The sequence below is a fragment of the Lithobates pipiens genome, unplaced genomic scaffold (assembly GCF_037356315.1).
Source record: "Lithobates pipiens isolate NorthernLeopardFrog02 unplaced genomic scaffold, aLitPip1_a1.2 Scaffold_22, whole genome shotgun sequence".
In the NCBI taxonomy this organism is placed as follows: domain Eukaryota; kingdom Metazoa; phylum Chordata; class Amphibia; order Anura; family Ranidae; genus Lithobates; species Lithobates pipiens.
This window is the reverse complement of record NW_027507784.1, coordinates 328,303,993-328,585,287: the sequence shown is the minus strand read 5'-3', so window position 1 is coordinate 328,585,287 and position 281,295 is coordinate 328,303,993. Positions and strand designations below refer to the sequence as shown.

The 281,295-nt window shown below is 44.4% G+C and overlaps 3 protein-coding genes and 1 long non-coding RNA gene across 4 annotated transcripts in view; 3 read left to right on the top strand and 1 right to left on the bottom strand.

Annotated features, from left to right (window-relative positions):
• Positions 1-7,984: 7,984 nt before the first annotated feature.
• Positions 7,985-65,097, bottom strand: AAMP (angio associated migratory cell protein). Its single transcript, XM_077449636.1, has 12 exons — positions 64,944-65,097; positions 60,654-60,844; positions 55,641-55,793; positions 50,325-50,444; positions 47,382-47,521; positions 42,095-42,239; positions 37,340-37,423; positions 34,239-34,354; positions 31,985-32,088; positions 29,458-29,548; positions 11,920-12,074; positions 7,985-8,857 (listed from the first exon to the last, which is right to left on the bottom strand). Exons 2-12 carry the CDS (start codon positions 60,802-60,804, stop codon positions 8,782-8,784), a joined length of 1,335 nt encoding a protein of 444 aa, XP_077305762.1. The 5' UTR covers positions 60,805-60,844; positions 64,944-65,097; the 3' UTR covers positions 7,985-8,781.
• A 93-nt stretch (positions 65,098-65,190) lies between these two features.
• LOC143925057 (uncharacterized) lies at positions 65,191-76,920 on the top strand. The gene is made up of 3 exons (XR_013261934.1): positions 65,191-65,331; positions 70,625-70,811; positions 76,521-76,920. It is a non-coding gene; the product is annotated as an uncharacterized LOC143925057 (long non-coding RNA).
• Positions 76,921-92,765: 15,845 nt separating this feature from the next.
• TMBIM1 (transmembrane BAX inhibitor motif containing 1) lies at positions 92,766-210,823 on the top strand. The gene is made up of 12 exons (XM_077449635.1): positions 92,766-92,903; positions 141,071-141,363; positions 144,213-144,307; positions 147,619-147,683; positions 153,806-153,859; positions 153,946-153,996; positions 156,487-156,526; positions 159,413-159,450; positions 171,107-171,194; positions 176,118-176,213; positions 188,432-188,485; positions 203,576-210,823. Exons 2-12 carry the CDS (start codon positions 141,108-141,110, stop codon positions 203,717-203,719), a joined length of 981 nt encoding a protein of 326 aa, XP_077305761.1. The 5' UTR covers positions 92,766-92,903; positions 141,071-141,107; the 3' UTR covers positions 203,720-210,823.
• A 34,775-nt stretch (positions 210,824-245,598) lies between these two features.
• Positions 245,599-281,295, top strand: part of PNKD (PNKD metallo-beta-lactamase domain containing) — a 130,259-nt gene continuing 94,562 nt past the window's right edge. Inside the window, exon 1 of the mRNA XM_077449634.1 lies at positions 245,599-245,752. Within this exon, the coding sequence (XP_077305760.1) occupies positions 245,625-245,752 (128 nt within the window). The 5' untranslated portion in view covers positions 245,599-245,624. The remainder of the gene's footprint in view (positions 245,753-281,295) is intronic.

The window sequence follows — 281,295 nt, the reverse complement described above, 5'->3', positions numbered from 1 at the left end:
GCCCCCCCCGCCCCCCCCCCAATACTTACCCAAGCCCCCTCTCAATCCAGCAATATCCATGAGAGCCTTGCCTCTCCTGGGACTCGCACTCCTGATTGGCTGTTGGCTCCCGCTGTTGTCAATCACAGCCAGTGAGCCAATCAGGAGATGGAGGGGGCGAGGCAGACCCACGGCTACATGTGTGAATGGACACACATGGCAGCGGCTTGGGTGCCCCCATAACAAGCTGCTTGCTGTGGGGGCACTCAACAGGAGGGAGGAGCCAGGAGCACAGGCGTGGGAAAACGAGGAGGATCAGCAACACTCTGTGCAAAACCACTGCACAGAGCAAAGTATTAAGACAGGTTTATTATTTTAATGAAAAAATAAAATAAAAATTGCAGCTTTACAATCACTTTAATTGAGCAAAATGAAGTTAGAAGCCGATTGGCTGCCATGCAGAGCTGCACCCAATTCTGAGTGCTCCAGTTTTAGTGAATCTCACCCATTGCCTAACTGCAGCACAAGTGGAAGCTCTAAACACACGCCATGCACAATTGTATTTTGGGGGTCCTTCCCGGACAAACAGCCCACTCCTGCCTGATGCAGGGGCCGTTTAACATACAAAGCTATACATCAAATATCAATGGAGGACTTGACTTAATCAAAATATGCGTAAACTAAAATAATAATCAGGTCACATGCACTTGCCAGGTCTTCATTTTATATGCACGCTCCAGTCTGTACTCCGTCCCGCCCTTTACTACGGCTTAAACAACTGGGGTGGAGCTAGGTCTAGTTTTGGCTCAGATCACACTGCCTGCAATGGCCTAGGTCAGTGATGGCGAACCTTGGCACCCCAGATGTTTTAGAACTACATTTCCCATGATGCTCATGTACTTTGCAGTGTAGTGGAGCATCATGGGAAATGTAGTTCCAAAACATCTGGGGTGCCAAGGTTCGCCATCACTGGCCTAGGTGGTCCTGGACATACACAGAGAACCTGCATACAAGGCACAATGCAGACACATGGAAGCAGATCATTTGCTTAGTATATTAGAATACATCTAAAGCCATATTTTGTATTTATTTTTATCTCCATCTTAGATATAGTAGGGAAGGATTAGAACCCCGTTTTTTTTTTTTTTTTTGCTGTCTGTGTCCCCCTCTATGAAGATCCAGCCTCTCTTTTTGGCCCTGGTGACCACTGTCGCCGTAACTGAAAGTGAGGGAGAATCCACACTTTTAAATTGGAATATTAAAAATTGGTTGCAATACTTTAAGTAGAACTATAGGCAAAACTTTGAATTTTTTTATTTTGGATAGAGCGGGGGGGGGGTATTAACCCCCATCAAATTCCCCCCCCCCCCCCCACCATCATCATCTGTGTCCCATTCTGGAGATTTCCCTTCCTTCCTGTGCTATAGTCAAAACAGGAAATCTCTGCAAATTAAGGGCACTGCTTGGGGAACCCCATCACCAGAACTAGTGTCCCCATTGGAAGAGTTTCCCTCCATGACTTTTCTGGGGACAACCCAAAATTTGGGATTTTCTTTTACTTTCACAGATAATGGTAAACAGAACAAAGAGCAAGAGAATCTCCTTAACATGGGCACAGGCAGCAATTAAAGCGGAGGTCCACCCTAAAGTGGACCTTCCGCTCATTGGAATCCTCCCCCCCTCCGGCGCCACAATTGGCACCTTTCAGGGGGGGAGGGGGGTGCAGTTACCTGGATAATCCAGGTAACTGCACCCACTTCCGGGATAGCTCTCTGCGGAAAGGGGTGTAGATCTACGCCCCTTTCCGAAAGGCCCCCGCTCCCTGCTGGGAAACACACAGATCCCAGAGGCAGCGGGTCCATCCTTATTGCGCAGCGCGACTCGCGCATGCGCAGTAGGGAACCAGGAAATGAAGCCGAAAGGCTCCACTTCCTGTTTCCCATACCCAAGATGGCGGCGGCAGCACCCGAGAGACGATTGAGAGATCGGCTTCGGGTGCCGACATTGCGGGTGCGCTGGGCGGGTAAGTGTCCTTATTTTAAAAGTCAGCAGCTGCTGCATTTGTAGCTGCTGGCTTTAAAAAAAAAAAAAAAAAAAAAAAAAAAAAAAAGGGCGGAACTCCCGGCGGACTCCCGCTTTAAAAACGGACAGGGGTTCTAATCCCTCTCTATCCAAAACTAAGAAAAAAAGGTTATGCCTTTAGTTATACTTTAAGGTTTTTTTTTTTTTTACCTTCATATATTCTATGCATGAAGAAAAAAAAAAAAAAAAACTTCTATGTGCAGAAGGCCCCCCCCCCCCCCCCAATCACTTAGTTGATTAATTACTTGTGCACATCGCTAGATTGAGATGGGGCTCGAGTGCCTCGGCTCTCCTGAGTTACTCCATCCTCATTGGCTGAAACAGCAGCAGTACATACACGGTTCGAATTTCGAAAGAATTTTCTTTCGAAAATCGTATCTAAGAATTTTCGTATGAATTTCGCACCATTAGTGGGGCTGTAGCAACAGCCGATTTTCGTGCGGAAATAAAATTTGAGGAATCGGACATGTTGGAAATTTTTAGAAAAAAAAACAATTTTCTAATCAATGATGGGAGAATCGTGCGAGAAACTTAATAAGAAAAGAAAATGTACGGAGATAAAAGATTCCCGGCCAAGAAAATTATTTTCTGTAGCAACATCATGAGGTGAAATTGAAGGCTTGGTCGGCCGAATTTCAAAAATCAATGGTGGAATCATAGGATCACAAAAAAAAAAAAAAAAAAAAAAAAAAAAAAAAAAAAAAAAACACAATTTTCTGATTTTGAAAAGAAAATTCGTTCGAAATTCGACCGTGTATGGCCTGCATTACTCGCGTGCCCCCATAGCAGGAGGGAGGGGTCTGGAGCGCCAGCGGGGCACCTAAGAGGAGGATCGAGGATGCTCTGTGAAAAAACATTATAGAGCAGGTATGACACATGTTTGTGAATATATATACATTTTTTTATTTATATTTATAGATTTTTATTTAATAAAAAAAAAAAAGCAACTGTCACTTTACATTGGAAATCTTCTGGTTTAGAAACTTGTTCCAGTGACAACTGTGTAAAAAAGATTTGCCATCAATTTGTAGAGATCTCCTCTCACTTCCTGTTGTGTTTCAAGATGAGGAGTGAAGGAAAATCTCCCCAAAAAGTAACACAGACTGTAAAAACATGAAGTAGCGAATTGTGGTTGCAGGAAAGACTTTTGCGCTATTCACCCATCACCCCCGACGAGCCATTGTGTTCTTCCATCTGGGAAAGTGCCCCCCCCCCCCCGACGAGCCATTGTGTTCTTCCATCTGGGAAAGTGCCCCCCCCCCCCCCCGACGAGCCATTGTGTTCTTCCATCTGGGAAAGTGCCCCCCCCGACGAGCCATTGTGTTCTTCCATTTAGGAAATTGCCCCCCCCCCCCCGACGAGCCATTGTGTTCTTCCATCTGGAAAAGTGCCCCCCCCCCCCCCCGTGGGAGCACACGATAATCACATATAAAAATCCAGCAGGCTGGTTGTACCCAAGTTGATCGATCAACTTAGATACATTCAGCCTGCCCATACATGGTTCGAATTTTGGACGGTTCCTGCTGATCCGACCAAGATTTAAACCTTCTCTGGCCGGGTTTATTCAAGCCCATTCAAAGCAAGGGCTGGTCCCACTGCGATGCATTACGTGCACAACGTTGTGTTAGGACAGGTTATTCAATGAAATGGACTGCACAATGTATCACAAATGGACACGTGTGGTCAGAATGAATGGCGCAGCATCACAATAATGCATGTAGCACGAAGTGCGCAAGAAAAAAAGCAGAAGACCACCCAGATTAACAACGTTCAGTGGGTAGCGCCCAGGGTTTCAAGTCTGCAGATGGGAAACCTGTACAAATCAATGATAGGCTGACACAGCTGTACACATGGAATTATCCATGGAGCGATTACCTGCAGTTAGGGATCAAAGTGTGCCATTGGACAGGAAACCTGTACAAATCAATGACTGGCTGACGCAGCTGTTCGCATGTAATTACCCATGGAGCGATTACCTGCAGTTGGGGATCAATGTGCGCCATGGACAGGAAACCTGTACAAATCAATGATAGGCTGACATTGTCTGCAGCTGTCCATTTACATGTAATTGCCCATTGAGTAGTTATCTTGGGTAAGGAATAAATATGTGCCACCGGATGCAGACTCTTCACATCCAGGGGCACACATTCCTTCCTTACCCCAGATAATTACTACAGGGGCAATTACATGTAAACAGACAGCTGCAGACCATGCCGGCCTGTCATGGATTTGTACAGGTTTCCTATCCATGGCTGATTGGATCAGATTGCAGAACAAAGTTTTTCTCTTTGAGATCAATAGAAAAAGCAAAAATAGCCAACAGTGTTGTGGGACAAACACAATTCCTGAGCACCTTATTGCCGCAAAAGCAAGATTATTAGACAGCCCTTTTAATTTTTTATTTTTTTAACTCGGATTTCATACAAAGCGAGATTAAACGCTTTGTTCTCTTAAAGCTAACCTGTCACTTGGAGGAGCTGATGACAGAGACCTAGAAGTGCCTCTGATGCATATTACATTACTCTGCCATGGTTTCCTCCAGTTCAAAACCCCCATGGCTCATCCACACACTCCCTGAGAGGTGTAGCACAGCTTCAGTAGCTGCATACAGTGCCCCCCTAGGGCCCCCCGTGCCCCATAGGCCCCACCCCGTGCCCCTGGGAATAACCAGCTCTCCACAGCTTTCTCTCTGCTTTCATAGGAAAAAAAAATAATATAGCATGCACAATTGCTACACAAGTCATGTTGTAATTAAATGCTATTAAAAATGACCTTTCCTTTTCAATCTGCAGCTCTGTAATTTTCTGTAAAATGCAATATGGCCACCTGAAGGCGCTCTGTACACAGATCCTATACAAAGCGCCCCCCCCTCAGAAAAGGTAATTTCCTTGCTTGTGTGATTGGCTGATTGATTTTTCCCAGAAGACTACACTAGGATACAAGTCAGATTTTGAGCATCCCCTGCAAAAAAAATAAAAATAAATGATAAATCATTTTTGGTGAAATACTCCCAAAAGAGAAAAATCGCCTCCAAAACATTACGCAGACCCTGTCACTTTCCTCAATAGAACCTTGCAGGTGCAGCAGCTGCTTGATAATGATAAAAATAATTTCCATTCACATTCATCTTGCACATGGACAAAACAAAAAGCTATTTCTCCAGAGCAAAAAAAAAAAAAAAAAAGTTTGTTAAAATCCCTGCAGTGTACATCGATCACCCAGAGGGGAATGTTTTGTTCCCCCCCCCCCCACCCCCCACCAAATGTGAAGTTACTCTTTAGGGTGCATGCACACAGCTGCTGTAGAGGTGAGTATATGGGGGTCTTTTTCAGGGGTGAGTATCTTTTGGGGCACATGGCCACAAAGCGTACATTTGGCTTTAATCCCCTGTCCTCGAACTCACAGGTGCAGCATACGGCCTGTTGCCAGCAGCCTGTAATACGCAGCATCTGTACATAGGATATATGCACACCCGAGTCGTACTTGCATAGGAGGGATGAATGCGCTGCCCTGAGGGCAAACACGCCACTGCATATCTCACCCCATCATGGATTCCGAAAGGCTGCTGGCTGTACACAGCACCCAAATGTACACTGAGCGGCTCTCACACAGCCGTGTGCATGTCCCCTAAAGCAGTGGTCATCAACCCTGTCCTCAGGGCCCACTAACAGGCCAGGTTTGCAAGATAATTGAAATACATCACAGGTGATATAATTTGCTGCTCAGTGATTGCAGTATTCTAGTCTGCATCTCCTCAAGGTAATACATAAAACCTGGCCTGTTAACCCTGTCCTCAGGACCCACTAACAGGCCAGGTTTTATGTATTACCTTGAGGAGATGCAGACTAGAATACTGCAATCACTGAGCAGCAAATGATATCACCTGTGATGTATTTCAGTTATCTTGCAAACCTGCCTGTTAGTGGGCCCTGAGGACAGGGTTGATGACCACTGCCCTAAAAGATGGACTCCACTGCAGAAGACGACTCCATATGCTCACCTCCACAGTGTATATAACCCTTAATGTGATACTAAAAAGAAATTAGATTTTTTTGTTAAATCACAAACATGTTATCCTTAAGCCTGCTCTGTGTAATGGTTTTGCACAGAGCAGCCCAGATCTCGGGTTCCTACGCCAGCCCTTTGGGCTCCTCCCCCTACTAAGTGTCCCCATAGCAAGCTGCTTGCAGGGGGCCATGCATGCTTGCTCGCTCCTGAGCCCTGCTCTGTGTGTCTATTGACACAGAATGGGGCCCCGTCCCCTCCTCCCCTTCCTGTGATTGACAGCGGCAGGAGCCAATGGATACCACACTGCTGTGTCTGAGCCAATGAAGAGGGGGAGAGCAAAGAGAGCTTGCTGCTCTCGTGCACTTTGCTTGGGCTGAAGGGTGGGGTGGTAGCGCCACACAGGTGGTTTACCTTCAAGCCTTTAAAAAAAAAAAAAAAAAAAAAAAAAAAAAAAAAAAAAACCTTCAGCCTTTAGAACCACTTTAAAGCTGTAGAGAGCTGATACAGTGCTTTTTCGGTTTAAGGGACTCCTCTGGAGCCTCTATCACAGGGGTCTCAAACTGGCGGCCCTCCAGTTGTTGGCAAACTACAAGTCCCAGCATGCCACTGCCTGTGGGATTCATGCTTCTAACGGTCAGCCTTGCAATGCCTCATGGGACTTGAAATTTCGCAACAGCTGGAGGGCCGCCAGCTTGAGACCCCTGTGATAGAGGCTCCAGAGGGGGTCCCTTAAACCCAAGAAGCACCGTAAGCAATTACTGGAGCTGTGCCACAGCTGTACGGCCCTCTTGCAGCCGTTTGCATATACCCCAAAAGATTTTGCTCCCTTGCAAAAAGACGACCACATATACTAAACTCTTACAGCATCATGTTTCTTCTAACTCTCCTCAATTCCAGCCACTTTAGCATTCAACACAACTGGCAATGCCTGTGCCCCCCTCCGTTGTACACTGGTTCCTTAGTTTGATCCCCTATATCACAACAGGACTCTGCTGTAACATGCGAAGCAACCAAAGCACAGTGGGGGGACATGGGCACCCAAAAGGGTTGATTTGCTAAGACCTCTTTCACACTGAGGCAGTTTTCAGGCCATTTAGCGCTAGAAATAGCGCCTGAAAACTGAGGCCTCTCACACTGGGGCAGTGCACGTGCAGGACTGGAGAAAAAGTCCCGCAAGCAGCATCTTTGGGGCAGTTTGGGAGCGCTGTATACAGTGCTCCCAAACTGCCCCTGCCCAGTGGAACGCACGAGCAGCACTTCGGAAGCACAACACGGGGTGCTTTTAACTCCATCAGCCGATAGCGAGGGTTAAAAGCGCCCCCCCCTAGTGGCCGAAAAGGCGCTGCTAAAACGACTGGTGCTTTAGCGCTAATGCACTGGTGGCCCCAGTGTCAAAGTAGCTTAAAGGCAAATAGACTGTGCACTCTGCAAGTGCAGTTGCTCGAAAGCTTAGTAAATGAAGTAAAGCTACAGTTTGCAAAGAATACCCAATCACGTGCAAGGAGAAAAAAAAAAAAAAAAAAACAGCATTTAGGCTTGCACATGATTGGATGATGGAAGTCAACAGAGTTTCTGATCATTTACTAAGCTCTGGAGCAACTGCACTTTGCAAACTGAAGAGTCTATTCGCCTTTAGTAAAATCAACCCGAAATTGTTCACATGCTGAAGACATTTTCTGAGGCCGCAGCACTGAAAAAAAAAAAAAAAAAAAAAAAAAAAAAAAAAGAGGAAAGTTCGGAGAAAATGGCCGCTGCAATGGTGAGTACATGCTGTCCTCTGTAGCTAGTGAGTAAAGCTCCTAAAGCTGTAGAGACCAGACAGGGTCTCCAAGAATGTCCTGGCACACCTAGACATTTATTAGAGCGACAGAGGCACTGGGAATCGGGTTCCAGATTATAAATCCAACAAAAAAGCAAAAAAAAAGTGTATTTATCTATCACAGTGGAGAGCGGCCATTTACGTTTTTCTCTGAGCCGAAATGTATCACTAAAAGCTGGTTTGTTTAATGAAATGACAGGTACACTTTGACCAAACCCATCTGATCAGGGCACCTTTAAAATATGGTCTTTAAATTGCCAATGTGACCCCCGTAAAAAAAAAGAAAAAAAACAAAAACAAAAAAAACAAAGGTTATGTGCATTATGTGAAATAGTGACTTGTAACACTCTCGGTTACGCATGTAAAAAAAAATAAAAATAAAAAAAAATGCCCATTCCAGTATAGAAATTGAGATCTTTGCATTATATAACCTAATGCGTTAGCTCCTGCAAAAAACCAACAGTCGGTTGTCCCTACAGAACAGGAAGTCAGCCGTTTGTTTAAAGTATAGCTCCTCCCCACTACACCACCTTGGCTCTAGGCATCCTCTGTTCTTGAAAATATGTGGAAGTATTTCTCCATGAATTGTCGGTAGCGCCTCTCATACACAGGCCAGTCTATGGAAAATTATGTCATTTGGGTCTTGTGGCTTTTAAAGGAGCCAATAAGCATCAACCCTCTTTTCTCCTCCCCAAGTTAGTGTGAACATGTACATGCGCATCCACATACGCCAGTCCGTATAGATTAAATTGCATCCACACATATAAGTAAAGAAGACAGCTAACAGCTCCAAGCCTTTCAGAGAAAGAGAGAAAAAGAGAGAGAGAGGCGCAACGATTGCCCTGTACAGTGGACGGGTGCCGATGCCGCCACCTCCCCCCCACCCCCCATGGTTAGCGGTCGGGCCTCTGCACGCAGAACACTTTTGCTTTGTGATCTCCAGATGCGGTCACCACAATGGAGGCATCCCTGAAACAAGAAAGACAACAACTTTGTTAAGTAAATCTGAACATAAAAAAGGTGAAGAAACGTTATAGGGAATATTTAGGAACTTAAATTGCGCTTAAAGGGTTGTAAATACATTCTATGCATTAAAGAGGGAGTCTACCTAACAAAAAAAAAAAAATAATAAAAAAAAATTATATATTAACCACTTCAATACAGGGCACTTTCGCCCCCTTCCTTCCCAGCCCAATTTTCAGCTTTCATCGCTCTAGCGCTTTCAGTGACAATTGCGCGGTCATGCTACACTGTACCCAAATGAAATTTTTTATCATTTTGTTGGCACAAATAGAGCTTTATTTTGGTGGTATTTATTCACGACTCCATTTTTTATTTTTTGCGATAAGCGCAAAAAAAGCGGAAATTTGGAGAAAAAAAAAACCAATATTTTCTTTTTTCTATTTTAAAAGAAATCCAATAAAATCAAATTTTGTCATAAATTTAAGCCAAAATGTATTCTGCTACATGTTTTTGGTAAAAAAAAATTCCGTTAAGTGTATAATAATTGGTTTGTGTGATCACGGACATATGTACGCAAATGATCATGTACATATGTGTGCAGGTGATCATTGGGACATGTGATTTTAGTGGGACATATGTGGGGGACATGTTTTTATTATTAGGGACATGTGTATTTATTATTTGGGGACATGTGTGTTTTGGGGACATGTGTGGGGACTGTGTTTATACTGTGTGGTGATTTGTGTTTACACTAGACTGGTGATCAGTGAGTAAAAAGCTGTAAAAAGCAGCCCATACTCACTGATCACCAGCCGGCTGCAGCGATCTGCTCTCCTCTTCTCAGCGATGACTTCCGTGTGAGGAGAGGAGAGCCGATTGCCTAGCAACCGGCTGTTTGTTTGCATCACATGACGGCCGTGATTGGACACGGCCGTCATGTGATCAGGAGGGCCAATCACAGAGCCCTCCTGCCGATCTGAGATGCGCCATGTCTGGGTGACACAGGCGCATTGGGATCGCGCCGCTGCGCGGACACGCGCGCGATCTCGCTCCTTCTGATGGACGTTCCTGAACATCCTATCAGAAGTAGACGGCTCCCACCCGGCCGTATATGTGCATTGGCCGGGTGGGAAGTGGTTAAAAGGCAGCAGCTACAAATACTGCTCTCCTCAATTCCAGCCACTGGCTTTTAATAAATGGACACTTACCTTTCCTGGAGTCCAGCGGTGTTGGCAGCCGAGGCCGATCGATCGCTCAGCTCTCGGCTGCTACCGGCGCCATTCTCGGTGAGGGAATCAGGAAGTGAAGCGTTGCAGCTTCACTTCCCGGTTCTCTACTGCACATGCGCGAGTCGCGCAGCGCAATCAGAATGGTCCACGCTGTCTCTGGGACCCATGTGTAAAGGGGGTGCAAATACCTGTCTTAGACCAGCGGAGGTTCAATTTTTGTGTGAACCTCCGCTTTAAAAAAGGTGAAAAACCTTCTGTGTTGCAGCCGGTGTCTCAGATACCGATTGGAGAGATTGATAGCAGCGCAGCCATTGGCTCCCGCTGCCATCAATCAAATCCAATGACACAGGAGCCGAGTGCTGTTGTCTGTGTAAATAAATAGACACAGCAGCAGGACTCGGGAGTGCACCCGCATGAGTGCCCCGAGGGAGAATGGTATGCCACATGGCAGTCGAGAAGAGGACAAGCTAGGGGCGTCGCTGAGGGATCCCAGAAGAGGAGGATCAGGCGACTCCGTGCAAATACAACTGCACAGAGGAGGCAAGTATGTGGGTTTTTTTTTTTTTTTTTTTTAAAGAAATTTTATATAAAAAAAACCAAACCTTTAACCTCATTGTGATCTCCTAACACATATGTAGCAAAAAAAACAAGTAAGCTTTAACTGCTTAAGGACCACCCCCACGTACATATACTACGACAGGGTGGCCCTTAAATGCAAAATCACATACCTGTACATGTTTTTTTTTTTTTCCTTCAGCTCCAGGGCGCACGCCACTGGATCACCCTGCTCCTGCTGGGATTGGACACAGTGAGAGCCAATCAGCGAGTCCAGCAGACGCGATGTCTGCCAGCCACCCGCGATCATTCACAGCAGAGGCAGGACGGTGGTCTGCCTATGTAAACAAGGCAGGTTGCCGTTCTGCCAGAGGGGGAAATGGAGATCTTGTGTTTCTGCGAAGCACCTCCCCCCACACGGTTAGTAAGCACTCATAGGGGACACATTTAACCCTTTGATCGCCCTTGATGAACCCCTTCCTTGCCAATGTCATTAGTACAGTAAGAGTACTTATTTTTTTTAGCACTGATCATGATGTCAAAAAAGTGTCGGTTAGGTGTCTGATTTGTCTGCCGCAATCCCACTAAAAATTGCTGATCCCTGCCATTACCAGTAAAATAAACAAATATCCCATAGTTTGTAGACATAGTCATAGTTTTGTCTTGCATGCAAAATGTTCCATCATGCAACTTGAATTTTTTTTTTATATCAAATAGGTGATCTTTTCCCTCTGACATTACCAGGCCATACTGGCGCTCTTGGTGGGCACCTATCGACACCCCCTACTCTCCCCCCCCCCCCCCCCCCCAACCATAACCCCTGCTTCATTCATTTTTTCAGGTTGCATGATGGCACATTTTGCATGCAAGACAAAACAATGGCTGCATACACTCTTATCAAATACCCCTGACAAAGGTGCTTGAACCAGAAACGCGTCAGTTACCGGAGACCACTCTGTACTTGAGAGTAAAATCAATCGTTTATGTCATGCAAATCATGTAGCCTGTGTTTTTTTTTTTTTTTTACTTTTTTTTTTTGATTTTGTATATATTTTTGATATGTCTTTTTAAACCAACGATCACTTTAAGATCAAACGATTTTATGTATATACAATAAATATATTTCTCTAACCTACCCATGTGTGGTTGTTGCCTACAAAGTCCCAACGAAGGGGGGATTTTCTTTTCTTGTTATATAAAACAGGGATGTGGCAACAACACACCCGTCCCACGTGGTGAAATCCAATATCCCCCCTTTTACCAAATTGTGGAAGAAGTACTCACTTATTAAGAGCGAAGTCGAGAATTTCCTCCGTGTGTCCGCAGTATTCGCTGATCATTTTCCCTGAGCGGGAATCCCAGAGTCTGACGGCCCCATCCAGGCTGCACGTGTACACCACCGGAGAGCTCTCTTCCCAGAGGAGGTGTACAATCCCGGACTGGAGACACAAGAGAGAAGCCACCAATTATAGTCATCCTTCATATAGAGAGAGACACACACACACACACACTATATGACAAAGCTAGACAACTGGTCATCACACCTATATGAGCTAGTTGGACATCCTATTCCAAAACCATGGTCATTAAAATGGAAGTAAACCCTTCCAAACAACTTTGACCTACAGGTAAGCCTAGATTAAGGCTTACCTGTAGGTCCAAGTAATATCTCCTAAACCTATATGGTTTAGGAGATATTTGCCCGAAAATGGGCACCGCTGTCTACGGCGCATGCGCCGTAGACAGCGGCGCGCATGCGCACTAAATGCGGCAAGTCCAAGAATGGATTTGCCAAATTTGTCGACTCCCGTGCGCATGCGCGGGAGTGACGTCATCGCGGCCTCGCCGTATGACAGCGGCGGAGCTGCGAGGCGCGACTCCCGTGCGCATGCGCGGGAGTGACGTCATCGCGGCTTCGCCGCTGTCATTGGTCGGAGCTGCGAGACGCCACCAGCAAGATGGACGCGGCGGACTACAGGGATCAGCGGCGACTTCGCTGGCTCCTGTGTCAGGTAAGTGACACATAATGAGCTACTATGCGATGCATAGTAGTCCATTATGCTTTACCTTTGCAGGGAAAAAAAGAGGAAGTAAACCCATCAGGGTTTACTTCCTCTTTAAAGTTTATGTAAACCTCATTCATGAAATCTGACCTGGGCACATATATCTGTGCCTATAAGTGTTTACTTATCCCTCTTCAAAGCTCTAAGTCCCATGTCTTTCTGCTGCTCCGTTCCTCTGTCATCAGCGTTATCACTTCTGACACAGGATAGAAAAGCAGCTATAAATTTGTGTCGGGGACGGAACTTCAAGATAGTTACATAGTTAGCAAGGTTGAATAAAGACACCAGTCCATCCAGTTCAACCTGAGTGAGTGTCTACAATTGTCCCTATCCCTGTACATTGCACACTCACATTGGTCCCTACCCTCAAGAAGCCCACAATCCAAGGTCCCCATTCTTATACTAGGGCCAATTTTGGACAGAAGCCAATTAACCTACCTGCATGTCTTTGGAGTGTGGGAGGAAACCGGAGTACCCGGAGGAAACCCACGCAGGCACAGGGAGAACGTGCAAACTCCAGGCAGGTAGTGTCGTGGTTGGGATTTGAACCAGCGACCCTTCTTACTGCTAGGTGAGAGTGCTAACCACTACACCACTGTGCTGCCCGATAGATAGATTAGCAGAGAGCTTGTCTATTCACAGCACAGCTTTGCAAGCATGTTCATTCCTCTGCGGAGGAATGTGGAGAGGGGAGTGAGTGCCTTTCCTCCAATCAGCTCTCCCACAGTGTATGCCCCGACTCCCCTCCCACTGCTGAAACATGAAGAAAAATTTCTAACACAATGTGCACTTTCTAAAGAGAGCGTAGAAAGCTGAAGGCAGCAGATGTAAAGCGTATGTAGGGACATTTGTTTAATCCCTGTGTATGATCTGAAGCTGTTCACTTCACAGGGAGAGGGTTACATCCGCTTTAACACCCTGGAACTGGTGCCTGCTGGCCCCTTAGGGGGTTTAGAGTGCCGGGTGGCAGGGTTTAAGCTCATGTGACCAGCGTAATTGGCTGTCACGGTGGTCACATGATCGGAAAAGCTCCCGTTTGCAAGCAGCGTTAACCGGTTTTCCGTTACACGCCGGTAACAGAGGTGGGACCGCGCAGGGTATTCGCTCTCGGCACAGCTAATGCATGCAAACATGCAGCCGCAGTACAACTGACAGAGGCAGGCAAATCGCCGTCATGTTACGTCGCTTCTTAAGGCAGCCACTAGGGGCACGCGCCCGCAGCTCGCCCCTGGAGCCGATGTGAGTGCCCGGCGGTCATCGAGAAACCGCGATCGTTCATAACATGGTTCATAACATGGCCACAGTTCGCCGCCGATGCAAGTGCCCATCGGTCATTGAGGCCCGGCGATCGCTCATAACACGGCGAGAACCGGGAATCTGTGTGTAAACACAGAGATCCCGGTTCTCTGAGGGGAGAAGTGACAGATTGCCTGTTACCCTCCCCCCTTCGGATAGAACACATACTAGGGAACACAATTAACCCCTTGACCGCCCCCTAGGGTTAACCCCTTCACCGCCAGTGACATTTTTACAGTAATCAATACATTTTTAATAGCACTGATCGCTGTATTAATGCCAATGGTCCCAAAAATATGTCAAAATTGTCTGATATGTCCGCCATAATGTCGTAGTCATGATAAAAAAAAATAAAAAACACAGATCGCCGCCATTACTAGTAAAAATAAAAAATAATAATAAAAATACTATAAATCTTTCCCATAGTTTGTCGACGCTATAACTTTTGCGCAAACCAATCAATATATGCTTATTGCCATTTTTGTTACCAAAAATATGAATACCTATTGGCCTAAACTGAGAAGAAATTTTCTTTCGAAAAAAAAAAAGTGGATATTTATTATAGTAAAAAGCACAAAATTTTTTTTTTTCCAAAAATTTTTGCTTTTTTTTGTTTATAGCGCAAAAAATTTAAACTGCAGAGGTCATCAAATACCACCAAAAGAAAGCTCTATTTGTGGGGTGGGGGGGGGGGGGGACATCAATTTTGTTTGGGTACAGCGTCGCACGACCGTGCAATTGCCAGTTATAGCGACGCAGTGCCGAATCGCAAAAAGTGCTCTGGTCAGGAAGGGGGTAAAATTTTCCGGGGCTGAAGCGGTTAAAGTGTTTGTTACCCCAACATTTCATATTCCTGATATGTGCCTGCTGTACCATATTCTTGTATTAGAAAGTCTCTTGTTCTCTTCGTATTACTTCCTTTGTTTGAAATCCCTAGTGTTCCTGACAGCTCCTCGGCTTTCCTATTAAAAACTGACCACAGTAAGCAGGAGAACACACTGTGGTCAGTTCTCTAGCTATGCTGGGAACTCAGCCTGCTCTACTCCAATGAGCAGACTTGACCTGTCGTGCCACTCCTCTGCACAGCCACTCACTGAGAAGATCAGTGTGCTGCCGTTTCTCCACCCCCCCCCCCCAGCTCTTATGCCGGGGGGGGGGGGGGGGGGGGGGGGGGGAGAAACAGTAGAACAGAGGAGAGAACAGAGGAAATGTGATTGCCTATAAAAAAAAATATTGTTTTTTTTTTTTTTTAAAGGTATTTTTTAATCTATACACAAATGTTTTTCCTTTCATTTCTATTTCAAACTGAATGGGTTGTTTTACCAGGTGATCATTTACTTTAGATGCTTAAGGACCGCCTCCTGCACATATACATCGGCAGAATGGCACGGCTGGGCACAATCATGTACCTGTACATTGCGCTTTAAGTGCCCAGACGTGGGTCGGGAGCGCGCCGCCCCCGGTGCACTCCCGACCCGGTCCTGAGCTCCGTGACCGTGGGACCAGCAGACCCGATCGCCACTGGTGTCCCACGACTGGGTCACAGAGCTTTAGATGGAGGAGAGATCTGTGTAAACAAACCTCTCCCCGTGCTTCCTAGTGTGGCTGTCACTGATCATCTGTTCCCTATTATAGGGAAAGACGATCAGTGATGTCACATGCCAGGCCACGCCCCCCCCCCCCCCCCAAAAAAAACATAACCCCTCCTCACCCCCTAGTGGTTAACTCCTTCACTGCCAGTGTCATCATTTACACAGGAATCAGTGCATTTAACCACTTACAGACCGGACCATTTTGCTGGTCAAAGACCAGACCACTTTTTGCGATTCGGCACTGCGTCGCTTTAACTGACAATTGCGCGGTCGTGCGACGTGGCTCCCAAACAAAATTTACGTCTTTTTTTTCCACAAATAGAGCTTTCTTTTGGTGGTATTTGATCACCTCTGCAGCTTTTATTTTTTGCGCTATAAACAAAAATAGAGCGACAATTTTGGAAAAAAAAAAACGCATTATTTTTTACTTTTTGTTATAATAAATATCCCCCAAAAATATCTAAAAAAAAAATTTTTCCCTCAGTTTAGGCCAATACGTATTCTACATATTTTTGGTAAAAAAAAAAAAAAAAAAAAAAAAAAATCGCAATAATTGATTGATTGGTTTGTGCAAAAGTTATAGCGTTAACAAAATAGGGGATAGTTTTATGGCATTTTTATTAATTTTTTTTTTTTACTAGTAATGGCGGCGATCAGCGATTTTTATTGCGACTGCGACATTATGGCCGACACATCGGACATTTTTGGGACCATTGTCATTTATACAGCAATCACTTCTATATAAATGCACTGATTCCTGTGTAAATGACACTGGCAGTGAAGGGGTTAACCAGTGGGTGGCAGTGTAGGGGTTAAGTGTTCCTAGGGGTGTGTTACTAACTGTGGGGGGCTGGGCTTTCATTTAGTGAACACTGATCTCTGCTCCAATCATATGGAGCAGAGATCAGCTTCACTAGTTGCTAGGCAGAATGGAGAAATGCTGTTTACAACGGCATTTCTCCATTCAGCCGCCCCGTGAGACGATCGTGGGGGTCCCGGCTGGCGGCGTGCTCGCGATGGCAGGGCGGCATTGAAGATTGGATGTACCTGTATGCCAATATGCCTGCCCGTGCCATTCTGCCGACGTACATCTGTGTGTGCTGGTAAGGGAACCGGTTAAATAGCACTGATTGCTGTATAAATGACAATGGTCCCAAAAATGTCCGATGTGTCCGCCCTAATGTCGCAGCCACAATAAAAAAAAAAAAAAAAAAAAAAAAAAAAAAATCACTGATGCCATTACTAGTAAAAATATATTTTTTTTTAAAAAAATTACTAAAAATGCCATAAAACTATCCCGTATTTTGTAAACGCTATAACTTTTGCGCAAACCAATCAAATCGCGATTTTTTTGAACCAAAAATATGTAGAAGAATGCGTATCGGCCTAAACTGAGGAGAAAAAATTTTTTTTTTATATATTTTTGGGGGATATTCATTATAGCAAAAAGTAAAAAATATTAAATTTTTTTCAAAATTGTCGCTCTATTTTTGTTTATAGCGCAAAAAATAAAAACTGCAGAGGTGATCAAATATCACCAAAAGAAAGCTCTATTTGTGGGGGAAAATTTTTTAAAAAAAGGACGCCAATTTTGTTTGGGAGCCATGTCGCACGACCGCGCAATTGTCAGTTAAAGCGACGCAGTGCCGAATCACAAAAAGGGGCTTGGTCCTTTGCCTGCAAATTGGTCCGGGGCTTAAAGAGGAAGTAAACCCTGATGGGTGTTACTTCCTCTTTCATTCCCTGCAAAGGCAAAGCATAATGGACTACTATGCATCGCATAGTAGTCCATTATGTGTCACTTACCTGACACAGGAGCCAGTGAAGTCACCGCTGTCCCCTGTAGTCCGGCGCATCCATCTTCCCAGTGGGTCTCGCCGCTCTGCCGCTGTCATTCGGCGAAGCCGCGATGACGTCACTAGCGCGCATGCACACGGGAGCCGCCACTCGCGGCATATCACCGTTGACCGCGGCGTGCTCAGTGTGCCTGCGCGCCACTGTCTACGGAGCATGCGCCGTAGACAGCGGTGCCTGTCTTAGGGCTGAAAAAACTAATCGATTAATCGTCAACTAATCGATTATGAAATTAATCGATTACTATTTTCATAATCGATTAATCGGCTAGTAACATAATGGGGTTAAAAAACCTAAAATGAGCCCTTTATAGTGTAAAAAAAAAAAAAAAAGCAAATCGCTACTGTAAATATTACTTTCACAGTTCTACAGTAAAAAATGAACCCTTTACAATAATGATTATCTGATTACTATAAAAGGGCTAATTTTAGTTTTTTTTTTAACCCCATTATGTTACTAAACGTCTTAGATCTGGTTCACACCTATGTGTTTTTTGCAGAAACGCACTACAGTTCAGTTACATGGTTTCCTATGGGACACGTTCTCATCCATGCTTTTTTCAGCCGCTGTGTATTTGTAAAGGGCCAGGGAGTTTTTGTTTTTTTAATATATACGCAAAACAGCGGTTTTTTTTGGTTCAATATAGTTCAATGGAAAAGCTGCAGAAAAGCATGTAAAGCGCTTTTTTGCAGCAATTTGTGTTTTTTAATCTGCCCAACATATTGGCCAAAAAAAATGCAAAAAACGCAGATCGCAGCAAAATCCAAAACTCACAGCAAAAAGCACGGCAGAAACAGATCAAAAGCAAATTGCATAGGTGTGTACTGGGCCTTATGCTGCCCACTTTGTACATTCGCTGAATGAAAGAATGTTGTTTGTTTGAAATTTTCACTTGTTTTTAACATTGTTTTTAAAATGAATGTAATTTCTGAAAGAAAACCACATACACTGTCTGAAAATTCCTTTGACCAAGAAGTTTTCTATTTCCAAATTTTCACTGTGGTTGAAAATGAATGTCGGTTTGACCCCGCTAACGATTAGAAAATTACATTTTTCTGAAGGAAGGCGTTTGTTTTGTTTTTTTAAATAAAACATTTTGATGTGGGTCTAATGATATTTAACTGGATTCACCCTTTAATAGTATATACGGTATATCTCCTCTAATAGTATATACGGTATATCTCCTCTAATAGTATATACGGTATATCTCCTCTAATAGTATATACGGTATATCTCCTCTAATAGTATATACGGTATATCTCCTCTAATAGTATATACGGTATATCTCCTCTAATAGTATATACGGTACATCTCCTCTAATAGTATATACGGTACATCTCCTCTAATAGTATATACGGTACATCTCCTCTAATAGTATATACGGTACATCTCCTCTAATAGTATATACGGTACATCTCCTCTAATAGTATATACGGTACATCTCCTCTAATAGTATATACGGTACATCTCCTCTAATAGTATATACGGTATATCTCCTCTAATAGTATATACAGTATATCTCCTCTAATAGTATATACAGTATATCTCTTCTGTCTGTTATTCTCAGAGTGGATTAAATATTTTGCTCCCTAACCATATAGTTGGTTATTTATATTTACCACTGTATAGAGCTATTTAAGAATAAATTTACTTTTTTTTTTCTAAACTTTACATATTAACTAAATTTATACACCACAATTTTTTTTTAAGGTTATTAACCGATTAATCGAAACAATAAATCGGACAACTAATCGATTATTAAAATAATCGTTAGTTGCAGCCCTACTGTCTTTCGGCAAATATCTCCTAAACCGTGTAGGTTTAGGAGATATTTCTTGGACCTACAGGTAAGCCTTAATCTAGGCTTACCTGTAGGTCAAAGTTGGTTGTAAGGGTTCACAACCACTAAAAGTGGTTAAGCACCGACATTAAAACCTGGAAGCTGATTAGTTTCTATGCAGAGCTGCACCAGAATTTACACTCGCCAGTTCTAGTAAATCAACCCCCAAAAGGCTGAATCTGCCAGGCAAGGGACACAGATGCATTGAAAACCTGATAGGGACTCTCACCAGTCTATTCCAAAGACTAAAATTAATCAAATTTCCATGACAAATGAAGGATACATCTATACAAGGTCTTTATCTGCGCCTATTTGACTTTTAAATACACTTTGAAACAATACCATCATCTATTCTAGGAGTATTTTATAGGTTTGTACATTATAAAAACACTATAAAACAACAAAAAAGAAAACATTTAACAACGTACCACACCCAGAGACAAAAAGCGTAAAAACAAATTTGTAGAACAGAGGACTATGTAAATCTGGATTTATGAACGCCAGGCTGGGATTATATAATAAAACACAAAGTCCTGCAAACCTGACGTCACTATTGTCCTCTTGAAAGTTAAAAGGAAAAAAAAAAAAAAAAACAAACAAACAAACAAAAACCCTTCTGTTCTCTTTGTATTACTTCCTTTGTTTGAAATCCATAGTGTTCCTGATGGTCCTTCGGATTTCCTATTAAAACACTGACCACACCAAGCAGGAGAACACACTGTGGTCAGTCCTCTAGCTATGCTGGGAATTCAGCCTGCTCCCCTCCAATGATCAGACATGTCCTGACAATCCCCTCCTCTGCACAGCCACTCCCTGAGAAGATTGGTGTGCTGCTGTTCCCCCCCCCCCCAGCACTTAGGCTGGGGGGAGGAGAAACAGTAGAACAGAGGAGAGAACAGTGGAAATGTGATTTTTTTTTTTTTTTTTTTAATAAAAGGGAATAAAAATAAAATAGGTATTTATGTTTTTAAATCTACACACAAATCTGTTCCTTTCATTTCGATTTCAAATAGGTGCAGATAAACATCCTGCAAAACTGACGTCTTCATTGTACTTTTGAAAGTTAAAAGGAAAAGGGGGGGGGGGGGAAAAAAAAAAACAATACCATAATTTATTCTAGGAGTACATTTGGTTAGCTGGGGAAAAAAAAAAAAAAAAATAATAATAATAATAATAATAATAATAATAATAATAATAATATCGGTGTTTTATAGGTTTGTACATTATAAAAACAACACTATAAAACAACAAAGAAAATTTTGGGAGAAAAAAAGGGAATTCATACATGGAACATCATAACCATGATTTACCCTGAAATCACCCAGCAAAGTGACGGACTATCTTGATACCAGTTTATAAAAATACAAATGTTTATTATTATATATAAAAAGTTTTTTTATAGAAAAAAGAAAAATTATATAAACATAAAATTTCAATAGGTGCACAATATAGCTATAGCATAGACAAAAAAATATGACGATATTTAGTGTCCAATTCGGTCTTTAGTTTCTACTAGTTTCGCGACTTTTCTGTCGCTTCTTCAGGAGACCTTGTTTGTCTGAAATCAGAGTTTATCACAGTTTACTTAACAGGAATAACATAGTTCAACATATTTGATGTATTATTTTACAGAAAAAACCTTAGAGCAAAAGGGAAAAGAAAGCAAAGGGTAGAAAACGAAGTGTGCAGCTCACCACCACAAAGATATCGAATCGCAAAGCATTTGGAGTTCGGGTAGTGCCTGCCAACTAGGCTTTAACCACCCTTTGGGGCGGACACGGGAGGTTCAATGTCAGCTACAAAACAATAATCATAAATTCTTAATAATAGGCATGTGTCATTAAAAAACATAACATTTATATCTCGATATGGGTACAAAATCCACATACCAATGTAGCCAGATCCTTTTGAATAGTACAGCGTAGGAAAAGGTACGTCAAATCGCCAACGCTAGGGTCCGAGTATGGATGTTAAACATGCCCAGGAAGGTATTGTAATGGATCTGGTTGGTATGTGGATTTTGTACCCATATCGAGATATAAATGTTATGTTTTTTAATGACACATGCCTATTATTAAGAATTTATGATTATTGTTTTGTAGCTGACATTGAACCTCCCGTGTCCGCCCCAAAGGGTGGTTAAAGCCTAGTTGGCAGGGACTACCCGAACTCCAAATGCTTTGCGATTCGATATCTTTGTGGTGGTGAGCTGCACACTTCGTTTTCTACCCTTTGCTTTCTTTTCCCTTTTGCTCTAAGGTTTTTTCTGTAAAATAATACATCAAATATGTTGAACTATGTTATTCCTGTTAAGTAAACTGTGATAAACTCTGATTTCAGACAAACAAGGTCTCCTGAAGAAGCGACAGAAAAGTCGCGAAACTAGTAGAAACTAAAGACCGAATTGGACACTAAATATCGTCGTAATATTTTTTTGTCTATGTTATAGCTATATTGTGCACCTATTGAAATTTTATGTTTATATAATTTTTCTTTTTTCTATAAAAAAACTTTTTATATATAATAATAAACATTTGTATTTTTATAAACTGGTATCAAGATAGTCCGTCACTTTGCTGGGTGATTTCAGGGTAAATCATGGTTATGATGTTCCATGTATGAATTCCCTTTTTTTCTCCCAAAATTTTCTTTGTAGTTAATATATAAGGATGAGGATACCATACACTCCCGTTTTGTAAACTAGGCACAACAATAGAACTAACACTATAAAACAAAAAGAAAACATTTAACAACGTACCACACGCCCAAAGACAAAACGTAAAAACAAATTCATAGAACAGAGGACTATGTAAATCTTGATTTATGAACGCCAGGCTGGGATTATATCCTAAAAACACAAAGACCTGCAAACCTGACGTCACTATTGTCCTCTTGAATGTTAAAAGGAAAAAAAATAAAAATAAAAATAAAAACCACACACACAGAATGGTTTATAAACGTTGTAGAAAATGTAAATCTACGCTCTGATAACAAAGCCGGTTCCTTTTTCCCCCCCCCAATTTTAATGAGATCTAATCTCCTGCCATCAAGATACTGCATTATAATGAGTGACGGTTGTAAACGTTCCGTTTTATAGCAGAACTTTTTTTAACCATCAGTCCGGCTTGGTCAAACCAAAGGCTTCATTCACATGGCTGTACTAAACCCGCTTCAATACCGGGCATTTTCACCCCCTTCTTGCCCAGGCCAATTTTCAGCTCTGTCACTTTATGAATGACAATTGCAACACTGAATCATTTTTTTTCCCCACACAAATGGGTCTTTCGATGGTATTTAACCACTTAAGCCCCGGACCAATTTGCAGCCAAAGGACCAAGCCCATTTTTGCGATTCGGCACTGTGTCGCTTTAACTGACAATTGCGTGGTCGTGCGACGTGGCTCCCACAAATAGAGCTTTCTTTTGGTGGTATTTGATCACCTCTGCAGTTTTTATTTTTTGTGCTATAAACAAAAATTTTGAAAAAAAATGCATTATTTTTTACTTTGTGCTAAAATATCCCCAAAAAATATATAAAAAAATTTTTTCTCCTCAGTTTAGGCCGATACGTATTCTTCTACATTTTTTTTTTTTTACCAAAAATATCGCAATTAGCGATTATTGGTTTGCACAAAAGTTATAGCGTTTACAAAATAGGGGATAATTTTATAGCATTTTTGTTAATATATATATATATTTTTTTTTTACTAGTAATGGCGGCAATCAGCGATTTTTATTGTGACTGCGACATTATGGCGGACACATCTGACATTTTTGACACATTTTTGGGACCATTGTCATTTATACCGCAATCAATGCTATTTAAAGTGGAAGTAAACCCATGGATTCAAACAGTTAAAAAAAAGGCATGCCAGGAATGCTAACTGCACATTGGCTGCGCTCTCAGCCAAACTATCAAACCATCCAATGGCTGGTGTCATAACGAATCACATGTGCAGCACCATAGCAGTTGAAGATTAAATAGAGGCAAAGATGGCAGCTTCCTTGGCTGAAAAACGACAGGGGAGTTTACTACCACTTTAAATGCATTGATTCCTGTGTAAATGACACTGGCAGTGAAGGAGTTAACCACAAGGGGGCAGTGTAATGTTATGTATGACATTATATGTTTTTTTTTATTGTAGGGGGCGTGGCCTGGCATGTGACGTCACTGATCGTCCTTCCCTATAAAAGGGAAGAGACGATCGTGACATCCACACAGGAAAGCACGGGGAGAGGTTTGTTTACTCAGACCTCTCCTCACTCTTCAGCGATGTGACCCGATCGCGGGACACCAGCAGCGATCGGGTCCGCTGGTCCCGCGGCCATGGAGCACAGGACCGGGTCGGGAGCGCGCCACCAGCGGCACGCTCCCGACCCACGGCTGGGCAAGAATGACGTACAGCTACGCGATTGTGCCCAGCCGTGCCATTCTGCCGACGTATATCGGCGTGAGGCGGTCCTCAAGTGGTTAAAGTGGAGCTCCACCCAAAAGGGGAAGCTCTGCTTATTTGACGCCTTTCGGTGGGGGGGGGGGGGGGGGGGGAATGGGGCGGAAGCGGGTATCTTTGCTGCTGCAAAGTCATCCGGATGTTTGGCATCCTGCCCCTGGGCCATTCATATACATAATAGGCAAGGTTGAAAAAAAAAAAAAAAAGACACAAGTCCAACCTATGTGTGTGATTATATGTCAGTATTACATTGTATATCCCTGTATGTTGCGGTCATTCAGGTGCCCATCTAATATTTTTTTTTTTTTTTATGATCGATGCCCCCCGCTGAGACCACTGCCTGTGGAAGGGAATTCCACATCCTTGCCACTCTTACAGTAAAGAACCCTCTACATATTTTAAGGTTAAACTGCTTTTCTTCTAAATTTGGTGAATGGCCACGAGTCTTTAAAACGTCCTTTCGCTGAAAAGTTTTCTCCCTATTGTGGGGTCACCAGTATGGTATTTGTATATTGAAATCATATCCCCTCTCAAGCGTCTCTTCTCCAGAGAGAATAAGTTCAGTGCTCACAACCTTTCCTCATAACTAATATCCTCCAGACCCTTTATTAGCTTTGTTGCCCTTCTTTGTACTCGCTCCATTTCCAGTACATCCTTCCTGAGGACTGGTGCCCAGAACTGGACAGCGTACTCCAGGTGCGGCCGGACCAGAGTCTTGCAGAGAGGGAGAATTACCGTTTTAGCTCTGGAGTTGATCCCCTTTTTAATGCCAATATTCTGTTTGCTTTGTTAGCAGCAGCTTGGCATTGCTGAGCCTACTAGGACCCCCAGGTCCTTTTGGGTCCTAGATTCCCCCAGAGGTTCTCCCCCCCAGTGTATAGATTGCATTCATATTTTTGCCACCCAAATGCATCATTTTATATTCCTCTACATTAAACCTCATTTGCCATGTAGTTGCCCACCTCATTCATTTGTTCAGATCTTTTTGCAAGGTTTCCACATCCTGCGGAGAAGTTATTGCCCTGCTTAGCTTAGTATCATCCGCAAATACAGAGATTGAACTGTTTATCCCATCCCCATCCTCCAGTTCGTTTATGAACAAATTAAATAGGATTGGTCCCAGCACAGAACCCTGGGGGACCCCACTACCCACCCCTGACCATTCAGAGTAATCCCCATTTATCACCACCCTCTGAACTCGCCCTTGTGGCCAGTTTTCAATCCATGTACTCACCCCCTATGGTCCATGCCAATGGACCTTACTTTGTACAGTAAAGGATTATGGGGAACTGTATCAAACTCTTTTGCAAAATCCAGATACACGACGTCTACGGGCCTTCCTTTATCTAGATGGCAACTCACCTCAGTATAGAAGGTTAGTAGATTGGATTGGCAAGAACGATTCTTCATGAATCCATGCCGATTACTGCTAATTAGAGCTCTACTGCTAATGATACTGTTGTCATTACTAAAATCTTATATATAGTCCCTTCTCATCCCCTCCGAGAGCTTGCATACTATTGATGTTAGGCTAACTGGTCTGTAATTCCCAGGGATGTATTTTGGGCCCTTTTTTAAATATCGGTGCTACATTGGCTTTTCTCCAACCAGCTGCTACCACTTCAGTCAGTAAAAATTAGGAACAACGGTCTGGCAATTACTTGACTGAGTTCCTTAACCACTTTAAGACCGGGCCTCTTTTTTAGATGTGGTGTTTACAAGTTAAAAACGTTATTTATTTTTTTGCTAGATTACTACTTAGAACCCCCAAACATACATTTTTTTTTCTAACACCCTAAAGAATAAAATGGCGGTCATTGCAATACTTTCTTGTCACACCGTATTTGCGCAGCGGTCTTACAAGTGCACTTTTTTGGGGGGGGGGGGGGGGGGGAATACACTTTTTTGAATTAAAAAATAAGATCACAGTAAAGTTAACCCAATTTTTTTTATATTGTGAAAGATAATGTTACGCCGGGTAAATTGATAACCTACATGCCACGCTTCAAAAATGCGCCCGCTCGTGGAATGGTGACAAACTTTTAGCCTTAAAAAATCTCCATAGGCGACATTTAAAAAATTCTACCGGTTGCATGTTTTGCGCTACAGAGGAGGTCTAGGGCTAGAATTATTGCTCTCACTCTACTGATTGCGAAGATAACTCACATGTGTGGTCTGAACACCGTTTTCATATGCGGGCACTATTCACGTATGCGTTTGCTTCTGCACGCGAGCTCAGCGGGACGTGGCGCGTTTAAAATTTATTTTTATTTTTTCTTATTTATTTTACCCTTACTTTTTACTTTTACATGGTTTCAAAAAAATAAAATAAAAAATCTGTCACTTTTATTCCTATTACAAGGAATGTAAACATCCCTTGTAATAGGAAAAAAAAAAAAAAAAAAAAAGAAGTATGACAGGACCTCTTATATGAGATCAAAAAGACATCAGATCTCATATTTACACTAAAATGCAATAAAAAAATAAATAAATAAAATAAAATGTTGTCATTTACAAAAATTTGAAAAATAAAATGCCCCTTTAAAAGCTATGGGCAATAGTCATGTTATGACGTCGCTTCCGCCCTGCAGTGTCATGGAGACCACATAAGCCTCCACATAAGCCCAGGGGACAGACGCGATCGCCTCCAGATCGTGGGGGGGGGGAGAGGGGGGCTCCTATCCCGCCATAGATAAAAGTGATCTTGCGGCGAATCCGCCTCAGAGACCACTTTTATCCTGTACCGGACCGCCGGCCAAACACGGTAATACCGGGGTTATGGCAGCTAGCTGCTGCCATAACAACGATATCTGTCCCAAAACTAGGGATGTACATCGGCGTGCGGCAGTCCAGAAGTGGCTAAGGACCCTCGGGGGCAAGCCATCTGGTCCCAGGTGCTTCCTGTGACATGTCATGAGGATAAACGTTGCAGTTTTGGTTACTGAAGCCCCCCCCCCCCCCCCCCCCGAATCCCTCGTGAAGACTGAGAAGAATAAATTCAATACCTTCACCACCTCTCCATCGTTAGTAACCAGATTCCCTCCATCATTCTCTATGGGACCAATATGATCTGACCTCCCTTTCTTACTATTTATGTACTTAAAGAATTTCTTGGGATTTTTTTACTCTCCTCCGCTATGTGTTTTTCATGTTCTATCTTAGCCGCCCTGATTGCACCCTTACATTTCTTGTTGCATTCTTTGTAAAGTTGGAATGCTGACGATGATCCCTCAGCCTTGTATTTTTTGAAGGCCTTCTCATTTGCTTTTATATGCATATTGTATGTTGGAGTCAAGCCACCCAGGACTTTTATTAGCTCTTTTAAAAAATTGATTTCCTATTGGGATGCACTGGCTAATGCCCTTATTTAATATGCTCTTAAAGCAATCCCATCTCTCCTCCATGTTCTTTTTTACCAAGATTTTATCCCAATTTTCTTCTAGCAAGGATCCTAATTTAGGGAAGTTGGCTCTTTTGAAATTCAATGTCTTTGTATTCCCCTTATGTTTCCTATTTGTGTGATTTATACTAAAACAAATTGACCTGTGATCGCCGTTACCTAAACTGCCCTGTATTTCCACATCCGTGATCAGGTCTGTCTTATTGGTAATCAGTAGGTCTAGTAACGCTTTGTTTCTAGTTGGTGCATCTACCATCTGACCCATGAATTTGTCCTGCAAGACATTTAGGAACTGGCGAGCCTTAAATGAATGCGCAGTTCCTTCCACCCAGTCTGTGTCTGGATAATTAAAATCCCCCATTATAATGACACTTCCCATTCTTGCCGCTAATCCAAATTGTGATAAAGGTCCGTCTCCGCCCTCTGGTTAGGGGGCCTATTGCATAATCTCAGTATTACTTTCCCCTTAGTTTACCTCCCTTTGTAGCTTTACCCATAAAGGATTCCCCCTCCCTCCTTGCTCCCTTAGTGCGGTCATCTCTCATATTCACTTGTACATCCTTTTTGATATGCAGGCATACCCTTCCCCCTTTTCATGAGAGCTGTCAAACCATTTTTTTTTTTTTTTTGCACACCAATTGCTTATAACAGCAAATATCACTATTATAAAACAGCCATTTTTACTGAATGAAATCAATGAATTTAGCGTTTACTATTGTGATTAGTTGTGATTGGCCCTGTCTATAGCAAGTGATCACTGTGACCAATCACAGAAAACACCACAATAGTACACAATGAATGGAAGCTATCCATATAGAAATTGTCATGTGATTGGTCACAGCAAATCACATGGTACAAGACAGATACACTGATCTGTCATCCGCTGTGTCCAGTGGACCCACATGGGTGACAGATTGCACTGCAGGGCAGCGTGTGTTCTGGGGAGGACCCATGACCTCCACCCAAATCTAGAGCAGTCTCACCCAGCTATCATTTGACTATAGGCCGGGCAGAAACGGGTTAACGTACATAGTGACAGAAATCGAGGCTGGCCATAGATGCCTCTTTTTTTTTTTTCCACAATCAACCAGCAGGTGGAAGGAGGGTGATTGACAGCTGATCGACAAAAAAGTTTTTCCAACAGTCCCGATTGATATAGAAGTCAATCATTAGATCAATTTCAAACAGGAATGGCCATAGATGGATCGAAATGAGCTTAACAGGCCGAATTTCGATCCATCTATGTGCAGCTTAATGGTCCAAATAAAAATACTATCCCACAGTTCACAATTAAAGTGCCTTTCTGTCAATCAACTGCAGGTGTAGTAGGGATCCTGGGATAGTTTGGATGTAGCTGATGGATCCATTTAACTATGTAAAGAAAGAAAAAAAAAAAACTTTTGGTAGTGTCAAAGCTTGTATACCCTCTCCCACACATACCTATGTGCCACTGAAGCAGCCCATCATAGTGAAGGTCCAATAGGAATGTATGGAAGGTAGGACGGAATGGACAAGCTATCAATAAGGATCTACGCTGAAGTTAAGACGAGTTCTGCTCAGGTTTTGAATTTAGATTTCAGCCTTTTTAGGATCCCCAGCTCTTAATGATATGATCACCTCAGGGTTGATTTACTGAAACTGGAAATTGCTAAATCTGGTGCAGCTGTGCATGGCAGCCAATCAGCTTCTAACTTCAGCTTGTTCAGTTAAAGTGGACGTAAACCCCAAATTTTTTTTTGATGTCATAATGTAGAGTATAAGATTTCCTATCATTTGAGCCCAGTCTTGCCACAAACAGTTAATCCAGCTCTGAGCAATCCGCTTATTGTTCAGTGAGATAAATCTCAGCATAATTAGGCATGCTGAAGTCAAGTGGTTACTTTCCCGTCTTTTCATTGGATGTTAGAAATCATAGCAGAAGTTCAGTGTAAGAAATACACAGGAGAAAATGCATATTGACAAGGGGAGTGTAGAGGTGGGAGGCGAGTCTACTGACATCACGACTCCACCCACCGAGCTCCAAACAGACCCACCCACAGAATCTGCAGTTTTTCGGGTCTCATAACAGACAGAGGGGAGACATTTGTTAGGTAAAGATACATGCAGGAGGCATCTATATCCTTATAGATAACCCCTATGGCAGTAGTTTAGAAAGGATGACATTGGGTTTACATCCACTTTAAGCTTTGAAAAGAAATAAATAAATCTGGAAGTCGATTGGTTTGTATACAGAGCTACACCAGATTATGCACTCTCCAGGTCTAGTAAATCCACCCCCTTATGTCTGTCCTTATTTAATTCAAAGAACAAGATGGCCGCTCACATACCTCATGCTGACACCGGTGTCTTAAGGTCTGCGTTGAAATATCATAAATTGCCAAAGTTCCATCCAGGTAACCGACTGCTGCCAGGGGCAGCCTGGGAAAAGAAAAAAAAATATGCATACATATTAACCACTTCCAGCATTCCTCTCCGACATGTTAAAAAAAAAAAAAAAAAAAAAAAAAAAACGAAACAACTTTTTTTGCTAAAGAAATGACTTAGAACTCCCAACATTATATATAATTTTATTAGCAGAAGCCCTAGAGAATAAAATGGTGGGCATTGCACATTTTTTAGGTCACACGATATTTGCTCCAGCGGTTTTTCAAACTGAAATCTTTCAAAAAAAATTAAAAAATAATTCACTTTAATGGATTTTAATGCACAAAAATACAATATAACACCAAATTGTTTAGTAGAATATAAAAGATATTACGCCAAGTAAACAGATTCCAAACAGGTCATGCTCTAAAAACGGTCCGCCTGTGGAATGGCACCGAGTTACGATGCCTAAAAAACCTCCATAGGCCATGTTTAAAAGCCTTTACAAAATGGTTCGCAAGGGTGAAGGATACAGAGCAAATGGAAGACTTGACTTCGGTTCTGCGAGATAAGACTGAGGAACATCAGACCAGATGGTTTTATTGGGTCCAATACCGCTTCTCCGACGGCTATCAAGATTTTTGCCAGTGAACCCTAATGTCTGACTCGACGACCCCGGCTCCTGGGAGATGACATATCCCACCTTATTGCTCATTTATTGCTTATTTTTCTCTCCTCTCTCCATCCCCTTCTAGTATTCTTTTCCTCACCTCGGTCTATATCGGATTTCTACCCAACTTCAGGTATTTAAAAAAAATAAAAGAATGGTGTGCACAGAACCTAGTAATACACAGTTATAAACTTCCCACAGTGAGCTGGCTGATCTTTTTTCTTCAGAAAGGAGAGATTGCTTCCAACAAAAAATTGATTGGAGGGGTCATGGCAATTTATTAGAAGCATTATCTCTTTCTTGATACCATAAGTATTTGCCTTACTCCTCTGCAGTATATCAGAGTATTGGTTAGGTTACTGATGTTAACTACTGATTGTATGTTCTTGCGAAGTTACCTCTTAATTGTATCTGTTGCATATCCTTCAATAAAAAATTAAAATAAATAACTGAAAAAAAAAAATGCCTTTACAAGTTACCAGTTTAGAGTTACAGAAGAGGTCTAGGGCTAAAATGATTGCTCTCACTCTGACGTGCGCGGTGATGCCTCATGTGTGTGGTGTGATCGCTGTTTACATACGCATGTGGAACCTACATGCGTGGTCACCGTTGCACATGAGCACGGGGACTTCTTAAAAAAACAATTAAAAAAATTCACCAATTTTATTGCTATCACAAGGGATGAACAACATCCCTTGTGACAGCATGATCTGTGACAAGTACTCTTTAGGGAGAGATCTGGAGTCTATTATCTCTCCTCTGGCCTCCATTGCATCCGACCAGAAACAGATCTGTCTGATCGGCCGCTTCCCTGGCTATTAAATGGCCAGGTAAACAAAGACCTGAAACAGAAAGCGACAAAATCCTCATCGCTGACTGTTTGACAGCACACAGTGGGTGGTACAACATTTATTCCTCTCACGGTGTGCATGGAGCTGGATGCCGCCGGTCACATCCTTGCTGGGCTCTCCAATTGCACAAGAGTCATAGAATGCATTAAGATATAAAAAAAATAAAAAAAAAGTTCTGAGATTACAACCACTTTAACCTCTTAGCGCCGGCACCTTCTGGCCCTTTAAGAGGTTTATGATGCTGGGAGGCGGGGTGGGGCTTAAGATCACGTGACTACGATTGGCTGTCACGTGAGCAGAAAACTCCCGATTGCAAGGAGTAATTGGGAGCTCTCGGTTGGGCGACGGTATGGTCATATTATTCTGTCCATTTATTGTGAACCCAGCCTGCTCTACACTTGCCCACCCATTATCAATCAGACTGGGCTCACAGTACTCTAGGGCTGGCCGGTGCTCCCTAGTCATTATGGGAGCGCTGCTCAGTCCTGGAAAAAATGCCCTCCCCTGGAGCACCACGCCAGCTAGAAGACTGCAGGGGAAAAAAAAAAAAAAGGTATGTTCACCTTAGGTGGTGGGGGGCTTTGGAGGATGGTTAGAATTGGGTGGTAGGTCAAAGTGCTGGAGTCTTACTTGGGGCCTCATTCAGTTGAGCGCTGGCATGGATGCGTTTGCGCACAAAGCAGCGTGTACACAGCCTATGCAAGTGAATGCAGATGCAACGCCTGCACAGACACACCTGCATGAAAAAAAAAGTTACAAATCTGACAGGCGTACAGGAGTGGGTGTGTGACCCCCAAACTGCATTTGGGACTGAAATCTTAAATGTCTAAAAGCCACGGGGAGCCCACATGTATCCAAGCCCATGTAGGTAATGCCTACTGAAATTCTACCAGCCAGTAACATTTCAGGGGCACAAACAAACCTAGTCTAACAAAAACATGGTGACTACCAGCGTCCAAAGATGCTTACACATTGCAGAAGCCCAGAGACTCCACAGAATTAGACTCGGACTCCCCATCTTCCCGTCTTGAGGCTTTTGATACGTTGCTTTCTGTCTTGAATAAACCGACCACCTGTACAGCAAGAAGAACAAAAAATTTGTAAAATAGATCTGCTGAAGCTCATTGATCACAGACTGCTACTTCTCCAGCAAAAGACACCGGGGTATGACCGCTCTAAACCCAGGAAGTGTTCTACAGATTGGGATTTTGGTGAACCACTTCCATACCGGGCCTATTCTGGCACTTCTCTCCTACATATAAAAACAATCAATTCTTTTGCTAGAAAATTACTCAGAACCCCCCCAAAACATTTTTTTAGCAGACACCCTAGGGAATAAAATGGCAGTCTTTGCAACTTTTTATCTCTCACTGTATTTGTGCAACAATTTTTCAAACGTATTGTTTTTGGAAAAATAACATTTTCGTGATAATAAAAAAAAAACAAAAAAAAAACAAACACACACACACACACACACACACACACACACACAGTAAAGTTAGCACAATTTTTTTGTATAATGTGAAAGATAGTTACGGCACGTAAACAGATACCCACATGTCATGCTTTAAAATTGCACACACTCATGGAATGAAGCCAAACTATGGTACTTAAAATTCTCCATAGGCAACGATTTAAAAGTTTTACAGGTTACATGTTTAGAGTTACAGAGGAGGTCTAGAGCTAGAGTTGTTGCTTGTGCTCTAACGCATGCGGCGATACCACACGTATGGTTAAAAACAGCGTTTACATATGTGGGTGGGACGCGCGTGTGCACTCGATTCTGAGCACGAGCTATCGGGGACAGGGGCCTTTTTTAAATGATTTTTTTTTACATTTAATTTTTTTATCACTTATATTCCTATTACAAGGAATGTAAACATCCCTTGCAATAGGAATCGTTCATGACAGGTCCTCTTCATGGAGAGATGCGGGGTCAATTAGACCCCCACATCTCTCCTCCATGTTGGAAAGCATGAGATTGGAAAAAAAAAAAACACAATCTCATGCTTACCAGCTGTGACTGCGGCTTTTACATTCGCAGCCCAGACATCATGTCATAACGTCGCTCCCGGGCCTCCGATGGTCATAGAGATATGACTGGTGACCATCTGGTGCGGCGGCGGCAGATTCCTTCTCCGGGACCCCGATGGCACGGGAGAGCCTGGAGAAGCACCGGATGGCGGGGGGGGTTGCGGGTGTCGCCTGTAAGAACGATTAAAGAGGGATTCCACCCAAAAATATATATATATATATATATATATATATATATATATATATATATATATATATATATATATATATATATATATATATATATATATATATATATATTTATATTAAAAGCCAGCAGCTATAAATACTACAGCTGCTGACTTTTAATAAATGGACACTCACCTGTCCCGGGTTCCAGCGATGCCGGCAGCCGGAGGCCGATGGATCACTCGGCCCTCGGCTGCTGCCGCCACCATTCTAGGTGAGGGAATCAGGAAGTGAATCGGCTTCACTTCCCGGTTCCCTACTGCGCATGGGCGAGTCGCGCAGCGCAATAGGAATTCTCCGCGCTGTCACTGGGACCCGTGTGTGTCCCAGCAGACAGCGCGGCAGGACAGGAAATGGCGTAGACTCCCGTGGGAGTCTATGCCCGGAAGTGGGTGAAAATACCTGTCTTTGACAGGTATCTCCACCCCCCTCCCCCCTGAAAGGTGCCAATTGTGACACCGGAGGGGGGGGGGGGGGGGATCCGATCAGCGGAGGTTCCACTTTAGGGTGGAACCCCGCTTTAAGCAGAAAAACCGCCGCTATGATCGTTCTCATGCTGCACAGAATCGCCGGCTGAAAACAAGGATATCTGAATGATGCCTATAGCTGCACTCATCATTCAGATATCCCCACTGAAAGTCAAAGATGTCGTATGACGTCCTTGGATGGGAAGTGTTTAAATGCCAGTACTGCTGCCGCCGCCACTTACGGTGGAAGCGGTGAAATGATTAAAAGCTACATCTTTTAGAATTCTGCTGTGCGACACATAGGGGTTGATTTACTAAAACTCTAGAGTGCAAAATTTGGTGCAGCTGCGCATGGCGGCCAATCAGCTTCTAACTTTAGTTTGTTCAATTAAGCTTTAACAAAAAAAAAAAAAAGTGTGTGCGATATATATGATATATGATATGATGTGATGTGATATAGGATATATATGAGTCGGGCAGAAAAGGGACCTCACCTTTCCAGTGGCCGTGTTCACCATCTTTGTATCACAATCCACAGAGCCCGTGAGCACGAGACTTCCATCGGCATTTGAAGACACGCATGTCAGAGGACGGGTATGACCATCAGTGCCTAGAGCAGGGACAAGAAGATGACACTGAGAAAGTGTAAAACCTTAATCCGTAGGCATGGCTGAACAAGGCAGGTCACCTGCTCCCCCCATTTCTCTGAAGTACTGGGTATGGGGCTTTGCTTCCCCCTGTGAACAGAGCAAGGGGAGAGAATTGGTAGATGCCAGAGCCGGCCCCAAAGTGAACCTGCTGCTCTGCACTGGATTGGTGTACTTAAATCGCCTATTATTTACACTGCAAAGGGAAAGTTAAAAAGGGAACTTGAAACACACTGGGCCTTAAAAAAGTATTCATATCCACATTTTGTCATGTTACGACCAAAAACGTAATTTTTTATTTTTTATTTTTTTTATGTGATAGACCAACACGAAGTGGCACATAATTGTGAAGTGGAAGGAAAATGATGAATGGTTTTCAATTTTTTTTACAAATAAAAATATGTGAAAAGTGTGTGGAGATGCTTTTCTTCAGCAGGGACAGGGAAGCTGGTCAGAGTTGATGGGAAGATGGATGGAGCCAAATACAGGGCAATCTTAGAAGAAAACCTGTTAAGAGTCTGCAAAAGACTTGAGACTGGGGCGGAGGTTCACCTTCCAGGAGGAAAACGACCCGAAACATACAGCCAGAGCTACAATGGAATAGTTTACATCAAAGCATATTCATGTGTTAGAATGGCCCAGTCAAAGTCCAGACCTAAATCCAATTGAGAATCTGTAAAGGTAAAAGATTAGCTCGACAAGCTTGCGTGCAGAAGTGAATGCATACGTGAGTAGCGCCCACATACGAAAACGGTGTTCAAACCACACGTGAGGTATTGCTGTGATCGGTAGAGCGAGAGCAATAATTCTAGCACTAGACCTCCTCTGCAACCTGTAGAATTTTTTTTTAAACGTTGCTTATGGAGATTAAGGGTAAAAGTTTGTTGCCACTCAACGAGCAGGCGCAATTTTGAAGCGTGACATGTTGGGTATCAATTTACTTGGCGTAACATCATCTTTCACAATATAAAAAAAAGAAAAAAAAAAATTATATTAAAAATATCTAAAACATACATTATACATATATATATATATATATATATATATATATATATATATATATATATATATATATATATATATATATATATATATATATATATATATATATATATATATATATATATATATATATGTTTTAGATATTTTTAATATAATTTTTTTTTTTTTTATAATTTTTTTATAATTTTTTTCTTTTTTTTGTACCTTCCTACCTGCTTACTAGTACTGCTAGTAGCTTAAAAAAAAAAAATCAGTGTTGAGTAAGAAAGTGAATGACTCCAAACATTCTTGGGACGAATGAAAAAAAAAAAAAAAAAAAAAAAAAAGGCAGACTTGGACTACCGTTTTTTTTCTGCTGTCACTTTTTTGTGTTTCTATACAAGTTCCACTTTAAAAGGGGTTTTAAACCCTCATTCTATGCATTGAGGTAAAAAACCTTCTGTATTGCTGCAGCCCCTCCATCTTACATACCTGAACGCCGTCTTTCTCCAGCCGGGAACGAGCACACCAGATCTAGCTGGTGTGTCTCGTGTCCTGATTAGATAGACTGATAGCAGCGCAGCCATTGGCCCCCACTGCCGTCAATCAAATCCAATGACGTGGGCGCTGGGGGGGGGGGGGGGGGGGGTTGGGTGGAGAGGGCAGAGTCCCCCTTTGTGTGTGAATACAGAAAAGCTAAACTTGGGAGTGTCCACCAAGGAGAGCTAACCTTGACACCCGATGTGGGGAGGAGCTACCAGCACCACCGGGGAAACCCAGAAGAGGAGGATCGGGCAAAACTAACTGCACAGTGGAGGCAAGTATGACTTTTTTTTTTTATTACAAACACGAGGGTTTACAACCCCTTTAAAGTATAGCTAAAGGCAAAAGTTGTGTTGGATAGAGTGGAGAGGAAATAGAACACCTGTCAGTTTTTATTGCCGTGTCCCCATTAAGGAGATATACCCTATTTGTCCTGTTTATCATCATTATTGAAAGTAAAAGAAGAAGAAGAAGAAAAAAAAAAAAAAAGTTTGAGTTGTCCCCAGAAAAAGTAATAGAGAGGAAATCTTCAAATGGGGACACTTGTTCTGGTGACCCGAGGGTCCCCAAGGGATTCCCTAAATTTGAAGGGATTTCCTCTCACTTCCTGTTTGGCTATGAGTCAGGAAGTGAAGGGAAATCTCTCCAATGGGACACAGGTGCTGAAAAACAATCTTATATGGCTTATAACCCCTCACAAATGGGGAAAAAAAAAAAGTTTTTCTTATAGTTCCATTTTAAACGTGATTGTAAAGTCTATTTTTATTTTTAATCCAATAAAAAAATAACAAAACAGGTTATAACTTACCTGCTCTGTGCAGTGGATTTGCACAGAGGAGCCTGGCGGTGCCTCTTCTGTGATCCTGCCCCCCTGTTCAGTGCCCCCACAGCAAGCAGCTTGCTATGGGGGCACCCGAGCAGAGTCACAGCTCCCTGTGTCCAGACACGGAGCCCCGGCCCCGCCACCTCTCTCCTGATTGGCTAGCTGACTTTGACAGCAGCGCAAGCCAATGGTCCCACTGTCCGTGTCTCAGCCAATCAGGGCGGGAGAATCTTGGATGGCTGAGACACTCGTGGACATGGCTGGACAGAGGGATCTCAAGTATTAGGCAGTGCTGGAGGGCAGCTGCTGCACACAGAAGGCATAAAAAAATAAATAAATAAATAAAATAAAAAAAATAGAAAAACCTGCCTTTACAACTCCATTAAAGACGACAACAACATAATTTCTTAAGAAGCAGCCTAGTGCTGTCACCCTGCAACTAGAAATGATCTCTGGCAGGATCCACAAGTATTTAGTGGGGTTTACAAGGGAAATAACATGAAAAATACACACACAGGGGTAACTTTTCATGTCGAACATCATATCAATTTCTAATTGCTCCCCAAAGTTCTACTTTAAAAAAAACTATCAACATATTTACCTTTGATGACATGTATTGCGTTCCCTTGTTTTAAATCCCATATCCTCACGCTTCCATCTTCATAACCCACCACGGCTTGCTTGCCTGGGATGTAAGAATACAGAAGCAAAGTTACTGTGGAACAAAGAAAAACAAAGGCGACAAGACAACACTGACATCTAGGGTACGAGTATTAAATCAGACTTTTTAGCAATATCAATGGGGATGGTAGCCTTTTTTTTCCCCCTGCAAGAACAGTTATTTTGTTTAGAAGTGAAAAAATAAATAAAAATAAATAAAAGAAGGGGAATACAATCAGTCCAAAGAGCTCACCTTATAAAAACCAAGAAGGTGATTCATAGTGCAGGTCAAGATGACATTTAAAGTGGTTGTAAAGAACGTTTAGAGATTTACAATATAAGATTCCCAACAAATTATGTTTTGGCTACCTGCAACTACACCACACAGCGGCAATGCAATTTGGTGTGTGGGAGGTTTCACTCTGCCCTTCTAATCAAGAGAAACTGTTATTTGAGGATACTGGAGTAAGCATGGCATTTGCAAAGGTCTGCATACTAGGAAATAGATCCAAAAAAAATAAAAAAAAAGTATATATATATATATATATATATATATATATATATATATATATATATATATATATATATATATATATATATATATAATTTTTTTTTAATATACATATATTATTATTTTGTGTGTATATATATAACATTTTATATTATTTTTTTATTATATACATCATATCTCCATACATATATTATTATTTTGTGCATATATATATATATATATATATATATATATATATATATATATATATATATATATATATATATATATATATATATATATATATATATATATATATATATATATATATATATACACACATATACACACACACATTTTTTTTTTTTTTACATTATACATTATATAAAAAATATCCGTCCGGGACCACAGGGACACACATACACTCTACAGGACTACAACTCTATATAGGAGTGGCTGGTCTTGGAAATTTGTGTGTCCCTGGTTGATTTGCGTCTCTGCAAATCATATTTATTTTGGTCCTCAAATGCCTCCTAAGGCCCTTGGCTTGTTGTGGCTTTGTAGAATTCTTGAATCTCCATTGATTGCAGTTTAGATGATATATTTGTCCTACATCCTGGTAAAGGTTTGGGTCCTAAGTGGACAGCATTCCCTGAGGAAGCCCAGATTAAGGGCGAAACATGGTGGGAACTAGATCACACTTGCTGTATCCATAAGGACTATAGCCCAGATTGAGGGCGAAACATGTTGGGAACATCAATACTTGCTGTATTCATAAGGACTGTATTATATGAACTCGCTGTGAATTTTTTTTTTTTTTTTTTTTTACATTAGTTAAAAAAAAAAAAAAAATCTAAAACCAATGTTTTTCTTTTAACACATATTTTTTGGATCCATTTCCCAGTATATGTACCTTAAAAATCCCATACTTACTCCAATATCTTCAAAAATGAAGGGATGTGGTGCCAACTTCAGTGGTTTTGTCCATAGTTAAGAAACTATCCTCTGTTATTTGAGAACGATCACATAAAGACGGATTTCTCGGTACTAATGTATTTCTTCTCACCTCTGCCTCTCCTTGGATGGAGAAGATAGCTAGACAATGGACCTCTGATATCCCTTCCCCAACGGAAGAATCATGGTTGGAGTTAATTGGATCTCTATTACCCTCTGTGATATCAGCCAGAGATAAAATACTAATTTCACTTCTTACATCAAATTCACTATACCCCAGCATGTCTGTATAAGGTGGGTAGGGTAGATTCACTAGGTCACCGCTGCCAGGCTGCAGTGGGTGACTATTTTCATAGGATTAGGTTGTGCCCCTGAGTTGGAAGATTTTGGATGGCAGTCCTTAGGTTTTTAGAAGAAAGGTTGGCCATTCCAAATATCAGTTCCCCAGTGAGATGTCCGTTAGGGGACTTGAGAGGAGGACCCGACTAGTTCTAAAAAGACCCTACTGACAATAATGTTGTTCTATTTTGTGCAGAAAAAGTGGCTAGGTGACGTCGTTAGATCCGGCACCTCATCCCGAAATAGTATGTACGGGCTAGAATTGTTTGAGAGATTATAGCAGTGCCAACAGATAGTAGTAAACACATTAATGCGACCACAGGGGACACATGAAGACCAGATTGGTAAATAAGCGTACCAAGATAAAATGAGGGCGCCTACAATTAAGCAGCAAGGCCAGCAATTGGGTTGAGAAAAACTTCAATATGGTGACCTACGTAAGCTTATTTTTTCACTGAGGGCGACCTACATAAGCTTCTGTTTGTGTTCTCAACCCAATTGCTGGCGTTGCTGTTTAATTGTAGGCGCCCTCATTTTATCTTGGTGCGCTTATTTACCAATCTGGTCTTTTTTGTGTCCTGGTCGCATGGTCCCCTCCTCCCTTACAGGTACGCAGACAGGAGAAGAAGCCAACCGCAGCGAAACATGTTGGGGAAAAAACACTTTGACCATCCACATACTCAAGCTCTCCTGACCACTAAATGGACATATGTGACTATTTTATATTGGTCCGATTTTATTTTGGTACAAATAAACTTTATACAGGTTTTAAAATGTGTTCGCTACCATCGGTTGGCGCCACTATAATCCCTCAAACAACTCTAGCCCATATATAGTGTTCTTCTATGCCAAAAAAGCTTTGGCAATCAAATGGAAAAACCCTATACCTCCACCTGTTCAACTTTGGGTGGACTTAATAAAGCATTACCATTGTTTAAACTAACATACATCTTTAGGGGATGCCCCAACAAAAAAATTGGAGAAAATCTGGACGGAGTGGGTCACTTCAGTCGTGGGCGTTTAAGATGACTACAAGGACCAGCATTTTGCTAAATGGTGTGCGGTGAGGTCTCAAACATAATACTGTATTAATCGAAGTATAACACGCACCCCAAGTTTAGGAAACTTACATTTAAATGCCCATCAATGCAGCCTTATCAGTGTCACTTGCAGCCTTGCATTTAGCCTTGTCAGTCATTTGCAGTCTTGTCTGTGGCTTTGCCATTTAAAAATGGCGCTGCCGAGATACAGAGCGGATGTCCTGTGTATCTCGGTGGCTCTCCAATTCTCGGCCGCTCTTGGCGGCTTTCGGCCTATTTTTGGCCGTTCTCGGTGGCTTTCGGATATTTTCGACCACAGTCGGCCGTTCTCGGTGGCTTTCCGAAAGCCGCCGAGAACGGCCGAAGATACCCGGAAGCCGCAGAGAGCGGCAGAAAGGGTTAAAAATAGTGGGGGATCGGCATATAACACCCCCCGATTTCCCCCTGATTTTAGGGGGAAAAAGTGCACGTTATACTCTGATAAATATGGTAGTTTAGTTAAGTGTTTGTCTTCAGTGTAGGTGTAAAGCTATACCTATATAGTTGCTATTTCAGATATTTGTTATGTTTCATGCAGGTTATTCAAATAATCAGATTGAACACCCCACAGGATTCCCGTCTAGGTTCGGCTTTATTCATTTTTCCAGATACAGTATAGAGGATGTATACATTACTATATACTTGGACAATGCGTTTATAAGTAAACAAAATGTTCCTTCGCTGACATACTATTATGTACTCTATGCAATATGGCTGTTGTCATTTTTCTGTTTGTGAAAGATCAATAAACTTTACCCTTTTAAAAAAAAATAAAAAAAAAAGTGGTTGTAAAGCCTAAACATTTTTTACATTAATGCATTCCTTGCATTAAGATGATAAATGTTTAGGTTCAAAATCCCCCCCACCCTTTTCTGTCCTCATTCGATCCAATGCCCTGCACGTTTTTTTGTACCTTTTCTCTCCCCTTAATTCCGGGTCTCGCTGGGGCACCGGGAGCCATTGGCTCTCAGTGCTGTCAATCAAAGCCAGTGACAAGGGAGTGGGGCACAGTCCTGTTGTCTGTTAATGGCCGCAGCTTCCCCTGGGGGCTCTAGACACAAGGAGGGGACAGGAACCCAAGCGTGGGAACCAAAAAGTGGAGGGCTCGTGGCCGCGCAAAACCCAGACCTGTTATTTTTATTTAATAACTTTACAAATCACTTTAATCTTCCCATATTTTGCCTCTTCCTGTTCTTCCTTCGTCTTTGACATGCAGGTGAAACTTTTCAATGAAACCTATTTTCATTACTTACCTTATTTCAGACCCAATGATGTGCTCACTGAGTTCCTACGATTCTGTATCCTAAGCCGCAAGGCTCCACTGCTGGTTTCCCTTAATTAGAAAGGCGGCGCCTGCACCCGATCCAATGGACGGATCGGCCTCGGGGGCTGACATTGCGGGCTCCCAGGTCAGGTAAGTGTCCTTAATAAAAAGGTAAGTGTTTGTAGCTGCTGACAAAAAAAATTTGCGGGTGGAGCACCGCTTTAATACATAAGCGAGTAGTATTTTCCCTTTAACCACTTGCCATCCGTAGGACGTCATATGACATCCTGGACTGAGTGGAGATATCTGACTGATGCCTACAGTTGAGCTAACTATACGGTTTAAGTTTTCCTAAAAATTGCATTTGAAAAATTGCTGCCCAAATACCATGCGACATAAAATATATATATTTTTATGTTTGGGGGGGGGGGGGGGGGGTTCTGAGTAATTTTCTAGCAAAGAAGATGCTGATTTTTACACGTAGAAAGGCCCGGTATGGAAGTGGTTACACCAGAGATTAGCGTCACTTGAACCATCACAGGTTATAAAAAGCAAAAATAAGAGGTTTACCATCAGGAAGGAATTGGCCGCAGGTAGCGGGACAGCTGGGTCCTTGGAAAGTTTTACACTCGCCACTAGGTACCTTCCACATCCAGGTGTTGCCATCTGCAGTGCCCGCTAGTAGTACATGGGCACAGGGGTGCCACTGCAACCACTGGAATTGAAGAAAGAAAAGAGATGTCAGACCAAGAAAGCTGCCATGATGGGTGAGATGTAGAGAACTGTAAACAAAGGCAGAGCATGCTGCAGATCCTTAGTAACATGATGTTTTAGAACATGACGGTCTTCCATATGTCATAACTTTTTAAAGCCGTAATAAACCTCAGTTCATGGGAAAAATAAAACATCTCCCTGCCAGTCAAGGTCATAATGTGCTAGTATACATTACATACTAGCACATTATGAGAGACTTGTCTTAGAAGGAAGCCCTCCAGCGTCGCACTGTCACTACCAAGAGGGCTTCCATCCCCTCCCGGTCTTCTTTCCGAGTTTGCATTGCTCTGGCAACATGAGTGGCCGGGGGCGTGATGACATCACTCCTGCGCATGTAAGCTGCACCTTCAGAGTGCATGCACCGGTGAGGTCACTGGCTGAACGCACTCTGAAGAGCTCCTAAGTGCAAGTTTAGGAGGTATTCACAGTACCCTAAAAGAAAGCCTTATTATAGGCTTACCTGTAGGTAATAATGCTAGAACAGAGTTTACTAACACTTTAAGTGTGTGATGAAGAGCACCTAGTATAAAAAAAAACGCATATCTTGCTTGAGGTTTTTTCTTTTTAAAGCATTTATTGGTTAAGAGCATCAAGTACAGCAAGCATGTTTCTGGGGAAAGGATCCTACCCTTCAAAAGGTTGACAAAGGTATTATAATGACACTAGAAGGTATGAAACGCATCTGCATTAAAGGATAAAGTTCACAGTTTACATTTTTTTTTCCCCCTTCTAAATGCCAGCAGCCCTGTGTACCAATATAGCATTAATGTACTTTTGCAAAAAATAAAACCGCTTTCCATTTATTCTACACACACACACTTACCTCACTGTCTTCATAGCTGTATAAAAACACTGATCCATTACTTCTGACTTACTTCCTGGACTGACTTTAGGTTATGTCACAGGAAGGATTTGACCAACTGAGGGTGGATGCTAATGAGGCCAGCTTGTAAACTCCTTCCTGTGACATGACCTCTAGTCTGTCCAAGAAGTAAGGCAGAAGTAATGGATCAGTGTTTTTAAAGCTATGAAGATAGTGAGGTAAGAGTGTGTAGAATAAATGGAAAGCGGTTTTACTATTTTTTTTTGCAAAATAAATATATTAGTGCTATATTGGTACATACATAGGGGTGCTGGAATTTAGAAAAAATAAAATAGGTAAAAACTTGAACTTTAGCCTTTAATACACAATGTAACCAAAGCCAGCATTTCAGGCTTTGTAGTACAATCTATCCTAAATTCCATTAAAGTGTTACTTAACCCAGGAGCCTGCATTCACTATATCTGGTCTCCCACAGTACACAGAACATGGAAATGCTGTTATTTTAGTAAATATAAACTGCTAAATATTTTCTCTTAGCAGTATATAGCAGTCTTGTGACTTCTATCAGTGTCTGGTTAAAGCCTGTAGAAGGGGTTTTCATTCTACTCTGACTGACTGTCCTATGAGGCTTCCATGCCCCTGACCTGTCTGACTGTCTGGACCATGCTAATTCTCACTGTGCTGATCACATACACCCTCCCAAAAAAATAAACAAACACTCTATATGAAAACCTAGAAGGAAACACAAGTGAAAGTAGATACAGTAACCTCCATCTTACCCGTTTCCTGATGGTGCCAAGGGAGCCTGTATCTGCCTGAGCTATAGTCTGCATTGAAGAATCCGAAATGCAATATTAGCTTCCCCACCTGTGGCGCCCTGACAGCCTGTGCTTGAAGGAAATGGTATTAAAAAAAAAAAAAAAAAAAAAAAAAAAAAAGGCACCAGCCAGCCTGTGCCAACAATGAGGATTGGAACCAGACGCTCCAGGTCCTGGAAATGACTCTCCTCCTAGTGAGATTAATGCCTCTGTATCATGTTCAAAAATGAACAGACAGGCCACAAACCCCTGCCAAAGCAGCTACTGCGCAAACCCCTGCCAAAAAAAAGTGTCTACAGTGCTCGCACCCAGACACCTGGACTGGGAACTAACGCTGCCCATGCCAGTCCCTAGGCACAGAAGGAGAAAGGGTACCAAGCTACCTCCTTCGCATATTGAGGAGTTGTCATGGAAGGCAATCCTGCAGAAAAACCTACTAGCTGCTCCCACTGGAGCCAGGCAGGTAAAGGCATGGGTGGAAGAAAAGGACAGCCAGAAAAACAGAGGCCTCCCTCACCCAGGTTCCAGGTGATTAAAGCGGGATTCCACCCTAAAGTGGAACCTCCGCTGATCGGATCCCTCCCCCCCTCCGGTGTCACAATTGACACCTTTCAGGGGGGTGGAGATACCTGTCAAAGACAGGTATTTACACCCACTTCCGGGCATAGACTCCCGTGGGAGTCTACGCCATTTCCTGCCCTGCCGCGCTGTCTGCTGGGACACACACGGGTCCCAGTGACAGCGCGGAGATTTCCTATTGCGCGGCGCAACTCGCGCATGCGCAGTAGGGAACCGGGAAGTGAAGCCGATTCGCTTCACTTCCTGATTCCCTCACCTAGAATGGTGGCGGCAGCAGCCGAGAGCCGAGCGATCGATCGGCCTCGCTGGAACCTGGGACAGGTGAGTGTCCATTTATTAAAAGTCAGCAGCTGTAGTATTTATAGCTGCTGGCTTTTAATATTTTTTTTTTGGTGGAATCCCTCTTTAATCTTCTTTTGGACGGAGGAAAATACAAACACTGACCAGATTAGAAGAGGGACTTCCTTTTAAAGTGTACTTGGTGACACGTTTCCTGTTCCTGTTGGAGGAAATACATTTCATGGTCTGTCCTGGAAGAAGATTTAGGGGGGAACACTTTCTAACAATACACACCAAGGCTCTGTACTATCCAGAGATGAATTGGGGACAGTGAAAGAAGGGGAGGATCAGAGGAGACAGGATCAAACAGCCTTTTTATACAATGTGCAGGATTATCCCCTTAAGTTCCACCGCGAGTAGAACAAGCATACTTTGCTGCATATATGGATTGATTTTACTGTTGTGGGTTTAGTGACACTTTAAAGCAATATTAAAAGGACTCTGGAGGTGGCGCAGGACTTACAAGTGCCAGTTGTGCAAACTGAAGGTCATTGGTTCAAATCAAAAAGGTAAAGCACCTGTAGTGCAAATGGAAGGTCATGTATTTGATTTACAGAAAAGGTACATTTAGGTCATACTAGGTGGACTGGGGTGGTTGAGGACTACAACTTCCATGAACACCATGCGTTGGATTCATTTCAGCCAATCACAGCGCATTTCACTGGCTGCAAGGTGGATTCCTGTTCAGGAAGAAGCATACAAGTTGTCTACTGCAAGCAAGACATACTTGAAAAGCTGATGCATAGACCAACGGTGAGAAACCAGCTACCATCAGCGAACAAGTGTATCCACGGCCATGACGACATCCCTAAAATCAGCTAAAAAGCACTAACCTTTATTTAGAGGTCATTGTGATGAGTGCGCATTAGAGAAGAGACTGCGAGCCAGGCCTTCTCGTCCAACATCAGTGCCTGACCTCACAAATGCGCTTGGTCTATGGTCAAACATTCCCATAGACACGCTCCTAAACCTTGTGGACGGCCTTCCCAGAAGAGTTGAAGCTGTTATAGCTGCAAAGGGTGGGCCAACTCAATATTGAACCCTACGGACTAAGACTGGGATGCCATTAAAGTTCATGAGGGTGTAAAGGCAGGCGTCCCAATACTTTTTATAATATAGTTTATATTTATGTTTTATACCCATATATGACCAATCTTTAGGTGAAATTGGTAGACGACTTCTATAATAATTTTTTTGCGGCAAAAAACGAAAATAAAAATAAAAAGTTTATTTGTATTGAAACTGTATTGTAACATAATAATAATAATAATAATAATAATAATAATAATAAGGCCCCTTTCACACAGGCAGACCAGACCTTCCAGCCTCCTCTATGGAGCGGCGGACGTCTGCAGACATGTCCGCTGACACCCACCGCCATCCGATCAGGTCCACCAAAAACAAACGGATGGTGGACCTATTTCCCCATCAGTCTGGCGGATTGGATCGAATGGAAAAAACGGACAGGCGGTTAGTGTCTATCAAACAGCCCCATGAGGAGAGCAGGACTGTGTCCGTGTCCGCTCTGCCTAGGCAGAGCAGACACAGACCTGTCATCCGCCTGCTCAGCGGGGAAGTAGCGGACAGAGCCCCCACTGAGCGAGCGGATTCCGCTTCACGGAGGTGCCTGTGTGAAAGGGACCTAATAACCATCCAGGTACAGAGGAGCACGTGACCTCTTCCCAGGATGCAGGACTCGGGTCTGAGGGTCCAACCACCAGGTACAAACACTTTCACGTGAGGAGGATGAAGTAGCCCATCGATAACTCTGACAGTATCCAGCATAGAGCTCACACAGAATTTGGATTCTGGGTTCCAACAGAGTACCAGGGTGGTGGAAGCGTGAAGGGGTTGTAAAGGTAAATGTTTTTTCACCTTAATGCATTCTATGCATTAAGGTGAAAAAACATCTGACAGTCCCGGCGCCCCCAGCCCCCGTTTTACTTACCTCACCCCTCGAAAGTCCCGCGCTCGTCCCCCGACGTCCTTTCCACCGTTCAGCCTGGCCGCTGATTGGCTGGAGTGGATGGAAAGCAGCGCAGCCATTGGCTCGCGCTGCTGTCAATCACATCCACTGACGCGGAGCGCCGGGGCCGAGTGATACAGTGAGCAGCTATAGCTGCCGGCTGTATCACGGGAGCGCGCCCGCAGATGCTTCTCACCATGCGAGGGAGCTCACATGAACGTGAGAAGCATCTGCAGGAGGAAGCAGAGACAGCCGCCGAGGGACCCCAGAAGAGCAGGTTCGGGGGCCACTCTGTGCAAAACGACCTGCACAGTGGAGGCAAGTATAACATGTTTGTTATTTTAAATAAAATAAAAAATCACTTTACAATCCCTTTAAAATTAAAGCATCACTGAGTGGAGGGAAGGTTTGTTCTTACTGCCCTGAATATGACAGCATGTAAAATAAAAGGTAAACCCAGCCACATTCTTCTGCACACACACACACACACACATATATTATAATAATCTAACGAAACAGAGTAGGTGAAATGCCAAGAGTACTCCTTGATCTCCTCACCTCTAAGTCGCCAACTTCAAATGACCAGATCTCCTGACCACCCTCCACTTTCCACACCTTGAGGAGCCCGCTCATGTCTCCAGTTGCAACCATGGCGGAGTCATGGCTGAAAGCTGCACAGGTGACAGAGTCCTTGTGACCTAGAGGAGAGAAGGGTCAACCAATAAGAAAGTGGCTTACTGAAAGAGCGCAGCCTAAAGTGGCCAAGTTGTAAGATTAGGTTGCAAAACTGGTGCAGATGATCCAGGATTAAAACAAAAGGAAAATCGACAGGGTTTTGGGCTTTTAAAGGCCAACTCCACCTTTGTAAAAAAATAAAAATAAAATTATATACACACACACACACACACACGTAAATGCATATAATGTAAAATTACAGTGAAACCCAGACCTGCTTCCACTATCTTGGCGCTATAAGAGTATCAGGTTTCTTAAAGTGGTTTGGTACCTAAAAATGAAAGTTCATGTTATTAAAATCAACAGATCGCATACTTACCTAAACGAACCCTGAAAAAAAAAAAATATTATTTACTTACCTTTTATTTCAAATGTTTCAGCTGACTTCCGGGTTGTCCTCCCGTGGGAGTAGGCGTGGCTATCGTCCTCGCAATGGTCCCTGGGAAATTTCCCAAGAATCCATGGGGGACAATGAAAGTTTTTCTTTCCTTGTCACTGCTCTCACTGAGCATGTGCAAGATGGAGCGGAGCATGCTGGGAGCCAGACGTCATCATATACCAGGAAGTAAATGCCTGTGGGCTTCAGACGCCCACAGTTAAAATGGAAAATGCCAGAGCAGGTTTTTATAAGTCATCCTGAGGAAAAGATTTGGCGCGCCGGGGGTCAAATAAACGCCGGACGTGGATGCCAATCGAAGGTAGCACTCGCCCACCAGTGAGACAGGTAAGAAAAAAATAAAAAAAGAGCGGAATCCCGCTTTAAATAATGTAAAAGGGACAGATAAACTAAAATACGTATTAACATTATAAGTAAAATCACATCAGCAGACGCTTAAATGCCATGCATAACAGTATTGTTAAATAGTAATGAAAAAAAATAGTAGTACATGAGTACATAGAGTCCAGCTCAAGTTTCTAAAATCACTACAACTTCGCTACTGTCATAATAAATTATCACCAGCTTTCATGTGAAAAAACAGTAAGTAAGTTCAGTTGATAGATGGTGAATAAAGTCCCAGAAGATACATAGTTAGTAAGGTTGAATAAAGACACTAGTCCATCCAGTTCAACGTGAGTGTCTACAATTGTCCCTATCCCTGTACACTGCACACTCACATCTGTCCCTACCCTCAAGGAGCCCACAATCCAAGGTCCCCATTCCTATACTAGGGCCAATTATGGACAGAAGCCAATTAGCCTACCAGTATGTCTTTGGAGTGCGGGACGAAACTGTAGTACCCGGAGGAAACCCACACAGGCACAGGGAGAACATGCAAACTCCAGGCAGGTAGTGTCATGGTTGGGATTCAAACCAGCGACCCTTCTTACTGCTAGGCGAGAGTGCCAACCATTACACCACTGTGCTGCCCATAAATACACAAAGGGTCACACTTTATCCTGCGATCTCCACTGGTACTTGGATAGAAGTCTCAAATAGCGTGATATTGTTTCATCTTCTTCAGTACTGCGGCCATGGATGTCCCGCAGTACTGAAGAAGAATAAATAATATTGCGCTATTTGAGACTCTTCTATCCGAGTACCGGTGGATATCGTAGGATAAAGTGTGACCCTTTCCATGATACCGAGGCTGACCGTTGCCCATACATAGCAATGCCTGATGTGTTCACCTCTCTTGTGAGTGCGAACCCCAAAATGGGAGTATGACACGGGGACTTTGGTGTGCAGTGCACTATCATTTTACTGTAATAGGATCATCACCTGTGTATCTTCTGGGACTTTATTCATCTATCAACTAAACTTACTTGTGTGTGTTTTTTTCACATGAATGCTGGTTATAATTTATTATGACCGTAGTGAAGCTGTAGTGATTTTAGAAACTTGAGCTCAACTCTATGTACTACTATTTTTTTATTACCATTTAACAAGTAAATGCATATATCTGCAGAAAACAAAATTGCCATTTTTCGTTATTTTTTTAGTCTGCAAAGCACTGAACTTGCCACCAGTGGAAGGCAGGTGCATTGCCAGGTTCCTGCATACTCTTCCTCCAGCTTCTTGTCCATACTGGAGGCACAGGCTTTCAGTTGGAGAGCTAGAGGAAGTATCGATGGACTTTTGAGTGTGGTAATTACCGCACTCATTTTTCATTAAAGCAAAGCTCCAGGCTCCATCAGAAAAAAATTCAAAGTCAGCAGCTACAAATACTGTAGCTGTTGACTTCCATTATTAGGACACTTACCTGTCCATGAATCCAGCAGTATCTTCACCCGAGCTGAATTTTCTCAATTGGCTCTCGGGTGCTGCCGCCGCCATGTAGGCTGATGGAAACAAGCAGTGAAGCCTTGTGGCTTCACAGCTGGACTCCTAGTGTGCATGCGCAAAGGGCACTGCACTTTGTGAATGGTTCGGCAGTGAGGGAGCTTGGGGGGGGGGAGAGACAAACAAGCAGAGCTTCCCCTTTTGGGTGGAGCTCCGCTTTAAAGAACAAGTCCTTCTGCTGCGGTGGAAGATGGGACTTGTAGTTTACTGCATTCACAGACCTGCGTGAATGAATGATGCAACTGTGTGGACAGTGCTCCACAAACGTCAAAAGTGACATCATCTGTGCGGGAGAAGAATCAAAATCCTGTGCTGAAAATAGATCTGAATTATACAGTCTACCAAAACCATAAAGGCAGTACTGGGGTTTCCTATTAGAAAGCCCACAATGTCTTTAAAACATGCTCTGTAGCACCTAGAGAAAAAAAAAAAAAAAATTACAACGAAACTTTAGTTTTGCCAAACTGCACCTTTAATTTATTTACCAGTGCATTCGAAAAGGGTCTCTCCGTCGCTTATTCTCCAGATATAAGCTTTGTCATCTTCTCCCCCGGTCACTGCAAGGGCGCTGTCCTTTGGATCCAGGCTGACACAGAATACAGAGCCTGAGAAGAGATAAAAGCGCTTTGATAGAGTAGCACAAGATACAATTTCTAGAACCCCTACAGGGCTGCCAGACTCCCAATGGATGAACAGTGAAGTAGATCTCTGTATTAACCAGTGCTGCTTCCCTAAGCTTTCAGCCCTCACAAGAAAGGGTTAACAATGGACAATGCAGTCTGTAGTCAGTCTATAAGCTTGCGGAAGGACAAGAGAGGAGCTGGGGAGTGCCCTGCCATCCTAGGCTATGGGGCTGTGTGTTTCTATTGGTGCTTACAGTGTAGGAAGACACAAATCTAATTTAATCTGACTTAAAACAATAAATAAAAAATACTACAAGGTACATACAATGCAACAGAGGGGAAACTCTGGTTTGCAAGCTATGAATTGCTGTAAGAAATGACATTGCCCTATAAAAATTTATATTTCTAGGGAACACCTGTGTATGCCATTAAAGCGGGAGTCCGCCGTTTTTTTTTTTTTTTTTTTAAAAGCCAGCAGCTACAAATACTGCAGCTGCTGACTTTTAAAATAGTGACACTTACCCGCCCAGCGCGCCCGCGATGTCGGCACCCGAAGCCGATCTCTCGATCGTCTCTCGGGTGCTGCCGCCGCCATCTTGGGTATGGGAATCAGGAAGTGGAGCCTTGCGGCTTCATTTCCCGGTTCCCTACTGCGCATGCGCGAGTCGCGCTGCGCAATAAGGATGGTCCCCGCTGTCTCTGGGATCCGTGTGTTTCCCAGCAGGCAGCGGGGGACTTTCAGAAAGGGGCGTAGATTCTGCGGAAAGGGGCGTACCTTCTGCAGAATATACGCCGGTAGTGGATGCAGATACCTGTACTGTACAGGTACCTGCACCTCCCTCCCCCCTGAAAAGTGACAATTGTGGTGCCGGAGGGGGGGAGGATTCCAATGAGCGGAAGTTCCACTTTAGGGTGGACCTCCGCTTTAATATATTTATATGAGATTAATATGAGATATGGGCAAAGGTATGGATGTACGAAGAACTTGTCTGTTATTTACAAGACTACAAAATCTACAAACAACCAGCAAAAAAAAAAAAAAAAAAAAAAAAAATCTATACCAGGGGTCTCCAAACTGTGGCCCTTTGCTAGCCTTTATCTGGCCCTTGGGGCTCTATTCCTCCCACTGACACCAACAATGGGGCAATATTTATTCAACTGATACCAATGATGGGATACGTTTCCTCCTACTAATAGGGGCACTCCGCTTCCTCCTATTGACCACCAACCCGGAGGCCATATTTATTCTCAATGATGCCGGTTTCGGGACACTGTGTCCCCGCTGGCTACAATTCAGCCCGTCTACAGTCTGAAGGACATTAAACTGGCCCTTTGTTTGACAAGTTTGGAGACCCCTGATCTATACCAAGCTTTAATATGCTAAAGCCAAAATGTTGTGCATTATAATTAACCACTTAATAACCGCCCTATAGCCGAATGACGGCTTTAGGGCGGTTTCTTAACTGTGGGAGGCCGTCATATGACGTCCTCCCAGAATTCCGCTCTCGCGCGCCCCCTGGGGCGCGCACTCGAGAGCATCCGTGACCGCCGGGTCCACAGGACCCGGCGCATCACGGATCACGGTAAACGGCCGCTCGTCGCGGCCGTTTACCACGTGATCGCTCCGTCAAATGACGGAGTGATCACTTGTAAACAAACCGGCGTCATGTTATGACGCCGGTTCCTCCCTCCCCCTCTCTGTACCGATCGGAACAGCGGAGGGGGAGGAGATCGGTGTCAGCAGCGATGTGGGCTGCATCTGCAGTGCCCACATCGCTGCTCACCGAAAATTAACCCCTCAATTCCCTGCAACACTCTGCATTACCCTGCAACACTCTGCATTACCCTGCAACACTCTGCATTACCCTGCAACACCCTGCAACACCCTGCAACACCCTGCAACACCCTGCAACACCCTGCAACACCCTGCAACACCCTGCAACACCCTGCAACACCCTGCAACACCCTGCAACACCCTGCAACACCCTGCAACACTCTGCAACACTCTGCAACACTCTGCAACACTCTGCAACACTCTGCAACACTCTGCAACACTCTGCAACACTCTGCAACACCCACCAATACCCTGCAACACTCTGCAATGCTCTGCAACACCCGCCAATACCGTGCAATGCTCTGCAACACCCTCCAATATCCTGCAATGCTCTGCAACACTCTGCAACGCTCTGCAATGCTCTGCAACACCCACCAATACCCTGCAACACTCTGCAATGCTCTGCAACACCCGCCAATACCGTGCAATGCTCTGCAACACCCTCCAATATCCTGCAATGCTCTGCAACGCTCTGCAACACCCGCCAATACCCTGCAACACTCTGCAATGCTCTGCAACACTCTGCAACACCCACCAATACCCTGCAACACTCTGCAATGCTCTGCAACACCCTCCAATATCCTGCAATGCTCTGCAACGCAATACTCTGCAACGCCATACTCTGAGATACCCAGCCATACTCTGATATACCCAGCCATAGTCGGTGATACCCTGCAATACCCAGCCATAGACACCCCCCCCCCCCCTCCCGCCGCCCTCCGGTGCTTCTACCGACTCGCCAATACTATCAAATCCAGAATCTTTTTTTTTTTTTTTTTCCAGGCTTCCCAGCTTAGATGTGAGATGCGGGGTCTTATTGACCCCACATCTCACTGTAAAGAGGACCTGTCATGCCATATTCCTATTACAAGGGATGTTTACATTCCTTGTAATAGGAATAAAAGTGATCAAAAAATTTATTTTTGGGGAAAAAAATGTCAAACTAAAATAAATAAAGTAAAATGAACAATAAAATTTTTTTTTTTTTTTTTTAAAGCGCCCCTGTCCCCATGTGCTCGCATGCAGAAGCGAACGCATACGTAAGTCCCGCCCACATATGAAAACGGTGTTCAAACCACACATGTGAGGTATCGCTGCGTACGTTGGAGCGAGAGCAATAATTCTAGCCCTAGACCTCCTCTGTAACTCAAAACATATAACCAGTAAAAAAAAAATTTAATCGTCGCCTATGGGGATTTTTAAGTAGCGACGTTTGGCGCCATTCCACGAGCCTGTGCAATTTTGAAGAGTGACATGTTAGGTATCGATTTACTCGGTGTAACTTCATCTTTCACATTATGCAAAAATTGGGCTAACTTTACTGTGTTTTTTTTTTTTTTTAAGCACAAAACAGTTTTTTTTCCAAAAAAAAGCATTCGAAAAATTGCTGCGCAAATACCATGCGAGATAAAAAGTTGCAACGACCACCATTGTATTCTCCAGGGTGTTTGCTAAAAAAACATATATAATGTTTTGGGATTCGATGTAATTTTCTAGCAAATAAATGATGATTTTTACATGTAGGAGAGAAATGTCAGAATTGTCCTGGGTGCTCCAGAACGCCTGATGGCGCTCCCTGCATGTTGGGCCTCTGTATGTGGCCTCACTGTGTAAAAGTCTCACACATGTGGTATCGCCGTACTCGGGAGTAATAGCAGAATGTGTTTTGGGGTGTAATTTGTGGTATGCATATGCTGTGTGTGAGAAATAACCTGATAATATGACAATTTTGTGAAAAAAAAAAAAAAAGTAAAAAAAATCTTGATTTTGCAAAGAATTGTGGGAAAAAATGACAACTTCAAAAAACTCATCATGCCTCTTACTAAATACCTTGGAATGTCTTCTTTCCAAAAAGGGGTCATTTGGGGGGTATTTGTACTTTTCTGGCATGTTAGGGTCTCAAGAATTGAAATAGGCCGTCAGTACTTCAGGTGTGATCAATTTTCAGATATTGGCACCATAGCTTGTGGACTCTATAACTTTCACAAAGACCAAATATCCACCAATTTGTACTTATTTTTACCAAAGATATGTAGTGGTATAAATTTTGGCCAAAATTTATGAAGAAAAAATTACTAATCTGCTAAATTTTATAACAGAAATGAAGAAAAATTCATTTTTTTACAGAATTTTCTGTATTTTTTCTTTTATAGCACAAAAAATAAAAAACCCAGCGGTGATTAAATACCACCAAAAGAAAGCTCCATTTGTGTGAAAAAAAGGATAAAAATTTCATATAGGTCCAGTGTTGCATGACTGAGTAATTGTCATTCAAAATGTGAGAGCACCGAAAGCTGAAAATTGGTCTGGTTATTAAGGGTATTTAAGTGCCCAGTGGTCAAGTGGTTAAAAGTAAAAAATTCCAGACTAAGCCTAAGTAGAGAAAATAAATCCTGATTGCTGTACTCCAAAACAGACCTGACAAACATACATGTGGAAGCAGCTGCAGCCTAGCTCCCAACTTTTTTCGCCCTGGGGGCTTAGTCACGACCTCCTTGACTAAGGCTTGCCATAAATCCATACAATTTTCCTTTAGATTTACCAAAACCATAGAAATGTGGAGGTCACACCTAAACACTTTCAATTAGTATGCAACCAGACAGGCCCTTGCGCTACATAGCTGAAGGTAAATTTAAAGGATATGGCACAAAAAAAGATTGTATAATGTATGGCCAGCTTTAGCTACAAGGTGGAGCAAAACACGTTGGAAGGGCATGGCCTGAATGAAGTTAGGCTGAGGCTGCTTTAACAAGTATTACCATCAGGTCTACAGCCAGAGCTACAATGGAATGGTTTAGATCAAAGCATATTCATGCGTTAGAATGGCCCAGTCAGTGTCCAGACCTAAATCCAATTGAGAATCTGTGGCAAGACTTGAAAATTGCTGCTCACAGACGCTCTCCATCCAATCTGACAGAGCTTGAGATATTTTGTAAAGAAGAATGGGCAAAAATGTCCCTCTCTAGATGTGCAAAGCTGGTAGAGACACCCCAAAAAGACTTGCAGTTGTAATTGCAGAGAAAGGGGGGGGGGGGGGGGGGTTCTACAAAGTATTGACTCTGGGGGGCGCCATACAAATGTACCCCCCCCCCCCCCCCCCCCACACACACTTTTCATATTTTTATGTATGAAAAATGTCAAAAACCATTTATCATTTTCCTCCCACTTCACAGCCACTTTGTGTTGATCTATCACATCCCAATAAAATACAATTTACATTTTTGGGTGTAACATGACAAAATGTGCAAAACTTCAAAAGGGTGTGAATACTTTTTCAAGGCGCTGTATTGCTGATCTCAGACACAGAAAGCTCACACACAGTTGGCAGGGTCTTCATATATTACCTGTATGTTTAGAGTAAGTCAGTTCACTGTCATCGTGAGGCTCAGTTCCTTCCTCCACACCTTCATCCTCCGTCTCCCACGCCTCATCGGCCATTTCTCCATCCTCAGGTTCATCAGCAAAGTCCACATCTTCCATCTCATCAGCCAAGTCATCTGAGGAACATTATCAATGTAAACTTTTACAGATATTTGAACCACTTTCTGGCTATAAAATGATATAATAATTTTCCTCAGTGGGAAGGAAACATTAACAAAGTTACATAGAAGGTGAGGTTGGAAAAAAAAAAAAAAAAGACACAAGTCCAACCCATGTGTGTGATTATATGTCAGTATTACATTGTACAGTTAGGGCCATAAATATTTGGACAGTGACACAATTTTCGCAAGTTGGGCTCTGCATGCCACCGCATTGGATTTGAAATGAAACCTCTACAACAGAATTCAAGTGCAGATTGTAACGTTTAATTTGAAGGGTTGAACAAAAATACCTGATAGAAAATGTAGGAATTGTACACATTTCTTTACAAACACTCCACATTTTAGGAGCTCAAAAGTAATTGGACAAACATAACCCAAACAAAATATTTATTTATTCAATATTTTGTTGCAAATCCTTTGGAGGCAATCACTGCCTTAAGTCTGGAACCCATGGACATCACCAAACGCTGGGTTTCCTCCTTCTTAATGCTTTGCCAGGCCTTTCCAGCCGCAGCCTTCAGGTCTTGCTTGTTTGTGGGTCTTTCCGTCTTAAGTCTGGATTTGAGCAAGTGAAATGCATGCTCAATTGGGTTAAGATCTGGTGATTGACTTGGCCATTGCAGAATGTTCCACTTTTTTGCACTCATGAACTCCTGGGTAGCTTTGGCTGTATGCTTGGGGTCATTGTCCATCTGTACTATGAAGCGCCGTCCGATCAACTTTGCACCATTTGGCTGAATCTGGGCTGAAAGTATATCCCGGTACACTTCAGAATTCATCCGGCTACTCTTGTCTGCTGTTATGTCATCAATAAACACAAGTGACCCAGTGCCATTGAAAGCCATGCATGCCCATGCCATCACGTTGCCTCCACCATGTTTTACAGAGGATGTGGTGTGCCTTGGATCATGTGCCGTTCCCTTTCTTCTCCAAACTTTTTTCTTCCCATCATTCTGGTACAGGTTGATCTTTGTCTCATCTGTCCATAGAATACTTTTCCAGAACTGAGCTGGCTTCTTGAGGTGTTTTTGGGCAAATTTAACTCTGGCCTGTCTATTTTTGGAATTGATGAATGGTTTGCATCTACATGTGAACCCTTTGTATTTACTTTCATGGAGTCTTCTCTTTACTGTTGACTTAGAGACAGATACACCTACTTCCCTGAGAGTGTTCTGGACTTCAGTTGATGTTGTGAACGGGTTCTTCTTCACCAAAGAAAGTATGCGGCGATCATCCACCACTGTTGTCTTCCGTGGACGCCCAGCCCTTTTTGAGTTCCCAAGCTCACCAGTCAATTCCTTTTTTCTCAGAATGTACCCGACTGTTGATTTTGCTACTCCAAGCATGTCTGCTATCTCTCTGATGGATTTTTTCTTTTTTTTCAGCCTCAGGATGTTCTGCTTCACCTCAATTGAGAGTTCCTTTGACCGCATGTTGTCTGGTCACAGCAACAGCTTCCAAATGCAAAACCACACACCTGGAATCAACCCCAGACCTTTTAACTACTTCATTGATTACAGGTTAACGAGGGAGACGCCTTCAGAGTTAATTGCAGCCCTTAGAGTCCATTGTCCAATTACTTTTGGTCCCTTGAAAAAGAGGAGGCTATGCATTACAGAGCTATGATTCCTAAACCCTTTCTCCGATTTGGATGTGGAAACTCTCATATTGCAGCTGGGAGTGTGCACTTTCAGCCCATATTATATATATATATAATTGTATTTCTGAACATGTTTTTGTAAACAGCTAAAATAACAAAACTTGTGTCACTGTCCAAATATTTATGGCCCTAACTGTATATCCCTGTATGTTGCGGTCATTCAGGTGCCCATCTAATAGGTTTTTTTTTTGTTTTGTTTTTATGATCGATGCCCCCCACTGAGACCACAGACTGTGGAAGGGAATTCCACATTCCGCTCTTACAGTAAAGAACCCTCTACGTAGTTTAAGGTTAAACCTATTTTCTTCTAATTTTAGTGAGTGGCCACGTGTCTTGTTACTCTTCCTCCTGCGAAAAAGTTTTCTCCCTATTGTGGGGTCACCAGTACGGTATTTGTAAACTGAAATCATATCCCCTCAAGTGTCTCTTCTCCAGAGAGAATAAGTTCAGTGCTCGCAACCTTTCCTCATAACCAATATCCTCCAGACCCCTTTATTAGTTGTGCTAAACAGTCGATTTACTCCTTTCACTGCCACCATGTGATGTCAGCAGCAGCAGGGGGGGAATTTTACATACATTCCTGGCTGCTGTAGTGGGTAAATCTGACAAGCAGTCGGGTGAAAGTAATCAGGAGGCTGCACGATCGCCAGGTACTGCAGGCCCCATCATGTTTTCATGTTTTATGGGCTCTGCTCTTCCTCCTCCGTACACGGATCACCCCTAGCTAGAACGAATACAGAAGTGACATGCATTATATCAATTCCGAGTTCAGCTGTCACTCCCCCATAGCCACGAAAATTACCTTTCAATCAAAGTAGCATGTGTTGTATTGCGTAAGACCAGGGACCCGTCAAATTCACCATTCAGGGTCCATCTCTGACCCTTGTCATATAGTAATATTTAAAAAAATGTAGCCTTTTTTTATTTTGTCTTTTTTTTTTTTTTTTTTTTTTTTAAATAAACATGTTATACTCACCTGCTCTGTGTAAATGGTTTTGCACAGAGCAGCAGAGCCTCTTGTCGGGTCCCCCTGCTGGCGCTCCTCATCTTCTCTGAGTGTCCCCATAGCAAGCCTCTTGATTGACATCCACAGGTGCCAATGGCTGCTGCTGCTTTCTCTCAGCCAACAAGCAGGCAGAGACCCAGTAGAGCAGCCGATGGTGTGCACATTGCTGGATCGAGATCAGGCGCGTATTTGGGGTGAGCTGCATACGGAAGGTTTTTTTTACCTTCATGCATAAAATGGTAAAAAATCTTCAGCCTTTAGAACCACTTTAAAGTAAAATTCCAGTCTCATCCTAACAAGTCTTAAAAAAGGTCCCCTCCTCCTCCTCCCTCCTAACATCTACGCTCGCTAACCTGTGTAAGGGAAATGTATATACTGGCCTATTTTCAGCCCGCTCCAGTCACGTTATCAGCTGTGTCAGCCGATGGGGGGGGGGGGGGGGGGGGTTGGGGGAATGCACAGCAACGACTGGTAAAGCCTTTAGCAGGGACCTCAACCCATGTCCAAGTCAGCGCTGCCTCCTCTGCCCTGCAGCTTCTGCTGGATGACACCGGAAGTCACATGACATGACATGACCAGAAGAGGCTCAAAATAGATAAGTATACACATCTTTCAAAGGCTTCATCTTCACCCTGCCTACATTTACCATGACAACAAAAAAACATCGCACCTCGATTTTGCACTCACGGTCGGCTGTCAAAACGCTCCTATCCTGAAAGTGATTCTTCTGTGTTCAGGAGAGGGAGGTCAGACCTCACCTAACCGCAGCATTTCCTAAACAATCCTAAAAGACTATGTGTACATGGACACTAGACACATGCAATTTGTTTAGTTCCAAATTTGTTTAACAAAATTTGTTATTTTCCGAAAATTTTAATTTTCACATTTTGGAAATTCGAAGATAGGAATGAAACATTGAAAAGAATTCAAAATTTGAAAACCCAAAAATCTGAAATAAATATTAAATGACAGGTATTGGAATTTCCTTTCAAATTTGGCAGTTAAGCGAACGCAACGAAAGTTATGAATTATCTGAAATAACGAATGCCATATCTAAACGAATAGAACGTAACGATCTAATAATATTTATTAATAATAAAACCTTTTTATTATTATTAATTTGTTCCATTCCATTTGTTTAGATGCGGCATTCGTTATTTTGGATAATTCATAACTTCAGATAAATTTGTATTCGTTACGTTCACAAACAGCCAAATATGAAAAGAAAATTCCAATACCTATAACTTAATAGTTAGTTATTATTAGCTAGTTATTTCGAATTTTATTGATTTTCTTTCAGATTTTTTCAAATTTCTGAATTTTCAAATTCCGAAAATTCGGAAGTTTAAAAATCCAAATTTTCGGATTTCCGAAAAAAAGAAAAAAAATTAATATTTTGTCAGTGCACATATGCTTTCATGGAGTTGAGTTTAGGAGCTTTGGCTCCAAAAAAATAAAAATAAAAAAATAAAAAATAAAAAATGCCAAAAGCTACTAAACACGAATTTAGGAGCTGCTAGTGTACATGAAGCCTTCAACAGGTTAGACAGTATGTGCTATGAGAGGGGAAGGAAGCATTCTTTAACAGCAATTGTTCCACCTTTGTGCCTGTCAAAACTCTTTGCAAGTTCTGTGATGAAGTCACCCCCTCCAAGGACGAAGTCCCATGTTCCCCATTACCGAGAAGCACAGAGAATTTTGCACCAGTGGAGATGGGTATAAGGAGCAGTTTCTGTCTCAGGAACCTTCCTATCCAGAGAAAATAGGAAAAGGGGTTCTCTCCTGCCCTCTAGACCAGCAGTTAGCTACCAGGCCATGGCCTCCAGCCAGCTACAGACCCCTCCCCCCCCCCCAATATAGCCCCTGCTTCTCACCTCTTAATTACCCACAGTGCCCCCTGAGAGCCCTCAGCCCCCACAGGGTTTCTGAACTTCTCACAGTGTCCCCCAGCCTGCTGCAGAGCCTCCAGCCCCCAATCTCAAAAAGTGCCCCCACAGCACCTCCAAACCTCTCACAGTGGCCCCAGCAAAGCTCCCAGCTTGCCCCAGAAACCTTATTCCTGACAGGTTCACTAAGTGCCCTCAACTCCCTCCAGAATTCCCATCCCACCTCCCCCCTGCTCCATCCAGAGTTCAGTACAGGAAAGTACCTGGGTTTGGTTCTGCATCATTCAGCTCAAGAACTTCAATGATCTCTTCATCTTCGTGAAAGGCAACATCCGGACCAGCTGGACCTTCCTCCGGCTCTGGGTTTGGTGGCGCCGGCGGCCCTCCAGCATCGCCGCCACCGGCTCCCTCCATTGCCTTGCGAGCGCCGGGACACAGGGTAGCAGCGTTAAAACTGAAAAAGGATCAATTAGATCAGAAGAAAATATCACATTTACAAAATACAGCAAAGCAGTGAAGATCTCAGGAGGTCTAAGCTGGTCACTACAGACAACCCATGAACTGACAAACAAGGCAACTGCGCTAAAGTCAGAAAATTCCATTAAATTCAAAGCTGAACTCTGGGATAAGTCATGTGTATTCTTCTTGAATCTCTGTGAGATTGGTGTATTTCTTCCAGATCTGTGCAGTAATCCAGTGTGAGACTTTTCCTCTAAAAAGGTGAGCTTAGCCACATCCCTCCAACCTTCAAAATTGGTCCATGAGACCACCCTTTATCCTGTGCAAAAGGTAAGCTTGGCCCAACCCCTCCTGCCACCCCCTGCCCTATACAAGGTAAGTTTGGCCCAACCCCTCCTGCCGCCCAGTTAGCTCATGAGGCCACCTTTTATCCTATACAAGATACACTTGGCTTCAACCCTCCTGCCACACAACTGGTCCATGGGGCCACCCTTTATCCTATGCAAAATAAGCTTGGCCCCACCCTTTTTGCCCCCTAGTTGGTCCTCAAGGACACCCTTTATCCTACGCAAGGTAAGCTGGGCTCCACCCCCTCGCCTACCAATTGGACCACGAGGCCAATCTGTATTCTATAAAAAAGTAAGCTTGACCCCCACCCCTCCTAATTGGTCCATAAGACCAATCTTTTCTGATAAAACTTGAGCTTGGCCACACTCCTCTTGCCTCCCAGTCAGTACATGAGGCCCCCCCCTATCATATTAAAGGACCAATAAGATAAAACACAGCCAAACTCAACTACTGGCTATAGAAAATATATGAAAAGCATCTCTGGATCTACAGATCATTCCGATCCATGGATTCCACCTCACGTAACCTTTCATTGGATGCTCCCCTTGAATTGCCCGAGTTTCTCAACCAACCACTTTAACCCTTCTGCTGCCACCAAGTTATGCCATACATTGGCAGAAGCAGGCGTTTTACCCACACAGACGGCTGCTACTCCAAGCTCCTATCGGCACACCCATCAGAGAACGAAGAGGCGATAGTTCCAATTCTTTATGACACTCGATTATAAAAATGCAATGGTTTAGGAAATGTAAAGTTTTAGTAAAAAAAACATTACAGTAAATTTTAGAGCACATAAAAGCAATAAATTACCAAGTTTTTTTGGTAAAATATATAAGATGAACAAACAGATACCTGACATGTCAAGCCTCAAAATTTTTACTTTCACACTGGGACGTTGGCAGTAAAGCTCCACTATTTTTAAGTGGCACTTTTAACCCCCGCTAGCAGCTGAAAAGGTTAAAAAACGCACGCAAGAAGTGCTTTGGCAGCACTGCCCATTCATTTAAATGGGCACGGGCACTTTAGGAGTGGTGTATAAACCGCTCCTAAAATGCTGCTTGCAGGACTTTTTCTAGCGTCCCGCCCCAGGGGCTTTCACACTGGAGTGACAGGAGAGGCGCTATTTTTAGTGCTAAAGCGCCTCAGTGTGAAAGTAGCCTTAGTGTCAAAAGTGATGTCAGTTAGTGACCCTCCCAGCCAGATTTCCCACCACTCTATCACAGTCACACTATAAGTCACGGATCACCACCATTACCAGTATAGCATCTATAGCGGTGTAACTTCCAGTATATACAGTGAGGGGGGGGGGGGGGGGGGGAATAAAAAATTATTTGATCCGCTGCTGATTTTGTACGTCTGCCCACTGACCAAGAAATGATCAGTCTATAATTTTAACTAGGGGTGCAATGGATCGTCACCGATCCGTGATCCGAACGGGTCACCCCGCTCGGATCGGCACATGCCGCGATCTCGGCCTTAGGAAAGGCCGCGGCTTCGGCCTAGTTCCGGAACGGCGGCCATCTTGGTGCACCCGTCGGTGTTTACAATATGAAGGCTCAGACGTAACGATTACCTGTAAACAAACCGGCGTCATGACAACACCGGTTCCTCTCTCCCCTCTCTGTACAGCTCTGTGACAATTGCAGTCACAGCCATTCCTCCATATTCTGCCAATACTCTGCAATAATTAACCTGTCAATACTCGGCGATACCCAGCCATGCTCAGCCAATATTACAGTGGGGGGATATTGTGGATATTATAGTATGGAATATATGGTGTTGGAATTTTCAAAGGTTTTTGCAAATTCAATTATTATTTGCTGATCCGAAAAATGATCCGATCCGTGACTCTGATCCGAGGAACAATCCGATCCGTGAGTTTTTTGATCCGTTGCACCCCTAATTTTAACGGTCAGATTATTTTAACCGTGAGAGACAGAACAAAAAGACCCAGAAAAACACATAAAAAAAAATAGAAAAAAATAAAATAAAAATTATAAATTGATTTGCATTTTAATGAGTGAAATAAGTATTTGACCCCTTCGCAAAACATGACTTCGTATTTGCTGAAGAAACCCTTGTTGGCAATCACAGAGGTCAGACATTTCTTGTAGTTGGCCACCAGGTTTTCATACATCTCAGGAGGGATTTTGTCCCACTCCTCTTTGCAGACCCTCTCCAAGTCATTAAGGTTTCCAGGCTGGCATTTGGTAACTTGAACCTTCAGCTCCCTCCACATATTTTCTTTGGGAATAAGGTCTGGAGACCGGCTAGGCCACTGCAGGACCCTAATATGCTTCTTCTTGAGACACTTCTTTATTGACTTGGTCGTGTGTTTTGGATCAATGTCATGCTGGAATACCCATCCACGGCCCGTTTTCAATTCATTTTCAAGGAGGTTGTCACACAAGTTGACGGTACACGGTCCTGTCCGTCGTCCCTTTGATGCGGTGAAGTTGTCCTCTCCCCTTAGCAGAAAAACACCCCCAAAGCATAATGTTTCCACCTCCATGTTGGACGGCGGGGGATGGTGTTCTTGGGGTCATAGGCAGCATTACTCCTCCTCCAAACACAGCGAGTTGAGTTGATGCCAAAGAGCTTGATTTTGGTCTCATCCGACCACAACACTTTCACCCAGTTCTCCTCTGAATCATTCAGATGTCCATTAGCAAACTTCAGATAGGCCTGTACATGTGCTTTCCTGAGTAGGGGGACCTTGCGAGCGCTGCAGGATTTCAGTCCTTCACGGTGTAGTGTGTTACCAATTGTTTTCTTGGTGACTATGGTCCCAGCTGCCTTGAGATCATCGACAAGATTCTCCTGTGTAGTTCTGGGCGGATTCCTCACCGTTCTCATGATCATTGAAACTCCACGAGGTGAGATCTTCCATGGAGCCCCAGACCGAGGGAGATTGACAGTTATTTCGTGTTTTTCTTCCATTTGCAAATAATCGCACCAACTGTTGTCACCCTCTCACCAAGTGGCTTGGCGACGGTCTTGTAGCCCATTCCAGCCTTGTGTAGGTCTACAATCTTGTCCCTGACATCCTTGGACAGCTCTTTGGTCTTGGCCATGGTGGAGAGATTGGAATCTGATTGCTTCTGTGGACAGGTGTCTTTTAGACAGGTAACAAGCTGAGATTAGGAGCACTCCCTGTAAGAGAGTGCTCCTAATCTCAGCTCACTACCTGTATATTAGACACCCGGGAGCCAGATATCTTGCTGATTGATAGGGGGGGGGGGGATCAAATACTTATTTCACTCATTAAAATGCTAATCAATTTATAACTTTAATTGAAATGCGCTCTCTTTCTGGATTTTTATTGTTGTTATTCCGTCTCTCACTGTTAAAATAAACCGGCCAATAAAATTATAGACCGATCGTTTCTGTGTCAGTGGGTCAAATACTTTTACTGCCCTTGTGTTGTAAAGTGCTGCGCAAACTGTTGGCACCATATAAAACCTGTATAATAATATAATATTATTAAATTATTTTTATATATATATATATATATATATATATATATATATATATATATATATATACACACACACACACAATTCTACACCCGCACTGCAGTCACCAGACGCCCCCCACCATAGCAGTAAGTTGTCACCCGGATGTCATAGTCTGGGGCCCCTCTGATACCTCCTCCAGGAAGCCCCACACACGGTCCCCCGAGGAAGATAGGTAGACACCCCCCCACACACACGTGTCCAGCCCGGGGGGATCCCCGGATCACTTACCTGTCACTGGGCCCCGGATACCTCCCCTCCCCCTTGCGTGTTGCCCCTTTCCCCTCTGCAGCTGCACTCTGACACACGTGGGCACTCCTGGAAGGGTGACGTCGCCTGTCACGTGACTGGAAGAGAGGGGCCGAGCAGCGACCGAATCACGTGACTCAAAAGGAAATCCGAAGCTAAAGCACAGGATAGGCGGCTGGGAGTTATGTAAACCCCGCCCCGTCTTTCCCCTACCAGACGGGTGAGCGGAGAACTTTAACTCCCAGAATGCCCCGCTGTAGACAGGAAGTGACGCTACGGATGCGCCGGAAGTAGGGTCACGGGAAAAAAAAAAAGATGGCGGCGCCCTGTAGCAGGATGTTGCTGTCAGGGAGATTGCGGTGTGGTTTAGGTGAGGATATTCTGTGATGTAGATGTATGTAGTCTTGCCTGGTGGTGTATGGAGTATATATATACCTAACAACATGTCTGACAGGGGTCTGCAAGAGCTTCTGTCCTGTATTGGTAGACGTGTCTGTGTCCTCTGACAGCAAAGAGAACCTGTCACTATTTTTTTGTTTTTTTGCTGTTGGAAGCGTATGTCCAGCCAGCAGTCTTCTGTAGTCTTTCATGATGTTCTGCTTCAGGCGGCCCTGTAATGACATATTCGGCGACCCATCGCAGTTTGCTACGGAGGTGACGTTCCGTCGCCATCTTGCTACACCCCACACTCGTCCACAGTAAGGATACACTAAGCCCTTGTACACACGGTCGGACATTCCGACAACCAAATCCGTCAGATTTTTTCCGACGGATTTTGTCCGAAACTGTTGCATACACACGGTCGGACAAAGTTGTTGGAAAATCCGATCGTTCAGAACGTGATGACGTTATTTCGTTACGATGGGACTACATTCAGGCTAGTAGCCAATAGCTTTGATGTAGGAATTTGATCTGAGCATGCGTGGCACTTTGTCCGATCGAAATTCTCTACACATGATCGGACAATGTCCGATCGGATCATGTTGTCGGAAAGTTTTATAGCCCAGCTGGAAAACTTGGTCTGTCGGATATTCAGACGGAAACAGTCCGATGGAGACCACACACGGTCGGATTATCCGACAACACGGTCCGATCGTACATTTTCCGTCGGAATCTCCGACCGTGTGTACAAGGACTAAGAGGGGGTAAAGCGGACATGTTGTTACACCCACCAGAGTTTTGCATTTAAGATGTATTTATAACAGTAAAGTGAAATACAGGACTTAGAACTCCGTCTGACTGCTGAGATGTTGAATTTTAAAAGCGGCGAACTTCTGTGAGATTAGCAAACCTGTGAGATTTCTGCTGCTTTTAAAATTCAAGATCTAAGTAGTTAGACGGAGTTGTAAGTCCTGTATTTCACTATATAAACTGACATTACTGTTATAAATACGTGTAAAATGCAAAACTCCAGTGGGTGTGACAAGATGTCCGCTCCCCCCCTTCTTAGTGTATCCTTACTGTGGATAAGTGTGGGGTGTAGCAAGATGGCGGCGAAGGAACGTCACTTCCATAGCAAACTGCGATGGGTTGCCGAATTTGTCGTTACACCCTTTTATGCATTGACGCCTCTCCATAGAGCCAGTTTGTGCGGACACCACACCTCCCAACTTTCTGACATGATAATGAGGGACACCTATTAGCAAAAGTATGTAGGGGTAGGACACACCCACTGCCACGCCCCCTTAAAGGAGGTATATCTACAAGGGCTTTTTTTTTTTTCACTACTATTTTTATTATTATTATTATTTACTTATTTTTATATATTTTTTTTTATCTTTTGGAATGTACAAACGCAGCGAATTAGAGATTGGATGAAAGGTTTAGTGCTGGGAAACGCTTTCTGATAAGCAGTGTATTTTATATACAACTATATAGATCAGACCAAAATGAGGAGGAAAGAGGGGCATTGTTCTGAATGAGGGACAGTCCCTCGAAATCGGGGACAGTTGGGAGCAATGGTGGACACGGCGGTCACTTGCTGACTCTGCACCATCCACAGGCAGCTTCAACAGGCTTTCCACCTGTCCAGGATTCGCCCGGACATTCCAGGTTTTGAATCGTGCTGTCTAGATTTTAGGTGGACTGAAGCCCAGACACGTTATTAGACCTGAGTCGCCCTCCCAAGATAGGCACACCCAAATCTGCCGTCTGGGTACTGCAGGCGGCCGTCTTCGGGGCAGGTTCGTCCATTGTTAAGGGACAAAGCGATGATGTCAGCAAGAGCAGTCTGACCACACCCACTGTATACGAACCGTGTTACTACTCTCCTTGGGGCACCCAGAGGTGTCCCAGGCCGCTAAAGTGTTCGGGTTTGACTTGAAGAAAAGGTGGCAACTCTAAGCTTCAAGTGGGAACTAAACTGTATCTGAGCTTCTGAGTATTTGACCTCCAGAGGATTTACCCCCCTTCCCCCCCTTCCCCCCCTTCACGACAGGCCATTTTTTGTGATACAGCACTGCGTTACTTTAACTGACAATTGTGCGGTCGTGCGACGCTGTACCCAAACAAAATTGACATCCTCCCCCCTCCCCCCCCCCCCCCGCCACAAATAGAACTTTCTTCTGGTGGTATTTGATCACCTCTGCGGTTTTTAATTTTTGCGATATGAATAAGAAAAAAGTTTTGAGGAAAAAACATTTGTTTTATCTTTCTCCTATAATGTTAATATTATTATTATTATCCAGGATTTATAGAGCACCAACAGTTTACGCAGTGCTTTACAATATAAAAAGGATACAATACAGTTATAATACAATAAAATACAAGAGGATTAAGAGGGCCCTGCTCAGAAGAGCTTACAATCTAATACTGTGGGGCGGGTGATACAGAAGGTTGTAACTGTGGGGAATGAGCTGATGGAAGTGGTAGAAGAGATTAGTTGGAGACGTGATAGGCTTCCCCGAAGAGATGAGTTTTCAGGGATTACCTGAAGGTAATAGGCTATAGAACATACCCAATAAAAATAAAATAAAAAATTTCTTTTGATTTTTAGGCCAATATATATTCTTCTACATATTTTTGGTAAACAAAAACCCAATAAGCGTATATTGATTGGGTTGCACAAATGTTATAGCGTCTACAAACTATGGGAGAGCTTTATGGATATTTTTTTTTCTTTTTTGACTAGTAATGGTGGCGATCAGCGATTTTTTTTTTTTTTTTTTTTTTTTTTTTTTTTTTTAAGCGGGACTGCGATTATTGCGGCGGACAAATCGGACACTAACTGACACTTTTTGGGGACAAGTAACACCAGTGCAGTGATCAGTGCTAAAAAATATACGCACTGTCACTGTACTAATGACGCTGGCTGGGAAGGGGTTAAAGATCTAAGGTGATCAAAGGGTTAACTATGTGCCTAGCTGTTTTTTTTTTTTTGCACTGTGTGGGAGGTGCTTTTAGTAGAAGAAGGCATGTACCTGCTTTGGCAATTGATGTAAAGGCAGTAAGGATGAGCTCAGATGTCTTCGCATGGAACACGCGCAGAGCCCGCCAGGAAGTCGCACAGCGCTGCGCTAATCACAGGCAGTGAGTCATTGCCCCAATGTGCGGCTGCAGAGATCGTGCAGTGTCTCACTGCCTGTGATTAGCACAGCGCTGCGCCCACTTCCTGGCGGGCTCTGCACGTGTTCCATGCAAACACGCCTGAGCTCATCCCTAAATGGCAGTCACGGTCTTACCCGCGACCGAAAAGAGTCGCTTGCAAAAGTCCACAGTCAAGACAATGTTTTGATGACAGGGTGGCAATCCAAGAATGTGTGACAGCGGCTCTGCGATCGATTCCTAAAGGAGGCCTTTGCTTACAGTTTCCAGAAGCTTTATGAATGTTGCCAAAAGAGTGTTGTGAAGTATGGCGATTTTATGTTGAAGGCCAATAAAGTTATACAGTAAAACTTTGGCTTGTGAGCATAATTCGTTCCGGAAACTCGCTTGTAAACCAAAGCACTTGTATATTAAAGCAAATTGCCCCATAAGAAATAATGTAAACTCAAATGATTCGTTCCACAACCATTTATTCATAGGTCCTTTAGTTTATAGTCCATATAAAAAGATTGTAGCGATGTGACCAGGTTGTGTAACCTTTTTTTTTTTTTTTTTTTTTTCTTGTTTATAGCGCAAAAATCCACAATCGGCAGCTTCCACAAGTGGATTTGAGGAAAAATCCAGCAGGAGCTACAGAGTATAAAAGAGAAGAGAGGAGCCTCTAAGTGTAGCAATATGGTTACATTTAATGAAGGTTGATGATCATCACATGGTTGATGATTAAAAGAGGCACATCTAAGTATGCAGACATCCGGGGTAAAGCAGTCCACATACACCATCCCCCGCACCGCCGGCTCTCACCGCTGTCAGTCTGCAATCGTGACCTGGAAGGCTACCCTGCAGGAGAGCGGTCTGAAAGCGAGACTTGAATCGCTCGTGGAGTGCAGTGTGGAAGGGATGACGTCCATGGTGGTGCGGGGGATGGTCTATGTGGACAGCTTTACCCCGGATGCCTGCCTACTTAGATGTTTCTGTTTTTATCATCAACCATGCGAGTTGCTAAATGTTGTACCTTCATTAAATGTAACCATATTGCTACTCTTAAGCCCAATACACACTATCAGATTTTCTACTCATTTTTGTCTTCAGATTTACCAAAACCATGTACTGGAAGGTCCTGCCTGCCTGCATACACATTGAAACTCCTAAGGTTTGACCTCGTATTATGCGGTTTTGGTAAATCTGAAAACAAAAATCAGCAGACAATCTGATAGTGTGTGTGGGGCTTTAGAGGCTCCTCTCTTCTCTTTTATACTCAGTTGTGACATGACTCTACTCTTATATCAAGACATCGCTTGTATATCAAGTCAAAATGTTTTTAAACATTTTGCTTGTCTTGCAAAACGCTCTCAATCCAAGGTTTTACTGTCATTTGTATCTTTTGATTTTGTTTGTTTTTCTGATATCATTCACCAAACTTTTTAGGCCTGCCTCATATGTACAGTAAAGTTCGGAGTGGTGGTCTGGATATTGGGGGTTCATTTCCCCAATTTTACTTAATTTTATACTTTATATAAATTTTTTAATACTTTTTTTGTGAAAAGATGAGCTTACTTTTTTGACTAATTTTAAAGTATAACTAAACTGGGAATTAAAGTGTAAATAAAGCTTTTTGCGTTTCCACCAAAGCAGGAATCTAAAGGAAATCTATTAATGGGGACACTTGGTCCTGTAACATCTATCTAAGGGGGAATTTCCCACACGTTGAAAAGATATCCCCTTAACTTTGTTTTTTTCCTTGTGGGAGGGGGCTGCATCCGATAACTTGAATTTGTGCAGCTATACTGGTTATTATGCTCCTTCCTTCTTTTTATCCATTGTAGTTTCTTATAGGTGTCTTGCATATCCTTTAAGATATATATCTTTGTTGGTTTGTCATTGATTTTATATGATGTCCATCCTTCCTTTTTTTTTTTTTCCTTTTGTTATGTGGAAAAATTCAATAAATAAAAAAAAAAAAAAGATAATATTCCCTTACTCCCGGTTGTGTCTTTAGGAAGGGAAGTCATCCTATTGAGACACAGATGGGGAAAAAAAATGTTTGGCTTTCAAAAAAATTACTTTTAGTAACGTATTAAAAAAAATAAAAGATGATTCTTTATTATTTATTTTTTTTGTAGGCATTTTTCAAGGTGCAGGAGGAAGAGTCGCCACCTTAATGCCACCAGGAGCTCCTAATATCAAAACACTGCACAGCAGGTCACCTCAGCGGGGAAAAGCTGAAGACCACGACTCCGGGTACACTGGCGGCTACTATGTTGGGGGTGTGAAAGGACGCAACCCCATGAAAACAGTGGGCATTGCATGGTATGACAAACCACAGAGGGCTACATCCATCCAAATGTGATGTTTGTTAAGGTGAAAGTGATTCCAAAGGGTTAAAATATGTTTTTAAAATAACACACATGGTATACTTACCCGTAGCCCCTTCCTCCTCCTCCTCCTCCTCCTCCTCCTTCTCTGGTCTTCTGCCAGCACTCCTGGCTCCTTCCCCCTGTTGAGTGCCCCCACAACAAGCCGCTTGCTATAGGGGCACTCCTATGGGCTCACTCCCGAGCCACACACTGTGTACTTATTGAAACAAACTGGGTCTCACACCACAATTCCTGTGTCCTGGATGCATTCCTGCATGCCTGTTTTTACATTTGTTTTCAAACACATTTGTAATGTGTTTGCAGTGCATTCCAGTGCGTTTTTTTTTTTTTTTTTTCTCCCAACTTGCCTCTTATACATGTTCCAATGCATTTACATGTGTTTGGACGTATTTTGCAGGGAAAAACTAGAGTGGTTAAAAAAACATTGCAATTAGGGCTGGTTCACACCACGCATGTCTGAGCGTGCGTGTGTTTTATTTTTTTATTTTATTTTTTGGGGGGGGGTGGGGGTCTGGTTTTTGCGCAATCTTAGGCAGCTCATTAATTTCAATGGGATCACTCATGGCTGACGGTTGCGATGACCTCTGGCCAAGAGTGATCATGAGGAAGAGAGACAGAATAGGAACGAGTGTGTGCTATAAGCACACACTTCCCTGTTCTGTTGTGACAGATTGTGTGTTCCTGTTAGCTAGGAACGACGATCTGTCACTTCCTACCAGAAAGTCCCCTCCCCCTTCAGTTAGAATCACCTCCCAGGGAACACCTTTCACCCCCCCCCCCAGTGTTAACCCCTTCACTGCCAGTGAAATTTTTACAGTAATCAATGCAATTTTATAGCACTGATCGCTGTATTAACCACTACCCTACCGCACATAGTCAAATGACGTCCTTGACTTTGAGCAGGGATATCTGAATGATGGCTGTAGCTACAGGCATCATTCGGATATCATTATTTCCAGCTGACGATTCTGTGCACCACAAGAATGATCATAGCGGCAGTTCCACTGCTCGATCGTGCTTATAGGCGACGGGACCCACGATACCGCTGCCATCAGGTGCTTCTCCGGGCTCTCCCATGCCATCGGGGGCCTGGGGAAAGAATCCGTTGGCGCCGGATGACTACAATAGAGATTTCCGGTGACCAGATGGTCACCAGTCATCTCTATGACCATCGGAGGCCCGGGCGCAACTTTATGATGTCATGCCCAGGTTCCCGGATGTCAACAAAGTCACAATCTCATGCTTTCCAGCCTGGAGGAGAGATGTGGGGACTTATTGACCCTGCATCTCTCCATAAAGAGGACCTGTCACATAGATTCCTATTACAAGGGATGTTTACATTCCTTGTAATAGGAATAAAAGTGATCAAAAAAAAAATGTAATAAAATAAAAATTTTAAAACGCCCCTGTCCCCGGTAGCTCACGTTCAGAAGCGAACGCACACGCAAATCCCACCCATGTATGTAAACGCTGTTCAAACCACATATGTGAGGTATCGCCGCGTGAGTTACAATGTGTGCAACAAGTCTAGCACTAGACCTGTCGTGGTCTGGTTCATGGTTTCTGATACAGAGGAGAAGTACAATTAAATCACACTTGTTTATTAATAAAAAATAAAAAGGTAAATAGAGAAAGTGTAGTCAAAGCATAGCCAGAGTCCAGTAACCGGATCGAGTAGTCAGCCAATACAGAGTTCAATAACCAGATCGGGTAATCAGCCAGGCCAGAAGTCAGGGATCCAAGTGGAGCAACAGCAAGCAGGATAAGGAGCCAGAAGGGATGTCAGCAAGCCAGTCTTTAAACGGAACTGCAGGAGATGGTTTCTTGTGGTGTGACCAAGGCGAAGGCAGAGATGAAGTGAGCTGGACAGCTTTAAGTAGGCAGGTCAGACGAGCTGGATAAGGAACAGCTGGTAACTGTGGAGAGAGATGAGAGCTGGCAATTAGCCGACAGCTGAGCAGCCAGCTCAGAGAAGGAAGGGCTAAGCCAGCCCTGACACTCTCTAACTCTAAACTGGTAACCTGTAAAAATTTTCAAAGCGTTGCCTATGGAGATTTTTAAGTACCGATGTTTGGCGCCATTTCATAAGTGTGCACAATTATGAAGCGTGACATGTTGGGTATCTATTTACTCGGTGTAACATCATCTCTCACATTATGCAAAAAAATTGGGCTAACTTTACTGTTTTATTTTTTTAAATTCATGAAACTTTTTTTTTGGAAAAAAAAAAGGCGTTGAAAAATGATTGCGCAAATACCGTATGAGATAAAAAGTTGCATCCACTCGCCCGCTGCCGCCACATCCCTCACCCTGTGTCCCTGCCGCTTCACCAGCCATCCCATTAAAGTGAATGGGACTGTGAGTGAGCCAACAGCGGGTCAGAGATTACAGTTGCCCTTTAAAAATCATGATTTAAATCAAATCTGCCCTGCTTTGCTCCTCATGGCAGGAATTATACCCCTTGTCACTTTCAAGTGAATGAGGTCTGCAAGCACTCCACAAACGCGTGCAATGCACGCACTAATGCAGTGTACAAGGGTCAAATCAGGCAGTGAGGAGGTGATCCCATGCCTTCTCGCTGCCTGTCAAATGCTCTCTGAAGAGTAATCCAAATGCAGATCACTCTTCAGAGGTCAAATTATGAACAAGCCCTAAAACAGCCGGTGAGGAAGTGCCATATCTCCTCCTAAGGCTTGGTTTGCATATGTGCAAATTGGAGGCGGTTATCAGAGCATCCAAGTCGCGTTACAGGTGAGTGTGATCGGCTCTTGATGGAGACGGTTCACACATCTCTGGGGCGGCTGCAGTGCTGAATCCAAAAGGGTCCTGTGCGTTTTTCAGGCCTGGTTCCGGTGCAAATTCAGGCAAAAATTCGGACCTGAACCGGTGAACAGACACGCCCCGGACTCAATGCTGGGAGCCGTGGCCGTACATATGTGAACTAGAGCTGCACGATTAATTGCAATCTTTTTCTCTTCCCGATCTTCAAAACAGCATGCCACAATTCTTTCTAACAAGTGCAAATAGTTCTCATAGCTGGAAAAAAAAAATCTAGGCAGCCTGCCAAGTTTTATCACAACACTCCAATAAGTAGAAACAAAGTATCTTTTCGTTATTTTATCAAAGGAAAGAACTCCAAAGTGTAAATGAGGGAAGTTTAACCATTTAAAGACCAAACCTTTTCTGACATTTGTTGCTTACAAGTAATAATCATTATTTTCTGCTAGAAAATTAATTTGAACACCCAAACATTTTTTTAATAAAAAAAAAAATAATTTTTTTTTTTTTTTTAGCAGAGACCCTATAGAATAAAATGGCGATTGTTGCAATATTTTATGTCACACCGTATTTGCACAGCGGTCTTTCATTTTCTTTTTTTAAATCTTTCATTCTTTATTTTCAATTTTTACATGCTTATTCCATACAAAAAAAGAGGTAATTGGTTATAAGCAAAGATGCTATAAGTAACAAATCAAAAATGTACCATAATTTTCTTGTGTGTAAAATATATACAGTGGTGTGAAAAAGTGTTTGCCCCTTCCTCATTTCCTGTTCCTTTGCATGTTTGTCACACTTAAGTGTTTCGGAACATCAAACCAATTTAAACAATAGTCAAGGACAACACAAGTAAACACAAAATGCAATTTGTAAATGAAGGTGTTTATTATAAAAGGTGAAAAAAAATCCAAACCATCATGGCCCTGTGTGAAAAAGTGATTGCCCCCCTTGTTAAAACATACTATAACTGTGGTTGTCCACACCTGAGTTCAATTTCTCTAGCCCCACCCAGGCCTGATTATTGCCACACCTGTTCACAATCAAGGCATCACTTAAATAGGAGCTGCTTGACACAGTAAGGTCCACCAGAAGATCCTTAAAAGCTACACATCATGCCGAGACCCAAAGAAATTCAGGAACAATTGAGAAAGAAAGTAATTGAGATCTATCAGTCTGGAAAGGGTTATAAAGCCATTTCCAAAGCTTTGGGAATCCAGCGAACCACAGTGAGAGCCATTATCCACAAATGGCGAAGACATGGAACAGTGGTGAACCTTCCCAGGAGTGGCCGGCCGCCCAAAATTACCCCAAGAGCGCAGCGACGACTCATCCAAGAGGTCACAAAAGACCCCACAACAACGTCCAAGGAACTGCAGGCCTCACTTGCCTCAGTTAAGGTCAGCGTTCATGCCTCCACCATCAGGAAAAGACTGGGCAAAAATGGCCTGCATGGCAGAGTTCCAAGGAGAAAACCACTGCTGAGCAAAAAGAACATCAAAGCTCGTCTCAATTTCTCCACAACACATCTTGATGATCCCCAAGACTTTTGGGACAACATTCTGTGGACCGATGAGACAAAAGTGGAACTCTTTGGAAGGTGTGTGTCCAAGTATATCTGGCGTAGAAGGAACACTGCATTTCATAAAAAGAACATTATACCAACAGTAAAATATGGTGGTGGTAGTGTGATGGTCTGGGGCTGTTTTGCTGCTTCAGGACCTGGAAGACTTGCCGTGATAAAAGGAACTATGAATTCTGCTGTCTACCAAGAGATCCTGAAGGAGAATGTCCGACCATCTGTTCGTGTACTCAAGCTGAAACGAACTTGGGTTCTGCAGCAGGACAATGATCCTAAACACACCAGCAAGTCCACCACCGAATGGCTGAAGAAAAAAAAAATTAAGACTTTGGAGTGGCCTAGCCAAAGCCCTGACCTGAATCCTATTGAGATGTTGTGGTATGACCTTAAAATGGCCGTTCATGCTCGAAAACCCTCTAATGTAACTGAATTAGGACAATTCTGCAAAGATGAGTGGGCCAAAATCCCTCCAGGACGCTGTAAAAGCCTCATTGCACGTTATCGCAAACGCTTGGTTGCAGTTGTTGCTGCTAAGGGTGGCCCAACCAGTTATTAGGTTTAGGGGGCAATCACTTTTTCACACAGGGCCATGATGGTTTGGATTTTTTTTCACCTTTAATAATAAACACCTTCATTTACAAATTGCATTTTGTGTTTACTTGTGTTGTCCTTGACTATTGTTTAAATTGGTTTGATGTTCCGAAACACTTAAGTGTGACAAACATGCAAAGGAACAGGAAATGAGGAAGGGGGCCAACACTTTTTCACACCACTGTATATATATTCACACACACACAGAAATGTAAGGAAAAAAAAAACACCAGCATAGCGGTCTTTCAAATGCTATTATTATTTTTTTTTTTTAATACACTTTTTAATGAATTTATAAAAAAGATAAACAGTAGTTAGCCCAATTTTTTTTTTTTGTCTAATGTGAAAGATGATGTTACACAGCAAGACTCATGATCTTTATTCTAGCCAAAAAAAAAATCGTGATTCTCATTTTATCCAGAATTGTGCAGCTCTAATGTGAACCCTGCCTAACTGTTTTGTCAAACGCAACCTGAAGATTGATTCACTTCGCATTGCTTTTCAAAGGGAGGGCAGCCACACATAAAAACGAGTCTGAACTGTTTCTCAGCAGGATTATAGGGGGTTAGGCATGCTGTGATTGTACACAGACCCGAGTAGCAGCACGCAGATTAGTGTCAGGTGCCAGCTGCTCTGATTTTACATTGTAACAACCTCTCGTAATCTTTTTTTTTTTTTTTTTTTTTTAAACAGGGCGATCGGGTTCCCGTGTGGCATCCTACTATTTCTGTATGCAAAGAGGAAGGTGAATCAGAGACGTGTGCTGCAGATGAAATCGTTGCAGCGGATGAGAGATGCCAACAAAGGGCCATATCAGAGCGATAGATACAAGTCTGTGTAGACGGCCTCCATGTTCTATCGATCTTCTGGACTCACAAGATGCATTTGAAGTTTTTTTTTTTTTTTTTTTTTTTAACTGAAGATTAAAAATGTAAAATATTGCAGCTCATCAGTCTTTAGATATGTGATGGCTGCATTTGTTTTCTTTTTTGCAGGCTTGTCTATAATGGTGTTGCAATTGTAATTATCTTTTGTGGATGGGTTGGTTAAATTGTGCAATAAATATATTCTATTAAATGAAGAAGCAAACTTTTATCATGACTGATCATTGTCATCTATAAATAAGATATTCCTTGTTTGTTGTTATTCAAAAGATTGATGAGCAGAGAGATTTATATCATGGATTTGCATTTTTCATGCAGAGATATCCATACCCAGAATTCAGCTTTACATAAAGGTTTGGTATCAGTTTTATTCTGTTTCATAGATCTTTGGACACATCTGACATTTGTGCAACAGCCAGTGTTGCCAGACTGCCAGTTTCCTGTCGCATCATGGCAGCATACACTCTGGGTTGTGACTCCGCCCCCCACAACCTGATAGGACCACATAGCTATAAGATAATGATACGCCCCCCGCCCCGGTATTCTCTTACTTTTCCTCACCTTTTGGGACCGCACGAATCATCACCCTCTTACCGCTTCGCCCCAGCCAGGTTCTAGCCTCTCCTGGGTGGAAGTCCTTACCGGTACATCCTTTAAAGGAAGCTAAATGGAAGGAACCCCACTTTGGTGATCTCAGGGGTATGAATACTTTTTCTCTGCAAACAGAGCATTGCCTCTACAGGCTGAAGGCATAAAATAAAAAATTGATCTATAAGCCTTAAACAGGCTTAGTACCTGCGGTGGTCTCTGGTTTCCTCTTCCTTTCAGGTGTCACTCTGTCTGCAACATGAGGGCATACTCTCTACCTTCAGTATCTCTTGTCACCTTAGGTTGTTTTTTTTTTTTTTTTTTTGCCTTTCCCCCATGTTTTACTTCTTTTTGCTGAGCTCTGTAGTCCCACAGCAGCGTCAGCACTCTTCCTGGTCGCTCTGCCGCTTTGCACATGCTCAGTGTGCAGTTTGGGCAGCCTGTGTATCTGTGTTTCTTCCCTTTTCCAAGATGGTGGCCGCGCGGCGCTACTGCGCATGCGTAGGTGGGACGTGACCCCGGTGGCAATTTTAAAAGGGGAAGATGCCTTTTTTTTTTTTAATGCAGATGTTCTTTTTGCACTTCTTTTTGCTCAGCTAAAATTCCTGACTGCTGCATTTCTGGATTTCTGCCCCAGTGTTGCCTCACTGCTTGATGAGTATCTCCCCTGTTTTTTTTCTTCTCTCTATTCTTCTTCTGCCTTCTGTTTGTGGCTTTATCTTCCTTCCCCTTTTGTGTTACCTGTGTCTTTAGGCTTCCTCTGTTCCCTATCCATGGAGACCACTGCTCCAGTAGATCACCACCAGCCTAATAGGTAAGCGGGGAGGAGTTTGGCAAGTAGAGAAGTTAGAAAAAGAGAGCAGGACGCACTAACGCTGCCTAAATGGTTAGCCCCATCAGGTCCGCAAGATCATCTAGCAGAGATTCCTCGCATAGAAGAAGCCGCTCTGGCCATAGGCAGAGCCATTAGGGTGGAAGAAGTCGCTCAGGGAAAGGGAGTCACAGGAGGAGTCACTCCAGGTCTCGTTCAAGCCGCAGCCATTCCAGCTGAAGAAGATCCCCTTGACCGGAGGCGCCATTCACCAACACGCCACTCCCGTCCTTCTGAAAATACCTGCTGGGTAAGCGGGGCCTTAGCCCCTCCAAACAGATTGGCATGCCGCAGGTGCTTTTGAGGAAGCCATTAGCTGGGAGGAGTCTCAGGAGGCCCAACCAAAAAGGAGAAAATATTTTCCGAACCTGAAGAGAGAACCCGAAGCCTTCCCCTTCATTGATGAGCTAGAGGAATTTATCAGAGACAAGTGGCAGAGACCCGAGAAGAAAGCAAGTCTCAACAATCGGCTTGCCAAATTATATCCCCTAAAAGAGGCTAAAATGAAATCTCTCGTGTCCCCGCCAGTGATGGATGCATCCCTCATGCGCCTAGCCAGGCACGTTACACTCCCTATTGAGGACGCCGTGTCATTCAAGGACGTCCTGGATAGGAAGATTGATACTGATCTCAAAAGAGCTTACCTAGCAGTAGGAGGCGCGTGCAGGCCAGCAGTGGTACTTGCAGCTCTGGGTAAGGCTATTGCCAGTTGGTCAGCAAGCACAGAAAAGCTTGTATCCGAGGGCAATTATCAGGACCAGATAGTTAGGGCCCTGCAAGAACTAAGCCTTGCAGGGGATTTTGTGGCAGAGGCGTCTGTGGATGCTGTTAAGTCCGCATCCAGGGCTATGTTGTCCTCAGTGATGGCCAGACGAGCTCTCTGGCTCAAACCCTGGGCGGCAGATCCTGCTTCCAAGTCCAATTGGTGCCGCATCCCGTATGATGGCGAGAACCTTTTCGGCGCCAAATTGGACTCTGCTATTTCAAAGGTCACTGGCGGAAAATCAGTGCTTATCCCCTCGGATAGAAAGCCAAAGCTTCAGAGGCCTCCTCCCTTTAATCGTAACCTCCCGGACAGGTACAGGGATGCCAAGTCCTATAGGCCTGGTAGGGAGTACAGAAGGAACTGGAAGGCCCCTCAAATGTCCTTCCTGAAGTTCCAGAAGCCCAGGACCCCGGCATCTACTGACCAGAAGTTCTTTTGAAGGTGCGTCCGCCCAGCCAGCAGTGGTGGGGGCCAGACTCTCAAGGTTCACGCTGGTCTGGGCGGAAACGATAAGAGACCCCTGGACGTTACCCACCGTTCCTGTTGGGCACAGATGGTCATTCAGGGGACATCCCCCGGGGGACCATTTTTGCCCAACAAATCGCGCATCTCAGGGAGAGGGGGCTGCGAGTCCACCATTATCTGGACGACATTCTCCTTCTCTCAGATAGCCGGAAGTCGCTGTTACAACACCAGAAAATCCTTGTCTCCACTCTGCAGAATCTGGGTTGGCTGTTAAACTGGGGGAAGAGCCATACTCAGCCCACTCAGAGAATGATCTTCTTAGGAGCCCAACTAGCTACCCGGTTGAATACAGTGCAACTGCCTCAGGAGAAGTCTTCCCTGTTGATCAGGAATGTGAAGAAGGCCATTTTAGCAAGATCCCTATCAGCCAGAGTATGCCTCAGCCTTCTAGGCTCCCCGTCAGCGACCATTCCTATGGTCCGTTGGGCTCAGTGGCACACCAGATCTCTGCAAAACTCCTTCCTACATCAGTGGGACAATTCATCCATGACCCAGACGATCCAGATCTCAGAGAGAGTCAGGCGGTCATTGCATTGGTGGACTCGCCCCCACAACTTAAACAATTGCAAACATATAGTCATCCCTCCTCAGGAGGTAGTGACCACGGACGCCAGTCTGGAAGGATGGGGAGCACACCAGTCCCATGCAGCGCAGGGCCGTTAGCCTTTCGAAGTACGGGACTCGGTATCGAACGTGTTGGAGATGAGGGCTGCCCTCCAGGCTCTCCTGGCCTTCAGCTACCTTTTAAGGGGGAAGCAGGTCCTCTTAAAGATGGACAACAAGGTTGCTGTCGCCTACATAAACAGACGGGGGGACCAGGAGTCCCTCCGTGATGCAGGAAGTTCTTCCTGTGATGGAATGGGCACAGTTGAACCTGTCAGACCTGAGGGCGGCTTACATCCCAGGTGTCCAGAACATCTTAGCCGACACACTCAGCAGGGAGTTTGCCTCCAACAACGAGTGGTCTCTGAGCCCTCAGGCCTTCTCCCTCATCTGCCAGACCTGGGGTCAACCGGACATAGACCTTGCTGAGACTCCGGCAAACTTGAAGTGCCGAAGATTCCTGTCGAGGTTCCCCTTCCACGCAGCAGAAGGGACAGATTGCCTCCAGCATCCCTGGAACTTCCATCTCAGGTATATCTTCCCTCCGACTCCCCTGATGCAAGATTTCTCTTGAGGCTCAAGAAATCAACAGCGTTGGTGATAGCGGTGATTCCCTTTTGGCCCAGGAAGCCATGGTTCACCACCCTTCTACAACTGAGCACAGCAAACCCTCTTGCTCTCCCCCTGTCAGCCGACTTGCTCTCCCAGGGCCAGCTACTACATCCAGATCCGGGGAAACTGCACTTGATGGCTTGGAGGCTGAGAGGGCTAGGTATCTAGGTCAGGGCTGCTCCCAGAAGGTAATTGATACCCTGCTCCAGGCCAGGAAACCTACCACCAACTGCACCTACTGCAGGGTCTGGGAGAAGTTTGTTGCCTTCTCTGAGGACCTTGGCCGGGAGCTATCCTCCCTCTCGGCTGCTCTGATCCTAGAGTTCCTGCAGTCAGGCTTAGACAAAGGTCTTAGTTCTAGTACTCTGAAAGTTGAGGTGTCAGCTCTATCCGCCCTGACAGGGGTTAAATGGGCTCACGATCCCCTTGTTATGCAATTTCAGAAGGCCTGTCTTAAACTAAGAACACATAGGTCCCATTTTGGAAAGGAAGGCTTCCTATCGGTCATCTTAGAGGTACTATCCAAAGAACCATTTTTTCCGCTGGAAAATATATCCCTCTGGCACCTGGCACTAAAAGTCGCCTTCCTGGTCGCAATCACATCAGCGAAGAGAGTTTCAGAGATGCAAGCATTACTGATTAAGGAGCCATTTCTTCATCCATCCGGACAGGGTACTCCTGAGACCCTCGGATCGCTTTATCCCAAAGGTGGCATCCTCTTTCCACTTCAACCAGCTCTTAACACAGACCAGGGCGACCCTCATCCTCTGGATGTAAAGGGCAACATCCTAAAGTATCTTTCCGTGTCTGAATCCTTTAGAAGATCAGAGAGCCTCTTCATTATTCCCTACGGCCTTAGGAGAGGTCAAGCAGTGTCGGCCCTAAACCATTGCCTCCTGGTTAGTGAAGACCATTAAAAAGGCCTACTTGCTAAGTGGGCTGCAAATTCCTGAAGACTTGAGGGCTCATTCCACCAGAGCAGTGGCCACCTCCTGGGCAGCGTATTGTAGGGTCTCAGCGGAAACCATCTGCAGAGCGGCCACCTGGTCCTCCAGGAACACCTTTATCTCTCACTACAAGGTGGACTCAGCTCGGCTATCAACAGTAGAGCTTGGAAAGTCCATTATTCAAGCCAACTCTTCTATTCCATGCGTCTTTGATATTGATTGGACCCTGGGCAAAATTTTTCTTGACAGCAGCAGGAGCCAATGTCTGTGCTGCTATCAATATATTCAATCAAGAGCCACGAACATGTGGAGAGAGGGACGGCGGGGACGCCCCGAGGGAAATTCACGGCTGGGGTAAGTAAAACACGGGGGGGCGATTACTGCAAGGTGTTTTGTCACCTTAATGAATAGGATGCCTTTACAACTCCTTTAATGCATTAAGATAAAAATCCTTCTGTGTGTAGCAACACCCCCCCAAATACTTACTTGAGCCCCTTCTCTCTCCAGCTGTGTCCAAGATTTCCCCCCCCCCCCAGCCATCCAGTACACTCCGGCAAGATTTCCCCCCCCCCCCTGCCATCCAGTACACTCCTGATTGGCTAAGACAGAGCAGTGGCGCCATTGGCTCCTGCAGCTGTCAACCAAAGTCAGTCAGCCAATCAGGGGTGAAAGGGGGCAGGGCCAGGTCAGGCCTCCATGTCTGAATGGGTACACGGAGCTGTGACTCAGCTTGGGTGCTCCCTATAGCAAGTTGCTGGCTGAGGGGGACTCAAAGGAGGGAGGGGCTAGGAGCAGCAAAGAGGGATCCGAGAAGAGGAGGATCTGGGCTACTCTGCAAAACCAACTGCACAGAGGAGGTAAGTATAACATGTTTGTAAAGGTTCGTTTTTTGTTTTTTCTTAAATAATAATCACTTTAATATCATGAATTGAAAGGAATTTATTGTCGGCATCTTTAGCACAAGGAAAGCCCAAGAAAAATGCATCCCTTTAGAAGTATATCTTCACACCGGTCCATTGCGCTTCCGTTGTGGTGTTAAAAATAACGTAACTCCCTTTTGAAATGCATTCAAAAAGCATCAATAACGCACCCATTTTATGTTTATTTTTTTATTTTTTATGCGGTTTTCGACTCGCATGATGTATGAAAAGACCATCATAAGCATGGTAAAATCCTGGTAAAATTGTGTGTGTTTTTGGGAACCATTATCAGCATTTGTGAGGTCAGGCACTGATGTTGGACAAGAAGACCTGACTCGCAGTCTCCACTCTAATTCATCCCAAAGGTGTTCTATCGGTTTGAGGTCAGGACTCTGTACTGGCCAGTCATGTTTCTCCACCCTAAACGCGCTCATCCATGTCTTTATGGACCTTGCTTTATTAGACATGCTATCTGCCAATAGAACTTAACCAAAAAGTGCATTCTATGCATCCAAAAATGTGGTCTTCATTTTTTTTTTACAAATAAACATCTGAAAAGTGTGGGGGGTACATTTGTATAGCGCATAAAATCACATAAAATCCAAATAAAATACATTGACTTTTTTGGTTGTAACATGAAAAAATGTGGAAAATTTCAAGGGGTGTGAATACTTTTTCAAGACACTATAAAAAGAAAAAATGTATTCCAATGAGCCTCACTCATACCACTTTCAGTACTTTCACATGCGCTTTAAAAAAAAAAGGATGCAATACTGCACAGCACACACATGTAAATGCAACCTAGCAAAAAAAAAAAAAGATAAAATTATTTAAAAAAAATGCACTGTATGCAAACGCAAATACAGAAGCGTACAATGAATGCAGACATTCTGCTGTAAATGAGCCCCTAATCCCCGCAGTTGAGCCGCGGTTCTACCACCCCTCAACCGCTCCCCCTTTAGTTGCAAGGGGAGTGTACGTTTGACACCACTGCAATGCTTCACTTTGCAGCCGCAGCAGTAATTAGACCCCCTGTCGCAGGTCACAACCCATTCATGTGAATGGGGCCACTCTGCAACTGTCCCACAACCACGTGCAATGAACATGGTTGCGGAATGCAAGTGCAGGGTTGAAGTAGTTAACGCTGCCTCATTGCCTGTGAAATTCTCTCTGAAGAGCAATCCAAGCGCAGATTGTTCTTCAGACAGCAACGCTTTTGTGAACCAACTACAGTGGTGTGAAAAAGTGTTTGCCCCCTTCCTCATTTCCTGTTCCTTTGCATGTTTGTCACACTTAAGTGTTTCGGAACATCAAACCAATTTAAACAATAGTCAAGGACAACACAAGTAAACACAAAATGCAATTTGTAAATGAAGGTGTTTATTATTAAAGGTGAAAAAAAAATCCAAACCATCATGGCCCTGTGTGAAAAGGTGATTGCCCCCCTTGTTAAAACATACTATAACTGTGGTTGTCCACACCTGAGTTCAATTTCTCTAGCCACACCCAGGCCTGATTATTGCCACACCTGTTCACAATCAAGGCATCACTTAAATAGGAGCTGCTTGACACAGTAAGGTCCACCAGAAGATCCTTAAAAGCTACACATCATGCCGAGACCCAAAGAAATTCAGGAACAATTGAGAAAGAAAGTAATTGAGATCTATCAGTCTGGAAAGGGTTATAAAGCCATTTCCAAAGCTTTGGGAATCCAGCGAACCACAGTGAGAGACATTATCCACAAATGGCGAAGACATGGAACAGTGGTGAACCTTCCCAGGAGTGGCCGGCCGCCCACAATTACCCCAAGAGCGCAGCGACGACTCATCCAAGAGGTCACAAAAGACCCCACAACAACGTCCAAGGAACTGCAGGCCTCCCTTGCCTCAGTTAAGGTCAGCGTTCATGCCTCCACCATCAGGAAAAGACTGGGCAAAAATGGCCTGCATGGCAGAGTTCCAAGGAGAAAATCACTGCTGAGCAAAAAGAACATCAAAGCTCGTCTCAATTTCTCCACAACACATCTTGATGATCCCCAAGACTTTTGGGACAACATTCTGTGGACCGATGAGACAAAAGTGGAACTCTTTGGAAGGTGTGTGTCCAAGTATATCTGGCGTAGAAGGAACACTGCATTTCATAAAAAGAACATTATACCAACAGTAAAATATGGTGGTGGTAGTGTGATGGTCTGGGGCTGTTTTGCTGCTTCAGGACCTGGAAGACTTGCCGTGATAAAAGGAACTATGAATTCTGCTGTCTACCAAGAGATCCTGAAGGAGAATGTCCGACCATCTGTTCGTGTACTCAAGCTGAAACGAACTTGGGTTCTGCAGCAGGACAATGATCCTAAACACACCAGCAAGTCCACCACCGAATGGCTGAAGAAAAACAAAATGAAGACTTTGGAGTGGCCTAGCCAAAGTCCTGACCTGAATCCTATTGAGATGTTGTGGTATGACCTTAAAAAGGCCGTTCATGCTCGAAAACCCTCTAATGTAACTGAATTAGGACAATTCTGCAAAGATGAGTGGGCCAAAATTCCTCCAGGACGCTGTAAAAGCCTCATTGCACGTTATCGCAAACGCTTGGTTGCAGTTGTTGCTGCTAAGGGTGGCCCAACCAGTTATTAGGTTTAGGGGGCAATCACTTTTTCACACAGGGCCATGATGGTTTGGATTTTTTTTCACCTTTAATAATAAACACCTTCATTTACAAATTGCATTTTGTGTTTACTTGTGTTGTCCTTGACTATTGTTTAAATTGGTTTGATGTTCCGAAACACTTAAGTGTGACAAACATGCAAAGGAACAGGAAATGAGGAAGGGGGCAAACACTTTTTCACACCACTGTATTAGGCCTACCTCCCAAATTTTGAGATCTGAATGAGGCACACATTTTAGCAAAAGTATACAGGCATAGGACACACCCCCTGCCACACCCCTATAAAAGGCTAATTAAAAAACAAATAAATATTTAGTTAACCATTTGCTGACTGTCCCAGCGAAGTTTTAATACACGTCAGTGGTGCTTACATTTTTTCTGGTGGTGGGGGGGAGGGGGTGCAAAAAAAATAAAAAAAAATAAAACATCAATTGCAAACACTGTGCCATCAATTGAAGCCACTGTTCCCATCAAACGCTGCCACTGTGCCATCAAACACAGCCACTGTGCCATCAAATGATGCCAGTGTGCCCATCAAACGCTGCCACTGTGCCCTGAAATGCTGCCACTGTGCCATCAAACGCTGTCACTGTGCCATCAAACACTGACACTGTGCCATCAAACACTGACACTGTGCCATCAAACGCTTCCACTGTGCCATCAAATGCTGCCACTGTGCCCAACAAACGCTGCCAATGTGCCATCAAATGCTGCCACTGTGCCCAACAAACGCTGCCAATGTGCCATCAAATGCTTCCACTGTGCCCTCAAAAGCTGCCACTGTGCCCATCAAACGCTTCCACTGTTCTCTCAAATGCTGCCACTGTGCCATCAAACGCTTCCACTGTGCCCTCAAATGCTGCCACTGTGCCCAAACGCTGCCACTATGCCATCAAATGCAGCCACTGTGCCATAATATGCTGCCAGTGTGCCCAACAGCTGCCAGTGTTCCCCTTTCCATGTGTATGGTACTAGTGCCTGGTTCAAAGTTCCCTAGTTTGGCTGTTGAGGATATTGGTTATTACCTACGTCCTGCACAAGTTATAAGGACCTTTCGAGCTCTATATTACTATATTGACTATCCACCAATCTTAAGAAACCGCTGATTGGTGGATGATTCCGCCAGGTTTGCCTGTGTATATTATTTCATATATTATGCACCACTGCAAGCTCCTGAAGAAGCGCTTACATGCAGAGTAGGGTGACCCAGATTGAGGACACTGTCCCCGGATTTGACTTCAACAGGAGCTGGGGCAATTTTCAAAGACAGTCAGTGCAGAATAAAAAAAATACACACCCCCGCTCCTACTAGCTTAGGGGGGTGTTTTTTCCATTATCCGTGCCCCTTTCTGATGATGATGTGCTGGCCAGAGCGGATGGACTATTTCTTCAGTTTCCAGCACATGCCCATTCAGCTCCGCTCACATGTTCTTCTGCCTTGGCTCAGATCCCAGCCAGCCGCCTGCCTGCTTATCTCCTTGCCTTCCCCGGCAGAGTCATTTTCCTCCGCTCCCCACCCAGTAGTATCCAGGGCCCGGAGAGTGAGACCTGAGAGGCTGTGAGGCCGGTGGTGGCGACGGGCAGAGAGATGCAGCTGAGCTCAGCTGACGATGTCCAGCAGCAGGAATGGAGAAGAAGCAGATCCAATCGAGGGGCTGCCAGTGCCTTCAAGGCTTCAACACAGGTGTGCTTTAGGGGTGTCTGTGAATAGACTACATTGCACTGTGTCTGTCTCTCTGGCATAATGGATGGTATCAGAACTCACAGGCCGCAGGCACTTATTGGTTAACAAAATCAGCACCCAGCAGCCATGGTATGTGACACACTGTGACCGATCGCCTGATAGCCCATTTACTGCTACAGGGCGGTCACACTGCACAGGATCACTTATATGCGTGATCCTGCATTTCTGGGTGTCAGAGCCAATCAGCGCATCCGGCGGACTCACCTAGTGGTCTGCCTATGTAAACAAGGCAGTTTGCCATTCTGTCAGTGTGGAAGACATTGATCCTGTGTTCCTGCAAAGCAAGTACAGGGATCCATGCAGGGGAGGGCTGGGCCAGGGGGCAGGGATGCAATTGCCCCCTGGGCTTCTCTGATATGCGGTGGCAAAGGCTGCTGTGCTCTTGAGCTGGCCAAGTCCAGTACTGTGAGCCAGCGATGTCTTCATGTCAGGGCTGACAGTCTGTGTTACACAGCACAGCCCCGCCCAGCCCCTCCCTACTACACACCATTGGCTGGCAGAGGCTGGACCTGCTCTCTGCTCAATCTGAGCAGTTGGCTGGAATCCAGTGAGGCTCCTGGGAGGCTGGGACCATCCAAGTAAGTGAGCTTCTCCTATCTGCAGCCAAAGAGTTTTTTTCTAGCAGCCTGTGCCAGCACCTTGCCCTCCTAGGGCTAGGTGGTATGATGTGGGCTCTCACTGACATGCTGCAGTTTGGCTGCAGTGCTGGTGTACTGGCAGTCATCCTGCATGTTGCCCCTGGGACATAAAGGATGCACATTTTTACTGCATGTTCTGAAAGTGCACAAAACGTCCTGCATGCTGCATGTTTGGTGCACTTTCAGAACATGTAGCAACAATGAGTAACCTAAAAGAAGTCTGAGGGGGTGTGAACCCGCCAGTACACCCGCACTGCAGTCAAACCGCAGCACACCAGTGTGAGCCTAAATGCTTGTATTCACTTGCAGCAGCCACTGCCACTCCTCTGAAAAGTGATCCATGCTCAGGTCACTTTTCAGAGGCATTTGACAGGCAGTGAATAGTTGATATCACATTTCATCCCTGCCTGCTTTAACCCCCCTAAATGCCAATCCCTGCAGGTAATGACACAGTTCACTTTGAACTCCACCTTATTTCTATTACTCTCTTTAGGTATTAGATGTGGTCTCACCTTTTTGTTTGCACATCTAATACCAAAGGGTACTTTCACACTGGGGCAATGTGGGCGGTAGTGGTACAGCGCTGCTCCTTTTAGTGGCGCTTTATCATTGTTTTAGTGGCGCTAGCGGGGCACTTTTAACCCCCACTAGTGGCCAAAGAAAGTGTTAAAAACGGCCGTGTTGCATTCATTTCAATGGGCTGAGCACCTCTCCCAAACCGCCCCAATAATGCTGCTTGCTGGACTTTTCAGAATGTCCTTCAAGCACACCATCCCAGTGGGAAACCTGGGGTGGCATAAGAAGTGCTTTAGTATAAAAATGGGCCCTCGCGCCACTAGGTGCTAAAAGTGAAAATATATCTAAATACGTGTATAACCAAAAAATGGAAAATATAAAAAAGGTGAATATTAAGTAAACAGTAAAGTGATAAAAAAGTGCAAGTGCTACTAAGTAATGCAAAAAATGCAGCGGGAAAAAATAGTGAACACAAACCATCACATGAAATAGATAAAACAAAGAGTCCTGCGCAAATAGTGCCACTTTAAAAAATACGAAAAAGTGTATATATATATATATATATATATATATATATATATATATATATATATATATATATATATAAATGTATACAAAATAAATAAAAACGTGAAACAGTCAATATATATATCCCAAGAATCGCACACAAATGAGTGAGGATAAAATATGGAAAAAAGACGGGACCAAATGTTCCAAAGTCCACAGATCCAGGCTCTCAAAACTCTCATCTTAGGATGAAATGTGCAAGCAAATCAAAATATATCCCCAGAAACTTCTCCTTTACTTCACTGTATAAGGCCACTAAGGAATTGCAGGTGAAGGATGTGATAAAAACTTCCGCCACTAGAGGGCCAATCCCAGCTCATAGGTATTGCACTGATTTTGACTTAAGCGGTATTTGGACAACCCGCCCATCATTAATCACTTCACAGTCCCGACAGACAACGTAGTTTGGAGACAGCCGAACTTCTAGTAAAGAAGGATCATATAAGGCTTCTCTTGAATTTATATTGATTGGAGATTGGTATTGTCCATTAGCTTCTGGGTAAATTAAACCCCACTCAACACCAGATCCACCTGGTTTCACAAGCCTTTAGAAATCACTCTTTATCGGTGCTTCAAGCTGTATTCCATCCACATCATAGGCTCCAGGTGTTCAGAATCTCGGAAAAGGGTAATTACAAAAAGCACACATAGCGCTATGACGCTATACAGCTTGAAGCACCGATAAAGAGTGATTTCTAAAGGCTTGTGAAACCAGGTGGATCTGGTGTTGAGTGGGGTTTAAGTTACCCAGAAGCTAATGGACAATACCAATCTCCAATCAATATAAATTCAAGAGAAGCCTTATATGATCCTTCTTTACTAGAAGTTCGGCTGTCTCCAAACTACGTTGTCTGTCGGGACTGTGAAGTGATTAATGATGGGCGGGTTGTCCAAATACCGCTTAAGTCAAAATCAGTGCAATACCTATGAGCTGGGATTGGCCCTCTAGTGGCGGAAGTTTTTATCACATCCTTCACCTTCAATTCCTTAGTGGCCTTATACAGTGAAGTAAAGGAGAAGTTTCTGGGGATATAGTTTGATTTGCTTGCACATTTCATCCTAAGGTGAGAGTTTTGAGAGCCTGGATCTGTGGACTTTGGAACATTTGGTCCCGTCTTTTTTCCATATTTTATCCTCACTCATTTGTGTGCGATTCTTGGGATATATATATTTTTTATCTATATATTGACTGTTTCACGTTTTTATTTATTTTGTATACATTTATATATATACTTCCTCGTATTTTTTAAAGTGGCACTATTTGCGCAGGACTCTTTGTTTTATCTATAAGAAGTGCTTTACAGGTGCTATTTTTTACCACTAAAATGCCTGTACAGTGCCTTCAGTGTTAAAGGACCCTAAAGAGAGTTCTGGAAATAAGGTGGAGTTCAAAAGGAATTTCTACACTTAAGTGGAGCCCCCCTTTTAGAAGATTTGAGGATATTATTAAACCCAGAGACTGGTGGACTTAGGCCACAATAGACAGATTGAAATTCTGCCGGTTCAGCAGACATTTCAATCTATCTCTGTGCAGACTGGTTGTACAGAATTCGACTCCATCAACTGACAGTATAACCAGCGTGTCTTTATGTTTTTTAGCGATCAGTGCTGGCTGCTATAGCTGCCAGCAGTGATCACTGTATTCTGATGGCTTGGAAACTTTCACCTCAGAGCACACACTGACACACGGCTCTTATGGAAGCTTGGTAATTCAAGTTCTGGGCTTCCCTAACATTACAGCCCTGTGGGGCTGTGACCAAGTCTGGGTAAGAGCTGGGATATGACATTATTTACCTCATATCCCTGCCACTCCTAAACCTGCTCCACTGCAGCACCAGGCCCACAATGCTCTTAATCTGGCCTGTGCTCCGGCATGCGCCTGCATGTGCATTTCTTACTATCCGCAATTGAGACAGGAGGAATCTGCACCCTGGTAAATCTGGTATTCATGCCGGGGAGACAGCAGGACTTGCGTGTTTAGCCTGCTGCGCTCACTGTGACTCTCAGCTACTCTGCTTGCTTAGCTTGCCCAGTGGTGTGGTGCTCACTCACCAGAGAAGCTCCGGACTCCACAGGTAGTGCTTAGTGTGGTGGCAGTGACAGCACAGTCTTTAGTCTTCATCTTCCTGCAGTCTCATTGGTCTGTGTACTGGGTGTGGAGAAGAGGCAAGCTCTTTTTCTCAGTCTCTCTAGGGGCAATCATGCAGTCTCTTTCTGAGAGATTGCTCCATTCTCTGAGAGACTGCTCCACTTCACACTGCCTGTACAGAGACTGACTGCTTCACAGTGCCTGCACAGAAAGTGACTGCTCTCTCTGTGCAGGCAGTGTGAAGCGGGGTCAGTGCAGGCAGTGTGAAGCGGTCTCTCTCTGTGGAGGCAGTGTGAAGCGGGGTCTCTCTCTGTGGAGGCAGTGTGAAGCGGGGTCTCTCTCTGTGGAGGCAGTGTGAAGCGGGGTCTCTCTATGTGGAGGCAGTGTGAAGCGGGGTCTCTCTCTGTGGAGGCAGTGTGAAGCTGGGTCTCTCTCTGTGGAGGCAGTGTGAAGCGGGGTCTCTCTATGTGGAGGCAGTGTGAAGCGGGGTCTCTCTCTGTGGAGGCAGTGTGAAGCTGGGTCTCTCTCTGTGGAGGCAGTGTGAAGCGGGGTCTCTCTCTGTGGAGGCAGTGTGAAGCGGGGTCTCTCTCTGTGGAGGCAGTGTGAAGCGGGGTCTCTCTCTGTGGAGGCAGTGTGAAGCGGGGTCTCTCTCTGTGCAGGGAGTGTGAAGCGGTCTCTCTCTATGGAGGCAGTGTGAAGCAGTCTCTCTCTCTGTGCAGGCAGTGTCAAGCAGTCTCAAGCAGTCTCTCTCTCTTTGGGGCAATGTGGAGCAGTCTCCCTCTCTCTCTGTACGGGGAATGTGGTGTAGATGGGTGGTGAGCATATTCAGTGGTTCAATGGGCCACTTGACTGGACTTGCCCCCCAGACCTAAGGCTGCCAGCCCTCCCCTGGATCCATGTCTTCCCTTAGTAAAATCTCCTCCCCCACAGTGATAAAACACTTTTTAGGCACACATTTAATCCACTGATTGCCCTTGATGTTATCCCCTTCCCAGCCAGTGTCATTAGTACAGCGACAGTGCATATTGTTAGCACTGATCACTGTATTAGTGTCACTGGCTCCCACAAAGTGTTAAAAGTGTCACTAATGCCGCATACACACAAGCGGAATGTCCAACAGAAAAAGTATTTTCATCGGATATTCCGATCGTGTGTGGGCCTCATCTGCCTTTTTTTTTCTCCAAAATTCTGACAGACCATGTTTTAAATATTTCCGACGGAACCAATTTCTATCGTGAAAACCGCTTGTCCGCATGGTGTTCTGACGGACCAAAAACGACGCATGCTCTGAAGCAAGTACGAGACGGAGGCTATTGGCTACTGGCTATTGAACCTCCTTTTTCTAGTCCCGTCATACGTGTTGTACGTCACCGCGTTCTAGACGGTCAGACTTTAGTGTGATCCTGTGTAGGCAAGACAGTTTCAGCGGAACTCCGTCGGAAAAACCTTCCGAGTTTATTCCGACGGGAAAACTGGTCGGGTGTACGCCACATTAGTGTCCGATTTTTCCATCGCAATATCGCAGTCCCGCCATGAGTCACTGATTGCTGCCATTACTAGTCCAAAAAAATATATGTCCCTGAATTTCATTTTTAAAATCTGGTCACCTTAATGTAGAGTTTCCTTCACTACGTCTCTACCACCAACCAGCTGCTCCTTCCATTTGACATCGTCTTATTTTGAATCATTATTGATCATTATTGATTGATCTGTTTCAATGTGGTAATAGTTGGTTGTGTTAGGTGGTGTGAGTGTCGTTTTAGACCAAACACCATGTTTTGTTTTTAATATGTCATGTCAATAATGTGGATTTTAAAGATGAATAAAAGTTCATTTTGTATTTCAACGCTACAGATGTGCCTCTAAAGCCCACGTTTCCTTCTTTTGAATACATTTTTCAAGATACATTAGGAAGTAAGTCCTTGTCCAGCAGGGAAAGGGTTACCCTGAAGACTTGCACTTATAAGATTTGCCCAGCAGGGGGTGCTCCTGCCATGCTTCCACTGCTTGACATTTGGAGTTGAGAAGGGAGTGTAAGAAAGTCTTGAAAATTCACAGCCAACACCTACAGTACAAGGCTGACTTGTGAACCAGCCAGACCAGAAATACACAGAGGAGCAGAGGAGGGAGAAGACAGCTCAGGTAAGTCAGGGCGGAAGGGATTGTGGGGGGTTATAATGGGGGGGAAACCTTTATTAATTGTATTATTTAAAGCACATGCACCAACCTCCCAGGTCACGTGGCCATGTGTTTACCAAAATAAGTTCTAGGAGTCGAAGCAGAGGAGGGGGAGCAGGATCCTGGAGTATAGGAGATGGAACCATTAGATTGCAAGCTCTGCTGACCAACTGATACCCTATTGAGCCTGTTTGTCGCAAGCGATGCTTAATTTGCGCCTAAGATGAGACGCATGTCAGTTATTTGGTGATCAGTGCATACCTTTCTCCGAACAGCGTCATCTGATATTTTAATAATAATAATAATAATAATTATTTCCATATGTTAATACATAAGTTGAAAACAAAAACAAACAAGTCTGCTAAGTTCACCCAGTAGAAATGAATTGAAAAGCTGCATTTACAGAATGCTAAAGTCACAGTTGATCTCAAGGATACAATTATCTCGCTCTATTGGTACCAACAAGAAAAAAAAACGACAGATCACATGACCAGCTGTAAAGCGCTTCAGTTTTGTCAACTTTGTGCCCACCGCTAGGCCAGGATCTCGGATCATCTGACTGCGCATATCCTGTTGACGCAAAAAGCATGCGCCATTAGCAGCACTCTGAAGGCACCCTTATGCCGTGTACACACGACTGGACTTTCCGGCAGAAAAGGTCTGACGGTCTTCCCGACTAAGTATGAGCTCCGGCGTGTTCGCACACTCCACGCGCAGAGCCCGCCAGGAAGTCGGCGCAGCGCTAATCACAGGCAGAGAGACGTTTCCCGGTCTCTGCAGCCGTGCATCGGGGCAATGTCTCACTGCCTGTGATTAGCGCTGCGCTGACTTCCTGGCGGGCTCTGCACGTGGAGTGTGCGAACACAACGGAGCTCAGCCTTATTCCCGACGGACTTCCGAACGGACTTGCCCACACACAAACGGACGAAAGTCTGTTAGTTTTGAACGTGATGACGCACAGCGAGACTAGAAAAGGAAGTTCAGTAGCCAATAGCTGCCCTTGCGTCGTGTTTAGTCCGTCTGACCAGCATACAGACGAACGGTTTTCCCGATAGGAATTGACTCGGGTTCTATTTCTAGATCTGTCGGAATTTTTTTAAGACAAACGATCGGAATATCCGACGCAATAATTCTGTCGGACCAATTCTGTGGGAAAGTCCGGTCGTGTTTACGCGGCATTAGGGCTTGTTTACACTGATCTGCATTTTTACGCACTTGATGTGCATCACTGTGAGCTAAAATGCAGCATGTCGTCTTTTTTCTGATGCACATTGGTTGTCCCGCTCCGCTCTGCTATGCAGTGAAATGAGGCATCGCTATGTGACATGTCAAATAAAGTTAAGGAAAAAAAAAAAACTAAGCTGTACAATGCGCTAAAACAAAAACAAGTCCGCTAAGTTTACCCAATAGAAGAATAAATTGAAAAGCTGCATTTACAGAATGCAATAGTCACAGTTGATCGCAAGGATACAATTATCTTGAATCATTGGTACCAGCAAGACAAAAAATGACTGATCACATGACAGTAAAATGCTTCTGTTTTGTCAATTTTTTGCATCCACCGCCAGTCCAGGATCATGTAATACACATCTGGCGGCGCATATCCTGTTGATGCAAAACATGCGCAATCAGCAGCACTCTGGAGGCACCCTACGGACTTCTTTACACTAATATGCATTTTTTGTACATTTTATGTGCGGCACGGTGAGCTAAAATGCAGTGTCTTTGTTTTTCTGATGCGCGTTGGATATCCCGCACGGCGGCGCAACTGCTATGCAGTGACATGTCACTATGTGACATGTCAAAGTTAAGAAGAAAACTAAGCAGTGTGATGCGCTAAATTGTAGAAAGTGACGCAGCCACTGCTGCGTATTCCTGTACGGGGTAGTGTAAACATAGTGTAAGGTCTCGCTCCCACCTTGTACGCTGACCTGCGTTTAATGCAAGGACCTAAAGAATACAATACGGTAGTTTTTCTATGTGCCCTGTTCACATTAGAGAACTGTGTTGCATAATGCTACTTTCATCCTGCTCTGTTGCAAAAATGCATTTAGCCGCATTTCCTGTGTGTTTTGTGGCTACCTGAAATCAGCCTGCACATGTGGGAAAAAAAAGGACACGTGACTCAAAAAAACGCACCAAAAACGCAACCACTGGTGCAGTTTTGATGCCTTAATGCCACTTTTTTTCTATTAATTTCAATGAGGGGGGGGGTGCGTTTTTGGTGAGTGTGGTGGGCTGTTTTTTTTTTTTTTTTTTTTTATCACACCAAAATTGCAGCATGGAGAACTTAAAAAACACAACTGACTGGGGAGAAGCATTCCATAGGATTCCATGGTCATGTATTTTTCTTCTGCTTTTTGTAAGGTGAAAACGTAAGAAAAACTGATCGTTGTAAAGGGCCCTAAAAATGCAACATGTTTACAATTTTACGCAACACACAAAAATGCATTTTAGCACAACACACTTATAAAAGAGGCCTGTACAGAATAAAAAAGAATAAAAAAGTGCGCAGTAAAACGCAGTGTGTTCAAAAACACATAATGCATGTGTTTTGTTTTTTGTGTGTTTTTATACACCTTGTGGTGTGGAAGGGCCCCAAGCACGCTAAAACAAGGCCTTAAGGCTCTTTGACACAACAAAGCCTTAAAAAAAAAATGCATGCCTGGTCACATGCATTTTTTTTTTTTTTTTAATTTTTTTAAATACATCAGTTTTTCTCAGCAGGGAGCAGTGGTGAGGGGGCAGTGTGACATGCATTTCAGGATGTCACTTTCTTCTCGTTTTATAACCTTTTATTTGAAGCGTACATAGTGACGCTTCAGTCATGTCGCCACACAGCAGTGTGGTGTGTCGCAGCATCACCCCGTGTGATACGATAAAGTGATACACATCACCTCCACGCAGAGTTGCAGTGTGAATGGGCCACATAGAAAACAATTGTCTTCTATGTGCCTGGTGAATAGCAATTATTCAGTTTGGAAGGCTGCCAGTCACCGCCAGTGTGAACAAGCCATACGGGTGGTCTCACCGTACTCGATCGTCTGACTGACCCGGGGCAGCTTTAGGTGTGGACTATCCATAAACCTAGGAAGGGAACTTTTCCAGCCAGGAAATGATTTAATTGCGTGCGTCCCAGTAGCGATTTGTTCGTGGTAATGTCATCTTGACATATAGACAATGGAGTGAGTAAAGGGGCGATTATTACTCTGATGTGATGATGCTGAAAGGAAAATGTTAATCACCCTAAATTTGTCTCAGCCTAAACAAAGTAATAACGGCGATTGCAAAGAAGGGAGATAAGAGAGCGCTCGGTGACTCTGCAACTTGCTGTTATCTCGCCATTTCATTTTTGGCGTTCTGTAATGTCCAATCCTCACTGACCAAAAAAAAACTGTCTTGAGAATGTCTAATTTAAAAAAATAAAAAAAAATAAAAAAATTCTGTTACCTACGGCAACTAGTTTAAAGGATCTTTGCCACATAGATCTATGGGAACTGCCATTCTAGATGTGGGGGCTTATGAATTAAAAATACACCAACAAAAAGATGTCTCGTTGCCAATAGAAACCGGCCTGCACCCGACTGTCTTTTTCTAGAGTTTAGAATGACAAAACATGGAGTCTGGTTGCTAAGGGCAACTGGGTATTCTCATTAGTGTGCTTTTAGTACATAAGCCTTTTGAAGAAAAACTGTCATAGCTGGCTATTGTGCTGATGTCTTGGCTTTAGGGTTTCAGGAGTCCCAGACCTGGAACAGGTATAGAGGTGAGGAATTCTGACACAATTGACAGCATGTTTGTTTTAGGTAAAGGATTGATATCTGAGACAGCCAGGTGTCTTTAGGCTTCATGTACACTGCTGTTGGTAAATGGACGTTTTAGGAGCAGTTTGGCGTTTTTTTTTTTCCAGCTACCCCCTGAAAACTCCTCCATGTTATCTTATCAGTACATGTACACAGGGTCGTTTATAGTCCTTTCTAGGCAGTTGAGTTTAAAGAGGGATTCCGCCCAAAAAAAATATATTAAAAGCCAGCAGCTATAAATACTACAGCTGCTGACTTTTAATAAATGGACACTCACCTGTCCCGGGGTCCAGCGATGCCGAGGCCGATCGACCGCTCGGGCCTCGGCTGCTGCCGCCGCCATTCGAGGTGAGGGAATCAGGAAGTAAAGCGAATCGGCTTCACTTCCCGGTTCCCTTCTGCGAATGCGAGAGCCGCGCAGCGCAATAGGAAATCTTCGCGCTGTCACTGGGACCCGTGTGTGTCCCAGCAGACAGCGCGGCAGGGCAGGAAATGGCGTAGACTCCCGTGGGAGTCTATGCCCGGAAGTGGGTGAAAATACCTGTCTTTGACAGGTATCTCCACCCCCCTCCCCCCTGAAAGGTGTCAATTGTGACACCGGAGGGGGGGGGGGGGGTTCCGATCAGCGGAGGTTCCACTTTAGGGTGGAATCCCGCTTTAAAAGCATTTTTTGGAAAGCAAAATAAATGCGTTCAGGACGGATATTCAGAGGCATTTGAAACGACCAAATGCCTGTAACCGCGTGTACACGCGGTAACTCGCGTTTTTAGTTTACAGGTGTTTTTGACCACTGGGCACTTAAACACCCTTAATAACCAGACCAATTTTCAGCTTTCGGTGCTCTCACATTTTGAATGACAGTTAAGCCGCGTACACACGGGCGGACTGTCTGGCCAACTAAGTCCGTCAGACAATCCGACAGACAGACAGTCCGTCCTACTTTTGAATGAACGGACTTGACCACACACGATGAACAGACAGTCCGCTGAAAGCTTGCGCGATGACGTGTACAGCACGTACGATGGGACTAGAAATACGACGTCCAATACACTGCAATGCAACCTTCGGCCGTGTAAATCCTTTCTGAGCATGCGCCATACTTAGTCCGTCCAACTTGCCTACTCACGAGCGGACTGTCCGCTGAAACCAAAGTTGGACGGACAATATTACGGAAATTCCGAAAGACTTAGTCCGCTGAAAAAGTCCGCTGAAGCCCACACACGAGCGGACTGTCCGCTGAAACACGTTTCAGCGGACTAAGTTGGACAGACAGTCCGCCCGTGTGTACGCGGCCTTACTCAGTCATGCAACACTGGACCTATATGAAATTTTTGTCCTTTTTTCACACAAATGGAGCTTTCTTTTGGTGGTATTTAATCACCGCTCGGTTTTTTATTTTTTGTGCTGTGAAAGGAAAAATGCAGAAAATTCTGTAAAAAAAAAAAAAAAAAAAAAAAAATTAATTTTTCTTGTTTCTGTTATAAAATTTAGCAGATTAGTAATTTTTTCTTCATAAATTTTGGCCAAAAGTTATACTACTACATATCTTTGGTAAAAATAAGTACAAATTGGTGGATATTATTTGGTCTTTGTGAAAGTTATAGAGTCCACAAGCTATGGTGCCAATATCTGAAAATTGATCACACCTGAAGTACTGATGGCCTATTTCAATTTTTGAGACCCTAACATGCCATAAAAGTACAAATGACCCCTTTTTGGAAAGAAGACATTCCAAGATATTTAGTAAGAGGCATGATGAGTTTTTTTGAAGTTGTAATTTTTTCCCACAATTCTTTGCAAAATCAAGATATTTTTTTTTTTTTTTTACACAAAATTGTCAAATTATCAGTTTATTTCTCACACACAGCATATGCATACCACAAATTACACCCCAAAACACATTCTGCTATTACTCCCTAGTATGGCGATACCACGTGTGTGAGACTTTTACACAGCGTGGCCACATACAGAGGCCCAACATGCAGGGAGCACCATCAGGCGTTCTGGAGCACCCAGGACAATTCTGACATTTCTCTCCTACATGTAAAAATCATCATTTATTTGCTAGAAAATTACATAGAATCCCAAAACATTATATATGTTTTTTTTTAGCAAACACCCTGGAGAATACAATGGTGGTCGTTGCAACTTTTTATCTCGCACGGTATTTGCGCAGCAATTTTTTGAATGCTTTTTTTTTTGAAAAAAAAACAGTTTTGTGCTAAAAAAAAAACACAGTAAAGTTACTTTTTTGCATAATGTGAAAGATGAAGTTACGCTGAGTAAATAGATACCTAACATGTCACTCTTCAAAATTGCACACGCTCGTGGAATGGCGCCAAACGTCGCTACTTAAAAATCCCCATAGGCGACGATTTTAAATTTTTTTTTTTTACTGGTTATGTTTTGAGTTACAGAGGAGGTCTAGGGCTAGAATTATTGCTCTCACTCTAACGTTCGCAGCGATACCTCACATGTGTGGTTTGAACACCGTTTTCATATGTGGGCGGGACTTAGGTATGTGTTCGCTTCTGCATGCGAGCACATGGGGACAGGGGCGCTTTAAAAAAAAAAATAAAAAATGTATTGTTCATTTTACTTTATTTTAGTTTGACATTTTTTTTCCCCAAAAATAAATTTTTTGATCACTTTTATTCCTATTACAAGGAATGTAAACATCCCTTGTAATAGGAATATGGCATGACAGGTCCTCTTTACAGTGAGATATGGGGTCAATAAGACCCCGCATCTCACCTCTAAGCTGGGAAGCCTGAGGAAAAAAAAAAAAGATTCTAGCTTTGATCGTATTGGCGAGTCGGTAGAAGCGGCGGGAGGAGGGGGGGGATGTCTATGGCTGGGTATTGCAGGGTATCACCGAGTATGGCTGGGTATCTCAGAGTATGGTGTTGCAGGGTATTGGTGGGTGTTGCAGGGTATTGCAGGGAATGGCAGGGAATTGAGGGGTTCGTTTTCGGTGAGCACCGATGTGGGCACTGCAGATGCAGCCCACATCGCTGCTGACACCAATCTCTTCCCCCTCCGCTGTTCCGATCGGTACAGAGAGGGGGAGGGAGGAACCGGCGTCATTTGACGGAGCGATCACGTGGTAAACGGCCGCGATGAGCGGCCCTCATCCGTGATGCGCCGGGTCCTGTGGACCCGTCGGTCACGGATGCTCTCGAGCGCGCGCCCCAGGGGGCGTGCGAGAGCGGAATTCTGGGAGGACGTCATGACGGCCTCCCAGAGTTAAACAACCGCCCTGTAGCCGTCATACGGCTATGGGCCGGTTGTTAAGTGGTTAATGGAGATACATTTTTGACTATTTAAAAAAAAAAAAAAAAAACACTTCTAAATGCAAATGCAGCAAAATGGACGTTTTTAAACGTCGGTTACAATCTGTCAAGTCGTTCAGGAGAGGCTTTAATGTCCCGTGTACATTACTTCATTTCCGAGGTAGAAAGGGCCACAACAGACCATTTTAGGCCTCGTTGTTTGGGAAAATGTAAGCAAGAATTTGGTTGCCATGGTGGCAATCCTGTGTTTACATCCCTTTCCTCCATATTTAATACTTCATCCTTACAATGTCTGGGCCTTGTTTGTAAAGACTGGAGTGGCAGAAAATGTTTTGTGGCAATATATGAGGTAACATCAGACATTGGAAAAAAACCACCGGGCCCTGAGACTTGTAGCAGAGAACTGCTGGGCCCAATATTATGTGTCGGGCCCCCTGGACTCACAACTAAGAAGTGTTGGGCCCAGGGACTTGTGTTTCATGAAATGTCGGGCCCCAGGACTATCAGCCTTGGATCTTCTGGTAAAGCACTATCAGACTTGGATCTTGTGGGCAACCAATGTAGACAAGGCCTAATTATGAAAGTTTAGGGACTGAGGGTGAGACACCTCCCACCCAGCCTATAGCAGAATGACGGACAGGCGGTGGTTCAGTTATCCTGACTGGACGTCATATGGCGTCTTTCAGGATAATAGCCGGCGTGCGCCCGTGGGGGCATGCAGTGCGTCATGTCGGTCTGACACATCGATCTCTGTAAAGAATCCCTGAGGGAGACTCTTTACCACGTGATCAGCTGTATCCAATCACAGCTGATCACGGTGCAAACAGGGAGAGCTGTGTATTGATTTTCCTCACTTGCATCTGACAGATGCAAGTAGAGGAGGGCCTATCAGCAGGGGGGTTCTGCGCTGATTGGTTATCAGTGCAGACCCCTGTGGATGCCCACCCAGGACCACCAGGGATGTCCACCACTGATGACCACCAGGGATGCCAATCAATGCCCATAAATGTTGCCAATTAGTGACCATCAGTACTCTGCCAGTGCCATCTATCAGTGTCCATCAGTGCCACCTATTGCTGCCTATCAGTGCCACTCGTAAGTACCTATCAGTGCCGACTCATTGGTGCCACCTCATCAGTGCCCGTCAGTGAAGGAGAAAACTCATTAGTGATCAGATACCACCAAAAGAAATTCTATTTGTGGGAACAAAATTTAGTTTGGGTACAGTGTTGCATGAGCGCGCAATTGTCCTTCAAAGTGCGACAGTGCTGAAAGCTGAAAATTGGCCTGGGCAGGTAGTGGGGAAAGTGCCCAGGACTGAAGTGGTTAATGTCTTTATTATGTATTTGGGTCAAATAATGCATTTTAGCAAACGTTGGACCTCAGCCTCGGGGTCTGCAAAATTTAAATTCAGGATGAGAACCTGTAGGTCATGCTGGAACCTGTAGTCCTCCAGCAACTGAAGGATCTCTGGCGTTGCATGTGGTTTATAATGACTTCTGGTGTATCTGACATATACCAGCTCGTCTCTCCATGACAATGACCTCTAAAACTTCGCTTATATAAGAACAGATTATTGCGGCCTTCCTGGTGTATACAGATTAATTATGGTACAGTTGTATAAGAAGAGTGTGCACAGGCATGGTAGCTGTCTTCCCGCTGCTCCATCATGATTACGGGTCATGTGACTGTGGCAGCTGGGCGGCAGATGTTGAACGCTGTAATTAATTTATTTTTATTTTTTTAAGCTTTGGATAGCATGCAGAGGGATGAGAGTATCTATCGTTTTTCTTTTATTGCTGTCTGTGTCCCCCTTAGGGAGAGTCACCCTCTCTATTTGCTCTGTTTACTGTTCTCATTAAAACTGAAAGTAAAAGAAAATCGCAAACTTTGGGTTGTCGCCAGAAAAGTAATAGAGGCAATCTTCCAATGGGGATGCTAGTTCTGATGACACACCAGGATTCCCTCATTTTGGAAAGGCTTGCTCTCACTTCCCGTTTTGGTTATGGGACAAGAAGCAAAATCTCCCTAATGGGCAGGGTTGCCAATTTTCAGTTAATTTACAAACCGTTTGTAAAATCCAGTAATTTTTGCAACTGTCCGTAAAAGGCCGTTATCCCCATGTCTGTTTTTTAGAGGACAGGATCGGATCAGATGTTGGCGGGTGTCAACAGACATCCATAGAGGGCAATGGATGGTTTGATTGGGTCCTCCTGAAAAATTGACTGGCGGACCCAATCAGTTCATCTGTGTGTAATGCCGTGTACACACGACCAGACTTTCCGTCGGAATGAACTCTGACGGAGTTCCGCTAAAACTAATTTGCCTACACGCAGTCACACCAAAGTCCTATCCTTTAACGCGATGACGTACGATGGGACTAGAAAATAGCCAGCTGCCAATAGCTGCCCTTGTGTCGTTGTTGGTCTGTCGGACCTGCACACAGATGAGCGGTTTTCTCAGTCGGAATTGGTTTCAGCGGAAAGATTTGAAACATGTTCCATTTCTAAAGTCTGTCAGATTTTTGGACAGAAAAGGTCCGATGAAGCCCACACACGATCGAATTGTCAGATGGATTCGGGATCTTTGCTGTCAAAGTCCGGTCGTGTGTACATGGCATTAGGGGCCTAAAGCCCCATACACACTATTATGCCCTGTACACAGCTTTCGTCTAATAATTTTATTCTGAGCATGTGTAGCACTTTGTCTGTCGGAATTGTCTACGCACGACCGGAATTTAAACAATCGGATTTTGTTGTCGGAAAATTTTAGGTCCTGCTCTCAAACTTTGTGTTGGAAATTCCGACGGAAAAAGTCTGGATCCCACACAAGATCTGATCGCACATTTTCCGTCGGAAAGTCCGACCGTGTGTACAGGGCATAAGGCTGGGTTCACACTGATGCAAATTGGATGTGGGTTTCCCCGCGTCCAATTTTTATGACAGGAGACTGTGATTAGTGCAGTCTCATCAGTGCATATCAATGAAGGAGAAAAATTGCCTGTTTTTAAAATTTTATAACAAACTATGAAACCGTTTTTTTTTTTATTTTTTTTTTTTCTTGTTAAAAAATAAATAAAAAATAAATAAACCCAGCAGTGATTAAATACCACCAAAATAGAGCTCCATTTGTGTGGAAAAAAATGATAAAAATTAGAGTTGCACAATTAATCGTCAAGAATCGTTATCACAATCTTGTCTAAAGTGTTTCACAATTCTTTCTATGCAAAGAATTCTCTGCTCTTCTGAAGCCACAGCAGTCGAAAGGAAGGAGGAAAAAAAAAAAAGTATAAACATTGTAACAATTTTCAATGAAATAGATTGTGTAAGTGAAAAAAGTTTAACCACTTAAACACCATTTTCTGATATTTGTTGGTTTCATAAAAATGTAATTTTGGTTACAGTGTAGCATGATCGCACAATTGTCATTCAAGGAGCGACAGTGCTAAAAGCTGAAAATTGGCCTGGGCAGGAAGGGGGTTTAAGTGCCCGGTAGGAAAGGTGGTTAAATACAGAGGAGCAGCAGCTAGTTGATAGGGTTGGACATACACAGTGCAATCTTTCAATCACAGAAATGATCAAATGGATCAGTGCAACCTACCTCCACCCCTGCCATATAGCTAGAAATGTAGATCCATAAATATGTGAACTGTCAGTGGTAGGTTACCTTAATCTGTGCGTTCGACTTTGCAGTTGAAGAAGGTTTGAATTTGCTATTAAAAAAAAAATAAAAAATTCTCAGTGTTTGCACATCAGAAATTATTTTTGTGCCACTTGACAATGATCGTTTTTTGTATCGGGAGTCTGCCGTCTGTTCTGGGTTCTGCAGTCGGCCCCTGATGACATGCAGCTGGGTCTGCCCACCACCCACTGTGTCCCTGCTCCTGCTATATGTGATGTAAATATCCCAGGAGGCAGGCAGAAGGGGCAGGGACACAGCAGGTGGTGGGCGGACCCAACTGTACGTCATCAGGGGCTGGCCACAGAACCCGGTTTAGACAGCCGGTTCAACAATGTATTTGCTCCAGCAGGTGACTTGAGGACAACCCTGGATCACAGGCAAGAGCAGATACAGAATAAAAAAAGCAGGAGTGTGGTGAAGTTCCTCCTTTAAATTTAAAATGGCTGCATCATGGGTCTATTAACTGCTTGCCGACCAGCCGCTGTCATTATACTGCGGCAGGTTGGCTCGTTCCCGCAAATCGCTGTAGGTGTACGTCAGCTCGTGAACTGGCTTTTGTGGGCACATGCACGCTCCCATTGGCCAATGGGTGGGGGAGCCAATCAGCGATCGTTCCCCCCGCAGTGACAGAATAGGGATCTGCCTGTTTCCCCAGTCATACAGTCCCCCAAACTGTCATTTAACCCATTGATCGCCCCTGATGTTAACCCTTTACCTGCCAGTGTCATTATACAGTAACAGTGCACTGATTACTGTAATCGCGTCACTGGTTCCCAAAAAAGTGTCTAAAAAGTCAGTTGGGTGTCCGAATGTCTGCTGCAATCCAGCTAAAAATCACCGATCGCTGCCATTACTAGTAAAAAAAAAAAAAAATGCCATAAATCTGTCCTCTATTTTGTCGATGCGATTTACTTTTGAGCAAACCAATCAGTATATGCTTATTGCGATTTTTACCAAAAAAAGTGGCAGAATACATACTGGCCTAAATCGATTAAACCGATGAATAAGTGTGTGTGTGTGTTTTTTTTTTTTTTTTTTAATTTCCGCAGAGGTGATCAAATACCAACAAGAGAGCTCTATTTGTGGGACAAAAAGGACCTAAATTTTTTTTTGGATTGCAGCGTCACACGACTGCGCATTTGTCAGTTAAAGCGATGGAGTGCCGTATTGCAAAAAAATGGCCTGGTCAGGAAGTGGGTAAATCCTTCCAGGGCTGAAGTGGTTAATGTGACACTAAATTCTGATTAAAACAAAAAACATTCCTATTCCTTCTGACTGACAGTCACCAGCTCTCTGCTCTCTGAGCTCAGAGAACCGAACAATCGGCGGTGTTTGAGCGCTCATTTCTCAATGTTAGAGCTGGCGGGGGGACAGATGCTGCATCCGCCTAGGAAAGTGGGATTCTTTGGGGGGGGGGGGGTTTGGGGGTCAGTTCAAAGACCATCTGGAAATGTGGACAATACCTATAAAAATTAATTTGTCTGGTTTACACTTAAAAAAAGTCAACACAGCATGACAAATTATTAGCCCCTGATATTTACAGACAGTTGTAAAAATTACAGATTTTTACAAGCTGTCCATAAATTTACTGATGGTTGGCCACCCTGGTCCAGGAGCCGTTACTCCGTCAGAATCGGCGACCTGTCGGATTACATAACTCGAGTGACGTTCCATCAGCTGCGCATGCGTTCCACCCAGTGTTAATTTTGTCAACTAAAACATTTTAGTCAATTAAATGAATATTATTTTAGTTAACTAAAATGGCATTTTAGTCAAAAGACTAAGACTAAAACTAAATTGAAATTTGAATAAAAAATTAACATTGGTCTGTAGTGCATGTTCATACCTCAATGCCATAATAAATAACATATTCGATTTTTCACTCCAGCAGTATATAATGAGATTTGAAATTGTAGAGAAATGTTAAGTAATGAATTAAAATTGAATTACACCTATTAGATTTTAGACGACTAAAATTAATTTTGGTCGACTAAAATGTACTGGAGATTTAGCCGACTAAATACGACTAAAACTAAAACAATTGCAGAAGACTAATAATGCCATTTTGGTCCTAAGACTAATGCCGCGTACACAGGGTCGAACTGTTTGACGTATTTAGTCCGTTGAAACGCATTTCAGCGGACAATCCGCTCGTGGGTGGGCTTCAGCGGACTTTTTTTCAGCGTGCAGTCCGGAGTACTAAGAATTTCGGATTTTCCAAAAATCTGTCCGTCGTACTTTGGTTTCAGCGGACAATACGGTCGTCAGTATGCTAGTTCGACGGACTAAGGATGGCGCATGCCCAGAAAGGATTTACACGGCGGAAGGGTGCTTTGCTGTGTTTTGGACTTCCTATTTCTAGTCCCGTCGTACGTGCTGTACACGTCATCGCGCAAGCTTTCGACGGACTGTTTGTGTATCCGTGTGTGGTCAAGTCCGTTCAGTGGAAAGTACGACGGATTGTCCGTCGGATTGTATGACGCACTAAGTACGTCAAACAGTTCGACCGTGTGTATAAGGCTAAAACTAAATCAAAATTTGCTGCCAAAATTTAACACTGGTTCCACCGCTACCAGGTTTGGTAATCTGACAGAAAACCTGCAATCAGAAGAAGGCAGCAGACATCTTGCTACACCTAGCTACCAGGGTGACTAAAAATAGAGGATTTTTTAAAGAAAATAAATGTAAAAAAAAAAAATCTTTCAATGAATCCAAGCTCTGCAAGCTGAGGTAACATGCACGGCATTGATGCATTCACACAATTTCACAGTAACCATGAGATAAAACAAAATTCAGGAATATTCCTTTATCCCATTGTTTTTGCAAATCTATGTACACTACAAACTGTATGACTGAATTGGTTCTGATATCGCTGTTTTACTAACCTGACAGCTTATTATTCTAAATAGGAAACCTTCATTTTGTTTTCAAATATTAAAGATTCTAACTACCAGCAAGAATAAGTCCTTACATTTAAAGAGCACCTGTCATTTCAGATCCATCATGGCAGTGCCTGTTATTGGGCATCCACTCACCCGCTGCCGCCACGTCCCTCACCTTGTTGGGTCACTGCCACATCACCAGCCGTCCCATTAAAGTGAATGGGACTGTCGGCGGGTCAGAGGAGGAGCGGCTGCGGGACAGATGACAGCTGCTCTTAAAAAATTTATGATTTAAATGGAGTTGATATATATATGGAGCCTTTTTACTTGTGACTTAAATCATGATTTAAATCGACTTGATTTAAATAAATCCACCCTGCCAGCTACGTCTTGAATTTCAGTGTAATTTTAGCAATAAACTATTATAATAATAAATAAATGCAAATATAAAAAATATAACATGTTGACCTCTGTGATGCTGTTTTCATGTTACATTTTGAAAGAAGCTGGATGTCAGCAGTAGGAAGGTGGCGGAGGCCATGTTGGTACACCCCACACTGCTCAGCACTAAACCTTTTAGGCTTTCAAAATTGAACATCCAAACAGCATCACAGGTGTCAATATGCCATATTTATTTATATACGCTCACTTTATTGCCAAAATTACTATGAAATTCAAGACGTAGCTGGGTGTAGTAAGATGTCCGCTGCCGCCTTCTGACTGCAAGTGTTCTGTCAGATTAGAAAACCTGGTAGCGGTGGAATGCATGCGCAGCTGATGGAACTTCACTTCCGCTACCTAATCTGACGGGTTGCCGATTCCAACGGAACACCGGCATCTCAAGTAGGGGAAACAGGAAGTGAAGCCTCGCAGCTTCAAAGCCGATGCCCTACAGTGGACGTGTATGGATTTTGGACTTTTTTTTGAGCATAAAGATAGTGTTTTTTTACAATCCCTCCTAAGGATATGTTTCCGTGTGTGTGTGGCGGCTTAAAATAAGCCGTCCCTTATCTTATCTCGGAGCGCCGTTCGGGACACACACACACACACACACACCTGTAGGAGACAAGGATTGTATGAACTATAAAATGTCATTGCAGCAGGAGGGGGTGGACCCTGACACAGGAGTCGACAGGCAGGAATGGAGGGAGGAGAAAAGGACAGTAGAACGGAGTATAACAGAGGCTGACCACGGTGTCAGGGCTCAGCAGCCATAATACACCGTGGAGCAGAGGGTAGAAACTGGCAGGATCAGCCAGGTTTTTTAGGTGTTACAGGGGGCCAAATTGCACAACACGAGCACTGTGGTGTATAACGTGCTTATTACAGGGAACAGGATCAAATTTGTTAACCTAGGGAGGGGAAAAAAAAACGCTTTAATGCATTCTAAGGTGAAAAACCTTCTTTGCCGCAGCTGCCCCCAGAGTCCACCCCCCCCCTTCTTTTTTTTTCCAGCAATGTTCACAAGCAGCGCAGCCGCTGCCTCTGTCATCATTGGCGTTGTGACGCTGTCTGTGTCACATGGACGTAGCAGAGGGACTTGGGAGCAGGCCCGCACGGCTCTCCGTGGGGTCACCTGATAAAGGGGAGGGGCCAGGTGTGGTGGCGGGACACCAGAAGAGGAGGACCAGGGCTGCTCTGTGCAAAACCATTACACAGCACAGGTAAGTATAATATGATATATATTTAAAAGAGGGATTCCACCAAAAAAAAAAATATTAAAAGCCAGCAGCTATAAATACTACAGCTGCTGCCACCACCATTCTAGGTGAGGGAATCAGGAAGTGAAGCGAATCGGCTTCACTTCCCGGTTCCCTACTGCGCATGCGCGAGTCGCGCAGCGCAATAGGAATTCTCCGTGCTGTCTCTGAGACCCGTGTGTGTCCCAGCAGACAGAGCGGCAGGGCAGGAAATGGCGTAGACTCCCACAGGAGTCTATGCCCGGAAGTGGGTGTAAATACCTGTCTTTGACAGGTATCTCCACCCCCCCCTCCCCCCTGAAAGGTGCCAATTGTGACCCCGGGGGGGGGAGTGTTCCGATCAGCGGAGGTTCCACTTTAGGGTGGAACCCCACTTTAATCGCTAACCTTTACAACCCCTTGAAGGGTTTATATAATGAGATATTTGAAATATGTAGGGCGGCCATATTACATTACATAAATTACATAATATCACTGCATCATGACTCTATTAAGGTTGTATGTAATTAATTATTTAGGACGGCCATATTAGATAAACAGGATTGACTGCTTCCTCCTCAGTAGTACTGCACAGACATTGTACCTAAGGTTCAGGTCTGAGCTCACCTATATCTAAACTCAAAAAAGTAATATATTGCAGTTTGCCCGTCCTTGAGATGTGCTGACTGCGTTCATTTTCTTTTTTGTCAGCCTTCGTTTTACACCCGGTGATCCTGCCAATAATGCTTCCTCCCCTAGGGTGAAATGAGGACTAAAGGCTCAATGGTTTTTACCTTCTTGCCTTCTCTACATCAGGGGGTCTCCAAACTGTTTAAACAAAGGGCCGGTTTATTGTCCTTCAGGCTCTAGGAGGGCCGGACTTTGACCAGTGGGATTAAAATTTTCCTGGCATATTTGGGAGTAAATATCACCACATTTGGTATTAGGAGGAGAAATAGTGGCCCATCGTGGTCATCATAGGGAGGAATAGGGACCCAGTGTCAGTCGTGTCATCAGTGGGAGGAATAGACCCCTGACGGGCCAGATAAAGGCAAGAAAAAGGCTGCATTTTTGGAGACCACTGCTCTACATGAAAGTAAAACTCCCTACCCCCCCCCCCCCCCGCCAATACTTACTTGAGCCTCATCTCGATCCAGCGAGATGGGGCTCGCTCCTCATTGGCTGAGACCGCAAACAAATGGGCTGAAAATCGACTACAGGGGAACGCATAGTAACATGCACTGCGTTCCGGTGCGATTCTGGTGTGAACCGGCCCTAAGGGCTTGTCTGGTTGGCTACAAATAGAATAAATTGTTTAGGTCTAGAGTGTTAAAGAGCACTTTATCACAGATAATTGTCATGTGAACTCTTCCCCTTCCATTAAATGCAATTCACATTTTACTCTGCTTCCTTTGTAGGAGAAAAAAAAACGCACGCATTGCTTTGTGGATGAATCATGTAGGTGCGGCCGTGTAGTTTCCATCCATAGGGGTGTGGTGAGAGGAACACTTGGCTGCTTCGTATATAAACATATTCGGAACAAGCAGACCTTTCAGACCCCCCCCTACCCCCCCCCCCCCCCTCGATCCTCCCCACTGGCCAACGCCGCCTGGCAGGAAATCCACTCCTAATTGTAAACGGGTGAAGGAGGGAGACGGAGGCGTTGGGTGATTGTGCTCTGGCCTCTCCGCAACTTTAGAAGATTATTATTATTATTATTATTATTATTATTATTATTATTATACAGGACTTGTATATACACATAGATAATGGGGGAGATTTACTAAGACTGGAGCACTCAGAAGCTGGTGCAGCTGTGCGTGGCGGCCAATCGGCTTCTAACTTCAGCTTGTTCACTTAAACCCCCCCTCCTGCCCAGGCCAATTTTCATCTTTCAGCGCTGTAGCACTTTGAATGACAATTGCGCGGTCATTCAACACTGTACTGAAATTAAATTTTTATCTTTTTTTTTTTTTTTTTTTTCCCCACAAATAGAGCTTTCTTTTGGTGCTATTTGATCGTCTCTGGGGTTTTTATTTTTTGTTAAAAAAAATAAAAAAAATCACAAATGTTTAAAAAAAAAAAAGCTAAATTGTTTTATATTTTGTTAATAAATTATGCAAACGAGTAATTTTTCTCCTTAATTTATTTATGCTGATGGGCACTAATAGATGACACTGGGTGGCATTGGTGGGTGGCAGGGAAAGGCACTGGTAGGTGACACTAATAGGCAGCACTGCTGGATGGCACGAATGAGGCACTGATTTTACTCGGGGGGGATCCATCGCTTGAGGTGAGCGACCAATATTCTCGGTGGTGGAGGTTGTCACAAGTCACCCTTTTTTTATTATATTTTTTTAATTTTTTTTTTATCCATATATCACCAATTTCACTGAACACTTGCTGGGCTCGGTTGATTATCTCAGGATAATTTTAAATGAAGAGCATGGACTGTTTCTGTGTTACATTTTTATTTTTTGTCTCATTTGGATTGTGTTGTTTATGTTAACTTGCGCTGTACTGCTTTTTTAGACTGATTGGCACCACTGGTGGGCATTAATAGGTGGCACTGATTGCTGGCACTTGTGCATTGATTCGTGGCACTGTGTGGGCACTGCCAGGTGGCACTGGAAGGTGGTATTGGTGGGCACAGATGAGGCGGCTTCACCTCTTCCTTTTTGGGACCTTTGTCCCTTGCACTAAAGCTGGTAATCTGCTTTTTTTTTCTCCTTACGCCGACAGCGTAAAAACCATTACCGATCTTCTGTTTACATCACGTGATCAGCTGCCATTGGCTGACAGCTGATCACGTGGTAAGGGTGATCTGTGATCACCCAAGTCTCTGTGATCACTGCAGGGGCACAGGGAGCGTGCAAAGGGAAGGACATCTATTGACGGCCTCCCGGCAAAGTTGATCCTCCTCCCGCCACGCTGTAGGCATCATTCTGCTATAGCGTGGATCTGAAGGAGTTGAAGGGTTTCAGGTGAAAAAAACACCTGAACCCCTATCAGCGGGTACAGGCTACTCCAGCACCCGCCAATCTTGAAGGGGGGGTGGGGGTAAATCTCCTGGGGGTCAAGTGGTTAAGCTTTGACAATAAAAACTGGACATTTGTAAAAGTTGTTGAACTGTGGTTTTACCACCAATGACTGTCCATTTAACCTAAGGGTTGCTGCCTTGGCATTGCTGCCAAATGCAACCCAATGGGCCCACTGCAATTGCTCTGTGTTGTGGCAAGGTGGGTGAGCTTTTTGAGGATTAAAGAAAACATTGAGGAGGTGAGATGTATCGCCTCCCCCACCACCTTTTCTATGCCCTCTGAAAAGCACAGATCAATCACTTTGTAGAAAGGTGGTGGCATAGCTGCAGTTGTGAATGAGCCTTAGAAGTTCGATCTCTACATATTACCCAATCGCAGCCCTCGGCTCACAACATTTGAGCTGAGTTTTTATTTTTTTTGGAGGTGGACGTAGACTTCTCTGCCGCTGTTCTGAGATCTGACAATATGGACGCTGATCTGCCGAGGAAGAAGTGGCGCTTTATTTCCTGGCATCAGTGCCAAGGCTGGTAATTAGAATTATCTGCTGGGAGAGGACGGGAGGATGACGCATGGCACTGTGGGACACGGGAGAGCTGTGATATTATCCGTGTCACTGACTGCTGGAGACACAAGTGATCATTAAAGAGACTTCAAGCTGACGTTTTAATTGGCTTGGCTTTAAATAAAACCTTCCTGTTGTCATTACATACCTTATTTTAGTACCAGTGACATCATCACTGGGTCTCTGCGCTTCTCTATGCAATGCAGGCAGATCATGACTGGTGGGAGGGGCCTGCAGGGGGCTGTACACTGCTTCCTGAAAATGTCCCGCAAAAGTCCCCCCGAGAGTCCCCAGCCCTGATACAAGCAGTGTGAGTGGCTCTTGGAGGGAGTTAATGACTTAACCACATCCCGCCACACCCAGCCTATAGGGAAATGACAGCTGAGCGGGGGATTAATTGTTCTGACTAGACGTCATATGATGTCCTTCACAACAAGCCGCTCGTGTACGCCACCTGGGGGCGCGCAGCGCATCCATCTGTGGTGCGCTTGGACATGTCGCATCTCCAATCACAGTAAAGAGCCTATGATGTAGGCTCTTTACCATGTTATCAGCTGTGTCCAATCACAGCTCATCGCAGTGTAAATAGGAAGTGCCTGTTAGTGGCGACAGCATGTGAGTAGAGGAGAGACAATAAGCATCTTTCCCGATGGGGGTGGGGGTCTGCACTGATAATCGGTGCATTGATTATCAATGCAGCCCCATTAGCGATGCTCACCAGTGCCGCTTATCAGTGCTTCCTACTGGTGCCCATCAGTGCTGCATATTAGTGCCTCCTCATCAATGCAGCCTATCGGCGTCCATATCAGTGCTGCATATTGGTACTACCTATCAGCCTTCTTATACTTGGCACCTCTTGCCTCCTCATCAGTGCCCATCAGTGAAGGAGAAGAATTACTGTACCCCCTGTGTTTTGTGCATGTCCAGATAAGGGGTTTTACACCACTTCAAAGATGCTGCTGGCAGGACTTTTTTCATTTTTTTTTTTTTTTTTTCTTAAACTGTCCTGCCAGTGCACCGCTCCAGTGTAAAAGCCCTCGGGGCTTTCACATTGGAGACACAGCAGCGGCTCTTTCTGGGTGTTCAGGCGCTATTTTTAGTGCTGTAGATCCTGGAAAAAACGCTCCCTCGTGTGAAAGGGGTCTTAGTGCACTTGGCCGTCCATGGGCGCATACGTGCGGCATGTGCGTTGCTGCTGCACATATGCGTTATGTGGGTGACAAGAGGACGACTGATAAGCTGCTGACCTCATATGTTCTCGCACATATAGGCAAATGACCCCGGCAGGTGCTCTTTGAAGCTGTAGAGTGTTACATCAAGTCATGCCGTCTGTTATTTTTGGAAAGCAGACGTCACCGCGGTGTCCTGAACAATTATCGGTCGAGCTCGGCCGCACCCTACCGCGAGGACGACTCATCCGAGAACTCAGGATGACACTTTCCAGGCAAATTACTTGTGACGGTGAAAGCTCAGATGACAGAGAGAGTTCTGCAAAACACAGACAGAGCAAAATTATTATTACTATTTATTATTATTTTTATAATAATTTATTTATTTTTATCCATTAAATTCAAAACTTTTGATTACAAAAGCATTATCAGTCTATAAAAGACTGCCACACCCTTGATTTAAATCCAATTCCCAAGAGATGTCACCTAGTTATAAAAAAAAAAATTCAAGCAAAATCAAGGAGTTTAATTTTTTTCACTGCAAGGTTTATGCATTTTTTTTTTTTATTTTTTTTTTGCACACATTTTAAAATGCATTTTAGGTCTGAAGATTACTTAAAACCCTCAAACATTAGTTTCTAAAAACAGAATAAAGTATTGGTAGTTCCGCTTTTATTATCTTTTCTTTTTCTTTTATGTCAGACAATATTAGTACAACGATTAATGTAAGCGTAAAAGTAAATTTTAGGGCACATAAACAAAAATATATTTCACAATTTTTGGTACAAAGATGAGGTTGCACCGAGTAAATAGATACCCAACATGTCAAGCAGCACATTTTTTGAACTCTAATGGCGTGTACACACGACCGGACTTTTCGACGGACTTCCGTCTAATCGGACTTGTCTACACACAATCACACCAAAGTCTGAGGGATTCGACCATGATGACGTATGACCGGACTAGAATAAGGCAGTTCATAGCCAATAGCTGCCCTAGCATCGGTTTTCGTCCGTCGGACTAGCATACACACAAACTGATTTTTCGACTGGACTCCGTCGGAAAGATTTGAAACCTGTTCTAAATCTAAAGTCTGTCTGATTTTTCGACAGCCAAGGTACGATGATGACCGTGTGTGGGCTTCCTTGTACCGGACTCCGGCGCCCGACATCGCTCCCGGAGTTAATCCAGAGTATAGCGGGCTCCGGTGCTATGATTGGCCGGAGCTGTGATGACGTTGCACATGCTCGCGGGAGCCGACGGCAACAGCACAGTCTAACTGAAGCAACGGCACGTGCCGCCATTGCTTCGGTGGGCATGTGCCAATGACATCGGCAGATACAGGGGATATCTCCTAAACAGTGCAGGTTTAGGAGATATCCAGTGTAGCTACGGGTAAGCCTAATTATGGGCTTACCTGTAGAAAAAAGTGATGTAAAGGGTTTACAACCACTTTAAAGCCCGTACGGGTCACCAGTTTAGAGTTTACTGTGAATAATGGGGCTAGAACTATTGCTTTCACTCCTGCATGCGTGGCGATATGTACCTGTGTAGTGCAATCGTCGCTTTCATTCGTAGGCGCCCTAGATGCACGTGTTTACATTGTTATGTGGGTAGGGCTCAACATTTTTTAGACGTGGAGAGGCATTTAAGTGCTTGGGTGTAACCTTTTTATTTTTTTTCTGTTGCATAGTAGGTGAGGTTGGAAAAAAAGACACCATCAAGTCCAAGCTATGTGTGTGATTATATGTCAGTATTACATTGTATATCCCTGTATGTTGTGGTCATTCAGGTGCTTATCTAATAGTTTTTTTAAAACTATATTGATGCCCCCCCGCTGAGACCACCGCCTGTGGAAGGGAATTCCATATTCTTACCGCTTTACAGTAAAGAACCCTCTATGTAGTTTAAAGTGGTTGTATGGTCAATTTTTTTTAACTTTTACCTACAGGAAAGCCTATAATAAGGCTTACCTGTAGGTAAAAAAAATATCTCCTAAACCTGTACGGTTTAGGAGATATTCCCCTCGGTATGCGCCGCTGACTGCAGCGACGCATGCGCACAAGGGGGTTCTCGCCGTGAAAATCCGGCAGCGCTCGTCCGGCCGGACTGAAATCTCCCGCGCGCATGCGCGGGAGTGACGATATCCGGAAGAGACGGGCCAGATGTCGGGGCCTCGTTCTAAGGTAAGTATTTCATAATGAGCTAGTATGCGGTGCATACTAGCTCATTATGCCTTTTGCTTTGCAGGTTTAAAAAAATAATAATAATTTGCAGGTTTACTACCGCTTTAAGGTGAAATAGCTTTTCTTCTAATTTTAGTGAATGGCCATGATTGTTTTTAAACTCCCTTCCGCGAAAATGTTTTGTGGGGTCACCAGTACGGTATTTGTACATTGAAATCATCTTCCCTCTCGAGCGTCTCTTCTCCATGGAGAATAAGTTCAGTGCTCACAACCTTTCTTCATAACTAATAACTAATATCCTCCAGACCCTTTATTAGATTTGTTGCCCTTCTCTGGACCCTCTCCAGTTCCAGTACATCCTTCCTGAGGACTGGAAGGATGTATTTATTATAACATAGGGCAGTGTTTCTCAACCGGACTGCCAGCAATGAGATCCAGCTTCCCCTGGATAGGAAGGACTCAAGGGGGACCTTGTGGTCATGGAGAATTCTGACATGATTGGTGACATTTAATGTAAGGTGACCAGATTTTTAAAATGAAATTCTCTCTCTCTTATTTTATAAGCATATTTATCTCAAATGATGACTTTGCTAGACGTATGTGTTTATGGAATGACTGTATGATGTATAGGTTATTTCTGGAAATTATTTCATACCAGCCCCATAGCATTAATTTAAAGTGGTTATAAACCCTTACAAACCACTTTGACCTACAGGTAAGCCTAGATTAAGGCTTACCTGTAGGTCCAAGAAATATCTCCTAAACCAACACGGTTTAGGAGATATTTGCCAAAAGGCAGGCACCGCCGTCTACGGCGCGCAGGTGCACTGAGCGTGGCACAGTCAACGGCGAATATGCCGCTTCGCCGAATGACAGCAGCGAGACCCACCAAGAAGATGGATGCTCCGGACTACAGGGGACATCGGTGACTTCGCTGGCTCCTGTGTCAGGTTAGTGACACATAATGGGCTACTGATGGGTTTACTTCCTCTTTCATTCCCTGCAAAGGTAAAGCATAATGGACTACTATGCATTAACAGCCCAACCACGTAATTTTTTTTTTTTTCTTGTTCCAGAAAGGGAAAACCATGCATTTTAAAACACATTTGAAGAATGTATTATACTCACCAGTGTCCATCAATGCAGCCTCACTAGTGTGGCCTGTTCAGTGCCCCTCAACTCGGCCATAACTGTGATCAGCGCATAGCGAGTGAGGAGAGGAGACGAGACGGATCATACAGAGTGATGCTCTCCTGTTTACCCCGCACGGACGCTGCCCTCAGACAAAGTCCCGCCTCTTATGCTAGTTGTCACCAGTGATGCCTATCAAAGGTCAAGGCCCAGGAGGCAGGACTTTGTCTGACAGCTGAGTAAGTGGGAGATCCCCGCTCTGTATAATCCGGCGGCGCTCGGCCCCAGCTTGCGATGCACCCGCCCAGGATAGACCCTGAATCCAGGGACAAATCCGGGGACAGACGGGCTCCAGAGACAATGTCCTCAATCTGGGGACTGTCCCCAGAAATCAGGGACCTCTGGTTACCCTACTTTAATTGGATGTGGGGCACTCTGATGTGATGGGTGACTTCTGACATGATCAGGGAACACTGATATGATGGGGGTGCTCTAATGTGACTCGGGACCTCTTGCATAATGGGAAAATCTCTGATGTGATGGGGGGGGGGCGGGTTCTGGTATCAGGGGACTCTGATATGATGGGGTGCTGTAATGGGCTCTGATGTTGATAAGTGACCTCAGACATGATGAGGGCTTCTATGGTGAAGTTAATTTCATCAAGGCAGTTGTATGCATCGTCTGAGGCTCCAGTCTCCCATTGATGGGTATCATTAGCGTATTTTACACTGAGAAGCCTCAAGATTTTGCATACGTGGAGTGCAGCATCTGAAAAGGGTCCGGGCTCCTACCCAGTTCTAGAGGCCAATGTGATCAGCTCTCTCAGCTAACATGTTGAGTTCAGAATCAAACAAACCAAGAATAGCCTTTACATATATCCAGGGAGATATTGTGGATAAATATTACTGTCCCATTTTAGTAATCCAAGATATATTTTCTCAGTCACCCTGTGCCCAAAAGTGACATGGTAACAATGGAACGTATGACACATCTCCTGCAGTTGCTAATGCTGGGTACAATTGTTGGCTCATTGTTCAAATGCAATAGTGGAATGTGCCTAAAGGGGAATATGTTTCCAGAAATGTTTTTAGTATTTTATTTTTATTTTTTCCTGTTTCGAATATCGGCTTCCTTTTTATACAGCAATATAATTATCAGATATTATATGTGTGTGAGATCTGGGAACACCCCATATATAAAATATAGCATTTAAGGTCCCTCGCACACAGCGCCACGTAGCTGCAGTGCATCCCTTGCGGTGTTTTAGTGTGCTGGGGGAGAATGGATTCTGTGCCCAGCCCTGCTGACGTCTATGGCAAACTATGGCTGAACAAGTACCAAGTCTTACTTACTTTTTGTTCGGGGCTTGTGCGTTCAGGGATGAATGCACCGGTCGTAGGTCTACTGCATTCTCTGCAAGTACCACTAAGTACAGTGTTCAGCTTCATACAGCCACAGACTGCCAGGGTCTAAGGTTATCTACAACAGGGCTGGATGCCACACCTGGATTAAGGGAATATTGAGACCTTTGTCAGTTATTTCTTCTTCTTTTACAGCTTTTGTCTTATTGAGGAGATTTCCCTTCACTTCCTGTTCAATAGCCAAAACAGGAAATGAGAGGAAATCCCCCCGCAGTGAGGGAATCCTTGTTTGTCACCAGATCCGGTGTCTCCAAAGTTCAATACTCTAGAGCTACCCCAATAAGTAATAAAGTAGTAGAACTAAATGCGCAAAAAAAAAAAAAAAAAAAAAAAACGTTGCAAGGGAGGGTTATAACCCCTGTCAGTTATTTTGTTGCCATTTTGATTGTCCCATTGGTGTGATTTTCCTTTTACTTCCTGTCCTATAGACAAAACGGGTAGTGTGAGGGAATCCCTGGTTATCAGTGTCATTAGAAGACTTCTCTATTCCTATTCTGGCAACAACCCAACATTTTGGGATTTTCTAAATCATCAGAGAGAGTGAATCTCCCTAATGGGGCCACAGAGGACAATTAAAAAATGAACTGGGGCTATAATCCTGCTCCACTCTGTCCAAAACGAAAAAAGTTTTGTCTTTTGCTTATACTTTTAATAAAAATTTAGGAAAAACAAAAAAAAGCAGAATATGTCTTGAATGTCTATGACCCTCACAAAGGATCCTGTAAAGAGTTAGTTTGTAGGTGATGATGGTGCCAAGCATGCCCAACATTTCCATATATGCTGGTCTATGGCCCTTGGGAGACTTTCTAAGTAAAAAGAGGCAAGTCCGTAGGTTGATGATGATGACATGACACCAGATCCCAACGTTTCCATGTATATTGGTCTATGACCATTATGAAGTCTTCTCCGTAAGAAGAGGCAGCCCGTAGCTTGATGATAATGATGCCAGATCCTAACACGTCCATGTATATTGGTCTGTGATCCTTATTAAGTCTTCGCAGTAAGAGGAAGTCCATAGGTTGATTATGCTGAATCCCAACACTTCCATGTACATTGGTCTATGACACTTATGAAGTCTCCTTGGAGCAGTCTGTAGGATGATGATGATAATAATAATAATGCGAAATCCTAACACTTCCATGTATATTGATTGGTGACCCTTATGCCGCGTACACACTATCGGAATTCCGGACAGAAAAAGACTGATGAGAGCTTTTCATCGGAAAATACGACCGTGTGTATGCTCCATCGGACTTTAGCTGTCCGAATTCCCGCCAGCCAAAAATTGATAGCATGTTCTCAATTTTCCCGAAGGAAAAACCTTTCTATCTGTAATTCCGATCGTGTGTATGCAATTCCAACACGCCAAAAAATCCTGCATGCTCGGATTCAACTACAAGATGGAAACTATTGGCTACTAGGTATTGAACTTCCTTTTTCTAGTCCCGTCGTACGTGGTGGACATCAGAATTTGGTGTAACTGTGTGTAGGCAAGACAGCTTGAGTGGAATTCCGTCGGGAAAACCATCAGAACTTCTTGCGACGAGAATTCCGATCGTATATGCAGCATTAGAAAGTCTCGTCAGTATGAAGAGGTAAGTCCATAGGTTGATGTTGATGCCAAATCCCAACACTTCCATGTACATTGGTCTATGACCCTTTTATGAAGTCTTCTTGGAGCAGTCCATAGGTTGATGATGATAAAGGCAAATCCTAACACTTCCCTATATATTGGTCTGTGACCCTTTATGAAGTCTTCTTGGAGCAGTCCATAGGTTGATGATGATGATAAAGGCAAATCCTAACACTTCCCTATATATTGTTCTGTGACCCTTTTTATGAAGTCTCCTCAATAGGGAGAGGCAGCCTGAAGGGATGATGATTCCCAACACTTCCGTATATATTGGTCTATGACTCTTGTGAAGTATCCCCAGCGAGAACCGACTTTTCTTGTCTCATTATATACGATTTTAGGGAGATTATCACTCAGGACATTGGTGAGCTTGATCAGGTGTCTTTTTTTTGTTTTTTTTTCTCTTTCATAGGAAGTGCTTACCTTGGCATTATATGCTATGAAACTTTGTTTACCCTAAGACGAGGGTAGGCAACCTTGGCCCTCCAGCTGTGGTGAAACTACAAGTCCCATGAGACATTGCAAGACCATGACTATCACAGGCATGACTCCTAGAGGCAGAGGCATGATGGGATTTGTAGTTTCACCACAGCTGGAGTGCCGAGGTTGCCTACCCCTGCCCATAAGCCTCATACACACGGTACGATTGTTGGCAGGCTGACAGACTATTGTGCCAAAATCTTACCTTTTGACAATTGTTGTACAATTTTCGGCCAACAAATGTTGGATGACAGGCTAGTAAATTTTTGGCGGACCTCTTGACGTCTGACTTTTGTATGGTCAGCACACAAATCCGTCACACAACACACATGTTTGGAATCAATGCTCACCAAACTCGAAATTAGCATAAGGGGCCCAAGGGGTGGTGCTGAAGAGCTGAAATTTCTCGTAGTACGTCACTACGTTTGTTTGTGGCACAACAATTGTGTACCGCTAGTATGCAAAACAAGATCCTGGCACACGCCCTTAAGGCAAAACTCAGACGCTCGGTTGGCCAACAATCGTACCGTGTGTACGAGGCTTAAGAGCTCGTTCACACTAGAGGTTGAGAGGCGGTAAAGTTGAGCTGCTTTTTTAAAACCCTACCCCCTCCAACCACTCCTCTAGTTGCAGAGGCAGTGGCCAGAGGTATGCCAATCCCATGACAGGAATTCTACTTCCTGTAGCTTTCAGTGGGCATATCGCCTGCCACATGCGACCCGTTGAAGGGATTAAAGGAGGTGGTGGGGAGTCAGATGCTGTAGGAATAACGATCTGAATGCGGATCGCTCTACAGAGATCAAGGCATGCATGAACAAGCCCTTCAGATCATTCTTCATTATATGGGACTGTTACCCCATGCAGTATTACCAGTAAAACTGGTCTGATTACAAGTTCCAACTTAAGAACAGGGTGATGTTGGTCACGGGAAAGTGTTTCAACTGTTTTATCATGACCATACAACTGGCCTATTCTATTCACTATACAAACATTGACATTTGGCACCTGTCAGCAATACTAGGAGATTTTAGTTATTGGGATCCATTCTTTCATTGGGGTCTATCTATAATAATAAAAAAAAGTTGGATGAATGTCACCTAGCCTTTTTTAATACTGTTCATATTTTTGCCTAATAGGTTGATTTTCAATGATCGTCGGCTCCATCTAGTGCCCATAATGTGGTATTTGCCTGATTTGAGGTATGTCAGGAAATGATTAATATCATGGCCACTAGATGGAGCTGACAATTATAGGAAATTGACATATCGGGCAAAATATGGCCACAATCTGTAAAGGCTAAGGAAAAGGTTTGTATGTCTACTGATAAACATTTGGTACAGATAATCATCTCACTTGAAAGACTTTTTTGAAAATGTTTTATGGTTAAGCGCATTAAATACTGCCAAAATGAATCCAGGGAAAAAGCCTGCCTCTTCCTCAGGGCTGACACAATGCTCTAGGGGACCTGTGTGAAGGCTTGATGAAGATGAACTTCTCCCAACGGCGCTAAAGGTGCCGGCTGAGCAAACCTCAGGCAAGTGCCTGTGAAATTCATCCAACTTTTTTTTTTGTAATACCATTATTATTTTTTATTATTATAATGCTATGGAGCTGCATGATTCTGGCCAAAATGAGAATCACGACTTTTTTGCTTAGAATAATAAGATCACGATTCTCACGGCGTAAAATCTTTCACATTATACAATTCATTAGTGTAATCCCCCCCCACAAAATGCATTGGAACGACTGCTGCTCAAATAGTGTGACATAAAATATTGCAACAACCACCATTTTATTCTCTAGTCTACAAAATATATATATAGATATAGATATATAGATATAGATAGAGAGATAGATAGAGAGATAGATAGAGAGAGAGATAGAGAGAGAGATAGAGAGAGAGATAGAGAGAGAGATAGAGAGAGAGATAGAGAGAGAGATAGAGAGAGAGATAGAGAGAGAGATATATATATATATATATATATATCTATCTCTTCCTTCACTACAAAAGACTGGAAAAACTTCCTCTGTACTGGAATTATTTGAAGTAAAATTATGTTGGATACAACTTCTTTGTCTGATTTGAAGAGTTAAGCTGCCTGTGGCTGGTGCTAAGTCAGCTCAGCAAGTGACCAGACTGTCTGGGCAGACAGGATCTATGGAGCAATGGCAGCAGCTGTGTGTGTGTGTGTGTGTGTGTCCCCCACTGCTGTCTGCTGGTAGGTCCGGCACTTACCCCATCTAGACGGGCAGCGGCTCCGTGTCCTCTCCCCAATCAGTGGCTTCCAGCGTGCAGCTCCTCCCCTCTTGTCATCCCCTAGGGTCTCAAACCCCACTTCCTGATTGGCATCAGTGTTACAACAGTGAATAAATATTCACTATTGTAACACACTTGGGTGGGCTCGGTTCGCATCACATTCTCTACGCTCCCAGCCCACCCTATTTTGAAGCCTATTAGAGCCTCTGGCTCCAATTGGGTGTTTCAAACCCCAATCCCCCCCCCCCGCCCGCTATTGTAATACATGCATCCGACATCCTGCATGTTGCCATGCGCCCATAACGGACGGGGCAGCCTCTACTATGAAAGTATGTATGAAGTGGCTTTTGAGACAAAACCCTTATATATTTTTTCTTTTTTTTTTAACTGTAGTCTACCTTCAAAGCAGGAAAAAAAAAAACATTTGTTTTGTTTTATGGAGTCACATCCTCCTTTAGGCACCTCCTGGTGTGTGTTCTCACACAATGAGCCAACAACACTTGTAGCTAAACATCACTGTAGCATGTGACCCCATGAATGTGTCATGGATCCCAATGTCACCAGTGCATAGAATCGATGGCTGCTCCCCTGTTAGATGTTGGAAGCAGAGGTAGCAGGAATGTGATTGGCTCTTCTTTTACTACACGCTATTAAAAGCTATATTTTATGATAATTATTAACCTCTTAGGGACCGAGCCTCTTTCTGAGATTTGTTGATTACAAGTTAAAAACCTTTTTTTTTGCTAGAGAATTACTTAGAACCCCTAAACATTATACATTTTCTTCTAACACCCTAGAGAATAAAATGGCGGTCGTAGCAAAACTTTGTCACACCGTATTTGCGTAGTGGTCTTAAACTTAGGTGTGTGTGTGTGTGTGTATATGTTTGTATATGTATGTATGTGTGTGTGTGTGTGTGTGTGTGTATATGTATATATAGTTGCGCTGAGTAAAGTGATGCCCAACATGTCACGCTTCAAAATTGCGCCCGCTCGTGGAATGGTGACAAACATTTACCCTTAATCTCCATAGGCGGCGTTTAAAAAAAATCTACAGGTTGGGTGGTATGTATAAAAGAGGCGGTCCAAGGCTAGAATTATTGCTCTCACGTGTGTGGGTTGAACACCGTTTTGTTATGTGGGCGCTACTCACGGATGCAAAATTGTCACTTTTATTCCTATTACAAGGGATGTAAACTTGTAATAGAAAAGAAGCATGACAGGACCTCTTAAATATGAGATCTGGGGTCAAAGACCTCACATCTCATGTCTACAATTAAATGCAATAAAACAAATAATTAAATTTGCAGTTTCAAAAAGTAATTAAAAAAAAAAAAAGTCCCTTTTTTTTAAGAGCTACGGGCGGAAGTGACGTTTTGATGTCGCTTCCACCCTGCAATGTTATGGAGAAGGGTGAGGGCCATCTTCCCCCTCACTTGTCTCCATACCCAGCATGGGTGAAGTTCCGATCGAGTCCGCCTCTGCTGACTGCTCCGGTGGAGGGCGGCGGTCGGGGGGGCACCCTCTCCTACCACCGATCAAAGTGATCTTGCGGCAAAACCGCAACAGAGACCACTCTTATCGGAAAGCAAACCGCCAACCAAAAAAGAGGATACCGGGATTATGGCAGCTAGCTGCTGGCATAACTATATTCCTCTTTAGACTTGGGATGTATATCGGGGTGCGGTGGTCCGTAAGTGGTTAATGTGTTTCCAGATCTATTCTACACATAGAAGCCAAAGTTCTTCTTGAGTGATAAGAACCTGTAGCCAAGCTGACAACCCCACAACATGCTGCTGCTCAGCCCTGGCTACCCCTTATGCCGCGTACACACGACCGGACTTTCTGGCAGCAAATGTCAGACGGAACGAATCCGCCGGACGATTCGATCGTGTGTGGGCTTCATCGGACCCTTGCTGTCTAAAAATCAGACGGACTTTAGATTTAGAACATGTTTCAAATCTTTGCGACTGACTTAAGTCTGGTCAAAAAATCAGTTCGTGTGTATGCTAATCTGACGGACGAAAACCGACGCTAGGGCAGCTATTGGCTACTGGCTATGAACTTTCTTTATTCTAGTCCGGTCGTATGTCATCACGTTCGAATCCGTCGGACTTTGGTGTGATCGTGTGTGGCAAAGTCCGTCGGAACTCCACTGAAAAGTCAGTCGGGAAGATCGCCGGACCTAGTCTGCCGGAAAGTCCGGTGGTGTGTACACGGCATTAGTTACGTGGATGATCCTCCTCTCCCTGGCCTTGATGGACAGCTGCCATAAGAAAGGAGAGGGGGCACTGGATTGGTCAGATCTCACTGCCTGGGCTTTGGATTTGGCCATCCACGCTAGAAAAGAGTGGGAGGGGTGGTGGCCATTTTTTTTTTTTTTTTTTTGGATGTGTGCGGGGAGTGCCTGGTACAAAATTTCATCTCCCTTCAAGTGGTTATATACCCCGCTTTCACGTTTTTACCTACAGGTAAGCCTATAATAAGGCTTACCTGTAGGTAAAATGAATATCTCCTAAACCTGTATGATTTTGAATATATTTACCTTGCATGCAGCCGCTGACGTCCGTGACGCAAGCGTTCTGAAGGTCCTGCGGATGCTGCCAGAAAATCAGAGCTCCTTGCCAGTGTTCTGTTGAGAAGTGCCCCCCATCGAATAGTGCCCGGTATGTACGGCGCATGCGCCATACAGAACAGCATTACAGCTGATTTGCAAATTAGTTGGGCTGATGTAACCATGTCACGTGCGCACATTGTAGGAGGTATCTCTTGATGGGAGATAGCATTTCACAGGCACAATTTAAACCTATACAAACAGCAGGGGGGAGATCGTAGTTCTCAGATTGTGCATTGCTGCCGCTGGAGGGCGGCTAGTGGCTGTGTTGAAGAGCTGGTTTTGTCTGTGTTGTAACCCGCCCTGTCACACAGGCAAAACCGGCCATTCAACACAGCGCCACTCACAGCGCCGGAGCTGCAAACCCGGAAGAAACCCAGAGGCAACATGTCTGCTCGCTCAGCAGTGACAGTTGAAGGCACTTAGTTCTAAGGTAAGTATTTCATAATGAGCTAGTATGCGGTGCATACTAGCTCATTATGCCTTTTTGCCTTACAGATTTTTTATTTATTTTTTGCGGGCATACAACATTTAATAGTTAATAGAGCATCAGACACAGCCAGCGTGTTTCAGGGGCAAAAGCCTTCCCCCTTCAGGGCTTGAGCAGTTTAACTACTTCCTGCCTACACTATAGCCGAAAGATACTACAGCGTGGGCTTAGTTTGGCAGGAGGGCATCCATGAACGTCCTGCCCTGTTTGTGCTGCCCGCACGCCCCCTTCGGCGTGCAGGCACACTCCTTCGGACTCTGCTGATCACAGATCTAGGTACAGGGCCAATCTCAGTGGCTCTTTACCATGTGATCACCTGTCAGCCAATGACAGCAGATCACAGGATGTAAACCAAAGCCTTTTCTTTCCTCACGCTGACAGCATGAGGAGAGAAGAATAAAGCCGATAACTGCTTGTGCTAAAGGGACATCGGCACTGATAATCAGTCCCCATCAGTGCTGCCAATAAGTGCCACCTATCAGTCCCCATCAGTGCCTATCAGCGCCACCTCTCAGTGCCCACCAGTTCCACCTATCAGTGCTGCCTCATCAGCGAAGGAGATAAATTACCTGTTTGCAAAATTTTATAACAAACTATGAAAAATTTATTTATTTCAAAATTTCCAGTAATTTTTTATAAAAAAAAAAAAAAAAAAAAAAACAGCAGTGATTAAACATCACCAAAAGAAAGCTCTATTTTTGTGTGAAAAAAAAATGATAAAAATGTCATGAGTACAGTGTTGCATGACCGCGCAATTGTCATTAAAAGTGTGAGCGCGCTGAAAGCTGAAAATTGGCCTGGGCAGGAAGGGGGGGTAAAAGTGTCCAGTAGGCAAGTGGTTAATAAAGGCACTGAATCAGCGGTCGCCAACCAGCTGTCTGTGGCTCTCTCTCTGCCATCAATGTGAGGTCCAAGCTCCCTGAATCTACTCTGTCCCCGTCAGCGCCCGAAGGACACCGTATAACATCCTGGACATCGTTATGCCAGGATGATGGGTGCAGCTACAGGCATCATCCCAGTGTCGTTTCTTTTTATTTCTTTTTTTTATTTATTATTATTATTATTATTATTATTATTATTATTATTATTATTATTTTCTATTTTTTTCCAAGCCGAAATTCCCTACAATGTGAAAGCCATCCTAGCAGGCAGTTCGTTTCTGGATAGCTTTTATAGGTAGCAGAAGGGGAAGTCCCGCCCACCGGTGCCTCTCCAGGCTCTCTCTTGCAGTCGGGGAGCCCGGTATCTGATCCAGCTGTGCCATCGGGTTATCATAGACCTGGCCATGGGACATAAGGTTCCTGACCATCGCTATGATCCTGGGAGGCCAGCAGCAATGGCATTCCGTCACTTCTGGTTCTGCCACCTTCCTTTTTTTTTTTTTTTTTTTTTTTTTTTCAAAGCTTCCCCCCCCCCCCATGCTCGCATACAGTGGGAAACACATACATAGGTCACACAGGCATGTAAACGGTGTTCGCCCCACACGTGTGAGGTATCGCCGAGAACGTTATTGTAAGAGCAATAATTCTACAGATGGACCTCCTTTGTAACTCTAAACTGGTAACCTGTAAAGATTTTTTTTTAAAGCTTCGCCTAATGGAGATTTTTAGGTATCGTAGTTTGTCGCCATTCCACAAGTGTGCGCAATTTTAAAGCCTGACATGTTGGCTATCTATTTACTTGCTATATCATTATATATTTATCGGCGTATAACACGCACTCTTAAAATCAGGGGTAAATCGTAGGGGCATGTTATACACCAATCCCTGCTGTCTCGGAGGGGAGAGGAGCAAATTGCATAGAGCCGCGATCTCCTGTGTACCCGGCGCTCCGTCACTCACAGCCACGCCTCCTGGCCCCACATTGGTCCACTGTTCTGCCTATCATATGAGCAGGGCCAGGAGATCGTGGCTCTGTATAAATTCAGTGGCGCTCGCTCCTCCTTTTCCCTCGGAAACAGCAGGGATAATCCAACACTGGCGAGGCTGCAATGATGGGGAAAGGTGAGGCTGCCAATGGCCACTGAACAGGGTGCATTGATGAGCTGTGACCCTAATTTTGCTTCAAAGTTCTTTATTTAACCACTTCCCACCCGGCCAATGTATATATACGGCCGGGTGGGAGCCGCCTGCTCCTGATAGGACGTTCAGGAACGTCATTCAGGAGCAGCGGGATCGCGCGCGCCCGCGCAGCGGCGCGATCCCGATGTGCTCGTGTCACCCGGACACGGCACATCTCAGATCGGCAGGAGGGCTCTGTGATTGGCCCTCCTGATCACATGACGGCCGTGTCCAATCACGGCCGTCATGTGATGTAAACAAACAGCCGGTTGCTAGGCAATCGGCTCTCCTCTCCTCACACGGAAGTCACCGCTGAGAAGAGGAGAGCAGAACGCTGCAGCCGGCTGATGATCAGTGAGTATGGGCTGCTTTTCACAGCTTTTTACTCACTGACCATCAGTGTAGTGTAAACACACAACACACCACACAGTGAAAACACAGTCCCCACATATGTCCCCAAAACACACATGTCCCCAAAACATACATGTCCCCAAATAATAAAAACACATGTCCCTAATAATAAAAACATGTCCCCCACATATGTCCCACTAAAATCACATGTCCCAATGATTATCTGCACACATATGTACGTGATCACCTGCACACATATGTACATGATCATTTGCGTACATATGTCCGTGATCACACAAACCAATTATTATACACTTAACGGAATTTTTTTTACCAAAAACATGTAGCAGAATACATTTTGGCTTAAATTTATGACAAAATTTGATTTTATTGGATTTCTTTTCAAATAGAAAAAATAAAATATTGTTTTTTTCCCAAATTTCCGCTTTTTTGCGCTTATATCGCAAAAAAAAAAAAACGGAGTCGTGAATAAATAACACCAAAATAAAGCTCTATTTGTGCGAACAAAATGATAACAATTTCATTTGGGTACAGTGTAGCATGACCGCGCAATTGTCACTGAAAGCGCTGAAAGCTGAAAATTGGGCTGGGAAGGAAGGGGGTGAAAGTGCCCTGTATTGAAGTGGTTAAAATGTAAGTTTTTTTTTTTTTTTTTTTTTTTTTTTTTTTTCCCTTTAAAGCGGAGTTCTGCCGTGTTTTTTTTTTTTTTTTTTTTTTTTTTTTTTTGAAAGTCAGCACCTACAAATACTGAAGCTGCTGACTTTTAAAATAAGGACACTTACCTGTCCAGGGCATCCGCGATGTCGGCACCCGAAGCCAATCTATCCCTCGGCTGTCGGGTGCTGATGCCGCCGTCCTCGGTAAGGGAATCAGGAAGAGAAGCATTGCGGCTTCACTTCCTGGTTTCCTACTACGCATGCGCAACTCAGCGGGTGTTTCGGGTATCTATGCCTGGAAGTGTTAGCAAAATACCTGTGTTAGACAGACCGGTATTTGCTCTCCCCTCCCCCCCCCCCCCCGAATGTCACACGGGGGGGGGGGGAGGAACCAGAGAAAAGCAGAAGTTCTATTATTATTATTATTATTATTATTATTTTTATTTTATTTTTTATTTTTTTTTGGTGAAACTCCGCTTTAAACTTCCCTCCCAAAATCGGGGTGCGTGTTATACGCCGATAAATATCGTATAGTGTGTGTCTTGGTTTTTTTTTTTTTTTTTTTGCATTAAAATTTCCACAACAAATTGTGTTTAAAAAATTGTTGTACAAATACTGTGTGACTTAAAAAAAATTGCAACACCCACAATTGTATTCTGTAGGGCCTCTACTTCTTAAATATAGATCTCTATTGTTTGGAGGTTCTAAATTGGTTTCTAGAAAAAAATTCTTATTTTTACATGTCGGGGATGGAGTACTAACTTAATATTCGCCTGGCTGAGACCTCCACTGTCTTCCAGCAAACGCCAAAGAGAATATTCCATGATCTGAGGGACGTGTGCCGCTCTCCAGTGATTTCTCCGAGGATGACTGAGGCTGTGCAGACATCTGCTGCCTGTTGTTGGATGAGGATGGTGGGGAGAGTAGGCGCTCTCAGCTGGGATTCACATGGCAGAGGAGTTTGCTGTCATCTGCTCACAAGATTACCCCTGAGAATACAGACTGCTTTGTGTGCTGATACTGGAAGAACCTGCTTATTAACCCATTGGACACTTGGTTCATTTAAAGGGACTGCTAAATGCCTCCAGAACCGTCTCTCCTCCAGAACCGTCTCGCATGCCTAATACTAGTTATGTAACATTGCTGGCATTTAATCCAAATAGGCTTAACTCAGTGGTCTCCAAACTGCGGCCTGGAGGGCTGGATGCGCTCCTTTGCTTGCCTTTATCTGGCCCTTGGCACCAATGATGGGGCATGATTCCTCCAATGACATTTAATGATGGGGCACTATTCCTCCCACCGATACCAATGATGGGGCACTATTCCTCCCACCGATACCAATGATGGGGGACTATTCCTCCCACCGATACCAATGATGGGGCACTATTCCTCCCACCGACACCAATGACTGGGCAATATTCCTTCCAATGATGGTACACCATTCCTCCCACTGATACCAATGACTGGGGCACTATTTCTCCCAATGACTGGGGCACTATTCCTCCCACTGACTCCAGTGACTGGGGCACTATTCCTCCCACTGATTCCAGTGACTGGGGCACTATTCCTTCCACTGACGGGGCACTATTCCTTCCACTGACGGGGCACTATTCCTTCTACTGAGAAAACTACAAAAGGGTGTGCCTCAGGGATTTTTTGGGCATAGGGTAGTAACCAGAAATGGGAGTAACAAGTGTATAAAAATATACAAAGTTTATTGAGTAAAAAGCAATAATAGACTTGGTACACAAGGTATAATCAACCTAAAAACAAATTAGTCAGACTGAATAGTTGCATAACAGCTAGATTCTGAGACACACAGTTGATCTCATGATGAGAGGCCAAACAATGTGCGTGTACACAGGAGTGCCAACATGTGTCGGAATATAGGTACGAATAATTAATTCCTTCTTCAGGGGCTGGTTTGAGACGAACTGTTTTGTCTGGTAATAAAACCGCAAAAATATCAAAGAGTATAGGAATAAACAAATATGCAAATGTAACTACACAGTAGGTAATAGCATGGCATATAGAGATGGCAGGTGATAAAGACAGGTAATGCTCACAGTATAACTAACTTTTTTGTGATTTAGAATGCACATCAGGGTTCACACACAGGAGGGGCTTCCATCTATAAGTTGCTCCATCGCACAGTGAAATGCTCTAGATTATGGCTGGGGGGGAGGGGGCGGAGTATGCGTCCCCACAGTGCCGATAATATGCGGTTGCTTGTGCCAAATTGGTTAGCGTATGTTGTGTGGCGTGAGTGGAACATGAAGCATCCCTACCGACAAAGGACACCAGTACCCACGAGCATTGGCTCAAATTTTGGAGATGGATCTGCCACAAAAAATGAGTCTATGTAAAAAAAAAAAAAAATAAATAAATAAAACAAAACGGGGCATAATAAACCCAAAAGGATATATAAGGTATGCAAATGCATCGCCATGTCATGCAGATGCATGCATAGGTGTGCCTCACCATGAGGGGTTTCATGATGCAAGCCTCCCACTCCCAATGGGTCAGGTGGCCCATGCAACAGAATATAGAAGCAGTGAGAAGCTAGGACGACACAAGATGCCTAAAAAGCACCTACCTATGGTTGCCGTATTAATGTAAATACCGAATACCAAATCTGGGATGATGTGTGGTCCTGGCTGTGCACCAATGGATAACTGAGCTTACCTGGCTTATAAAGGCGGGGGGGTTGCATGGTGTACTCCCAGAATGTGGACATGGTCCAGTGGATCGGGCTGGTAAGTATCAGGTGATCGGGGGGCCCAGCACAGGTGATGAGCCTTACCGATCACCTGTATACCGGGTGTGCATCAGGACTTGTCTTCCAGATGATTACTCGGCACAACCGCCCATTACGTCACAATGTCGGACGTCATGAGGCCGCTGCCCCGCTAGATGGGCGGTATGTCTCAGGTCAGGTGGAGAATGAATGAATGAATGAAAAGATTTGTAAAGCGCACAACACGAACTGAATCGCCTCAAGGTGCTGCTGGAGAAGACCATATTGCACACGATTCACATCGTAACGGAAAAGACTGAGCCCCGAGATGCAAAAAGCAACAGGGGGCCCCCGCGTGCCAGGGAGTCTCAGTGTCCCAAGGCAACATAGATGATGGGAAGAAGTCATTATACAGAAATCTCCAAAGTGTGTGCGATAGGGCGGGGATGGAGAAGGTGAAGCCCAACCTAAACAGCGGAAACACAAAAAACATACAAAAAACACAAATGTTAACCGTATAACATGACAGTGACAGATGCATGACTTAATGGGAAATCACCGTTATGTATATTGAGCATTAATCGAGAAATTGATGTTGAAGGAGCAAGAATAGCCAAAATGAGTACAGGTAAGCCCTTAACAGTGGTGCATAGGGATAGCCTGGATGGATGGGTGGGAAAGAGAAAGGGAAAGGAGGGGAGAAAGGGTTGGGGCAAAAAGATGGGAAGACTGTAAGGAAAAAGGGGTGGATAGGGGCCAATGTGGGAGTATTCCCCTGTAGCCCATTGGCGAAGCTTGTTACTGTTCCCAATCACATAGATAAGTGGGTGGGTTGGCAGTATGCCTACAGGAATAGGTCTGCCCAGTGACATTGGGATCCTGGGTTCACATGACCCTCTCAAAACATACAGAAGAGAAGCCCTATAAAAAGGGCTTCAAATTTAAGGCTTCATTAAGGCCTGATGTGGAGGTGGCATTCAAATCTGAGATCCATCTCGGCTCATGTTGTTGGAGGAGCTTGTTGAGATCTCCTCATGAACTGGGATGCACTCGGTCTAACACCAGAATGGGTACCTTGGGAAAGTGGCCACTGTGGGCCTGTGCCACATGCCTTCCCAAGGTGAAATTGGGGTTGCTTGTTTGCATAGCCCGGATGTGGCAGTAGATTCTTTACCACAGTTTTTGTATGGTTTTTGCCTATATAATCACAACCACAACCACATTGCAGGAGGTATACAACTCCCATAGTCTGACAATAGAAGTGTCTAGGGGTATAGATCCAGCCATTGGGTAATCGTATGTTTGTTTTTTCTGGAATCCATGTACTTGCAATGGGCACAAGATCCACAAGGGAATGTGCCAAAAAGTTTACATGGAGCACTGCAGGTGGAGACCTGAAATTCACTTTTGACCAACAAGTCACTCAGAGGTAGCACGTCTGTAGGTGACTAAGGGGGCAGGAGGTACAAAGGGTCCCACACTGAGATCAGAGGTTAGGAGATGTCAGTATTTGGCAAAAAATTTTTTTAACTTTAAACTGATCATTGGAACATGTGGTGATAATCCTTGTACCCTTATTGGTAGATTTGTCATTTTTGGAGACGAGGAGGTCATGTCTATATTTTTGTGTCTACACCATTAAATGCCTTTTTTTTTATTTTATTTTTTTATTTTTTAGGCATTTGTGACTGTAACCTCTCTAACAGATGTCGTTTTAGGCCTTTTGCCTCTTGTTTGTAGTCCACGTCATTAGAACAATTGCGTTTTATTTGCAGATATTGGCTGTATGGTATTGAGTTGACTAGGGTCCTAGGGTGAAAGCTGGAAGAGTGTAAGATGGTGTTCCCTGCAGTTTGCTTACTGAATAGCTTACAGGAGAGCGTGTTTTCAGTGTCTTTGTAGATTTCAATGTCCAAAAAAGGTAATTTTGGAGGTACTAAAGGACATTGTGAATTTTAAGTTAAACTCATCAGGGTGGCCAAGCACTCGCATATTAGTTCCTCAGGTCCATCCCAAAGTACGAAGACGTCATCTATGTACCTGTGCCACATAACAGTGTGGCACAGGTACACATGTAGAGACCCTCATCTTCAAAGATGGTGTGTTCCCATTCTCCCAGGTACAGGTTAGTGTAGCCAGGGGTACAACATGTGCCCATGGCTACTCCCTGCACCTGGAGGAAATATTGGCCGTCAAATGAAAAAAACATTATGCTTGAGTATATATTCAAGAGAAAGTAGTATGCACTCATTGAAAGATTCCTCATGGTGGCTTATTTTTGGGATAGCACTCTACGAATGCATGCAAGCACTCTAGAGTGCGGTATTGAACTATAGAGGGCCTCCACGTCTATAGTGGCCAAATTGGAGCCACCAGACACGTGGACACCCTCAATTATTTGTAAAAGGTGAAATGTATCAAAGACATTTGAGGGTAAGGCAAGGACAAATGGTCTGAGGTGTTTCGTCCACCAATCTAGACCGGTTCCTCTTTGATAGCACCATTATCCGATATTATGGGTCTACCAGGGGGATCCAGTTCATTTTTATGAATTTTTGGGAGTGAGTAAAACGTAACTGTTCTAGGAACAAAGTTCCATAATTGTTTGGAAATAAAATTATTATAAAATGTATTGTCAACAAACAAATTGAACTCCTCATTGAAGGTATCAATGATTGCTGTCCTTACTGGTTGATTTCCAATCAGTGTGGCTTAAAATTTTGGTACACATCTGTACATATTTTTCATTGTCCGTAAGGACGATATTGCCCCCTTTATCTGAGGGCTTGATGGTTATGTTATGGTTACTGGACAAGCTTTTCAAGGCTGTCCTATCGCGCTCAGTAAGGTTCCCTGAGTGGTTGGAAGATGGGTCCAGGGCTTTGATCTCCTGACAGGTCAATTTCAGGAAGGTAGCTACTCCATGGTTGGAACTGGGGGCAGGGTACATATCCAATTTGTCTTCTTTAATGATGACTTAATACTTGTAGTAATGGTGTTAGTGGATGGGCCATCTACTTGTTTTAATAAGGATTCCAGATCGATAGTATCGATCAAGTCTCTAGAGTCACTTTCCTCTAATAGGGAATTGAGATTTGCCAGAGCTTGTCGTTCACTGAAGGTGCGACATCCTTTTGGATCCCGGTTTTTCTTTGTCAAACATGCTTCTCAATAGGAGCTTGCATGTATAGAAGTCTTTTATCACTTCAAACTTATCCAACTTGTGATTGGGGCAAAAAGGGAGTCCTTTAGACAAGACTAGATAGAGTTTAGTCTGCCGTGAGGGGGTGAGATGAAAGATTAATTACGTTGAATTGTGGGGGGAGGATCATGTATATTTATGGTGGTGTTTAGATCAGGGGAGCCGGGGGGTTCCCCTGTTATTTTTTTTTTTTTTTTCCCCCCCCCCAAAAAAATAATAAATGGTAGGATTTTTTTTTGTGTGGAAAGGAGTGAGGGAGTGTTGGCTCCAATGATCGTAGACCCTCCAGTGTTGGATGTCGCACCTTGCACCGGTGCTGATTTGTTTCCGGCAGGGTGTACGGGTGTGGTGCTCGGGGGGGACATTTGGTCGGAATATTGTCGCCATCCCGGCATCTTTTGGGTCACCTAGTACGTCTAGATTGTTTGTTTGAGGAAAGATGAGACATTAGAGGATATACAGTGCCTTGCGAAAGTATTCGGCCCCCTTGAACTTTTCAACCTTTTGCCACATTTCAGGCTTCAAACATAAAGAGATAAAATTTTATTTTTTATTGTGAAGAATCACCAACAAGTGGGACACAATTGTGAAGTGGAATGAAATCTATTGCATTTTTGAAACTTTTTTAGCTAATAAAAAAATGAAAAGTGGGGCGCGCAAAATTATTCGGCCCTCTTGCGTTAATACTTTGTAGAGCCACCTTTTGCTGCGATTACAGCTGCAAGTCGCTTGGGGTATGTCTCTATCAGTTTTGCACATTGAGAGACTGAAATTCTTGCCCATTCTTCCTTGCAAAACAGCTCGAGCTCAGTGAGGTTGGATGGAGAGCGTTTGTGAACAGCAGTTTTCAGCTCTTTCCACAGATTCTCGATTGGATTTAGGTCTGGACTTTGACTTGGCCATTCTAACACCTGGATACGTTTATTTGTGAACCATTCCTTTGTAGATTTTGCTGTATGTTTGGGATCTCCGTCCCAGTTTCAGGTCTTTTGCAGACTCCAACAGGTTTTCATCCAGAATGGTCCTGTATTTGGCTGCATCCATCTTCCCCCTCAATTTTAACCATCTTCCCTGTCCCTGCTGAAGAAAAGCAGGCCCAAACCATGATGCTGCCACCACCATGTTTGACAGTGGGGATGGTGTTGAGGGCGATGAGCTGTGTTGCTTTTACGCCAAACATATCGTTTTGCATTGTGGGCAAAAAGTTTGATTTTGGTTTCATCTGACCAGAGCACCTTCTTCCACATGTTTGGTGTGTCTCCCAGGTGGCTTGTGGCAAACTTTAAGAAATGGCTTTCTTCTTGCCACTCTTCCATAAAGGCCAGATTTGTGCAGTGTACGACTGATTGTTGTCCTATGGGCAGACTCTCCCACCTCAGCTGTAGTTCTCTGCAGTTCATCCAGAGTGATCATGGGCCTCTTGGCTGCATCTCTGATCAGTCTTCTCCTTGTCTGAGCTGAAAGTTTAGAGGGACGGCCAGGTCTTGGTAGATTTGCAGTGGTCTGATACTCCTTCCATTTCAAAATGATCGCTTGCACAGTGCTCCTTGGGATGTTTAAATCTTGGGAAATCTTTTTGTATCCAAATCCGGCTTTAAACTTCTCCACCAGTATTACGGACCTGCCTGGTGTGTTCCTTGGTCTTCATGATGCTCTCTGCGCTTTCAACAGAACCCTGAGACTATCACAGAGCAGGTGCATTTATACAGAGACTTGATTACACACAGGTGGATTCTATTTATCACCATCAGTCATTTAGGACAACATTGGATCATTCAGAGATCCTCGCTGAACTTCTGGAGTGAGTTTGCTGCACTGAAAGTAAAGGGGCCGAATAATTTTGCACGCACCACTTTTCAGTTTTTTATTTGCTAAAAAAGTTTAAATTATCCAATAAATTTCGTTCCACTTCACAATTGTGTCCCACTTGTTGGTGATTCTTCACAAAAAATTAAAATTTTATATCTTTATGTTTGAAGCCTGAAATGTGGCAAAAGGTTGAAAAGTTCAAGGGGGCCGAATACTTTCGCAAGGCACTGTAGATGAAGTACCGATGATATAGCAGATTGCCTGGAGGACTGTACCGGGCCACATTGGGTACCCCTGCTCTTCACTTTTTGTTGCCATTTGTACGCCTGTTTATCACTATTTATTTTTCCTTCTTGGAAAGTATTGATTTATTGAACAGTCCTCATTTTTAATTTAGTTCCTGGAAGGAAGAGTGAGCCTCAATAGATTTTATCTATATTGATGTCAATTTCAATTAGGCGTTTCTGGTGTTCATCAATTAGGAGACTCCTCATTTTAGTGGAGCACAATTTGAAATTGCTCTTCCATATCATTTTAAAGGTGGATGTTTTCAAAAGAAGGAAAATATCTGTACACGGAGCCCCAATAGGTTGAGGTCCTCCCTAATGTATTCATTCGAATGTCTTAATATGCCACTATTCCTTCCATTGACACCAGTGATGGGGCACTTTTGCTTGAATACCAAAAATAGGGAATTGTTCACTCCCACTGGCCACAGTCCTGCCTCCCTTTTAGTTGTAAGGACAGTAAACTGGCCCTTGATTTAGAAAGTTTGGAGACCCCTGGTTAGCTCCATGGAGAACTTCACTCATATCTGGACTGCAATTGCTGACCTTAGAAAATTCTGGTTTCCTGCCTCTTGGGAGTTGTTTTCGGGGGTTCAGGTGTATTAAAGTGGTTCTAAAGTCAGCCACTAATTGACCCGGCCCCCCCCCCCCCCCACCAAAAAAAAAAAACAACCGAGTCCTCCATAAATCCAAGGCTGTGCCCGGCAGCAGGTCTTCTCTCTGCTCTTGCTAGTCTGGCTCCTGCTGCTGTCAGTTATATCCAGTGAGGAGGGGGCGGGGCAAGCCCCGGTGTGTGTGTGTGTGTGTGTGTGTGTGTGTACCATGTATGCACACAGCCCTGGAGCTGGAGTTTGGAGTCAATTTGTTAGTTTATCTTAATCTGCTAGTCCTTCTAATGTTCCCCTCCCCACAGACTGTAAATGCTGCTGTGCCTCCTGTGCTCCTTCATCCAGAGTGGCGGTGCTCTAATACAGGAAATGTGTGTTACTGGCCAGATCACTAGGTGAAAAAAATCCTAAAAAAGAAAACAAATGCAGCCCTGACCCACCGCATCTAATGATTGGTAAACCTATATCCCCTTTTTTATTTGGTGGTTTTATAACGCTTTCAGCTTTATCTATCTCTTTGTCTTCTGGAATAATATTGTAGGTAGACCCTTGCAGCCTGTACCCCCTCCTGGATAGTTTGTATGCCATGCCCAGCGTGATTTCACCCCATAGAGGGCCATATCATGAGAGAGTATATTTCCATGTGTAGCCAGCTTTGTGTGCACCCTTCCCCCGCTCTGCATATCATTGCCGACAAGAGAAGGATGTTGGCCGGATGCTCTAACATGCACCTGCCCTAGAGGCTGCGTACCAATCCAGGGGTGGAATGTCCCAGATGCCAGGGCTCCTCTAATCTGCTCACATAGAACTGCAGTTTGTGAAAGCTGGGTAATTGGGGGGATTTAATATTCTGTACAGTAAACTGGAGGCTAAAAAAAAACCCAGGAAGTCTTTACAGGAAATTTTAGTAATATATGTGTAATGATCCCGCTACACGATTAGATTAGATGCAAGCTGTCCAATGACTGCTGTGATACTTATGGATCAGACACTCGTTTAATATTAACTGCTTAGAATGAACATTTGCCCCGTTTTTTTTATTTTATTTTTTATTTTATTTTTATTCCTTTTAAAAAACAGTACAGAAAAATTAATGTTCACCTGCTGGAAACACAAGAAGCTTCCACATTCTTGCTGAACTGACTTTGTGCCTCTGCTGCACTGAAATCCCAACCAGAGGTGTCTGCCCTGTCTGTAGGCAAGTGCAATTCCCCCTCCATTCTCTAGGTGGCACTGTGCCATTATTACAGATTGAGTGGAGTCTGTTAAGGCAGCGGTCCCCAAAATTTCACCTTCACGGCAGCCAATTTGGGCGGGGTGCAGGTTATTGGGGAGGGGCTATTCATGGAGGCTGTCCTCAGCCCCCCCCCTTTACAGCACAGTCACCCCTTTTTTATATCAGTGTCCTCAGTTCCTCTTCACATCACAGCCCCCTCTTTACATTACAGTTCCCCTCTACACTGCGGGCCCCCTTTACATCACAGGGCCCCTTTTACATTAATCTAATGGGGACTGCTCTGTAAAGGGGGGGCTGTGATGTAAAAAGGACTGTACTGCTGTGTAAAGGGGGCACTGTACTGTAAAGGGGACTGCTCTGTAAGTGGGCACCATAATGTAAAGGGGACTGCACTATAAAGGGGGGGGGGGCTGTAATATAAAGGGGACTGCTCTGTAAGGAGGCACTGTAGTCTAAAAGGGATGGCTCTGTAATGGGAGCACTGTGATGTACAGGGGACTGCGCTGTAAAGGGAGAACTGTGATATAAAGGGGGGAATGCTCTGTAAGTGGGCACCATAATGTAAGGGAGACTGCACTATAAAGAGGGCACTGTAATGTAAAGGGGGGGCTGTAATATAAAGGGGACTGCTCTGTAAGGGGGCACTGTAGTCTAAAAGGGACAGCTCTGTAAGGGGAGCACTGTAATGTAAATGGGGGCTTTGATGTAAAGGGGACTGCACTGTAAAGGGAGCACTGTGATCTAAAGGGGAATGCTCCATAAAGGAGTCACTGTAATGTAAAGGGAGGGGGGGGGGGGCTGTGATGTAAAGGGGACTCCACTGTAAAGTAGGTGCTGTGATATAAAGGGGAATGCTTCATAAAAGGAGGCACTGTAATGTAAAGGGGACTGCTCTGTAAGGGGGGCACTGTCATGTACTGTGATGTAAAGGTTACAGGGGCTGTGATGTAAAGATTACTGCATTGTAAATGGGACACTGTGATTTAAAGGAAACTTCACTGTAAAGGGGCACTGTAAAGATTACAGTACGGTGCCTTATATTGCAGTGCCCTTAGTAATCACAGCCTCCTCCATCACAGTGCCCCTGCATTTTGCCCCCCCCCCCTTCCCTCTTTAACATGACACTTCCGCATTCCAATTTCTGCCTCCCCTGCACAGGGCTCATACTTTTTGGCAGGACAGAGGCTGTGATCATTCCAAGTGTCTTCCCCCGGCTCCCCCACCCGCCTAACGATGTCCTCCTGTCAGCAGGGCAGGAGGAGCTCTCCATTCTGAGTTGCAGCTCCCTCTGCCCCCTGCACCTGCTGATTGGATGACATCTTTGGTCGGGTGGGTGGAGGAGCTGGGAGAGGATAAACCGGCATGACCCCACAGCAGGAGATGAGAGATGACCAGGGTCTGTGATAGCCCTGTGTAGACCGTGGTCGCCACTCTCCTCCTGCTCTGCAGTCTGGTCATCGATAGGCCATGAACTGGTTCCGGTCCCCAGCCCGGGAGTTGGGGACTCCTGTGTTGGATTCAGTATCTGAGAAGCCAGCTGTGTTGGTGTGGGACCTTATATAATAGGGTACCCGCAACATTCAGGCACTGGCGCGAGTGGTAGATCCGGCATAGAGGCCGTGCTGGTGAGGGAAAGTGCATAACGCAGAGAGGGGTTCCCGGCGAGAAGTGTCAGGTCAGGGACAATTTCTGTCTTGACAGAACATCCTGGTATCCAGACCAGAAATGTTAGGCTCTTCTCCCCTCGTTATAGTGCCGTCCTGTTACTACGAGGATAATACAGGCCAAGCCTAGTGACACTGTATACATAACTGCTATATCGCCTTATATCAGTGCTTTCAAAAACTGTCTTTATAGATTATCGCTAAATGCATACACAATATACAAGATAAATTACAACATCAAGAACTGTGTATGTGGTCTCTATATGATTGGATACCCTAGACTTAAGCCCTGCCTACATTTCTGCTGGACCACCGAACTCAACCTATCCTTTGTGTTCCTCTCCCATATGCATACATTTATTTATTTTTTAACTAGAGAAGCGATGCAGCTGTTTTGACTCCCCAAGTGCCTATCCACACCCTGTGTTCAAGAAAAGGGCTCTTGGGAGATGTAGTTCTGGAGGCATACCTACATCAATAGAAGCTGATAGTAGCTGCCCCTGCAAAACATTTTACACGCCTGGTGATGTCTCACAACAGGAACAAAGTAAATTTGGGTAATGCCTAGGGCTGAGAAGAACCTTTTCACAGGCTTCATTCTTCTTGTAATGAGGCTCAATAGACTTCGCTTCAGCTAGTGACATCAGGACATCTGATCATCAAACATGGAAATTCCCCAGAACTGGCCAGGAGACTCCAGCTAATAAATAAGAATACAAAGTGTTCAAAGTTTTGAGGGTTCCTTCTGGCAGGGACGTGCCAAGGGATAGGCACATGAAGTGGTCTATTTTGTCTCTCCAGAAGAAGGGGGGTGCATAAAGGCCAGCAACTGCAATTAGGCTGCTAAGTTAGTTCAACTCCCATGGGGGGGCAAATTTTGGCCTTTTTGCCTTGGATGCTATAGGATCGCCAATCACAGTGGTCAGGTAATTTGGCAGATCTTCTCCCCCCCCCCCCCCCCCCCCCCCCACCCCGGGGTAATCGTCCAGTTAAAGGGACACTGGGGCTGGGTTGATGGGTTTGTGTTGGGATCATGTGTATATTACCTTACCAATGTGTGTTAATGTCCTTTGTGTTTTTTTTTTTTTTTTTTTTTTTATGTCTACAATTTTGCAGGATTTTATAATTATGTGAATATTTTTTTTATTTTTTTTTTTCCTGTCTGTTTTTCTTTTCAGGTCATAAAAGGGAATCTGGTGCACAAATCAGCCCACCATGTCCTATCCAAGTGCCCCACCGCCATATGATGACCGAGATCCACTGCATAACCCAGCGTACCCTCCGCCTGGTGGATATCCGGCCCCAGGGGGCTATCCACCTCCCTATGGGTCATCTGGAGGGTATTACCCACAACCAGGTGGATACCCACCACCAGGTGGATACCCACCACCTGGGGGCTACCCAGAACCCGGGCACAATGAGCCTCCAAAACCTGTGATGCCGATGCTACCGAATATTCCACTCAACCCAGGTCTGTCTCATATAATCGCCCACAAAGCTGGCCTCAGCCATGCATTTCTGCATTTATTGAAGCACATTAAAACGAGAACAAAAAATGTAATATTTTGCAGCTTACCATTCTTTAGGTGCGATGGTTGCACCCGTTGTTGTTTGGTGTTTTTTTTTTTTTTTTTTTTGTCTTGTCTTCTTTTATTTTCACCTGGTGACCCTGCCAGTAATCCTGCCCTAGGTTGTAACCAGTATTAATTTTGTCAACTAAGACATTTTTGTCAAAGTTTTTCGTCAGCGTAATTTTTAGAGTGATGAAAACTAAACGAAAAGTACAGCACGTTTTCGTCCACTGCCGAAAACTGAGGGAAAATAAAAAAAATCTGAATGAAATGCAGTGTGCATTGCAGAGAGCAAGGCTTTCCCGAGTCCAGCCGAGACTGTCCCACTCCTGAGTCCCAACTCAAAAGACACCCATGTCCAGAGCAGAGCAGACTGTGAGTGTAGGAATTACAATTATAGCACGACTGAGGCCTCCCCTCAGACCACTGTCCGTCCAGAGCACTGTGTGTGTGTGTGTATGTATTACACAGGCCTCCTCAGACCACCATCCAGAGCACTGTGCAGCAGTACAAGCCTAATCAGAGCACTGTGCAGCCTAAACAGGGCTCTTCAGACCACCATCCAGCACTGTGCAGCAGTACAGGCCTCCTCAGACCACCGTCCAGAGCACTGTGCAGCCTTACGGGGCTCCTCAGACCACCATTCAGCACTGTGCAGCAGTACAGGCCTCCTCAGACCATTGTCCAGAGCACTGTGCAGCCTTACCGGGCTCCTCAGACCACCATTCAGCACTGTGCAGCAGTACAGGCCTCCTCAGACCATTGTCCAGAGCACTGTGCAGCCTTACCGGGCTCCTCAGACCACCATTCAGCACTGTGCAACATTACAGGTCTCATCAGACCACTGGCAGTGGCAGCCAGGCCACTGTGCATTACAGGCCATCCCTCAGACCTGAGACCACCATCCAGAGCACTGTACAGCAGTACAGGATACCTCAACTTTTTGAGATGGGAATGAGGGACCCCCTATCGGCAAAAGTATGCAGGCATAGGACACATCCCCTTGCCACGTCCCCTTAAAGGAGAATTGTACAAAAAAAGCAAGATTTGTTAAACCCACAAATGCGTGTGTTTTTTTTTTTTTTGTTTTTTTTTTTTTTTTTTTTTACCACTACTATTCCTTTTTATATTTGGCTTTTAAATTTGACAAATGCCGCAATTTAGAAATCAGATAAACACTTTTTGGGGAAAAAAAAAGTGGAAAACACTTTTTGATAGATAAAAAGTGCATTTTATATACATCTATATAGATCAGACCAGTGCACTGAGCATTACGGGCCTCCTCAGACCACCGTCCAGAGCGGCTAAATCTGTATCTGTGAGTTTGTTCAAACCTTAATGCCATAAATAATAACATATTAGCTTTGTTTTACTCCAGGGGTATATATTGAGTTTGGAAATTGTAGAGAAATGCTTATATAATGCATTACAATTTAACTAAACACATTTGATTTGTCAAGTAAAATGTACTGGAGATTTTAGTAGACTAAAATATGATGACTAAAATGGGACTAAAATGGGACTAAAATGGCATTTTAGTCAGACTAAAACACTTGCAGAAGACTAAAATGGGACTAAAACTAAAATGCAATTTTAGTCCTAAGACTAAGGGCCGGTTCACACAGCGATGCGCGGCGAGGCGTCTCCGACTTGCCTCGCCGCGACCTGCACGGACCTCAGCGGCGACTTGCAGAGGACTTCTGCATAGAAGTCAATGCAAGTCGCCCCCGAAGTCGCCCCGAAGTAGTACAGGAACCTTTTTTCTGAGTCGGAGCGACTCGAGTCGCTCCTCTCAGAACGGTTCCATAGCACTGAATGGGGGCGACTTGCGGGAGCGAGGCGAGGCGAGCCGTGTCGCCTCGCCTCGCGTCGCAGTGTGAACCGGCCCTAAGAGTAAAACTAAATCACAATTTGCTGCCAAAATTAACTCTGGTTGTAGCCCAGGCTGGAAGGCATAGTTTACAAAAGATAACCTTGTTTGTGCCTTTTTTTTAGTTCAGCTCACAGGAAGTAACATGGCATTTCTGGCAGGGTCAACAGCTATTTCCTTGCTGAAAATGTTCTCAGCCTGAGAAAAAAAGAAAACAATTGCAGCCACCATATCTAAATACTAATAATCTATCGTATGTAAAACTTTGCTATTGAGTCTAGTTAACAATTAACCCTTTTTACTGCCACAGACAAGTGCCATAAATTGATGGCTGCAGGGGGGTTTACACTCACACCTGGCTGCTACGACAGTTGGAAGTGTGTATGTTTCATAGTAGGACTTTTGGTCCCCAATGTATTAATAAAGTTTTACTTAAGAGTGTCAAGTGTTACCGAGTGCTCAATTGTGTATGTCACCCCAACATTTCATATTCCTGGTGTGTCTGTTCTACCATATATTTGTGCCTTAAAAAGTCTCCTGTTCTTTTTGTATTGCTTCCTTTTGTGTGAAATTCCTGGTGATTCTGCCAGTTTTCTCCGCTTTCCTATTAAAAACTGACCACGCTAGATATGAGAGCATATCCATCCCTAGCGTGGTCAGTTTTCTGCCTGTCCTCCAATGGCCAAAACTTGTGCCGACATTCCTCCCCTGCACAGCTTTTCACTGGAAAGATTTGTGTATTTCCTTTTCTCTGCTTCTTGCTGACATGCCAACCCACCCCCCACCTCTCTAATCCCCTTATCATGCTTCCCCCCCCCCCCAAAAAAAAATGTTTGAGTCCACATTATAACGCTGTATTCTGTTATTCTTACCCTGTAGGTGCCACTGACCCCAATATTTACAGCACTGGAGATGGGGAGGGGCAGTTCGGCTCTTGGGATGACAAGGCCGTCAGACACGCTTTCATCCGCAGGGTGAGTCTCCTCTAACGTACATTTATGTGCTTCATTGTACTCAATTGTCCTTCATCCCTGCCATCTGGATGAAGCAGGGAATCAGGATTTGGGGGTATTGGTGAGATGGATGCCAACGTTGTGAAATAATCTGTAGGGTCACCTAGCTCCTCAGAGGATGGACATTAGCAGCTTATATATTATGACAGTGGTGGTCTACTTTATTCATTGGGTGGCCTCAAGTGCAGCATTTGAAGTTGCCAAAAGGCCAAACATAATAATCAGTAATTGATGGCCAGGGGCTATGGGCTTGCTACAAGTGATGGTCAGAGAGTTCAGATAAGCTGTAGGAGATGGTCAGAGGCTATGAGCCTTCTACAGGAGATGGTCAGAGGCTATATGGGCCTGCTACAGGAGATGGTCAGAGGCTATATGGGCCTGCTACAGGAGATGGTCAGAGGCTATATGGGCCTGCTACAGGAGATGGTCAGAGGCTATATGGGCCTGCTACAGGAGATGGTCAGAGGCTATATGGGCCTGCTACAGGAGATGGTCAGAGAGTTTGGGGTTGATTTACTAAAGGCAAATGGACTGTGCTCTTTGTAAGTGCAATTGCACTCTGCAAGGACATTTTCTTCAGAGCTTAGTAAACGAGGTAAAGATTCACTTTGCAAAGAATACCCAAGCATTTTTTGCTTGCGCATAATTGGATGATGGTAGTCACAAGCTTTGGAGCAACTGCATTTACAGTGTGCAAGTGCACTTTGCAAAGTATATTTGCCTTTAGTAAATCAAACTCTATGGGTCTTCTAAGAGCGATGATCGGAGACTACAGGCTTGCTACAAGAGATGGTCAGACTATGGGCCTGCTACAAGAAACAGTCCAAGACATAGGTGTGCGCACAGGGTGTGCCTGGGCACACCCTAATCACCCTGTGCACTAGGGCTGCTAATAAGGCAGTACAGCCAAACCTCCTGTACCCTTATTGCAGACCCCAATCTTTTTGTTCCTCCCCTTGCAGCACTTCCAGTTTCTCCTCCCCCCCCCCCCCTTCCTCCAGGTGCACTGCAGGAGAAGTTCTAACATCTGCGCCCCCATCCATCTACTGTCCAGGCCCCCTGTGTGCCCCTTTCCCCTGCAGCACTTCAGGCTTCCCTCCTCTCCTCTCCCACTGGCAGCTGCTATGGGCACACAGGGGGATGTTTCAGGATGGAGAGCCCATCCTGAGACTATGGGCCTTTTATAACTTTTCTTGTCCTTATTAACCACTTCTGGGCCGGCTCACGCCGATATACATCAGCAATTTGAAGGGGGATTATTTTTTTTTTTTTGTTATGGCTGACTCTAGCTGCCATAATCCCAGTATCTTCAGTGAGTGGTCTGGTTTCAGATAAAAGTGGTCTCTGCGGGGGATTCACTGCAAGATCACTTTTATCGGTAGCGGGGGCCCCCCTTCCGCCACGCTCCGGTGCCCTCTGACGCTTACCGGAGCCAGCGGCTGAGGCGATCGGATCCTTCTCCCTGGCTTGGTATGGAGATGAGTGAGGGGAAGATGGCCCCCCACCTGTCTCCATATCATTGCAGGACGGAAGCAACGTCAAAACGTCACTTCCACCCATAGTTCTTAAAGGGATTTTTTTTTTCTTTCTTATATTGCATTTTAGTGTAAGAATGAGATGTGAGGTCTTTTTGACCTCAGATCTCATATTTTAAGAGGTCATGTCATGCTTTTTTTTTTTTTTTTTTCTATTACTTGAGTGTGTGTGTGTGTGTGTGTGTGTATGTGTGTGTATATGTATGTATGTATGTATATATATATATATATATATATATATATATATATATATATATATATATATATATATATATATATATATATATATATATATATATATATATTATAGTGCCTCGCGCTCGCATATGAAAACGGTGTTCAAACCACACATGTGAGGTATCACCACGATTGTTAGAGCGAGAGCAATAATTTTAGCCCTAGGCCTCCTCTGTAACACAACATGCAACCTGTAGAAGTTTTTTTATTTTTTTTTTTAAGGGTAAAAGTTTGTTGCCGTTCCACGAGTGGGGCGCAATTTTGAAGCGTGACATGTTTTTTGTATCAATTTATTCAGCGTTACATTTATCTTTCACAATATAAAAAAAAAATTGGGCTAACTTTACTGTTTTCTTATTTTTTAATGCAAAAAAGTATATATATATATTTTTTTTTACTCCAAAAAAGTGTGCTTGTAAGACCGCTGTTCAAATACGGTTTGACAGAAAGTTATGCAACGACCGCCATATATGTATGTGTGTGTGTGTATATGTATATGTATGTATGTGTGTGTGTGTGTATATGTATATATATATATATATATATATAATATATATATATATATATATAATTTGGGGGTTCCAAGTAATTTTCTAGCAAAAAACCGATTTTAACTTGTAAACGCCAAATCTCAGAAAGCGGCTCGGTCCTTAAAGGGGTTGTATATCTTTGTGTTTTTGCACCTTATTGCATCCTATGCATTAAGGTGAAAAAGCACCTGTCAGTAACAGGCCTCCCAGCCCCCCCGTTTTACTTACCTGAGCCCTGGAACTTGATCCACCGGGGACGCACTGTCTCCCTGCCTGGGGTTCTCGGCTCTTGATTGGATAGATTGATAGCAGCGCAGCCATTGGCTCCCGTTGCTGTCAATCAAATTAATGACGCAGGGCAGAGTCATGCATTCGGCGGCTATGGACACCGAATGCTGGGCTCGGGAGCATGCCTGCATGGTAACCCCCATTGGGGAAGCGCTTCCCCGAGGGGGGGGGGGGGTTTATCTGATTCAAAGAGGAGCTGCGAGAGCCACCGGGGGACCCCAGAAGACTCTGTGCAAAACAAGCGGCACAGTGGAGGTAAGTATGACATGTTTGTTATTTTAAATAAAAAAACAAACCCTTACAATCACTTAAAGTGGTTTTAACAAATTCCATGCAAAATATTTAGCACCACCAAATTATATTGGTTCTGTATTCTCTAAAAATTGGCGGTACTGGGAGGTGGGTGGGGGGGCGGACCCAAGGGTCAGTGCTTGGAGGTGGGTAGCGGCGGACCCAAGGGTCAAGCTCTGATATATAACCTAATGATAATAAGGGAATAGTCTGCTTTACCCTCTGCATGACTCCTCCTCCCCCTGCTCTTATAATTTGCTTCTTATGGAATATTTGTGTACAGATGACATTCTGGGCATTTTGAAATCTCTTATTTGCATCCCACGGTCTGTCGTATCTGTATTTGTGTGATGATTAATCACATTGACAATGTCGGCCTTCTGTTTTTCAGGTCTACGCCATCATATCCGTCCAGTTACTGGTCACTTTCGGCATTGTGGCGATCTTCACATTTGTGTAGGTTTTATATTCATAGTCCCCTCTGTCCTATTGCCATGTTGTAATGCCATGTTCATAGTTTATGATTGGCGAATATAAATGCTCTTAAAGTCGATATATGCAAGCTTTTTAACCCCCTTTTTTTTCATTTAAATTTTTTTTTTATTTATGACCACCCAACACATGTGTGCAGCGACAAAATGGTGGGCTTTAACGCCTACATGCAGCATGTAAGCGTCACTGGCGTGGCAAATGTTTGTGCTGAAAGCGCGCTCACTGCACAATATCAGCACAATGACTGAGCTGTCGAAGGCGGCTCTCTGTCCAGACTAAAGATTGGTAGCCAACGGGATTGGCTTCCAATCATGTCATATATATTTTTTTTTGACCTGTCAAATCGCTTCATTGAGAATGAAGGCTTATTGTATAAGCTGAAGTTAGAAGCTGATTGGCTGCCACGCACAGATGCACCAGATTTGTTAATCTTCAGTTTTAGTAAATCAACTCCCACAGTGTCTGTGATCCGAGACGTCCAATAGCGGCTCGGTACCCTGGCATTGATTGGCGCACTGGTGTCTACCACTATTCTGCTTTTAGACATGCAGAGGTGGTAAGTGGTTCATTAACCACTTCCCACCCGGCCAATGCACATATACGGCCGGGTGGGAGCCGTCTACTTCTGATGGGACGTTCAGGAACGTCCTTCAGAAGGAGCGGGATCGCGCGCGTGCACGGTGCATCTCAGATCGGCAGGAGGGCTCTGTGATTGGCCCTCCTGATCACATGACGGCCGTGTCCAATCACGGCCGTCATGTGATGTAAACAAACAGCCGGTTGCTAGGCAATCGGCTCCTCCTCTCCTCACACAGAAGTCATCGCTGAGGAGAGGAGAGCAGATCGCTGCAGCTGGCTGATGATCAGTGAGTATGAGCTGTTTTTTACAGCTTTTTACTCACTGATCACCAGCCTAGTGTAATACACAACACACCACACAGTATAAACACAATGTCCCCACATATGTCCCCAAATAATAAAAACATGTCCCCCACATATGTCCCACTAAAATCACATGTCCCAATGATTATCTGCACACATATGTCCGTGATCACCTGCACACATATGTCCGTGATCACCTGCACACATATGTACATGATCATTTGCGTACATATGTCCGTGATCACACAAACCAATTATTATACACTTTTTAATTTTTTTTTTACCAAAAACATGTAGCAGAATACATTTTGGATTAAATTTATGACAAAATTTGATTTTATTGGATTTCTTTTAAAATAGAAAAAAGAAAATGTAGTTTTTTTTCCAAATGTCTGCTTTTTTTTGCGCTTATATCGCAAAAAATAAAAAAACAGTCGCGAATAAATAACACCAAAATAAAACTCTATTTGTGCGAACAAAATTGTAAAAATTTCGTTTGGGTACAGTGTAGCATGACCGCGCAATCGTCACTGAAAGCGCTAGAGCGATGAAAGCTGAAAATTAGGCTGGGAAGGAAGGGGGCGAAAGTGCCCTGTATTGAAGTGGTTAATCCATTTTCACTAGGATATGAGTTTTGACCAAATGCTGAGTATAGCCTCAGGTTCAAAAAGGACATACATCAAACTTTTAGTACCATCATCCAAATTTGTAATTGTAGAATGCTAAAAGATGTGGGAGTGTCTGGGAAGTTGCTGATGCTGCTATACATCCGCATTTAAAAGGCTTTGGGTTTGAATGGATTATCTCGGTACTTGGTAGTAAATAACAAGTGAGAGAAAATAAATATATAATGTTTTTTAATGAAGACAAGAAGTGTATGAATACAAACAATAAATCTTTAAAATCGTATACACCACAATTAAACAATGCTACTGTCGGGGTTCCCCCGTAGAGTTTTCTTTTGAAGAGCGGTATACAAAATTCCTCAACTGGTTTTGCGGCGAACGGCTTCTTCAGGAGGATAGACCTATAGGATAAATAATATCTTTGAGCAAAACGTAATCAAAAAAGCAAACATATATGCAAAAGAGAAATAACAGAGCATTTTTACAATCAAAATTAAACTAAGGAGACCGGCTCACCCACACGGACGGAAACGGCAGACCAAAGGACCCATCAAAGGATAGGAGTTATTTTTTATTTATTCATTATTATTATTATTATTATTACTACTACTCTACAGAATTTATATAAGTGCCAACAGTTTGTGCAGCACTTTTTATTTTATTTTTAAAATGTGTGTTTGTTTGTTTGTTTGTTTGTTTGTTTGTTTGTTTGTTTGTTTGTTTGTTTGTTTGTTTTTTTTTTTTGTTTTTTTTTATTGGCCAGCTCGCACTCCGAGATATTGCTTAGCTGTGACTTGTTCATGTGAAGCGGCTGAACTCCAGGCAGATATAATAAAGCTCTCTATTCATTAATAGATGATAATGTATTTTAAATACAAGGAGTGTAAGTACCTGAATTTCACTTGGGATCAGCCTTTGCAATCAATTTACAGCAAAGCTCAACCTGGGAGAAGCAGACAAAGAACCAGTCAGCTGTGCTACAGTATTCATGTGTTTACAAGGAGCATGCTGATCGGAGAAGAGAGCAGAGTGATGGAGAGGAGCTCATCAGTCACCTGCTTCTCCCTTTACTGTAAAATCACAGGTCAGGGCGAGGAACAAGATTAGAAGACCCCTTTTCACATGATAGACCCGCTCGGATCTGCCTGTAGGTTTTTCAGGCAGATCCGAGCAGGCCACCTTGTGTATAGGCAGGCGGATATCGGCAGAGATGTGTCTGCTGACACCTGCTTGCCATCCGATTAGACGAGATCTGCTTTAAAGGGGTTGTAAAGTTAAGTGTTTTTTCACCTTAATGCATCCGATGAAAACACCTGGCAGTGACCAGCTCCCCCGTTTTTCTCACCTGAGCCCTTGAACTTGTCCCAGGGGGACGCACCTTCTCTCTGCTAGGGGGTTCTCAGCTGTTGATTGGATAGATTGATAGCAGCCCAGCCATTGGCTCTCTCTGTTGTCAATCAAATCCAATGACCCGGCCGCCAGGGGGCGGAGCCGAGTCCTGCATTCGGCGTCTATGGGTGTCAAATGCTGGACTTGGGAGAGTGCTTCTCCCAGGGGGTTATCTGATGCGAGGAGGAGCCGAGTGCCGCCGAGGGTCCCCATTAGACCAGGATCGGGGTCCACGCTGTGCAAAACGAGCTGCACAGTGGAGGAAAGTATGATAAGTTTGTTTATTTTCAAAAACAAAAAATTGTCCCTTTTTTAAAACAGGTGGCGATCCATTGGATCGGATGAAAATGGACAGGCAGTCCGTTTTCATCCCATCTTCCCATAGGCCTCTGACAGGTACGTCCCTGCACAGTGAGCAGAGAGATGGACCTGTCATCCGCCTGCTCAGCGGGGATCAACGGAGCGATCCCCCGCTAAGCAGATCCGCTCCGTGTGAAAGGGGCCTTAATTTTTATTTTTTTCACCCCAGGCTGGAACTTCATTAAGTCAGCAGCTACAAATACTGCAGCTGCTGACTTTTAATATTAGGACACTTGCCTGTCCAGGGAGCCAGCGATGTCAGCACGCCAGCCAATCTTTGGATTGACTCCCGGGTGCTGCCACCTCCATTCCTGGTAAAGGAACCCTTCAGCTTCACAGTTCCCTACTGCGTGAATGCGCTTTCTAATTGGGCCGGCGGCGGAGGAAGAAGGGGTGGGTGTCAGACTTCCTGGAGATCGGGCCGTGGTCCCCCTGAAAAGTTGTCAAATGTGCCACAGGAGGAAGTGTATAAGCGAGAATTCCACTTTTGGGTGGAACTCCGCTTTAACTGCAGCAAAAAAAAAAAATCAGGTCTCCTTTTCTGCCAGACAGGGCTGTGCTGTGTGGCTGAGCTGTGTAAATATCTGGATTGGATAGACAGAAGTACAAATCTTGTGGCAGGTAATACAGTTCCTGTGTATATATATATATATAATTACTCTGAGTGTTAACTGTTTGGAGTTCAGCCATTACCTTATAAATCGTTTCTTTATCTTGCTAGGTGTCATTTTTTATTACTGCCTTTACAGACACTCTTTCTTGCTCTCCTTATACTGACCATTGTAAGCAGAGATAACCCTTATCATAATCTCTGTGAATTGATTTTTGCAGTCTGATAACATAAAAGTCGATAAAACAAGTTACACGGTGTGACTATGAAGTGTTCGTTCATTTCAGCCGATTGTACTCTGCTTCGAAAGTGTCTAGAGTCAAAACTTCCGAAGAGTCTACACCAGGGATAGGCAACTTTTTAGAGAGGCGGAGATCTACCCAAGCAACATGGGAGAAGTAAAAGATCACCGGGCACAGCGTCGCCTCCTTACACCTGTTATAAACCTCTAATTAACGTAATGCCATGTCGCAATCGCATGCATGGCACAGCAATCTTGGATTTTAATTGGATGGTGAGGAGGCAACATATCGCCTCCTCCCCACCTGTCAAACAAACTTGGATCGCTTTTCAGAGGCGCAGCAGTGCCTACTGCACTTGTGAATGAGCCCTAAGTTGCATTCAATAGCGCCACCCTTAAGGCTCGTTTACAAGTAAAGTTGGGGGGGGGGGGGGTTAAATCCCTGTGGTTGAGCCATGGTTTTACCACCCTCAATCCCTACCTCCTTTTGCTGCTGATTCAGCAGACAAAGGTGTACACCTGCCTTAGCAGGAATTATGCACCCTGTTGCTTTTGGTGCGTGGCAACGTCTGCCAATCGGGACTCATTCAAGTACAGCATATGGGACCGTTCTGCAAGCACCCTGCAACTGCATGTAAGCAGAGCTTACACTAGTAGACTTTTGAATGAACATTCACACAAAAATTCTGAATACATTCAATGATTTGACGAACATTCAAAAGGACTTCAAAATTTTGTTTGCTTTTAACATGCGATTTTGGAGCGAATCGACCTTTCCAGAAGGAAAACCACATTCAAAATGTATTAGTTCAATAAAAAAAATTTCTATCTTGCGCCTTTGATTTTTCTTGCCACGGTGGTTGATGACTAACAGTGATTTGACCCCATGAACGATTAGAAAATCAAACAAACGTTCTTAATGCAAAAAAGTTCAAACAAAATTCTACTACTTTATGGCCAGCTGAAGAGGGGGAATCTATGACCTTATCTGACAAGGGGGCTTACCCAGGGTGGACTCCCGTCGCAGAGAGATGGTAAAGGAGAGCAGATTTTAACGCCAAACCCCAACCAGAAACAACAAAATACAAATAAATGGGCCATTAAAAGGGAAAATTCCAAAATCCGCTTTTGCGGCAACCTTCAGCTTTAATCCAGAGACTTTCCCAGCAGTAATTTTATTCTACCACTAGATGTCCTCAGTCTGATGACGACCAGTTTTCTTCAGCTGTCTTCCTCTGAGCCCAAGTTTCCCTTGACTCGCCTCGGCCTGTGACTAGGCATTGCCAGGGAAAAATACTCTGTGATGAGCTCATCTCCTTTCCGCATGCTCTTTGCACTGCAACACACCTAATTGGCTCCATGTGCAGCTTCTTCCACTCGCACTCCAGCCATGCTGTACAGGGACTGCAAGAGGCTGATGTCAGATCAAAAACTACATTAAAATGTTCTAAAAAAATATATATATATTTTTTTTCTTACCAGAAATGGCTGTTGCTAGGCAGATCGTCCTAATCTGTCTCTTCCTACTCTGCGGTGATCTTTGGTGGTCTCCGGTCTTCTCCTATGTGTGTTGTCTTCTGGGGAATGGGACGCGGTGTGTTCTGGGAACTGTGTGTGTCCCAGAACACAGCGCTCACCATTCACAAAGCGCTGCGTGACTCGTGCATGCACAGTAGGAAATGGGCAGTGAAGCCGCAAGGCTCCACTGCCTGTTTCCCTTAGATAGAATGGCGGAGCCGAGGGACGGGTAGGCCTCGGGCGGCCGACATCGCAGGCACCTTGGACAGGTAAGTGCGCTTATTAAAAGTCAGCAGCTACAGTGGCCCTCCCCTTTAAATTGCTTGTATCTGAAAAATATTAATAGTTACAGAGCTGCATTCATTTGTGTCTTTTATCTCTGTTTTTGTGTTATGCTTTTGAAATCTAAATAATTTTCCTTTTGGGATTATTAAAGTAATCTGTATTAAATTTTGTACAGGATACCGCTGCGCACCTTTGTGCAACACAATCCTGCTGTCTACTATGCTTCATAGTAAGTACACATATTCCTACCCCATGTGTATGTGATATGTCATGTTGTGTGTCTGTGTCTAATAACTTGTCATTTTCATTTCACAGCGCTGTGTTCTTTGTCACCTACATAGTCCTGGCCTGCTGTGAGGGGCCCAGGTGAGTGTCTACATTGCCATATATATGTGTAAAGCCCAAACTGGCTTCTTATTAGAAATGTACAATTAGTTTTGTTCCGAAGTCTTTTTTTTTTTTTTTTTTCTTCCCAATTTGACAAATTTGTTAATTCGGAAATATTCGAGTTAACGAAAACCTGTTTTTACCACCCGCCATATAGCAATATGACGTCGGCACAGTGGTTGCAATATCCTGACCAGACGTCCTATGACAGTCACCAGGATATCAAGCCACTGCACACCCCCGGGGGCACCAATCGTGGTGATCGTTGTTGCGGCGTATCAGTCGGACACACCGCAACTCCAATCTAGGTAGAGTCTCTGACAGACTCTTTACCATGTGATCCGCTGTGTCCAATCAGGGCTGATCACAATGTAAACAGGAAGAGCCGTTGATAGGCTTTTAGTCACTTGCGTCTGACAGACATGAGTAGAGGAGAGCCAATCTGCTGCTCCTTTGATAGGGGGGGTCTGTGCTGATTATCAGTGCAGCCCACAGTGGACTACCAGGGACTCCACTAGGACCACCAATCAGTGCCCATAATGGATGCCAATCAGTGCCCACAATGGGCATCACTGATTGGCAGGCATTGTTTGGCACTGATTGGCATCCATCTGTGCCACCTATCAGTGCCCATCTGGGCTGCATATCAGTGCTGCATATTAGTGCCATCTCATCCGTGTGCAGCCCCATAAGTGCCCATCAGCGAAGAAAATAAAAATTGCAGAGGTGATCAAATACCACCAAAAGAGAGCTTCATTTGTGGGAACAAAATGATAAAAATGTTGTTTGGGTACAGTGTAGCATGACCGACCGCACAATTGTCATTCAAAGTGCGACAGCGCTGAAAATTGGTCTGGGCAGGAAGGTGTATAAGTGCCTGGTATTGACGTGGTTAATAAATTTTTCCGAAAACCAAAATTTGTAAATTCAAAAATGCAACGAAAATAAGAACAAAAATTTGGAAATCCGAAATATTAACAAATAATGATCAATAACTATTAAATTCCTTTCAAATTTGGCTGTTGGTGAACGAATACGAATTTATCCGAAGTTACGAATTAATCGAACTAATGAATGCTGCATCTAAACAAATGGAATTTAACAATTTAATAATAATAATTGGTCCCCAGTCATCTCTGTGACCCTCGGAGGCCTGGGCACGACGTTATGACGTCACGCCTGGGCTTGCGGAAGGAAACCATGCCGGGGACGCGGCTCGAAAGGCTGAGAGAGTTTATTTTAATTTTTGATCTCAGCCTTTCCAGCCTGAAGGAGAGATGTGGTGTCTTATAGACCCCACATATCTCCATAAAGAGGACCTGTCACGCACTATACCTATTACAAGGGATTTTTATTGAACCAAAAAGAACCCACTCCAGATGTCTACAAGGAATAAAAATCCAAAGAGATTTTTATTCCTTGTAATACGAATAAAAGTGATAAAACAAAAAATTTTAATAGAGTGAAAAAATAAAAGTAACTAAGTATAAAAAATTTTTTTTTTACGCGTCCCTGCGTGCTTGTGCACAGAAGCCAATGTATACGCAAGTCACACCCGCATATGTAAACGGCGGTCAAATCACACATGTGAGGTATCACCGTGTGCTTAAGGCTGCATTCACACCGAGCATCTCAAAGTCAGGCATTTTACCACGATTTTACTGGGACTTCGCCACGTTTGTTTATTCAGGTGTTTTTTTTTTTTTTTTTTTTTTAATTCATAAAACTGCATTTGCGCAAATACCATGCGACATAAAAAAGTTGCAACAACATTTTTATTTCCTAGGGTCTCTGCTAAAAAAATAAATAAAAAAAAAAACATATTTAATGTTTGGGGATTCTGAGTAATTTTCTAGAAATTTTTTTTTTTTTTTCATGTACAGTAGGAGTGAAGTGCCAGAGTTGGCCTGGGTGGGAAGTGGTTAAAGCCCCTTAAAGCTCAGTTCCAGATCCAACTCCCTCTACATTTCTGTGTACCTTTTTTATTTTTGGCTGGCCACGTCACGTGGCACATGTGCTTCTGGTCATCTTCAGGCTTTTGCAGCACTCGGTCTTTAATGATGTAATGACATCAGTGGCACTCCTGCCAGGATTTTTACGTAATTGCATGGTCCCTTCTCCTTACAAATAGCATTGAGGTGAGTATTGCAGCTAGAGCTTATTTTTGAATTGTTACAGCTATACAAATTGTTTAAAAAAAATCAAAACAAACAAAAAAAACCCCAGAAAAACGAAATGGGCTTTAAGTCTTTTTTTTTTATTTTGGTGCCCCCCGACCTCAATACATCTCACCAAATGTCCTGATATTTTTTTAAATTACATAATTGTAATTGTAAATTGTAATTTTTGTATTTTGTAAATTCCTAATTTTGCTCATCCCTCAAATTTAAAATAGTTTCCTTCTAACGTACATTTTTTTTTGGCCCGTGGATTTTAGGATTGTTTATAATTGTCTCTTTTGCCTTTCAGGAGGCGCTTCCCCTGGAATATAATCCTTCTGGCTGTATTTGTGAGTATCTACCATTTTAATGCTATTTTATCCTGTTAGTTGGTATCGGCTCCTCACCTTTTCATAAGGGCCGGTTCACGCGTGCTTTGCTCTTTGAAGAGCCATCTACATTTCTCTCTTCAGAGTGCTTTTGGGACACCGGTACTTTAATACGTGTGTTTTAGCACCGTCTCATTTTTTTTTTTTTTTTTTATCCAAATGTCCTAAATTGTTTAGGGATTTGTTTAGGCACTGCCACTGGCATGATGTTGCTGATCTCATCAGGCTGCCTTCTGATCCTTGTATTGAATTAAACTCACCGATTTTCATCTTGGGCTTGTTGCAGATGCCTGAGGAAAATCATTTGCCTACTTTAAAGTGCCTCCTACCCCTGGGAGAAGGTTGGGAGATTAAGCAGGGTTCACACCATCATGAATTGGATGCGGTTTGCCCGCATCCAATTCGCAATAGCAGGAGATTTTGACCGGCTCTCTATGGAGTCGGTTCACATGTATCTGCAGCAGGTCCAGTGCGTTTTGCAAAAAAAAACGCTGTGCGTCTTTTGGTCTGTTTTCAGGTCCGAATTCAGCCCAAAATTCAGGCTGAAATTGGACCTGAAACGGTGAACCAGGACACACCGGACCCCCTGTTGTGAGCTGGATGTGGCGATGGTGTGAACCCAACCTAAGAGTGCTCTACTGATGTCAGCTCACTGTCGGCCCTGAGAAAGGTGAGGCCAGTGTCTGGAAGCCCTGGGAGGGAGGAGGTGAAGCCATGCAGTCAGGAGGGTGCAGAGGGTAGTCGGTAACCACCCGCCACCCACACAATGGGGAGAGTTGTTGGGCAAAATATGGTATTGCCCGGAAGGTCAGCTTACATTGGGTGTTGGCTCGGCTGCTTGCTATGGCTATGCATCAAAGGGAAGGGAAGAGCGGTTCCTTCCAATTACAGCATTACATACTCCTGTTTTCCAGTCCCATGTAAGTAACCAGATCATAACCTCTTCGATTCCCCTTCCTTTGATGCTGGAGTTCTTACCAGAACTTATCGGTATTTATTTTTTACAGACTAACAGATGCATCCAATCCTGATGAAGTGTTTTTTCCGTGAAACGCGTTGAGCATTGACAGGATGCAACCTTGTTTTAGCCAATCATCATTGCATCTTTTTATAATCCCTGTTATACTCGTTATTCTCTTACACGGAGTGTACACTCCATACATTGGTCACAGGCATGTGTTGCTATTTTGTTTTTAAGGTTATACATACATGAACCGTTTGGAATATATATTTATATTTTCTAATTCTATGTATCTGTGAACTGTACTTCATGTAACAATTACATATATGTAGTGGCTTTTAATGTACTTCATACTTGGTGTGATTCTATCCCCTCTTTATGATAAACTCATTAAGTCGCTATGGGGGAGATTTACTAAAACTGGAGCATTTAAAATCTGGTGCAGCTGTGTGCGCAGTAGCCAATCGGCTTCTAACTTCAGCTTGTTGAATTAGGCTTTGACAATAAAACTTGGAAGCCGATTGGTTTCTATGCAGCGCTGCACTAGACTTTGCACCTTCCAGTTTAAGTAAATCTCTCCTTATATACGCCTTACTTTAGTCAACTGCCACTTGCCTCACACAATGTCCCAACTTCCTTTCTATGTTTTACTGTTGGAATATTGGTGAGGGGGTGCACTGGACACCTTTGTTGCCATTTTGTGTTGGGTGTCCAGTGCACCCCTGTGCCTTTTTAAGTAGGGGTGGGCTCCTTCCAGACTCACCTTCCCTCTGCTATCCATTAGAATGCATGTTCTTCTACTATGGAGGCTCTCAAAAAAAATTAAGTTAGGACTGCAGATAATAATGGGGTGCCGTGAAGTGGCTCTGCATCTTATTCATGTACAGTGGAGCCTTGGTTAACGAGTAATGCAGTTAACCAGCGTTTTGAAAGAGGAGCAACCTTTTTTTTTTCTTTTAAAGTTGAGGTTAACACAAAAATTGAACCTCCGCTTTTCGGAACTCCCCCCGCCCCCGGTGTCATGTTTGGTACCTTTCAGGGGGCAGGGGGGTGCAGATACCTGTTGAGGACAGGTATTTGTACCCACTTCTGGGCATAGATTCCCACGGGAGTCTACACCTCTTCCTGACCCGCCATGCACGGGTCCCAGAGACAGCAGGGACCAATCGGATTAGGCTGCGCAACTCGCGCATGCGCAGTAGGGAACCGGGAAGTGAAGTCGCAAGGGAACCGAGGGACTGTTCGGTCTCAGGTGAAGACATCGCTGGACCCTGGGACAGGTGAGTGTCCTCTGGCGCCCTCCCCCCCCACCTCTGGCCACATGCGGTATTGCATGCAATAGAAGTCAATGCGGAATTAATTATCTTTGTTTCCATTGACTTCTATGGGGAAACTCGCTTTGAGTGCTTTGGATTACAAGCATTCTCCTGGAATGGATTATGCTTGTAATCCAAGGTTCCACTGTGAATGTGAGCAAATATGTAATGTCCGACATATCGTCGAGCAGGACAATTCAGTTGGTTTGAGCCTGGTTGGTGAACTGAGATGGGAATTTTCTTTGGTTTTGTTTGACAATTAATGGAGTCTCCCTATGTTCTTCATCGCATCACCCCGAAATAATGCTCCACCTGTATCTCAGGTTGGTGAGGATGATGGAACTCCTCATCGTGTTGTGGATAATGCAACTAGTGACCCCCTAAGTTCCTAAGAAGCAAATACCAAGCCAAGAGACTTTTTTTTTTTTTTTTTTTTTTCCTTCTGCTAAGATAAGCTATTAAAAAAAAAATGTATCCATTGGGGTTTATGGAAAATATACATTTGTACTTTACAGTTCTGCGTTTTGATTGTCTGCCATTTACATAACTTGAAATATTTCCTTTTTTCAGACTTTGGCCATGTCTTTCATGACTGGGACGATTGCCAGGTACAGTACATCTCATGACTACTATCTAAACATGTATTACCGGTGACATTCCCAGAATCCTCCGTGTTGATACAAAAGTTTCCACTTATCTATATGTTATGTTTAAAGTGAATCTGTGCCTTGCCATGCAGAGCCAAAATTTGTGCATGTTCTACATGATGATAAATACACAGACCACTGGTATACTTTAACCATACAAACAGGCGTTTATGGCACGTGTTCTTCCTTAACAAGTAAAATGACCGTTCAAAGGAAAAAAATATATTTTTACTTGTAATTTACAGTGTATAATGAATTGCTGTACAGTGGAACCTTGGATTATGAGCATAATCCGTTCCAGGAGAATTTTTTGTAATCCAAAGCACTCGCATATCAAAGCGAGTTTCCTCATAGAAGTCAATGGAAATGAAGATAATTAGTTCCGCATTGACTTCTATTGCATGCAATACCGCATGTGGCCAGAGGTGGGGGGGCACCGGAGAGCCTCAGAAATACTTGGGGGGACAGCTTGGCTGAACTCGGAAAACCTCGGAAAGGCTCAGAAACATTCGTAGTATTTCCAAGTGATTCCGAGTATTTCAGAACGGCTGACGAGTGCCACCGGCGCACCCGCACCTCTGGCCACATGCGGTACTATACACCACATTGGCTTGAATTCTGCTCGTTTTGCAAGACAACACTCGCAAACGGAGTCAGGATTTTTTTTTTTTTTTTTTTTTTAAAGTTGCTCATCTTTCAAAGGATGTTAACCAAGGTTCCACTGTACTTCATTATCATGTTAGACGACTGTACCAACTGCTCTTGTTGTAACTAAATTGCGGTCCACTTGCTCTTTTTACCTTTTTTTTTTTTTTTTTTCTATAAGGCTACTTTCACACTGAATGCGTTTTTCGGGTGTTTTATCTCTAAAAATAGCGCATGTAAAGCGCCTGGAAACGGACTCCCATGCCACCCCCCGGGGCGGTGTGCTTGTAGGGCAGGAAAAAGTCTTGCAAGCAGCATCTTTTGGGTTTGGAATTCCTGTATACAGTGCTCCTACACCGCCCCCTGCCCATTGCAACGAATGGGCAGAACTTCGGAAGCACCACAACACGGGCGGTTTTAACCCTTTTTTTCAGCCGCTAGCGGGGGTTAAAAGCTCCCAGCTAGGGTCCGAAAAGCGCTGCTAACACGACAGCACTTTACTGCCAACGCGGCTGCAGTGTGAAAGCAGTCTAAGACTTTGAAAACTGAAAATTTTTGATCTATGCTAAATATTTATAATAAAAAAAAAAATAAAATCTTGATGAACAAAAATATAGTTACCTTCACTTCATGTCCTGTAGGCACAAGAGAAGTAATTTTTTTCAAAAGTTAGGCAAGTCTTAGACAATTGTCACCATTGAAAGATTTCCTCTCTATCCCCTTACTAGAAACAGCTCAAAAGTTTAAATTATCCTTCACTTTCAACTCCAGCAACAATAGTCCCCAGGACATATAGAGAGGACACAGATCTAACCCTTCCTCATTCTATCCAAAGCTAAAAAAAAATCAAAATAAATAAATAAAATTCCCTTTTATATATACTTTAAGGCCCCTTTCACACGATTGGACCGTTCGGTTCCGCCTAGCCGTTTTTCAGGTGGACCTGATCGGACCATCCATTGTCCCCTATGGGGAGGAGGATGCCATCGGATGTGTGTCCGCTGACCTCTAATCAGACAAAATGTCAGTAGTGTATTTAGGTTCTGTGCTGCCCTGGGCCTGACTAAACTCATGCACCCCCTAATTTAAATATAACAAGGACACACCCCTTGCTGTTTAAGACCCGCCTTGAAATTTGAGTGGGGACACTAGTTCTTAGGGCCTGGGGGGGGGGACAATGGATTCCCTTAGTTTTACATAGATTTCCTCTCACTTCCTGTTTGGCTTTGGGACAGGAAGTGAAAGGAAATCTCTGCAATGGGACAGGGATGGTAAAAAAATAAACTGACAGGGGTTATAACCCTCCCTTACTCTATCCAAAATGAGAAAAAAAAACTGTTGCCTATAGTTCTACTTTAAGCACAAATTTCTGATAATTTTATGGAGAGGACTAAGAAGATATAACCATGCCAATGGTGCAGCAGAAAACATATAGCACAGTGAGGAAGGTTTGTGATCCAGGATGAGAGGACAGTCAAAATTAGAAGCAGCTCCCCCCACACACAGTTGCAGAATGCCAGCTGGAAGCAGTGCAGCCACTTTATGGGGGGCGCTAGACTAATTTGCGCCTCAGCCCAGTCAGCCCCATAGGACTGGTGCTACACTAATAGTGTAGTGCAAGCCGGCGGGGACTCTTTCCATGCTGCCCTAGGCATGGGCCTTGTCGGCCTAGGCCAGGATACAGTGTTGCACAATGCTCTGAAAACAAAACTATGGCGATTCGTTCGCCATCCAGCGGTTCAGATCGGATGGGATCGAATGAAACCGGGCAGGTGGTCTGTTTTTCATCCGGTCTCCCCATAGAGGAGAGCGGTGCTCTGACAGGTCCGTCCCTCCCAGTGAGCGGAGTCGGACCTGTCAAAACGGATCCGCCAAAATTACCGTCAAAGCAGATCCGTCCCATGTGAAAGTGGCCTAAAAGGGACATTCAATTTTTTTGTTTTTGTTTTTTAAATCATACTTGCCTAGGTGGATGCAACCTCATTTGGATGCTGCATCTGTCCCCTGCCAGCTCTAAGACTGAGAACCGAGTGGTCAAAGAACGTTGATCACTCGGTTCTCAGAGTTCCGTGAGCAGGGAGCTGGTGACCATCAGTCCGCGCTCTCTAGAGCACTAATCTATGGAGGGGGTGGAAGCAGCTGGCTCAGGCTTACAGCGGCTCGCCAACAGGAGTGCAGAATGAACTGTGCTCCATAGAAGAAGTACAGCCAAACAAGCTTTGGACTGTACTTCTCCTTTAAAGAAGAATTCCAGGTATGGACATTGGTCCAAGCTGAACCAATGTAACCATTGTATACAATGTACATACATACCATACCTTGCCCTTGGAAGCTGGAAATCAGAAGAAGACACCACTTCTCCAGGGATCTGCACTAGCTTCAGCGTTTTCTGATTGGATGAGTTGGAGAGCGTGACATTTCCACCCCGCCCAATCAGTGAACACTTTGTATTCTTTCACTATGACCGGCTCAGGGAAGTCATCCAGGATCCACTGGCTGTGCAGTGTGGTAGATTTGTGTAAATCACAAGATTGGCTGCACAGGTTTAAAATCTTTTCTCTGGTAAAACCGCAAACGTGGATGGTTTATCTGTGTAGCTTGTTTTCTGCTAATCCACTTTGGTGTGAAATAATGCAGTGAGGCCCCTTACACACGGGACAGGCTCCATTGGAGTGCCTGTTGACCCCTGCCGCTCCATACAGGAGACTGGATGGTCCGACCGGGTCCGCCTGAAGAAAAAACAAACAGGCAGACCCGATCAGCCCACTAGTGTGAAAGGGGTGTAAGATGGAGATTGCGCCTTTTCTTTAACCACTTCAGCCCCGGAGGATTTTACCCCCTTCCTTACCAGAGCACTTTTTGCGATTCGGCACTGCATCACTTTAACTGACAATTGTGTGATGTGGCACCCAAACAAAATTTACGTCCTTTTTTTTCCACAAATAGAGCTTTATTTTGGTGGTATTTGATCACCTCTGCTGTTTTTATTTTTTGCGCTCTAAACGAAAAAGAGTGACAATTTTGAAAAAACACAATATTTTTTACTTTTTGCTATAATAAATATCCCATTTAAAAAAAAAAAAATATTGCAATAAGCATATATTGATTGGTTTGTGCCAAAGTTTTAGCATCTACAAAATAGGGGATAGATTTATGGCTTTTTATTTATTTATTTTTTTTGCTAGTAATGGCGGCGACCTGCAATTTTTTTATATTTTTTTTTCCCATGACTGCGACATTATGGCGGACACATCGGACACTTTTGACACATTTTTGGGACCATTCACATTTACACAGCGATCGGTGCTATAAAATTGCACTGATTACTGTGTAAATGTGACTGGCAAGGAAGGGGTTAACACCAGGGGGCGCTCCAGGGGTTAATATGTTCCCTATGGGAGTGATTCTAACTGTGGGGGGGAGGGGACTCTCAAGGGGAGGAGTCCAATCGGTGTTCCTCTGTACTGGGAACACAGCACCTGTCTCCTCTCCACTGACAGGACGTGGATCTGTGCGTTTGTGCGTTTGTGCGTTTACATACACAGTTCCACGGTCCTGCTGTGTTCCCGGGCAATTGTGGGTGCCCGGCGGACATTGCGGCGGCCGGGCACTCGCACTGGGTCCCGAGCGACGCCACGTGTTCGCATGCCCCCTAGACGGCTGGGAATGAGAGGACGTCATATGACGCCCACCCAGGATGGGAGATCCCATCTGTGGGCGTCATATGACTATACACCGGGGCTGAAGTGGTTAAAGTACATGGCCTGGAGCTGAGTAAAACTAGGAGGAGGGCCAGCATGACTGGGGCCTGAAGAAGAGGCAGAGTATTAGTGGGTGATTTTGATATGCTGCAGTCTGTTTAGCAGATTGAAGAGTTCAAGGCAGAGGATGGGTCCTGTAGTGGGTAGAGAGGAGTGGGGGTGAAAAGTACAACAGAAAAGTTGTTTATAAACTGACTATATACTGCATATGCATTATGCTTGTCTAAGCAGCAGGTGGCGCTGTAGTATTATAGTGCAGCCTTTTTCAACCTGGGGTGCCGTGACAAATTGCCTAATACTTGATCAAAAATCGTACATAAGCCAGCAGGTGGAGTAAGTCTGCCTTTTTTAGTTACAAGAAGCCACTGGTTTTCATTATGCACCATTACAACTTTCTAGACACTGGCATCCTAACAACCAATCACATCATCAGTTAATAAGGAAGCTATGGAGGCAACAGACATCCTCCTTGTTTTACCCTCCTCTGCTTCTCTCCCTCAGCAGTGGGATGACCTTAGCTGACTGAAGGAAAGAAATTAAGGGAGAAAAGAAACATTGGGATACTAGTCGGCACCAGTGTGCAAAAGTGTATTTGCTTTGGATGAATAAATCGCCTCTAACGTGTTGGGTGTCCTACATGTGGATGTTGCTGCATTATGTAAAGCTATTAGAATATTTTTTTCATATTTCAGAATGGGGGGGGGGGGGGGCCTCAAGACTATCCATAATTTTAAGGGGTGCCTTAACTAAAAAAGGTTGAGAAACACCGGTATAGTGTGTAATTATGTCATCTATGATATAACAGGATGTTTATCTATCCTCTCTATGTACTTGGATGCTCCTTGTTCATGTTTCTCCATTCTGTAAAGACATACATTGATAAGCCATATTCCTGCATACAACAAACTTCCAGCATGATTTCAATACTCTGCTAACAGGAGGATCATGTCGCAGCTCAGCCCTTTGTTCCTAAACTTCACATGTAGGCAGAACAAAAGGTTGGTGACTTGGACAACATGCTGTCCCAGCTTAGAGCTGTGGCTATGGCCAAAGGCCCTGAGTGGCTACAAGACAAACTGTCAGACTTATTGCAGGAGCCCAGGCAGGTCTTTCCTGGGCCCTCTTCTTGTCCCTCACATGCTAGGCAGTCTAGGCCTTCTGAGCGCTTCATTCCTGAGTCTGGTAGCCCTTCTGCATGCCTGCTTCCTCTGGATCCCCGTCTATGGCAAACCCAGGGCAGGAGTGTTTTTCATCTGGCACCCACTCCCCTGCCCTCACACCTTTGCAGTGTGGATCGTGCGGCTGGCTATACAGGCTCCCTTCCTATGTCTAGTGCGGTCTGGTGTGGGAGTGGAATAGCAGCGGGTGCCGACCAGTTCCCGGAGTGGCCATGGTCCTCAGTGACAGAAGACATGGGTGGCATCTTTTTCCGGTATCCAGGCATCGCAGAGCGTGCACTGCGGATGAAAGGAGCAAGGCGTCGGCTGGTGAGGCTTTCTCCACTTTTCACAGAGCCCAGCTTGGGAGTAAGAGAGGGAGCGGCCGGGGGTTTCAAGTGTGACGGCGGCAGCTGCTGACAACATCAGCGGGCGCCTGCCGGACTCTGGGGCCAGCAACTGCACCCTGGAGACTGCTGAGGGGAGAGCGTGACAGTGTGGCTTGGTGAACAGAGTCTGAAGGGGTGCTCAGCGGCTCTGAAGATGTTGAACTCCCGTGCACTGCATGGGCATCCGGATCTGCAGCTAGATGTCCTGAGGGACAGAAGCAGCCAGGTGAGCTTTTTGTTTCATGTCCTCTCTTGTTCTTATTCAATCTCTACTCAAGGGAGCTCCAGGGGGCTTAGTTGACAGCTCAGCAGAGATCGGGTGTGGGATCATCAGATTCCTCCAGTCAGTGCCTTGCAGCGTCTGCGGTGACTACAGCGGGTAAGGCTTTGAACGACAATGCGGCTGACAAAGGAGTCGCCGGGGTACATCTGTCAAATGCCGCAAAAATGCGATGTGTATGTGTGCTTTGAAGGGCCTTTGGGTGCGCATCTAAAACCGGAAGTGAAGGAACGTATATGGAAAGGTGAGTATGTGGAAATTTATTTCTTTGTTGCCGTTGGAGAAATTTTACTTTACAGTTAGACCAGATGGATGAAAACGGAGGAAGAAAACGGTGGTATCAGTTGATTACCCGTATGTTCTCAAACTGGTTGCAGACGTGTGCAATTTTAGCGAGTGTCCTTAGGGAAGAGACCCCCTGAGAATTTCTGCCCCTATTTTGTTAGCGGTGAAGCCCAGCGAGTCTATGGTGGGGTTGCTTGGTTTCGCTATGACAAGCAATTTTGTCAGAGCAAGGCAGTCCGGCCCTCTTTATGGTGGGACCTCAAACATCATTCTCTGGATGAAACTCCTGTCGTCTCCACAGAGTTCGGTTCCTACCTTTTCAGGGTGGGGCCAAGGGTGTGGCAGCCTCTTCACAAGCGGTCACAAATCGCAGGGGGTTATGCGCTGTCCAGATCCTTCAAGCGTGGAAAAGGAGGTGATGCTGGAAAGGGGGAAGTGAAGGTAGAAAAGATGGCACCTTTCCTAAAGCATTCTAACAGGAAGGCATCTCGTGTGTTGCAGCTGGGTTTCTCGTAGGGTTTTTCTGATACCCTGCCAGTTGTTGGTGGTTCCTCCTATGGCTGATGGCTTGCAGTCTTGTTTACTTCCAGTGGTCATTTTCAGGGAAACGTTTCAAAGTAGTTTCTTTGGGTCGCATGGATGGCCCCCTTTTGATTCACTGCCAGTATTTCACCTTTGAGTATTATCCCCAAAAAGAACCAAATAAGTTACGCCTCATTCATCACTTGTTGTATCCTAAAGGGGGTTCATTGAATGATGCCATTAATCTGGTGCTTTGCATGGTGTCCTATACTTCTTTTGATATGGCAGTGTCATGGGTTCCTAGGTATGGTAAAGGTACGTTGGCCAAAACTGATATTGCGGCAGCCTTTTGTTGGTTGCCGGTACATCCTAGTTGTTGCCATCTGCTGGGATGCAAATGGCAAGGGCAGAATTTTGTTGGTTTACCAATGGTCTGTGCCATTTCATGTTGGTTGTTTTGAAATGTTTATTTCCTTTTAGGAATGGGCGGTTCGGGATGCTTGCGGCCTAATTCAGTCATTCATGACTTAGATGATTTCTTGTGCATAGGGTCTGCTGGAAGTACTATCTATGCCTCACTTTTGGCCAAGGTCCATCATGTTTTCCAGTTTTTTGGTGTGCCGTTTGACCCCTAACAAGACGGATGACTGGCCATGACTGGCCACTGAGTTGTGGTTTCTGGGTATGCCCATTGACACCGGGGCAATGGAATGTTGTTTGCCTGTGGACAAACTTGAAGATCTGAAGGGGACGGTTTCTGCCACCGGGCAAGGCAAAAAAAAAAACAATTCAACTTAATGCTGTGCAATCTCTCTTGGGCAAGTTGAATTTTGCTTGTTGCAGTATGCCCATATTTTATTTTTTTCTAGATGATTGGCAGCTGCTACAGCTGGCGTTAATGCCACGTACACACGACCGGATGTTTTGACAGCAAAGGTCCGACGGAACTAGTCCGTCGCACAACTCGATCGTGTGTGGGCTCCATCGGACCTTTGCTTGTCAAAAATCCGGCGGACTTTAGAAATAGAACATGTTTTAAATTTTTCCACCAGAACTCCGCCGAACCGTGAAATCCATTCGTGTGTATGCTAGTCCAACAAAAACTGACGCTAGGGCAGCTATTGGCTACTGGCTATGAAATTCCTTATTCTAGTCCGGTTCGAATTCGTCAGGCTTTGGTGTGATTGTGTGTGGTCAAGTCCGTTCATTCGGGACTCCGTCAAAAGTCAGTCGGAAAGACCGTCGGACCTAGTCCCTCAAAGTCCAGTCGTGTGTATGCGGCATTAGGTGCCATATCCTTATATTGGGCTGGGGCGGGATCACCATAAGGACTTCCAAGTGTAGGATTCATTTCTGGTTTCTTACAATGGTCTCTCTTTGGCTGGAGCAGGTGATTTCCAATTTTGATCTGATCTAGACATGTTCACTGCCGTGGCGGGCACTGCTGGTTATGGAACCTGCTGTTGGGGCCGTTGAAGTGCTGAGTGATGGTTTGCCAGTGGAATGGAGGGAGGTTGGTTTAGTGTGTAATTTGGCTGTTCGGGAACTGTTTTCCTATTGTACTCTCCATGGAATTGTGCACGTTTCAGGAGTTGATAACTCCTGGTTGATGCTTTGTCTCTCGTTTCCAGTGGGACAGATTACATCAGTTGGCACTGGAAGCAGAGCAGCATGGAATTCCATGCCCCAAGCAGCTGTGGAGCACTGCATTGCCGCTTCCAAGTTCTCAATTCGTCATTCAGTATGTGAGTCAACTTGGTCTTCATACCGCGGTGTGTCAGGAATGGAGCGATCTGGTGAATGAGGATGGGGGGGTGTTCCCGTAAGGACGATGATGTACACATGGTTTTTCCAACTCAACTAGGAGATTACCTTGTTCTGTGCCGTCTTTGTGCTGGCCATTTTAATTTTAATTTTTTTTTTTAAAAATTGGGGGGGTTTCAGGTGCGGTAATTGGTAAGTCGTAACAAACATGGTGAGGATGGTTTGAGCATACAGGATGTGTGGTTACGGGACACTACTTGGGTATTTTGTTAAGAAAATCTAACACCGATCAGTCGGGGAGGGGTTCTTGGATTGAGTTGTGGGGTTCCCTCTTTTCCAGTTTGCCCTGTCCGGGTTGTGCTCTTTTTTTTTTCTTTTTTTTTTTTTTCACGGTTTTGGGCAAATCTTCCTGGAGCTTTCTTTATGCATGCAGAAGGGACAGCAATGTCTCGCTTCTAGTTTTGGGCGATGTTCAGGAAATGTCTGTCCGCTGGTTGGAGTGCAGACCACTGTTCTTCTCATTACTTTATCTGTTGGGTCAGGCTAAGTTGTGTGGTCCGATTTATAGTTGCCAGGTCTGTGTGGCGTATATGGCTCGCTCTGTTGGAAAGATTTGTTATGCATTGACCGTATTATATGCATTAAACTTGTTTTTCTTGTGAATGTTTTATTTAAAGTGGTTGTAAACCCTTACAAACCACTTTGACCTACAGGTAAGCCTAGATTAAGGCTTACCTGTAGGTCCAAGAAATATCTCCTAAACCTATATGGTTTAGGAGATATTTGCCCGAAAACGGGCACCGCTGTCTACGGCGCATGCGCTGTAGACAGCGGCGCGCAGGCGCACTGAGCGCGACATTCTCAGCGACGGAGCTGCCGCGCGTGTCGGCTCCCGTGCGCATGCGCGGGAGTGACGTCTTTGCGGCTTCGCCAAATGACAGCGGCGGAGCTGCGAGACCCCACCAACAAGATGGATGCGGTGGACTACAGGGGACAACGGCGACTTCGCTGGCTCCTGTGTCAGGTAAGTGACACATAATGGACTACTATGCGATGCATAGTAGTCCATTATGCTTTGCCTTTGCAGGGAATCAAAGAGGAAGTAAACTCATCAGGGTTTACTTCCTCTTTAATGGTTTGTAATAAAAAGCTGCAATGGCCATTGGACTCCAAATAAAATGCGTCGTCTGGCCATTTTGGAAGGGGGGGGGGGGGATTGGTCAAGTGTTTAATGTTTTATAGATAATCGGAGCCTCTACACTCAGCAGGTCCCTCAGTCATACAAACTAACAAGTAAAAAGGTTGGACAAGTTTAGTTTACAAAACAGAATGATGTGCACTCAGAGACTCAATTGAGGTTGTGACCCAGAAGATGAGGAAGTCGCCTCTTTCCTCAGAAACCACACACCTACAGTACGTGAGGAAATGAGGGTAGCAGTGTCTTACTCCGTTTTGCATTCTGTGTATAAAATCATTAGACGTCAAAAATAACTAGGGGTCAGCCAAATGGAAATTTTGGTGCCGAAAATGAAGGCTGCACTAGGCCGAAAACCGATACTGAAAATGACAGTTTTTAATAATTCAACTTTTTAATTAACACTATCAATTTAAATTTAATATGAATTTGTTTGCCGTTATTGGAACCTTTAGTGCAAGAAAGGTCAAGAAAAATCCAGTTTGCGGTCTCGAACCATCTCTTGTATCATGTCTGCAATCTCTTACTTAAACACACTGCTAATCGTATTGGCAAAATTTCCATTTGATGCACCTCTAGGAGATATGATACAGAAGATGGTCAGAGACTGCAGACATGATACAAGAGATCAAAGCAGCCTCACCAGTGTCCATCAAATGCAGCCTCACTGGTGCCCGTCATATGCAGCCTACCAGTGCCCAGCAACCACATCAGTCGCAATTAATAATAAATAATAAACAATAATAAAAACTTTATATTATTAATTTTGTTCCGTTCCATTTGTTTAGATGTGACATTCGTACTCTTAGATAATTTGTAGCTTCGCATACATTTTGTATTCGTTATGTTCACTAAAAGCCACATTTGAACGGAAATTCCAATACCTATAATTTACATAGTTACATAGTTAGTAAGGTTGAATAGACACCAGTCCATCTAGTTCAACCTGAGTGTCTACAATTGTCCCTATCCCTATATAGTGCACACTCGCATCGATCCCTACCCTCAAGGAGAAAGGCTCCATTTCCTGATTCCCATATCCAAGATGGCGGCGGCAGCACTCGAGTGTCGATCTAGAGATCGGCTTCGGGTGCCGACATCGCGGGCGCGCTGGACAGGTAAGTGTCACTATTTTAAAAGTCAGCAGCTGCAGTATTTGTAGCTGCTGGCTTTTAAAAAAAAAAAAAAAAACACGGAGTCCCGGTGGACTCCCTCTTTAAGCGACGTGGATTAAAGTCAGAGTATGCCCTCTAGTGGGCTAAGCTACATGCAGACGATATATCTTACCATAATGAATTTTGCATGTATAAACCCCCACCCCCCCAACCTTCAAGCCCTCCTACTTACCTGAGCTCAATCTCGATCCAGTGATGATAGACTCTGAACAGCCGCACTCCAAAAAAAATCTTATTGTGAAAACAGGATCACTCTGTACAAGCCGCAGCAAAGCAATATTGGCTAGCGCGTTTCACACTACCAAGAGTGATTAAGGCTGTAACATAACAAAATGGGGAAAAAGTGAAGCTCTGTATAAAATAGACCATTTAGTGTAATATGCACCAATGATAAATGATGGAGTCTTGATGGAATGGTGACATTCTATTCTGTTTCTGTTGCAGTTTTTACAGCACACAAGCGGTACTCATCACCCTGGCCATCACCGCCATCGTCGCCATCGCTGTGACTGTTTTCTGTTTCCAGACCAAGGTGAGGAAGCTCATTGGCCTCTGTGTGCTCCGAGCTGAATTATTGAGTTCAACTTGCCATGAGCAGTAAAACCATAATTGCAAAAAAATGTAAATCAAAGACTACAAGGCGCTATTGTTCCATGACAGTTTTGGAAATAAAATCTGGGTACACCCTTCTGTCCATGACCACTTGTAACCACACCCACAGTTGTAGCCACACCCACAAAACGTCTGCCCCCATTTCTAAGTTGGTCCTAGATTTTTGGAAAAAAGTTAGATATATAAAGCAGAGAAGCTATAGATAGAGGATAGATGATGCGGTGCGCTGCAGGGAATTGTGATTATGGGCAAATTGTGGTAACAATGGCCAGTGTATGGATTAAAAGGAAAAACTTGACCTGCCGAGAGCAGGGGTCAGAGGTATATAACTTGGAGGTCGACAGTACGCAAGGCTGAGTGCAGGGGTCGGGAGTACGCAAGGCTGAGTGCAGGGTTCGGGAGTACCTATGACAGAGCGGCACGGATCGGGAATACGCAAGGCGGAGCTTTGGGGGTCAGAAGTACATAAGGCAGAGGGTCAGGGGTACATAAGATGAAGCGTCAGGGGTCAGGAATGCGTAAGGCCAAGCGTCAGGAATCGGGAGTAAGGCAGCGGAGGATTAGGGGTACATAAGGTGGAGCATCAGGGGTCAGGAGAATATAAGGCAGAGCGTCAGGGGTACGTAAGATGGAGTGTCAGGGGTCGGGATTACGTAAGGCGGAGCATCAGAGGAACATAAGGCCGGAGCGTCAGGGGTCAGGGGGAACGTAAGGCGGAGTGTCAGGGGTCAAGATTAAGTGATGCTAGAAATTAGTGCATTACAGCTTTAAACACTGTTAGCTATACGTTTTCCCTTTTTTTTACTGCCATTTTTTGCTCAGTAGCAACCAATCATTTTACAGCTTTTCTGTTTAAATTCAGGTTAGCAAAATTAAGACCAGTATACTGTGTTAGTCAGTAACAATATACTGGTCTATACTTTTCCACCTGAACGAAGAAAATTGTAGAGCTGTCAATTGTTGCATTGCAACCTACAGCTTCAAAAGCTCATCTCTGGAGAAAATATGTTTCCTCCTTTTTTGTGAGCCGGGTAAGTAACCAGATCTGTTGTCTAATAATAATTCAATCACTTTTACCGATCACTCAGGATCACTTCTCATTCACATCACGCTCCTGCGGCGATAGTTGCATGGTCGCATAGTTCAACCCGCACTGCCCAGGTGCTGCAGCCACCCCAATATCAGTAACTCAGCACTGCACTCTGCTTATTACAAAGGGCAAAAAGCCTTCCAGTGTACAAAATGAACATCATAAATATTCATTTTTTTTGTACACATTTTGATGGTATTTACAGTTTTATTTACTGGAGGATGTCTCCTTAAACAAGAATGAAAACCACAATCCACATGTGAAGAAATAGTGCTTAATTTACTAAAGGCAAATAGACTTCGCAAAGTGCAGTTTCAGAGCTTAATAAATGAGGTAAAGCTTCACTTTGTAAAGAGTACACAATCAAGTGTAAGAAAAACAAAACAAAAAAAAAACCGCATTTTTGCTTGCACATGATTGGATGATGGAAGTCAGCAGAGCTTCTGGTCACTTATAAGCTCTTGAAAAATGCCCAGTTTTTAGTATATCGACCCCATAGTGTCCAAAATCTTCACACTTCTCTGCGATACGCCCGCCATCACTATATAAAGCAGCTCAACTTGAAATTATGACCCACTTATAATTCACTCAAATGCGCCTCTCCCTATAGGGGTTATCACTTTAGTGTGCCAAATTGCTGGAATCCTGTACCACCTCTCTGTATAGTTATATATATATATACATTTCCAACTATCCAGATATTAATGCGCACAAAAAAGTTAACCCTTTTATAGTGTTTTCCATTAAATAACCAGCTTTATTAAAAGATTTAAAGTGACATTCACATTGTAATGTGCACAATAGCTGCTGCACTACAGGTACAGAGCTTGCAGGTTGCCCAGAGTAACCACTTGCAGTATTGTTAGTAGAGGCGGCCGCTTGTGGGTCCATATAATCCAATTGTGCACTATCTTGCCACTGTTCCCTTTTAAAACTGTCGCACCACGCTGTGCATGAACATACTGAGCAGTAATCTCCTTCTGTGACAGACTCGGCCGGGACTGAATGCTAGCCTCTTGATTACTGACTATAGGCCCTGGCATTTCAGGTAGCTACAAGCATTTAGAAAGATATTGTGTTATGTAATGCAAAAGGACATTATTAAGACGGCCATGATGGTCTCTGCCAGTGGGGGACTCGTATAGCTGATGTATGTGAAAAGAATGCTGATTGATGAGATCTGGAAAGCCCCTGGGTCTCCTGTTGTGTACTAGTCTTTCACCCATTGTTTGTGCTAATTAACCCTGCTATTGTATGAAGGAGTTCTGTGTTTATATTTATGATGATGTGTATTTGTATAGTCGGTGAGCTAGGGGACGTCAAGGCTACCCTGAAAGGTCGTATCTGAGTCACCAAGTCTGGATAAATGATTAGTAAACTAGGTTGTGTTAATTAGGTTTCTGGTTACAGTTTGTATTACTAGCCTGCTGTATATATTTGTGTCATCTCAAATAAAACGGTTCATGTTGAGCAACCAAACGAGTATTGCCTCGTTTGTGGTTCTCAGCGGTTGGAATATCTGATATCTATGTTATATTCAGACTGGGAGGAAGCGGTATATGACGAAAGCACTCATGCGGAGTGTGGGACGTTTCGTTACCCGTTCCACCCAAACTCCGTGTACCACTGAGTGCAGCGCAGAGTCACGGATTATTTCATTTAAAATTTGGAGTTATATGTGGGACATTTTTTAGACTTCAGCAGCAGCAAATATAACACTTTTTATACATATTGGCACTAGTAATTGTTGCACAGGAGTAAAAAAAAAAAAGTTTTCAACCCAGTATGGTGGGACTCTGCAGATAATTGCGCATGCATGGTAATAATGGGTGGCAGGCTGACCCGCCATACATGCATAATTAGCTGCAGAGACCAGCAGCCTCATATTGGGGTAGCTGTGGCACCTGAACAGTACAGGTGGGACTAAACCACTGGGGATTTTGCCAGGGACGGACCCCTCAAAACTGGGACTGTCCCTGGCAAATGGGGATGAATGGCAACCTTATTCTACTGCCCTCTATGCCTCTATTGGGAAGATTTCCCCTCCCCTCCTGTGTGAGCACTGGAATGGGAAGTGATGAGGAAGTGGCAATAAAAAAAATATTAAAAAAATAAATAAAAACAACAAAAAACAAACCCGTCATGTCATACTTGCCTCCTCTATACAGTTGGTTTTGCAGAGTGGGCCCCGATCCTCCTCTTCTGGGGTCCCTCAGCGGCGCTCCTGGCTCCTCCTCCTTCTCGAGTTTCACGTGGAGAGCCGCTCTCACTCGGGGGAACTCATGCCGGTACGCTCCCATGTCCTGCTGCTGACACAGACAGAAGGACTCTGCCCCACCCCCGGCTTCCGCGTCATTGGTTTTGATTGACCGCAGCAGGAGCCAGTGGCTGCGCTGCTATCAATCTATCCAATTAGGACCCGAGACGCAGGCTGGAGCTGGTTTGCTCATCCCTGTCGCTGTAAAGACCGGGTTCAGGTAAGTAATAGGGGGACTCTGGGGGGGCTGCTGCATTACTGGAGGTTTTTCACCCTAATGCATAGAATACATTAACCACTTCAGCCCCGGACCATTTGGCTGGCCAAAGACCAGAGCACTTTTTGCGATTCGGCACTGCGTCGCTTTAACTGATTTAACTTAATTGCGCAGTCAGGCGACGTGGCTCCCAAACAACATTGACATCCTTTTTTTTTTTTTCCCCACAAATAGAGAAAAATAGTTTTCTCTTGGTGGTATTTGATCACCTCTGCATTTTTATTTTAAAAAAGCGACAATTTTGAAACAAAAGCATTATTTTTTACTTTTTGCTATAATATCCCCCAAAAATATATATAAAAAAAAATATTTTATAGTATATTATACATATTCTTCTACATATTTTTGGTTAAAAAAAAAATTGCAATAAACGTGTGGTTTGCGCAAAACATGTACATATGTGTGTGTGTGTGTATATGTATGTATGTATGTATGTATGTATGTGTGTGTGTATATATGTATGTGTGTGTGTGTGTATATGTATATATATATATATGTGTGATATATATATATATATATATATATATATATATATATATATATATATATATATATTATATACACACACATGTATGTACATGTTTTACGCAAACCACACGTTTTATTGCAATTTTTTTTTTACCAAGAATATGTCTCATGACTGCGACATTGGGGCGGACACATCGGACACTTTTGGCATGATTTTTGGACCATTGACATTTATACAGAGATCAGTGCAATTAAAAATGCATTGATTACTGTGTAAATGTGGCTGGCAGGGAAGGGGTTAGCTGTAGCCGTTAAGTGTGTCCTAGGGAGTGATTCTAACTGGGGGGGGGGGGGGGCGCGCGCGCGTTATGTGTGACATGACCCCGATCGCTGATCCCGATTACAGGGAGCTGTGATCAATATCAGTGTCATTAGGCAGAACGGGGAGATGCTTGTTTACATTAGAATGTCCCCGTTATTCCTCTCCGTGAGACCATCACGGGTATCCCCGCAGACATTGAGTCCGTGGGACCGTGATCACACTCACGGAGCCTGCCCACAAACTACTTCTTAAAGGCCAATGTACAGGTATTCAATATTCAATGTTGATTGAGAGGGTGAAGCTCCACTATTTACAAAACTAAAGTGTGGGCCTCACTGTAAATGACCTTCATCTTCAATATATTTTAATAAGTGATATGTTTTGGAATTCTGTGATCATGAACATGTCACTGCTCTCTCTCCCGGATAGGTGGACTTCACCTCCTGTGCCGGACTGTTCGCCGTCCTGGGGATAGTCCTCTTTGTTACGGGGATTGTGACCGCCATCGTCCTGGCTTTTAAATACGTGAGTACATATAGCATATTAAAATGTCTGTAAATATAGAGGGTACACCACGGCAATGCCCTATCAGTATTTATCATGCTGTGATTTTTAGCTGCGTGTGTGTGTGTGTGTGTGTGTGTGTGTGTGTGTGTGTGTGTGTGTGTGTGTATATACATATACATATACACATACACATACACACATACACACATACACACATACACACATACACATACACACATACACATACACATACACATACACATACACATACACATACACATACACATACACATACACATACACATACACATACACATACACATACACATACACATACACATACACATATATATATATATAATAAGAAATGGAGGATGTAGGCCAGGGGTGCCCAAGAAGTGGCCCACGAAGCCCTCTGATGTGACCTCCTTCTCTGGAATGGCAGGTTGGCAAGTCCAGATCGCCAGGTTGCCGACCTGCCATCCCCGAGTATCAGTGTTGGGAATAAAGGTGGCGGCAGAGGAAGCAAGAAGCTGTGCAGAAAAGCGGAAATAAGCCGATGCTTCCTGTATAGTGCCGGCTCCTGTCACAGGCGGAGTGATACCAAATGCACTCCCCCCTGGGACAGCAACAGCCGGCAATACCTGAATAGAAGACTTATTAACCACTTAAGGGCCCGGGCTGCCGCAGTTTTACGTCGGCTGTTTGAAGGAGGATAGCTGCCATAACCCTGGAATCCTCTTTGTCAGCGGGCGGTCCACTACAGGTCTAAGGTATGGTGGGAACCCCTAATAATGGGCACAGCAGGTGTACAGACCCGGGAATTCAGCACAGGGATGGTGGGAACCTCTCATAATGGGCACAGCAGGTGTACAGACCTGGGAACTCGGCACAGGGATGGTGGGAACCCCTCATAATGGGCACATCAGGTGTACAGACCCAGGAACGCAGCACAGGGATGGTTGTGCCCATTATTAGGGGTTCCAGCAGGTGTACAGAACTTGGACCTCTTCCAAGGAATGGTGAAAGCCCCTCATAATGGGCACAGCAGGTGTACAGACCCGGGAATTCGGCACAGGGATGGTGGGAACCTCTCATAATGGGCACATCAGCTGCGCAGACCCTGGTACTCGGCACAGGGATAGAGGGAACCCCTCATGGGCACAGCAGGTGTACAGACCTGGGAACTCAGCACAGGGATGGTGGAAGCCCCTCATACTGGGCACAGTGGGTGTACAGACCTGGGAACTCGGCATAGGGATTTCATGAATAGTCCCCAAATATATTTATAAATATCTCAGGATAACAGATGGGAAGAGATTGTACTGTGTGTTGGGTTTACAACTGGCTTTGATCCAGAGAGAAGTTTTCTTGCACATTTGTGATTGGCTAAAATGAGTGTATTGTAGGTTCAGATTGTAATGTGTCCGTCCAACCTATCGGCATTCCAGATATAAAATAAAGCTTAGCTTTGTTTGGGGTGACCCTTTAATCCCCCCCCCCCCATGTTCTCGTCACTTCTACATATTATAACCCCTCTCATCCTCCCCCCTTGTAATTGCTCCTCAGACACCCAACGGGTGATGCTTATTCGCTGCCCCCACTGCTCTTCTACTATTACAGTTAATAATTGCCAGTAATTGGCATCTCTGGGATTTCGCAACAGAAGTCGCTCAGCTGGCCTCTCCCGGCGGACACTCGAGGTGACGTCACTGATATGGCTAACCATTCACCATCTCAAAAAATATCAACAAACAGGAAAGGAGGGTGTGCCACACGTAACCAAAAGGTTTATACAAGGAGAGAACGCCTTCAAGAACGCCACGCCAAGACGCACGGCGACACCCTGTGGCCATATTTGCAACTGCAGGAAAAAAAGGACATTAATGTGTAACTAAAGGCAAAACTTTTTTTTGTTTTGGATGTATTGCAGAGGGATTAGAACACCTGCTAGGTGTTTATTGCTGTCAGTGCCCCCCCGTTAGGGAGATTCCTCCCTCCACTATTTGTCCTGTTTTACCTTTTTATGATCGAAAGTGATAGTAAAAGAAAATCCCAAATTTTTGGGTTGTCCCCCAGAAAAGTAATAGAGAGGAAATCCTTCAATGGGGACACTGGTTCTGATTACACTCCGGGAATCTCCTTGGAGGGCTTTCCTCTGCCTTCCTGTTTTGGCTATGGGTCAGGAAGTCATAGGGAAACCCCCCACAATGGGACACAGATGGTAAAAAAAAAAAAAAAATCGGACAGGGGTTATAACCCTCCCGCTCTATCCAAAAATGAAAAAAAAAAAGTTCTGCCTTTAGCTACACTTCAAATTGGAACTTCGGAAAATACCCGCCTCAACCTTCCAGGGTTGGGACGTTTACATCCCTAGCCAATCGCTATCATACACCTCATCTCCACAAGGGAATAACTAATAGGATTTTCCTATATGGGACTAATGCCACGTACACACGGGCGGACTGTATGGCGTACTTAGTTCGTCATACAATCCGACGGACAGTCCGTCGTACTTTCGACTGAACGGACTTGACCACACACTGATGCACAAACAGTCCGTCGAAAGCTTGCGCGATGACGTGTACAGCACGTACGACGGGACTAGAAATAGGAAGTCCAATACACAGCAATGCAACCTTTCGCCGTGTAAATCCTTTCTGAGCATGCGCCATTCTTAGTCCGTCGAACTAGCCTACTCACGAGCGGATTGTCCGCTGAAACCAAAGTACGACGGACAGAATTTCGAAAAATCCGAAATTCTTAGTACGCCAGACTGCACGCTGAAAAAGTCCGCTGAAGCCCACACACGAGCGGACTGTCCGCTGAAATGTGTTTCGACGGACTAAGTACGCCATACAGTCCGCCCGTGTGTACGCGGCATAAGAGGCAGAAAGGTCCAGGACTCTGTATTGTCTTGTCACGTGATGTTGGAGGAAATGTCTTCCCTTCCTAACAGTGTTCATTTCATCGACTAAAATATTCCGTCAACTAAATTAACACTATTTTAATCAGCTAAAATACAACTAAAACGAAAAATGGCATTTCAGTCAAAAGGAGGACTAAAACTAAATTGAAATTTGACGTCAAAATTATCACTGGTTATATACAGTGCCTTGAAAAAGTATTCGTACCCCTTGACATTTTCCACATTTTGTCATGTTTACAACCAAAAACTTAAATGTATTTTATTGGGACGTTATGTGACCAACACAAAGTAGCATATAATTGTGAAGTGGAAGGAAAATGATAAATGGGTTTTCAAAATTCTTTATAAATATGTGAAAAATGTGGGGTACATTTGTATTCAGCCCCCTTTTACTCTGATACCCCTAACTAAAATCTAGCGGAACCAATTGCCTTCAAGTGGTTGTAAACCCCCCCCCAAAAAAACCCTGCAAGACAAAGGCATAATGAGTTAGTATGCATAGCATACTAACTCATTATGTATTGCGTACCTTAGATCGAAGCCCCTGCAGCACTCCTTGTTCATCGCTCTGGCCGGCAACATCACTCCCGGAGTTACTTACAGGTATTGCGGGCTCCGGCGCTGTGATTGGCCAGAGCCGCAATGACGTCGCTCCCACGCATGCACATGGGAGCCGCCGGTAACGGCATGTACGTGACGTTGCTTCAGTGCGCATGTGCCGATGACATCGGCAAATACATCGGATATCCCCTAAACCGTGCCTTTGTTTCAGTGCACATGTGCCGATGACATTGGCACATGCAAATACATTGGATATCCCCTAAACCAGTGATGGCGAACCTTGGCACCCCAGATGTTTTGTAACTACATTTCCCATGATGCTCATCTACACTGCAGAGTGCATGAGCAGCATGGGAAATGTAGTTCCAAAACATCTGGGGTGCCAAGGTTCACTGACCTAAACCATTCAGGTTTAGGAGATATCCAGGGTAGCTACAGATGAGCATTTTTTTTAAGATTTACCTGTAGCAAAAATTGTGTTTGTAAGGGTTTACAACCACTTTCAGAAGTCGCCTAATTAGTACATAGAGTCCACCTGTGTGTAATTTAATCTCAGTATAAATACAGCTGTTCTTTGAAGCCCTCAGAAGTTTGTTAGAGAACCTTCGTGAACAAACCCCATCATGAAGGCCAAGGAGCACACCAGACAGGTCAGGGATAAAGTTGTGGAGAAGTTTAAAGCAGGGTTGGGTTATAAATAAAATCTCCCAAGCTTTGAACATCTCATGTAGCACTGTTCAATCCATCATCCGAAAATGGAAAGAGTATGGCACAACTGCAAACCTACCAAGACATGGCCGTCCACCTAAACTGACCGGCCGGGCAAGGAGAGCATTCATCAGAGAAGCAGCCAAGAGGCCCATGGTAACTCTGGAGGAGCTGCAGAGATCCACAGCTCAGGTGGGAGAATCTGTCCACAGGACAACTATTAGTCGTTCTCTCCACAAATCTGACCTTTATGGAGGAGTGACAAGAAGAAAGACATTGGTGAAAGAAAGTCATCAGAAGTCCCGTTTGCAGTTTGTGAGAAGCCATGTGGGGGACACAGCAAACATGTAGAAGGTGCTCTGGTCAGATGAGACCAAAATTCAACTTTTGGGCCTAAAAGCAAAATTCTATGTGTGGTGGAAAACTAACACTGCATATCACCCTGAACACACCATGTAGTGTAAGGGCCTTCCTGATTGCATACAAATTGAAACTCTTAAGGTTTGACCTCATAATTATACAGTTTTGGTAAATCTGAAGACAAAAATCTGTGGCAAATTGAATAGTGTGTATGGGGTATAAGGAACACTAGTGAGCAGGAAAGTGATCCAGTGGCTAATGAGCCACTCGCGCTTCACACGTGTGGTGCAAACCCTGTTTACATATGCGACTTGCATATGCATTCACTTCTGCGCGTGAGCACGGAGGGATGGGGGTGCTTTCAGTTATAATTTTTTCTTTTATTTTATCTTTTATTTTTACACACTTCTTCTTCTTTTTTTTTTTTTTTTTTTTTTTTTTATCCCTATCACAAGGAATGTAAACATCCCTTGTAATATAAATAAGGTTGACAGACCCTCTTTATGGAGAGATCTGGGGTCAAAGAGACCCCAAATGTCTTCTTTACCTTCAAATGGAAAAAAGTAATCTTTCGCTTTAAAAAAAAAAAATTAAAAAAAAAGTTTACTTCCACCATAGACAGACGTTGCTTCGGTCCTCCAAGGCCATAGAGGTGATCTGGTCTCTGGTAGCCTTTGTGGCCAGCCAGCCATTGGATTATTTCTCGGGCGTGCCGGTGAAAACTGTAAGCCTAAAACACTAGTGAGCAGTGGCGGGAGGGGGGGGGGGGGTGTCCCCTCCTCTACCCTGTTTGGCCACCTCCCACCCAACATCCTTCAACCTAAAAATCAGAGGAGCTGGGAGAAAAATTGTCAGGCAATCGGATGCAGTTATTGTTTGGTAGCCTAACAGCCACAGGGAGTCAGAATGCCGTATCTGGAAGGGAAGATTCCTCCATCCACACTGTTTAGCATGGATTGGGGAATCCATAGATTTTTTCTCATTAGGCCCCATAAGAAATCTTACTGTGTATGGCTAGCTTTAGCAGTGTATATTTATTGTCCCGGGATCTTTCGCTACAGCCCACCAGACAGAAATGACCCCCTTTATGCCGAATGCAGACAAAAATCCCAGCGTTTCTCTTCCATTGTCTCCGAAGAGAAGTCTAAAGGCTTGTGATTTGACAGAAATGTCGGGGCAAAACGTTTTTATATTGGGGATTCAGAGTAATTGTGGCTAAGGCCTTGAGATCTAAAATGCTGAAAAAACAATAAAGAGCTAATGACAGAGCATTTAGCCAGACAACTAATGATGGTGATTGTAAATTTAACTTAAAAAATAAATAAAATAACAAACATGTCCTACTTGCCTGCTCTGTGTAATGGTTTTGCACAGAGTAGCCCCGATCCTCCTCTTCTAGGGCCCCCCTGGTGCTCGATCAGGCTGTGTGTGTCCATAGACACAGCGTGGCTTGGCCCCACCCTCTATGGTGCCCAATAATCAATAGTTACTCCCTTCCTTCTAACCTTCCCCATTCTATCCAAAACATTAAAAAAAAAAAAAAAAAAAATGGGTATAGATGCCATCTTTTTGCTTGCTTATCCATTTAAACATAAGCTGTGCACATGTGATGCCGCCCTACACTTATTAACAAGGACAATGATCTACACAGACACATTACAAAGTATCATTTCACTGAATTATTCATTTCTTGGAATGTAAATCTTGTCCAGACTTGTGTGGCGCTGGGAAAAATATTTTTGGTTTCCCGATTCACTGCAAGAAGATTCATGTTCTTTTACCTTTCCAGATAACGCAATTCCTTATAATTACAGTTTTATATTACCGGTGTGCAGTTCCAAACGTTTTGTTTATTCCAGATCTGATACTTTAGTTTATATAATTATCTTGCTATGGAGTATGCTGTAATCCTAAATACATGCCAGGACTTTACTGTCTTTACCCACCTGCCTACTGGGCACCTTTTACCCCTTTCCTGCCCAGACCAATTTTTAGCTTTCAGCGCTGTCACACTTTCAATGACAATTACGCTGTCATGCAACACTGTACCCAAAAAAATTTATCTTTTTTTTTTTTTTTTTTCACACAAATAGAGCTTTCGTTTGGTTTTTAATCACCACTGGGCTGTTATTTTTTGGTAAATAAATGAATAAACATTGAAAATGTTGAAAAAAAAAAAAAAACCCAAAATGTTTTCATAGTTTATTATAAAATAACAGGTAATTTTTTCTGCTGCACTGATGGGCACTGGTGAGGCTGCACTGATGGGCACTGGTGAGGCTGCACTGATAATCAGTGTTGATTTCCCTTTTTAGAGAATCCAATTTTCTGCTCTCGTCTCCTCTCCTCACACTGTCTGCATTAGGAAAAGAGTGCCTATAACTGGCCTTTGTTGACATCTGTGATCAGTTGTGATTGGACACAGCTGATCACGTGATAAAGATACGCTGATTGGCTCTTTACCTAAATATGTGATCAGCAGTGTCCTCTGGTCACTGCGATCACAGAACATGCAGCCTGATGCCCCCCAGCAGGCGTGATCATTGCATGCCGTCCTATGACATCGTCCCAGAACTAGCCGGCCACGCTGTAGCCGTCATTCAGTGGTTAAAAAGGAACTGCAGTCTGCTCACATAATTTGGAATAAAAACATCTTTGTCTTTCTGAAGCTTCCCTCCGACCACTTTGCATATTTTATATATACTGTGATTCTGTACTTGCCAAATTTACTGCAGAAATCTCCCTCCACTGAGGTTGTCAGCAGCTGAAGCTGCTGCCTGTTCATTTCTTGGATTTACAGAGGCACACCTCCAGCTCTGCAGTTCTCATTGACCCTCTTATGACCCACCCCCCCCCCCCTCTCTTCCTGGCAAACTCTCACAAGAGTGAGAGAGCTGTGCATGATGATGTCATAAGCCTAGGCTAGTGACCAGACAACAGGAAGTGGGCTGTATAAGGGATTTATTGGCAGAAAAAAAAGTTTTACTATTCAAAGTTAAAACAAGGGCAGAAGATTTAATAGATGGAAAGATGAAAATTGCTGAAGGTCCACTTTAACCAGTAGCCGACTGCCGCACGACGATGTACGTCGACAGAATGGCACGGGCAGGCATATGGGCGTACCTGTACGTCCCTGCCTTCCCGTGGGTGGGGGGCCCGATCGGGCCCCCCCCGGTGACAGCGGCGGTCGGAATCCGTTCAGGAGCGATCCGGGATAAGGGGGCGGCCATTCGTTCATGGCCACCCCCTCGCGATCGCTCCTGACGAATGGAAGTGCAGCGTGACATCACTTCCTCTGCCTGTAATGTAAACACAGGCAGAGGAAGTGATGTAATCTCTCCTCCGTGTCGGTATTTTTCGTTCCGGCACCGAGGAGAGAGGATCGGTGAGTTGCACCAACACTACACAATACAGTAGAACATGCCAGGCACACTCTCACCCCCCCAATCACCCCCCGATCACCCCCCCAATCACCCCTGCACCCCCAGTCACAGTGACACCAATTGCATTTTTTTTTTTTTGCATTGGTGTCATTTGTGACTGTAATAACTGTTAGGGCAGTTAGGGTTAGCCCCCTTTAGTTCTAGGGTACCCCCCTAACCCCCCAATAAAGGTTTAACCCCGTGATCACCCCCCGTCGCCAGTGTCACTAAGGCTGGGTTCACATTGCAGCGGTTTATGAGAACGGATGTGATTCGCACCGCACTGCAGTGCAAATCACATCCGATCTCTGTGCAATTTGAGTTCAGCCATACAGATAGTATGGCTGAATTCGCATCGCACCCGCCGCAAACTCGCACGGGACCCTTTTTTTGGTCCGCAGCAGAATCGGATCGCATGGGTGTTCACACCATGCGATCCGATTCCTGTCCGAGTTTGCAGATCGCACTGCGATATGCGAACTGATCTGGGGGTGTCATTAACATTTCACTGACACTCCCAGCAGTTCGCATAGGGCAGTGTGATGCGGGAACCCACCGCGGATTTGTGGCGTTACCGCATCGCTCCAGTGCGAACCCAGCCTAATAAGCGAACGTTTTTCTGATCGCTGTATTAGTGTCACAGGTGACGCTACTTAGGCAGGTAGGTATTTAGGTTCGCCGCAGCTTTTTATAGCGCCAGGGACCCCCATATACTACCGCATAAAGCCCCCTGATTGCCCCCTAGTTAACCCTTTCACCAGTGATCACCATATAACTGTTACAGGTGACGCTGGTTGGTTAGTTATTTTTTTATAGTTTCAGGGCACCCGCCATTTATTACCTAATAAAGGTTTAACCCCCTGATCACCCGGCGGGTGATATAAGTTTGAGGGTCAGATAAGGTCTGCGTCGCCCCAGGCAGCGTCAGGTTAGTGCCAGTACCGCTAACACCCACGCACAAAGCATACACCTCCCTTAGTAGTATAGTATCTGATAAGATCTAGATTAGCGTCGCCAGCAGTTTAGGTTTCCCAAAACGCATTGTTAGCGGGATCAGCCCAGATACCTGCTAGCACCTGCGTTTAGCCCCTCCGCCAAGCCCAGCCCAGCCCACCCCACCCAAGTGCAGTATCGATCGATCGATCGATCACTGTCACTTACAAAACACAACACGCATAACTGCAGCGTTCGCAGAGTCAGGCCTGATCCCTGCGATCGCTAACAGTTTTTTTTTGTAGCGTTTTGATACAGTCGCTGACAGCCTAGGTGCTTTTTTACCTGTGAGTCTCACTAGTGTACCCCTAAATTTAGGGGTGTCTACTTTCCAAAATGGGGTCATTTGGGGGGGGGGGTTTGTGCCATCTTGGCATTTTATGGCCTTCAAAACTGCGATAGGTAGTGAGGAGTAAAATCAAAAATTTACACCCTTAGAAATCCTGAAGGCAGTGCTTGGGTTTTCAGGGCCCCGTACGCGGCTAGGCTCCCAAAAAATCCCACACATGTGGTATCCCCGTACTCAGGAGAAGTAGCAGAATTTATTTTGGGGTGTCATTTCACATATGCCCATGGCATGCATGAGCAATATATCATTTAGTGACAACTTTGTGAAAAAAAAAAAAAAAAAAAGTTTGTAATTTTCCCGCAACTTGTGGCAAAATATAAAATATTCCATGGACTCAACATGCCTCTCAGCAAATAGCTTGGGGTGTCTACTTTCTAAAATGGGGTCATTTGTGGGTGTTTTGTGCCATCTTGGCATTTTATGGCCTTCAAAACTGTGATAGGTAGTGAGGAGTGAAATTACAAATGTATGCCCTTAGAAATCCTGAAGGCGGTGCTTGGTTTTCGGGGCCCCGTACGCGGCTAGGCTCCCAAAAAGTCGACCACATGTGGTATCCCCGTACTCAGGAGAAGCAGCAGAATGTATTTTGGGGTACAATTCCACATATAACCATGGCATGTGTGAGCAATATATCATTTAGTGACAACTTTGTGTAAAAAAAAAAAAAAAAATTGTCATTATTCAATCGCTTGAGGCAAAAAAATAAAATATTCAATGGGCTCAACATGCCTCTTATCAATTTCCTTAGGGTGTCTACTTTCCAACTTCCAATTTTCAATGCTTCCGAGCATGCGTCAAATTGTTTCCGAGCATGCCTAGGAATTTTCCGCGTCAGAATTTGTACAGACGATCGGAATTTCAGATCGGAACTTTTTCCGACCGAAAAATAGAGAACCCGCTCTCAATCTTTTGTCGGCTGAAATTCTGCCAGCAAAAGTCCGATGGTGCATACACACGGTCGGAATTTCTGACCAAAAGCTCACATCCGACTTTTGCTGGCGGAATTTCTGATCGTGTGTACGGGGGTTAAGATGGGCATCTTGGTGAACGCAATATACAGGAATATGGGAAATGGTATTAACATAAACATAGCCACACACGTTGATCTGAATGGACTGGTGTCTTTATTTAACCTTGTCAACTACAGTGGTGTGAAAAAGTGTTTGCCCCCTTCCTCATTTCCTGTTCCTTTGCATGTTTGTCACACTTAAGTGTTTCGGAACATCAAACCAATTTAAACAATAGTCAAGGACAACACAAGTAAACACAAAATGCAATTTGTAAATGAAGGTGTTTATTATTAAAGGTGAAAAAAAATCCAAACCATCATGGCCCTGTGTGAAAAAGTGATTGCCCCCTAAACCTAATAACTGGTTGGGCCACCCTTAGCAGCAACAACTGCAACCAAGCGTTTGCGATAACGTGCAATGAGGCTTTTACAGCGTCCTGGAGGAATTTTGGCCCACTCATCTTTGCAGAATTGTCCTAATTCAGTTACATTAGAGGGTTTTCGAGCATGAACGGCCTTTTTAAGGTCATACCACAACATCTCAATAGGATTCAGGTCAGGACTTTGGCTAGGCCACTCCAAAGTCTTCATTTTGTTTTTCTTCAGCCATTCGGTGGTGGACTTGCTGGTGTGTTTAGGATCATTGTCCTGCTGCAGAACCCAAGTTCGTTTCAGCTTGAGTACACGAACAGATGGTCGGACATTCTCCTTCAGGATCTCTTGGTAGACAGCAGAATTCATAGTTCCTTTTATCACGGCAAGTCTTCCAGGTCCTGAAGCAGCAAAACAGCCCCAGACCATCACACTACCACCACCATATTTTACTGTTGGTATAATGTTCTTTTTATGAAATGCAGTGTTCCTTCTACGCCAGATATACTTGGACACACACCTTCCAAAGAGTTTCACTTTTGTCTCATCGGTCCACAGAATGTTGTCCCAAAAGTCTTGGCGATCATCAAGATGTGTTGTGGAGAAATTGAGACGAGCTTTGATGTTCTTTTTGCTCAGCAGTGGTTTTCTCCTTGGAACTCTGCCATGCAGGCCATTTTTGCCCAGTCTTTTCCTGATGGTGGAGGCATGAACGCTGACCTTAACTGAGGCAAGGGAGGCCTGCAGTTCCTTGGACGTTGTTGTGGGGTCTTTTGTGACCTCTTGGATGAGTCGTCGCTGCGCTCTTGGGGTAATTTTGGGCGGCCGGCCACTCCTGGGAAGGTTCACCACTGTTCCATGTCTTCGCCATTTGTGGATAATGGCTCTCACTGTGGTTCGCTGGATTCCCAAAGCTTTGGAAATGGCTTTATAACCCTTTCCAGACTGATAGATCTCAATTACTTTCTTTCTCAATTGTTCCTGAATTTCTTTGGGTCTCGGCATGATGTGTAGTTTTTAAGGATCTTCTGGTGGACCTTACTGTGTCAAGCAGCTCCTATTTAAGTGATGCCTTGATTGTGAACAGGTGTGGCAATAATCAGGCCTGGGTGTGGCTAGAGAAATTGAACTCAGGTGTGGACAACCACAGTTATAGTATGTTTTAACAAGGGGGGCAATCACTTTTTCACACAGGGCCATGATGGTTTGGATTTTTTTTCACCTTTAATAATAAACACCTTCATTTACAAATTGCATTTTGTGTTTACTTGTGTTGTCCTTGACTATTGTTTAAATTGGTTTGATGTTCCGAAACACTTAAGTGTGACAAACATGCAAAGGAACAGGAAATGAGGAAGGGGGCAAACACTTTTTCACACCACTGTATGTAACTTCAAAGAAAATAAATCAAAGAAATGGGGACTTTGCTTGATAAAGTATAAAACATGAATATATTCTAAACCTTTTGGCCCAACATGGGGGCTTTTATATCTGCTTTCAGATATTTGATCCAATGTTATTATTCTGTTCCAGATAAAATGGCTGCACATGCTGTATGCTGCGATTGCCGCCATCGTTTTCACTCTGGTAAGTATTTTTTATTTTATCTATACATGCACTATACAATGACGTTAGTTAATAACCGTATAAGGAATAGGGGTAATGATGGTCCATTAGTTCACATTTAACAAATACATTATTTTTTAACTCCTTGATACTGGAGTTGTATATGATGCATTTTTTTATCCTTTTATGTTTGTGAGTGCGCTTTTGGCATTTTTTAATAAAATTTCAAGATGTTGTAGGTAATGCACTAGACATTTGCATCCTCTTCTTTTTCTTTTTCTTTTTTTTTTCTGCATAAATACCTATTATTAAAGTGGGACCTTCACTCACATATAAGACATTAAAGTGGAATTCCAGCCTAAAACTTAAATCTCTAAATTTACTTCCAGCCACAATCTGAAGCCTCATACACGTGATCGAATTTTCCGATGGGAATTGTGTGATGACAGGCTGTTGGCGGAAAATTTGACAGTTTTGTACATTCCATCCGACAATTATTGGATTTTCCGCAGACAAATGTTGGATGGCAGGTTTTAAAATTTTCCGCTGACAGATGTCTGTCAGACTTTCCGAGCGTGTGTACACAAGTCTGTCGGACAAAAGTCCAAAGTACAAACACACATGCTTGGAAACAAGGACGAGCCGGAATCGGTCGGTCTTGTAAACTATCGTTCGTAATGGAGAATTAACATTCGTAACGCGGCAAATTGTGAAATCTGGAAATGCAGCGCACAATTCTCTTCTTCTATAATGGGATAATAATGAAGCTGCTTTGCTGGTGATGCTGATGGAGTTATTGCAAACAAATTTTCAAAGGCTCTTTATTTTTTTATTTATTTTTTTAGTGATATCAAGAATAATATTATGGGGTGTGTTTTTTTTTTTTTGGGCAAGTTACCACAACACCATTATCCCATAGTTAAAGATACAACTATGTTGGTGTCCCTTGTCAATTTTACATTGGGAGTCGGCAGTTACATTTAAAAAAAATACAAACTGTCATTTGACGTAAAACACACAGCCAAGTATTATTCTACACAATTTTTTTATTGTGCATTAAAAAAGAAAACAATTAAAATTTAGACATGCTATCTGCTAATAGAACTTAACCACAAAGTGCATTCTATGCATCCAAAAATATAGAAAATATACCAAATCAAATCATTATTATTCAACCAAAAAATGTCAAAGCAATAACTCCAAGGCCAATAATAAATAACACGTTATCTCCTCCGATTCCACATGTCTGGTTGACGAACGGCTGTGGGCTAAAGATCTGAAAAAACACATAGTATGTCACTATGTTGGTGATTGTTGGGCAACTTTTGTGTGGCCGTGTGTATACAAGACAAGTTTGGGCCAACGCCCTTCGGACAAAATCCGTGGTTTTGTTGGCCAACAATCTGATCGTGTGTACGAGGCTTTAAACGTCATTAACCTATCTAGCCTTGTAAAGCAAAACTCTCTATACATACCTTTTCTGAAGCTGCTCAAATCCAATCCCGTGCTGAGCTGTCAGTGGTGGCTTCTCTGTGTAGACAGGTGCTGAAGAGGCAGCCATCAACGGAGACACCATAGTAAGTCTATGGGTGACATCACTTCCCATTCATTTCCCAGCTGGCTGTGTCCTGCACAGAGCTTCCGGAGCGGCTTCAGAAAAGGTATGTATAGCGATTTTTGCTTTACGGTGTAAGATGGGTAAGTCTTATGCCGTGTACACACGGCCAGACTTTTCATCAGCAAAGGTCCAACGGAACGAATCCGTTGGACAATTCGACCATGTGTGGGCTTCATCGGACCTTTGCTGTCGAAAAATCAGACTGGCTTTAGATTTAGAACATGTTTCAAATCTTTCCGACGGACTCGAGTCCGGATGAAAAATCAGTTCGTCTGTATGCTAGTCCGACAGACGAAAACCGACGCTAGGGCAGCTATTGGCTACTGGCTATGAACTGCCTTATTCTAGTCCGGTCCTACATCATTATGTTCAAATCCGTCGGACTTTGGTGTGATTGTGTGTCAAAGTTCGTTCGGAAGAGTCCATCGGAACTCCGCTGACAAAACCGTCGGGAAGACCGTCTGACCTATTCTGCCGGAAAGTCCGGTCGTGTGTACACGGCATTAGCTTGTGGGTGCAAGTAGACTTAGAGATTTTAGTTTTAGGCTGGTTTTCCACTTTAATGTCTTTTATATGCGAGTGAAGGTCCCACTTTAATGATGGTTATTTATGCAGAAATAAAAAAAGACGCAAATCTCTGCAATACACATTTGGGATTTTATATTTGATTTTTTTGCTTGGCTCCCAATTTACACCAATTTCCTTATTCTGATGTGGTGTCCTCCTTCCCTCTGCCTGCAGCCTTCTGGGATAAATGCTCATATCCCCGGAGACTACAGGCCAATCTCCCTGCACCCCTCGATATGGCACATGCACAGAAGAGGGCAGGCTGTGACTGATGAGCCCCGTATTGCCAAATCCAAGATGGCGGTGCAGGCCTGGAAACAGCACTTAGTGTTACTAAACCCAGGAGCCTGCATTCACTATATCTGGTCTCTGCATGGAACATGGAAATGCATGTCATTTTAGTAAATATAAAAACTGCTAAATACCTTTTTTCATCAGCAGGATATATAACAGTCTTATGACTTCTATCGGTTAAAGCTTGTAGGAGGAGTTTTAATTCTCCCCTGATTGTCCTATGAGGCTGCAGGGCCCCTGACCCTCTGTCTGGACAGTGCTAAATGGCCCTGTGCTGATCGCATGCACCCTCCCAAGAAAAGAATAAAAAAACTCTCTAACAATACACACCAAATGGAGCATGTTCAGCTTGCCCCCAAGGCTCAGTTCTATCAGGAGATGGTTTGGGGATAGTGGAAGAAGGGGATGATCAGAGAAGACAGACTTTTTACACGTGCAGAAGATTGACCCCTTAGGTTCCACATTGAGTATAACAAGCATCATTTACTTCATATACAAACTGATTTTACTGTTGTGGGTGTAGTAAGACTTTGGGTTTTCAGTAGACTGCGCTGGTCTCCATGAGCTGGTAAGTGTCGGATTTTTACAAGTTTGCAGATGCAGTAAATGTAGCTGCCGACTTTAACTTTTTTTAATACCAAATTAAGTTCCTCTGTAATTTTTTATTTTACTGTTCTTGTCCCATGTTGCTGCTCCCCCACCCATGGCCGTCCAACATTGGTAATAAAGTAGAGTGTTACTTCTTAATGGCTGCTTGTCTCAGCTCCAAGTGCTTTTCTGAGACAAGTGGTAGCAAGAGCAATGCATAGGGAGAAGGGGGGGTGGGGGTGTGTGCCTTCTGTCCCTCTGCATTCCTCTTGCCGCCACTTGTCACAGGAAGGTGCTGGGAGTCGAGACGAATGGCAGTTGTGGAATGGCAGTCTCGTTCTTGGCTATGTAGTTGGACAGTCACGGGGTGGGGGATGGTGAGATGCGGTTGCTGTTTGGTCAGACCTCATAGCTAGGGTTAGGAAGCGCCTAGCATCATGGGACATAGTTCTAGAGGTCGACCGATATATCGGCCGATATTTGCCGTTTTCTAATTAATCGGCCGATTGAGCTGATAAAAAGGCAGATTTAGAACTACAGCGCGACTTGGAAATGACTTCTGTAATAGTCAATGTAAGTTACCAAGTCTTCATAGAAGCGACTTGTTTCCTCTCTGGGCAGTCTGCCAAGAAAAGAGGAAAAAGATACAATGTTTACACTTATGAATGAATGAACTCAACTCAGTGTGTAGAGTTCTCAGTTTAACCATTTAAAGACTAAATCTTTTCTGACACTTGTTGCTTACAAGTAAGGCCCCTTTCACACTGACGATCCGTTCAGGCCCACCTGTCAGTTTTTCAGGCGGACCTGAACGGGTGCTCCATAGAGCTCTATGGAGCGTCGGATGTCATCGGTGACAAGTCCGCTGACATCCGACCCGCTCCGATCCGAAAAAGTGTGACGGAGGAAAAAGCTATTTTTCCATCCGTCTGCGGATCGGATTGGGTGACGACGGACACTGCGGTCCGTCGTCATCCGATCTCCCATAGGGGAGAGCGGCGCTGTGACAGGTCCGTCCCTGCGCAGTGTGCGGAGACAGACCTGTCATCTTTATGCTCAGCGGGGATCGACTGAGTGATCCCCGCTGAGCAAACGGTATTTTCACGGGGCGGATCAGCACTGATCTGCCCCGTGTGAAAGGACCCTAAAAGTCTTGTATTTTCTGCCAAATCACTTAGACCCCCAAAAAATGATATATATATATATTTTTAGCAGAGATCCTAGGGAATAAAATAGCGGTTGATGCAATATTTTATGTCACACGGCATTTGCGCAGAGGTCTTTCAAATGCAATTTTTTGGGGAAAAAAAATACACTAAATTATTTTTTAAAAAAAAACGAAAACCGTAAAGTTAGCCCATTTTTTTTTTTTTCGTCCAAAAGTTTTGACTACCTGTTTTTATTTTATAGGCTGCTTTCACACTGTTTCACACACAGATGCTAGTTTTAGCATCGCTTTACCATCATTTTAGCGGTGCTATTCGGCTGCTAGTGGGGTGCATATAATCCAGCTAGCGGCCGAAGAAGAGGTTAAATGCGCCCGTGAAGCACCGCTGCCAAATCGCATTGCATGTGCTTCGGCAGTGGTGCCCATTAATATCAATGGGCAGGAGTGGTGGAGGAGTTGTATACACCACTCCAAACGTGCTGCTTGCAGGACTTTTTTTTTTTTTTTAACATCCTGCCAGCGCATCGCGCCTAAAAAAATGCCCCAGTGAGAAAGGTGTCGACCTCTACATAGTTCCACATGTACTTTGTGCAATAGGAAACAGAACATTGAAAGAAATATTTAATGATGGGTCGTCTTTAAGAGCACTTAGTAGTCCCAATATGCACTCAGTTGCCTCTTTTATTAGATGACCACCTTCTGTCGGTCACTGGCAGAACCTTAAAGAGGAAGTAAAGGTACTGACATTTTTGTTAAAAAAACGCAGCCTGCAAGGCAAAGGCATAATGAGCAAGTATGCATAGCATACTAGCTCATTATGAATAACTTACCTGAGAACAAAGCCCCTGAAGCGGTCCTCCATCTTCACCGCTGCCATGTATCCCGGAGTGACTTCTGGGTCTCGCTGCTCCGTCACTGTGATTTGGCAGAGCAGCGATGATGTCACTCTCGCGCATGCGCACGGGAGCCGCCACGAGCGGCATATCGCCGTTATCTGTGGTGTGCCCAGTGCGCCTGCGAGCCGCTGTCTACGGTGCATGCGCCGTAGACAGCGGTGCCTGTCTTTTTGTAAATATCTCCTAAACCGTGTAGGTTTAGGAGATATTTCTTGGACCTACAGGTAAGCCTTAATCTAGGTCAAAGTGGTTTGTAAGGGTTTACAACCACTTTAATTGCCACAAATTTTGTGGTCAGACAATTCCTCCTTGTGCTCTTAAAATGAACACATCCTACTATAAGAGCTGCAAGGATGTGCAATTCCCTTCCACAGGCGATGGTCTCAGCGGGGGGCATCGATAGTTTCAAGAACGATTAGATAAGCACCTGGACGACCGCAACATACAGGGATATACAATGTAATACTGACATATAATCACACACATAGGTTGGACTTGACGGACCTGTGACTTTTTTCGACTTCGCCTACTATGTAACATTATAAATGAAGCCGTAGTCCCCTCCCGAAAACCAAAAAAGATTAAATCATTTACAAATTTTTCTACTGGTTTAAAATAAAGGGGAAAAATACAAACTAGTCAGGTTGGGATTGGATAACGGGTAACAAAATAAAAAGAACTGGAAACAGTGTTAGACCCTTCCCACCTAGCCCTGGCGTCCCTTTAACAAAACCTTTATACCAGGAAGCACGAAGGACCAACCGATCACATGTCGCCTGTGAATGACAGTGATCACATGAATGACGCTCCATTCAGCTACTGATCATTGCCGGAGACTAAGAACTGTCTTTTAACAGCTCAGTCGCTGTGCTGGGAGCATGCAGTTAGCACACACACGGCACAGAAAGCTCCGCTGCTTATGAAAGAATATATGCGGTTTGTGGGCATCAAAGCCCATCCTTTTTGCTGCATGGGCAGAAAGAAGTTAACATTTAACTTGGAATTGAACTTGGTGAAAAAGAACAGATTATCCAGTGGTGTAACCTAGGTCTGGGGAATGGTGTATTATAGACTATAAAGTGGAACTCCAAACAATTCTATTAAAGTGTGGAAGGGTTAGACCCCTTTCAAGGGGTTTATTGCTGTCTGTGTCCCTGTTGGGAATATTTTACCCTAACTTCCTGTCACAGGGACACAAACTGTAATAAAAGGTGTCAGAAGTTCTTCCCTACTCTACAGGTGCAACCTTGTTCTTTGTATCCTTGTTGGAGAGATTTTCCCTCATTTCTGCCTCCCCTGTCCCGAGATGTCCCCTGTCACCTACAGCTTCTAGGGACATCCCACTGTAGCACCTTCCTAGCGTAGGATGCTGTTTAAATTTCGTTGTTGGCTCCTGATTAACCACTTCAATACAGGGCACTTAAACACCTTCCTGCCCAGACCAATTTTGAGCTTTCAGAGCTGTTACACTTTGACAATTGTGCGGTCGTGCTACACTGTACCCAAATGAAATTTTTTATCATTCTTTTTCCCCACAAATAGAGCTTTCTTTTGGTGGTATTTGATCACCTCTGCGGTTTTTATTTTTTGCTAAACAAATAAAAAAATACCGAAAACTTTGAAAAAAATTAAATGTTTTTTTTTTTTTGTTTCAGTTTCAAAACTTTGCAAATAAGTACGTTTTTCTCCTTCACTGATGGGCACTGATGGGGTTACACTGATGGGCAATGATAAGGTGGCACCAATGAAGTGGCATTGATGGACACCGATATGTGGCACTGATGGGCGACACGGATGGGCACTGATAGGTGGCACAAATTGGCACTGATAGCTGGCACGGATTGGCATGGGTAGGCGGCACAGGTGGGCATGGGTAGGCGGCACAGGTGGGCATGGATGTGCACTGATAGGTGGCATGGATGGGCACTGATAGGCTGCATTGTACTAATGGATGCTAATCAGTGCCAAACAATGCATGCCAATCAGTGATGCCCATTGTGGGCACTGATTGGCATCCATTGTGGCACTGACTGGAATCCCTGGTGGTCTAGGGTGGCATACCTTGTCCTGGGAATCCCTGGTGGTCCAGTGTGGGCATCCTCGGAGGGGCTGTGCTGATAATCGATCAGCACAGACCCCCCCTGTCAGAGGAGCAGCCGATCGGCTCTCCTCTACTCGTGTCTGACAGACGCGAGTGAGGAAAAGCCGATCACCGGCTTTTCCTATTTACACTGTGATCAGCCGTGATTGGACACGACTGATCACGTGGTAAAGAGTCTCCGTCGGAGACTCTTTACCGAGATCGTAGTTGCCGGGTGTCAGACTGACACCCCGCAACAACGATCGCCGCGATGCGTGCCCCCGGGGGCGCGCAGCGGCTCATAATCCTGATCACGTCATATGACGTCTGATCAGGATTATGCAACCACTTTGCCCCCGTCAATTTGTTATAGGGCGGGCAGCAAGTGGTTAATATCCTGAAGTGCTGGGTTCCTACTCCTCAGGCAGGGTTCCAGAGATGATGGCCTGAAGCACTGGAGTGCTGGGTTCCTTCTCCTCATGAAGGATTCCAGAGATGATAAATGGCCTGGAGCACTGGAGTGATGGGTTCCTACTCCGCAGGAGGGCTTCCAGAGATGATAAATAGCCTGAAGGACTGGAGTGTTGGGCTCCTTCTCCTCAGGAGGGGTTCCAGAGCCTATGGGGTGGCTGCTGCTTGAAGGCAGCCCATGGACTGTGTAGCTGTTATTGAGGCTTTAGTGATGTCAGGGCTGAGAGCCTGAATGGATCTTTCTAGATACTGATTGCAGGACCTCACCGCTTAGGTTTTGGTCTGGAGGAGGACTGTCTCGCTCACTGGGCTGGAGCAAGCTGGAAGGTGTTAAAGAGGAAGTAAACCCTGATGAGTTTACTTCCTTTCATTCCCTGCAAAGGTAAGGCATAATGGACTACTATGCATCGCATAATGGTCCATTATGTGTCGCTTACCTGACACTGGAGCCAGCGAAGTCACCGCTGTCCCCTGTAGTCCGGCGCATCCATCTTCTTGTGGGGTCTCGCTGCTCCGCCGCTGTCATTCGGCGAAGCCGCGTTGTCACTCCCGCGCGTGCGCACGGGAGCCGCCACGCACGGCATATCGCCGCTGACGGCTGTGCGCTTGCGCGCCGCTGTCTACGGCGCATGCCTGTCTTTCGGCAAATATCTCCTAAACCGTGTAGGTTTAGGAGATATTTCTTGGACCTACAGGTAAGCCTTAATCTAGGCTTACCTGTAGGTCAAAGTGTGTTGTAAGGGTTTACAACCACTTTAACTGTCCTAAGGACTTGTGAGTAAAGACCCTAGACTTTGCCTCATTTCTGCCTCTCCTGTCCCGAGATGTCCCCCTGTCACCTACAGCTTCTAGGGACATCCCACTGTAGCACCTTCCTAGCGTAGGATGCTGGGTAAATTTTAGTTATTGGCTCCTTGTAAAATCAAGGGAGTGGTGATTGTTTGTCCTGACCTGTTCAGGGTTTCGCAGGCTGGAAGTTTGATTGCGTCTGGAAGACATTTTCCAGAGCTTAAAGTAAGAGATTCAAATAACCAGCCTGAATAGTTATCATGCTTCAGCCAAGCCCTGGAGACGAGTGCCCAGTAAGTGGCTGGATAGAAGATAAATAGTGTAAAGCGGTGGAGTGCTGAGTTCCTTCTCTTCAGTAAGGGTTCCAGAGATGATAAATAGCCTGAAGCAGTGGGGTGCTGGGTTCCTTCTCTTCAGGAAGGGTTCCAGAGATGATAAATAGCCTGAAGCACTGGAGTGCTGGCTCCTTCTTCTCCTCAGGAGGGGTTCCAGTGATGATAAATGGCCTAAATCACAGGAGTGCTGGGTTCCTTCTCCTCAGGAAGGGTTCCAGAGCCTGCTGGGCTGCTGCTTGAAGGCATGGACTGTGTAGGTGTTATTGAGGCTTTAGTGATGTCAGGGCTGAGAGCCTGAATGGATCTTCCTAGATACTGATTGCAGGACCTCACCCCAAAGGTTTTGGTCTGGAGAAGGACTGTCTCACTCACCGGGCTGGAGCAAGCTGGAAGGTGGTAGCCGTCCTGGGGACTTGTGACTAAAGACCCTGTACTTAGAGACTGTGCTGGGTAGCGGCAGTTGTGCATAGGTGCCAGGTAACTAGATGCCAAATACATGTCGCATGGTCATCAGCTGTGAGGACTAAGGATGGCCATAAACGGTTCAAATCTTGGATTGGAACTGTAAATTTGCCGGCTGAATATACCAAGTTGATCAGTCTGTACAACCAGCCTGCCAGATTAACTGCTGCTGCTATGGCCGCTAGCAATAATCACTGGCTCGCCGGGAGAAGACCATTGCAGATCTCCCTGTCGGCACTGTCTGTGTTGATGGGGGAATCATGTGAATGTTACAAGAAACAAGTTCACATTGTGTATGACCTGCCTTATACCGCCCATACACGGTTCGAATTTAGAAACAATTTTCTTTTCGAAAATTCTATCTAAAAATTTTCGTACGAATTTCGCACAATTAGTGGGCTGCAGCAACAGCCGATTTTCGTGCGGAAATCAAATTTGAGGAATCGGACATGTTGGAAATTTTTAGAAAATCGAACGATTTTCTAATCAATGATTGGGGAATTGTTGGGAGAAAAAAAAATTTTTACGGAGAGAAAAGATTTCCGGCCATAAATTCTTTTCTGTAGCAACATGAGGTAAAATTGAAGGCTTGGTCGGCCGATTTTTGGAAATCAATGGTGGCGCCATTGGATCACAAAAAAAAAAAAACATTCTGATTTTGACAAGAAAATTTGTTTGAAATTCGACCCGTGTATGGCCTGCATTAGACCGCTCAGAGATGTGCCTCGTGGTCTTCAGCTGTGAGGCATTGGACTGTCCGGCACCTACATTTATTCAGGAAGAGAATTTTTCTGCCTTGGCCTAATGCTAATCGTTTTGAAGTATTCCATACCCCAACCCCTGTCCTCCTGTTAAAGTTGCTTCAACCAATAAATGCTAAAAAAGACAACCCCTGGACTGGAGCCAGACTGCCTGGGTAGACAGGCAGCCTTTGTACTGCTTTGGAAAGACCCAGTTTTAATATCGGCGTCCCCTGCAGGAGGTCCATGGAAGGTCCCGGGTCTTTATTACTGATGGATTGTATCTTTCTTATGTATACTTAATATTGTTTGACTTTGCAATCAATATTTGAAAAGCTGCATTTTGAAGGCTAAGACCTTCTGATGTTTACATAAAGCTTAACCCCAGGCCAACAGCTAAATACACATCTGATATACATAAAGAGGAACATTTTACGTGCCAAGGAATTATAATTATTATAACTGGGCTTGTGATCCAAATATCCTTCCTAGATGACATAGCCAAGTCCTTAAAGCGGAACTTCACCCAAATGTGTGTTGTGCGTTGCACGACTGCGCAATTGTCAGTTAACCACTTTAAGACCACCCACCGCATATATACTGTGGCAGGGCGGCTCTATTGCGTGAAACAACGTACCTGTGCGTGGTTTCGAGCACTAGATACTGTGGGCGCACATATTCCATGTCGTATTACATCGTTTATCAGGGATGTGGGCAGGTGGTGGTCTTCCATATAGTTTTTGGTACTACCAGTATTTATGCCCGCAGCAGAGCCTAATTGTCTCGTCGTGTTTCCGCGCTCTCTATCTCCCCCAGCGCGCTCTCTATCGCCCCCCGCGCGCTCTCTATCTCCCCCCGCGCGCTCTCGCGCTCTCTATCTCCATCTCCCATCAGCATCTATGCCTGCAGCAGAGCCTAATTGGCTTCATCTGCTTCCTCTTCCTCACCCTCCTGTTGGTTGGAGACGGACTTTGGAAAACTGTCTTTCATTCAGCCAAACAAGCTTTTGAAATGCTTGAAAAGATCACTTCCCATCTTTAGAGTGGCTACATTCATTGCCTTACAGAGTCTGCCTAATGTGTGCGTTCCCGCTTATGCCAAAATCTTAGTGTGCCCCATGCACCCATAGCACAGATGGCTAAGCCACACCCCTTGCTCCACCCACCACTGCCTAGATTGACTGTCTCCATTCTGTTCTCTATGAGAAAAGGGGAACCCATGCAATCTACAAACAGATGCCAATGACGTGACGTGCACAGCGCATGACCCCCAATGGCAGTTTGGAAAAGTGGAAGTGAAACTTACCAGTGCAAAGATCTTCACATATCAGCTAAAGTATGTGTTTGGGGCCAAATGAAAGGAGATCACATTGCAAGTGCAACTAGTGAGATGGAGATGGAGGGAACTAACAATTCATAAATTGGGGCTTAATTAATACCGCATGTGTACAACCCCATCCAGCCTCTGTTGCAGCTTAACCACTTCAGCCCCAGAAGATTTTACCCCCTTACTGACCAGAGCACTTTTTTACAATTTGGCACTGCGTCGCTTTAACTGAAAATTGCGCAGTTGTGCAGCACTGTACCTAAACTTAAATTTGCGTGCTTTTTTTCACACAAATAGAGCTTTCTTTTGGTGGTATTTGATCACCTCTGCGGTTTTTATTTTTTGCTCTATAAACAAAAAAAGAGCGACAATTTTGAAAATAAAAATATATTTTTTTTACTTTTTACTATAATAAATATCCCCCAAATGTAAAAAAAAAAACACATTTCTTCATCAGTTTAGGCTGATATGTATTCTACATATTTTTGGTAAAAAAAAAAAAAAAAAATTAGCAATACGTGTATATTGATTGGATATAGCGTCTACAAACTATGGGAAAGATTTGTGGTATTTTTATGGCGTTTTTATTTATTTTTATTCTTTAACTATTAATGGTGGTGATCTGCAATTTTTTGCGGTATTGCGACGGACAGATCGGAGACTTTTTAAACATTTTTGGGAACGTTGACATTTATACAGCGATCAGTGCTATAAATATGCACCGATTACTGTATAAATGTCACTGACGGGGAAGGGGTTAACTAAAGGGGGTGATCAAGTGGTTAACTGTGTGTTCCCTCACTGTGTTCTAACTGTTTGGGGATGGGACTACCTAGGAGAGATGAGAGATCGTTGTTCCTACTTAGTAGGAACACATGATCTGTCTTCTCTCCTCTGATAGCACAGGGATTTGTGTGTTTACACACGCAAATCCCCATGCTGGCTCTCGAGAACGTGCAGCTCGCGCGCCCTCTGGAGGCTCTCCTGGGCAAAGCGGTATATATGCAGGATTTCGCCCAGGAGAGCCATTCTGACACAGTATATCTGCATGAGCCGATCTGGAACCGTTTAAAGTATTACTAAATCCACAACTGTAAAATCAGTCTGTATATGCAGTAAAACATGCTTGTTATACTCACTGTGGAACCTAAGGGGTTAGTCCCCTGCACTGCAAATGGCTGTTTTATCCTGTCTTCTCTGATACTCCCCTTCTTTAATTGTCCTCAGTGCATCTGCTGATGGTACAGAGCCTTGGGGGGGGGGGGGGGGGGGGGTGTACTCTGCACATGCTCAGTTTGGTGTGTATGTATTGTTAGAGGTTTTGTTTTTGTTTTTTTGGAGAGTGCATGTGACCAACACAGGGCCAATCGGCACTGTCCAGACAAAAATTGAGGGGTCATGCAGCTTCATGGGACAGTCGGAGTAGAAGGAAATCTCCTCCTTCAAGCTTTAACCAGACACCCGATAGAAGTCATAATATGCCATGTACTGCTGACGAGAAAAAGTATTTAGAAGTTTATATTTAATAAAATAATTGTATTTTAGTAAATTTCCATGTTCTGTGTACTGTGGGAGACCAGATATAGTGAATGCAGGCTCCTGGGTTTGGTAACACTTTAAGGGTAAGTGGCTCAACCTCCTACTCTTTACCGCCCCCAGCTGCCCATGTGGGTGAGCCCTGTGGCAAGATCAGATAATTAAATGAATTGCATTGAAAACTGCTATGAATGATTTTATTGAATGTATAAAGCGGCATCAATTGGTATTGTTCCTGCTTGATTCATAATTTGATAAATGTGCCATAATGGATACATATCCCTATTGACAGCTTGACATGGCGTAGCTTGTCCTATATGACCCATCATTAAGTTATGACCAGAAAAAATCTCCTGCGCAGAAGTGTAATATTCTGTTAAAAGGTATTGAAAATAACTAGGCGACATGGAGATATAGCCTCCAAGCCTTGCCGCTCTCTGACTGGAGACCTCCTGAAGACACTACAAAAAACAAACAAAAAAAGGGCGCACCAACCCAGTGCATTATCCTACAATCCATTTTTTTGTTTTTTAAACACTTGAGCCCTGGAAGGTTTTACCCCCCCTTCCTGAACATGGGTTTTTTTTTTTTTTTTGTGATGGGACACTACTTGCGCAGTCATGCGACGATGTACCCCAAAAAAAAAAGATTGAAATTCCCCCCCCTACAAATAGAGATTTCTTTTGGTGGTATTTGATCACCTTTTGTGTGTGTTTGTTTTTTGTTTTTTTTGTTTTTTATTTTTTTATAGCTATAAAAAAAAAAGACCAACAACTGTGAAGAAAAAAATATATATATTTTTACTTTCTGCTATAAAACGCATTAAATAAAAACATTTTTTTTTTTTTTTTTTTTTATCTAATTTCTTCATAAACTTAGGCCAATATTATTATTTCCGGTACTTATATAGCTCTCTCAATTTACGCAGCTCTTTACATATATATATATATATATATATATTATACATTCACATCAGTCCCTACCCTCAATATATATTCTGCTACATGTTTTTTGGTAAAAAAATAAATCACAATAAGTGTATTTTGATTGGTTTACTCGAAAGTTATAGCGTCTAGAAACTATAGGAGATGTGTCAGGTGTCCAATTGTGCGCAATAAATATCGCAGTCCCCCTATAAGTCGCTGATCATTGCCATTATTAGTATTAAAAATTCCAGTGTGTGTGTGTAGGTATATATATTTTTTGTGTGTGTGTGTGTGTGTATATGTGTGTATGTTTATATATGTATATGTATATATATATATGTGTGTGTGTGTGTGTGTGTGTGTGTGTGTGTGTGTGTGTGTATATAATCTCTCACACACTAATAATTATTTTATATGTATGTATTTATATTCCAGTATATAAATATATATTGTACTGGAATCTTTTTTATTTTTTAATACTAATAATGGTGACGATCAGGGACTACGATATTGCAGCGGACAATCGGACACCTAACTGACACTTTGCGGGAACCAGTGACACTAATACAGTGATCAGTGCTAAAAATATGCACTGTCACTGTACCAATGATGCTGGCTGGGAAAGGGTTAAACATCCCAGGCGATCAAAGGGTTAAATGTGTGCCTAGCCAGTGTTTTGTGTGTATTAGGCGTGCTGCTTTTTGCTTTTGCAGGGAAAGAAAATCCATCACATCTCTGCTGATAGAACAGAGCCCTGCTCTGTTCTGCGTCTCTCCTCGCCAATTAGCAGGAGCCAGCAGACAGCCATTGGCCACCACCCACTGATCGGCTTGTGCTGTGTCTAATCGCAGCACAGCCGCGGTGGCGCGCATACGCAATGCATGCGCCACACATGCGCCGCTCCCCCCTCCTCAGAAGTGCCTGATGACATGCTAAATACATTATACAGTGCAGGAGAGCTGCTCTGCTGCCATATAAATAAGTTATGCGTTCAGCAAGTGGTTATACTCTGAGGAAGACCGGTTCTAAGGATGAAGATGTGGCCTTCGAATACCCCGTTGAGGACCCCCTGTACACTGGAGTTTGCTGTACTTAGGCCTACAGGGCTGCAGATGACTAGACTACTATTTCTTATTAAATATGGTGTGACAATGCAGTAGGCTGGTGAGCCCTCATTAATTTTTTCCTAAAAATGACTTGTTTGCAACTATGCCGTGTGTGAGTGTGTGTCTAATTTTTCATGGCAATAAGGGGCCTGAGGGCCCTGTGCTTGAGCCACAACACGATCTAACCACTCTCCTTATTTCCATACCAGTTCCTTGCATTCGACACTCAGCTGGTGATCGGAAACCGCAAACACGCCATCAGCCCCGAGGAATACGTCTACGGCGCCATGAAGATTTACACCGACATCGTTTACATTTTCATCAATCTGCTACAGCTCGTCGGCAGCAAGTAGGACAAGAAGTCTGAGCGAGAGTGCGGCCATTTTTGTTCTTGAAAGGAGGTCATACTTTTGCCCCCTTCCCCCCCCCCCAAAGTGACTCCAGATTTCTCATTTTGATGAGCCCAAAATCCGTGAACCGCACGAGACGGAGGACTGAGCATGATTGGAGCGAATGTTACATTTTAATTTGTATCCTTGTTTAATCGCTTCATTTAGATGTTGCCTTTTTAAATGTATTTTATTCACCAAAGAAGAAAATTGGTAGCAGCTTTGCACTGTTGAGGTTGAGGTATAATAAATGGCTGCATGGTGCATTGGCACTACCAAAAATTTTGCAAAAAAAATTCCTTTATGCTTCACAGAAGCGCAGGCGCCGGCGGCCGCCAATTGTGCGTCATTTAATTTTACAGAGAGCTCCTCATACAGCTGACATGCATTCTGATCAGGTTCTGTTAAATAGTGCACGTTATAACACCCCGGTAATTAAAGTTTGAATCTTGCCGGCACATCGGGATAATCCACAAATCGCTTTAATTAAATGGAACAAAGTGTAAAATCCCACAGATGGCCAGCGCGTTTCGTCTGTTGAGCCTTTAGCTTCATCATTAAGCCCCAATGGCCTAAACACATGTGGGTTTTTATGCTTTGTTCTGTTTAATAACGGCTATATGTTTGTGGATTCTACAAAAGTGCCTGCGTTTCTTCAAGATTCTGATTCTACAGGGCTTACATCGGTCAGCAGCTTCAGACCCGGGAACACATTCAACTTTGATTAGGGAGAGGAGGTGGCAGCACTGTCTGTCTTGTTTTTAGTTGTTTAAAGTTGATCTAAACATTAACTGGATGGCATTCAGTTTGCTAAAGCACTGGGTGCCTTTCACTCTTTTTCATCCTTTACATCTAAGTTCTGCTGATCTTCTCAAGCTTCTTTCAGCCATTTCCTGATGTCCAGGGTCCGTTGCACATCGTCGCTCTAGACCAGCTTCTTGATGGTAACAACAAGGGACCATGCCCAAGCAATGTGTGTTGGCACACCTACCTGCAGTATACATCAGGGGGTGCACAAAGAAAGGGTGACGATGTAGGAATTCTATTGTGAGACTGTTATCGCCCCATAACAGGAAGTGCCTGAAACTAATTTCATGGCAGGATCACCAGGGCTTTATTATAATGAAAGCTGAAAACTGTAAAAAGCTGAAATGACAAAAGCTGATTGGGTCTAGATCTACTTGATTGTGCAGAATATTTCTTTGCAGAGCTGTAGAAATCACTAATAACCCATTAGCATGTCCACCCCCCCCCCCCCCCCCTTACCATGGCAGGGGGCAAAATATCTATGTAACCTCAACACTTTCACATACTAGGTGCCTTTGCTCAGCCCTTCGCTGCACCATGCCAAATTCCTGTAAAGCTTATGCTGGAACTGAGCAGGGAAAGCTCCTATTCCATTAAGGGAGCTTATACTATATGGTTACACTTTTTTGTTCCCTTTTTAAGCAGTAATCCTTTGACTTGCTTAGTGGGGTTAATGAAAGGCCGCACACAGGAGCAAAAATTGAAATTTGTTCAGTTGTACGTTGCACTCCGTAATTTGAAGGTATCATCTAAAGTAGATTTTTTGTTATCACGGGCTGTAGTTATATGCCCATTTTACATTCAGATAGTGTTTAGTGGAGTTTTTCTTCTACTTATGTTTTTTTTTCCTATCTTTGTAGTAAAATGTTTCATGTGATAAAACTGAAATTTTGTATTAAAAAAAAAAAATCTGCTTGTGTATTTTCCAGTGGTGCTCGACAGACCTACATTGATAGATGCTGTCATTTTCCTTGTTCCTCAGAGATGGCACTGGTGAAACCATTGAGAAGGAGAATTCTTGTCTGTGGAGAAGAGCACAATGTATGTGCCTTACAATATATAGCACAGATCACGGGGAGCTGTGCGTTATAATTATAATAGCACACACAAAGCCACCATGTTGTAGGCTGAACAAAGCTTAGACTGTAGTGAAGGAGAATTCCCCCAAGCCACGTATGTGGCACACCTCCAATGCCTTCCGCCCCCTCCCCTCCCCCCAGAGCTCAATCATTGGGAAAGTTTAGCCTGTTCACTGGAAGTTGGTGACAACCCTAAGCCTAACAGGTGAAGTGATTGGGGTATGGACAAACCCTCTGCTCATACATCTGCAGATATGACCTGGTTGCCTAATCTTTGTAGTGTAGGGAGTTCTTAGTGAGTCGTCCATCAATCTCCATATTGTTGTAGCAGTGATCCATCTGAGAGGTATGGATGTTCGCAAGCATATAGGGGCTTTATATTTTTTGAAGACCCCCCCCTGCAATCTTTGTTAGGTCAGACTCTAGGTCAGTGGTCTTCAAATTGCGGCCTGCAGGAAGAATGAAGCCCGTTGCTTGCATTTAACAGACGCTTGGGGCACAATTCCTGCCACTATCAACAATGACTTGGTGCAATTCCTCCCACTGACACTGGCGATGGGATAGAATTCCTCCCACGGACACCCGCGATGGGATAGAATTCCTCCCACGGACACCCGCGATAGGATATAATTCCTCCCACTGGCACCTATGATGGAGCATGGTTTCTCCCACTGACAGCTAGTATTAGAATTGTGATGGTGTCAATGTACGTTGAGTACTGACACCGATGGGGAACATTTCCTCCCATTGCTGACACCACTGATATTGCACAATTCCTTCCACTCATACCAACAATGGGACGATATTCCTTCTCCAACACTGACAATGGGGCATTTACTTATTCCTTCCCCTACTGATGACCGGTGGTTGGGAATTTTGCTCCCACTGACACCGGGGCATTTTTCTATTCCCAGTTGCCACAGTTTGATCCTCCTAAAGTCTTTAGGACAGTGAACTAGACCTTTTTGTTTAAAAAGTCTGAATACTCCTGCTCTAGGTGGATCAGCAGATTGTCTATCCAGGATTTGCTCTTAACTAAGCCTTCATAGGATGAAAATTACACCCCAAGATAATCAAATCCTGCCTTTTTATTCCCCCACAAATATTAATGCCGAACTCCAGACAAATCATTTTTAGTTTTATAGAGCAAAGAATTGGGCCATTGGCAACCACATTTAAAATGATGCTCCCAATGTATAGCATCGCTGATTACTAGGCCGTTTCTAATGTCCTAGAAGGTGCTAATGTATGGCTTGGGCATCTGGAAGCCCTTCTTATCTCACAGCTAATTGGAAAATCTTGCTACAAACAGTCCTGCTCCTTTAATCTTCCATTTAGAGCTGCCTTTCTCAACTTTTCTGCCCCAGAGAACCTTTTAAAATAATGTTCAGGTGCTGGGTAACCTCTTCTAAGACCACTTCATCGGTGATCAGAGGGGAAAAATGCAACCTAAATAGGAAGAATGCCCCCCCTATGGTGGCAGTCGGGATGCCACACTTTCAGACTGCTGAAAATCTCATTGGTGTCATGCTGTTGGCTCTGCAGAGTGGCATTGGCCCTGGAACTATACAGGCACCATCAAAAAGAAGGCCAATTGGCCACAGCTCAAGGAACCCAAGGTTTTCCCAAACCCTGGTTGAGAATGGTTGACTTAGAGCCGTGATCTTCAAATTGCGGCCCGAAGGCCTAATGTGGACCTTTTGGGGCACTATTTTTCTCGTTGATACAAGGCGCTATTTCTCCCACCGACACCCAATGATGGGGTTCTCTTTCTCCCACTGACACCAACAGTGGGGCATTCTTCCTTCAACTAACACCAATGATCGGGCGCTATTTCTCCCACTAATACAAGGGATGGGGCGTTGGTTACATTTATTGACACCGGGGCATTTTTTACCTCCACTGGGAAAAGCGACCCCCCCCCCCCCCCCCCAAGTCTGAAGGATCGTAAAGTGGTCCTTTGTTTGGAAAGATTGAAGACCCCTGGTTTGAGCATTGGCCATGGGCAAGAATCTTGGTTGGTTGAGGAATTGGCATAGGCAGACATCTCCCATACATCATTCTTGGGTGGTTGGAGGACATCTGCTTGCCTGTGGTCATATGCCTATGACAACCTTGCTGTTGAACAATGCCTTTTGCATCTAAACTCATTCATGAACATTCAAATGTAAAATGCAATAAAAGGTCATGGTTTTGTGTACAGTGCCAACCCATCCAAATACAACCTGCTGAGTCCAACGCAGGTCAACTGCAAGCTCAGAATTGCCATCCACACTACATTACTGAAGTAAATTGGAATCGGTAGACCTGTGTTGAATTTGCACTTGAGTCGTCTTTAGACTGGATCACAATGAAGCTTTGTTCAGTCCACAAAATGTCTTCACAGCATCTTGTAAATTCCATTAAAATAAAAGGGGGGGGGGGGTTGGCCACAGTGATGTAAAAAGAAAAAAGCTGCACCCCTAACATCCCGCTAGACATGCAGCAGTTTTTGGCAGCTGACTCTCTAAAGATTTATTACCCTGTCCACTAAACTGAAGGCCGTTGCTGGGGGGGATGCCTGCAATGGGATGAGGTCTAGGGCCGGGACAAGGAGTGGCCAGGAGGGGCAGCTGCCCCTGGGCACAGCTGTTTACTGTATGTATGGGGGTGACAGTGAGCTCATCCTGATACAAGGCATTTTAACAAGCGGATGACTGCTGGAAGTAGCATCCCCTACGCTTGTACATAATGAAGTGGGGGAGGGGTACAGTTTGGCTTCTTCGCCCCGGTCCCTGGATGACCTTGTCACGGTACTGATGAGGTCTGTGCAGAATTCTGGGAAAGGAGGGGAGCCAGTTAACAGAAAATAAAAAAGTGGGATTAGGCTTTTGGGATTTCCTGAGTACTGTTGCCATAGTTGGATTAAAAGCCCAGCTCTGGTAAAAGTAAAAAAAATCCTGCTTTGCAACGTGGCTGCCCATTCTCTGCAAAGGATAAATGCTTGTTTAGGTCTAGGGGCCGGGAAAAGTGATGTTACTTAAAGTAGTTTTACTTGCCCAATCCTTGCTCTCCCGGCAGAAAGCGCTCCCCTGTGCTCCGACGATGGACTGTTCCTTGGTGTCCTCATTTTCAATGGTCTTGATGGCATCAGAGGCAATCCAACTGCTGGCACACAGGGGAGAAGAGGCTACAGGGACTGGTCTTGCAGCGCGGAGGATTGGGCAAGTAAAACTGCTTTCTCTAGACAAAAAAGCATTGGGCCCTTTCACTCCCCGGAGATCAGCTTTAAATTAGAAGATGGCTTGTATTGGTATTAGATATATTCTGATTTTTTTTTTTTTGTAAACAAAACTGGAGATATCCTTTAAGTGCCATTTATCCTTACAACTGTATCCTATACAACTTTGTACCTGCTGTAAATAGAAAATGGTCTGTACTGAAATGTATGTTGCATAGTAGGACGCACTAGACGCCGCAGGATAGGCGCGGTTAACCTCTCCATCGTGGTGCGTCCTACGACTTTGTATTTATTTGGCTTTCTGTGTCTTGTGTGCTGTGTTGGACGTATTGCACTTGGCTTATTTAATAGGGCAAAAGCGATGCAGGAAGCGCAGTGACCCCTAGCGATCAGCCGGGCCAATGACATTCGGCTGCTTTTATACTGACAAAAGGTGAGAGCTGATTGGCTGCTCTGGGTGACTGTGCTGTGTCCTTTTCATCTGCTTCGTCAAATCAGATCAAGGAAGTTTCTCAAGTTCAAGTTAATAAGAGTTTAACAAAAAAAAAAGTCTTTTGTTATATTTTTTTTACATAGCTATGTGAATTTAAAAAAAAAGAGGGGGTATAAAATATATATAATATATATAAAAAATAAATATATAATATTATCATCTCTATAGATTAGATAGATATCTATCTATCCAATATAATTATTACACAAATGTGACAAGCGTTCACCTACCTTTGACAAACTGACCGTATTTTGCCTAATATAGTAATTTCCCTATTATCGGCTCCATCTAGTGGTCATAATGTGAACTTTTTCCTGAAATAACCCAATCAAAGAAAATACTGCATTATGGCCAGTAGCTGACGCTAAGGATCATAGGAAATCAGTGTGTTAAAGCAGACCTTCAGTCATTTTTTTTTTTTTCATCTTTCCATCTATTAAATCTTCTGCCCTTGTTTTCACTTTGGAAACAAATTTTATTTTTTTCTGCCAGTAAATCCCTTACATAGCCCACTTCCTGTTTCTTTGTCTGGTCATTGTCCTAGGCTTATGACATGCACAGCTCTCTCTTAATCTCCTGAGAGTCTGCCAGGAAGAGAGGGGGGGGGGGGTGAGTCCTAAGAGGGTCAATGAGAGCTGCAGGGCTGGAGGTGTGCCTCTGTGTAAATCCAGGAAGGGAACAGGCAGCAGTACAGTACAGAATCGCAGTATATATAAAATACACAAAGTGGTTGGAGGGAAGCTTCAGAATTGCAAGGATGTTTTTATTACAAACATACCTCCCAAAATTTTGAGATGGGGATGAGGGACACCTACTAACAAATTTTTAGATTGTAAGCTCTAACGAGCCGGGCCCTCTGATTCCTCTTGTACCAAATTGTAATGTAGCTGTAATATCTGCCCTCATGTTGTAAAGCTCTGCGCAAACTGTTGGCGCTATATAAAACCTTTTTATAATAATAAAAAATTTAAAAAATGTAGGCATAGGAAATGCCTCCTGCCACACCCCCTTAAAGGAGAATTAATAAAAAAATTGGTTAATTAAATCTACAAGGGCTTTTTTTTTTTTTTTTTACCACTACTATTCCTTTTATATTGGCTTTTAAAATGTACAAATGCAGCAATTTAGATGCAGCATTCGTAAAATGTTGTCAATAGGACAGGAAGTGAAAATAAATCTCTCTTAACGAAGCTGTGGAAAGCAGTAAAAACCTGGCAGAGGTTCTAATCCTCCCCCACTGTATAAAATAAAATAATGTTATCCCTGGAAATTCACTTTAAAGTTTCATCATAATGGAGTTTACATTGTTCAGAACACGCAGGAATACCGCGGAATAAGAACGGCGTTCTTTGTATTATTATCTTCCATTGATGGTGCGAAAAGGGAAGATCAACACCAATGTTAGAGTAATGTTATATATATGCACTTTTTTATTTCCTATTCAGAGCAAATAAATTGTATTTACTGCATGTGGTTGTCTGTCTGTTTATTTATGGTATGTTTAACCCCTTTAAGTGGACTTTAGTAAGCCCCCGTCTACACCGAATGTGGTTTTGAAATGGTGCTACTTTAGCTTTTGATGCCTTTTTTAGGCCCCGAAACCACCTCATCTTGGTTCCCCATCTTGGTTGGGGGGGGGAGGAGCCAGTGCTTCTGGATTCCCCCCCCCCAATCCCATTGAGTGCCCCCATAGAAAACCACTAATAACACAAACGGCATGACTCGGCCCCCACTCCCTAGTCACTGGTTATAACCACTTGCCGACGGCCTAACTGTAAATATACGTTCTTATTTTGATGTTAAATACCAGGGTTATGGCGGCAGCTAGCTTCCATGACCCTGGTATTTAACACCAGGCCAGTAGTCATAAACAGAAAATGGGTGAAAAACAGGTCCCCCCCCCCCCAGTTGCCCCGAACTTGGCTTGTTCTCCTGCCTATTCCTGTCGTCTAGTTGCCCCGACCTTGGCTTGTTCTCCTGCCTATCTCTGTCTGCTAGTTGCCCCCGACCTTGGCTTGTTCTCCTGCCTATCCCTGTCTGCTAGTTGCCCCGACCTTGGCTTGTTCTCCTGCCTATCCCTGTCTGCTAGTTGCCCCGACCTTGGCTTGTTCTCCTGCCTATCCCTGTCTGCTAGTTGCCCCGACCTTGGCTTGTTCTCCTGCCTGTCCTGCATTTAACCCTGTACTGCTGCTTCCACTCTGTCCACCAGAGCCAGTCCGTGAGTGTGAGCTGAGGGACCCCGAGGGCCACGACCTGGAATCAGCTGAAACCAAATCCATCCTCACCAGCAGAGGCTCCGGTGAAAACTTGCTGGCGCCGCACCCTGGGGAATCTTGCGCTCTAACTCCGTTTGGTCTGGGTCTGGGTCGGTGTTCAGGTGGAGCTGCTTTCCTGAACCACCCAGAGCTCCATCCGCAGCAGTCAGCCGAAGGGTCCACAACCTAAGCGGTGCGCTCCTACCCCTAGAGGGGTCCATCTGTCACCTGGTCTCGGGTGACCTGACACACAGTGTGGGCAGACTTCTACCAGTCACTGGGTGTGTTACACCCCTCAATTCTTAGAATAAGAAGGATGTGAAGCCTCCATCAATCTACATGCAATATCCCGCCCCCATTGTATTTAGCTGGTTAGCAGGCGAGGAGGAGGAGAAGGAGGAGGAGGGGGGGTGTCATTAACCACTGTGTATACGCCCACATGTGTGACTCTATAGTCACATGGGCTGCTCAGATGTGCTCAGCATAGAAATTCACTGAAAACTGAGCATGTGCAGAGCTGCCAACACTGCTCTGCAAAATTCCCTAGCTGAATTGAGGACATGGACAGAAGGGGGAGACAGAGAGCAGCAGGATCAACCGGGTGTTTTTTTTTTTTTTTTTTTTTTGCAGAATACAGAAAAGGAATCCCATAGTGACTGAGTATGAACAGCATGTAATACACCATTTATAGATAGTTTTTAATGATGTGGGTTTAACCACTTCAGCCCCAGAAGATTTTACCCCTTTCCTGACCAGAGCACTTTTTGCGATTCGGCACTGCGTCGCTTTAACTGACAATTGCGCGGTCATGCAACGTGGCTCCCAAACAAAATTGATGTCCTTTTTTTTCCCCCCACAAATAAAGCTTTCTTTTGGTGGTGTTTGATCCTCTCTACGGTTTTTATTTTTTGTGCTATAAACAAAAAAAGCGACAATTCTGAAAAAAAGTATTATTTTTTACTTTTTGCTATAATAAATATCCCTCCAAAAATATATAAAAAACAAAACAAACATTTTTTTTTTTCCCCTCAGTTTAGGCTGGTTTATCATGGCACCGCATGGCAAAGAACTCTCTGAGGATCTGAAAAAAAGAAATTGTTACTCTACATAAAGATGGCCTAGGTTATAAGAAGATTGCCTAGACCCTGAGGCTCCATTCACACCTAAACTGGCTGCGGATCGCACAGGAATCCATCCGTTTCAGGGCCGAATCCTTGCCTGAAATCGTCCCTGAAATGGAGCCACAATGTGCAGTGCGCTCTGCAGCTGCCCCGGAGATATGTGAACCAGCTCTATAGAGCGCTGGTCACATTTTCCTACTATGCAAATTGAATGCGGAGAAACCTGCATCCAGTTTGCAGAGGTGAGATCCCAACGTGAAACTGAGCTGCAGCACGGTGGCCAAGACCATACAACGGTATAACAGGACAGGTTCCATTCAGAACAGGCCTCGCCATGATCCACCAAAGAAGTTGAGTGTACGTGCTCAGCGTCATATCCAGAGGTTGTCTTTGGGAAATAGACGTCTGAGTGCTGCCAGCATTGCTGCAGAGGTTGAAGGGGTGGGGGGGGGGGGGGGGGGGGTCAGCCTGTCAGTGCTCAGACCATACACCGCACACTGCATCAAACTGGTCTGCATGGCTGTCACCCCAGAAGGAAGCCTCTTCTAAAGATGATGTACAAGAAAGCCCACAAACAGTTTGCTGAAGACAAGCAGACTAAGGACATGGATTACTGGAACCATGTTCTGTGGTCTGATGAGACCAAGATAAACATATTTGGTTCAGATGGTGTGAAGCGTGTGTGGGGGCAACCAAGTGAGGAGTACAAAGACAAGTGTGTCTTGCCTACAGTCAAGCATGGTGGTGGGAGTGTCATGGTCTGGGGCTGCATGAGTGCTGCTGGCACTGGGAGCTACAGATCATTGAGGGAACCATGAATGCCAACATGTACTGTGACATACTGAAGCGGAGCATGATCCCCTCCCTTCAGAGACTGGGCCGCAGGGTAGTATTCCAACATGATAACCACACCAAACACACCTCCAAGACAACCACTGCCTTGCTAAAGAAGCTGAGGGTAAAGGTGATGGACTGGCCAAGCATGTCTCCAGACCTAAATCCTATTGAGCATCTGTGGGGCATCCTCAAATGGAATGTGGAGGAGCACAAGGTCTCCAACATCCACCAGCTCCGTGATGTCATCATGGAGGAATGGAAGAGGACTCCAGTGGTAATCTGTGAAGCTCTCGTGATCTCCATGCCCAAGAGGGTTAAGGCAGTGCTGGAAAATAATGGCGGCCACACAAAATATTGACACTTTGAGCCCAATTTGGACATTTTCACTTAGGGGTGTACTCACTTTTGTTGCCAGTGGTTTAGACATTAATGGCTGTGTGTTGAGTTATTTTGAAGGGACATGTGTTGTCACGTGAAAATATTTACAGAAATGTGAGGGGTGTACTTACTTTTGTGAGATTCTGTATATACTTATACTAGCTGCATAAGGATTAAAATGGTTCCTGGTAAAGGTAGGAGGGAGATTAGTTTCACTTTAAACATTTCGGTTGGAAGAAAAGAGCATCTTGTGAGACCCCGGAGGCTCTCCGGCTATAATTAACGATGGAGCTAAAAATATTCCCAGCGCTGGGGGGGGCCGCGGCGTGGAAGACATCTGAGCGATGCCAATAATGTCTACAGAGAGGAGAATGTATAAAATAAATCATGATAACGAGGACGGTACAATCCATGGCCTGTCCTTTACGTGCGATGTGGCCGATGATCGGCACAGGTCTGAATACACAGCCGGGGCCTCCTGACAATAACATTTCCAGAAGTAAATCCATTTGCTATATACAGAATATTTTATTTTCAGTGGTGGATCTTCAAGCTAAATTCCAGTCCAACAGCTAATTTATGAGATGAAATGCATATATGGGGGCTGTTTTAGCTGCCAAAGGATTTGTAATTCTGTCCATCCAGACCTGAGATATACACAGCTCTGCCACATAGCACAGCCTGATTTTATATATATATATATATATATATATATATATATATATATATATATATAGCAGTTTAGTAACACACACAAGTCTTGCCTCTCCCCCAGCCTGTGACCGGACAGTGAAAGGGGAAGCAGAAGAATGATGAGCTCATCTCTCTTTAGCACCCCCCCCCCCCAGTCTACTGAAGGCAGGGTGTATCTTCCAGAGGCAGGGGGCGAGCTAGCATTTACCCCAGGGCTGAGTCCATGGCTATTGGGGAGGCCAGTCCATGCGGGGTGCAGGTGTGCCTCTCCCCTAATCTCCATGCGGGGTGCAGGTGTGCCTCTCCCCTAATCTCCATGCGGGATGCAGAGGCGCCTCCCCCCTAATCTCCATGCGGGATGCAGAGGCGCCTCCCCCCTAATCTCCATGCGGGGTGCAGAGGCGCCTCTCCCCTAATCTCCATGCGGGGTGCAGAGGTGCCTCTCCCCTAATCTTCATGCGGGGTGCAGAGGTGCCTCTCCCCTAATCTCCATGCGGGGTGCAGAGGTGCCTCTCCCCTAATCTCCATGCGGGGTGCAGAGGTGCCTCTCCCCTAATCTTCATGTGGGGTGCAGAGGCGCCTCCCCCCTAATCTCCATGCGGGGTGCAGAGGCGCCTCCCCCCTAATCTTCATGCGGGGTGCAGAGGCGCCTCCCCCCTAATCTCCATGCGGGGTGCAGAGGTGCCTCTCCCCTAATCTCCATGCGGGGTGCAGAGGTGCCTCTCCCCTAATCTCCATGCGGGGTGCAGGGGCACCACCCCCCTAATCTCCATGCGGGGTGCAGAGGCGCCTCCCCCCTAATCTCCATGCGGGGTGCAGAGGCGCCACCCCCCTAATTTCCATGCGGGGTGCAGAGGCGCCTCTCCCCTAATCTCCATGCGGGGTGCAGAGGCGCCTCCCCCCTAATCTCCATGCGGGTGCAGAGGCGCCTCCCCCCTAATCTCCATGAGGGGTGCAAGCGTGCCTCCTCCCTAATCTCCATGCGGTGTGCAGAGGCGCTCCCCCCTAATCTCTATGCGGGGTGCAAGCGCGCCTCCTCCCTAATCTCCATGCGGGGTGCAGAGGCGCCTCTCCCCTAATCTCCATGCGGGGTGCAGGGGCGCCACCCCCCTAATTTCCATGCGGGGTGCAGAAGCGCCTCCTCCCTAATCTCCATGCGGGGTGCAGAGGCGCCTCCCCCCTAATCTCCATGCGGGGTGCAGAGGCGCCTCCCCCCTAATCTCCATGAGGGGTGCAGAGGCGCCTCCCCCCTAATCTCCATGCGGGGTGCAAGCGCGCCTCCTCCCTAATCTCCATGCGGGGTGCAGGGGCGCCACCCCCCTAATTTCCATGCGGGGTGTCGGAAAAATGAATTTCTATAAGGTTTTTTTTTAATTATTTAAAGTGCGATTCAAGCCGGAGCCACTGCGCCCTGAGCCCACCCACTTGTGACATTAGCCAATCAAAATTCGCTATTATATTTAACTAAAATTGCGCGCTTAGGTGTGTGCTAAGCTGCGGCCTCCCTGCAAAAAAACTTCACAAGTGAAGTCCAATTAGTTCATTATAAAAGGAAGGGAATATGGCGCTGCTTACAACAAATATTTGAAAATCGTGTATAATTATTAGAACTGTGGTGTCATATACAAATTTTTTTTTTTTATATAAAATATGCGTGAATATCCCAAATCTCCTTTATATCCTAACAAAATAAAAGTAAAAGCAAACTGAAAAAATTCTGAACTTGTGTCTGTTGTATCCAGTATACGATACCTGAAAAAATTCCTTAAGGCTACTTTCACACTGGGGCATTGTGGGCACCGGCGGTAAAGCGGCGCTATATTTAGCAGCGCTTTACGGTCAATTTAGCGGTGCTATGCGGCCGATAGCAGGCAGTTTTAACCCCCGCTTGCGGCCGAAAAAGGGTTAAAAGCGCTGCTGCAGCGGCGCTTTGCAGGAGCTTTGCAGGCAGGTTTGCAGCACTGCCCCATTGTTTTCAATGGGAAGGGCCGCTCTGGGAGCGGTAAATACACCCCTCCTACAGCGCTCCACAGATATAAAAAAAATAATATATAAGTCCAAATCTGTGAACTATGTGCGATAAATGTCCATAATTCCAAAAATCCCAACGTGGCTTGTGCAGAATCCAGGTGATGACACTTTATCGCAATTTCTGTGCAGAGAAATAAGGTGACTTTTCCAACGGTAAAATCTTAAAAAGAAGGAGCTCCAATTGCCCCAATTCGTAAAGGCATACTAACAGTTTCCTGGGTCTGGATGGCGTGCGGCCGTGCGTTCCACAGCGCAAAAACCAGACGTTCCGGAAGTGAAACCATGAAATCCCACCAAGACAGAAGTACAGTATTTATATTCTGTTTTTATTTTAACTTTTTTACAATTTTATTATCATTTATAATTACAATACAATCATTTACAATAATTTATTTATTTTTTTACTTTTTATTTTTATTTTTTTACATTTTTTTATTTATTTATTTATTTTTTGACATTTTTATTAGGAGCCCTTTGGGAGGCTTTGGTGAGAAATCAAGGGTGTAAACAGATCCCCGATTTCTCACTTTTGAGAAAGAGACTGAGGACAGAGATTCCCCTGTCCCTTTCTCTGCTGCCAAGCAGCACAGCGTGATTAGGGAGTGCCCAAGCACACCTGGCACACCCTGTGCGCATGCCCGTGGATGCCAAGAGCCTCCTACTGGGCTGGCTGAAGGAAGAATAAATATTCATAACTCAGTCTAGTTGTACTATCTCATACTGGAATGTGTTACTAGTGACACCTACTGGCAACAGTAAGCCCTTGTACACACGGTCGGAGAATCCGTCGGAATGTGTCCTATCGGACCGTGTCATCGGATAATCCGACTGTGTGTGGTATGCATCGGACTGATTCCGTCGGAATATCCGTCGGACCCAATTTTCCAACATGTTGGAAATATTTCCCGCCCAACTGGGCCGATCGGACATACTCCGATCATGTGTAGAGAATTCCGATCGGACCAAGTGCCACGCATGCTCAGATCAAATTCCTACATCAAAGCTATTGGCTACTAGCCTGAGTGTAGTCCCATCGTAACGAAATTACGTCAGCACGTTCTGAAAGATCGGATTTTTCGCCAACTTTGTCCGACCGTGTGTATGCAACAGTTTCGGACAAGATCCGACGGACAAAATCCGACGGATTTGGTTGTGGAAATCTCCGACCGTGTGTACAGGGGCTAAGAAATGCACAACCTAATTGAGCTTAGGGAAAGACCAGATAAATTGTATCAGTCTGAGCTTCCTACAGCACAGGCCAAAAACTCAATTTGCATTATAGCTCCAGTTTAGGGCCAGGGGGGCTACATCTCTGTCACTCCGCTCTCTCCTCCTATCAGCATGTTCCTTATTAGCGCATGAACACACTGCAACACAACAGACTGGCTCCTTCTGGAGCTTCTCACAGGGGGGGCTGCAACCGAGTCAAAGTCAGGTGCCTCCAGCACTCCCAGTTAAAAAAATAAAATTTAAAGTGACAGAAAGAAAATCTATTCAAGTCTGTATTCTTCGTGTGACCTCCCAAACCTCTCCTTTTCCTCCTCATTTCTGTTTAAACACTTCAAGTACAGGGTACTTTTACCCCATTTCTGCCCAGGCCAGCTTTCAGCGATTTGAATGACAATTGCGCGGTCACCTATAGGACATTTTTATCATTTTGTTCACACAAATACAGCTTTCTTTTGATGGTATTTAATCACCACTGGGGTTTTTTTTTTTTTTTTTTGCTAAATAAATGAAAAAAATACAGAAAATTTTAGAAAAATAAGCATTTTTCTTTGTTTCTGTTATAAAATTTTGCAAATAAATAATTGCTCTTCATAAATTTAGCCCAAATAAAATATTCTGCTACATTTCTTTGGTGAAAATAACCCAAATCAGTGTATAATATTTAGTCTTAAAAAGGAAAGTTTTAGTGTCTACAAACTATGGTATATACTGTACTGTGTGTGTATATATATATATATATATATATATATATATATATATATATATATATATATATATATATATATATATATATATATATATGCAAATCGACCAATCCTGGTGTGCTGATCTCATTTCTTGAGGCCTGAAAATGCCAGGACAGTACAAATACCCCCCAAATTACCCCTTTTTGTCCAAGGTATTTAGTAAGAGACAAGGCAGGTTTTTTGAAGTTCCCGACCGGCGCACGCCGATGTATGTCGGCAGAATGGCACGGGCAGGCATATTGGCGTACAGGTACGTCCAATCTTCAATGCCGCCCTGCCATCGCGAGCGCGCCGGCGCGCTCGCGTGCCGGTCGGGACCCCCGTGAGTCCGGTCGATCACCGCGGGCATACCCGCAATCGTCTCACGGGGCGGCTGAATGGAGGAAATGCCATGTAAACAGCATTTCTCCATCCTGCCTAGCAACTAGTGACGCTGATCTCTGCTCCATGTGATTGGAGCAGAGATCAGTGTTCACTAAATGAAAGCCCAACCCCCCCACAGTTAGTAACACACACCCTAGGAACACTTAACCCCTACACTGCCACCCACTGGTTAACCCCTTCACTGCCAGTGTCATTTACACAGGAATCACTGCATTTATATAGCAGTGATTACTGTATAAATGACAATGGTCCCAAAAATGTGTCAAAAATGTCCGATGTGTCCGCCGCAATGTCGCAGTCACAATAAAAATCATTGATCGCCGCCATTACTAGTAAAAAAAATAATAAAAAATTATTAATAAAAATGCCATAAAACTATCCCCTATTTTGTAAATGTTATAACTTTTGCGCAAACCAATCAATAATCGCTTATTGCGATTTTTGTTACCAAAAATATGTAGAAGAATACGTATCGGCCTAAACTGAGGGGAAAAAATGTTTTTTTTATATATTTTTGGGGGATATTTATTATAACAAAAAGTAAAAAACAATGCGTTTTTTTCAAAATTGTCGCTCTATTTTTGTTTATAGCACAAAAAATAAAAACCGCAGAGGTGATCAAATACCACCAAAAGAAAGCTCTATTTGTGGGAAAAAAAACACGTCAATTTTGTTTGGGAGCCACGTCGCACGACCGCCCTCAAGGGCTTTCACACTGGAGCAGTGCGTTGGCAGGACGGTAAAAAAAAAGTCCTGCAAGCCGCATCTTTGGCGCGGTGAAGGAGTGGTGTGTATACCGCTCCTTCACCGCTCCTGCTCATTGAAATGAATGGGGAAGCACGGTTATACCGCCGGCAAAGCGCCACTGCAGCAGCGCTTTGCGCTGGTTTTAACCCTTTCTCGGCTGCTGGCGGGGGGTAAAACCTCCTTGCTATCGGCCGAATACCACCACTAAAACTACGGTAAATTTACCGCCGGCGCCCGTACCGTCTCAGTGTGAAAGGGACCTTATGCTGCGTACACACAACCGGACTTTTCGAAGGAACAAGGTCCGACGGTCTTCCCAACGGACTTTCGGCGGAGTTCCAACGGACTTTGCGAACGAACGGACTTGGCCACACACAATCACACCAAAGTCTGACAGATTCGAACGCGATAACGTACGACCAGACTAGAATAAGGAAGTTCATAGCCAGTAGCCAATAGCTGCCCTAGCGTCGGTTTTCATCCGTTGGACAAGTGTACAGACGAATGGATTTTTCGACCGGACTCGAGTCCGTTGGAAAGATTTGAAACATGTTTTATTTCTAGGTCCGTCTGACTTCTGGGGGAATAAAGTCCGCTGGAGCCCCACACACGATAGTAATATCCGACGGATTCATTCCGTTGAACCTAGTTCGTCGAAAAGTCCCGTCGTGTGTACGCGGCATTAGGGTTCACAACCAGTTTAACCTACACTGGATTTGAGAATTAGCTCCTGCAACACATGATATCTTCCACCAGGTGGCGATCTATCCCAAGAAAGAAAGTCCACCAAGTACAGATTACTTCTCAGGATACAGGAATGTATTACATGACTACATTGTATCATTACAGCAAATATAATCCGCACAGATACAACAGGCATCGTAAAGAGTAAAATCAGTGATGATATCATGCATACCTATGCAAATATATCAGTGTACAGTCAATTAAAGGAGTTGTAAAGTCTCAAGTTTTTTCACCCTAATGCTTTCTATGGCATTAGTAAGATGAAAAACCTTCTGTGCTGCAGCCCCCCAGAGCTCCCCTTTTCTTACCTGAACCCAATGGTTCCAGCGACGAGAACAAGCCCAGCAGCTCCAGCCACTGTCTCGGGTCCTCATTGGACAGATTGATAGCAGCAGGAGCAATCCAGTGATGCGGGGGAGGGGGGGGGGGCAAGTCCTGCTGTCTGTGCCCGCACAGGTGCCCCCGTGGCTCTCTGTGGAGGCACACACCGAAGAGGAGGAGCCAAGAGTGCCGCCATGGGACCCAAGAAGATGAGGATCAGGGCCGCTCTGTGCAAAACCCTTACACAGGAGATAAGTATAAAAAACAACCCTTATGCTGCGTACACACGATCAAACAATCCAGTGGAAAAGTCCGACAAACTCAAGTCCGCCAAACAATCCCCCCGCGTGTAGCCTTCGGCATACTTTTTTGACCCGAAAGTACAGCGGACTTAGAATGCCGTGTTGCACACCAATCTTTCCGCCGGACTCGCATTTCGGCGGACAATCCGGCCGTGTGTATGCCAGTCCGCCGTACTTTTGAAATGAGCGGACTTTTCCCGCCCGGAGAAAAGTCCGCCCATTTTGAGCGGGTCTCCAGGTAGGCGGGGCCCGTGAAGGAGACGTCGCTGGCCCCGCCGCCTGGTATGGACTTAAAGGGGAACCCCAACGCCGAAAAAAATCGGCGTGGGGTCCCCCCCAAGTCCACAACAGACCCTTGTCCGAGCACGCTACCCGGCCGGCCAGGAAAGGGGGGCGAGCGAGCGCCCCCCCACCCCCTGAGCCGTACCAAGCCACGTGCCCTCAACATGGGGGGTGCCTTGGGGAAGGGGGGGCCGCGCTGCCCCCCCACCCCAAAGCACCTTGTCCCCATGTTGATGAGGACAAGGGCCTCTTCCCGACAACCCTGGCCGTTGGTTGTCAGGGTCTGCGGGCGGGGGGCTTATCGGAATCCGGGAGCCCCCTTTAATAAGGGGGCCCCTGGATACCGGCCCCCCACCCTATGTGAATTGAGTATGGGGTACAATGTACCCCTACCCATTCACCTGTAAAATAAAAGTACAAAAAAAACACAACACACGAGATAAAATACTTTATTGCACAGCTCCGGGGGTCTTCCGTCTTCGGGGGTCTTCTCACCGGACTCCTCCGCTATCTTCTTGTAGCTCTTTTGCTATCGGAGGCTTTCTTCCTCGCCGCCGCGGCCTCTTCTTCCGACTTCGGGGGTCTTGTCCCCCTCTTCGGTTCTTCTGCCGGGCCACCGCGCCTTCTTATAGCTCTTTTACAGGCGGTGGTCTTCTGTCGCCTTCCGTTCTTCTTCTTCTTCTTCTTCTTCTCCAGGAGATGTTGACTCGACGATCCATCCGGCCGCAATGCCAGGGACGCGCTGCGCTGCCACTTATATAAGGACAAGGGGTGGTGTCACATGGGTTTATGTCACATGGGTTGGTGTCACATGGTGACCCCGCCCCCTTACGATGTCACAGTCCTGGAGGATGCTGGGACTGTCGCCATGTGACATGAACCCATGTGACCAACCCATGTGACATAAACCCATGTGACACCGCCCCATTGTCCCTATATAAGTGGCCGCGCAGTGCGTCCCTGGCATTGCGGCCGGAGAGATCGTCGAGTCAACATCTCCTGGAGAAGAAGAAGAAGAAGAAGAAGAACGGAAGGCGGTGGCGGCGGCGACAGCTGACCGGGCCACCGCCTGTAAAAGAGCTATAAGAAGGCGCGGTGGCCCGGCAGAAGAACCGAAGAGGGGGACAAGACCCCCGAAGTCGGAAGAAGAGGCCGGCGGCGAGGAAGAAAGCCGGACTCCTCCGCTAGTAAAAGAGCTACAAGAAGATAGCGGAGGAGTCCGGCGAGAAGACCCCCGAAGACGGAAGACCCCCGGAGCTGTGCAATAAAGTATTTTATCTCGTGTGTTGTGTTTTTTTTTGTACTTTTATTTTACAGGTGAATGGGTAGGGGTACATTGTACCCCATACTCATTCACATAGGGTGGGGGGCCGGTATCCGGGGGCCCCCTTATTAAAGGGGGCTCCCGGATTCCGATAAGCCCCCCCGCCCGCAGACCCCGACAACCAATGGCCAGGGTTGTCGGGAAGAGGCCCTTGTCCTCATCAACATGGGGACAAAGTGCTTTGGGGTGGGGGGGCCGCGCGGCCCCCTTTCCCCAAGGCACCCCCCATGTTGAGCACGCGGCCTGGTACGGCTCGGGGGGGGGGGGCGCTCGCTCGCCCCCCCCTTTCCTGGCCGGCCGGGTAGCGTGCTCGGACAAGGGTCTGTTGTGGACTTGGGGGGGACCCCCACGCCGATTTTTTTCGGCGTTGGGGTTCCCCTTTAAGTCCATACTAGGCGGCGGGGCCAGCGACGTCTCCTTCTCAGGCCCCGCCTACCTGGAGACGCGCTCGAAATGAGCGGGCTTTCCTCCGCGTGTGTGGGCGAGTCCGTTCATTTCAAAAGTAGGGCGGATAGTATGGCGGACTTAGTACGCCGTATTAGTCCGCTGAAAAAGTGCCGTGTGTGGGCAAGTAGCCCATTCAGAAAGTCCGACGGACAGTCTGGCGGAAGCCTGCCAGACTAAGTACGTCGGACATACCGCTACGTGTGTACGCGGCTTTAGGCTACTGGGGCGTTTTGGGCGATGGCAGTAAAGCGGATCTATATTACCGTTGCTTTAGCGGCACTATTCGGCCGCTAGCGGGGCAGTTTTAACCCCCCGCTAGTGGCCGAAAAAGGGTTAAATCGCCCGTAAAGCGCCACTGCAGCGGCACTTTGCAAGCGGGTTTGCAGCGCTGCCCCATTGTTTTCTGTGGAAAGGGGCGCTTTAGGAGCGGTAAATACACCTCTCCTACAGCGCTCCAAAGATGCGGTTTGCAGGACTTTTTTGACCATCCTGCAAGCGCACCGCTCCAGTGTGAAAGCCCTCGGGGCCTTTCACATTGGAGAGACAGCAGCGGCTGTTTCAGGGCGCTTTGCAGACGCTTTTTTTAGCGCTATAGGGCCTGCATCGTGAAAGGGGCCTTACAATCGCTTTAAACCTTCCTTCTTCATAACGAAGGTAAAGCAAATCTTACCGCCTGAACACAGTATTGCATCTTTGACATGTGCCAGTAAATCTGTACATATCCTCACACCTACTTAGTATATCTAGGTGAACTATACCGCGTTTTATTTCAGGACAAATTGAGCTTTTATTTGGTGCTAAATAGTAATAGGTATCTCTGTTTTGTTTTTTTAATTATCAAAGGAAAACTGGCCTAATAATTTTTTTTTTATGTATCTGTATATTTCTTGCTAATATTTTGACCTACCATCAAAAAGCAGCCCAAACCAAATTCTCCTTGTCCTGACAATCGCAGTGATACTACATACTGTATGTGAATGTTAGTTGTTGTTTGTACCCGTAGTATAGCCCGGAAACAATCGGGTGCATTTTGCTTTTTTTTAATCCTACCTAAAATACATGGGGGGTTATTTACGAAAGGCAAATCCACTTTGCACTGCAAGTGCACTTGGAAGTGCAGTTGCTTTAAATCTAAAGGGTAGATCTGAAATGATCTGCTGATTTTATCATCCAATCACGTGCAAGCTAAAATGCTGTTTTTTATTTTCCTTGCATGTCCCCCTCGGATCTACATCGACTTTACTTCCAAGTGCACTTGCAGTGCAAAGTGGATTTTCCTTTAGTAAATAACCCCCCATTGTGTATGAGCTTGACATTTGACCCTGGCACTGACTTTGAACAAACACCGATCTAGTTATTTTATCTTTATTATTTATTTATGTTTTATATACACTTTTTTTTACATATGCACAATAGGGTTTAGGTCTGGAGACATGCTTGGCCAGTCCATCACCTTTACCCTCACCTTCTTTAGCAAGGCAGTGGTTGTCTTGGAGGTGTGGTTGGGGTTCATTATCATGTTGGAATACTGCCCTGCGGCCCAGTCTCTGAAGGGAGGGGATCATGCTCTGCTTCAGTATGTCACAGTACATGTTGGCATTCATGGTTCCCTCAATGATCTGTAGCTCCCCAGTGCCGGCAGCACTCATGCAGCCCCAGACCATGACACTCCCACCACCATGCTTGACTGTAGGCAAGACACACTTGTCTTTGTACTCCTCACCTGGTTGCCGCCACACACGCTTGTCACCATCTGAACCAAATAAGTTTATCTTTATTCTCATCAGACCACAGGACATGGTTCCAGTAATCCATGTCCTTAGTCTGCTTGTCTTCAGCAAACTGTTTGTGGCCTTTCTTGTGCATCATCTTTAGAAGAGGCTTCCTTCTGGGATGACAGCCATGCAGACCAATTTGATGCAGTGTGCGGCGTATGGTCTGAGCACTGACAGGCTTACCCCCCACCCCTTAAACCTCTGCAGAAATGCTGGCAGCACTCATACGTCTATTTCCCAAAGACAACCTCTGGCTATGATGCTGAGCACGTGACCTCAACTTCTTTGGCCGACCATGGCGAGGCCTGTTCTGAGTGGAACCTGTCCTGTTAAACCGCTGTATGGTCTTGGCCACCGGAGATGCTGCTCAGTTTCAGGGTCTTGACAATCTTCTTATAACCTAGGCGAATCTTGGCACCCCAGATGTCTTGGAACTACATTTCCCATGATGCTCTGGCACTCTGCAGTGTAGTTGAACATCATGGGAAATGCAGTTCCAAAACATTTGGAGTGCCGAGGTTCGCCATCACTGGCCTAGGCCATCTTTATGTAGAGCCACAATTCTTTTTTTCAGATCCTCAGAGAGTTCTTTGCCATGAGGTGCCATGTTGAACTTCAAGTGACCAGTATGAGAGAGTGAGAGCGATAACACCAAATTTAACACACCTGCTCCCCATTCACACCTGAGACCTTGTAACACTAACGAGTCACATGACATCGGGGAGGGAAAACAGCTAATTGGGCCCAAGTTGGACATTTTCACTTAGGGGTGTACTCACTTTTTTTGCCAGCGGTTTAGACATTAATGGCTGTGTGTTGAGTTATTTTGAGGGGACGGAAAATTTACACTGTTATACAAGCTGTACACTCACTACTTTACATTGTAGACAAGTGTCATTTCTTCAGTTCTTCAGTGTTGTCACATGAAAAGATAGAAGAAAAGATTTACAAAAATGAGAGGGGTGTACTCACTTTTGTAAGACACTGTATATATATATATATATATATATATATATATATACACATATTGCGGTCTTGAAGTGGTTAAAGGTGAATATTGGAGACGTTTTTTTTTGTTCTTTTTTATCTGTTTAATTCCATCTTGTTACTTTTGGCTAGAGTTCTGCTTTAAATGTTTATATTGTATGCTTTGCACATAGTGACCTGTAGAATTTATGTAGGCGATGGGTCAGTTACTGCTGTAGATGATGTAAGAGAATCATAACAAATATGATTAATAAGATGTGCGCGTGCCAGGACGCCTGAAAGATTAATAACACGTCCATGCATGATATTGTCTTTCTGCTCAGCAGAACATGTGCAGACAGATTTATTATAACCATGTAACCTATGACTTGTTTTGTTGATGTATTCAGTTTTCTCAGCCATAGTAACTGTATTTAAATATGACGTAAGTATTTTTTATAATGGGAAGTGCGGCTGAATAAAAAAAAAATATATTTTTTTAAAGCTTATCATTATTATTATTTATTTTTTTATCATATGAATACAATTTAGACATACTAACTGTGAGAGCTGCTGTACTCTGTTGTTAGATTACAAATTAAAATGTCATTATCTGCACCCGCAATTAGCACTGGTACTCAGTGGTGGCCCGTCCATACGGGGTGGGGGGCACCACTCCCCTAATTCATGCGCCCAGCCCCCTAATCTACATGCAGGACGCCGGATGCATGGATTCCAATGGGGGTTTTTTTTTTTAGAAGCACATGATTGGAGCCTGAGGCTCTAATTGGCTTTAAAAAAGGGTGGGCTCGGGGCGCAGAACACCGCGCCCTGGGCCCACCCACTTGTGTGACAATAGCAAAGTATTATTCACCATTGTCTTCCTGATTCTCCTTCTAGCCAATCAAGAAGTGGGTCCTAAGACCCGATTGGCTGAGGGTGCAGCTGATCAGACTGGGGGGGAGGTGGATTGTTTGACCCCCAACAATAATAGCACCAGCCGCCGCCACTGCTGGTACTGCCGATTCCAGTTGCTGTTGTCAGGGCCGCTGATAAGGCAGTACAGCCAGCCCTCCAGTAGGGGGCCCGAGCCTCATCAGTCCAAAAGGGGGCCCGGACAACTGCAGGAGAGGAGAGCTGGCTGTTCTGCCTTGTGACTCCTGTGCTTTATCCCTATGTTCTACTTACTTGCCTACAGTCCCTTTGTTTAGCAAGCTGTCCCATGCTGGCTTTATTCTCGGGCTGCATCCTGATTTTAGTGCAGCAGGGACAGCTGCACACTGTCTCTCTGCTTCTGCCTTGAAATCATTACACTGCCCGTGTTCTGTGGGTCCTTAAACTCCCCCTCCCCTCCCCCTGTGATTAGCGGCGTCATCTTGCAAAGAAGAAAGATTGAAGGTAAGAAGTTCTCTGCCTGATGAGTCCTGAGCTCTGCTCTCCTGACCTCTACTCCGTGCTCTGTGAATTGTGGCTGTAGGGTTTTAATGTTGTAGTGCTTCTAATGGAAAGGGGTGACTGAGGAAGGGGGGGGGGGGGTGAAGCTGCAGAAAGTTCAGAATTCCAGCTGACAAACATCTCCACCAGCCACAATGCACCAGCTATTTCTATATGCCACTCCTGAGGCCCCATTCACACTTAGCATAGCGAGAATACATGTTCCTGCATTTATTTTGACCTTTTTTTCGTTTTGTTTTTTAGATTGTTTATACATAGGGCAGCCCATTCACTTGAATGGGCACCCTATATTTGACAAACGCACCATAAAAGTTCTAGAACATTTTCAGGCATGCAGCTTTGCAAGTTTGTCACATGACAAAATGCAAGCTGTTTTTGGGGTGCCATTAACAATTAACGGCACCACAAGCACTATGCGAGATTGCAGTGCATTTCTAAAATGCATGCAAAGCATGCGTTTCCCTTACCTTTTGTCACACGGTCAGGAAATACAAAGTGGAAATGCAGCCTAAGAAATCTTTCACATGGTTGGCTGAGCCGTGGATTTATCACCACCCCTAGCTGCACATCCAAATCCTAACAATACCGTCAGACAGGGCTGTACACATTATGTAGTTGCAATGTTTTACTACACAGCTGCGGCATTTTAACACAGGCTGCAGAGTTTGACAGGCAGCACCACCTATCAAACTTCCCATTGAATTCAATGGGGCCACTTTGCAACTGCAAGCCAAACACTTGGCTCACAGTTGCAGCCAAGAGTTGCTCACAGTTGCAGCCAGTCTCGCAAAGAAAAATTACCATTCAGCAATTTAAAAAAATTATAAAAAAATACAGATGTCAGGAGGCAGTAGTAGCAAGGGTATAATTTCTGCCATGGCTGCAAAACGGCATTGCGACCATCGCATTTTAGCAAAAATTTAATTTGATAAATTTTTTTTGGGGGGGGGGGGGGGCCCTGTCAGGTAGGCTGTATGGGGCCCTGTAATTTCTAACAGCAGCCCTGGCTGTTGTGAGTGACTAGATGCAGTCGTAACTATAATGACAGTTCACCGGCAGCTGTCCGGACAGCAAGAAACTGCATGCGGTGATCACCGCTGGCTGCACACAAGGTAATCTCTTGCTGTGCGGACAGCAGCAAAATAGCTGCGGCTGCTGGCGGCCTGTTATTATAATGAACGGGCTTGGCGGCCACAGCTAGCGTCTCACAGTAGCAGGAGGAATCGGCAGATTCCCGCCGCTGTGATTCACACTAACGCTAGTCGCCTGTGCAAATGCCACCTAACCAATGCCCAAGCACATAAAACCCACATCATTAACCACTTGCTTACCAGGCACTTAAACCTCCCCTCCTGCCCAGACCAATTTTGAGCTTTCAGCGCTGTCGCACTTTGAATGACAATTGCGCGGTCATACAACACTGTACACAAATGAAATTTTTATCATTTTTTTCCCCACAAATGGAGCTTTCTTTTAGTGGTATTTGATCACCTCTGTGGTTTTTATTTGTTTAAGAAAATTTAAAAATACAGAATTTTTCAAGATTTTTTTTTTTTTTTTTTTTTACATTTTGTTATAAAATTTTGCAAACAGGTAATTTTTCTCCTTCATTGATGTATGCTGATGAGGCTGCACTGATGGGCACCGATAAGGCGGCACTGGTGGGCACTGAGAGGTGACACTGAGAGGTTGCACTGAAGGGCATTGATAGGTGGCACTGGTGGGCACTGAGAAGTGGCACTAATAGGTGGCACTGATAGGTGGCAGTGATGGGCACTGATAGGTGGCATTGATGAGCACTGATGGGTGGCAGTGATGGGCACTGATGAGTGGCAATAATGGGCACTGATCGGCACTGGTAGGTGACACTGATAGGCAGCACTGCTAGGTGGCACTGATGAGGCACTGATTGGCACCACTGGTGGGCATTGATAGGTGGCACTTGTGGTCATTGATAGCTGGCACTCATGGGCCTTGATAGGTGGCATTGGTGGGCACTGGCAAGTGGCAATTGCAGGTGGCACTGGCAGGGTGTACTGATTGGCACAGATGAGGCAGATGTGCCTCCTTCCTCTTTGGGACTGATGTCCCTTGCCCATAAGCCAGTGATCAGCTTTTTTTTCTCCTCATGCTGTCAACGTGAGGAGAAAAACACAGCTTTTGTTTACACACCTGATCAGCTGTCATTGGCTGATAACTGATCACATGGTAAGGGGCCGGGGACCGGCCCCTTCCTCGGATCTGTGATCACCCGAGTCTCAGTGACTCGTGATCACAGTGCGCGCCGTGCGTGCCCTGCAGGGGGTGCACGGGGAACGTGCAAAGGGGAGGGCGTTATATGACGGCCTCCCGGAAATTCAGGTCCGCGCTGTGGCTGTCATTTGGCTATAGCGCAGACGCCAAGTGGTTAAAAAGCAATCAATAAAAGGTGTATTCCATGCTGTTCATACTCACTCAGTCACTATGAGATTCCTTTTATGTATCCTGCAAAAAACCTGGTTGACCCTTCTGCTCTCCAATTCCCCCTTCTGTCCATGTCCCCACTGTGGTTTTGGATTTTGCAGAGCTGCGGTGGCAGCTCTGCACATGCTCAGTTTTCAGTGAGTTTCTATTCTGAGCATTTCCTCCCTATCACATCTGAGCAGCCCATGTGACTATAGAGTCACACATGTGGGAGTATACACAGTGGTAAATGACAGCCCACTCCCTCCTCCTCCTCCATGCCCACTAACCAGCTAAACACAATGGGGGGGGGGGGGAATATTACATGCTGATTGATGGAGGCTTCACCTTCCTCTTATTCTGGAGGGGCGTGACACAGCCTGTAACTTTTCCGAATTCCGCCCACACTTTGTTTGTGTTGTCCCCGGAAAAGTAATAGAGAGGAAATCTTCCAATGGGGGTCCCCTAGAGATTCCCTTAATTTACAGGGATTTCCTCTCACTTCCTGTTTTGGTTATGGGACAGAAAGGGAAGGCAAGTCTCCCCAATGGGACACTATTGACAAAAACAAACCTTGCAGGGGATATAACCCTCCCTGACTCAATCCAAAATGAAGTCCAAAAGAAATTTTGCCCATAGTTTAATCACACCTTCTTCAGACCCTCCCTGACTCCATGGCTGAGCCCGTAAGGGTGAAACATGTCAGAGAGGCCGGTCTCCTGGCAGGAGTTTTATGATTTTTTTTTTTTTGGTGCAATAGACTCCGCCCACACATGCCTCAGCAGGGCAGGATTGTTTTGTTGTCCAAAGGGAGTCTTACTCAGTATTAGGCATGTGCGGTTTGTTTCGTTCCGAATTAAAATTCAGACAATTTTTAATTTTACAATCGAATTACAATGGTTACAAATTTAAACAAATCCAAAATAAAGAAAAAAAATTCGAACGAAATTTGAATTAGAATTGTTTTGAATTGTTTTCGAATTTGAATAGTTTTCAAATTTGAAACGTTTTCCAATTTCCAAAGAGAATAGAATAGAAAATAAAGGGATAGAATAGGAAAAAAAATTGAAAAGATTATAACAGAAAATAAAAGAATATAATATAATAGTGTAAAACAGAACAAAATGGAATACAAAATAAAAGAACAGAATAGACTATAATAGAAACAAATAGAATAGAATAACATACAAAGACTATAAGCATCTTCTGAAATTGAAATTTCAAATAGAATAAATTTGAATTTGAAGAAAATAATATAATAGAAAATAATAGAAAAGGGAAAAAAAGAATAGAATAGACTATAATAGAATAAAAAATAATAGAAATAAAAAAAAAACAATAGAATATAATAGTATAGACTGAATATAACCATTTCCCAAAATTCTAATAGAATCAATATAAATTTGAATAGAATAGAAAAGAATAGATTAGAATTGGAAGATGGTTATATTCATTCTATTCTATTCTGTTGTTTTTTTCTATACAGTTGTGTTATTTTCTATTCTATTGTACGCTATTTCTTTCTATTCTATACAAATTCATATTAATTCTATTTGAATTTTGGAAAATGGTTATATTATTTCTATTCTATTCTATTGTTTTTTTAATTTTATTCTTTTCTATTCAAATTTCAGAAGATGGTGATTCTTTCATTTTTTATTTTATTCTTTTTAATTCTAATCTATTCCTTTCTATTTCATTCCATTCTATTCTTTTATTTTATTTTCTATCCTATTTTGTTTCTGTTTTACTCTATTATATTCTGTTCTTTTATTTTCTGTTATATTCTTTTCTATATTATGTTTTTCTATTCTATCCCTTTATTTTCTATTCTATTTTTTTCTCTTTGGAAATTGGAAAACTTTTCGAATCGATCTGAATTCGAAAATTCTAATTGATTTGAATATGAATAAACTAATTCCGAAAATGAATTAAACAAATTTAACTAAACTAATTTATGTAAATAACCAATCCAAAACAAAAGGAAACAAAACGAATGGTATTGTTCTGCACATGTCTATGCAGTATTAGGTGGGTGGTCATAATTCTACGTCTGATCAGTGTAGGAATGATGGTCAGGTGTGCGCATCTCTGTTTTGTTTATATTTTGTTTTTGTTTTTTGTATTTTTTGCCATATTGCAGCTATAAACAGTAAAAGCCTTCTGATTAGAGTCCCTCCAGACACAAAAGCATAAAACTCTCCAGGGGGTTAAACACTGACTGACCTATGGAAGGGCAGATGTTTTCCTGCAGCAATGGGTGACATGGAGAGCTGTAAACATGACGAATCCCTGAGACATGACTGTGGAATTGTCACCTCTGTCGGGATGTCACTCTGGATCTTCTCTCCACATGACATGGATATTGCTAATTCATCTCTCTACGTAAAACACGGTGTGCTCATCAAATACAAAATAACAATCAAGGATAACAAGGAGCTGTGATGATGGTTTGCTTTCCTACACAACAAGGAGCACCATGCCCCATCATTGGTGTCAGGCCGCGTACACACGCGCGGACTGTTCGCCCAACCTTGTCCGCTGAACAGTGTTTGGGCGGACAGTCCGCTCGTGTGTGGGGCTTCAGCGGACAGTTTCAGCGGACAGTTGGCCAAACAAGGTCTTACGGAAATTCCGAAAAACTGTCCGCTGAAACAAGGTTTCAGCGGACTGTTCGCTCGTGTGTAGGCTTGTTCGGCCAACTAAGTCTCGCGCATGCTCAGAAAGGATTTCCATGTCGGAAGGTTGCATTGCAGTGTATAGGACGTCGTATTTTTCGTCCCGTCGTACGTGCCGTTCACGTCATCGCGCACGGTTTCAGCAAACTGTTCGTCCGTCGTGTGTGGCCATGTCCGTCCATGCTAAGTTTGAGCGGACTGTTCGCTCAAACTGTTGGACGGACAAAGTTGGGCCAACAGTCCGCGCGTGTGTACGCGGCCTAAGTGGGAGGAATAGTGCCCCATCATTGGTGTCAGTGGGAGGAATAGTGCCCCATCATTGGTGTCAGTGGAAGGAATAGTGCCCCATCATTGGTGTCAGTGGGAGGAATAGTGCCCCATCATTGGTGTCAGTGGGAGGAATAGTGCCCCATCATTGGTGTCAGTGGAAGGAATAGTGCCCCATCATTGGTGTCAGTGGGAGGAATAGTGCCCCATCATTGGTGTCAGTGGGAGGAATAGTGCCCCATCATTGGTGTCAGTGGGAGCAATAGTGCCCCATCATTGGTGTCAGTGGGAGGAATAGTGCACCATCATTGGTGTCAGTGGGAGCAATAGTGCCCCATCATTGGTGTCAGTGGGAGGAATAGTGCCCCATCATTGGTGTCAGTGGGAGCAATAGTGCCCCATCGCTGGTGTCAGTCGGAGGAATAGTGCCCCATCATTGGTGTCATTGGGAGGAATAGTGCCCCATCATTGGTGTCAGTGGAAGGAATGGTGCCCCATCATTGGGGTCAGTGGGAGGAATAGTGCCCCATCATTAGTGTCAGTGGAAGGAATAGTGCCCCATCATTGGTGTCAGTGGGAGCAATAGTGCCCGATCATTGGTATCAGTGGGAGGAATGGTGCCCCATCGCTGCTGTCAGTGGGAGGAATAGTGGCACAACATTGGTGTCAGTGGGAAGAATAGTGCCCCATCATTGGTGTCAGTGGGAGGAATAGTGCCCCATCATTGGTGTCAGTGGGAGCAATAGTGCCCCATCATTGGTGTCAGTGGGAGGAATAGTGCCCCATCGCTGATGTCAGTTGGAGGAATAGTGCCCCATCATTGGTGTCATTGGGAGGAATAGTGCCCCATCATTGGTGTCATTGGGAGGAATAGTGCCCCATCATTGGTGTCAGTGGAAGGAATAGTGCCCCATCATTGGTGTCAGTGGGAGGAATAGTGCCCCATCATTAATGTCAGTGGAAGGAATAGTGTCCCATCATTGGTGTCAGTGGGAGCAATAGTGCCTCATCATTGGTGTCAGTGGGAGCAATAGTGCCCCATCATTGGTATCAGTGGGAGGAATGGTGCCCCATCGCTGCTGTCAGTGGGAGGAATAGTGGCACAACATTGGTGTCAGTGGGAGGAATAGTGCCCCATTATTGATGTCAGTGGGAGGAATAGAGCTCCATCACTGGTGTCAGTGGGAGGAATAGTGCCGCATCATTGGTGTCAGTGGGAGGAATAGTGCCCCATTATTATTTCTACATTTCCGATCACTCAGTAAACCTCACTGAAAAGGCATGGCTTGCAGTGCATTTTATAAATGTGCATCGCTTTTGCGTTGCTATTAAATGTTAATGGCACCCCAAGTGCGGGTAGCGGGCGCACGCTTGCCGTGAAACACACACTCTGCAAATGCACCAAAAAGTGCAGTAAAACGTACTTGCCACGCTCTGCTCCTAAAAAAAAGTACAGGAGCCTCTGTGGGGCGTTTGTCACATGTAGTGCAACCCATTCAAGTGAAGGAGCTGCCCTGTGCGCGACGCTCCGTAGCGCATAAAAAAGGTGCAAAAAAAAAAAAAAGTGCAAAAACCGCTGAGCACAGATCTGAATGGGCCTCGGACATTTATTGCCCGAGAACTTCCCAGGCACCGGGATTTATAGGATTGTGGGATCTCTGAGCCGGCATCTCAGTCCAGGGATCAGATGGTGACCGTTGAACATACCTGATGGCGCCGCCCTTCTGGGGAGGGAAGTAGATGTCGGCACTGTGGTCTCACGGATTTGATCTTCTCTAAATATTCAGTATTTGTTTCTCCTATTCGGTGGTGGAGGCAGGATGTGATCGGGACGAAGGTTTGCGATGATGAAGAGGTCACAGTTGCCTATTACACATATACACCAAGAAATTCGGTAATCCGGCATGTCCTGGAGATCGCTCCACTCAGAAGATCCTCAGACTCAGACTATGAAAAACTCTCATTACCTACATATGTAATTTTATATATATACCGTATTATACATACACTGTATTACCAAAAGTATTGGGACACCTGCCTTTACACGCACATGAACTTAAATGGCATCCCAGTCTTAGTCCGTAGGGTTCAATATTGAGTTGGCCCACCCTTTGCAGCTATAACAGCTTCAACTCTTCTGGGAAGGCCGTCCACAAGGTTTAGGAGTGTGTCTATGGGAAGGTTTGACCATTCTTCCAGAAGTGCTTTTGTGAGGTCAGGCACTGATGTTGGACGAGAAGGCCTGGCTCCTGTTCTCTCGAGTTGTTCTCTCAGGCCAGTCAATTTCCTCCACCCCAAACTCACTCATCCATGTCTTTGTGGACCTTGCTTTGTGCACTGGTGCGCAGTCATGTTGGGACAGGGAGGGGCCATCCCAAAACTGTTCCTACAAAGTTGGGCTTGGCCCCTTAGTTCCAGTGAAGGGAACTCTTAAGGCGTCAGCATACCAAGACATTTTGGACAATTTCATGCTCCCAACTTTGTGGGAACAGTTTGGGGACGGCCCCTTCCTGTCCCAACATGACTGCGCACCAGTGCACAAAGCAAGGTCCATAAAGACATGGCTGAGCGAGTTTTAGGTGGAGGAACTTGACTGGCCTGCACAGAGTCCTGACCTCAACCTGATAGAGCACCTTTGGGATGAATAATGCCCTGTACACACGGTCGGACATTCCGACCACAAAATCCGTCTGATTTTTTTCAAACAGATTTTGTCCGAAACTTGTCTTGCATACACACAGTCGGACAAAGTTGTCGGAAAATCCGATCGTTCGGAATGTGATGACGCACGTTGCGTACGATGGGGCTACGTAGAGGCGAGTAGCCAATAGCTTTGGTCTCGTAATTTGATCTGAGCATGTGTGGCACTTTGTCCGTTGGAATTCTCTACAAACGTTCGGAAAAAGTCCGATCTGATTTTTTGTGTGGGAAAATTTGAGATCCTGCTCTCAATTTTTTTCCGTCTGAATTTTCGACGGAAAAAGTCAGATAGAGCCCACACACTATCGGATTTTCCGACAATATAATCCGATCGGACCTTTTCCGTCTGAATTTCCGACCGTGTGTACAGGGCATTAGAGTGGAGACTGCGAGCCAGGCCTTCTTGTCCGACATCAGTGTCTGGCCTCACAAATGCGCTTCTGGTCAAACATTCCCATAGACACATCTCCTAAACCTTGTGGACGGCCTTCCCAGAAGAGTTGAAGCTGTTATAGCTGCAAAGGGCGGAGCCAACTCAATATTGAACCCTACGGACTAAGACTGGGATGCCATTAAAGTTCATGTGTGCGTGTAAAGGCAGGTGTCCCAATACTTTTGGTAATACAGTGTTTGTATAATACGGTATATATATATATATAAAATTACATATGTAGGTAATGAGAGTTTTTCATAGTCTGAGTCTGAGGATAACAGTGTTCCTACTCACAAAGCCACTAAAACAGTTGATGTGTGTAGAGTAAAATATACCTGGTTAATATACCTGGTTGATCCTGCCTTCAGCTGTCCCTCCCATCTTCACCGCAGGCTGAGAATGTAGACCAGCTGGTGTCCTCTACTGAGTATGCTCCAGTTTCAGTTCCCTTCCAAGTTCTTCATTTCCTCCTTTTTTCTTCTTATCTGAGCAGCCCACATGACTATAGAGTCACACATGTGGGAGTATAAATAGTAGAGTAGACACTCCCCTCCTTCCCTCCTCCTCCATTTCCCCTATTTGCTTAACACTATGGTGGCGGGATATAGCATGCTGATTGATTACATTCAATAAGAAACTCACAAAAACAATTTGTTTTAATATAAATCAGTATTAAATATATCATATGTAATTGCTAATACTTGTAAAGTAAAAAAAAAAAAGTCTTTATGTAGCCAGTTTCAATCATCTCTGACTCCGCCCACTCCATATTAATGCACAAAGAATTCACATCCGATGTTCAGTAAAGTTTTATAGGGAGATTTTTGTAGTGATGCACTGAAATGAAAATTCCAAGTGCCGAAAATTCAGGATGCATATGGCCTAAAACCGAAACGCACAGTTTAACCGCTTAAGCCCCGGACCATTTGGCTTGCCAAAGACCAGAGCACATTTTGCGATTCGGCACTGCGTCGCTTTAACTGACAATTGCGCGGTCGTGCGACGTCGCTCCCAAACAAAATTGATGTCATTTCCCCCCCCCCCCCCCCCCACAAATAGAGCTTTCTTTTGGTGGTATTTGATCACCCCTACGATTTTTATTTTCTGCGCTATAAGCAAAAAAAGAGCGAAAATTTTGAAAAAAAAACGCATTATTTTTGACTTTTTGGTATAATAAATATCCCCCAAAAATATATAAAAAAACATTTTTTTCCCTCAGTTTAGACCGATACGTATTCTTCTACATATTTTTGGTTAAAAAAAAAAAATCGCAATGAGCGTATATTGATTGGTTTGCGCAAAAGTTATAGCGTCTACAAAATAGGGGATAGATTTATGGCATTTTTATTAATAATTTTTTTTATTTTACTAGTAATGGCGGCGATCTGCAATTTTTATCGTGACTGCGACATTATGGCGGACACATCGGACATTTTTGACACATTTTTGGGACCATTCACATTTATACAGCGATCGCTATTATAAAATTGCACTGATTGCTGTAAAAAATGTCACTGGCGGTGAAGGGGTTAACCACTAGTGGGTGTGGGAGGGGTTAAGTGCATCCAGGGGAGTGATTCTAACTGTGGGGGGGGGGGGATGGGCTAGCAGTGACACGACACTGATCGCTGCTTCCGACGACAGGGAGCAGACGATCAGTGTCCTGTCATTAGACAGAAAGAGGAGATGCTGTGTTTACATCGGCATCTCCCCGTTCTTCAGCTCGGTGACACGATCGCGGGCCCCCGGCGGACATCGAGTCTGCAGTTCCCGCGGGTGCACGGTCACGGAGCTGGCGGCAGGGGCACGCGCGCATGGCGGGAAATTTAAAGTAACCTACGGGTATGTTACTCTGCCCAGCCGTGCCATTCTGCCGACGCATGTCTACAGGAACCGGGTCGGCAAGCGGTTAATTTTTTATTTTTATTTTTAAATTTAATTAATGTGGCTGGCATTTTTCCATTGAAGCAACTAGGGGGTGTTTTAGCACTGAAGTCAATGGGATGCGATTTTGCAGTGAAATCTATGGGATGCAATTTTGCATTGAAGTCTATGAGATGCAATTTTGCATTGACGTCTATGGAACACGATCTTGCATTGAAGTCTATGGGATGTGACCTTGCATTAAAGTCAATGGGACATGACTTTGCATTGAAGTCACTAGGGGAATTCTCTTTTAAATCTGAACTAAAGGCACTAGGGGGCATTTTGGCATTGAAGTCTATGGGATGCAATTTTGCATTGAAGTCTATGGGAGACATATTTGCATTGTAGTCTATGGGACACAAATTTGCACTGAAGTCTATGGGTCGTGATCTTGCATTGAAGTCTATGGGACACGATTTTGCATTGAAGTCACTAGAGGGCATTTTGGCATTGAAGTCACTAGGGCACATTTTGGCATTGAAGTCTATGAGACACGATTTTGCATCGAAGTCTGTGGGGCATGACTTTGAATTGAAGTTACTAGGGGAATTCTCTTTTAAAGCTGAACTAAATGCACTAGGGGGCATTTTGGCATTGAAGTCTATGGGATGCAATTTTGCAGTGAAGTCTATGGGACATGATTTTGCATTGAAATCTATGTGACACAATTTTGCATTGAAGTCACTAGGGGGCATTTTGGCATTGAAGTCTATGGGATGCAATTTTGCAGTGAAGTCTGTGGGACACGATTTTGCAGTGAAATCTATGGGACACGATTTTGCATTGAAGTAACTAGAGGGCATTTTGGCATTGAAGTCTATGGGATGCAATTTTGCAGTGAAGTCTATGGGACACGATTTTGCATTGAAATCTATGGGACACGATTTTGCATTGAAGTCACTAGGGGGCATTTTGGCATTGAAGTCACTAGAGCACATTTTGGCATTGAACCTATGGGACACAATTTTGCATCAAAGTCTATGGGACGCAATTTTGCATTGAAGTCTATAGGACGTGACTTGCATTGAAGTCTATGGGACATGAATTTGCATTGAAGTCACTAGGGGGGATTCTCTTTTAAAGCGAAACTAAAAGGTACTAGGAGGCATTTTGGCATTGAAGTATGTGGGAAACGATTTTGCATTGAAGTCTACGGGAAGCGATTTTGCATTGAAGTCTATGGGACGAGATTTTGCATTGAAGTCTATAGGACGTGCCCTTGCATTGAAGTCTATGAGACATGACTTTGCATTGAATTCACTAGGGGAATTCTCTTTTAAAGCTGAACTAAAGGCACTAGGGGGCATTTTTGCATTGAAGTCTATGGGACGCGACTTTGCATTGAAGTCTATGGGACGCAACTTTGCATTGGAGTCTACGGGACGCGACTTCGCATTGGAGTCTAAGGGACGCGACTTTGCATTGAAGTCTATGGGACGCGACTTTGCATTGAAGTCTATGGGACGCGACTTTGTATTGAAGTCTATGGGACGCGACTTTGCATTGAAGTCTATGGGGCGCGGCTTTGCATTGAAGTCTATGGGGCGCAATTTGCATTGAAGTCTATGGGGCGCGATTTGCATTGAAGTCTATGGGACGCGATTTTGCATTGAAGTCTATGGGACATGACTTTGCATTAAAGTCACTAGGGGGAATTCACTTTTAAAGCTGAACTAAAGGCACATCTTTTTTTATATAAATTTAGAGTGGGGAGGGATTAGCATACCTGTCAGGTTTTTTTTCCTGCTTTGCATGACAGCGTAGCAAAAATTCTTCCCTGTGCTACATTGGGCACAATCTTGTAGGTTTTTAGGGGTTATGTCGCTTCCTCACCGGCCATCAAACACCCTTTGAAAAGTGATCCACAATAGCTCAATCTTCAGAGGACAAAGCTTGTGTAACTGAGCCCCTGGATGCCTAGTTCTTAAAATTGTTTTCTTTGTGCAATTATTTTAAACTTAGTCACTGTGACTATTCTTTTTTTTTTTTTTTTTTTTCAATTCAGCACTGGACAGCTCTACAATTACATCAAATTCCCATTCAATTCCCATTCAATTCCCATTCAGGTTCTCACTGAAAGGCTGAGTCCATATGTGGGAACTTTTTTTTTTTTTTATGTAACACCCATATTTAGGGTGTAACATCAGACATGCTCACATACTGTCAGGTCCATAAATATTGGGACATCGACACAATTCTAATCTTTTTGGCTCTATGCACCACCACAAAGGATTTGAAATGAAACAAACAAGATGTGCTTTAACTGCAGACTTCCAGCTTTAATTTGAGGGTATTTACATCCAAATCAGGTGAACGGTGTAGGAATTACAACACTTTGTATATGTGCCTCCCACTTTTTAAGGGACCAAAAGTAATGGGACAATTGGCTACTCAGCTGTTCCATGGCCAGGTGTGTGTTATTCCCTCATTATCCCATTTACAAGGAGCAGATAAAAGGTCCAGAGTTCATTTCAAGTGTGCTATTTTGCATTTGGAATCTGTTTCTGTCAACTCTCAATATGAGATCCAAAGAGCTATCACTATCAGTGAAGCAAGCCATCATTAGGCTGAAAAAAAAAAAAAAACATCAGAGAGATAGCAAAAACATTAGGTGTGGCCAAATCAACTGTTTGTAAAATCCTTATAAAGAAAGAACGCACCGGTGAGCAACACCAAAAGACCCGGAAGACCACGGAAAACAAATGTGGTGGATGACCGAAGAATTCTTTCCCTGGGGAAGAAAACACCCTTCACAACAGTTGGCCGGATCAAGAACACTCCAGGAGGTAGGTGTATGTGTGTCAAAGTCAATCAAGAGAAGACTTCACCAGAGTGAATACAGAGGGGTCACCACAAGATGTAAACCATTGGTGAGCCTCAAAAACAGGAAGGCCAGATTAGAGTTTGCCAAACAACATCTAAAAAAGCCTTCACAGTTCTGGAACAACATCCTATGGACCGATGAGACCAAGATCAACTTGTACCAGAGTGATGGGAAGAGAAGAGTATGGAGAAGGAAAGGAACTGCTCATGATCCAAAGCATACCGCCTCATCAGTGAAGCATGGTGGTGGTAGTGTCATGGCGTGGGCATGTATGGCTGCCAATGGACCTGGTTCTCTTGTATTTATTGATGATGTGACTGCTGACAAAAGCAGCAGGATGAATTCTGAAGTGTTTCGGGTAATATTATCTGCTCATATTCAGCAAAATGCTTCAGAACTCATTGGACGGCGCTTCACAGTGCAGATGGACCAGGGCCGTCTTTAAGGCAGGGCAAAAGGGGCAGCTGCCCTGGGCCCTGTCATTGTTGTGGGGCCCAAAGCAGCTGCCTCATACTTGTCAACTATCCCAGTTTAAATTCCCTTGTCCCTTGAAGTTTTAGTCCTGTGCTGTGTCCCAATATCTCAATGTGAAGTGTTGGTACTAATGCTGCCCAGCTCTGCCCTATTGTGTACAGATGACTCACCTGCAGACCTTGTGTTTACATGTAAATAACCGGCATTCATATGTAAATAGCAGCGGCATTATTTTAAGTAAATAGCTGCGGCATTGATATGTAAATAAAGGCAGCATTTATATGTATATCATGCTACCCTGCAGTGAGAAGTGTTGTAACCTCTAGCAACTAATCAGTGAGCCATAATGAGTGCTGTAACCTCTAGCAACCAGTCAGTAAGCAGTAATGATATGCTGTAACTTCTGGCAACCAATTGCAATTTCTGCCTGATCTGATACAGTAAACTCATTTTAAGGATAGCTGCTATTTATTGTATGTCTCAGACAGTGGCGGAACTACCGCCATAGCGGCACATGCAGCCGCTATGGGGCCCGCAGCTGAGAGGAGCCCGTGGGAAGGATGAGGAATGCATACTGTGGAGGGGGGCATCACCTCCCGCATGTTCCCCCAGCCAGCGGAAGCGAGGAGAGGAAGAGGCAAGCTGTCTGTACGAGCAGAGAGCTGTAATAGCTTTCATTTGAATGTCCTGTGTTCCCGGGGCTCACCGTCACATAGCCCCACCTCTTGGCCCGGCGTCTTTGATAGACAGAACACCGGTCCAATGCGGGACATGTGACATCATCAAAGGCTGCAGGCCAAGAGGTGGGGCTATGTGACGGTGAGCCCCGGGAACACAGGACATTCAAATGAAAGCTATTACAGCTCTCTGCTCCTACAGACAGCTTGCCTCTTCCTCTCCTCGCTTCCCCTGGCTGGGGGACCGTGCGGACGGTGCTCCCCCCCCCCCCCCCCACTCTGAGTCAGCCCCACACTTGCCCGCAGCCATTTGAGGGCTCCATACTGGACTGCACTCCACATCCTCCCCGGTAGTTCTGCCACTGGCTCGCCTCTTCCTCTGCACAGGTGAGGCTGCAATTGTGACTGCACATTCATTCAGCATTTCTCTAGTTGTTCTAATTCTAACATTAGTCATTGGTTACATAAAGGAAAATTACAAATGCTGATCTTTTAATTCGTGTTATATGGTAATTTTTTGAATTTGAATTGGCAAAGGAAACTAATGTTTGAAAAAAAATGTATGTCTAAAGAACATGTAATGTACTGTGCATTTTTGCATGTAGGAATTATCTTTACTACATATTTCTGATTTTTTTTTTTTTTTTACAGCTATAAAGTTAACAGTATTAGTGTTTGCATTTTTAACCACTTTCAGACCGGACCAATTTGCTGGTCAAAGACCAGACCACTTTTTGCGATTCGGCACTGCGTCGCTTTAACTGACAATTGCGCGGTCGTGCGACGTGGCTCCCAAACAAAATTGACGTCCTTTTTTTCCCACAAATAGAGCTTTCTTTTGGTGGTATTTGATCACCTCTGTGGTTTTTATTTTTTGCGCTATAAACAAAAATAGAGCGACAATTTTGAAAAAAACGCATTATTTTTTACTTTTTGTTATAATAAATATCCCCCAAAAATATATAAAAAAACATATATTTTTTTCCCTCAATTTAGGCCGATACGTATTCTTGTACATATTTTTGGTAAAAAAAAATCGCAATAAGCGATTATTGATTGGTTTGCGCAAAAGTTATAGCGTTTACAAAATAGGGATAGTTTTATAGCATTTTTATTAATTTTTTATTATTTTTTTTTTTACTAGTAATGGCGGCGATCTGCGATTTTTATTGTGACTGCGACATTGTCGGGGACCCATCGGACATTTTTGGGACCATTGTCATTTATACAGTAATCACTGCTATATAAATGCAGTGATTCCTGTGTAAATGACACTGGCAGTAAAAAGGGTTAACCAGTGGGTGGCAGTGTAGGGGTTAAGTGTTCCTAGGGGTGTGTTACTAACTTTGGGGGGGTTGGGCTTTCATTTAGTGTACACTGATCTCTGCTCCAATCACATGGAGCAGAGATCAGCGTCACTAGTTGCTAGGCAGAATGGGAAAATGTTGTTTATACAGCATTTCCTCCATTCGGCCGCTCCGTGAGACGATCGCGGGGATGCCCGCGGCGATCGAGTCCGCGGGTCCCGCGACCGGACTCACGGGGGTCCCGACCAGCGCGGTCAGCACGTCCTGAGTAAAGTCATTCAGGAGGGATCCAGGCCAGGTGTCGGTGAGTGGAAATCACAGTGGAAAGCTCTGGAAGAGACATGCCAGGAGTTGGATGTAGAGCCAGAGCCCCCCCACTGTGAGGCAGCCCCACACTTGCCAGCAGCCATTTGAGGGCTCCAGTATGCATTCCTCATCCTCCCCGGTAGTTCCGCCACTGGCTCGCCTCTCCCTCTGCACAGGTGAGGCTGCATTGTGCTCGGGTCACGCTGCATTGGGCACAGGTGAGGCTGTATTGGGCATGGGTCACGATGCATTGGGCATAGGGGAGGCTGCATTGGGCACAGGTGAGGCTGTATTGGGCACAGGCAGGCCACGCTGCATTGGGCACAGGTGAGAGCACATTGGGCACAGGGGAGGGTGCTTTGGGCACAGGCCACACTGCATTGGGCATAGGTAAGGCTGTATTGGGCACTGGACAGGCTGCATTGGGCACAAGTGGGCACAGGTGAGGCAGTATTGGGCATGGGCAGGCCACGCTGCATTGGGAACAGGCAGGCCACATTGGGTACAGGTGAGGATTATTGAAGCGCTAACACCAGCTGTTTGGAGTATCTTTATCTGTTGATTGTTAAACGTTCTGGAATATGTATATTGCTATTGTGGTGTAGGATCTGGGCCTGTTGTCCCTCCATCCCTTTTCTTTGCTTCCTTCCTTCTTTCCTCCTTCATCTCAGACTCGAACCACACCCCCTTTGAGCCACGCATTTTAAACCACGCCCACTATTTAATTTAAGCCCCGCCATTTTTTTGTGGGGGGGGCTGTTTGAGGGGGGGCCCCATACAACATTTTGCTATGGGGCCCTGTGATTTCTAGTTACGCCCCTGGTCTCAGAGCAGGTGGCGAGTGAAATTGCATGGGGGAGGGGCCCTAAGAACATTTTTGCCCAGGGTCCAATCGATATTAAAGACGGCCCTGAAATGGACAATGACCCGAAGCATACTGCGAAACCAACCAGAGAGTTTTTTAAGGGAAAGAAGTGGAATGTTATGCAATGTTCAAGTCAATCACCTGACCTGAATCCGATTGAGCATGCATTTCACTTGCTGAAGACAAAACTGAAGAGAAAATGCCCCAAGAACAAGCAGGAACTGAAGACAGTTGCAGTAAAGGCCTGGCAGAGCATTACCAGGGATGACACCCAGCGTCTGGTGATGTCTATGCCTTCCAGACTTCAGGCTGTAATTGACTGCAAAGGATTTGCAACCAAGTATTAAAAAATGAAAGTTTGATGGATGATTGTTAATCTGGCTCATTACTTTTGGTCCCTTTGGCCCCTTTCACACTGGGGCGGTTTTCAGGCGCTACAGTGCTAAAAATAGCGCCTGTCTAGCGCCTGAAAAAACCGGCCCCCGGGGCGCTAGCAGGACGGTGAAAAAAGTCCTGCTAGCCGTATCTTTAGAGCGGTGAAAGGAGCGGTGTATTCACCGCTCCTACCCATTGAAATCAATGGGACAGCACGGCTATACCGCCGGCAAATCGCCGCCCACGACCTAGATGGGGTAAATGCGGGGATGGATGACTGCCTGACCACCCTCCCGCTGTGGGGGGGGGGGGTGCGGTTGACCCGACAGATTGATAGCATGGCAGAGGGGGGGGGGGGGTGGAGTTTGCTCAATTTTCAGCCCTCTTGCTACATATGAGTATAGCATGAAACATGTTATGAAAAATGGACCCCCCCTTTAAATGCATCAGGTCCCCTGCCCTGCCAGACGTAACTGTACTCTGTGGCAGAGCTGTGTAAATCCCAGAACTGTATGGACAAAAAAAAACTCACATGGCTGCTAAAATAACTCGTTTAGAGGAATTTAAAAATATTTAAATTAAGATGTACTTTCACAGGGTGACACTGTGAGTACACGAGATAATAATGTGCCAACGTCCCGATATTAACTTACAGAAGAGAGGAAAACGAATTAAAGTCCAACCAATTCGTTTTTCTCTCTTCTGTAAAGTCCTTTATAGGAATGTTATCTGTATAGACAGCGGTCTGCCTGGAGTTCCCCTTTAATAAAATAAATATGCAGAAGGAGCTCCTGCCGCGCACACGTAGTACCCCACTTTGTCCACTAGAGGTCGGTGTGCGCTCGCTGCAAGCGGCGCTGTATTAGAGAATCGGTCGTCTGGGCAAAAGGGGGGTGTGTGCGGAGGAGGGGGCGGAGCAGAGCGGAGGGGGCGGGGCAGGGACACCTGGAGGAGTGTTATGCCGGTGCTGTTGATGTTCGTGTCCGTCCTGCTGCTGGGCTGCTCGTGCTGTGGGGTCGCTCTTCTCCTCCGCCGGATCCCCCGGAGAGTCATGGCCCGCACCGAGAGGCCGCTCTTCAAGATCGCGTGAGTGTGTGCGGGCATCGGGGGAGGGGAGCTGTCATCATCTGTCACCATCTGTCACGATATCTGTCCGCTACACACTCCATCCCTATATATATATATATATATATATATATATATATATATATATATATATATATATATCTCCACATCCACACTCCATCCCTCCACATCTTTACAATCATATTTCTCTCTATCTATATATATGTATATACACACACTCTCTCCATCCCTCCTATATCCATATACACACTCCATCCCTCCGCATATATATATATATACACACCACTAATTCCATATGCACTAGCTATCCACACACACATCATATGCAATATATATATATATATATACACACAAACCATACATTGTCCTCATTTCATTGGTCATTGTATGATGATGGCACTGGAACTGTTCTATGGTGTGTGTATATATTTCATTATTGGCAGGGTGTACTGAGATCTGTAGTTCACATCAACCCCAGAGGCACTGGCTGCTATATGTATGTATGTGTGTGTATGTGTGTATATATATATATATATATATATATATATATATATATATATATATATATATATATATATATATATATATATATATATATATATATGTATATATATATATATGTATGTATGTATGTATATATATATATATATATATATATATATATATATATATATATATATATATATATATATATGTATATGTATGTATGTGGTGTAGCTGGGTTGGGTTCTGTATGTAAATAGATGTGATCTATAATTAGTACCAATCACTGAGTTTCAGATTGTTAGATGTCTATATATAAACCCCGGACATTCCTCTATACCTGACTGGTAGTGATTGTGGTCTGGATGGAATATTCTATCACCCATCACCTCCTACTTCTCCCTACACATACAGCTCTGCAATGTAACCCCCCCACACCTTATACAATGTATCAATAATAGGATCTCTGTGTATATACAATGTAACATTTGCCCCCATACAATACATCAATAATGACACATCTGTGTATATAGAATGTGGCAGTATTGACATCTTTTGTTTTACAAAGTAACAGTTGTCTCCATACTTTCTATACACACAGATATCATTATCAATATATTGTAACAGTAAACTCCACACAATGAGGGTTATTTACAAAAGGTAAATCCACTTTGCACTGCAAGTGCACTTAGAAGTGCAGTCGCTGTAGATCTAAGGCCGCGTACACACGGGCGGACTGTTCGTCCAACTTTGTCCGCTGAACAGTGTTTGGGCGGACAGTCCGCTCGTGTGTGGGCTTTCAGCGGACAGTTTCAGCGGACAGTTTGACGGACAAGGTTTTTCGGAAATTCCGTAAAACTGTCCGCTGAAACCTTGTTTCAGCGAACAGTCCGCTCGTGTGTAGGCTTGTTCGTCAAACAAAGTTGCGCGCATGCTCAGAAAGGATTTTCACGCCGAAAGTTATAATGCAGTGTATAGGACGTCGTATTTTTCGTCCCGTCGTACGTGCCGTTCACGTCATCACGCACGGTTTCAGCAAACTGTTCGTCCGTCGTGTGTGGCCATGTCCGTCCATGCTAAGTTTAAGCGGACTGTTTGCCGAAACTGTTGGACGGACAAAGTTGGGCGAACAGTCCGCGCGTGTGTACGCGGCCTAAGGGGTAGATCTGAAATGAGTGGAAGCTCTGCTGATTTTATCATCCAATCATGTGCAAGCTAAAATGCTGTTTTTTTTTTTTTTTTTTTCCTTGCATGTCCCCCTCAGATCTACAGAGACTTTACTTCCAAGTGCACTTCCAGTGCAAAGTGGATTTGCCTTTCGTAAATAAACCCCTATGTATTAATAATATCTGTCTATATACAATGTAACAGTGGTCCCCATGCATCTCAGTATATTTTTATTATCAATTACCTGGTCATGTCTATCTGGATTGACTGATCTGTATAAACCTCCAGACATTCCTCTATACCTGACTGGCAGTGATTGTCCGGATGGAATATTCTATCACCCATCACCTCCTACTTCTCCCTAAACATACAACTCTGTAATGTTACCCTGTACCTTATACAATGTATCAATAATAGGATCTCTGTGTATATACAATGTATCAATAATAGGATCTCTGTGTATATACAATGTGTCAATAATAGGATCTCTGCGCATATACAATGTATCAATAATAGGATTTCTGCCTATATACAATGTATCAATAATAGGATCTCTGCCTATATACAATGTATCACTGGTCTCTATACAATGTATGAATACGGCCTCATGTACACGGCTGCTGGTAAACGGACGTTCAGAGGCAGTTGAATGCTTTTTTCCCAGCTGCCCCTGAACTCCTCCAATGTTATCTTATGTGTATATGTACACAGGTTGGTTTATTGTCATTTTTAGGCAGTTGGGTTTTATAGGCTTTTCTTTGAAGGCAAAAAAGAGTTCAGACGCCAAACGCAGTAATTCGCGCTTAGCTGCCTTTTGTTTACAGATGTTTTTAATTTTTAGCTATTTTGGAAAAAAAAAATTTTTTAAACGCGGCAAAATGGACGTTTTAAACGTGGGTTACTATCTGTCAAGTTAAATCGTTCAGGAGAGGTTGTAAAAACGTCCCGTGTACATGAAGCCTGATCCTGTCTGTCTGTGGGTGTGAGATATACATACGCACAATGTAACAGTGGTCTCAGTGTATCAATGTCATCTCTGTATGCAATGTAAGATTTGCTCCCCATACAATGTAGTGATAATGGCATCTCTGTATATACAGTGTATCACTAATGACACCTCGGGGGGTGTGTGTGTGTGTGTATGTGTGTATATACAATGTGACAGTAGTCCTCATACGTTGTATGGATAGCGACGTATTTGTATATATAGAAGATATCAATATACGTCGGTCCCCATACCGTGTCAGTAAGATTTCTTTCTATATGAAGTATAACAGTGATCCCCATACAATGTATCAATAATGACTCCTCTGTGTATGTGAATCATGGGTGGGGTGGTATTTTGATTGGGGAGGGGGGGTATATTTTGGGATTTGGATGGGACGGGGAAATTTGTTGGACATTCTGCTCCTGTGCAGGGATATTCAATGTTATGGGATGATATATGTCATGTGAGGATGCTCCATTATTCCTGTAAATCACTTTCTGTATCCAGAGGGGGGGTGGATCTTGCGGTGTCCTCGGCTCCTCGGTGACAATCGGCGTTCGGTAGATAAGACTTGCACTGAGTGTTCTCTGGAGGTGACAGACGTATAATTACACTGCACTGTGTGTCTGGCAGAAATGCTGCAGAGTTTACAGCAGTGTTGAAGAGGCGAGATGCTCTGCTGAGTGACTGTTGCTGGGGTGTCCAGTACCACGTGGGGGGGGGGGGGGTGGGTTTAATTCTCTTCTTTTATTTTTATTTAACCAATGGAAAGGGGGAATCTTCCCTGCAGGGACACTGAAAAGAAAAAGTTTTGGCTTTGCTTCTACATTAAGCTTGTGAGTAACCAGGATAGGTGAGGCTGTGCGCATTACATAGCGGTGTCCGATGCGCAAGGTACTGATATAGGTTTACTATGGCAGAGCTGGCATGTTTTCACAGAGCATTTCTCACCAGCGACGGAACTAACGCATTTAAGCGATTGCCAACAATTGTCATTGTGAAATTTCCGAGAGGATAAAGCACTTAGAACTGGCTGCATTCACACCTGAGCCACTTGGCAACACTGGCAGAAATGCACATTTCTGCTCGCAGTTCCAGAAACGCACAAAAAACACGCGTCTTACTTTCATATGATACTCCAAATGCGGGTAGCAGTCACGTGACAAAATGCTCGTTGCCAAACACTCTTGTCTCAGTGACAGAAATTATTACTTGAGCCTCTTTGACTTAAAATGGGCTACTGGTCACACGACAAACATGCCAAAGGGTTGTTGCGCATAAAATGCGCAGCGCAACGCGTCACGCCACTCAGGTGTCAATGCAAAAAGTGACATTCTGCTGGTTCACTCCTCCTACCCCCAGCCTGTAATATATATATATTTTTTGGGCGGGGGGTGCAGGTGCCACATTTTTCCGGGACTCGCTGTCACTGCCGCAGTCCTCACCTAGGCATGGATGACATCCCTTGCCCCGCCCCCTTCTGCACCCTTCTGGGACAAGTCGCATGTCTCAGGAAGCTGCAGGTCCATTTACATTGCGCTATGGGCTGTGATTGCTCAGGAAGCCGCTGCTGGCTCCTATATCCAAGATGACGGTGATGGGGGAACAGCGCCAGACCCCAGGCACCGATAAATACCTGAAGTCAGCAGATTCAGTATTTGTAGCTACGGACTTAAAAAAGGGGGGAAAAAAAGATAAAGGCCCAAAGAAGAAAGTGATCTCAAACGATTAGCACTGGTTCAGACTATGAGTTGCACAGGAATCGCACCACAATTCTTGTGCAATTCACATGCGATGCAGTGCGAATTGCGCCCATTTGTTTTAAATGGTCTCAAATTGCACCGCATCGCATTAAAGTAGTGCACCGATTTTAGAAACCTACTGCAACTGGATCGTATGGTCTTTTTGTACCATGCAATGCGTGCAGGCAAACGCAATTTGTTAACATTGCACTCACACCCGCTGCAGATCGCAAGTGCGGGAAACGCATCACGTTCTAGTGTGAACCAGGGCTTGGGGAAAAAAAAATGCAATGCAAATGCATGTAAATGGGGGGGTAACGCGCTTTAAGGCCTGAAACAAACGGTTGCAGGTGCATTTTTCTTTTATCAATGCACATTTTTGATCCATTGAAGTTTATGGAACCAAAAATCAGAAAAAAAGTCCCTGGTCCTTTCCATAAAATGCACGGATGCAAACTATATCCATAGGAAACCATGTTAAATGGACTGTAGTGCGTTTCCACCAAACTGAAAATGCGTAAAAAAAGTGAGATGTGAACCAGGCTAAAATGCACATCAGCGTGCGTGCACGAACATGCGGTTTCTGGTGTTAATGAGTTCCCAATTCAATCTTCATTTAACTCTTTGTGCAGAATATAGGCATGTGCACAGACTGCGCCGGATGTGCCTGGGCACACCCTAATCACCCCATGCACATTATCATTATCTATGTACAGGCAGGAAGATGGGTAAGATCTTCCTCTTACCGCCTCTGCCATAAGAGAAGTGTTTACGCACTTCTTTCACTGTACCGGCAGGGAGATCAATTTTCCAGGGCCATATATATGTAGATTGACGCGCACACGTGGGTTTTTGAGCTTTGGGGTGCACACCCTCATACAATAGGCTGTGCACACCTGTGGTGCAGCGTCTTCTACACTCATTGCAACCTGCTGTGCAAAAATGTAATGTATCCTTTTTATGAGTGCACACCAATGCAGCACATCGGGGTGAACGTCGGTCAGACATAAGGAAAATTTGCCTTGTCTATGCGTTGGGCAACCCAGCTGGTGTGAATGAGCCTTTAGTCATTCTTAACAGGCGCTGAGACCTGTTTTTTAAGGTGTTGCAGCACATTTGTATGAGCTGGGCCCTCTGGAAACAATGGGTTTCAGCCGGTCATTGGGGGTGATTTACTATAACTGGAAAACGCAAAGTCTGGTACAGCTGTGCGTGGTAGCCAATCGTCTTCTAACTTGTTCAGTTAACCACTCGCCGACCAGGCCGTAGCTGAATGACGGCTACAGTGTGGCTGGCTAGTTCTGGGAGGGCATCATGTGATGTCCTCCTGTGATCGCGCCTGCTACAGGTGGTGCGCTCTGTGTCCTCTGTACACAGCTGATCAGACTGGGGTAAAGAGCCAATCAGTGGCTCTTTACTATGTGATGAGCTGTGTCCAATCACAGCTGATCACTATGTAAACGCAAGCTGGTTATCGGCACTCCTTTCCACGTGCTCCCAACAAGAGGAGAGCCGAGCCGATAACCAGCTTGTGTCAAAGGGACAAGTACACGGATTATTAGTGCCACACATGGTGTGCCAGATGCGCCTGGGCTGCGCAGATTTCCCCTTCTGCCCAGGCACCCCCCTCAGCGCTGATGGCTCCCCTCTGCCTGCTGGCTGCTGCGGGGGCATGTTTCATTCAAATATGAAATTTACTGGCCCCTTTCTCTTTTAAATGAGCACAGTGAGTGATCAGTACTGATTTGCTCCTGTGTCCATTCATAACTGAAGCATAGTAAACTGTTTGTTCACAGACTGATGCATAGTAAACAGGAAACTGCTCAGCACGGAGCACTTCCCATCCATTCACTGTCCCGTGCAGCTGAGGCTGCAGTGAAAGCGACTGGGGAATGTCTGTTAGTCAGCAAGACCTCAGGGGCATGTTCAGATTCCTGATATTTCACCAAAGTCCCCCAACTGGGCTCCTAAAAAAAACATTTAAAAAAATAACAGGCATGTGTGTTTGAGCTTTTACGGTGAACACCCTAAAACGGTGATGTGAACCTTGGCACCCCAGAAAGCTTCACCTTCACTGCCCTAAAACAATCGGTTGCGCTCACCTATCAATCCACATCAGTGAAGGAGAAAAACCTGCAAAATTTTATAACAAACTAAAAAAAAACAAAAAAAACAAGTTTTTATAATTTTTGGTCTTTCCATTTATTTAGCAAAAAAAAACAGGGGTGATCAAACACCACCAAAAGAAAGCTCTATTTGTGTAAAAAAAAAAAAAATTAAAAATATATAAAAAAAAAAGCTGAAACTTTTCCTGGGCAGGAAGGGGGTGAAAGTGCCCAGTAGGCAAGTGGTTGTAAAGGCACCAGGTTCTATGCATGAAGGTAAATAACCTTCTGTGTTCACAAGCCCCCCTTAATACTTACCAGAGCCCCCTTTTCGATCCAGGGATGTCCACAAGAACCTTGCCTCTCTGTGGATTCGCACTCCTGGTTGGCTTTTGGCAGCAGTGGTAGCCATTGGGTCTCGCTGCCAATCGGCAGACAGAGGGGGTGGGGCCGAGCCATGGCTTCATGTGTGAATGAGTGACACAGAGCCGTGGCTCGGGAGCACGCCTGTTTGGGTGCCCTTTGCAGGAGGGAGAGCCAGGAGAGCCGGCGGGGGACCTGAGAAGGAGGATCGGGGCTGCTCTGTGCAAAACCATTACACAGAGCAGGTAACTATAATATGTTTATTAGGCTTCACATATATGCATGTCGTTTTTGAGTGTTTCTGGAGGGTTTTTTGATAGTTTTTGTATTATTTTTTTTTCTTTAGTTCTTATTCCCAGTGATTTTGCTGCGATTTCCATTTTGCAAACTCAAAATGCAAGTTACGGCAAAATCACTTGGAGGGGGGGGGGGGGGGGGGGGGAAGGCATTAAGGTGAAAAACCTTGCGGGTTTGCAACCCCTTTAAGCTTTGACATAAGAACCTGGAAGCTGATTGGCTTCCATGCAGAGCTGCACCAGATTTTTTCACCCTCCAGCTTTAGTAAATCTCCCCCATTATGTTGGATTACAATGCAGCCCAGCAGACGTGGTGTGTAAGGCGCCCCCTTGGACATTCGTGGCGGTTGCAGTGCGACCGATCGTACGTCAGGACAGGGGAGCCGTTTTATGTAGCAGTGGAGTAAGGAAAGGGTTAACACAGATCTGTCCTCGTCGGCCTGTATAGAGCACGTGGCGTTGGCCGTGGTCAGCCCATGAATGTGAACATTGCATTAGGAAACCACAGAGAGACAAACAGCCGGAGGAAGAGAGGAGACCGCAACCTGCCCGCTCCTCTTCCTCGCTGTGTACCAGAGACGGGGCGCAGAGGGTGGTCGGTGGAATAGAAATCGACTCGGCGCTTTTTGCTTCTAAACAAATTGCAAAAAAAAAAAAAACGTCATTTCACCTCCATGTTATCAGGTTATCACGACTCTAACCATCCCACACGTGTGAGAGAATTCACAACTCTATTTTATCACCACTGCAGAGCATTGCATCCAAGGAGAATAGAAAGCGTCCAAAAAGTAACTGTCTCTTGTATCAGTGATGATGATGCCATGCTGGGGGCGGGCACAGACCGCTTGTGCTGACTCCCAGGGATCTTAAAGCTGAAATTCAGGATATTTGTAAAAAAAAAAAAACGAAATATATAATTGTGGCAGAGCGTTGCCCTGCCAGGGTCTAGGAGGATGTGACCCAGAATTCTCAACCAGATAGGTTGAGAGTTGTGTATGTGGATAGAGAAAGAGGGGTGTGTGTGTGTGTGTGTGTGTGTGTGTGTGTGTGTGTGTGTGTGTGTGTGTGTGTGTGTGTGTGTGTGTGTGTGTGTGTGTGTGTGTGTGTGTGTGTGTGTGTGTGTGTGTGTGTGTGTGTGCGTGTGTGTATATATATATATATATACTGCCGATGCTTTGGTACAGGCAGATCACCGTGTTTAGCAGAGACACCGGCCCATGCCTTCCCCTAGTAAAAACACCTCCTCCACACTAGTAAAGCACTGGTTAGACACACAGTTAACCCTTTGATCGCCCCTGATGTTAACCCCTTCCCAGCCAGCATCAGCAGTACAGTGACAGTGCATATTATTTGGCTACAGCGTTGCACGACCGCGCAATTGTCAGTTAAAGTGACGCAGTGCCGTATCGCAAAAATGGCCTGTCATGTAGGGGTAAAACCTTCCAGTGCTGAAGTGGTTAAAGGGGAGCTCCTGTCTCCTATGTAAAAATGAAAAACTAAAACTGCTGTCTCTAAATAAATGGAAAGTAAAATCCTGCGCTAATATAACAAGTGAAAATTTAAACTAAAAAATACCAGCAACTACACAGGAATGTGAAAAATATTCAGATAGAAAAGGTGCAAAAAATGTAGCGCTGAAATGATATATATACACAGGTAGTGAATACAATAATCAACGAGCAAAGAATGAATGTTCAAAAATCCAACATGGTGAGATGAGCGGGTATATACGAAGAGGAAAAATGCTATGTGAGTACCATTACATGAATCCTATCAAAAAACAAATATTTGGTGAAGTCCACAACAATGAAGTGAAGATCTGTGGGGTCTTATGTGAAATCATCAACATTGGTGAATCCAAAAGGTGAATGAGATTCGATACTCTTACCAGAACGGGTGGATCCGGATGTCAACGAGACCGAATCGTATAACCCTGGATATCCGAATCGGCGGCTCTCCTGGATGGATGCAGGGACCCAAGATAACCGATAGCATCTTCATAAGACCTCATAGATACCGACCAACCTGGAAGGATAACTATCCAACAGGAACACTACGACAGCTCTCATCCAAACACAATATGTATGAAAAAAGAGAAGGGGGAACCAATAGTGCAGGTCAAAAAAAGTAGGTTTAGTAAATGGCCACTCGCCTGTCCTGGGATCCAGCGCCGCGCTCAGCCCAGTCATTGTCTCCCTGTGTTCTCTCTCCCCCGGTGCCAGCATCTTTACTATGGGCACCCGACTGTGACAGATGGGTGGTTTGAGTGTAAGTGGTAGAGGTTACCTGCCAAAATCAGGTACGTGTGCTCCCTGCCCCCCCCCTCCAAAATCTCCATTTCATAAACAGGAGAGGGGGAGGAGGCCTCAAAGGGGTTGTAAACCCTCTAGGACTAGGTTGTTCACTTTTATTGCAATACTTACCTGAACCCGATCATTCCATCGATGAGCCCAGCAGCTCCAGCCGCTGTCTCGGGTCCTCATTGACTAGATTGATAGCAGCGCAGCCATTGGCTCCCGTTGCTGTCAATCAAATCCAATGACACGGGAGTCGGGGGGGGGGAAGTCTTGCTGTCTGTGGCAGAACCCTTGTATAGAAGTAGTAAGTATAACGTGTTTGTTATTTTTTAAAAAGATAAAAAAGAACCTTTACAACCCCCTTTTTTTTTTTTTTTTTTTTTTTTTTTTAAGCGGGTTCCACCCAAAAGTGGAACTTCCGCTCATCTGATTCCTCTCCCTTTCCGCTGCCACAATTGACACGTATCTGCACCCACTTCCGGAAATAGACTCCCGCAAGAGTCACGCACCTTACCCCCCCAGTCTCCTGTGAAACACACAGGTCCCAGGAGATAGCGGAGACCATTTAGGACGCGCAGTGCGACTCGGCAGTAGGGAGCCGGGAAATGCAGCCGGAACACTTCTCTTCCTGATTCCCTCACCGAGGATGGCAGCAGCCGAGATATTGATCGGCTTCGGCAGCCGACATCGCTGGACTCCAGGAAAGGTAAGTGTCCATTTATTAAAAGTCAGCAGCTGCAGTATTTGTAAATTATTATTATTTTTTTTTTTTAGGTGGACTCCCTCTTTAAAGAGGAATTTCCCCTTTTGGGTGGAGTTCTACTTTAAGTCCATGGGTAGAGGAATAAGCAGTGATCCTTACCTTACCCCCAATGACTTTTCTCTACTGCAATTTTAACAGTAATAATTTGGTCACATCCCTATTCCCAGCCTATTGGCCTCCGCTGCTGTCAATCAACATCAGGTAGCCAATGAGGAGAGGGGGCGGGGCCAAGATTTGTGTCTGAATGGACATGCAGAGCAGCGGCGCTGCTTGGGTGCCCCCATAGCAATCTGGTTGAAGTGGGGGACACCGGAAGAAGAGGATCTGGGCTGCTCTGTGCAAAACCATTACACAGAGCAGACAAGTATAACCTATTTGTTGTTTTGAACCACTTTCCGCCCGCCCACCGTCGTTCTGGGTGGATGTCATATGATGGCACCCCAGAACGGCCGCTCTCGTGTGCCTACTGGGGGAGGGGGGGTTTGGCGTGCAGCGCAGCGATCATCTCTGCACTGCGTTTTTAGGACGCGGCGCAACCCCCGTTTATGTAAAAAGCCCATGACCGCTCGTTAACCATGTGATTGGCTGTGTTCACTGACAGGGCGTGTCGCAAGGAGTGCTGATCAGCGGTATCTCCTTGCAGGGGAGACCAAGGCAGGTAATCGGTGCACTGATCATCAATACCCTGATTACATGGAAGCCCCATCAGTGATGCGCCGCCTCTTTGTTGCCCATCAGTGATGCGCCGCCTCTTTGTTGCCCATCAGTGATGCGCCGCCTCTTTGTTGCCCATCAGTGATGCGCCGCCTCTTTGTTGCCCATCAGTGATGCGCCGCCTCTTTGTTGCCCATCAGTGATGCGCCGCCTCTTTGTTGCCCATCAGTGATGCGCCGCCTCGTTGTTGCCCATCAGTGATGCGCCGCCTCGTTGTTGCCCATCAGTGATGCGCCGCCGCCTCGTTGTTGCCCATCAGTGATGCGCCGCCGCCTCGTTGTTGCCCATCAGTGATGCGCCGCCGCCTCGTTGTTGCCCATCAGTGATGCGCCGCCGCCTCGTTGTTGCCCATCAGTGATGCGCCGCCGCCTCGTTGTTGCCCATCAGTGATGCGCCGCCGCCTCGTTGTTGCCCATCAGTGATGCGCCGCCGCCTCGTTGTTGCCCATCAGTGATGCGCCGCCGCCTCGTTGTTGCCCATCAGTGATGCGCCGCCGCCTCGTTGTTTGCCCATCAGTGAAGGAGAGACATTACTTATTTAGAAAATGTAATTTGAAAAGGAATTTTAAGAAACTTTAAAAAAAAATAATAATAATATTAGTCGTAATGTAGTTTTACTACAAAAAATTGACCTGGATAGGAGGGGGGTGAAAGTGCCCGGTATTGAAGAGGTTAAACAAACAAAAAAATTCCTACTCGGGCTGTTACTTTCCAGGTGCACACATTTAAAAAAAAAAATAATGATTTTATTTTCTTTGGAAAGTATTTGGCTGTTTTCATAAAGTGAATGTGGGGATGGGTTCTGTCGCTCGGTGAACGTTGAGCCGTGTGAGGTGGATGACCCCGCACACCATCACGACTCTTACATGAGGTCTGTGCTGGGAGAGAAATGACTTGACAAAAACACGGAACTCGCACACTTGGTTGCACACGCTCTAAACTGCTGACACAGCTCTCTTATCTTTCTCTTTTTTTTTTTTTTTTTTTTAATCTTCCCTCCCTTGTTATAACCTGATAATTTCTCTACACCGCACAGGGCATGTTAAAGGATCATCCCAGCTGATTATACGCTATATGGCAGCCTTTTGGTTTTGCAGCGTTCCTCTGGAAGTCTTAAGACTGTGTTTAAATTCAGGATGCATGATCTCCTGAGAAACTGCTCACTAGCTGAAAGACGAGATCATGCTTTCAGTGGGCCTGACCCTTACTATTTATTTTGTTTAAGATGGAGTGAAGGGTTAGAACCCCAGTCTCGGTCTATTTGCTCGGGTGGCCATTGTCACTGAGGTTGAAGATGGGAGGAAATTGAAAATATTATAGTTGTCACCAGTGCTGGAGGAACGAAGAAACCTTCCAATGGGGACACCTGTTCACTGCCAACCATAAGGCTACATTCACACTTCTGAAAACCTGTGCACTTACATAGATACATAGTAGGTGAGGTTGAAAAAAGACACAAGTCCATCAAGTCCAACCTATGTGTGTGGTTATATGTCAGTATTACATTGTATATCCCTGTATGTTGTGGTCGTTTTAGGCGCTTATCTAATATTGTTTTTGAAACTGTCGATTGAAATCACCGCCTGTGGAAGGGAATTCCACATCCTTGTCGCTCTTGCAGTAAAGAACCCTCTACATAGTTTAAGGTTAAACCTCTTTTCTTCTAATTTTAAAATTTAGAATTTTAGAGTGTTAAACTCCCTTCTGCGAAAGTGTTATCCCTATTGTGGGGTCACCATTACGGTAGTCCAGAGAGAATAAGTTCAGTGCTCGCAACCTTTCCTCATAACTAATATCCTCCAGACCCTTTATTAGCTTTGTTGCTCTTCTTTGTACTCGCTCCATTTCCAGTACATCCTTCCTGAGGACCGGTGCCCAGAAGTGGACAGCATACTCCAGGTGCGGCCGGACCAGAGTCTTGTAGAGGGGAGAATTATTGTTTTATCTCTGGAGTTAATCCCTTTTTAATGCCAATATTCTGTTTGCTTTGTTAGCAGCAGCTTGGCATTGCATGCCATTGCTAAGTCTATCATCTATTAGGACCCCCAGGTCCTTTTCCATCCTAGATCCCCCCCCAGAGGTTCTCCCCCCAGTGTATAGATGGCATTCATATTTTTGCAACCCAAATGCATTATTTTACATATTTCTACAGTGAACCTCGTTTGCCATGTAGATGCCCACCCCATTCATTTGTTCAGATCTTCTTGCAAGGTTTCCACATCCTGCGGAGAAGTTATTGCCCTGCTTAGCTTAGTATCATCCGCAAATACAGAGATTGAACTGTTTAGCCCATCCTCCAGGTCATTTATGAACAAATTAAATAGGATTGGTCCCAGCACAGAACCCTGGGGGACCCCACTACCCACCCCTGACTATTCAGAGTACTCCCCATTTATCACCACCCTCTGAACTCGCCCTTATAGCCAGTTTTCAATCCATGTACTTACCCTATGGTCCATGCCAACGGACCTTATTTTGTACAGTACATTTTTATGGAGAACTGTGTATACTGCTTTTGCAAAATCCGGATACACCACGTCTACCGGCCTTCCTTTATCTAGATGGCAGCTCCCCTCCCCATAGAAGGTTAATAGATTGCTTTGCCAAGAACGATTCTTCATGAATCCATGCTGATTACTGCTAATGATACCGTTCCCATTACTAAAATCTTGTATATAGTCCCTTATCATCCAATCCAAGAGTTTACATACTATTGATGTTAGGCTAACTGGTCTGGAATTCACGGACTTTCCGGCCCCAAACAAACCTGGCCCCCCTCCCACCACTCGATCACTCACCAGCCCCGCACTTACCCCATCTAGGTTGTGGTTCTCCATTAGCGACATTGTCCCCTTTGAAGCCAGTTGGAGCCTTAGGCTCCAATCATTTGCTTAAAAAAAAATAAAACCCCACATTGAAAACCATGCGTTAGGGGCCGGGCGCATGGATTGGGGGGGGGGGGGGGTGGGTGGTGCCCTTTATGAGCGACTGCCACTGGACTGTGCCATGTGACAGGGTGACTACACAGCGCCACCATTGCAGGCAAGTACAGAGTGTTGTCACCTTTTATAATAGGAAGCGTCTAAACAAGGATCTTTATGGAAGGATATTTCAATAAAAGCTGCAGATTTAGACGTATTGAAAATTACTTGGTAAAGCGTTTGTTGTTTTTGTTTTTTGGGATTGGATGTACACTTCCTATAGACACAGAAGTGTGCGCACAGACCTTTCACTATGGCGGAGTAGCAGGCGGGGGAGTCACACCAGAAATTCCTCAGCGGCAGTGTGATAACATCTACAGAGAAAGTGTGAACATCTCCTCTCATCACATCACAAGATTTTATCACATTTCCACAATCGCTCCGAGTTCAACTGCAGCGATCCGTTCACCGGCCACCTTAACCCTTCCCGCTCTACCAGCAAAAGACCAATCATTCACGTATTTTACTGCTCTTAGTGTTGCTCCTATCTAATCTGGCAACCTATTTTAGTATGACTGTGGAATGAAGAAAATTTATGTTTATTGAAAAAGCCATGAAGTTTAACATGACACGCAAACAATCGTACTTACTCATTGCTAAATGGATCAAGATAAGTGTCTATTTTTATTGGACGTTATATGTATTGTATGTATACATTGGTGTGTTTGTGTCATTTTCATTTGGTTCATACGTTCCCTCTGTGTGTTCGGGATGTTCCTTTCATGATAGGCGATTCTTCACCTGTTTAGTGTTGATTGGTTCCACCCACATGCTTTTGGGTATAAAATGAACGTACACACCTGAATCTATCCCTTCTTCCTTCCTTCCTTCCTTCCTCCCTTCCGTCCTCCCTTCCGTCCTCCCTTCCGTCCTCCCTTCCGTCCTCCCTTCCGTCCTCCCTTCCGTCCTCCCTTCCGTCCTCCCTTCCGTCCTCCCTTCCGTCCTTCCTTCCTTCCTCCCTTCCTTCCTTCCTTCCTTCCTTCCTTCCTTCCGTCCTCCCTTCCTCCCGTCCTCCCGTCCTCCCTTCCTCCCTTCCTCCCTTCCTCCCTTCCTCCCTTCCTTCCGTCCTCCCTCCCTTCCTTCCTTCCGTCCTCCCTTCCTTCCTTCCGTCCTCCCTTCCTTCCTTCCGTCCTTCCTTCCGTCCTCCCTTCCGTCCTCCCGTCCTCCCTTCCGTCCTTCCTTCCTTCCGTCCTCCCTTCCTTCCTTCCGTCCTCCCGTCCTCCCTTCCGTCCTCCCTTCCTTCCTTCCGTCCTCCCTTCCTTCCTTCCTTCCGTCCTCCCTTCCTTCCGTCCTCCCTTCCTTCCTTCCTTCCGTCCTCCCTTCCTTCCGTCCTCCCGTCCGTCCGTCCGTCCGTCCGTCCGTCCGTCCGTCCGTCCGTCCGTCCTCCCTTCCTTCCTTCCGTCCTCCCTTCTTCCGTCCATCCGTCCGTCCGTCCGTCCTTCCGTCCTCCCTTCCTCCCTTCCTTCCGTCCTCCCGTCCTCCCTTCCTTCCTTCCTTCCTTCCTTCCCTCCGTCCTCCCTTCCTTCCTTCCGTCCTCCCTTCCTTCCTTCCTTCCTTCCGTCCTCCCTTCCTTCCTTCCTTCCGTCCTCCCTTCCTTCCTTCCGTCCTCCCTTCCTTCCTTCCTTCCTTCCGTCCTCCCTTCCTTCCTTCCTTCCTTCCTTCCTTCCTTCCGTCCTCCCTTCCTTCCTTCCGTCCTCCCTTCCTTCCTTCCGTCCTCCCTTCCTTCCTTCCGTCCTTCCTTCCGTTCTCCCTTCCTTCCTCCCGTCCTTCCTTCCATCCTCCCTTCCTTCCTTCCGTTCTCCCTTCTTCCTTCCTTCCTTCCTTCCGTCCTTCCGTCCTTCCTTCCGTTCTCCCTTCCTTCCTTCCGTCCTTCCTTCCGTCCTCCCTTCCTTCCTTCCGTTCTCCCTTCCGTCCTACCTTCTTCCTTCCTTCCTTCCTTCCTTCCGTCCTCCCTTCTTCCTTCCTTCCTCCCTTCTTCCTTCCTTCCTTCCGTCCTCCCTTCTTCCTTCCTTCCTTCCTTCCTTCCTTCCTTCCTCCCTTCTTCCTTCCTTCCTTCCGTCCTCCCTTCTTCCTTCCTTCCTTCCTTCCTTCCTTCCTTCCGTCCTCCCTTCTTCCTTCCTTCCTTCCGTCCTCCCTTCTTCCTTCCTTCCTTCCGTCCTCCCTTCTTCCTTCCTTCCTTCCTTCCGTCCTCCCTTCTTCCTTCCTTCCTTCCGTCCTCCCTTCTTCCTTCCTTCCTCCCTTCTTCCTTCCGTCCTCCCTTCTTCCTTCCTTCCTTCCTTCCTTCCTTCCGTCCTCCCTTCTTTCTTCCTTCCTTCCTTCCTTCCGTCCTCCCTTCTTCCTTCCTTCCTTCCTTCCTTCCTTCCTTCCTTCCTTCCGTCCTCCCTTCCCTTCTTTCCCCCCCTTCTTTCCCCCCCTTCTTTCCCTTCTTTCTCTTCTTTCTTCTCCCCCTCTCGTAGCATTGTTTGAGACCTTGCATTAGCTTGGAGCGGTGTGTACCCTTTTCCTCATTTCAACATTTTAGTGTATGGCCCCCCTACTGCCTAAAAAACTGACCTGATTGGCCTGGCCGTGTGAAAGGGGCCTATATCCCCCCCCCCCCCCCCCCCTTCATTTTTATTTTATTATTTGGATTGTAGTGAAGGGTTAGAACCCTTTATTAGGTTTTTTTTTTTTTTTTTTTTTTTTTTTTTGTCCTGGTGACATGGAAATGATGGGAAAACCCACAATATGTCACCCAACAGTAATGAAGGGGATTTTGAAGAATTGTTTGCGTCTCCAGAATAAGATAGAAGGGAAGAAACTTCTTATTGTAATTATTATTATTCTATTTAAGATGGGGGGGGGGGTGGGGGGGGTTTGGCTTTAGCTATTCTTTTAAGCTTGGTACACGTAGGGGTAATGTGGGAACCACAGCGATTCCTGTGCGGGTTCCCCACATCGCTTCTGAATCGCAGGCAGTTCAAGCTGCTGTTCACAGACCGCTGTGGGTGTCGATTTATAAAGTTAATGACGCCCTCAAATCTATTCACAGAATGCGGTACGGACTGTAGAATCGGACTGTGTGGGTCTGAACACCCATGAGATCCGATTTTTAGAGCAGACCAAATTCACTTACCACCATGGACACAGACCAACACACAGGGATTTCTTCAGAATAACACAAAGGAAGGAATCTGAAACAAAGTTTGTTAAAGTGATTGTAAACCCACGGAAAAAAATTAAATGAACCCTGCAGGACAAAGGCATAATGAGCTAGTATGCATCGCATACTACCCTGTTTCCCTGAAAATAAGACCTAGCATGATTGTCGGTGATGGCAGCAATATAAGCCCTACCCCCCAAATAAGCCTTAAAGTCCTTGTAGGTATTATTTTCTGGGAAACTGGGTAGGGATTATTTGAGGGGTAGGGCTTATATTGCAGCCATCACCGTCAATCAAGCTAGGTCTTATTTTTGGGGAAACAGGTCAGCTCATTATAAAACTTAACTTGGCTCGAAGCCCCTGCAGCGGTCCTGGCACACTGCTGTGAGCGGTGACCTGTCTCCTGCTGTACCATGTACTTTTATGAGAGTCTCCTCTTTGTATTGCTTTCTTTATGTGAAATCCCTGGTGTTCCTGACAGTCCCTCTGCTTTCATATTAAAAACTGACCACACTAAACAGCAAAACAAATCTGGTCAGTTCTCCAGCTGTGCTGGGACCTCTGTGTACTCTCCTCCAATGATCAGACTTGTCCTGACATGCCCCCGCTGCACAGCCATTCACTGGGAAGATTAGTGTGCTGCTGTTACTTCTCCCCCAGCTCTTATGCAGCTGAGAACAGAGGGAATGTAATCACTTATAAAAAAAAAAAGATAAAGGGAAAAAGGTTTGTTTGCAACCAATTTAAAGTATTGCTAAACCCAGGAGCCTGCAGTCACTATATTGAGTCTCCCACAGTACACAGAACATGGAAATGCAATTATTTTTAGTAAATATAAACTGCTAATCTTCTTTTTTTTTTTTTTTTTTTTTCTTTTTTTTTTTTTTTTTCTGTATATAGCAGTCTTGTGATGTCTATCAGTTCCTAGTAAAGCTTGTAGGAGGAGTTTTCATACTGCACTGAGCTGTCCTATATGGATGCCTGTCCCCTAACCCTCTGTTTGGATAGTGCTGATTGGCTCTGTGCTGATCACATGCACCCTCCCAACAAGAAAAAAAAAAAAAGGAACAAACTCTAGCAATAAACATCAAACTGAGCATGTGCAGTCTGACTCCAAAGGCTCTGTACTTTCCGGACATGTTCTGGAGTCAGTGGAAGAAAGGGAGGATCAGAGAAGACAGGGTCAAATAGGCTTTATACACAATGTAGAGGATTAACCCCTTATAGTATAACAAGCATGCTTCACTGCATAAAAAGAATGATTTCACTGTTGTGGGTTTAGTTCTCTCTACAGCTACAAATACTGTGCCTGCTGACTTTTAATATTAGGACACTTGCCTGTCCTGGACTCCAGCGATGTCGGCACCGTAGCTGATGTTTCCATCGGCTCTTGGGTGCTGCCGCCGCCATCTGTGGTAAGGGAACCTGACAGTGAAGCCTTACAGCTTCACAGCCTGTTCCCTACTGTGCACTGCACTTTCTAAATCGTCTGGTGAAGGAGGAGGGGGGCTGAATTTCTGAGTGATCACGGTGCAATCTCCTGGGAGTGAGGACAGGTACCCCCCCCCCCCCCAGGTGCCAAAATGTGCCACTGGTGGGGGGAGGAATCGGGTAAGGGTATCTTCCGTTTTTTGGGTGGAATTCAGCTTTTTATATTTTGACAAATAAAAAATAAAAACCTGGAAGCCGATTGGCTGTCAGGCACAGCTGCACCCACTGTGTTACTAAGGCATTCAGAAACATTCTTAGAAGGGTGAAAATTGGAACCTTTGTCCAGTCCCGATTGTCTGTGTTCCCCATTGTAGTATTTGTGCTCTCTTCCTGATGTGTCACCAGGACAGGAAGTGGGGGGGGGGGGATATTCTCTTTGAATGGGGGGGACACAGATAGCGGATATGATCTTTCCATGTGTTACCCGGAACCCAAAGGTTTTCTCTAGAGTCCCGTTTTTAAAATGACAATTCATCTCCCTTTCCAATATTCTTTGGATCGTTGTTTTTTTTTTTTGGGGGGGGTCATGAGCTTTGCTTTGGATCTGGTATCAGCAGTTACTGGTAATGACGGAGGAGAATAGCAGTTTATAAAGTGATCATTCAGAGATTGTACAATAGAGGGTGTGCTTGTGCAAACAGTCGGCGATCCGGCGTGATGGTAAGTCATGAATAGAAGCTCTGTGTGAAGATGAACTGCAGGAAGACTATAAAGAGGTCTACTTGTCTGCAGAGATACAACTTTTGCTTATGTCATTGTATAAAAATTAAAAACATTGAAGCAAAATAAAAGCTGAGATGTATTCTGCTTATTTTTCGGCTTTTCCTTGGTTCCCCCCTCTTTTGAACATTCTAATGCATTTTTAAGTAAAATCTTTCCATTTTACTACCAGGGACCTGCAGTCAGGGAGGCAGGGCCTCACTTGCCATTTTTTATTTCATTTTTTTTGAGATTTGAGGGTCGTAGCTCAGCAACCTGGGGTCAGAGGCCCCTGATTTGGGGGCTATGTAGCCTAAGTCCTACCCTACCTCTGGTAAAAATGGGACTCCTACAAAGTATGGTTCCAGAGATACGGGGCTCCTTGTGCAGCCTGTCAGAAGCTGCATACAGAGCAGCCAGTTTAAATACAAGCTGGCACACTCTGTTTGCAGCAGACTGAGAGGATGAGCTCACAGTGCCTCTCCTCACTTCTTGTCAGAGGCACTGAGCTCAATGGACAGCTTGGAGCCTTGGACCAATGGTAAAGTACCATTGGCCCACGCTGTCCAAAAAAATGCTCCAGTGGAGGCACGCCTCTCTCTGCAGCGTCATAGAAGGGGGGCATGTGTCTAAAATACAAATGATCCCTTCCAGCCTTAACTACAAGGGAAAAACGTGCTTATGTGTATAAGATTTACCCACAATCCCGTGCTTTTTCTCACACAATTAAGAGGGAGAAATTGATTCTGTTGAAAAGGTACTGTTTTATAGTGAAGTTGCATCATATATTTATATGCTGTTATAATAATTTTATTATTTATCTATTTACTGTGAAATTACTGGTTGGAAGTTATAATTTCAAACTTCAGTAATTTTGTCCGGTAAGCCACCTGCTTGAGTACCTGGCGAGGCCTGTTCTGAGTGGAACCTGTATGGTCTTGGCCACTGTGCTGCAGCTCAGCTTCAGGGTCTTGGCAATCTTCTTATAGCCTAGGCCAGGGATCTCCAAACTACGGCCTTCCAGCTGTTGCAGAACTACACATACCACGATGCATGGTAAAACTCTAACATTCACAGACATGACTCGGCATGATGGGAATTGTAGTTCCCGAACAACTGGAGGGCTATAGTGTGGAGACCCCTGGCCTAGGCCATCTTTATGTAGAGCAACCTTTTACCACTTTGTTTTTTTTTTTAGATCCACAGAGAGTTCTTTGCCATAAGGTGCCATGTTGAAATTCCAATGACCAGTATGAGAGAGTGAGAGCGAGGGCACCAAATTTAACACACCTGCTCCCCATTCACACCTGAGACCTTGTAACACTAACGAGTCACATGACACCAGGGAGGGAAAATGGCTAATTGAGCCCAATTTGGACATTTTCACTTAGGGGTGTACTCACTTTTGTTGCCAGCGGTTTAGACATTAATGGCTGTGTGTTGAGTTATTTTGAGGGGACAGCAAATTTACACTGTTATACAAGCTGTACACTCACTACTTTACATTGTAGCAAAGTGTCATTTCTTCAGTTCTTCAGTGTTGTCACATGAAAAGATAGAAGAAAAGATTTACAAAAATGAGAGGGGTGTACTCACTTTTGTGAGATACTGTGTGTGTGTATGTATGTATATGTATATGTATGTGTGTGTGTGTGTGTGTGTGTGTCTCGCTCCGTCTCTCTGTGAAGATTTAAATCAAGTTGGCTGCAGTCACTTTACTTTGAGAGGAAGATTTGGAAACCTGAGTCATGGTGTATTTGCTCGATGCATTGTTAATACGAGGGATCGAGAGGTCAGGCCAGGCCGGCATTAATCTGCAAATCCTGTTGCATGTGACTGTGATGGAAGTTTATGAATCTGACTGACAGCTGACATGGGGGAAGTGCTTACACATTGAGATTCACTTTAGAGAGAGCGAGAGACCTCTGGGGTCGGCCATACACACGGCAATCTTACTGCTCCCGTCCAGAAATGTTTCCTGGTTTCAGACTACTAAATTTAGTAAAATCTGAAGTTGAAATTTTAACAAAAATGCATAAAGACTGACTCCAGGCAAAAAAAAATTATTTTAGACCTGAAGATTAAAACCCCCAAACCAAAAAGCTTGTATCAGCGCCCATCAATGAATATTTGCTTGTTTCCATTCATTTGGGAGTCGGGACGCAGACACAGCCCTCCCACCACCAAAGGGAAGCCAAAAGGGAGTGGCTGCTGCCTGCTAATGCTGAGACTTAGCTGCTTGCTGAAGTGAGAAGAGAGTAGGAACACCAGTAGCTGGGTGCCATTAGGCGGCTGCCTAGTTTGCCTAGTGGTAGCACCGGCCCTGCAAAGTACAGCATGTAAAGTGGAAATAAACTCTGCTGCTGGTGCCGGGGTTTTCCCATAAAGCATAATATGACCAACTTACAGGGCTAGTGCAAGGATTTAAGACCCCATTTTATCTGCCCCCTTTGCCCTGCCCATGTATACCCCACTTTTTTAATGAAGCGCCCATCAAATGCTGCCTGCGCCAGCGCCCATAAAATGCTGCCAGCGCCCATAAAATGCACCCATCAAATGCTGCCTTCGCCAGCGCCCATCAAATGCTGCCTTCGCCAGCGCCCATCAAATGCTGCCTTCGCCAGCGCCCATCAAATGCTGCCTTCGCCAGCGCCCATCAAATGCGGCCTCCGCCAGCGCCCATCAAATGCGGCCTCCGCCAGCGCCCATCAAATGCGGCCTCCGCCAGCGCCCATCAATGAAGGTTTGCTTGTTTCCATTTATTTGGGAGTCGGGACGCAGACACAGCCCTCCCACCACCAAAGGGAAGCCAAAAGGGAGTGGCTGCTGCCTGCTAATGCTGAGACTTAGCTGCTTGCTGAAGAGAGAAGAGAGTAGGAACACCAGTAGCTGGGTGCCCTTAGGCGGCTGCCTAGTTTGCCTAGTGGTAGCACCGACCCTGCCGACTTACCCCCCTGACATTCAGTGTCCCTGTGCTGGAGGGGTTCATTTGGCTGGTAAGTCTGCCATAATAAGCTCTTGCCCTTTATGGGGAAAAACCTTGAGCGCCAGCAGCAGATTTTATTTTATTTAAGGTCTTTTAGAGGCTTTTTGGATATTTTTGGCCTCATCTGAAACACCCAGCCAACTCCCCCCAGCCCCCCCCTCCCCCCATGGCGCCTGTCTGTTCTTGTTCCAGTGGAAGTCTGTATCCGACAGCCATGGATCTGCATATGTTCAGCGGCCCCCATAGTGTCCTCCATCATCCCAGAACATCCTATATATTTCTGCCAAGCTTGCTTGTAAATAATCCCCGAGCCAGGCATTGTAAAAATTCTTCCTCTTTAAAGATAAAGCAATAAATCTGTTTGCAACCTTTTTACATCAGACCGACTCCACTCCGCATAGCCCTTTCGTCTCTGGCTGTTGGTGTAAATGGAGAATTTACAGACACCGTATCCGCTCTGTGTGTTTGTGTGTGTTTTTTTTTTATTTATTTTTTATTATTATTTTTTTTTTTTTTTACAGCAACTTCCTCCTAAAATGAAAAGTTTTGTTAGGTTAGTAAGTTTTTATATTGTAGATTCAAGACAATTGCAACACCAGTATAAAATGTTTCCAAGATAAGATAGGACTTTGTTGGCAAGTTCTGTGTACCTGGAGTAAATAACGTCCTTTCATCGAAGCGTGTGATCGGCCGCTATACATAGCTCCCAACTGTCCCTGATTTCCAGGGACTATCCCTGATTTGGAGCAATGTCCCTCTGTCCCTCATTCCTCCTCATTAGTCCCTCATTTTGGTCTGATCTATATAGTTGTATATAAAATGCACTTTTTATCTTTCAAAAAGTGTTTTCCAGCGCTAAACCTTTCATCCAATTTGTAAATTCCAAAAGCCAATATAAAGGAATAATGGTGGTTAAAAAAAAAAAAAATCACTTGTGGGTTTAACCAATCTTGTTTTGTTGTACAGTTCTCCTTTAAGGGGGCGTGGCAAGGGGTGTGTCCTATGCCTGCATGCTTTTGCTGATAGGTGTCCCTCCATTCCTATCTCCAAAAAGTTGGGAGGTATGCACTATATGCTGGAACAGCTTCCAGTAATTGCATGAAATGTCATAAAATTTGATTTCATTGTGCAAAATTATTAGGGTGTGGGATGTGTGGTGTATGAGTTTTTATTTATTTTATTTTTTCATTTATAATTATTTTTTTTTTTTAATACAACGAATGTAACAATTTTGGTTTTAAAGAGACACCATGAGGCACATGGCACACCCCTAGGTGCGGACCTGTGACAACACTCTTAAGGCCATTTGCTATTCTTCCTGCAGTGACGCTATAGCTCGGATCCCTCCCCACATTCTGACCCCCCATGCGATTCTAACCCAATTTGGAAACGTGGGCAGATTTCAAAGCGTTCAGTTGTCAACAGGGCCTAAAGAATGAACGACACTGCATTTTACTTTGTGTGATTCTTTATTATTATTTACATACATACATACATTTTTGGTGCATTTCTTAGGGGTAAACGGGCCAGTGGCTGCCCGTCCATAAGGGGCACCGGCCCCCTAATTCATGCACCTGGCCTCTAATCTATATGCTGGGCGCCGGACGCATGGATTCCAACAGGCTGTGTGACCATGGCGAATTTTATTTTCGCGAATGTCTTCCTGTTTCTCCACCCGGCCAATCGGGAAGCGGCTTCAAAAAGGGTGAGGCTTGGGGGCGCTGCGCCTCCAAGCCCACCCAGTTGTTTGACATTAGCAAATTTTTATATCCGCTAATCTTCCTGTTTCTCCTCTTGGCAAATCAGGAAGTAGGTCCTGAGTCCCAATTGGCTGGGAGTCCTAAGACCTGATTTGGCCAGGAGGAGACGTGGGGGGGGGGAGCTGTCACCTGGATGGGGTAAGTGCAGGGGCTGGCGGGGGACGGACAGGCGATTGATCGAGCGGGGGGGTGATGTCAGCGGCGATTGATTGAGCGGGGGGGTGATGTCAGCGGCGATTGACCGAACGGGGGGGGGGATGTCAGCGGTGATTGAGCGAGCGGCGATGTTGGGGGGGGGGGGGGGCTGGCCCCCCCCAAGAAAATTGAGCACTAGCCATTACTGGAACAGGGTCTAATAAAGAATATTTTATTGTTACAAATTTATTTAGCAGAATATAATAATAATTCTTGGTATCTGGAATATAACAGAGAAGTTGAAGTCTGACTAATGCAATCCAAATTTCCCTTGTAGAAAACCACTATAAATATAGTTTTTGATCCTTTTTCTATAAATCCGGTGTTTGGTGATTTCAGTATTAAATTGGAGTGATGAACGTTTCTGGTAAGTGGTCTGATTTCATGAGAATTGGTTTCTGTACAGCACAGGGGGCGCTGGGTTCTCATGGCCGTTATGCGATGAACAAGACAATGTTCTGTGGTTTGGACTCCATCATCTGACCAATAATAAATCAGGAGTGCAGATTATTGTGAAACGGCTAAATAACAAAATTTCCCGTAACTGTCATCACTGCTCAATGTGTTTATCATCGGCGGGATCTTGGCTGCAATACAGGAAGTGGGATTAAGTGCCTGCGGTGGGGATGCATGTTTTCTGATCGCAGGCAAGATAAAAGGAGTCTTGCCAACTCTCACTGAGCTAAAATTTTAAAGGGGGGGTCTCCAGGCTTGGCCCCTGGTGAAGGCACAGCTCCGGCCTTCCCTTCAGTCCTGCAGTTTGTGCCGGCTCCTCGCCTGGACTGAAACGGCTTCCTCTGATTTCACCGCACACTGTGCGCTTCACACAATGTGCATTAGAAGCTGCAGCAAGTCCGAGCCCCCCTCCTCATTTCCTGGGTGGAGAATGTCCCAGCTTCCAGCGCTTTCCTCCCCAGCCTGACTGTCCTTCACCCAACCCTTTTCACTCATTTGATTTCATTTATTTCAATCTTTGAGGCTCAGCATCACACGTGGGCGTTATCTGGGGCAGTCTGCTTGCAAATACAGCCTGGCCTAGAATCGGCGACTTCTCTGAACTGACCTCCTACCCATGAAGGCATTTTAATATTTGCATAACTCCTCCCACTGTGCATGGTCTGTGTGCAAATGCAGCCTGCCTTAAAATGCACCCTCCTCCAGACTGACCTCCTATCAAGGCATATTGATCTATGCATCGCTTCTAAGGCTGCTTTCACACTCGGGCGGGAGCGTCGTCGGTGGTAAAGCACCGCTATTTTTAGCAGCGCTTTACTGTTGTTTTAGCAGCGGTATTCGGCCGCTAGCGGGGCTGTTTTACCCCCCGCTAGCAGCTGAAAAAGGGTTAAAACCACTCGCAAATGCCGGCGGTATAGCCGCGCTGCCCCATCCTTCACCGCTCCAAAGATGCGGCTAGAAGGACTTTTTTTACCGTCCTGCCAGCGCACGGCTTTCACACTGGAGTAAAAGGAGCCGCTTTTTTCAGGCGCTATGTGGGCGCTATTTTTAGCGCTGTAGCGCCTGAAAAACGCCTTCGTGTGAAAGGGGCCTAAGAGCAGCCCACTGCTTGCAGCAGGGCTGAGGGCTGTTGAGAAGTACTGCGGCCGGGGGGGCTGTGATGTTTTCAGGAAGAGATGTACAACTTCCTGCCAGCCCCTCCCACCAGTCCTCATCTGCCTGCGTTGCATAGAGAAGTACAGTGACCCCTGGATGTCACTGGGTCTTAAATGGGGCATGTAGCGAACATAGAAAGGTGTGTGTGTGTATATGTATGTGGTATGTATGTATGTATGTGTGTGTGTATATATATATATATATATATATATATATATATATATTATATATATATATATATATATATATATATATATATATATATATATATATATATATATATATATATATACATACATATATATACATATATATACATATATATATATATATATATATATACATATATATACATATATATACATATATATATATATATACATATATATACATATATACATATATATACATATATACATATATACATATATACATACATACATTTTTTTTTTTGATGAGTTGGGGGTGGGAGTTAAGAAAAGCAGAAATCACATTCCTGGGAGGACGTCCATGGATGGCACGTATTGGCATGGATCTGTGATCGCTGTCTTGGTTATCAGCAGTCTTCTCCTCGCTCTTGACAGCACGAGAGGAGAGCCGATAATGGAAAATCCATACAAGGGACATCTACACTGATGACCAGTGTGGTGCCCATCTGTGCCATCTCTCAGTGCCCATTGGTGAAGGAAAAAAAACTTATTTAGAAAATGTTATACTTGAAACACAAACTTCTTTCCCTTTATTTTTTTTGTTTATCAAAAAATAAAACCCCAGTGGTGATTAAATACCTCCCAAAATAAATCTCTAGCTGTCTCAAAAAAAGCTAAAAATGTCATATGGATACATCGTTGTATGACTGCGCAATTATCATTCAAAGCGTGACCACAGGAAAGAGGTTAATCGCGCGTGGGGGGGGGGGCTGGCCCAGGCTGGAGAAACTTGCAAAGAGGACACAGGGTAATTTGCTGGCAATTAGTAAATGGTACTAATGTGCATTAACCACTAGCAACTAAATAGTGAATGGTATTAATGTGCAGTAACCTCTAGCAACCAAGGGGTGAATGGTATTAATGTGCAGTAACCTCTCTAGCAAACAATTAGTGAATGGTAATGATGTGCAGTATCCTCTAGCAACCAATCAGTGAGTGTGGACCAGTTCTTTATGTGTACGTTAAGTATGTTCCTTGGGTGTGTTCTAACTGTAGGTGGGATGGGCTACCACTGACATGACAGAGATCGCTGTTCACGATGACAGCGAACAGAAGATCTGTCATGTCATTGGGCAGAACGGGGAACCGCCTATGTAAACAAGGCATTTCCCTGTTCCGCCCAATGACATGACAGATCATTCTGCCTCTCCTCCCCATGATCGTGGGCCGCCGGCAGACATAGATCGTGGGACCCACAGGTGCACGCCCGCTATTCTGCTATTACAAAGGAACGAACGTGCGCAGGATAGCCACTCTGATGACGTATATCGGGGTGCGCCAGTATGGCAAGTGGTTAAGGAGAATACATTTTGTGAGCCAATCATTGGGTACTCCTAAGAAAAGAGTTTGGAGTTTCAGTTTGTGAATACAATCGGAGAATTTGGCCATTCTGTATTCCTTGCTTACGCTGGGTTCACACTGCTGCGACCGGAGGCACGACTTTGCCACGTGACTTCATTGCAGCTTGCTTGCGACTTCATTAACGGAAGTCAATACAAGTCGTGATGAAGTTGCCCCGAAAAAGTGCAGGAACCATTTTCTAAGTCGCTGTGTCTTGAGTGGCACCCATTAGAACGGTTCCATGTCTGTTAATGGGGTGCGACTTGTCATGTGACTTTAAGCTCAAGTCGCTGCAGTGTGAACCGAGCCTTAGGGGGCAAAAGATCGTTGTACATAGGACATCTAGAACTGGAGTGTATGAGGGAAAACCAGAAAAACAAGAACACATTGCTTCATTCTTTCTGTATGACAGATCAGCAGCTGATGAAAGAAGAGGTGACAGAGGTTGGAATTATCTGAAACCTAATCTTGAAACTCCAAAGCTGAGCTGTCCAGACATTATGACCTCTTCCCCCCCCCCCCCCCCCCCAGCCTCCACAGCTGGCCTGGGCCCCTACACCCCCAGGACCACCTGAGCCCCCCACACTGGCACTGGGATCTCCACATCTCTGCAGCCATCCAGCCAGGGTTGTCAAGTTTTTCCTTTGCTTCATTATAATTTTAGTAAATTTTGTAGAAAGGACCATGTATAATCCAGTCTGTGTGGTTAATGCTTCAAAACCAACAGATATGGTAATATTATGTCCTATTATGACATCACAATATTACATCATAAAGTTTTTTTAGATTAGAACATCTGGAGGCAATATTGACCATAGATGGTTACATACAATGGATGCCGGGCTTTTAAGAAGGTCTCGCCTCCCTAGTCCAGAGAGCAGAATACACTCTACAGGACTTCAGGACATGGAGCCCCACTGCCAGCTTCTGGACACCTTCTGTAGCACTTGGTGAAGTGCAGTCAACCCTGGCGGGGACCATGTTATGTCTGTGCCGTATCCTTCTTTCTTTTTTATTTTTATTTTATTTTTAATTTTTTTGCGCCACTAAAACGGCACGAAAACGAGCAGGGCTTTAGCGCTAGACATGAGCGGCATCAAAAAATTTTGTTTTGTTTCGTTCCGTTTCTTATAAAAAAAAAACGGAACGTAATTTGTCTGAAATTCGTAATTTGTCTGAAATTCAATTCGTACGAAATATGAATTTTCCTTTAGATTCATAAACTGTTCGTGATGAATTTATCATTATGAGATGTTCCCACCATCACTGTGCTGAGTTCCCAGGTCTGAGTGTACACCCGCTGTGCCCATTATGAGGGGTTCCCACCCATCCCTGTGCTGTGCTGACTTCTGATTGGTGAACAAAAACCCCAGTCGAGTTTCTGTGGATCCGAAATTCCAAAATTTGTTAACGAAATTTCGTATTTGGTATAAAATTTGTAAGTGTGTGTATGTGTATATATGTATGTATATGTATATGTATATATGTGTGTGTATATATATATATATATATAATATAATGCACACAAATTTTATTTTGTATTTTTTAAATAAATACATTTTATTGTGGGCGGCCTTCCCAGAAAAGTTGAAGCTGTTATAGCTGCAAAGGGTGGGCCACCTCAATATTGAACTTTACGGTCTAAGCCCTTGTACACACGGTCGGAGAATCTGTCGGAATGAGTCTTATCGGACCGTGTCATCAGATAATCCGACTGTGTGTGGTATGCATTGGACCGATTCCGTCCGAATCTCCGTCCGACCCAATTTTCCAACATGGAAAATATTCGTTGGAAATATTTCCCGACCAACTGGGCCGGACGGACCTAATCCGATCATGTGTAGAGAATTTTCATCGGACCAAGTGCCACGCATGCTCAGATCAAATTCCTACATCAAAGCTATTGGCTACTAGTCTGAATGTAGTCCCATCGTAACGAAATTACGTCATCACGTTCTGAAAGATCGGATTTTTCGCCAACTTTGTCCGACCGTGTGCATGCAACAGTTTCGGACACAATCCGTCGGGCAAAATCCGACGGATTTGGTTGGCAAAATCTCCGACCGTGTGTACGTGGGCTAAGACTGGGATGCCATTAAGGTGTGTGTGTGTGTGTGTGTGTGTGTGTGCGTGTGTGTGTAAAGGCAGGTGTCCCAATACTTTTGGCAATATAGTGTGTACTGAAATCTCACCATAATGTTGAGGAACACATGAGCACATGATGGTAGAAGCAGGCTGACATGTTATCATGTGGCTTTTCTGTTTAGCAGTGGTTGCAGCATGCTGTCCAATACTAGGAAAGTCGTTATGTGGAACTGGAATTTTTTGGGGGGCTGTTTTTGTGTCCTTTACAGATGCAGAGGAAGTTAAAGCTTGAGAAAGAACCAGATTTGCATAGGACTTTAACCACATGACTCCCAAGCCTATTCTGATCATTTTCCATATTTTATCTAAAAATTGTTCTGTGGTTGGTTGTTTTTGTTTTATTTTTTTTATTTTAATAGATATTTAACCCCCCCAAACATTCCATATTTTTCTGAAAGCAAAGACCCAGGAGAAATAAATGTTGGTTGATGCAAATTTTTGTGTCATGCAATTTTTTTTTTTTTTTTTTTGCGCAGCAGTTTTTTAAACAAAAATTTTTGGAGGGAAAAAATACACTTTAATGAATGTAATTGCACACAAACACAATATAATGGCCAATTGGTGAAATATAAAAGATGTTACACCGAGTAAATAGATGCCTAACAACATGTCACGCTTTAAAATTGCACACGCCCCTGGAATGGCAACAAACGACACTACTTAAAAAGCCCCATAAGTGAAAGCTTTTACAGTTTAGAGTCACAGAGGAGGTCTGGTGCTGGAATTATTGCTCCCGCTCTAACGTTTGCGGCAATACCTCACATGTGTGGTGTGGTGTGATTGCCCTTTACATATGGGTGCAGGACCAGCTGAGCGTTCGCAATTGGACGCGGTGTCAGGGACGGTTAGCTTACATTTTTTTTTATCAACTTTATTGCTATCACAAGGGATGAACAACAACAACATCCCTTGTGATAGCTGGGGCAGTGACTCTTTACTAAGAGATCTCGTGTCTAGTAGACCTCTGGTCTCTCCTCTCCTCCCCTAAAGAGCATCTGATCAAATCAATACTTCCCTCTTCCAGTTTCGTAGACCACAGAGATGATCAGGGAACTTCCATCCCTCTATCTCTATGGTCAGCTGATGGACCTCCGCTGGCTTCAGTCCTGGGCTACCTGGTGGCATAGGGAAGGTGGTAGAAGGGATCACCTTCCTCCATATGTAAAAGCGATCCATCGGCTATTTAGCCGATTGGATTGCTTTTACACTATTCAGTATTGCCTGCTGAAAAAAGATACCAAGGTCATAGCTACAGCCATAACCCTGGTAGAACCACCTAACCAGATGATGTATGGGTACGTCCATCTAGGTCAAGTGCTCAAGCGGGATCATTGAGCGAGAACTGATTCAATAACCGTTTAAACATTTTCTCCTTTTATTTAACAAATATATGTTAAAATACAAAAAATTTAAAAAACATAGACCCATTGGTGAAACGGGATCTATTTTCCCAACAGTATGCAATGAAAAACCTGATAGTGTCTAACTCGGTCTACGTGTTTCGCAGTGGTGTCACTTCCTCAGGACTGCATTATAGTATGTGCTTTTCAGTGTCAAGTGATAACAGATCGAGATCCATCTATGAGAAACAAGGAAAAAAAAAATTGATGAAACTGGATCTATTATTTTCCAAACCATATGCAATATAAAGCCTGACAAACAGTGTCTAACTCAGTCTACGTGTTTCGCAGTGGTGCTTCTTCCTCAGGACTGCAGTATGTGCTTGCGATGACATTTTTTTTTTCAGCACCTGTGGGGTGACATTGAGAAATGAATGGCATTGCAAACACGGTTTTGCCATGATTCTGAATCGTGGTGATTCCCCCCCCCCCACCCCCCAAAATTCAAATCGCCCAGCTGTGAATGGAGCCTAATGACTCTCCAAACAAGGTGCAATTTTGGCGCCATTGTCGAGCGACCAAAAACGTGCTAAAATCCCAACGCCAAAGGCTCCTGGCTCTGTGCCAAGATTTAGTACATGAGCTTCTTTGGAGCAGAGGGAGGCTTATTCGAATGAATGGTGCTGATCCTAAAACACTCCACAAAAAAAGCTTAAAAAAAACGCGGCGTAGCTGTCGCTGCATTACGTTCAGGTGTGAGTGGAGCCTAATGGGATCCAGAAGTTGGAAGCGAGTTCTCAACTGCCCTCCTTTATTTTTTTTATTTTTTTTTTTAAACCATTACAGGCCCCCAGTGGATTGGCCAACATGTTCCTATACCCCCCTCACCTGACTGTTAAAATCATCATCACCAATCCTATTGGATATCTTGTCCAAAATGTGCAAAGTGACTGTCTCTTAGCCCTGGTTCACACCGGTGTGATTTGTCATGCGGTTTGTTTGCTTATTTCAGATTGCATGACAAGACGCACCCCATCGCCAGCAATGGAACCGTTCAACTCATGTTGCAGTGACATATTTGGTTTCTGCACGTGTTTTTTTTTTTTTTTTTTTTTTTTTTTTTTTTTTTTTTTTTTTTCAATTTCATTGCGACTTGCATAGACTTGTGTTTAAATGAAGTTCACAAGCCGCAATAAAATTGGAGGTGCAAAGTGCAATTTCTAAGCCGCACTGGTGCGCACCAGGCATTAAAGTGGTTGTAAACCCTTCCACAGACACAGTGATGTGACTGGCCTCAGGTGATACAGAGATGAAACAAATTCCCCTACATAAGGCTCCATGCACACTGGAGCTCATAAACTGCAGTTTATTTGAGTTTGGGCATTTTTTTATTTATTTTTTTAAAGCCCATAAACTCCACTCTGTTAGCCTATGTGTCCATGCAACACATGGACCTTTTTTTTTTTTTATTTTTTTGTTTTTTTTTGTTTTTTTTAGCTTTAATGAGCAGTGGAGTTTATGGGCTTTTTTCTCAACGCCAGAAATTGGCATTTAAAGTGCAGTTTTTCACCGGCCAAAAACACACCAAAAAAACGCCAAACGCCATTAAACGCTCAAAATAATTAGCTTTCAGCTTTCTATTTTTTCAATTCATTGTGGGATTTTTTGGAGTGTCCTCTGTGTAGTTTTATTAAAAATGCTCAAACGCTAGTACAAAACGGCACATTTTTCAACCAGCGTTTTCTGCCAGCAATCTGGTGTCCAGGAAAAGCTTTTTTGAGCTCCAGTGTGCATGGAGCCGAAGTTGTACCTGTCTAACGGCAGTCTTCTCTACAGTAGTTCAAGGTCAAGAAATGTAAAAAATAGTTTGAGCTGTCAGCAAAGAAAAGAGGAGAGCTTTGAGAGCTGATTGGTGGGAAGGGACACCCCCCCCCCTTCACACAGAAACAGAGCTGAGGCTGTCCATCTGCTGGAGGTCCCTCCCCTGTCACCCTTTTTCTCTTGGTGTCAGGAAAACCTGTCAAGTGATTCATGCTGAAAGCAGAGGAACGAAGCAGACAGACAGAAATTACACTTGGTACTCTGATTTGTAGACATTATAGAGGGATGTGCTTTGTTCACATTTTTATGTCTGAGGTTTACAACTGCTTATAACACTTAAGGGCCAAGCTTCTTTTTTACACTTGTTTATAAGTTTAAAATTCGTTTTTTGCTTGAAAATGACTTGGAGCCTTTAAAATAGGTTATGGCAGGAGCTTTAAAAAAAAAAAAAAAAAAAAAGCTGCTGCCATAACCCCGATATTTAGTGTCAAAGTACAGACACATACATCGTTTTTGTGTGAAGTGGTTAAACTTGAATTTTAGGCAGATGTATTGCACACTCATAACTGCAAATCTGTATATTTAAATACAAGCAGTCTTGAATACTATAATTATTTTATTATTTTATAGTTAATAAAAAATATAATAATAATATTTTATTATTGTTATATTTTTTTTTTATATTTTATTAGATTATTATTATTATTATTCAGAATTTATATAGTGCAGTTTGCGCAGCGCTTTACAACATAAGGGCAGACAGTAGTTAGAATACAATTCAATACAAGAGGAACCTGCTCGTTAGAGCTTACAAACCAGGAGACCTGGTATCCAGTCTCTAACAGTCCCTGTACAGTAGCAGCAAAAGTGATTAATCCGTTCATGAGCTGACACAAAGCATGCTGATGGGAGGAGAAAGAGAAAGATTTACTCGTTACTGTGCTGCTTCTCCTTTTACTGTTCAGTCACAGGCAGGGGGGCTCGTCCGGGATGACCCAGGCTCAGAGGAAGTGAGTTAAAGCGGAGTTCCATACAAAAATTGAATTTCCAGAACTCCACTTTAAAGAGGAAGTAAACCCTGATGAGTTTACTTCCTCTTTCATTCCCTGCAAAGGCAAAGCATAATGGACTACTATGCATCACATAGTAGTCCATTATGTGTCACTTACCTGACACAGGAGCCAGCAAAGTCGCGGCTGTCCCCTGTAGTCCGCCACATCCATCTTCTTGGTGGGGTCTCGCAGCTCCGCTGCTGTTATTCGGCGAAGCCACTATGACGTCACTCCCGCGCATGCGCACGGGAGCCGACACGCGCGGCAGCTCCGTCGTTGAGAATGCCGCGCTCAGTGCGCCTGCGCGCCGCTGTCTACGGCGCATGCGCCGTAGACAGCGGTGTCCGTTTTCGGGCAAATATCTCCTAAACCATATAGGTTTAGGAGATATTTCTTGGACCTACAGGTAAGCCTTAATCTAGGCTTACCTGTAGGTCAAAGTGGTTTGTAAGAGTTTACAACCACTTTAAATGATGTTGGTTATCAGACTGAGGGCATCTAGTGGTGAAAAGAAGTACTGGAGGCGAGAGCTTTGGATTCAAAGTTGTGCAACAAAAGTAGATTTTTATTCTATCTTTATTATTCTATGTTTTAGCTCATTGCTTTGTCTGGAGTTCTTTGCCATTCCATACGCCATACGTGTTTGTGATTTGGAATGAGGTACCAGATAATACAATTTTTTTTTTTTTTTTTAATTTTCATTTAATGGATAAGACAAATTGTAACAATTTTACTATACATTAGATTATTTTATTGTTTTTTAAAACCCTTCTGTCTGTTTTTGCTGCATCAGCTGATTTCCATGACAGTCTCCAGCCTTGGGAAGGACGCTTGTCAGGCTGGGTGGGGGAGGCAGAATACGGGGTCAGAAGGCGTATTTGCGGCGGGGTGTTGGTTTATGATCTCATGTTGTATCTGTTGCATCTCTCCAAATTTCCCAGCATGCTGAGAAACAATATACTGGGATTTCCAGCTTCAGATTAATTTGTTCTCTTGCTCACAATGTGCTGCCATTCTTCCTAACACTACTTTTCTTCCTGCTTCTGGCTGTGCTTTTCAGCCATGTCTTTCCACCCTCCAGGATAATTTTTTTTTTTTTTTTTTTTTGTCTTCTGTTGCAAAAGATTGTAGAGCTTACTCACAATGTGCATTAGGAATTGCAGCAAGTCCGAGCCTGTGTCATTTTGTGGCAGGAGGGCGTCTGGCATCATCTAGCTCTTTTCTCCCCAGCTAGACTGTCCCTGTGCCGCCCCATTCATCCATTGAATTTCACTTCTTATGATCATCGAGCCTCCACACCACATGTGGGCATTACCTAGGATGGTCTGTATCTCTCTCTGTATCTCTCTCTCTCTGTATCTCTCTCTCTGTATCTCTCTCTCTGTATCTCTCTCTCTCTCTGTATCTCTCTCTCTCTCTGTATCTCTCTCTCTCTCTCTCTGTATCTCTCTCTCTCTCTCTCTCTCTCTCTCTCTCTCTCTCTCTCTGTATCTCTCTCTCTCTGTATCTCTCTCTCTCTGTATCTCTCTCTCTCTGTATCTCTCTCTCTCTGTGTATCTCTCTCTCTGTATCTCTCTCTCTGTATCTCTCTCTCTGTATCTCTCTCTCTCTCTGTATCTCTCTCTCTCTCTCTGTATCTCTGTATCTCTCTGTATCTCTCTCTCTCTCTCTCTCTGTATCTCTCTCTCTCTGTATCTCTCTCTCTCTCTCTGTATCTCTCTCTCTCTCTCTGTATCTCTCTCTCTCTGTATCTCTCTCTCTCTCTCTGTATCTCTCTCTCTCTGTATCTCTCTCTCTCTCTCTCTGTATCTCTCTCTCTCTGTATCTCTCTCTGTATCTCTCTCTCTCTCTCT

What these genes read in the sequence shown, in the direction of transcription:
- TMBIM1 (XM_077449635.1), top strand. Translation starts at nt 141,108, where the DNA reads ATGTCCTATCCAAGTGCCCCACCGCCATATGATGACCGAGATCCACTG. An exon ending in GTGGCGATCTTCACATTTGT is followed by an intron (nt 147,684 to 153,805) that starts GTAGGTTTTATA and finishes AATTTTGTACAG; the next exon opens with GATACCGCTGCGCACCTTTG. An exon ending in GCCTGCTGTGAGGGGCCCAG is followed by an intron (nt 153,997 to 156,486) that starts GTGAGTGTCTAC and finishes TTTGCCTTTCAG; the next exon opens with GAGGCGCTTCCCCTGGAATA.
- AAMP (XM_077449636.1), bottom strand. Translation starts at nt 60,804, where the DNA reads ATGGAGGGAGCCGGTGGCGGCGATGCTGGAGGGCCGCCGGCGCCACCA. An exon ending in TGATGCAGAACCAAACCCAG is followed by an intron (nt 55,794 to 60,653) that starts GTACTTTCCTGT and finishes AATGTTCCTCAG; the next exon opens with ATGACTTGGCTGATGAGATG. An exon ending in TGAACACGGCCACTGGAAAG is followed by an intron (nt 32,089 to 34,238) that starts GTGAGGTCCCTT and finishes CTTGCTGTACAG; the next exon opens with GTGGTCGGTTTATTCAAGAC.